The sequence below is a fragment of the Phyllobates terribilis genome, unplaced genomic scaffold (genome assembly GCF_046119375.1).
Source record: "Phyllobates terribilis strain yellow unplaced genomic scaffold, ASM4611937v1 Scaffold_12__6_contigs__length_324123572, whole genome shotgun sequence".
NCBI lineage: Eukaryota > Metazoa > Chordata > Amphibia > Anura > Dendrobatidae > Phyllobates > Phyllobates terribilis.
This window is the reverse complement of record NW_027362772.1, coordinates 16,881,799-17,170,156: the sequence shown is the minus strand read 5'-3', so window position 1 is coordinate 17,170,156 and position 288,358 is coordinate 16,881,799. Positions and strand designations below refer to the sequence as shown.

General features: G+C 43.6%; 2 protein-coding genes and 1 long non-coding RNA gene across 52 annotated transcripts; all 3 read right to left on the bottom strand.

Moving 5' to 3' along the window:
- Window positions 1-50,169: 50,169 nt before the first annotated feature.
- On the bottom strand, window positions 50,170-59,129 carry LOC141172944 (uncharacterized). Its single transcript, XR_012252555.1, has 2 exons — window positions 58,775-59,129; window positions 50,170-50,632 (listed from the first exon to the last, which is right to left on the bottom strand). It is a non-coding gene; the product is annotated as an uncharacterized lncRNA (long non-coding RNA).
- A 2,963-nt stretch (window positions 59,130-62,092) lies between these two features.
- Window positions 62,093-214,577, bottom strand: LOC141171932 (uncharacterized). 50 transcript variants are annotated; one of them, XM_073655606.1, is made up of 77 exons: window positions 214,510-214,568; window positions 213,612-213,668; window positions 212,855-212,893; window positions 191,744-191,794; window positions 191,110-191,166; window positions 183,790-183,831; window positions 168,300-168,338; window positions 165,959-166,000; window positions 152,515-152,574; window positions 151,886-151,945; window positions 151,319-151,765; window positions 151,149-151,190; window positions 150,717-151,028; window positions 150,529-150,588; window positions 150,346-150,405; window positions 149,905-150,225; window positions 149,491-149,784; window positions 149,303-149,362; window positions 148,755-149,183; window positions 148,567-148,626; window positions 147,829-148,446; window positions 147,299-147,709; window positions 147,111-147,170; window positions 146,896-146,991; window positions 146,708-146,767; window positions 146,003-146,593; window positions 145,815-145,874; window positions 145,632-145,691; window positions 144,558-145,508; window positions 144,370-144,429; window positions 144,187-144,246; window positions 143,365-144,063; window positions 143,177-143,236; window positions 142,454-143,053; window positions 141,207-142,379; window positions 137,999-139,225; window positions 137,732-137,752; window positions 136,577-136,624; window positions 135,200-135,223; window positions 129,476-129,514; window positions 126,906-128,132; window positions 126,689-126,712; window positions 125,784-125,831; window positions 124,458-124,508; window positions 124,178-124,207; window positions 123,786-123,830; window positions 112,587-112,640; window positions 111,580-111,609; window positions 111,281-111,334; window positions 109,408-109,461; window positions 109,128-109,157; window positions 108,841-108,885; window positions 100,810-100,863; window positions 99,714-99,743; window positions 99,412-99,465; window positions 98,765-98,791; window positions 97,541-97,594; window positions 97,266-97,295; window positions 96,899-96,943; window positions 94,639-94,692; window positions 93,791-93,820; window positions 93,489-93,542; window positions 92,845-92,871; window positions 91,635-91,688; window positions 91,355-91,384; window positions 90,988-91,032; window positions 80,045-80,098; window positions 79,789-79,818; window positions 79,490-79,543; window positions 78,841-78,867; window positions 75,702-75,758; window positions 75,570-75,596; window positions 75,391-75,432; window positions 63,747-63,785; window positions 63,426-63,459; window positions 62,562-62,613; window positions 62,093-62,344 (listed from the first exon to the last, which is right to left on the bottom strand). In XM_073655606.1, exons 2-76 carry the CDS (start codon window positions 213,661-213,663, stop codon window positions 62,604-62,606), a joined length of 12,099 nt encoding a protein of 4,032 aa, XP_073511707.1. In that variant the 5' UTR covers window positions 213,664-213,668; window positions 214,510-214,568; the 3' UTR covers window positions 62,093-62,344; window positions 62,562-62,603. The 50 variants fall into 50 exon arrangements, with proteins under 50 accessions (XP_073511707.1, XP_073511696.1, XP_073511698.1 ...); XM_073655595.1 differs by lacking the exon at window positions 152,515-152,574 and adding an exon at window positions 152,074-152,394; XM_073655597.1 differs by lacking the exon at window positions 152,515-152,574 and adding an exon at window positions 152,074-152,394 and having other exon boundaries at window positions 143,365-144,051.
- Window positions 214,578-226,832: 12,255 nt separating this feature from the next.
- Window positions 226,833-261,972, bottom strand: TYROBP (transmembrane immune signaling adaptor TYROBP). Its single transcript, XM_073655594.1, has 5 exons — window positions 261,680-261,972; window positions 243,895-243,915; window positions 243,181-243,312; window positions 228,822-228,874; window positions 226,833-228,653 (listed from the first exon to the last, which is right to left on the bottom strand). The coding sequence occupies exons 1-5, from the start codon at window positions 261,726-261,728 to the stop codon at window positions 228,597-228,599; spliced, it is 312 nt and encodes a 103-aa protein (XP_073511695.1). The 5' UTR covers window positions 261,729-261,972; the 3' UTR covers window positions 226,833-228,596.
- Between the last annotated feature and the right edge of the window lie 26,386 nt (window positions 261,973-288,358).

Here is a 288,358-nt window from a genome sequence, read left to right as displayed (position 1 = left end):
GTTTAAATGTCCGACTACGCCACCCGTGGATTGCGGTCAGAGTGAACCGCCGCTGCAGGGCAGACCGCTGAGGCTGGTGTTGTGGGTGCAGCAGAGCGTAGCATAACTCCCCACGGGTGGAGTATAGCCTCAGGGCAGTGTATGCGGAGGATGGGGGTGATGGTGCAGGGCAGCAGCAGTAACGACACGGAGTCAGTGATGCAGTCCAGGGCCTTTACTCACAGTTCTTATTATCCAGACCACGTCTGCAGGTAACGGCTGCCCACGTCGTACTGTAATCACCAGGTGAGGGGCTCAGACAACTCCCAGATAACTTTGGAGCGCTTCACAGGACCCCCTTTGTGTGTCCTTTGTCTGGCCTTTCTTACCAACCCTTCTGTCCGGCTGCCTCGGGCCTCCTCTTGGTAAACTTGGCGCCAGTTTCCCTGACCCTATGTGGTGCCTTCCTAGCGGGTGTAGCGAGGGGCTGCGCCACATAAAATGTCACAGCCTCCGGTTTCTAGATGAGGGTCGTTTCCTGCCTCCACTAGTTTCGGGGACTGGTCTCCCCCTTTGGCCTGACCCCTCCACGCAGGTGGATTCGGGCGTGCGGTGGCGACTCGCCCGTCCGCACCCCTGGGATCCCTTCATTCCTCGTTCCTGGAGCCTTCTCCGCTCCTCTTCCTTCCTTCTCCCTCTTCCAGGTCTGGGCCTCTGTTACTAGGCCCGCCTCCGGAGCAGAGATCATGCAGAGCCCCTGCTCCCTGCCACTTCTGCTCAGACTTCTCTGCACTGAACTAAGATGGTGCCCACCTTTTATACTCCCTTCTCAATGCACCCAGGAACTGCTTCCTCCCTGCTCCTGCACTACAGGGTTCCCCTTCCTCAGTGTTCCCTCCCCCCCACTCCAGCCAGGGACAGGGACTGTCGTGCCCATCTCAGAGGCATATTGATCGCCCTGCCCCACGGCAATGTGGTGTAATGCATGCAGGTGTCGGGTCCTGATCCACACTCCATCCTTACCTGAGAGTGAGATATCACACCTCTGGGAGAGGTGCAATACCTCTGTAGCAACCGAGCCCTCAGGGTGCTACAGTTCCATTTATCTTCAGCCTAGGTGACGTATTGTGATACAGGGCCGTGATTTTGGCTATAAAAGGGTCCCCTAGACCCCTACCCCAAGCTTTTTAAGAGAATCATATATGGCGTGCCTGGAGATTCTATGGAATGCTTTCTCAGCATCCAACGAGAGTATCTAATTACAAATTTTAAACTGCATCTAGCCCAGGAAATACTTTGTGCCTAGTAGCAGTGTCTGCTAGTCAGCGGATTATCCCGGCTGTTAAGCAAGCTACACCACCTGAAGTTTGGACACTTAATTTTTTCAAAGGAAATGCTTCGGGACCACGGGATACTCAGTGAAGAGCATCAGGAGGCACCCCAAGGCATAGGGGCTGGGACTGGCAGTAGGATGCCTTGCGGTGGGCAGTCGAGCTCGATCCTTATAAAAGCTTTTTAACTGCAGCAGCTTTAGTGGACGCTACTGGAGCTGGAATTACCCTGCTGCTGGCATGAGACTTGCCCTCCAATAGATCCTTGTAAATGGATTTAAAGTGTATTCATTCAAATTAGAGAGACAATTAAATTAAAAAGCTTAGAGCTGCCTCCACCACAGGGGGGCTCGCTCGACCCACCAGCGGACAGGCACCAGTATTGGGAGAGGGGGGCTGGCCGTCAGGGTTCACCGCGGCTCTGGCACAAACCCGGCGACACGGAGGTGGCACGGGCAGGAGCGGACTGAACGTGTCGGCTTCTCACTTTTTGGATTTTAGAAGGGCATGACATGCCTATATCTGTGTTTTCCGCTCATTTTACTCCTCCACCTCTTTTCTTTTCGCATGACTATATGTACTTGTCACTTTTCCATGTGTTAGTTGTGTCTTCTGAGCAGTTTGTCAGCTTTTGGACACCTTTGAAGGTGTTTTCTATGTGTTTCTATGTGTTTTTGTTTGCCTGCCATTGGTTTTAACGGTGTTCGAAGGTGTTCGACGAACAGTTCGACGAACAGTTCGGCGAACACACGGGTGTTCGACGAACCGAACCGAACTCGAACACTACGGGGGTGGCTCAACACTAGTCGTCAGTACATTGGGAAGTGGAAACACCTGCTGGTGTTGAACGCTCTCCGTCATCGAGAGCACCACCTTTGGATCAAGGCAACCGAAACATGTCCGCCTGCATCTTCCTCACAGACCGGCATTTTGCCGGGGACACCCTACTCAACCCCATCTAAGCACAACAGCCAGCCCTCGGTCCCTCAGATGTGGAAAAGAAAAAGACCATTTCCTCCTAGCCATGACAAAGCTAAGAGGTTGAATTTCACCATCTGCAAGCTGTTGGCTACAAAAATGCTGCCTTTCCGCCTGGAGGACACAGAGGATTTTCGAGACCTTATGTCCGTCGCAGTGCCCCAGTACCAGATGCCCAGTTGCCACTACTTCTCAAAGAAAGGTGTGCCTGCGCTCCACCAGCATGTCACACACAACCTCACCGCTTCTTTGAGAAACTCTATGTGTGACAGGGTGCATTTCACCACAGACACTTGGACGAGTAGGCATGGACAGGGGCATTACATGTCGCTGACTGGGCACTGGGTAACTATGGTGACAGCAGGACAAGGGGCTGCTGTCCAAGTCTTGCCGTCCCCACGAGTTGTGTGTCAATCCTCTTTATCTCAAAGTTCCTCCACTGCTTCTGCCTCCTCAACCTCCTCTCGGTCCTCCACCTGCACCCAAAGCCTGTCTGGTAATGCCACCTGCTTTCTAACTGCGCAGAAGGAATCCTGCGCACCTCCTTACTATGCTGGCAGCAGGGCTCAACGGCATCAGTGTTTACTTTGAAATGTCTGGGAAATGTGAGTCACACAACTGAGGAGTTGTGGTCAGCTCTGGAGACCCAGTTTTATGAATGGTTGTCTCCACTGGACCTGCAACCAGGGAAGGCCGTGTGCGACAATGCTGCAAACCTGGGTGCGGCCCTTCACCGGGGCAATGTCACACACGTGCCTTGTATGGCTCACGTGTTGAACCTGGTATTCCAGCAATTTTTTGCCCACTATCCCGGACTAGATGGCCTTCTGCAGAGGGCACGGTCGCTGTGTGCTTACTTCTGCCGTTCGCATCCCGCAGCTCAACGACTTACATCTCTACAGAAGTCGTTGGGCCTGCAAGTTCACCGGCTGAAATGCGATGTGCCGACATGGTGGAATTCAACTCTGCACATGTTGCAGCGACTGTGGCAGCACCGACAAGCCCTGGTGCAATACGTTCTGACGTATAGCCTGGGCCAACGAGATCCAGAGGTGGGGCAAATCACACTGCAGGAGTGGTCTCAGATCAGGGACCTATGAAGTTGACGTGCCCCCTGGGCCGTGGGGTACCCGGAGCCGGGACGGTAGACGCTGGGGGTTGTAGTCACTGTGGCGGTGACCCGGTCCGTGACCCAGGGCGGTCAATCCAAGGGTAATTTGTATATATGGGTTTTATAATGTCCGACTACGCCACCTGTGTTGTGCGGCCAAAGGGGCCACCGCTGCGGAACAGTCCTCTGAAGCTGGTGGTTTTGCAGCAATGGTTTTATTACTCCCCACTGGAAGAGTGTAGCTTCAGGGCAGTGTGGGTGGATGATGGTGGTTGTAGTGTAGGGAGTCAGTAATGAACACAGAGTCCGTGTGATGCAGTCCCAAGATCTTTACTCACAGTTGTTGCAGTCCAGATTACAGGTACCAGAGCAATCTCCACCGTCGTGCTGTGCGTACTCAGTGAGGGGCTCAGTCCACCCCCATATAGTTCCGGAGTACTTAGCAGGACCCCCTTCTGTGTGTCCCTTCTCTGGCCTTCTCCCTGCACCTCACACCCAGTGACACTTCTATCCGGTATCCTCGGGCCTTGGCGGGTGACGTGTGTTCCGTCCCCTGGGTCCTATGTGGCTACCTTCTTAGTGAGACTGGTGTGGACTTTGGCCTGCAGTACATGAAATGCTGCAGCCTCCGGTTTCTAGTTGAGCCTTTCTGTTTCTCCGCTAGTTGAGGGACCGATTCCGCTTATCTGGCCTGACCCCTCTACCTCCTGGTAGCAGCGGGAGTACGGGTGGCCTTCTGCACGGCCCATAGCCCTAGGGTCCCTTCGGTTCCTGGAGCCTTCCTGCTCCCACTCCTCTCTTCTCTCCTTCAATCCTGGGCCTCCCAGGCTAGGCCCGCCTCCGGAGCAGAGCTCATGCAGAGCCTCTGCTCCTGTCACTTTTCCTCCTCTGACTGGCTTGCTCTTTCTAAGATGGCTTCCTATTTATACTCTCCCTGTCATGTGCTCCCCTAAGCTGCTGCCCTAAGCACCCACTACATAGGACCCTCCCGCCAGCTAGGGACCTGGGACTGTGCTCTCCCTTAGGAGCAATCTCGCCCTACCCCCACTGCGGGTATGTGTTGGATGCAGGTGTTAGGGTCCCGAGCCATACGCCTTCCTTACCTGAGGGTGAGATACCACACCTCTGGGTGAGATGCAGTAACTCTGTGGCGACTGAACCCTCAGGGGCGCCACACACCCTTCTGCACAGTTTTGAAATGGTGACGAAGATGTTTAGTGCTGACGACGATGCCAATATCAGCATGACTATTCCGGTGATTTACATGCTGGAGCACACATTAAACAGAATTCAGAGTCAGGTGGTGGCACAAGAGGAGGTGGAGGAAGTAGAGGAGGAGTCGTATGCGGAAGGGATAACATCTCCAAGGTCGGCAGCACCAAGGCGGCAGGCATGGGAGGGTGGGGGAGAGGGATTAACCAGGGCGCATGGTAGCAGCCAAACTGTTGAGGAAGGTGCAGGAGCCGAGGAAGAAGTGGAGGACGAACTGGCGATGGGCATGTAAGACTCATCAGATGAAGGAGACCTTGATCACATTTCTGTTGTGCGAGGTTGGGGGGAGAGGGCAGAGGAAGGAAGCATGATTCTTACCTCGCTACCAACACAACAAGGACTTGGTCCTCCTGGATGCGCAAGACACATGAGTGCCTTCTTGCTGCACTACCTGCAACATGACCCTCGGATTGTCAGAATTCGAAGTAATCCCGACTACTGGGTTGCCACACTCTTAGATCCCCGGTACAAAAGTAAATTTGCCGAAATAATTCCTGCCATAAAAAGGGATTTACGCATGCAGGAGTATCTGCAGACGCTGTTGCAGAATCTTACATGTGCTTTTCCACAAAACACCAGTGGTGCACGTAGTGAATCTCACAGTTCTAACTTGCCAACCGTGGGACTGTCAAGTCTTCATCACTCAAACCGTAACAGTAACACAGTATCTGCTGGTAACAGCAATTTTGTGGAATCGTTTCACCACTTTTTTAGACCATCCTTTGCAAGGCCACAGGAGACAAGAAGTCTGACACATAGTCAACGCCTAGAGACGATGGTACAGGAGTATCTCCAAGTGAACATCGAAGCCATGACTGTGTCACTGGACCCTTGCTCATTTTGGGATTCCAATCTGGAAAAATGGCCGGAGCTCGCCACTCACGCCTTGGAGATCTTGTCATGCCCTGCAGCCAGCGTTCTCTCTGAACGTGTGTTCAGCGCTGCTGGTGGTGTGCTGACAGATAAGCGCACGCGGCTGTCCACTGAGAATGTAGACAGACTCACGTTCATAAAGATGAACAAATCATGGATTCGCAAGGACTTTTCTACCCCTGTGTCTTCCTGGGGAGACTAAATGCTTGAGGATTTGGTAAAATCACCTCACCAACCGTTTTAAGCAATTGAGGGGCAATTGATGCCTCTTAACCCTAGAACGCATGACCATAAAAATCTACACTTTCACATACCTGGGGCCTTTTAGGCCCGTGTGCAAATAACATGGAATAACTCAAACTCAAATGACAAACAACTATATACATGAAGAATACCTAGAGTTTCAAAATTCTAACTAAAGTAATCTTGCAGAAAATAGAAAACAATCAACAGGGCGGGCCTGCGAGGCCCCAGGTATGCGTTCTAGGGTTAAGTGGTGTCTGTGCCACAATTTTGGGATAAAATGGAGACTCTTTTTGGAGTCCCCTTGCTGTGTCTTGCGTGACGTTGGCATCGTCAATTCGAGGTGGGTTGGGTCGCTCCCCCCCCTTTTAACTGTAAGAAACTACATACACTATGGCTTGGGGTAACACAGATGGTTGAGTCTGAAGAGCTGTTTACTCAGAGGTCTGCTGCAGAGCTTCAGTGTCTGCTAGTCAGCGTAGAATTTTTAACTGCATCTAGCCTAGGCAATACTTTGGGCGTAGTAGCCCAGCTGCGAAGCAAGCTGCACCACCTGTGTATCTAATAAGAATTTTTAAATGCATCTAGCCTAGGCAGACTGTGGGGACCCCAAACCAAACCCAGACGCTCAGCCCCCCTACCGCCCCCCTTTCCTTGACAATACAATAATATAAATCTTACAACTGGATGGGTGAGGATCGGTCACAGCTTTATTAACTCTTTATACTCATTTCATTAGAAAGGCATTTTATTTCTAAAATAATTCAGCTTGTTGCAGTATGCCCTGGGTCTCCACTCTGGCAAGTTGGCCAACAAGTGTAACTCTCCAACATGTCCTTTCAATTTCCAGGCCACGGAGGATCCTGCGTACTCGTATGCAGGACTCTGACCCCCACCCATCACTCTTAACGCTTGTTCCACTCCGTTCTGGAGTCCTGACAGGAATATGTCGAGTCCAATATCCATTAAGTTTTATCTCCTTCCAGTTGTCGGTGTCGTATCACTACACCGCCTCTGTCTCTTCTAAATTTTGCTATCCGAATATTTATTACCTGCCTTGTCCGTTCGATGGCCGTGATGTCTCGTGCACCTTCCCATACCGCTATCAGCACAATCTCTGACCATACTATAGCTAATTTTGTGAAAAATTCTCTGAAGCGCTCAGTGTCTAGTTTCATTATTGCCATTAGTTAGTTATTAGACCTAGGTTGTTTCCCCCGGCCTGTATAACTAAGATGACCAGACCTCTTGCCTCTCTCCCTACCTTGATTACCTCCATTAGTACCTGTGGCCATAGCAGGCCTCTAATACCTCTCCAGTTTAAATATGTGTTATGAAACTCTAATTTCCTCCCGCCTGGGCGGACTTTCGCTCTTTTTTCTGCCCAATATATATACGAGTGGCCTATCACCCACACTGTTGGCTTAGCGTCACCTGTAAAAGAAACAAACCACGTTAGGATAACAAGTCTGGTCTTATGTATCTCACCAAACACGTGGATCGCCATCTCCCTATCCTCTGAACTTCCGTTTCTGACAGTCCTGCTCTTGCTGCTTCCGTGGCCGCGCCTATGCGGAATGAGTGTGTCCCGTAATCTTTGGGGTGGTTCCCTGCCGATGTTATGCATTTATTAAATATAGCTTGGAACTGGTATCTTGATAATGGCGTTCCATCAATGTGTGATAGGAAGAAATTACTTTGTGATCTGATGGTTAGATATGTTTTTACTATTGTTACCCGACTCAGTGTACCGTTTGTGGGTTGTAGAAGTACCCAAGTGCCCCTGCCAGCTGGAACCGTTTTCGATTGGCATATGCGTAGACGTATTACATTATTGGCTATGACTACGTCCTGGTGTAATAAGCCTCCACTGGTGGTAATTTTGGATTGAGGGACTAATTCGCTTATGCATAGCGCCCCGAAGAAGGCGATCACAAAAGCAGTAGACAGTAGTGTTGCTTCAAATTGTGAGTGTCATGTTAATGGTCTTAGGGATATGATGTGAGAAATCAGTTTTAGTGACACGGGACGGGACGTCTACACTCCTGACTTGGCTGACCCCTTTTCCACCCTTTTATGGATTGTCTGATGATGAATCTTTGTCACATCTCCCCAATTCAGTAGTTGGAAGTGAAATGCTACTCCGGTCAGACACCGCTGCGCTGACGCCCCTGATATGCCCCTCATCATTAGCTGGTGGAGACATTCTATGGTGACTTGTGATCTGGCTTGTTCACATTGGTCAACCCGTCTGCCTGCTACTAGTCGTGTCCACTCTTCCCATGCCTTACTGTAAGCTTGCCACATCAACGGGGCAACTGACGCTCTGATTAATGGCATCAACTATTCGCTACTAGATCCCACTGTTGCCCGATGGGTGGGCGTTGGGGAAGAGCTCTGTGAAAATCTGCCAATTGAATTGTTATAAAGCGTTAGCAGCAGCTTTAGACCCCTCACCATAGTGGCTAGCGCGGACCCATACATTGTGTTTTAGGCACAGGAAAGCTAGCCTGCGTAGTAGGCCTAGCACTGGGAGAGACGATGATGCCATCTTATTAATGCAATACGCTAGGCTGGTGTTTTTTGTTATGAAGCTTATATTTTTGTTAGCCAGGCGTGCGCCCCATATTTCTATTGCTACCACTATTGGGAAGAAAAATTATTTTCAGGGCTAAATGCAGCTAAAAATTATTAATAATTTCAAAGCTGGTGGAGATTGGTATAGATGGCCTAATACAATGAGTACCACACACTGCTACAAGCCCAAATATTTTTTCAGAGCTAGATGCAGATAAAAAAAAAAAATTTAAATTTGCAACCTGATGGAGGTCAGTATAGATGGACTAATAGACCAAGTCCCACACACTGCTAGAAGCCCAAATATTTTTTCAGAACTAGATGCAGAAAAAAATTATATTGAATTTGCAACCTGATGGAGGTCAGTATAGATGGACTAATAGAACAAGTCCCACACACTGCTAGAAGCCTAAATATTTTTTCAGAGCTAGATGCTGAAAAAAATTATATTGAATTTGCAACCTGATGGAGGTTAGTATAGATGGACTAATAGACCAAGTCCCACACACTGCTAGAAGCCCAAATATTTTTTCAGAGCTAGATGCAGATAAAAATTATATTGAATTTGCAACCTGGTGGAGGTTAGAATAGATGGACTAATAGAACAAGTCCCACACACTGCTACAAGCCGAAATATTTTTTCAGAGCTCGATGCAGAAAAATATTATATTGAATTTGCAACCTGGTGGAGGTTAGTATAGATGGACTAATAGAATGATGCTATGCCCAAAAGGTTTTACTTCACTAGGTGCAGTAAAAACATTTATATTCTATACACACGTGGTGTAGCTTGCAACACAGATAGGCTACTCCACTGACTAACACACTCTGCAATAGGCCAAAAAGGATTTGCTTTGCTAGATTTTGCCAAATGCTGTGAAAAAAACTTGCACAGCACTGGCACAGACCTGCCTGGCAAAAAGTGATAGGAACTGATGTAACCTAGCCCTGAAAAGGACTGCAATTACAATTAGTCTTTACTCCCAACCTATCTATTTAAGAGCACAGACCTGCCTGATAAAAGTCATATGAAATGATGTAACCTAGTCCTGAACAGGACTGCAATCACAACTCTTCCCTACTCCCAAGCTATCTGTAGATTTGTGCAAAAATTGGCTTGAAATTAACAAAGTATAGCGCACACAGCAACAGCGGTGCCGTCTAACACGCAGCTGCAGCAGTGAGAAAATGGTGGCGACGGGGAAAATGGCTGGGTCTTATAGCTCAAGGACATGTGACATACACTGCCAATGACACATGCCCTTGCTTGTGTGAAAAAAAGCACTTCGCTCTGTGTGTGCGCTGCTGATAGGCTGACAGATTGCACCTCCCCACTGTAAATGCGGGAAAGAGAAAAAAAAATGGAGATCTTCATTATTCCTGCAGAGATCCATCCCCTGCCCCTCCCCCCACCCCGCTGTACACTCAAACTGCGTATTAACATTAATTTTCATCATTACTGAGAAAAAATCCAGTTATGATTTTGGTGCACGAACAGTTATCGAACATAACCTCGAACAGCCGAATTTTTTTCAAATCGTTCGTGTTCGCCGAACGGCTCGAACACCGCCCAAAACAGCTCGAATTTGAGATTGGCGAACAGTTCGAGTCGAACACCGCTCATCTCTAATGGTCAGTCATCCTTTTGGTGAGGATGTCTTGCCTGTTAGCAGTCTGGCACACATGGCTGAGATTATGTTACGCTGCCTTTCTCATGACCCTCGCGTTGTCCAAATTTTGGGTGACAGTCATTACTGTTTGGTGACACTTCTAGACCCACGCTACAAGGAGAACTTTCTGTCTCTTATTCCCACGCCAGACAGGCCTAATAAAATGGGGCAGTACGAGAAGGCCAGTGTTGCGGAATTATTTAAAAAATGCCCATCTGAAAACGCTGGTGGCAGAGGGCACATTTCGTTGGACAACCAAGGTGTACAGGCAAGAGAGCCACAAATGCAATCCATCAGAGACAGAGGAACACTGTCAAAGTTCTGGGACAGTTTACTCACACCCTCCCATCGCACAGGCCCTGAGGCGCGGGGTTCTCTCACAAGGAGGGAAAAGTTTCGGAAGATGCTGAGGGAGTACCTTGCTGACCGTACCAACGTCCTCCATGACTCCTCTGTGCCTTATAATTATTGGGTATCCAAGCAGTATACGTAGAATGAACTGTCTCTCTACGCCTTGGAGGTCCTGGCCTGCATGCCGCTAGCGTTTTATCAGAGCGGGTTTTTAGTGCCGCTGGTGGAATTATAACTGATAAGCGCATCCGCCTGTCAACTGAAAAAGCTGACAGTCTGACTCTTATAAAAATGAACAAGGGCTGGATTGGGCCTGACTTCTCAACACCACCGAATGATAGCAGCGTAACATAAGCTTAAATACAGTGTCTTTTTTTTGGGAGGTCTAACTCTATTCCTATGCACCTCTGTCTTCATACCCAGACATGGGTATATGCTTCCTGATTTTGTCTATTGGCTCTTGTACTCCTCCTCCTCCTCATCCTCATCCTCCACCACCATATCTACCATATCACCATATTTACGTCTCTTGCAAGGGGCATTGGAGTGCCTCCAAATTTTTGGTAGCCGTTGCAGTCACTGCGTATGCAAGAACAGTATGGGAGACCCACTCTTTTCTAGTGGTATCATGTCGTACTCATTACGACACCCACCTCTATTTGTCTTTAAATTGTTATTGGGGTTTTTCCCAAATTATGGCAGCCGTTGTACTCACTGTATACCCTATAACTGAATAACAGAACTGCTCCTTTCTAGGAACATGTCGTTACTGAGGCCCACCTCTATGTGTCCTTAAATTGTTATTAAGGTTTTTCCCAAATTTTGGCAGCCATTGTACTTACTGCATACCCTATAACTGGATAGCAGAACCATTCCTTTCGAGGAACATGTCGTTACTGAGGCCCACTTCTATGTGTCTTTAAATTGTTATTGGGGTTTTTTCCAAATTGTAGCAGCCCTTGTACTCACTACATACCATATAACTGGATAGCAGACCAGCTCCTTTTTAATGGGAACACGTCATTACTGTGGCCCACCTCTATGTGTCTTTAAATTCTTATTGGGGGTTTTCCCTAATTTTGGCAGCCGTTGTACTCACTGCATACCCTATAACTGCATAGCAGACCTGCTTCATTCTAATGGGATCATGTCGTTACTGTGGCCCACCTCTATGTGTCTTTAAATTGTTATTGGGGTTTTTCCTAAATTTTGGCAGCCGTTGTACTCACTGCATACCCTATAACTGGATAGCAGAACCGCTCCTTTCTAAGAACATGTCGTTACTGTGGCCCACCTCTATGTGTCTCTAAATTGTTATTGAGGTTTTTCCAAAATTTTTGGCAGCCATTGTACTCACTGCATACCCTATAATTGGATAGCAGACCCATTCCTTTCTAATGGGAACATGTCGTACTCGTTACTGAGGTCCACCTCTTTGTGTGTTTAAATTGTTATTGGGGTTTATCCCAAATTTGGCAGCCGTTGTACTCACTGCATACCCTATATCTCGATACCAGACCCGCTCCTTCCTAATGGGAACATGTTGTTACTGTGGCCCACCTCTATGTGTCTTTAAATTGTTATTGGGGTTTTTCCCAAATTTTGACAGCCATTGTACTCACTAGATGGGCATTATCACTGTAGGAGACCCACTCCTTTATAATGGGAATTTTTTTTTTACTGAGGCCCTCCTCTATGTCTCTTCAAAGGGGTATTGGGGTGTGTCCAAATTTTTGGCAGCCCTTGCAGTCACTGCATGCGCAATAACAGCATAAGAGACCCACTCTTTAATAATGGGAACAACAAAGCATAGCTGGCTGATGGCCCTCTAACAACAGTGCTGGCCCTTTAAGAATAGTAAGGACTGCCTTATGGCCCTATAAAAATAGGCTTTATGACTTTCAGAGTTACTCATTCATAAATGAAACAGGATGTGTCTGATCATGTCTCGCATACCACATGGCCAGATAAGATAGTAAAATATTAAAATTACATTTAACGGTAAATGCATTTTTCACCATTGAAAGCAATGCAAAAGTGCAAAAACACATCAAATCGCTACGTGTGAACATAGCCCAAGGTGTGGAGGAACATTTTTGTTTCTGGTTATTTATTTTGCCTTATATACAAGACATTACCCTGGAAAGGATGTTCCTTAACATTTTTCCCAGGAAAATACATTTTGGTTTCGTTTTTGTATGTTTTATTGTGAGTCTATAAAAGTGGAGTAATACTCTGACAACATTGTTGACATCAGTGACCTGGGAGTCAGAGATGCTTCCAGGGGTCTTCCCCATATCAAATGAGCACTTTTCCCATCGATTTGGGCAATTTTTAGGCCCTCTGCAGACCTCCGGGGGGACGCCGGAAAAATGCTTGAGTTTCCCATAGACTTACATTGGGCTCATTGCTCGCATCGAGCGCTCGAGCATTCCAGTTTGCTCGACCCGAGCAACGAGTACCCGAGCATTTTAGTGCTCACTCATCACTACTAAAAATCTAAATTTTAATTTTTATTATGTTGTTAGTATTTTGTAAATCCACCTTTGGCTTTCAACATTGCCTGAATGCTTCTTGCTCTTGATCAGATTCAAACATATCTCAACTGAAATCTGATCCCAGGTCTCTTCTACACGTTCCCAAAGTTGTTGCATACTGGTCGACTCATTTAGGTATGTATACAGTTTTTTCTTCAACTCTACCCACAAGTGTTGGATTTGGTTGAGGTCTGGGGACTGTGGGGCCAATCCAGCACCTCTACTTCATTGTCATTGAACCATTTCTTCGCCAACTTCGATGTATGCTTTGGGTGAATGTCCTACTGGAACACTATGTCGTCCTTTTCATACCCATATTACTCGAGTATGAAGTGCCATCAGGGTCTATGTTAGGCAGTTCTTTGCAAAATTCCTTGCCCGAACGATGGTTCCTAACCTGCTAGCACCTGTTTATGCATATCTCCGTATTCTGTCTCCCGTTATCGACCTGGCCTATTTACCCACTCTGACTTCTCCATCTCTGACTCCGGCTTTGTATTGTGAACCTGTGCTGCCTGCCCTGACTTCGGACCGTCTGCCTATGCTTCTGTCTTTCCCTCCAGTACCTCGTACCCATGTCTCTGACCCTCCAGTGTGCTAATGCAGTCCCGGGGACTGCCCTGGTGTGTTACCTGGTGTCTACCAACAGCCCAGCCTATCCTCACCATCAGAGGATAGCGAAGACCCAGTAGACACTTAGTCACGCCCCTCCTGGGAAAGCCCGGCACTTGGCACCCTGGGCCCTTACTCACCAGTAGTGTTGAGCCACCCCCGTAGTGTTCGAGTTCGGTTCGGTTCGTCGAACACCCTTGTGTTCGCCGAACTGTTCGTCGAACTGTTCGTCGAACACCTTCGAACACCGTTAAAAACAAAAACACATAGAAACACATAGAAAACACCTTTAAAGGTGTCCAAAAGCTGACAAACTGCTCAGAAGACATAACTAACACATGGAAAAGTGACAAGTACATATAGTCATGCGAAAAGAAAAGAGGTGGAGGAATAAAAGGAGGGGTAGACACAGATATAGGCATGTCATGTCCTTCTAAAATCCAAAAAGTGAGAAGCTAACACGGCCAGTCCGTTCCTGCCCGTGCCACCTCCGTGTCGCCAGGTTTGTGCCAGAGACGCGGTGGACCCTGACAGCCAGCCCCACTCTCCCAATACTGGTGCCTGTCCGCTGGTGGGTCGAGCGAGCCCCCCTGTTGTGGAGGCAGGTCTAAGCTTTTTAATTTAAATTGTCTCTCTAATTTGAATGAATACACTTTAAATCCTTTTACAAGGATCTATTGGAGGGCAAGTCTCATGCCAGCAGCTGCGTAATTCGAGCTCCAGTAGCGTCCACTAAAGCTGCTGCATGCTGCAGTTAAAAAGCTTTTATAAGGATCGAGCTCGGCGGTCCACCGCAAGGCGTCCTACCGCCAGTCCCAGCCCCTGTGACTTGGATGCCTCCTGATTTTCTTCACTGAGTATCCCGGGGTCCCGAAGCATTTCCTTAGAAAAAATTAAGTGTCCAAACTACAGGTGGTGTAGCTTGTTTAACAGCTGGGATAATCCGCTGACTAGCAGACACTGCTACTAGGCACAAAGTATTTCCTGGGCTAGATGCAGTTAAACATTTGTAATTAGATACTCTCGTTGGATGCTGAGAAAGCATTCCATAGAGTCTCCTGGCACGCCATATATTATTCTCTTAAAAAGCTTGGAGTAGGGGTCTAGGGGACCCTTTTATAGCCAAAATCACGGCCTTGTATCACAATACGTCACCTAGGCTGAAGATAAATGGAACTGTAGCACCCCGAGGGCTCGGCTGCTACAGAGGTATTGCACCTCACCCAGAGGTGTGATATCTCACTCTCAGGTAAGGATGGAGTGTGGATCAGGACCCTGACACCTGCATGCATTACACCACATTGCCGTGGGGCAGGGCTACCAATATGACCCTGAGATGGGCACAACAGTCCCTGTCCCTGGCTGGAGTGGGGGGAGGGAACACTGAGGAAGGGGAACCCTGTAGTGCAGGAGCAGGGAGGAAGCAGTTCCTGGGTGCATTGAGAAGGGAGTATAAAAGGTGGGCACCATCTTAGTTCAGTGCAGAGAAGTCTGAGCAGAAGTGACAGGGAGCAGGGGCTCTGCATGAGCTCTGCTCCGGAGGTGGGCCTAGTAACAGAGGCCCAGGCCTGGAAGAGGGAGAAGGAAGGAAGAGGAGCGAAGAAGGCTCCAGGAACGAGGAACAAAGGGATCCCAGGGGTGCGGACGGGCGAGTCGCCACTGCACGCCCGAATCCACCTGCGTGGAGGGGTCAGGCCAAAGGGGGAGACCGGTCCCCGAAACTAGTAGAGGCGGGAAACGACCCTCAGCTACAAACCGGAGGCTGTGACATTTTATGTGGTGCAGCCCCTCGGTACACCAGCTAGGAAGGCACCACATAGGGTCAGGGAAACTGGCGCCAAGTTTACCAAGAGGAGGCCCGAGGCAGCCGGACAGAAGGGTTGGTAAGAAAGGCCAGACAAAGGACACACAAAGGGGGTCCTGCGAAGCACTACAAAGTTATCTGGGAGTTGTCTGAGCCCCTCACCTGGTGAGCACAGTACGACGTGGGCAGCCGTTACCTGCAGAAGTGGTCTGGATAATAAGAACTGTGAGTAAGGGCCCTGGACTGCATCACTGACTCCGTGTCGTTACTGCTGCTGCCCTGCACCATCACCCCCATCCTCCGCATACACTGCCCTGAGGCTATACTCCTCCCGTGGGGAGTTATACTACGCTCTGCTGCACCCACACCAGCCTCAGCGGTCTGCCCTGCAGCGGCGGTTCACTCTGACCGCAATCCACGGGTGGTGTAGTCGGACATTTAAACATCAAAACCACATAAATAGTTCCGCCACTGGTTTGACCGCCCTGAGCCACGGAACCGGGTCGCCGCCACGGAGACTACAACCACCAGCATCCACGAAAAAGGGTCCGCCTCCGGGTGTCCCAAGGCCCAGGGGGCGCATCAGAACATTTTCATCACCTTTCATAATCACCAATGGGACAAGGCAGGGATGTCCTCTGTCCCCTCTCTTATACATCCTAGTGACGGAGCACCTGCTCTCATCAATTCGCCATAACCCCAATATTAGGTGGATTGAGGTGGGAGGCACCGAGTACAAGTGCTCTCTATTTGCTGATCATGTCCTAGTATATATCACTCAATCACATATATCCATCCATGCTGTTATGGCTGAAATAGATCACTTTGTTACATGGTCAAATTTTAAAATCAATGCAGCGAAGTCTGAGGCCCTTGATGTCTCCCTCCCCAAATCCATATAGGATTCCATCCAGTCCAACTTTCCCTTTGCCTGGCCCTCACAGGGTATCAAATACTTAGGAATTCCTATTCATAGAGACCTCTCCCATCTATGTTATCTTAATTTTGGGCCCTTTATTGAACAACTCCCTACAGACCACGGTTGGCAAGTTAGAACTGTAAGATTCACTACGTGAACCACTGGTGTTTTGTGGAAAAGCACATGTACACTGTGTTCCAAATTATTATGCAAAAAGTGTTTAGGAGTGATAAGGGAAGAATTTGTTTGTTTGTCAGTTAAACTCATTGATGGTGATGTGTGTCAGGGCTCTTTATATCACTGTAAGCAATTGCAGACACCTGTGCTAATTAGTTTGGCAGGTGTGTCCAATGAAAGGCAAGACTACTTAAAAAGGCTGTCCCACATTATTAAGCAGCCTACATTTTCTGCCAAAATGGGAAAGAAAAAGGATGTGTCGGCTGCTGAGAAGCAACAAATTGTGGAGTGTTTAGGTCAAGGCATGACTACAATCAACATTGTGCGATGATCAGGATGAAGTGTCTTGGCAATCAAGAAGTATGTAGCTGATTCACAGTACACACGTGTGTGTGCTGATAAGGGCAAATTGAGGACTCTTTCCTACAGGCAATTACGTCAGTTTAAAAGAGCAGCGGCAAAAAAGCCTTGTCATAGCAGCAAACAAGTTTTAGAAGCTGCTGGTACCTCCAACGTCCCCCGAACAACAAGATGCAGGGTCCTTCAGAGGTTTGCAGCTGTGCGTAAGCCATCCTGTGGACCTCCTCTATCCACTGCACACAAGCAGAAACGGTTCCAGTGGGCCAAACAATACATGAAGACTGACTTCAAAACTGTTTTGTTCACGGTTGAGTGCCGTGCAACGCTCGATAGTCCAGATGGATGGAGTGGAGGATGGCTGGTTGATGGACACCCCATGCAAACACGGTTACAGCGCCAACAAGGAGGAGGTGGAGTAATGTTTTGGGCTGGAATCATGGGGAGAGAGATTGTCGGCCCCTTTAGGATCCCTGAAGGGGTAAAGATGAACTCCATAATGTATGCGGAGTTTCTCAAACAGCACCTCCTGCCATGGTTCAAGAAGAAGAACCGTGTATACCACAGCAAGATCATTTTCATGCATGATAATGCATCGTCTCATGCTGCACATAACACATCTGCATCTCTGACTGATATGGGCATAAAAGGGGACAAACTTATGGTGTGACCCCCATGCTCCCCTGACCTCTACCCCATTCAGAACCTCTGGAACATCATCAAAAGGAGTGTCTATGATGGCGGGAGGCAGTTCACATCTAAGCAACAGCTCTGGGAGGGTATTCTGTCCTCATGCAAAACAATTGAAGCAGAAACCATCCAAAACCTGACAAATTCAATGGACGAGAGAGTTCAGAAGCTGCTTTCGAACAAGGAGTCCTATGTGCAAATGTAACATCACCTAGAACAAAGTTTTGAGTTGAAAACTGTTTGATTTCAGTTTCTAATAACCTACTAATGCTTATAATTTCAAAAATGACCATTTTTTTGCACTTTATTAAAATGAAAAGGTTGATCGAAGAGTGTTGGGGATCTAAGAGTGTGGTAACCCAGTAGTCAGGATTACTTCGAATTCTGACAATCTGAGGGTCATGTTGCAGGTAGTGCAGCAAGAAGGCACTCATGTGTCTTGCGCATCTAGGAGCCTCAAAATTATTTTCCGGGCTAGATGCAGCTAAAAATTATTATTAATTTTAAATGTGGTGGAGCTTAGTATAAATGGCCTAATAGAATCAGTACTGCACACTGCTACAAAACCCAAATTATTTTCCAGCCAAGATACAGATAAACATGATTATTAATTTTAAATCTGGTGGAGCTTGGTATAGATGGCCTAATAGAATCAGTACTGCACACTGCTACAAAGCCCAAATAATTTTCCAGCCAAGATACAGATAAACATGATTAGTAATTTTAAATCTGGTGGAGCTTAGTATAGATGGCCTAATAGAATCAGTACTGCACACTGCTACAACGCCCAAATTATTTTCCAGCCAAGATACAGATAAACATGATTAGTAATTTGAAAGCTTAAAACAGTTGGTGAGGTGATTTTAACCAATCATCAAACTTTTACTCCCCCCAGGATGACACAGGGGTAGAAAAGTCGTTTCGGATCCATGATTTGTTCATCTTTAAGAACGTGAGTCTGTCTACATTATCAGTGGAGAGCCGCGTGCGCTTATCTGTCAGCACACCACCAGAAGCGCTGAACACACGTTCAGAGAGAACGCTGGCTGCGGGGCATGACAAGATCTCCAAGGCGTAAGTGGCGAGCTCCGGCCATTTATCCAGATTGGAAACCCAAAAAGAGCAAGGGTCCAGTGGCACAGTCATGGCTTCAATGTTTACTTGGAGATACTCCTGTACCATCGTCTCTAGGCGTTGACTATGTGTCAGACTTCTTGTCTCCTGTGGCCTTGCAAAGGATGGGCTAAAAAAGTGGTGAAATGATTCCGCAAAATTGATGTTACCAGCAGATACTGTGTTTCTGTTACGGTTTGAGTGCTGAACACTCGACGGTCCCACGGTTGGCAAGTTGGAACTGTGAGATTCACTACGTGCACCACTGGTGTTTTGTGGAAAAGCACATGTAAGATTCTGCAACAGTCTCTGCTGATACTCCTGCATGCGTGCATCCCTTTCTATGGCAGGAATAATTTCTGCAAATTTACTTTTGTACCAGGGATCTAACAGTGTGGCAACCCAGTAGTCAGGATTATTTCTAATTCTCACAATTCGAGGATCATGTTGCAGGTAGTGCAGCAAGAAGACACTCATGTGTGTTGCGCATCCAGGAGAACCAAGTCCCTGTTGTGTTGGTGGCGAGGTAACAATCATGCTTCCTTCCTTTGTTCCCCCCAACCTCGCACAACAGAAATGTGATCAAGGTCTCCCTCATCTGATGAGTCTTCCATCAGTTCGTCCTCCCTTTCTTCCTGGGCTCCTGCACCTTCCTCACTAGTTTGGCTGCTACCATGCGCCCTGGTAAAACCATCTCCCCCACCCTCACATGCCTGCCGCTTTGGTGCTGCCGACCGTCTGGACCTTGCAGATGTTAGCCCTTCCGCATACAACTCCTCCTCCTCTACTTCCTCCACCTCCTCTTGTGCCACCACCTGACTCCGAATTCTGTTTATCATGTGCTCCAGCATGTAAATCACCGGAAAAGTCATGCTGATAATGGCATCGTCAGCACTAAACATCTTCGTCGCCATTTCAAAACTGTGCAGAAGGGTGCATAGGTCCCTGATCTGAGACCACTCCTCCAGCGTGATTTGCCCCACCTCTGGATCTCGTTGGCCCAGGCTATTTTAGCCGGTGAAGTGGCAGGCCCAACGACTTCTGTAGAGATGTAAGTCGCTGAGCTGCGGGATGCGAACTGCGGAAGTGAGCTCACAGCGACCGTGCCCTCTGCAAAAGGCCATCTAGTCCGGGATAGTGGGCTAAAAATTGCAGGTTCAACATGTGAGCCATACTAGGCACGTGTGTGACATTGCCCCGGCGAAGGGCGCACCCAGGTTTGCAGCATTGTCGCACACGGCCTTCCCTGGATTCAGGTCCAATGGACACAACCATTCATGAAATTGGTTCTCCAGAGCTGACCACAACTCCTCAGCTGTGTGACTCACATTTCCCAGACATTTCAAAGTAAAAACCGTCTGATGACGTTGAGCCCTACTGCCAGCATAGTAAGGATCCCTTCTGTGCAGTTAGAAAGCTTGTGGCATGACCAGACAGGCTTTGGGTGCAGGTGGAAGACCGAGAGGAGGTTGAGGAGGCAGAAGCAGTGGAGGAACTTTGAGATAAAGAGGATTGACGCACAACTCGTGGGGACGGCAAGACTTGGACAGCAGCCCCTTGTCCTGCTGTCACCATAGTTACCCAGTGCCCAGTCAGCGACATGTAACGCCCCTGTCCATGCCTACTCGTCCAAGTGTCTGTGGTGAAATGCACCCTGTCACACACAGAGTTTCTCAAAGAAGCGGTGATGTTGTGTGCGACATGCTGGTGGAGCGCAGGCACACCTTTCTTTGAGAAGTAGTGCCGACTGGGCATCTGGTACTGGGGCACTGCGACGGACATAAGGTCTCGAAAATCCTCTGTGTCCACCAGGCGGAAAGGCAGCATTTCTGTAGCCAAGAGCTTGCAGATGGTGAAATTCAACCTCTTAGCTTTCTCATGGCTTGGAGGAAATGGTATTTTACTTGTCCACATCTGAGGGACCGAGGGCTGGCTGTTAGACGGGGTTGATAAGGGTGTCCCCGGCAAACTGCCGGTCTGTGAGGAAGATGCAGGCGGACATGTTAGGTTGCCTTGATCCAAAGGTGGTGCTATCGATGTCGGACAGCGCTCATCACCAGCTGGTGTTACCACCTCCAAAGAAATTGATGACCTGCCAATCACGCTGGCTGTTGCGGGTAAAGAGGTGGCAGGTCTGCGTCCCAAAACAGGTGTGACTGCTGTCCCCCCAGTCACAGAGGATGAAGAGGCCGCGGATGCATAAGATGTGGCAGATGGTGGCTGGCCCGGCCGGCTAGGCCGCATTGTAGCACAGTGATCTTCCCACTGCAACTTATGCTTCATGTCCATGTGCCGGTTCATGCATGAAGTACTCAAACTATGTATTTTTTGGCCTCTACTTAGCTTTTGCTGACAAATGTTACAGATAACACGAGTTGGGTCATCTTTATCGATCTGAAAAAATGCCCAGGCTATGCAAGGCTTAGCACCCATGCGACCTGAAGAGCCACCACGACTTGTGGTCAGAGGCAGAGTTGTGTTTGAGGATGCAGTTGTTGACGTGCTTCCAGTACTACGTCTCTGTCCAGGAAGGCGCAACCTGACCTCGTCGTCTCTAGCATCCTCCTCCACCTCCTCTGCTGACCTCATCTCTTGGCTGACTGTGGGTTGACAGTAAGTGGGATCTCCAACCTCATCATCATCACCCTGTGTGTTAGCACACCCGTCGTCCTCAGAGCCAATCTGTTCCTGCCCTGACAAAAAACTAAAGTTGTCGCTCCAATCAGTTATTTGAGTCTCATCATCGTCTTCCTCATTGTCTCCACCAACAGGAGTTACAGTTTGGGAACGAGGGTCTACATTATGGTCAGAACCTTCTGCGTCTGGTCCTGGATCCAACTCATAAAGATTCTGGGCATCAGTAAAGATCATTTCCTCGTCTGGATTCACAGAAGCTCTGGAGCAGACCTGCGTTTCCCAGGCTATAGTATGAGTAAACAGCTCTGCAGACTCAACCATCTGTTCTACCCCATACTCAGATGGGCAGCTGGAGATTTGGGAGCTGTGAGGAAGCAAGTGCGATTGGGGTGACACCTCTGAGGACTGGAGTATTTGTGATGTTGAAGTTGAGGTGGAGGAGAGCCCACTTAAAGGAGCACTTGATATCCGTTGAAGCACCTGCTGTTTTTGTGCCTCATCTGGAATTTGTAGCGATTGGCGTGGCCGTAAGAAAAGGATCTTATCACATTGTCCGCTAAAAGAAGTAGACATTTTAGTTTGGCTGGAAAATGGTCTTTCTTCTGCAGATGTTACTGTTGCTTTAACACCTACCCCACGGACACAACCTTTTTTCCCCTTCCCAACACGCCTATTCCCCTTTCCACCAGCAGCAGGCCTTTTTCCACTCATTTTGGTTGTTAACTAATTCACAACTCTGGAGTTGTTTGCACAAAAAAACAATGGATGGGAACCGAGCAGAGCTGAGTGGCCAAACTGTGGTATTAGGCCAAAAGTATTGGCTGGGTTAGATGCAGATAAAAATGATATTGAATTTGCAACCTGATGGAGGTCAGTATAGATGGACTAATAGAACAAGTCCCACACACTGCTAGAAGCCCAAATATTTCTTCAGAGCTAGATGCAGAAAAAAATTATATTGAATTTGCAACCTGATGGAGGTCAGTATAGATGGACTAATAGAATGATGCTATGCCCAAAAGGTTTTACTTCACTAGGTGCAGTAAAAAAATTGATATTCTATACACAGGTGGTGTAGCTTGCAACACAGATAGGCTTCTTCACTGACTAACACACACTGTAATAGGCCAAAAAGGATTAGCTTTGCTAGATTCAGCCAAATGCTGTGAAAAAAAACTTGCACAGCACTGGCACAGACCTGCCTGGCAAAAACTGATAGGAACTGATGTAACCTAGTCCTGAAAAGGACTGCAATTACAATTAGTCTTTACTCCCACAATCTATCTATTTAAGAGCACAGACCTCCCTGATAAAAGTCGTAGGAAATGCTGTAACCTAATCCTTAAAAGGACTGCAATCACAACTCTTCCCTACTCCCAAGCTATCTGTAGATTTGTGCGAAAATTGGCTTGAAATTAACAAGGTATAGCGCACACAGCAACAGCGGTGCCGTCTAACACGCAGCTGCAGCAGTGAGAAAATGGTGGCAACGGGGAAAATGGCTTGGTCTTATAGGGCAAGGACATGTGACATACACTGCCAATGACACATGCCCTTGCTTATGTGAAAAAAAGCACTTCGCTCCGTGTGTGCGCTGCTGATAGGCTGACACATTGCACCTCCCCACTGTAAATGCGGGAAAGAGAAAAAAAAAATGGAGATCTTCATTGTTCCTGCAGAGATCCATCCCCTGCCCCTCCCCCCGCCCCGCTGTACACTCAAACTGCGTATTAACATTAATTTTCATCATTACTGAGAAAAAATCCAGTTATGATTTTGGTGCACGAACAGTTATCGAACATAACCTCGAATAGCCGAATGTTTTTCAAATTGTTCGTGTTCGCCGAACGGCTCGAACACCGCCCAAAACAGCTCGAATTTGAGATTGGCGAACAGTTCGAGTCGAACAACGCTCATCTCTACTCACCAGCTTACATCATGATAGTAAATAAGCAAAGCCTAATAGCCTAAGCCTTAGCTGTTGAGAAGGGATGATGGAGTATTTCAGAGCTTCTATCTTATGCTGGGGAGGACAGAAAATGGTGCCATGATAATTATCGGAGTGTGTTGATATTGTCTTGTATGACCTGTCTGGTTTGTGTATGTCCCTTCTCTTCCCATAATCGTCCATGCTGTGATGATCAAAAAATATTATTTCTTTATGTCACAAGTAAAATAGTTAATTCTCCCACAATATCTGAGCTCTGATGATTCTGCTGAAAGCCGAAATCTGCAACAGTTTATTGCACCTGAGTTTTTATTACACCAGTTCTGAAGTTTCAAAATCACTTGGTAAAAATCATCCCAAATTAATTAATAAAATACACTAAAAAGGCATTTATGAGAAATCTAGAAAATGTTCTGCTAACAGTAAGAGCATTAGATGGAGGCTAAACATTAAAGGTGATATGTGAGAATGTCTGGTGGTCTTCACGAACTTCCTACATGGTGATAATGTGATAGACACAAGTGTAATATCAGTTTTTGTATCTCTCTGTGCCAGGATGGAATATAATGCATCTATAGATGTATAAATGGGCATATAAATTCCTAGCCAAAATAGGGACACGCATAATACAAAGCAGATACTCAGGGACTTGGCTTCAACCCTAAATGTCATATTAACTTCAGTCATATTTCAGAATTAAGTGTCATTTAAATTAAAATGTCAACAGAACTGGGGCGATTATCAAACTGGTGTCAATTCTGATTAATATGGGGATTGTTTTTTCTATGTTAGGATATCATTTTATAGAGACAGGTTTACTCTTCTATTTGCCAAATAACAGATATAATTGAGCACATGCGATAATGGAGGGTGTATTCCACTTCCGTCTGGAAAAGTTGTTCATTTTTTAGGTAGTTTTTGTCAACTGTGCACATGATGACTTTTTTGAAACTCTTTGTAGTATTTCTTCTCTTTGACTTATAAAGTACATACAGAAAGAGAGAAGAGGCAAAGCCATGGTTGGTCTCGTTCCCTTTTCCTGTTGGTTGATGAGAACAGCTTAATGGGTCATGAAAATGGCGTAGGTCTCGATACAAAGCTCCGTGTGACCTCTCTTCAGGCAATGTTGATGATCCTGGGGATACAGATGATGAATTGTCAGCTGACTGTCACTTACCGCGTCTTGCAATCAGGATTCTTGACTCTTTGACCAAGTAAAAGTAAAGCATAATTAAAGCAAACAGTTTATGAGCGGTATATCAAACTTTCATAGAATTTGCACATACTTTCATGAGAAAATAGAGAACTCCAAAGGGCCAATACTGTCTTCCAGAGAAAACAAAAATAAGTCATTAATAGTGTTGAGCCACCCCCGTAGTGTTCGAGTTCGGTTCGGTTCGTCGAACACCCGTGTGTTCGTCGAACTGTTCGTCGAACACCTTCGAACACCGTTAAAACCAATGGCAGGCAAACAAAAACACATAGAAACACATAGAAAACACCTTCAAAGGTGTCCAAAAGCTGACAAACTGCTCAGAAGACACAACTAACACATGGAAAAGTGACAAGTACATATAGTCATGCGAAAAGAAAAGAGGTGGAGGAGTAAAAGGAGGGGGAGACACAGATATAGGCATGTCATGCCCTTCTAAAATCCAAAAAGTGAGAAGCCGACACGTTCAGTCCGCTCCTGCCCGTGCCACCTCCGTGTCGCCGGGTTTGTGCCAGAGCCGCGGTGAACCCTGACGGCCAGCCCCCCTCTCCCAATACTGGTGCCTGTCCGCTGGTGGGTCGAGCGAGCCCCCCTGTGGTGGAGGCAGCTCTAAGCTTTTTCATTTAAATTGTCTCTCTAATTTGAATGAATACACTTTAAATCCATTTACAAGGATCTATTGGAGGGCAAGTCTCATGGCAGCAGCCGCGTAATTCCAGCTCCAGTAGCGTCCACTAAAGCTGCTGCAGTTAAAAAGCTTTTATAAGGATCGAGCTCGGCTGTCCACCGCAAGGCATCCTACTGCCAGTCCCAGCCCCTATGCCTTGGGGTGCCTCCTGATGCTCTTCACTGAGTATCCCGTGGTCCCGAAGCATTTCCTTTGAAAAAATTAAGTGTCCAAACTACAGGTGGTGTAGCTTGTTTAACAGCCGGGATAATCCGCTGACTAGCAGACACTGCTACTAGGCACAAAGTATTTCCTGGGCTAGATGCAGTTAAAAATATGTAATTAGATACTCTCGTTGGATGCTGAGAAAGCATTCCATAGAGTCTCCTGGCACGCCATATATGATTCTCTTAAAAAGCTTGGGGTAGGGGTCTAGGGGACCCTTTTATAGCCAAAATCACGGCGCTGTATCACAATACGTCACCTAGGCTGAAGATAAATGGAACTGTAGCACCCTGAGGGCTCGGTTGCTACAGAGGTATTGCACCTCACCCAGAGGTGTGATATCTCACTCTCAGGTAAGGATGGAGTGTGGATCAGGACCCGACACCTGCATGCATTACACCACATTGCCGTGGGTCAGGGCGATCAATATGCCTCTGAGATGGGCACGACAGTCCCTGTCCCTGGCTGGAGTGGGGGGAGGGAACACTGAGGAAGGGGAACCCTGTAGTGCAGGAGCAGGGAGGAAGCAGTTCCTGGGTGCATTGAGAAGGGAGTATGAAAGGTGGGCACCATCTTAGTTCAGTACAGAGAAGTCTGAGCAGAAGTGGCAGGGAGCAGGGGCTCTGCATGAGCTCTGCTCCGGAGACGGGCCTAGTAACAGAGGCCCAGGCCTGGAAGAGGGAGAAGGAAGGAAGAGGAGCGGAGAAGGCTCCAGGAACGAGGAATGAAGGGATCCCAGGGGTGCGGACGGGCGAGTCGCCACTGCACGCCCGAATCCACCTGCGTGGAGGGGTCAGGCCAAAGGGGGAGACCGGTCCCCGAAACTAGTGGAGGCAGGAAACGACCCTCAGCTAGAAACCGGAGGCTGTGACATTTTATGTGGCGCAGCCCCTCGCTACACCCGCTAGGAAGGCACCACATAGGGTCAGGGAAACTGGCGACAAGTTTACCAAGAGGAGGCCCGAGGCAGCCGGACAGAAGGGTTGGTAAGAAAGGCCAGACAAAGGACACACAAAGGGGGTCCTGTGAAGCGCTCCAAAGTTATCTGGGAGTTGTCTGAGCCCCTCACCTGGTGAGCACAGTACGACGTGGGCAGCCATTACCTGCAGACGTGGTCTGGATAATAAGAACTGTGAGTAAAGGCCCTGGACTGCATCACTGACTCCGTATCGTTACTGCTGCTGCACTGCACCATCACCCCCATCCTCCGCATACACTGCCCTGAGGCTATACTCCTCCCGTGGGGAGTTATGCTACGCTCTGCTGCACCCACAACACTAGCCTCAGAGGTCTGCCCTGCAGTGGCGGTTCACTCTGACCGCAATCCATGGGTGGCGTAGTCGGACATTTAAACATCAAAACCACATAAATAGTGCTGTTATGGCTGAAATAGATCACTTTGTTACATGGTCAAATTTTAAAATCAATGCAGCGAAGTCTGAGGCCCTCGATGTCTCCCTCCCCAAATCCATATAGGATTCCATCCAGTCCAACTTTCCCTTTGCCTGGCCCTCACAGGGTATCAAATACTTAGGAATTCCTATTCATAGAGACCTCTCCCATCTATGTTATCTTAATTTTGGGCCCTTTATTGAACAACTCCATACAGACCACGGTGGGCAAGTTAGAATTGTAAGATTCACTACGTGAACCACTGGTGTTTTGTGGAAAAGCACATGTACACTGTGTTCCAAATTATTATGCAAAAAGTGTTTAGGAGTGATAAGGGAAGAATTTGTTTGTTTGTCAGTTAAACTCATTGATGGTGATGTGTGTCAGGGCTCTTTATATCACTGTAAGCAATTGCAGACACCTGTGCTAATTAGTTTGGCAGGTGTGTCCAATGAAAGGCAAGACTACTTAAGAGGGCTGTCTCACATTATTAAGCAGCCTACATTTTCTGCCAAAATGGGAAAGAAAAATGATGTGTCGGCTGCTGAGAAGCAACAAATTGTGGAGTGTTTAGGTCAAGGCATGACTACAATCAACATTGTGCGATGATCAGGATGAAGTGTCTTGGCAATCAAGAAGTATGTAGCTGATTCACAGTACACACGTGTGCGTGCTGATAAGGGCAAATTGAGGACTCTTTCCTACAGGCAATTACGTCAGGTTAAAAGAGCAGCGGCAAAAAAGCCTTGTCATAGCAGCAGACAAGTTTTTGAAGCTGCTGGTGCCTCCAATGTCCCCCGAACAACAAGATGCAGGGTCCTTCAGAGGTTTGCAGCTGTGCATACGCCATCCTGTCGACCTCCTCTATCCACTTCACACAAGCAGAAACGGCTCCAGTGGGCCAAACATTACATGAAGACTGATTTCAAAACTGTTTTGTTCACGGATGAGTGGCGTGCAGCACTCGATGGTCCAGATGGATGGAGTGGAGGATGGCTGGTTGATGGACACCCCACGAAAACACGGCTACAGGGCCAACAAGGAGGAGGTGGAGTAATGTTTTGGGCTGGAATCATGGGGAGAGAGATTGTCGGCCCCTTTAGGATCCCTGAAGGCGCTAAAGATGAACTCCATAATGTATGTGGATTTTCTCAAACAGCACTTCCTGCCATGGTTCAAGAAGAAGAACCGTGTATTTCACAGCAAGATCATTTTTTTGCATGATAATGCACCATCTCATGCTGCACATAAAACATCTGCATCTCTGGCTGATATGGGCATAAAAGGGGACAAACTTATGGTGTGACCCCCATGCTCCACTGACCTCTACCCCATTCAGAACCTCTGGAGCATCATCAAAAGGAGTGTCTATGATGGCGGGAGGCAGTTCACATCTAAGCAACAGCTCTGGGAGGGTATTCTGTCCTCATGCAAAACAATTGAAGCAGAAACCATCCAAAACCTGACAAATTCAATGGACGAGAGAGTTCAGAAGCTCCTTTCGAACAAGGGGTCCTATGTGAAAATGTAACATCACCTAGAATAAAGTTTTGAGTTGAAAACTGTTTGATTTCAGTTTCTAATAACCAGCTAATGCTTATAATTGCAAAAATGACCATTTTTTTGGTCTTTATTAAAATGAAAAGGTTGATCGAAAAGTTTGGGGGATCTAAGAGTGTGGCAATCCAGTAGTCATGATTACTTCGAATTCTGACAATATGAGGGTCATGTTGCAGGTAGTGCAGCAAGAAGGCACTTATGTGTCTTGCGCGTCTCGGAGCCCCAAAATTATTTTCCGGGCTAGATGCAGCTAAAAATTATTATTAATTTTAAATCTGGTGGAGCTTAGTATAGATGGCCTAATAGGATCAGTGCTGCACACTGCTACAAAGCCCAAATTATTTTCCAGCCAAGATACAGATAAACATGATTAGTAATTTGAAAGCTTAAAACAGTTGGTAGGGTGATTTTAACCAATCATCAAGCTTTTACTCTCCCCAGGATGACACAGGGGTAGAAAAGTCATTTCGGATCCATGATTTGTTCATCTTTATGAACGTAAGTCTGTCTACATTATCAGTGGAGAGCCGCGTGCGCTTATCTGTCAGCACACCACCAGCAGCGCTGAACACACGTTCAGACAGAACGCTGGCTGCGGGGCATGACAAGATCTCCAAGGCGTAAGTGGCTAGCTCCGGCCATTTATCCAGATTGGAAGCCCAAAAAGAGCAAGGGTCCAGTGACACAGTCATGGCTTCAATGTTTACTTGGAGATACTCCTGTACCATCGTCTCTAGGCTTTGACTATGTGTCAGACTTCTTGTCTCCTGTGGCCTTGCAAAGGATGGGCTAAAAAAGTGGTGAAATGATTCCGCAAAATTGATGTTACCAGCAGATACTGTGGTTCTGTTACGGTTTGAGTGCTGAACACTTGACGGTCCCACGGTTGGCAAGTTGGAACTGTGAGATTCACTACGTGCACCACTGGTGTTTTGTGGAAAAGCACATGTAAGATTCTGCAACAGTCTCTGCTGATACTCCTGCATGCGTGCATCCCTTTCTATGGCAGGAATAATTTCTGCAAATTTACTTTTGTACCAGGGATCTAACAGTGTGGCAACCCAGTAGTCAGGATTATTTCTAATTCTCACAATTCGAGGGTCATGTTGCAGGTAGTGCAGCAAGAAGGCACTCATGTGTGTTGCGCATCCAGGAGCACCAAGTCCCTGTTGTGTTGGTGGCGAGGTAACAATCATGCTTCCTTCCTCTGTCCTCTCCCCCCAACCTCGCACAACAGAAATGTGATCAAGGTCTCCCTCATCTGATGAGTCTTCCATCAGTTCGTCCTCCACTTCTTCCTGGGCTACTGCACCTTCCTCACTAGTTTGGCTGCTACCATGCACCCTGGTAAAACCATCTCCCCCACCCTCACATGCCTGCCGCCTTGGTGCTGCCGACCGTCTGGACCTTGCAGATGTTAGCCCTTCCGCATACAACTCCTCCTCCTCTACTTCCTCCACCTCCTCTTGTGCCACCACCTGACTCCGAATTCTGTTTAACATGTGCTCCAGCATGTAAATCACCGGAATAGTCATGCTGATAATGGCATCGTCAGCACTAAACATCTTCGTCGCCATTTCAAAACTGTGCAGAAGGGTGCATAGGTCCCTGATCTGAGACCACTCCTCCAGCGTGATTTGCCCCACCTCTGGATCTCGTTGGCCCAGGCTATACGTCAGAACGTATTGCACCAGGGCTTGTCGGTGCTGCCACAGTCGCTGCAACATGTGTAGAGTTGAATTCCACCGGGTAGGCACATCGCATTTTAGCCGGTGAAGTGGCAGGCCCAACGACTTCTGTAGAGATGTAAGTCGCTGAGCTGCGGGATGCGAATGGCGGAAGTGAGCACACAGCGACCGTGCCCTCTGCAGAAGGCCATCTAGTCTGGGATAGTGGGCTAAAAATTGCTGGACAACCAGGTTCAACACGTGAGCCATACAAGGCACGTGTGTGACATTGCCCCGGCGAAGGGCCGCACCCAGGTTTGCAGCATTGTCGCACACGGCCTTCCCTGGTTTCAGGTCCAGTGGAGACAACCATTCATGAAATTGGTTCTCCAGAGTTGACCACAACTCCTCAGCTGTGTGACTCACATTTCCCAGACATTTCAAAGTAAAAACCGTCTGATGACGTTGAGCCCTACTGCCAGCATAGTAAGGAGGTGTGCAGGATCCCTTCTGCGCAGTTAGAAAGCTTGTGGCATGACCAGACAGGCTTTGGGTGCAGGAGGAAGACCGAGAGGAGGTTGAGGAGGCAGAAGCAGTGAAGGAACTTTGACATAAAGAGGATTGACGCACAACTCGTGGGGACGGCAAGACTTGGACAGCAGCCCCTTGTCCTGCTGTCACCATAGTTACCCAGTGCCCAGTCAGCGACATGTAACGCCCCTGTCCATGCCTACTCGTCCAAGTGTCTGTGGTGAAATGCACCCTGTCACACACAGAGTTTCTCAAAGAAGCGGTGATGTTGTGTGCGACATGCTGGTGGAGCGCAGGCACACCTTTCTTTGAGAAGTAGTGCCGACTGGGCATCTGGTGCTGGGGCACTGCGACGGACATAAGGTCTCGAAAATCCTCTGTGTCCACCAGGCGGAAAGGCAGCATTTCTGTAGCCAAGAGCTTGCAGATGGTGAAATTCAACCTCTTAGCTTTCTCATGGCTAGGAGGAAATGGTCTTTTACTTGTCCACATCTGAGGGACCGAGGGCTGGCTATTGTGCTTAGACGGGGTTGATAAGGGTGTCCCCGGCAAACTGCCGGTCTGTGAGGAAGATGCAGGCGGACATGTTAGGTTGCCTTGATCCAAAGGTGGTGCTATCGATGTCGGACAGCGCTCAACACCAGCTGGTGTTACCACCTCCAAAGAAAATGATGACCTGCCAATCACGCTGGCTGTTGCGGGTAAAGAGGTGGCAGGTCTGCGCCCCAAAACAGGTGTGACTGCTGTCCCCCCAGTCACAGAGGATGAAGAGGCCGCGGATGCACAAGATATGGCAGACGGTGGTTGGCCCGGCCGGCTAGGCCGCATTGTAGCACACTGAGCTTCCCACTGCAACTTATGCTTCATGTCCATGTGCCGGTTCATGCATGAAGTACTCAAACTATGTATTTTTTGGCCTCTACTTAGCTTTTGCTGACAAATGTTACAGATAACACGAGTTGGGTCATCTTTATCGATCTGAAAAAATGCCCAGGCTATGCAAGGCTTAGCACCCATGCGACCTGAAGAGCCACCACGACTTGTCGTGAGACGCAGAGTTGTGTTTGAGGATGCAGTTGTTGACGTGCTTCCAGTACTACGTCTCTGTCCAGGAAGGCGCAACCTGACCTCGTCGTCACTAGCATCTTCCTCCACCTCCTCTGCTGACCTCATCTCTTGGCTGACTGTGGGTTGACAGTAAGTGGGATCTCCAACCTCATCATCATCACCCTGTGCGTTATCACACCCGTCGTCCTCAGAGCCAACCTGTTCCTGCCCTGACAAAAAACTAAAGTTGTCGCTCCAATCAGGTATTTGAGTCTCATCATCGTCTTTCTCATTGTCTCCACCAACAGGAGTTACAGTTTGGGAATGAGGGTCTACATTATGGTCAGAACCTTCTGCGTCTGGTCCTGGATCCGACTCATAAAGATTCTGGGCATCAGTGCAGATCATTTCCTCGTCTGGATTCACAGAAGCGCTGGAGTCTGATTCCCAGGCTATAGTATGAGTAAACAGCTCTGCAGACTCAACCATCTGTTCTACCTCATACTCAGACGGGCAGCTGGAGATTTGGGAGCTGTGAGGAAGCAAGTGCGATTGGGGTGACACCTGTGAGGACTGAAGTATTTGTGATGTTGAAGTTGATGTGGAGGAGAGCCCACTTAAAGGAGCACTTGATATGCGTTCAAGCACCTGCTGTTTTTGTGCCTCATCTGGAATTTGTAGCGATTGGCGTGGCCGTAAGAAAGGGATCTTATCACATTGTCCGCTAAAAGAAGTAGACATTTTAGTTTGGCTGGAAGATGGTCTTTCTTCTGCAGATGTTACTGTTGCTTTAACACCTACCCCACGGACACAACCTTTTTTCCCCTTCCCAACACGCCTATTCCCCTTTCCACCAGCAGCAGGCCTTTTTCCACTCATTTTGGTTGTTAACTAATTCACAACTCTGGAGTTGCTTGCACAAAAAAACAATGGATGGGAACCGAGCAGAGCTGAGTGGCCAAACTGTGGTATTAGGCCAAAACTATTGGCTGGGTTAGATGCAGAAAAAATTATATTCAATTTGCAACCTGATGGAGGTCAGTATAGATGGACTAATAGAACAAGTCCCACACACAGCTAGAAGCCCAAATATTTTTTCAGTGGTAGATGCAGAAAAAAAATTTATTCAGTTTGCAACCTGATGGAGGTCAGTATAGATGGACTAATAGAGAAAGTCCCACACACTGCTAGAAGGCCAAATATTTTTTCAGAGCTAGATGCAGACAAAAAATTATTTTGAATTTGCAACCCGATGGAGGTCAGTATAGATGGACTAATAGAACAAGTCCCACACACAGCTAGAAGCCCAAATATTTTTTCAGAGGTAGATGCAGAAAAAAATTATATTCAGTTTGCAACCTGATGGACGTCTGTATAGATGGATTAATAGAACAAGTCCCACACACAGCTACAAGCCCAATATTTTTTCAGAGGTAGATGCAGAAAAAAAATATATTCAGTTTGTAACCTGATGGAGGTCAGTATAGATGGACTAATAGAGAAAGTCCCACACACAGCTAGAAGGCCAAATATTTTTTCAGAGCTAGATGCAGACAAAAAATTATTTTGAATTTGCAACCTGATGGAGGTCAGTATAGATGGACTAATAGAGAAAGTCCCACACACAGCTAGAAGGCCAAATATTTTTTCAGAGCTAGATGCAGACAAAAAATTATTTTGAATTTGCAACCTGATGGAGGTCAGTATAGATGGACTAATAGAACAAGTCCCACACACTGCTAGAAGGCCAAATATTTTTTCAGAGCTAGATGCAGAAAAAAATTATATTCAATTTGCAACCTGATGGAGGTCAGTATAGATGGACTAATAGAACAAGTCCCACACACTGCTAGAAGGCCAAATATTTTTTCAGAGGTAGATGCAGAAAAAAATTATATTCAGTTTGCAACCTGATGGAGGTCAGTATAGATGGACTAATAGAATGATGCTATGCCCAAAAGATTTTACTTCACTAGGTGCAGTAAAAAAATTGGTATTCTATACACAGGTGGTGTATCTTGCAACACAGATAGGCTACTCCACTGACTAACACACTCTGCAGTAGGCCAAAAAGGATTAGCTTTGCTAGATTCAGCCAAATGCTGTGAAAAAAACTTGCACAGCACTGGCACAGACCTGCCTGGCAAAAACTGCTAGGAACTGATGTAACCTAGCCCTGAAAAGGACTGCAATTACAATTAGTCTTTACTCCCACAATCTATCTATTTAAGAGCACAGACCTGCCTGATAAAAGTCGTAGGAAATGCTGTAACCTAGTCCTTAAAAGGACTGCAATCACAACTATTCCCTACTCCCAAGCTATCTGTAGATTTGTGCGAAAATTGGCTTGAAATTAACAAGGTATAGCGCACACAGCAACAGCGGTGCCGTCTAACACGCAGCTGCAGCAGTGAGAAAATGGTGGCGACGGGGAAAATGGCTTGGTCTTATAGGGCAAGGACATGTGACACACAGTGCCAATGACACATGCCCTTGCTTGTGTGAAAAAAAGCACTTCGCTCCGTGTGTGCGCTGCTGATAGGCTGACAGATTGCACCTCCCCACTGTAAATGCGGGAAAGAGAAAAAAAAATGGAGATCTTCGTTGTTCCTGCAGAGATCCATCCCCTGCCCCTCCCCCCACCCCGCTGTACACTCAAACTGCGTATTAACATTAATTTTCATCATTACTGAGAAAAAATCCAGTTATTATTTTGGTGCACGAACAGTTATCGAACATAACCTCGAACAGCCGAATTTTTCTCAAATCGTTCGTGTTCGCCGAACGGCTCGAACACCGCCCAAAACAGCTCGAATTTGAAATTGGCGAACAGTTCGAGTCGAACAACGCTCATCTCTAGTCATTAAAAGTCAATTAAAGGTATAATTGCAAAGGATATTATACAGCAGCAAAACAGAAATGCAAAAGCTAAAGAGGTTACCCACAAATGATGAGCACGCTAATGTATTGTACTGAAAATTTACTAATCACAAAGTGGTCCGATGCTGAGACCCCCAGCAATCAACTGTAACCTAAAGAGAAATCCTCCAGAAAGTAAAGTGTTACACATTTTCTATTGAAATCACAGGAATCTTCGTGCAATGAACTGGTTCCTCAAGAATGGCACAATTGGTAGTTGTTATTTATTCTTGATAATTACATAGTTACAGTGTTTTTCTGAAAGTATTTGGCCCCCTTGAACTTTTCTACCTTTTTCCACATTTCTGGCTTCAAACATAAAGATATAAAATTCTATTTTTTGGGGGGGAAGAATCAACAACAAGTGGGACACAATCGTGAAGTCGGACGAAATTTATTGGATATTTTAAACTTTTTAAAAAAAATAAAAAATTAAAAGTGGGGCGTGCAATATTATTCGGCCCACTTGAGTCAATACTTTGTAGCGCCACCTTTTGCTGCGATTACAGCTGCAAGTCGCTTGGGGTATGTCTCTATCAGTTTTGCACATTGAGAGGCTGAAATTCTTGCCCATTCTTCCTTACAAAACAGCTCGAGCTCATTGAGGTTGGATGGAGGGCGTTTGTAAGCAGCAGTTTTCAGCCCTTTCCACAGATTCTCGATTGGTTTCAGGTCTGGACTTTGACTTGGCCATTGTAACACCTGGATACGTTTATTTTTGAACCATTCCATTGTGGATTTTGCTTTATATTTGGGATCGTTGTCTGGTTGGAAGATAAATCTACGTCCCAGTCTCAGGTCTTTTGCAGACTCCAACAGGTTTTCTTCCAGTATGGTCCTGTATTTGGCTCCGTCCATCTTCCCATCAATTTTAACCATCTTCCCAGTCCCTGCTGAAGAAAAGCAGGCCCAAACCATGATGCTGCAACCACCATGTTTGACAGCGGGGGTGGTGTTTTGAGGGTGATGAGCTGTGTTGCTATTACGCCAAACATATCGTTTTGCATTGTGGCCAAAAAGTTCAATTTTGGATTCATCTGACCAGAGCACCTTATTCCACTTGTTTGGTCTGTCTCCCAGGTGGCTTGTGGCAAACTTCAAACAAGACTTTTTATGGATATCTTTGAGAAATGGTTTTCTTCTTGCCACTCTTCCATAAAGGCCAGATTTGTGCAGTGTATGACTGATTGTTGTCCTATGGACAGACTCTCCCACCTCAGCTGTAGATCTCTGCAGCTCATCCAGAGTGATCATGGGCCTTTTGGCTGCATCTCTAATCAGTGTTCTCCTTGTTCGATATGAAAGTTTAGAAGGACGGCCGGGTCTTGGTAGATTTGCAGTGGTCTGATACTCCTTCCATTTCAATATGATCACTTGCACAGTGCTCCCTGAGATGTTTAAAACTTGGGAAATCTTTTTGTATCCAAATCCAGCTTTAAACTTCGCCACAACAGTATCTCGGACCTGCCTGGTGTGTTCCTTGGTCTTCATGATGCTCTCTGCACTTGAAACAGAACCCTGAGACTATCACAGAGCAGGTGCATTTATACGGAGACTTGATTACACACAGGTGGATTCTATGTATCATTACCAGTCATTTAGGACAACATTGGATCATTCAGAGATCTTCACTGAACTTCTGCACTGAAAGTAAAGGGGCCGAATAATATTGCATGCCCCACTTTTCATTTTTCATTTTTTTAAAAAAGTTTAAAATATCCAATAAATTTCATTCCACTTCACGATTGTGTCCCACTTGCTGTTGATTCTTCCCAAAAAAAATAGAATTTTATATCTTTATGTTTGAAGACAGAAATATGGCAAAATGTAGAAAAGTTCAAGGGGGCCAAATGCTTTCACAATGCACTGTATATAGTTAGAAAGTTTTATAAAAGACACAAAGCCATCAAGTTCAACCAAGGGATAAAGGGTATAAATAAAACCAGTATGCATGATCCAGTTTGCCCTAAAAGAAAACTTTTTTCCCTCCTGATCCCGAGTGTCTATCAAAAGAATCAATTTTCAGACCAAGAATTTCACACATGTGCATAAGAATTTATGTTGTTTTCTTCCAAAATCGTTCTTAAGCATTTTTCTGAAACCTTCACCAATTTCCGTTGTTTCCTAAACAGATGACTCCATCCCACAAATAATTCTGAGTTTTCTACCAATTCAGGTTGCTCTTACATGGTCTTATATACTGTATTTACCTACTAGCCTGTTAATGGCAGATTTACTGGAGATGACTGTGACGCACCCCTGGGCCTTCGTCGCGCGGCATCGCGCGCACGGGAGCTTACCCGGAGCCGGATCTGTTGAGGGTTGTAGTCTCGTGGCGGTGACCCGGTCCGTGCCCAGGGAGTCAAACTGAGCGGCGATGTATTAGCGGTAGATGTTGGACGACTACGCCACCCGTTGAATGCAGCGAAGGAGCTGCCGCTGCAGGGCAGACCGCTGAGGCCGGTGGTAGGATTGTGCAGCGTGATAGTATCACCCCCAACGGGAGGGGTATGGCCTCAGGGCAGCCGACGTGGATGATGGGGGTAGCAGGAATCACTCAGAGACGATGCGGTGTAATTCAGGGTCTTTACTGGTGATAAAGATAGACCCTCCTGGAGTACTGGCTAGCGATCGGGGCCTGGTCAGTCCTTGAGCAGATGGGATCTCCCCTGGCCAGGCAGAGTTGTAGGCCTCCCAAACTGACTGTACTCTTCTGGCTACCTTGCTAGAGGCGGGTATAAGTAGCCCACGTCCCTGAGTGTACCGTGTGGTGCTCACCCGTATGGCCGGTGACTCGGGGCCTTCTAGTGGCGTCCGCTCCACGACGGCGGTGCTGGTCCCACGCGTGTGACCGTGCCTTCGGGTTTCTTGGCAAGAGGACCTGAAATCCCCTGCCGGGCGGTTTCTGCTGCTGGGTAAAGATTAGTCCCCACAGCCTCGGACTCCGGGTCCGGTGATAGCTTCTCAGTCAGGGCGAGCTCTGCAGCTGCCAGCCCCTGACTCCTTATAGCACTGCTCCCACAGAGCTCCTGATGTTCTTTTCCTAGATCTGCTTCTCTTCTCTGTCTCTACTTCTTCTCTACACACTAACCCTTCCTCAGCCCTAGGTTTATATAGGGGAAGTTCTTCCCCTCCCAGGACTGGGCAGGAGGTGTGGCATGCATAGGATCCCTGACCAAGAGACCTCCCACCTGCTCTCAGACATAACATTGCTGTTACTGTGGAAACCAGACCCCTGGGGTGCCACATTCCCCCCTAGTGAAATTTAGTACTCCGGGACTAAACATATTTTACAAAAACATAACAGGGTATAACAACAACAATAAAATACAATAAGGAAACACATAAAGATGGTCACGGTGTGTCCGCAACCGAGTGCAGTCTTTGAAGAAAACAAAGGTGTCCATTTCAACAAAACAGGGAGACGTAACCAGGTAGGGGTCTGTCCTGCCCCGAGTCCTTAACAGTCTTAGTCCTTTCCTGGGTTACGCTCCAACATATGTACAAAGGATTCCGGATAATCCCTAAACGACACCTATAAAATAACTAAAAATACACAATTATTTACAAGTAACAGACAGGTGACCACAAATAAAACAATTTAAACACTTCAAATCCTCCAACGTGCGGGTAACTGGCCTCTAGTGGCCCTAGTGGACCTACGGAGTTGACTGTCTGGCCCTGAACTACAGGGTGTAGGAGCTGTCAAGGGTAAACTGGGCAGCTGTCTACTGGCTCTTTGGCTCACTAGGGGTACGGCAGGCTCACTGTGAGCAGAGGGTTGATCCTCCTGTTCTGCTTGTGTGGAGTCTGCTGCCTCCTGGACCGGCTGCTCTTCCAGCTCTACCTGTTGCTCCGTAGGCACTTGGGATGCTGGTTGGAGGAACGTGAGGACGGGTACCACAACTGCACCATTGACTTGAGTCCAGGATCGAGGGAAGTCTCCGAGCACAGTACTAACCATATCTTCCCTTTCCTCTACGGGTCGAGGGTTTTCTTGCTCTCCTTCTGGGTTCCGTAGCTGTTCGGGACACTTCTTCAGGTGATCCCGAGATACAATGGCTGTGGTTTCCCCTCCGTCTTTACTGATGGTACAAACCTTTGGGTTGTCGTGGCTTGAGGGCAGTACGGTGTACGGGTCCTTCTCCCACTGGTCGTCCAACTTGTGGAGCCGTCTCTTCCTCTTCAAGACCTGCTCTCCGGGTACCAGGGAAACAGCGGGAGCATACTGGTTGTAATTTTTCTCTTGTCTTTCCCTAGCGAGACAGAGACTTCGCTCCACGCTCTCCTGTACTTTCCGGTACTGCTGCTGCCTCTCTGTGTCCCAGTCTGCTTCCGGTGAAGTGTCCTCGGGTGTCAGTACTCCCATCTCCAGGTCAACAGGTAGCTTACCAGGCCTTGCCCTCATTAGGTAAGCCGGGGTACAGTTGGTGGAACCTACAGGGATGTAGTTATATAGGTCCACCAGGTCGGGCAGCTTCTCAGGCCACAGACTGCGTTCTTCCAGGGGCAACGTTTTCAGAAGATCCATTACCACCTGGTTCATTTTCTCACAAAGTCCATTAGTTTGCGGATGATAGGGTGTCGTCCTTATCTTCCGGCAGCCATACAGATTGCAGAATTCCTGGAAGACCTCCGCTTCAAAGGCAGGTCCCTGGTCCGTCAGCACTTGGTCCGGGTACCCGTGTGGACGGCAGAAGTGCTGCTGGAAGGCTCTAGCTGCTGTTTGAGCTGTTAAGTCCTTAACGGGGACGACAACCAAGAACCGGGAGTAATGATCCACAATGGTTAACGCGTAGACGTAGCCACTTCTGCTTGAGGTCAGTTTTACATGATCCAAGGCTACCAGTTCCAACGGCTGCTTGGTGACGATGGACTGAAGGGGGGTCTTCTGGTTGGCACGGTCCTTCCTTCTTAGGTTGCACGGGCCACAGTCTCTGCACCACCTCTCGATGGTTCCCCTCATGCCTACCCAGTGGAACCGCCCGCGCAGCAGGAACTCCAGCTTCTTCCATCCGAAGTGTCCAGCCCCGTCGTGGTATGCCTCCATCACCATGGCTGCGTCTCTTCGTGGCACCACTACTTGCCAGATTAGTTCATGCGTCCGGGAGTTAACCATTCTGCGGCACAACTTCCCCTTGTAAAGGAACAGTCGACTCTTCTCAGCCCACAGTTGTTTGGCTTCCTCCGGAGCGTCTGGGTCAAGGCGAGCCTCTGGCCGAGTCAGCATCTCCTTCACCAGTTGGACGGCAGGGTCACTGTCTTGCGTTTCCTCCCAGTTGTAGTGAGGCAAAGGGTTAAACGTAGCGGCTTGCTTACTCCTTACCCGATGGGAATACTGGATAGTCCCATGACGGTGGAACGCGGGGAGTTCGACTTCTTCCAATCCCTCTGGATCTTCTCCTACGTCCGGTAGGTTTGGCATCCTGGACAGGGCGTCCGCGTTGGTATTGGAGCGTCCTGCCCGGTATTTGATTGTGAACTCGTAGTTGGACAGACGGGCCATCCATCTCTGCTCTAGGGCACCGAGTCTTGCCGTGTCCAGGTGTGTCAACGGGTTGTTATCCGTGTACACGGTGAACCGGGAAGAAGCGAGGTAGTGCTTAAAGCGTTCGGTGACTGCCCACACCACTGCCAGGAACTCTAGCTTAAATGAGCTGTAATTCTCAGGGTTTCTTTCGGTGGGTCGCAGTTTTCGACTGGCGTAAGCGATTACTCGTTCTTTCCCCTGCTGGATCTGGGACAGTACGGCTCCTAGCCCGATGTTACTTGCGTCGGTGTAGAGGATAAAGGGCTGGCTGTAATCAGGGTACGCCAGGATTTCATCCCCCGTGAGGGCCATCTTCAGCTGGCGGAAGGACTCTTCTTCTAACTTCTCCCATTTGAAGGGCGGCTTCTGGTTCTTGGCCTTCCGGGACTGGCCTATCAGGAGGTCCTGCATAGGAGCTGCCTTTTTGGTGAAACCGGGGATGAATCTGCGGTAATAGCCTACCAACCCGAGGAACTGCCGCACTTCCTTTACACTGGAGGGACTTGGCCATTCCTTAATTGCGGTGATCTTATCAGGGTCGGGAGCCACTCCATCAGCGCTCACCACGTGTCCCAGGTACTGCACCTTTGGTTTTAGGAGGTGACACTTGGAGGGTTTTACCTTTACCCCGTAGATTGCCAGAGATTCAAACACTTCCGCCAGGTGTTTCAGGTGGTCCTCATAAGTCTTGGAATATACGATGACATCGTCCAGGTACAACAGGACCGTCTCGAAGTTTCTGTGGCCCAGACAGCACTCCATTAATCGTTGAAAGGTTCCTGGGGCGTTACAGAGTCCGAACGGCATGCAGGTAAACTCGCTAAGTCCCATCGGGGTGGTGAATGCGGTCTTCTCCCGGTCCGCCTCTGCTACAGGAACCTGCCAGTAGTGTTGAGCCACCCCCGTAGTGTTCGGGTTCGGTTCGGTTCGTCGAACACCGGGATGTTCGAGGAACTGTTCGTCGAACTGTTCGTCGAACACCTTAGAACACCGTCGAACACCGTTAAAACCAATGGCAGGCAAACAAAAACACATAGAAACACATAGAAAACACCTGCAAAGGTGTCCAAAAGCTGACAAACTGCTCAGAAGACACTCTCTTTAAAAAAGCCGGCCGGCAAATTCAGCAGCGGCATACACCGGTACCCGACAATTTAGACAAGAAGGAATAGAGCATCACACATAGATTAGATAGATAGAAACATGTCAGTCACACATATAAGAAGCACAGTGACAGTGTTGGTTACTGCACTTGTCATTTAGTGTAAAGGATTTATTAAAAAAAATATTAGTGTTTTCATGCACCGTCTCTTTAAAAAAGCCGGCCAGCAATTCAGCATCTGTACCCGACAATTTAGAACAGAAAGAATAGAGCTTCACACATAGATTAGATAGATAGAAACATGTCAGTCACATATATAATAAGTACAGTGATAGTGTTGCTTACTGTACTTGTCATTTAGTGTAAAGGATTTATTTAAAAAAATATTAGTGTTTTCATGCACCGTCTCTTTAAAAATGCCGGCCGGCAATTCAGCAGCGGTACCCGACAATTTATAAAAGAAAGATAGAGCATCACACATAGATTAGATAGATAGAAACTTGTCAGTCACATATATATGAAGAACAGTGATAGTGTTGGTTACTGTACTTGTCATTTAGTATTAAAATAAAGGATTTATTATTAAAAAAATTGGCGTGGGGTTCCCCTTAATTTTAGGCTCTAGCGGAGGTTAAGCAGACGGCTGGGGCAGATGTTTGAAGCCTGGGAAGAGGGTAATACCCACGGAGCTTCCCAGGCTACTAATATCAGCCCCCAGCTGAATACATAGCCTTTACTAGCTATTAAAATGGGGGACCCCCCAAAAAAAATGACGTGGGGTCCCCCCTAATTTAATAGCTAGCAAAGGCTAGGCAGACAGCTGGGGGCTGATATTAATAGCCCAGGAAGGGAGCCATGAATATTGGCCCCCTCCCAGGCTAGAAACACCAGCCGTCAGCCGCCCCAAAAATGGCGCATTCATAGGATGCGCCAATTCTGGCACTTAGCCTCGCTCTTCCACGCTGCCCTGGTGCGGTGGCAGGGGGTAATAGGGTTGGGGTTGATGTCAGCTTATAATGCCAGCTGACATCAAGCCCAGGTTAGTAATGGAGAGGCGTCTATAAGACACCCCCATTACTAACCCCATAGTCAAAGTTAAAAAAAACACAAACACCCAGAATAAAGTCCTTTATTTGAAATAAAGACACAATCCTTTATTGCTCTAAATTAAACCATACTTACCATCACGCCCATTCCAGCTGAAGCCAACGATCTCCTGCAATAAAAGAAAAATAATAAAGCAACCTCATCCTTACCTTTCCCACGACAGCTTCAGCTCTGCTACATCGAGATGACAGGCTGGACCGCAGCAGAACGCTGCCATCCAGCCTGTCATCCCGCAGACACTGAGAAGCGCAGGCTTGCTTGCGCTGCTCAGCGTCTCTCTGTGACGACATCCAGATGAGCCGAGTTCATGTCCAATGAACTCGGCTCACCTCATGCACGTCACTGACAGCGTGGGAAAATTCTCACGCTGAAGCGCTGATTGCAGGAGAATTTTCCCACGCTGTCAGTGACGTGCAGGAGGTGAGCTGAGTTCATTGGACATGAGCTCACCTCATGCACATCACTGACAGCGTGGGAGAATTCTCCTGCACTCAGCACTTCAGCGTGAGAATTTTCCCACGCTGTCAGTGACGTGCATGAGGTGAGCCGAGTTCATTGGACATGACCTCGGCTCATCTGGATGCCGTCACAGTGAGACAGTGAGGAGCGCAAGCATGCCTGCGCTTCTCAGTGTCTGCGGGATGACAGACTGGATGGCAGCGTTCTGCTGCGGTCCAGCCAGTCATCTCGATGTAGCAGAGCTGAAGCTGTCGTGGGAACCATGGAAAGGTAAGGATGAGGTTGGTTTATTATTTTTCTTTTATTGCAGGAGATCGTTGGCTTCAGCTGGAATGGGTGTGATGGTAAGTATGGTTTAATTTAGAACAATAAAGAATTGTGTCTTTATTTCAATTAAAGGACTTTATTCTGGGTGTTGTGTTTTTTTTAAATACTTTACTAGAAATTCATGGCGGTCATGTCTAATACTGGCGTGACCCCATGAATTTTGGGCTTGGGGCCAGCTGATAATACCAAGCTGGCCCTAACCCCTTTATTACCCAGTGAGCCACCGCACCAGGGCCCTGGATGAGTTGGGTACAGCGCCAGAAGATGGCGCTTCTATGAACGCGCCATTTTCCGGGGTGGCTGCGGACTGCAATTTGTAGCGGGGGGGGGCCCAGAAAGCTTGGGCCTCCCTGCGCTGCAGATTCCAGCCCCCAGCTGCCTAGTTGTACCTGGCTGGACACAAAAATAGGGCGAAGCCCCACGTACTTTTTTTTTTAATTATTTCATGAAATTCATGAAATAATTAAGAAAAAAAGGGCTTCCCTATATTGTTGTGTCCGACCAGGTACAAATAGTCAGCTGGTGGTTGGGGGCAGCCCGTTCCTGCCTGCTGTACCTGGCTGGACACAAATATAGTGCGAAGCCCCACTTCAATTTTTTTTAATTATTTCATGAAATTCATGAAATAATTAAGAAAAAAAGGGCTTCCCTATATTGTTGTGTCCGGCCAGGTACAAATAGGCAGCTGGTGGATGGGGGCAGCCCGTTCCTGCCTGCTGTACCTGGCTGGACACAAATATAGTGCGAAGCCCACTTCAATTTTTTTAAATTATTTCAGGAAATTCATGAAATAATTTTAAAAAAATTGACGTGGGGCTTCGCACTATATTTGTGTCCAGCCAGGTACAGCAGGCAGGAACGGGCTGCCCCCAACCACCAGCTGCCTATTTGTACCTGGCCGGACACAACAATATAGGGAAGCCCTTTTTTTCTTAATTATTTCATGAAATAATTTAAAGAAAATTGACGTGGGGCTTCGCCCTGTTTTTGTGTCCAGCCAGGTACAACTAGGCAGCTGGGGGCTGGAATCCGCAGCGCAAGGAGGCCCAAGCTTTCTGGGCCACCCCCGCTGCAAATTGCAGTCCGCAGCCACCCCAGAAAATGGCGCGTTCATAGAAGCGCCATCTTCTGGTGCTGTACCCAACTCATCCAGGGCCCTGATGCGGTGGCTCACTGGGTAATAAAGGGGTTAGGGCCAGCTTGGCATTATCAGCTGGCCCTAAGCCCGAAATTCATGGGGTCACGCCAATATTAGACATGACCACCATGAATTTCTAGTAAAGTATTTAAAAAAAACACAACACCCAGAAAAAAGTCCTTTAATTGAAATAAACACACAATTCTTTATTGTTCTAAATTAAACCATACTTACCATCACGCCCATTCCAGCTGAAGCCAACGATCTCCTGAAATAAAAGAAAAATAATAAAGCAACATCATCCTTACCTTTCCATGGTTCCCATGACAGCTTCAGCTCTGCTACATCGAGATGACAGGCTGGACCGCAGCAGAACGCTGCCATCCAGCCTGTCATCCCGCAGACACTGAGAAGCGCAGGCTTGCTTGCGCTCCACAGTGTCTCTCTGTGAGGGCATCCAGATGAGCCGAGTTAATGTCCAATGAACTCGGCTCACCTCATGCACGTCACTGACAGCGTGGGAAAATTCTCCTGCACTCAGCGCTTCAGCGTGGGAGAATTCTCACGCTGAAGCGCTGAGTGCAGGAGAATTCTCCCACGCTGTCAGTGACGTGCAGGAGGTGAGCTGAGTTCATTGGACATGAGCTCACCTTATGCACGTCACTGACAGCGTGGGAGAATTCTCCTGCACTCACCGCTTCAGCGTGAGAATTTTCCCACGCTGTCAGTGACGTGCATGAGGTGAGCCGAGTTCATTGGACATGAACTCGGCTCATCTGGATGTCGTCACAGAGAGACGCTGAGCAGCGCAAGCAAGCCTGCGCTTCTCAGTGTCTGCGGGATGAGAGGCTGGATGGCAGCGTTCTGCTGCGGTCCAGCCTGTCATCTCGATGTAGCAGAGCTGAAGCTGTCGTGGGAACCATGGAAAGGTAAGGATGAGGTTGCTTTATTATTTTTCTTTTATTGCAGGAGATCGTTGGCTTCAGCTGGAATGGGCGTGACGGTAAGTATGGTTTAATTTAGAACAATAAAGGATTGTGTCTTTATTTCAATTAAAGGACTTTATTCTGGGTGTTTGTGTTTTTTTTAACTTTGACTATGGGGTTAGTAATGGGGGTGTCTTATAGACGCCTCTCCATTACTAACCTGGGCTTGATGTCAGCTGGCATTATAAGCTGACATCAACCCCAACCCTATTACCCCCTGCCACCGCACCAGGGCAGCGTGGAAGAGCGAGGCTAAGTGCCAGAATTGGCGCATCCTATGAATGCGCCATTTCTGGGGCGGCTGACGGCTGGTGTTTCTAGCCTGGGAGGGGGCCAATATTCATGGCTCCCTTCCTGGGCTATTAATATCAGCCCCCAGCTGTCTGCCTAGCCTTTGCTAGCTATTAAATTAGGGGGGACCCCACGTCATTTTTTTTGGGGGGTCCCCCATTTTAATAGCTAGTAAAGGCTATGTATTCAGCTGGGGGCTGATATTAGTAGCCTGGGAAGCTCCGTGGGTTTTACCCTCTTCCCAGGCTTCAAACATCTGCCCCAGCCGTCTGCTTAACCTCCGCTAGAGCCTAAAATTAAGGGGAACCCCACGCCAATTTTTTTAATAATAAATGCTTTATTTTAATACTAAATGACAAGTACAGTAACCAACACTATCACTGTACTTCATATATATGTGACTGACATGTTTCTATCTATCTAATCTATGTGTGAAGCTCTATTCTGTCTGTTATAAATTGTCGGGTACCGCTGCTGAATTGCCGGCCGGCTTTTTTAAAGAGACGGTGCATGAAAACACTATTATTTTTTTTGATAAATCCTTTACGCTAAATGACAAGTACAGTAAGCAGCACTTTCACTGTACTTCGTATATATGTGGCTGACATGTTTATATCTATCTAATCTATGTGTGAAGCTCTATTCTTTCGGTTCTAAATTGTCGGGTACAGGTGTATGCCGCTGCTGAATTGCCGGCTTTTCATGTTTCACTGTTGGCACTGTTCCCATCAATTTGGGCAATCACTGTAATGCCACAACCACCATGGCTGTGGCATTACAGTGAGTGGCAGACAATCCCTGCATGATTGGTGCTCTAAATAGCACCAGACATGCAGGACACGCTTTTGGTGCACGAACAGTTATCGAACATAACCTCGAACAGCCGAATTTTTTGCAAATCGTTCGGGTTCGTCGAACAACTCGAACACCGCCCAAAACAGCTCGAATTTGAGATTGGCGAACAGTTCTAGTCGAACACCGCTCATCTCTACCTGCCAGTACCCGCTAGTGAGATCCAAGGTAGAGAAGAAGTTAGCAGATCTTAAAGCAGCCAAAGACTCCTCTATCCTTGGTAAGGGGTACGCATCCTTGTGTGTGATACGGTTGATTTTCCGGTAATCTACACACATCCTCATGGTGTTGTCTTTCTTTTTGACTAAGACTAGTGGAGCTGCCCAGGGGCTACAGCTATCCCTGATCACCCCAGCCTCCTTCATGTCCCTAAGCATCCCCTTGGCGTGTTGGTAGTGTGCAGGGGGTACGGGTCGATACCTCTCTTTTATGGGAAGATGGTCTCCCGTGGGGATGTGGTGTTCTACCCCCTTGACTCGCCCGAAGTCTAACGGGTGTTTACTAAACACTCTCTCGTACTCTTGAACCACCCGATAGACTCCCTGTCTCTGGTGTGAGGGAGTGGAGTCAGTACCCAAATGTAGTTGCTGACACCAGTCCTCCATTGTTTCCTTAGAGCCGTTACTTTCCTCCGGGGAAGATGGAGGCAAGGGTTCTACGGACTGTATGGAATTTTGATTGATGGTATACAATTTGGCTAGTGTGGCATACCGGGGCAGGTACACTTCCCTCTTCCCGATATTTATTATGCGAACGGGCACCCTCCCATGGCGTACATTGACCACCCCCCGTGCTGTCAAAATGGTGGGCCTACTGTCTGAGTAAACTGGTTCTACCATTGCCTGGTAATCTCTACCTCTCAGACCAATAGCTGCCCGGCACCAAATCATCATTTCACTTTTTGGGGGCATGGCAATAGGAAAAGGGTCACACATTCTTACGCTACCAATCTCACCACCGGAGAGTTCTATCTGTTGCCGTCGCATCAGTGCCCGGATCTCTTTCTGGAGCACTCGCTGCTGGCCGGAGCTGGCGTTCTTGGCAACCTGCTGTAAAAGGAAAATCACCTCTGCAAGACAATTTTCAATTACATTAGTTCCTAGAGTTATCTTTGGGTGACTCTCGTGCTTGTCAATGTCGACAATGATCAGTCCCTGTGCCGCCAATTCGACTCTACCGATTTTAATGGTCACCTCTTTAAATCCAATCTGTGGCACGGGCTGACCATTGCTGGCGATGATACTCAAGTCGTCGTCAGGGTAGCGGGTGATATCCGAGTCATTCCAGTACTGCTTGAAGAGCACGTACGGGATAGTGGTAACCTGTGACCCGGTGTCCAGTAGGGCACTCATGGGGATGCCATCCAGTACCACAGGCAAGACTGGACGTCCTCCCACATATTTGTCGCGCCAGTTCGATGGGCCTGATGATCTTTTTCCTGGGGTTTGGCCCTCTACCCCAGGTTGTGCCAGTTTAAAGGACAGTACCTTGCCATATGTCCGGGTTGATTGCAGCGGCGGCAGATGGGTTGTCCGTCCTCGTTGTATTGGTCGCTGGGTCTTCCTCTGGCCGGTGGGGTCCTCCTTGGTCGATGCCACGGGATGTCCTCCGGTCCGGATGCCAGCTGGATCTTCCCTGGAGTGGAAACCTGTAAAGACTGCACAGTTCGGGTTAGCGCGGCAACGCTTTTAGCTAGCTCTTGGACCTGATGGTGCAGGTCTGGAGCCGGGTCATTGTTCAAAGCCTGCGCATCAGCTCCCACAGGCCCTGCTGACAAGGGTGCCGCCTCCTGGTGGTAAGTGGTAGTGGAACGTCTGTGGGTCACAACGCCACCTGGTGCCGGTTCTCGGAGCACCCGGATGGCTCTGTCCTTGAACTGTGCAAATCCCAGATGAGGGTCCTGTAAGGCCATTGCCCGCAACTGGGTTCGGTGGGCATTGCAATATAAACCCTCTATAAATTGTTCAGTCAACAGCCTGTCCTCGTCTCCCACGCCGTCAGGGTCGGTCTGCTTAATGGCTCTCAGGGCCTCTTGTAGGTTCAGGGCATAGTCCCTTATACTCTCGTGTGCTCGCTGCTTGCACCCGTAGAATCTAAGCTTGATCTCGGCTGAGGTGCGGGTATCAAAGGTGTCCCTCAGCCGGGTTAGTATCCCTGCAACAGTCCTTCCCCCAGGTGGCCAGGACTTTACCTCCCTTTGGGCTGCCCCGGTTAATTGGGCCACCAGGATGCTCACTTTTTGCTCTTCTGTGAGGGGATACACCTGGAAGAGGCTATCCAGCTTTTCTCTAAAGTCATGCAGGGTATGTGACTCCCCTGAGTACTGGGGTAGCCAGGACGCTCCCGGGATATAGGGCATGGTGAAAGGCATGACTGCAGCAGCGGTGGCGCTGGCGGGGGTTGAGGCAGTGAAGCTCTCCTCCGTATCCGACATCTTCCTCCCCCCTAGTGGACCGTGGCCTACCTTGCGATGATCCTCTTCCGTAGGCCGCGGCTCCGCAGTGGATCGTCAGGGTTGAGGACCTTCCGTCACGCTCCTGTGACGTCGGCGTCTGCTGGGCTCCTTCCAGGACCTTACGCAACGTCCGGACGTGAGGCGGGGCTTCAGTTCTCGCGCGCTTTCGGAGTCCACGCCCCTCTTCTTCCCGCGCGGCGTCTTCAAGATGGCGTCCAACGGCGGGAAAACTCCACGGATGGCGGGAAGAAGGCAGAAGATGGCGCCGGATGGCAGGAAAACTTCGCGGATGGCGGGAAGAAGGCAGAAGATGGCGCCGGATGGCGGGAAAACGTCACCACTGGTAAGTTTGAACAGTCTTTTTCAGGCACGCAGTACCCGGTGGTTGCGGGCACGAAATCCTGCCGACTACGCCAAAAGTTGACGCACCCCTGGGCCTTCGTCGCGCGGCATCGCGCGCACGGGAGCTTACCCGGAGCCGGATCTGTTGAGGGTTGTAGTCTCGTGGCGGTGACCCGGTCCGTGCCCAGGGAGTCAAACTGAGCGGCGATGTATTAGCGGTAGATGTTGGACGACTACGCCACCCGTTGAATGCAGCGAAGGAGCTGCCGCTGCAGGGCAGACCGCTGAGGCCGGTGGTAGGATTGTGCAGCATGATAGTATCACCCCCAACGGGAGGGGTATGGCCTCAGGGCAGCCGACGTGGATGATGGGGGTAGCAGGAATCACTCAGAGACGATGCGGTGTAATTCAGGGTCTTTACTGGTGATAAAGATAGACCCTCCTGGAGTACTGGCTAGCGATCGGGGCCTGGTCAGTCCTTGAGCAGATGGGATCTCCCCTGGCCAGGCGGAGTTGTAGGCCTCCCAAACTGACTGTACTCTTCTGGCTACCTTGCTAGAGGCGGGTATAAGTAGCCCACGTCCCTGAGTGTACCGTGTGGTGCTCACCCGTATGGCCGGTGACTCGGGGCCTTCTAGTGGCGTCCGCTCCACGACGGCGGTGCTGGTCCCACGCGTGTGACCGTGCCTTCGGGTTTCTTGGCCAGAGGACCTGAAATCCCCTGCCGGGCGGTTTCTGCTGCTGGGTAAAGATTAGTCCCCACAGCCTCGGACTCCAGGTCCGGTGATAGCTTCTCAGTCAGGGCGAGCTCTGCAGCTGCCAGCCCCTGACTCCTTATAGCACTGCTCCCACAGAGCTCCTGATGTTCTTTTCCTAGATCTGCTTCTCTTCTCTGTCTCTACTTCTTCTCTACACACTAACCCTGCCTCAGCCCTAGGTTTATATAGGGGAAGTTCTTCCCCTCCCAGGACTGGGCAGGAGGTGTGGCATGCATAGGATCCCTGACCAAGAGACCTCCCACCTGCTCTCAGACATAACATTGCTGTTACTGTGGAAACCAGACCCCTGGGGTGCCACAACTGTCCTCTCCCATATGTGTGGGCATGACCAACAGGCTGTGGAAATTCTAGGGATGATGACCCCACCAACACGTTTCTGTGTTTTTTGTTGGAAGTGTAGCTTTTTCTATAAATATTTATTATTTTGCTTTTTTATATAGCACCATGATATTCAAAGACACTTTTCAGACATTACATTAATTTATTATTATCATGGCTGTCCCCATTTGGGCTCACAACCTGAAATCGCTGTAGACAAGTCTTTGGAGTGTTGGACGAAACACATACAAACTCCTTGAGAATGATATCTCGGCTTGGGCCATGATTTTTGCTAGCACATGCATGGAACCCTCCCGGATCCAAGCTCGGACTGGCCCTCAAGAGAATCCTCCGGTGGGCCTCCACTTCACCTACATGAGAAGTAATTGGCTCAATACTTTTGTTTCACTATGTACAGACAAGGGCATCATCTCAACCTTCATCTAACAAACAACCCCGTTTATATAGAAATATAGGCAAATTTGTGAATGAGGATAATGTGATACTTGCATGTAGCTAAACAGTGGACCACCAGAGTCAATGTTACTAGTTGAGAGGATGATGGGAGTTGTACTTCACGCAAGACTACGATGTAAGACACAGATGAAGTTATTCTTCCCTTATCTGGACATTTGGACTGACGCCCAGAAACTAGATTGTAACTTGTTTTAGCTGTCTCAGCAACCTTCTACTAATTATCACTTTTTGTTTATGAAACTTTCTTATCAACATTCCACTGTTATGAATCATCATTTCGCTGCCTGTGAAACAAAGGCATTTTACTGCGCATGTCTGACAAAAAAAAAAAAAAAAAAAAAAATGATTATTATTATAAATAAAGGGACAGCACCCATAGAGGGAGACGCGCTCAGGGGCTTCCCAGTACTTGATTATACACTACGTGTCTGTGTATTTCTTGTTACGGGGATACCCCGACTCCAACAAAGACCCTCCATGGCTGAATGATCCTAACAATTCCTGGCGCCCGAAACAGGGACCCGAGGTCTGCGTATTCCTTCAAGTTCATCGACCGGCACGAGTAACCGCTGAGATTGGGACATCGGAACAGCAGATGACAAACCTGGCCAGGTAAGAGACACTGTTAGTTCTCTTACATCTGCTCTGCGATAGTCCGTAAATTTCATGCATATCTTGTGTTGGGATTGAGGAACTAGTAGAGAAGGATACCTATAGCTCGGGTCATTCATGTATATACTGTAGGATCTGCCGAAGGAGAGGTCAGAGAAGGTTATGAAACGGATGGTATGAAAGAGATGTGGATGTCGGGAATAGCCTCATAAGCCGCACTAAGGTAGATGACATAAGTATTACGGAGATTGCCTAACTCAGTCATAAGGTTGTGTCCTTTCGGGGAAACCTTCGCTCACGCTTAACTCCCGAACCTTTGTCCTCCTTTTTGACGGATAAGAGATTGACAGAATGAGCCCATGGAAGTAATGATAATACTCCAGGGACACGATATATAATGGAGACTGTATGGTTCATTTTATGTATTGTTGGTCTTGCCCTTGTTGCCATATATATGTGTGTTAGAATTACTCTACACTTCAGACAAAACGGTCCAGAGAAACCGTTTCAGATACTGGCTCCTTAGGACAGAATAGGTAACGAGGAAAGGTAGAATATAGAATATATTTTATCTAACCCAAAAAGCCTCCTAAGGTAAGAATAGTCAGGAAAAATGGGCAACAAACAGACTAAGACCACAAATGATGAACAAGATGTCTATACAATCGTGAAAGAAAGGTGTGGTGTAGAAGCAACTAAGAATTTAGGGAAAGTTTGCAAAACTTTTCAGGTAGCAAGGCATGACAGGTTTAACAGGAAACTATGGGAGGACATTCGGGTTAGAAAAGCAGGAGTGATAAGAGACAAAGGATGGCAGGAACAAGTAGAGGCCATGGTCGAACTATCAAAAACAGCAGAGACAGACCATTGGACTTTTAATAAAGACAATGGATTATGGAGAACTCCAGTCAGACAGGGTCCCATTGTACAAACAGAAAACAGTAAACAAATGAACCCATTGGCACCACCATATCAGCCCAGGTCAGAACCCACACCGTATCCTGATTTTCGGGGTCCGGGTGGATGGACATGTACAAACTGTGGACTCCAGAATCCAGACTGGAGAGACACATGTGCAGGATGTGGAGCACCACGACCACATGATATGTTGGCACCAGTGCGTATCCTCAGTCGACCATACAGAGAAGAAGATGGTGGCAATCCACCGCGTAGAGTAACTAGATACCATCAGACTAGACAATATTTTCCATGGACCCCCGCTGAGGGAATGTCCCTACTTCAGAATGCACCAGATCCAATACAATGCCCACTAAGATTTGCTACGTACATACAGCAGATAATACACACCCATAATGGAACATGGTCAGATGGGACAGAATTATGTAGAATGAAAATGACACCAGGGTTGTATCAGGAATTGATGACAGTTATAGAACCTCATAGACCTCAACCAGTAGATGGTGAGGATCCAAATACCGCACTGTCAGGACAGAATTTTATGATCAGACTTATGGAGTTTATGAGAACTAAACAACGAATGAGAGGGACTTCAGGAACTGTCTCCCAGAAGTCAGGACAGCCTGTAGATGAATACTACTTAGCGGTAGAAAACAGTTACAGAGACGAGGGAATGGACCTTACCAATGAAGGAGTCATTCGACTGATGACAAAAACTTTTATAGAGAATCTTAACCCAAAACTTAGGGAAAAGTTCAAGGCTGCAACTCCTGATTGGAGAACCCTAGATGATCCCCAGATAGTCAGACAAAAACTATTAGGGATAGAAATGGATATGCGTGAGGCAGCATCCAAACCCATCAGAGTAGCAGCAAATAATAGTCTGGTCAATAAAAACAACAGATCAAATCAGACCTATGACAAAGGGAATTTGGATAAGAAAACTAATCCATGTCACTACTGTAAGAAACCAGGACATTGGATTAGAGAATGCAGGAAAAAAGCCAGGGATATAGAAGATGGTACCTATGTCCCAAGAGAATCACAAGAAAAGACAGTACAGGCTTCTGCTCCTGCAGCAAGCGAGTGACTAGACGTGATGCAAACCACTTTGACTGGAAGGCGCCCAATAATTCAGGTAAAAGTAGCAGGAAAACAATGCCCTTTTCTAATAGATACCGGAGCAACTTCCTCCGTCCTCAATGAAGACGCCTTACCAAATGCTGATTGTTTATCAGATGATGTAACCTATACCGAAGGGTATGATGGAGGAATCAGGCCACTCCCATATAGTATTCCCCTTGAAACAAAGATAGGATCTAAAATATTTTTATCTAAATTTCTTTTTGTCAAAGGGGCACCTACTTGTCTTCTAGGTACAGACCTATTAAAGCAGACAGAAATGAATATCCAATTTTTGGAGGATGGTAGAGTCCAAATTTTGGTGCCTGATGACCAAGAGTCTCTAGAAAACATTGTAAAAGTCCAAGCCTTAGAGGATGAGAAAGATTCTGCCCCTACCCAAATTATTTTAGATCTTTCTGAGGTACCAGAAAAATTATGGGCACAACATGACACCGATGTAGGACTAATGCCAATAGCTCCAGTAAAAGTCACTCCTGTTCCAGGTGTGACACTACCCCAATTGAGACAGTATCCTATTAGTGCCCAACAAGAACACGCCATAGGAGAACAGATAAAAGATTATCTAAAAACTGGAGTACTGATAGAAGTAAAGTCACCAGCCAATACACCGTTGTACCCCGTAAAAAAGAAATCTACTGAGGGGTCAGCTGCTAGGTACCGGATGGTACATGATTTAAGAGAGATAAATAAAATTTTGGAACCTATTACTCCTGTTGTGCCAAATCCACACACGTTGCTATCACAGATCCCAGCAACAGCACGAGTATTTTCTGTCATAGACTTATCAAATGCATTTTTTTCAGTACCATTACACCCAGACTGTTACAAACTGTTTGCATTTACATTTAAGAATAGACAATTAGCATGGACAAGATTACCACAGGGTATGATACATTCACCTACCTTGTACTCAGAAGCTATGAGATCAGTTCTTCAAAATTTCAAACCTACGGATGAGGTTGTAATTCTCCAATATGTTGATGACCTATTGTTATGTGCCCCTGCTCAAGAGTCCGCAAACAGCAACACAATAAGGTTGTTAATATTTCTAGCAGACATGGGCTGTAAAGTTAACAAGAAAAAAGTACAACTTTGTATGACTACGGTAGTATTTCTAGGACACTGCATTTCACAAGGTATTCGGCACCTCACCGCCGACAGACTAAAAATCATTAGAGATCTTGTTCCTCCCAAGAACTACAAAACATTAAGAGCATTTTTGGGAATAGTATCACACTGCAGACAATGGGTTATACATGCTAGTCAGCTTATGCAACCTCTATATGATTGTTTAAAAATCGAACCTTTCCAGTTAACTGAATCAGCACTCATAGCCTTTCAAGACCTCAAGAAAGGTCTCATGTCAGCCCCGGCCTTGGGAATCCCAGACTACGCCAAACCATTCCAATTAATGGCTGCGGAAATGTCTAATCATGCTACAGGAGTACTAACACAGAAACATGAAAATAAACAAAGACCTGTCGCATACTATTCTGCTCAATTAGATAATGTTACCAAAGCTGCACCATCATGTGTCAGAGTAGTAGCAGCTGTCTCTCTTTTGGTAGAAAAAGCCTCAGAAATAGTACTAGACCATGCCCTAATAGTACAAACTACACATGATGTACATGGCATACTGAATCAGGTATTGCCAAAACACATTTCAATGGCTAGACATCTTAGATTACAATGCTCCTTACTAATGCCACCAAACCTCACTTTTCGCCGCATATTGTCTCTAAATTTAGCCACTCTGTTACCACTAGATACAAAGGGGGGAGTGGAAGGAGGTCAGGAAGACGAAGATGAAAATTTTTTACAATACCACGAACAAGACAATATAATACATGATTGCTTACAGTGTATAGAACAAGAAACACAAGGGCTACCTAATGTACAGGACACCCCTCTTGACAATCCAGACCTACATATGTATATAGATGGTAGTAGGTATGCAGATGAAACTGGTAACTTTCACACAGGTTATGCCATTGTATCAGATTATGATGTTATTGAAGCTGAGCCAATGCAGGCCAGCTGTTCAGCCCAGGAAGCTGAACTATTAGCTCTAATACGAGCATTACAGTTAGCAAAAGAAAAAAACGCTAATATTTTTACCGATTCTAGATATGCATATGGTATTGTACATGATTTTGGATGTATATGGAGAGCTAGAGGTTACATGACAGCTTCAGGTCAACCAGTAAAACATGGACAAATGATTAGACAAATCCTAGAATCAGCTGCCTCAACCAAACAAGTAGCAGTAATAAAAGTACCTGCACATGTAAGACTCGACACCGAGATAGCTAGGGGTAATGACCGAGCCGACAAGGCTGCTAAGCGAGCTGCAGTAAAACCTCTGACAACTGACCACACTATTAGTGCAGTATCAGAATTTGACTTAATTACACGGCTCAAAGAAGCCCACCAGCAGGTGAGTAGAGAAGAAAAAGAAGAGTGGCAGAAACAGGGGGCAGAAGAAAAAGAAGGACTATGGAGAAAAGGAGATGAGCTTTGTCTCCCCCGAGCGTGGTACCCTGTTGTGGTCAGTGAAGCCCACGGACCTACACATGTGTCTGCAAACGGTATGATACAGAGGGTCAGACAGAAGTGGTTAGCCCCAGGGTTCGGCCAGGTAGCTCGAGCAAAATGTGGTTCTTGTGAAATCTGTTTAGCCCACAATCCAGGACAGACTGTTAAGACCCCCCAGAAGCACCATGTAAGACCACTATATCCGTTCCAGAGACTTCAGATCGATTACATCCAGATGCCTAAGCATGGACACTATGAGTATGTACTGGTATGTGTGGACATGTTTTCGGGGTGGCCAGAGGCTTATCCAGTTCATACAGCCACGGCTAAAGTCACTGCAGTAAAAATAGCACATGAACTGGTACCCCGTTATGGTATCCCAGAAGTGATCGAGTCAGATAGAGGTACACATTTTACTGGAGAGATCTTTCAGAATGTAATGAAAATGTTGTGTATAAAAAGTGAACTACACACCCCTTACCACCCACAGAGTTCTGGTAAGGTTGAGAGAATGAATGGAACACTTAAGTTAAAAATACAGAAAGCCATGGCAGAAACACAGAAACCATGGACTGAGTGTCTCCCAATAGCATTGTATTCAGTCAGAAACACCCCCCAGGGAAAGAGCAAACTCACCCCCCATGAAATATTGTTTGGTAGAGTTGCCAATACAGGATTGTATTTCCCACAGACTTTAATGTTAGAAACTGAAAGCTTAACTGCTTATGTACAAAATTTATGTAAGCATGTGTCTAAAATACACTCTTTAGTGTTCTCTTCCATTCCAGATCCAGATTCCATTGAGGGAACGCACAAGCTGCAACCAGGAGACGAAGTCTACGTAAAAAGACATAACAGAAGAACGCTAGAACCCAGATTTGAGGGTCCATATCAGGTGTTATTGACAACTCCAACTGCAGTAAAATTGGAAGGAAAATCAGCATGGGTACATGCAAGCCATTGCAAAAAGAAATAGTGGTGATTGTACTTGTGTTAGCTATAACGATAGATCAGGGAGACCTGTGGGATAAACTAAGTTCCCCAAAACCTACAGATAATAAATTTATAAAACATCATGAGACATTGGTAAACGGGCTGCTCGATGGCGGACAGAAAATAGCAGACTGTTGGATTTGTACGCATTCTCCAATATCAGCCACGAGCATACCCTTCCTGGCCGTACCCATGACCCCTGAGGAAGTGTTTACATGGACTAATTGCTCAGACAAATTAGCAAATAACCAAACCGTTAATTCTAGATTATGGAACACCACTGTTGCCATCCCAGTTGTGGGGTGGGTGGGATTTCCCTGGTGGCAAGGTAATATGACCGGAAAAATAAACAACTTACAATATTTAGCGTTTAAAGGAGGTGTATGGGTTCCTAGAAATAAGACGGGACTAACAGACTTAGGGTTAATTCCTACAGAAAATATACAACTCAGTTTTAGTAGCACAGTATCTTCTTCTCAACCTTTTAAACCTGATATAGTAGAAAAATACATACACAATAATGGTTGGAAATATTCACAATTATTCCCCGATGGAAACAATGATACATGTTCAAAGATACCAGGTAATATATTATGTAATGAGTCAAGTGCATATGACCCAGGTACACCGACTTGTGAAAATCCAGATGCAGGATACTGTAGTCCATTAGGTCAAAAACCCCCTTGGTGTATACTTCAGAATGTATCTAAATTTTTAGATTTGGTACATAGGTTGGTGCTCCAACACTCTGCAATATGGGATCTGCCTGAAGGAACCTTCTGGATTTGTGGAAATGGAGCATATAAATGGCTCCCAGTAGGAATAAAAGGTACATGTACTCTAGGACGCTTAACACCGGCCACATTTATAGTTCAGAATCAGCAGGTAGATATGCAAGCAGTACCTAAACACACACTATACAAAAGAGCAGCCGACAACTCGCCTAGACCTTCAGGTAGGCCACATGTGGTCCAAATGGGAATTCCTAATAAAATATTCAGCACTTTCTTTGTGTATCCAATGTTGATGCAGATGTGGGATAAATTAGTTCAGGCCACCGACTATCTAGATGATCAGATATGGGATATTATGGATATACTTAATACTAGTATAGCTGTACAAAATCAACTTATAATTGTTACTAATCAACATACTGTAGTGTTAGACTACCTAACTGCGGCCCAGGGAGGAATGTGTCAAATTATTGGTCCAACCTGTTGTCATTACATAGATCCAAACAGTACAATGAGTATGAGGTTCAAGCTGGCAGATATACAACGATTACGGGATGAATATGACAGACACAATGACCAAAATAAAGATAGCTGGTGGTCAGACACGTTCTCCTTTCTCAACCCAAAGAACTGGTTTAAGGGTATTGGAGGTTGGGTGGCTGGAATTCTGCAAGGTATATTACAGATTGTGCTAATTATAGTAGTCATATATGTAGTGTTTAAAATAGGATTAAAAATTATTTTAATATGCATAAATAAGCTTTGTAACACGGACTCAAGAATATGAAAGAAAAGAACTCCCGGACCAGGTTTTCTACCAAAAGTCCATAAGGAAGAATCAAAGGGGGGACTGAGAGGATGATGGGAGTTGTACTTCACGCAAGACTACGATGTAAGACACAGATGAAGTTATTCTTCCCTTATCTGGACATTTGGACTGACGCCCAGAAACTAGATTGTAACTTGTTTTAGCTGTCTCAGCAACCTTCTACTAATTATCACTTTTTGTTTATGAAACTTTCTTATCAACATTCCACTGTTATGAATCATCATTTCGCTGCCTGTGAAACAAAGGCATTTTACTGCGCATGTCTGACAAAAAAAAAAAAAAAAAAAAAAATGATTATTATTATAAATAAAGGGACAGCACCCATAGAGGGAGACGCGCTCAGGGGCTTCCCAGTACTTGATTATACACTACGTGTCTGTGTATTTCTTGTTACGGGGATACCCCGACTCCAACAAGGACCCTCCATGGCTGAATGATCCTAACATAGTGAACCTTTGGGATCCCAGTCCGGCACTGCATGGACCAATCAAACCTTGAAGCCATGGTCTAGTGTCTGAGGCTTGGGGATATCAGCACATCCGATGGTGATCCGAAGATGTGACTGGGACCGGAAAGGTGGCAGTGAGGAGCGAAAGGCCGGAGTGGTGAGGTGAGTATAAGAATTTTATTTTTATTTTTTAACATTTTGATAGCCCTCTATGATTCAGAAAGTGTTGTTGTGTCACCCAGTGGCAAGATCCTGTGCAGATATACAGGGGCCACAGGTGCATTAAATACAGTGGGTACGGAAAGTATTCAGACCCCTTTACATTTTTCCCTCTTTGTTTCATTGCAGCCATTTTGTAAATTCTAAAAATAATTTTTTTTCTCATTAAAGTACACTCTGCACCCCATCTTGACTGAAAAAAAAACAGAAATGTAAAAATTTTTGCAAATATATTAAAAAAGAAAACTGAAATATCACACAGGCATAAGTATTCAGACCCTTTGCTCAGACACTCATATTTAAGTCACATTGTTAAGCATCAGTCTGTGGCTGGATTTGAAATGGGTCCAGGACCTTCTGTGGTCTCCCATTTTGGTCCAGCCAGGGCTGATGCTGCTCAGCATCATCGTCAGCCCCAACACCTAGCTGGTCCACGAGACGTACAGATTGTCTCCTGTGTATTGGTACCTAGCAATGTTAAGCATGGGTTGCAGAGGGAGACAGGGCTTGTGGAATCTTAGTCCAGGATTCGCCGCACTGAGCATGCCTGTGACCTGGCGGATCGTGATTGGTGGTTGGGTACCCACCTGACTCGGTGACCTGGCACCGCCTGATTGGTCCACGGCTGGTGTCACCAATGGCGCGTCGGTGGGCAGGGCTTAGTCTTTAAAAGGCCCGCCCACAAACATGGCGGCGCGCTCTGATCATTTGAGCAAGTGATGCTGTTGTGTGGACAACTGTGTACCACGTGCTCCCTAGCTGTTCACTCCGTGAGAGTTCGCTCGGCTGATTAGCAGAGGTCGCTTAGGCAGGCTTAGATGTGCTTAGGCAGGTAGCTTCATCTTGCAGCCTGGCTCAGCCAAAGGGGTCACCTATCACCCTGAGCAGCCTGCAAACGTCCTATCCACGGCTATCACCTGTCAGCCACGTGGAGTTGTACCCTTCGGTCCGGTAGCACGCCGGCTGGAGGCACGTGTACCCGTTGGCGTAGTCACACACGCATCCTAGCGCCGCCACTGTAGTCCCTGTGATGTAACAGGACTACAGATAGTTTTTCTACGCCTATCTCTCGTGCTGCTAACGGAGATAGAGCGAACCGCTATACCTGTTCCTGTGTGCAGTAACACGGAAGGGCTTACCATTTAAGTTGGTTGCTTTACTTTCCACCCGGAAAGTGTTTCGGCAGCAGTCCACCAGGCTGCATCGCGGACCCCGGGGTCGGTTGCGTTCCATTATATTAAAGTTGTTTGCAACCACCCTCCTAACACACATGCTGTCCATTTCCTTGTGATCCTCCTTGAGATGGTTCTTCTCCTTCATTGGAGTCCAGCTGTGTTTAATTAAAGTGATAGGACTTGGTTTGGAAAGTCACACACCAGTCTATATAAGACCTCACAGCTCACAGTGCATGTCAGACCAAATGAGAATCATCAGCTCATAGGAACTGCCCAAGAATCTCAGAGACAGAATTGTGGCAAGGCACAGATCTGGCCAAGGTTACAAAAGAATTTCCGCATTACTCAAGGCTCCTAAGAGCACAGTGGCCTCCATAATCCTTAAATGGAAGAAGCTTGGGACCACCAGAAGCCTTCCTAGACCTGGCCGTCCAGCTAAAGTGAACAATCGTGTCAGAAAAGCCTTGGTGAGAGTGGTAAAGAAGAACCCCAAGATCACTGTGGCTGAGCTGCAGAGATGCAGTAAGGAGATGGGAGAAAGTTCCACAAAGTCAACTATCACTGCAGCTCTCCACCAGTCGGGCCTTTATGCCAGAGTGGCCCGACGGAAGCCTCTCCTCATTGCAAGACTCTTGAAAGCCCACATAGAGTTTGCTCAAAAATACATGAAGGACTCCCAGACTATGAGAAATAAATATCTCTAGTCTGACAAGACGAAGAAAGAACTTTTTGGCGATAATTCTAAGCGGTATGTGTGGAGATATGTGGAGAAAACCAGGCACTGCTCATCACCTGCCCAATACAATCCCAACAGTGAAACATGGTGGTGGCAGCATCATGCTATGGGTTTTTTTTTCAGCTGCAGGGACAGGACTACTGGTTGCAATTGAAGGAAACATGAATGCGGCCAAGTACAGAGATATCCTGGATGAAAACCTCTTCCAGAGTGCTCTGGACCTCAGGCTTGGCAGAAGGTTCACCTTCCAACAAGACAATGACCATAAGCATACAGCTAAAATAACAAAGGAGTGGCTTCAGAACAACTCTGTGACCATTCTTGACTGGCCCAGCCAGAGCCCTGACCTAAATTGAGCATCTCTGGAGAGACCTGAAAATGGCTGTCCACCAATGTTCACCATCCAACCTGACTGAATTGGAGAGGATCTGCAAGGAAGAATGGCAGAGGATCCCCAAATCCAGGTGTGAAAAACTTGTTGCATTATTCCCAAGAAGACTCATGGCTGTACTAGCTCAAAAGGGGGCTTCTACTCAATACTGGGCAAAGGGTCTGAATACTTATGACCATGTGATATTTCAGTTTTTCTTTTTTAATAAATTTTCAAAAATTTCTACATTTCTGTTTTTTTTCAGTCAAGATGGGGTGCAGAGTGTACATGAATGAGAAAAAAATGAACTTTTTAGAATTTACCAAATGGCTGCAATGAAACAAAGAGTGAAAAATTTAAAGGGGTCTGAATACTTTCCGTACCCACTGTAGATATCAGGAGCACACGTGCCATTTATAATACTTGTGTCTTCTTACATAGCAATGGGGTATGTGAGCTCCTTGAGGGAAAAGACATGGGCAGGTTTTGTTTCCGTCTCAAACCCCGTGTGACTCTACCGACAATGATATCACTGATGTCCCAATCAACAGCTACGCCCTTGAGGACCTGGGTATGAATGGTAACCTTGCCCCACTCATGACTATTCCTCTGCCCATGTAGCTTTAAACTGTGCAAAAAAAACAGAGAACTTTATCTTATCTCTCATTTAACTGCACATACAGTTGTTCTATTTAGTGAAGGCCATAATTTTTTACAGAAACTTTAATATTGTATAGAACATCAATTACTTTTATTATTATTATTATTATTATTATTATTATTAAATCAAATCTCAAAAAATAATCGCCAGGTCTAAAGAGAACATTGAATTTATTATTTCCATAGAATTAGTGATGAAAGAAAATTAAAGAAAAAGTAAAAATTATTAATTGCAATATTTTAATAAGTAGATTGCAGTAAGTGAATATATATGAGACACCCCCCCCCCCAAAAAAAAAAAAATTCACGCTGTTCATTTCAAGTGACGATATTTTTTCAGTATCCTCATTTATATCAGGAATTATGGTGATCAGATGTATAGTTGTTGTAGATAAAAGTACAGAACCTGCGGGACAAATAATGATAAATGTTACTTTTATTCATTTATTTTTAAAAAATAAGTGTGCTAAAAGACGAGAAGGACGAAAAATTGTACGATCGGCTGCACTTTAGTGAGATTCAATAGATGGATAGATCACGAATAAAAAAATGGAAATGAGATGCATAGATACTAGATAGATGGATAGATGTATAGACAGATAGATAGACATTACCATACTCACATTTTGCTAATCACCACTGATGCTCAATCCTACTAATCTTCGTTAGCCCTTCCTAGAATACAAAGCAAAGTGGGTTGATCTCATGGAACTATTTTTACAAACTTTTCCTCTACTTTGTATTTGTTGCACTTATAATTTATAAGGCAGAAGCCAAAGCTGCTGCCGCTCCTCCCAACTCATTACATGCCACTGTAAGGTATAGCTGCAGCTGCATATCCCTCCTCCCCTCTCCTCTCCTCCCTTTCTTGTATTTATGGCTGTTTAGTGACTGAGGATGTGTGAACATTTGCAGAGACACTGGAGGGAGGAAAAAGGAACTACTGGCTGTAAGACAAGATGAGACCAACCTCTAGTAAGATAAATTACATGTTCACCTGGAGGTCCCTTTTGGCCTAATTGGCCCTTTTTTCAATATTGAGATTTTAATTTGAAGGAACCCTAAAATAAATGTCACAATGTATAAAACATTGGGGAATGAGTTGCCCCTCCATGACAGCTATTCAGCCTATAGCTCTCTGGTTTATATTTAGTTTTTGAAAATTTCAGAAATGAAAAATAAAAAAAAATGGAAATAAACCAGAAAAGAAAAGTTCTCGTCTTTATTGAAATTGTATATTTAGAGATAAAATTAAAATGATCAAGTTTATGATATACAGAATGTATCTGCGGCCACATTGTCCCGAAGAACAAACCCAGTCCCACTTCATCTAATAAGCTTCGAAAAATGAGATCCTTGGCCAAAAAAGCCTTTTTCTCATCTCTTAAGTTTCGACTTGAGAGAACCCTAAGATAGTTGACTGCCAACATAACGTAGAGTCAGTGGATGAGTCAGGACCCCCGTCGTTGTAAATGAATTTTACTTACTTGATTTGTTTGTTTTTTCCTTTATTTTTGTTTTCTGAAATTGAAATTTTACATTTTGAGATAATTAGAATCACCAAGTTTATGACATATAGAACATCTATATCATCACAATGTTCCAAATAATAAACCCTGTCCTACTTCATGTAACAAACTTTGTCACATCAAAAGCAAGTTTCGAGACGTTCCATCCATGGCCACATTCGCCTTTTTCTCATCACTGAAGTTTTGACTTAAGAGTATCCCGAAGGATGTGACTGCCGACACAACGTACAGTCTATAGAAAATTCAGGAGCCCTGCCGTAGCAGTTGGTTTATACTTACTATTTTTATTTTTGTGTTTTTCTTCAGAGCTGTTACTTCCTGAAAAATATCAAATTTTAGATTGACTAAGTTTATTAAACAGAATATATGGCGAAAGAGAAGATATTGGGTACGACTTAAGGATGAGTAGATCGATTTTAAACGAAATAATTTTAGACACCATTTTGCTCTGGATGGGTTTAAAAATAATAAAAAATCAAACCCACCTAATCTGTCACCTGTACCTGAGGTCGCAGCTCCCTGAAGGTTCGTCGCTGTTTTTCTAGACCAATCTCCTTCTCACTCTTTGCCAGCTAAGCCTCAATGCATGTTCTGATGACATGGCGGGTGCTGGTGGAAATTTGTGCAACACTCAGAGATCCCCTAGGACTCTGTCTAACTCCTTTCAAGCTCTTTAATACAAAAACAGCTTTAGTAATGTTGAAGTAACCTGATTCTATATGGATATGGGTAAATCGTTGGTAACTGGAATTACAATGACTCCCTTGGTTTTCTCTCTCCCTTTCAATTGAATCTGTCTTATTCTCTTTCCCTCACACAATAATATTCTTCACTGCTGCACAGTTACACACTGTCGGTACAGTTTATTCAGTGTTTTATAACTTTCTCTTCCTGTCTCTATCGCTGAGCTGTGACGTTCTTTCACTATCCAGAGTCATCCTAAAGTGTCAGCTGCATTCCCTGCAGTGGCTTTTATAAAAGCTATGATACTCCCTCCTGATTAACCATGCTATACTATGTGAATTGATACCTGCAAGGTGTTATGCATGGACCATGCATGAGGTCTTGTAAATCTTTTCTGGCTGTTGCAATCTTTTACATTATGTAAAATGTAATTTTTGTCGATTCACGTGAAGCAAATCTCAAAGTGTTTGAATTTGGTGGGGCAAGCAAATTTCTAAAAATTTTACACAAATTCAATTCACATCTAATCGATTCACTCATTTCTAAATAATAGTAGTAATAATAATTATAATTACCAGGTTTCTTAGGTGTTACTATTTATTGTTAGGCTGTGTGCCCACGTAGCGTTTTACAAGCATTTATGCTGCGGAATTTCCGCAGCATAAACGCTTGGGAAACGCTTGGTAATCTGCCCCCTATGGTCCCCAATGACAAGCCGCACTTTCAATGCCCATGTTGCGGATTTTTCCACAGCGTTTATGCTGCGCTCAAAAATCCGCGGCATGTCCATTAATTTTGCGGACACGCAGCGTAATCGCCGCCATTGACTTGCATTGAAACGCATAATATCCGTGTCAGTACATTTGTACACACGGATATTATGCGTTTCTATGTGCGGATGGTACCCAAGTCTGGAGGAGAGGAGACTCTCATCCAGACCTGGGTACCATAGAAACTGTAAAAAAAAAAATTTAAAATAAAAAATAAAGCTTATTCTCACCTTCCGATGTCCTCTCGGTGTTTTGTCTGCTCCGTCCAGTGTCTTGCAATGTTCGCGTTGTTGTGAAGGACCTGCCATGACGTCACTGAGTCATGTGACCCATCACATGGCTCAATGACGTCACCGCAGCTCCTTCACACCACCGCAAGCAGTGCAAGACACTGGACGGAGCAGACAAAACACCGGGAAGACATCGGAAGGTGAGAATAAACTTCTTTTTTTTTATTTTTCACCATTTTTATTCTTTTTTTTAACTAACTTGGTCACACTACTATAAATCCATACCGTTTGCATGGATTTATATAGCGTGAACAAGTTGTCAAGCACTTTTCCAAGTGATGCTAAAATTGCTTGGAAAAGAGCTTGATAACCCGCATGCAGAAATGCATGCAAAGACGCTTCACAAATGCTTCTACCTGGCGGGAAAACCGCATGTAAAAACCGCATGCGTTTTTCCTGCCAGGGAGAAGCGTAAAAAATATGCAGCATTTCTGCATCGTGGGCACATAGCCTTACAAGGAAAAATAAAAAATTCATTCAGGATTAGGAATGAGTGGACCCGTGGAAGTTCGGGTTCTTGAACCCGACCTGAACTTCATTCCAAAGTTCCAGAACTGTACCTAAACTTGAACCAGAACCTGAATCCCATTGAAAACAATGGGGACTCGAACTTTTGATGTGGAAAATGTTCTCTATCTCCCCAGACTTCACCTCCAAACATTGCAACAGACTCCCGGGAGAAGTCTCTGTTCGGTGATTAGCTCCGGACAATAACTTTTAAGTTTGGGTTCGCTCTTCTCTATTTAGGATTTTTTATTCTCTATTAAAATAAATGTTTTTGTCAGTCAGGCTTTGGATCCCCCCCAGTTTCTGTTAGACGTCTTCATCATTTATCTCTCAATCCTAAGTCTCTTTTTTTCAAGTTTTGTTACAGCTGTATATCATGTACCATGGATGGCAATAGTCTGTAAGAGGTGAATTGGTACTTGTCCCTTTTATTTTCCATGTTGTCACACTTTTTTATTTTCATCTGCTATGCTCATCTAGCTATCAAAAATACAAGAAAACTATTGGACCCCATAGCGCCACACAATGGAGGAAGCATGAAGCGACACAAACTGTGCAATGCTCGGCTCTGGAAGCTTCAGTCATAAAGCAGGTGCCCAGACAATCTCTAGTTTAACCCTACTACTACTTTTCTGATGGATAATGGAAAAAGAAGTTAAGAATTCAAATTTTGGATGCCAGAGTTGATCCGGTCAGTTTTCGCTGGCTACTATCACTCCCCATTCACAAGATGCCACTTTAAAGTGGGAAATAAATTCTAGCTTCATATCCCTCCTCTCCCCTCCCTCTTATCTCCTCCTTTTCTTCTATTTCCTGTTTTATACTTGATGCTGTGACTTCCTGGCGAGATTCAGAGAGTGACTGGAGGCAAGAACGGCGATACTTGACATGAAGATGAATTTTTTATTCAAATATTTTAAGCCACGTAATTTATAGAACTTTATAGATAACCGATCCCTACGTTGTACTCAAGATGACTCAATACATTTTGAAAATTTAATAGTAGAAAAAGTAGTACAAAACAAACGTTTTGGTCATGTAAGTTCCAAGGCGCCACTTGGGACTAGTGGCGGATTGCCGTGTTCCCACCGCCATCACCCTTGTTATAAGATGCCACACAGTGGTTTATATAGAAGCTGGACACTGCACCTTTCATTCATGTCCACTACCGAAATTCCTGTACACTGAAGAAGGTCTTACATGACTGAAACATTTGTTTTGTACTACTTTTTCTACTATTAAATTCTCAAAATGTATTCAGTCATGTTGAGTGCCAAGTTTTTCGTCTTATTGCTCTGGGGTTGGACCCTACTTGTGCACCGATCTGCCACAGGAGTGTGGTAACCTACCATATTTACTGTCCCTACATTGTGCCGTATGACAAAGACAACTCCTAAGTAGTCTAAGGGTTCTAAATGTGAGAACTGTAAAAATAAGTGACTGCCATTAAAATGTGTATTATATAGTAAATCAGGGGCCCCACTGTAGTAGTTGATATATACATAGTTGCTATAATTTGGGGTTTTACTACGGGATATTTTCTGAAATTTAAATTTTAGATTGAGAGATTTATTTAGAATAACAAAGTTTACTATAAAAGTATCTGACGCGCCCCCTGGGCCATGTTGTGTAGCGTTGCGCACGCGGGGAATACCCGGAGCCGGATCCGATAGGGGTAGTAGTCCACGTGGCGGTGACCCGGTCCGTGCCCAGGGTGTCAAACTAAGTGGCGTTATTGGTATGATGGTATTAGTGTCCGACTACGCCACCCGTTGAATGCGGCTATGAAGCCGCCGCTGCAGGGCAGTCCGCTGAGGCCGGTGGTACGGATGTGCAGCGTGGATGGTATAACCCCCAACGGGAGGGGTATGGCCTCAGGGCAGAGGATGTGAATGATGTTGGGAGAGATGGTGTGTATGTCCCAGCACTGATGGTGCCGGTCCGACGAGGAATCACTGAGACGTGCAATTGCAGTTTTCACAGCTTTACTCACAGTTCTTTATCAGGTCCCTTGTGTTGTGCACAGTTGGACCACCCGAGCTGTGCTGCGTCCACCAGGTGCGGGACTCGGCCAACTCCCAGGCAGTTCCAGAGCGTGGTCCTGAGCTCCCCTCTCTTCCTTCCTACTGGCCGTCCCCACCAGGGACCCACCTTTGTCCAGCTCCCTCGGGCCTTCTGGTGGTGAAACCTTTCCCGGTTTCCCTGACCCTATATGGTATGCCTTCCTGGTGGATGTGGCGAGGGGTCGCGCCAAAACTTGACCACGACCTCCGGTTCCTGGCTAAGAATAATTGGCCTCCACCAGTTTGGGATCCGGCACCCTGTTCTGCCAACCCTTCACCCGTTATTCCGTGGGATCTTAGGGTTCCTTCTTTTCTTGTGTCTCTGGGCCTTTCCTGGTGTTCCTGTTACTTCTTCTTCCTTCTCTCTCTCTCTCTGCCTTAGGTCTCCACTCCAGGCCTGGCTCTGGAGCTGGGCCCAGACTGAGCCACAGCTCCCTGTCAGCCCTCTCTGGCTGAGCTCCTCTCTGCACCGACAGACCGACCCTAAGATGGTGCCCACCTTATATAACTCCTTCTGACACCCGAGCCCAGGTGACCAGCAACCAATGGGCTCCTACCTATGCCCAGAGTCCCTCCCCTGTCTGCTCCTACACCACTAGGATATTCCTCCCCCCTCACCACTCCAGCCGGGGACAGACGCTGTCGTACCTGCACATCTATCTGGTGGGAGTACCGTTGATCTGTCCCCCGGAAATGGGGTGAGTGTAGTGTATGCAGCTAACTGAGCTCCGTTCCACACTCCATCCTTACCCGGGAGTGGAATACCACACCTCTGGCTCGAGGTGCAATACCCCTGTAGCAACTGAGTCCTCAGGGTGCTACATATCTACTGATTAAGAAGAGATATTGGTTGTGACTTAAGAATGAGCAAATCAACTCTAACTTAGAGTAGCACTCCTCCTCCTCCTATCAGTTTTTATCCTCTTAATATATTGCAGTCATCATATTATACAGCACTGTGCCCTTACAATTGCTCATTTTGCATTTCTACCCTGTTAATTCTTCTCTTTTCCATTAGGTCTATAACATCACGTGATTAAAAACTGACGAGTTGAATCCTTCTAAACTCTATGTAGAAACAGGAGGTGAATTTTTCCTGCATCATTGCAAAAGTCCCTGGCAGGGGGAAGAGGGAGCAGCTGGGTCAAGAGTTGAAGAGGGGAATGACTCATGCAGGGAAAAGAGACTTCCTGTATAGAGCAGAGAAAAGAGAAGAATTAGCTGGGTAGAAAGGCAAAATGAGCAATTGTAAGTACACAGCGCTATATAATATGATGGATGCAATTTATTAAGGGGATAAAACCTTGGATGGGAGGAGGAGGAGTATTTCTTTAAATACATTTAGACTCCATTTTGTTGGGTTCAAATGGTTCCGAAAGGGCTTAAAAACAATAAAAAATCTAACTCACCAAACTTCTAACCTGTCCCTTCAGCTTCAGCTCCCTGTCGGTCAATTTTTGTCTTTCTATGTCATCGTTCTGTCACCGGTTTCCTACTCACCCTTCAGCAAAACTTCTGGCTCCAGCTAAGCACCAGTACATGTTCTGACGCCATGACATGTGCCGCCCCCAAGGATTGAGTAAGTCACTGATGTCATGATGTCAGAAGAACCGGCGAAGAGGGAAGAGGAGACCCACCCCGAGTAGAATCCAGAGGAGAACCGGTGATGAGTTGCAGTGGCAGAGACAGGTGACAGGTTTGGGGAGTATGAATTTTTATCATTTTTTCACCCATTCCCGGGATGGGAGACCTCAGTTCATATAAAACATTTGGGGTTTTTTGTTTTTCTTTTTTTTTATGCTATTTGGGGCTCATTCAATGCAAATCAAATTTCTTGACCAAATTTAAGTTGATTTACCAAATTTTGGCAGGTCTACACATCCGTAGTGCACCTGATTAAAACAGGTCTACAAATTGGGTGTCAGATGAAAAAGCCATTACTCAACAAGGTATGTAAATGAGGGTATGTGATTTTGCGTGAGTCTCGATTCATTGAATATACAATCTATATTGTCTAAGTGCCGCCTACTCCCAGATTATATACAATCTATCCAGTCCATGTTCAGGCTTTAGGCTTCTGTTAAGTGTACAAAAGGATTACCGGGAATCTTTAATGGCACCGACAACTGTCCTGGAACTAAAAGAATTCATTCAGGATTGGTTAGTTTTTCGAGTTATTTACTATTCTCCAATCATTTGTTCCAAGCCTTAAAAAGGTTTTCCACTTTTAGAAAAGTGGACCCCAATCGATTTCAATAATGTGAAATAACAAACACAGGTTGTACTCACCATTCCCCGGTCTGGTGCTGGCTCCACGCTGCTGCTCCAGTCTCTGTGTTTTGGGTCTAGATCACATTACCACTGCAGCCAATCACAGAGTTTTTCAGATTAGCTGAACAGATGAGATCAGTGATTGGAGCCAAACACAGAGACTGGAGGGGTGGGGAGCTGCTGCTGGAGTGGGGGTACTATCCGCCTTTGTTATTTTACATTAAAGGAATCAATTGGGGTCCAATTTTCTAAAAATGGAACAACCCTTTTAAAGGTAATTTTCAGTTTAGAAAACCATAGCCATATACCATTTTTGGAAATTATAAGTTAATAGAGAAAGGGGTGGAGTCCTCATCTCTTGCTTTCTATTATCCGCTTATATTATTGCTCAGATTGATCAGAAGGCCATATATTACCAAATAGATATTATAGGATCCTTCTAACCTTCAGAGACCTTAGTCGTTATTATTTTAGTTGCAGGTCATTTATATTTTCTTTTTATTGTCACTTGCTACAAATAGTTTTTATTTCAGGTCATTGAAGTGAAAATGTGAATTACATTTTATTTCAAGTGATGGAGCACTAGGAGCTGAAAGGAAAAGTAAAAAATGTGACATACACACCTTGTATACCGGCTGCCGTTGAGCCATACGCCATGTCCTTTGTGTACCCAATAGTTAGGAGACCGAAAGGTGTCGTGGGATGTTGGACTATGTTGGAACTGAAGCCTCCACCATAATTATACTCTAACCAGGAATATTCAGATTGAGGGAATGGCTGCCACTTTGTATTTCGTAGAGGTTTTCCATTAAATAAGAATCCAGGTCCACTTGAGCTCTTCGCTATAATAATGGCCAAATTAGTGTCAAAATCCTTCTGTCCAATGAGGCTATAATTAAGGTTGAAGAAGTCAATGTCAGGGATACCGATCAGGTAAGATCCAAAGGGTTTGGCTTTGGGATTTCCACCAGTGCCATAAAGCAAAACCTGAATTCTCTCTGTGCTGTTGATGGATAAGGGATTGGATGCAGAGACCTCAAATGTCATAGGTTTTCTTGCTTCTAGGTTGGTCTTTAGTTTTTTAACACCTAATTGGTACTCAAGAGGAGTGGATTTAGAAGCCAATACATAAACTAAATCGCTATTAGAATGGAAGGAAAAGCCTGGGACAAGGTAGGAAGTTCCCCAATTCTCTTCAGGCAGGAGCTGCTCATAAACATGGCTGCAATTTCCGTTACCAGGAACACATGAATGGCCAGATAGGACGGCCACGGGATATTCAGAGGTCACCCTGGTTCCGGAGAGGTCATCTGGACTCTGCAACTGCAGGAACTGGAAAGGCTGCAGATCCACGATCATGCTGCCAAGCGCTTGAATGCCCGTCAGGCTAGGTGGGCACTTTTTTTCTCGCGGTTTAATTTTTCCGTTACTTACATCCCGGGTACCAAGAATGTTAAAGCTGATGCTTTGTCTCGCAGCTTTTCTCCCATGGTCGGCGCTGAGGAGGAGGAGAGCATTTTACAAGAAGGTGTTGTGATTGCTGCTTTGGACTCCGTTTTGGAGGATGAGATTCTTAAAGCGCAGGAGAATGCCCCATCTAACACTCCCCATGGGAGGTTGTTTGTGCCTAGGACCTTTAGGAGAGATTAGTTTGTTGAGTGTCATGAGTCTCGGTTGGCAGGTCATCCAGGAATTTCTGAGATCAAGAGACTTGTGGGTCGCAGTTTTTGGTGGCCTGGATGGCAGAAGGAAGTCATTAAGTGGGTGCGTCAATGTACTGTGTGTGCTAGATCTAAGTCTTCGCATGCTCCTGCTGCGGGGTTGCTTTGCCCTCTGGAGGTTCCTAGTGCACCTTGGACACATCTGGCTATGGACTTTATTACTGACCTTCCCCCCTCTGAGGGTTTCACGGTTATCTGGGTGGTCGTGGACCGTTTTAGCAAGATGTGTCACTTGGTTCCCTTCATCAAACTGCCCTGCGCTAAGACACTCGCTAAGGCCTTTGTCAAGGAAATTGTCAGACTACATGGCGTTCCTACTGACATTGTTTCAGATAGGGGACCTCAGTTCGTGGCTCATTTTTGGCGTGCCTTTTGTGACAGGTTGGGAGTTCATTTGTCGTTTTCGTCCGGATATCATCCTGAGTCTAATGGCCAGACAGAAAGAAAGAACCAGGATGTTGAGCAGCTCTTGGGTTGTTTTGTGGCAGACAATCAACTGGGGTGGTCTGAGTTTCTGCCACTTGCTGAATTTGCTCTTAACAACCATACATCCTCTTCTGCTGGGTGTTCGCCTTTTTTTTGTTGTTCTGGGAGACATCAGCCTTTTGGGTCATTCTCCAAATTGGTATCGGCTGTGCCTGAGGAGGAGAGTTTTTCCGGTGATTTGGAGAGAGTTTGGACGGATGTGCGTGGTAATCTTCAGGAGGCTAACAAAAAATCTAAGAGGTACTTTGATAGGAAGCGGCAAGAGGTTTTGTTTGCTATTGATGACATGGTTTGGTTGTCCTCTAAGAATCTGCGATTGAGGATTCCTTCTAAAAAAATTGGGTCCCAAGTTTGTAGGGCCCTTTAAGGTGCTTCATATAGTTAACCAATCTGCTGTTAGGTTGGAGGTTCCTACCTCCTGGAAGATTAATCCGGTGTTTCATGTTTCTCTGTTGAAAAGAGCTGATGTGTCGGATGGTGACGCTTCTGCCACTGTTCCTTCGGTGGTGGAGGACGGGGAATATGAAATTTCCTGCATCCTAAATTCTAGACGGTATAGAGGGAGTTTGCAGTATCTCGTCGCTTGGAAGGGTTTCGGACCCGAGGATAACTCATGGGTGAGGGCGGATGATGTTTCTGCTTCCAGACTTGTCAGAGCATTTCACAGGAGGTTTCCTGATAAGCCCGGGCCTAGGGGATCCGGAGGATCCTCTTAGAAGAGGGGGTACTGTTAGAACTCTCCTCTTAGGTTTTTTCTAGTTTGCTGGTCACGTGACCTTTTTTGCCTATTTAATCCTGCTCCGCCCTCCTGGCCTTGCTGGACTTCATTGTATTTCTACTCTTGAGCTAGCTTGGTGCTCTGTTACCTTTCTCAGTCAGTTTTGCTAGGTCTTCGGACCTCTTTGTTCTTTGTTGTTTGTTTGTCTTATTTCTGCTACAATTTCTTCTAGGAGGTGTCCATATTTCTCCCAGTCCCTAGTTCTTGTAGGGATCCCTTCCTCACATCTATAGGTCTTCGTTCAGACTAGCCGAGGACTTTAGTGGGTCTGATCGCAGGATCAGGTTCCCCGTTACATCGTAGGGATCCAGCTTAGTTCTATTGTAGGGACAGATCTCCTGTCTTTCCTTAGTGCTTGTAGCAGATCATAACACAAAACCCGCAGATGCGGTGAACAAGCAAAGCAGAGCAAAACCCGCAGATGCGGTGAACAAGCAAAGCAGAGCAAAACCCGCAGATGCGGTGAACAAGCAAAGCAGAGCAAAACCGCAGATGCTGTGAACAAGCAAAGCAGAGCAAAATCCGCAGATGCGGTGAACTAGCAAAGCAGAGCAAAACCGCAGATGCGGTGAACAAGTAAAGCAGAGCAAAACCCGCAGATGCGGTGAACTAGCAAAGCAGAGCAAAACACTAGATTTCTTCATAACGGCTCTAAGAGTTCATTGATATTCACTGTAGCAGATCTGTATTCCTCTTGATGGAACCATATGTTTTGCTTGCTGTCCTCAAGTCTCTCTTGGCTGTGTTTTTGTAAAAAGACTCTGATACAGAGGCAGAGAACCCTTTTATAATTCACAACTGTCCTTTTAGACATTATCCACATGTCAGGGGGGAGATGTGATGCGTTTAACTTACATTGTTAGAACATCTAATTGATTTGCAGTTTGTCCTCCTGTTTAACTAGTCAATAAGGTAGCTGGCCTGGGACAATATGTAATCAGCATTTTAGTGAACATCATTGTTTCATGACCCTGTCGCCAGAGATAACAGACCATACGTTTCAGTAAATATCAGCTCAAGTGTCAACATGCAGACTTAAACAAACAATAGTCTGTCCTTCTTGATCAACCAAAGAAAAACACATAAATTCAAAGTCAGCATGAGGATAATAGTGTATTTCTCCTGAATTTAGATGTCTGGGTGATTAAGAAGAAATGCTGTGTTGTCACAGTAGCCGATTACCTAATGAGGACCACAGGCAGGACTTAATAGGACAATAGGAATAAAAACTAACAGGAAACGTTGGAAGTGAGGAGTTCTTTTCGAGATGACATGAAAGTTGTGAAGTCTCATGAGCTCACGCTCTGGATGCTTTTACTAGCTAATATATCCACAATGGAGAAGAAAAATGTAAAAAAAAATGTATTGTTTTATTCATCACCACAGCCAGTATTCGATGACGTGGCCAGTTTGATGTTGTAGAACTAGTGAAAGGTCTTCTATAAATGACACTATCAATCACTGACAGTAGAAATTCAATGACGAGCATTGGCACCCAACAGTCCCCCGTGATGCTGATGGGCTATCATGGCAGCACTGCCTGCTGGATGCTTCCATACCATTTTGACTATATACTAAAATACATATTGAAGTTTATAGAACAAGCAATAAAATAACTACAGGCTCAGGGCTTAAAGGGGACTAAAATGTACAGTAAAACTTTAAAAAAAAGTTTTAATATAAAAAAAATGTCTAAAAATTTGGATCACCCACCTTTTCCCCATTAAAAATAGAGAATAAAAAATAGAAGTATATTTGGTATTGCCAAGTCCATAAAAGTCCGATCTATCAAAATCAAAAATTAGTACCCAGAGCAAATAAAAAAAATCAAAACTTCAATTTTTTTTTTGCCCAATGGGTGCAAAAAAAATGGATCAAACCGTCATATACAACGCAATAAAAATGTGAGCTCGCCATTCAAAAACCAAGCTCCTTACAGGTGCGATGACAAAAAAATAAAAATGTTACGGAAAATAGAAAATGGCAACAAAAAAAATCTCTTTTTTTTTACAAATTTTTGATTTCTGTTTTTCACCACAGTATTGTGCAAAAATTTTAGGCAAGTGTGAAAATAATGCTGCAAACTAAAAATTCTTTCAAAAGTGCAAATGTTAATAGTTTATTTCTATATAAAATAACAAAAGACTCTAAAAAAAGTTAAATAAATTAATGAAAGAGAATTCTAAATAAAATCAGTATTTGGTGTGATCACCCTTAAAAATAGCAAAAATTCTTTTAGGTAGACTTGCATAAAGTTTTTGCAAAGAGGTTGTTCCAAACATCTTGGAAAACTGACCCCAGATCTTTTGTGAATGTTATGATTATTAGTAGAATGTTATTTTAAAAACCTCACCATTCTGCGTCTGACCATCTTCATATGTAAATGACCATCTTCCTATTAACAAGAAAAGAAAAGTTTTACTACTTTTCGAATATTTATCCTACCAACAGCACTCTGTGTGGTCAGACAAGGTATTACAAGTAAAGCTCAACAATTATTTACATCCATTCCTTTTTATTTTTATACTTCACCTGTCACTGGAACTCCTCCCTTTGTGTCTGAAAGTAGAAACGTTTTTTTTGGCTGTTTATTTGAGCTTCAAAATTTTTTTTTAAAACTAAATTGAATATTTACTTTACAAAACTAAAGTTTTCTTTACTTACTCATCTGCATCTGCTGCTGTCCTCCTTTTCCCTGAAGTCCTCCTGATGCACCATTTACTAGAGAATAAATAGTACAGTTTTTCTGATAAATTAATAGCGGACAAATTTTACACATGATCATAGAATAAAAGTTATAATTTAAACATGTTTAATCAAGGAATCATCAGGAAAGAGTATGAGAGCCTGTATAAAAGCTGAGGCAGGGTATGCAGCAGCCGTTATAGGGTGATTTAGGATAGTGAGAGATAAGCTCACAGCTTATCCATGAAACACTGAATAAACTGTACAGACGGTGTGTGACAGCACAGCAGAGAAGAACACTTACCATCCGAGTTACTCATAGCCATATATGTTGAGGTCATTTTTACATTAGGCTGTGTTTGCTTTATAGAGATTGGATGTAGTTCTAGGAGACCTCATAATGTCATAGGAAATACAAGTGCTTGTGACTTGTAGCAAATCAATTTGGCACAAATTGAAATTTTTTAGAAAAATTTGCCAAAGCTTTCAAAATCAAACTTAAAAGATCTGCTCATCTCTACCACTTATGTACTGTATATACTTACTGAACCCCCAGTATCTATGTGTGGATGATGTGTAGGTATTATATGTATCTGTGTATACGTGCATTCTAGGTATGTATGTACATGTATAGCTGTGTGGAATGGTCTTGTACAGTACAGACCAAAAGTTTGGACACACCTTCTCATTTAAAGATTTTTCTGTATTTTCATGACTATGAAAATTGTACATTCACACTGAAGGCATCAAAACTATGAATTAACACATGTGGAATTATATACTTAACAAAAAAGTGTGAAACAACTGAAAATATGTCTTATATTCTAGGTTCTTCAAAGTAGCCACCTTTTCCTTTGATGACTGCTTTGCACACTCTTGGCATTCTCTTGATGAGCTTCAAGAGGTAGTCACCGGAAATGGTTTTCACTTCACAGGCGTGCCCTGTCAGGTTTAATAAGTGGGATTTCTTGCCGTACAAATGGGGTTGGGACCATCAGTTGTGTTGTGCAGAAGTCAGGTGGATACACAGCTGATAGTCCTACTGAATTAACTGTTAGAATTTGTATTATGGAAAGAAAACAGCAGCTAAGTAAAGCAAAATGAGTGGCCATCATTAATTTAAGAAATGAAGGTCAGTCAGTCCGAAAAATTAGGAAAACTTTGAAAGTGTCCCCAAGTGCAGTGGCAAAAACCATCAAGCGCTACAAAGAAACTAGCTCACATGAGGACCGCTCCAGGAAAGGGAGACCAAGAGTCACCTCTGCTTCTGAGGATAAGTTTATCAGAGTCACCAGCCTCAGAAATCGCAGGTTAACAGCAGCTCACATTAGAGACCAGGTCAATGCCACACAGAGTTCTAGCAGCAGACACATCTCTTCAACAACTGTTAAGAGGAGACTTTGTGCAGCAGGCCTTCATGGTAAAATAGCTGCTAGGAAACCACTGCTAAGGACAGGCAACAAGCAGAAGTGACTTGTTTGGGCTAAAGAACACAAGGAATGGACATTAGACCAGTGGAAATCTGTGCTTTGGTCTGGTGAGTTCAAATTTGAGATCTTTGGTTCCAACCACCGGGTCTTTGTGCGACGCAGAAAAGGTGAACGGATGGACTCTACATGCCTGGTTCCCACCGTGAAGCATGGAGAAGGAGGTGTGATGGTGTGGGGGTGCTTTGCTTGTGACAATGTTGGTGATAAATTCAAAATTGAAGGCATACTGAACCAGCATGGCTACCACAGCATCTTGCAGCGGCATGCTATTTCATCCGGTTTGCGTTTAGTTGGACCATCATTTATTTTTCAACAGGAAAATGACCTCAAGCACACCTCCAGGCTGTGTAAGGGCTATCTGACCAAGAATGAAAGTGATGGGGTGCTACGCCAGATGACCTGGCCTCCACAGTCACCAGACCTGAAGCCAATCGAGATGGTTTGGGGTGAGCTGGACCGCAGAGTGAATGCAAAAGGGCCAACAAGTGCTAAGAATCTCTGGGAACTCCTTCAAGATTGTTGGAAGACCATTTCTGGTGACTACCTCTTGAAGCTCATCAAGAGAATGCCAAGAGTGTGCAAAGCAGTCATCAGAGCAAAAGGTGGCTACTTTGAAGAACCTAGAATATAAGACATATTTTCAGTTGTTTCACACTTTTTTGTTAAGTATATAATTCCACATGTGTTAATTCATAGTTTTGATGCCTTCAGTGTGAATGTACAATTTTCATAGTCATGAAAATACAGAACAATCTTTAAATGAGAAGGTGTGTCCAAACTTTTGGTCTGTACTGTATATGTGATGTGTATGTATCCAAGTTGGCCAAAGTGCAATCCGCAGGCTACATCCAACCCTATAACTTTTCCAGGCCATCCCCCGACTGTGACAGCCAAAGTGATTTTTTTTTTCTCATATGTGTAAGTAGTGGCTTATTCGGTTCTCCTCGAACCGGTTTGCTCATCTCTAAATTTTTGGTGTTTTCATTTTTCAGTATAAGGCTCTGTTGGTATCACGTCATTATAGAACTATATTTGTGATTCACAATTTCAAAGTGTCAGACATAGAAAACAGCCGAATATCTACCAACAAGGAAAACTTCAGCTCACTCAAGTAGGACATCCTGATTGTACAGAAACGTTGCAGTATGGAAAGTGTCCTTGTAGATAAAGAAGCAAATCCAGCAACGAAGATCCTTAAAACTCTTCGTTTTTTTAATGTCCATTAATATCCCATCCATCCCATAGATAACCGCAGACGGGTTTCAGACTTTGTCTTTACTCGTTACATCATTGCAATGAGAAAAGCAGGAGTCTGAAACGCGTCTGCGGTTATCAATGTGATGGATGGGATTTTAAGAATTTAAAGGATCTACGTTGCTGGATTTGCTCCTCATTTCTAGCCTTATGTCTACTCCTGCTATTTGTAGTTATGAAGTTGATTATGTCGTTCATTGGCTCTCATTGTAACAAAATCTTTTTTATTTATTGACTCCTTTACATTAACATTATGGCCTATGCTTTTCGGTACAGTTCAGGCCAAGGCATTCGCTTCAAAGCATCTTAAAAAATGTCCATATTTTTTCATAGAAAATGTTGAACATTACTAAACATTGCTTGGGCGTAATTACCTGTTACTGATACTCCGCCACCACCATCTAAAAAATAGATAAAATATTTTATTACACATAGCAGCCAAAGAAACCACAGGACTTTCTAGGACTTCACTGCCTCTTCAATGTTCTCTCAGACTAATGAGAAGCTTCTACATGACTGTGCCGGTGCCGCAGCTCAGACCCTTTCAAGGAAAAGTCGGGGAACTTGTGCCGATTACCAAGACTCATGCAGACTATGGTATAAATTGGACGAGGTTTATCCGATAACAAAATGCACTTAAACCAATGTTATTCCATGAGGTATTGTAGATGAACTTATTTTTTCTCAGACCTAATCGAAGTCAGTAAAAAGGGAAGGAAACCCGATTTTACTCTGGAAATCGCATGAGGTTCACCCATTCAATTTTTTGGGTGCAAGACAAAAAACATATGCCACAGTAGAGCATCCGATTTTTATGAATACATTGCAATTCTGTAAAATAGGAAACTATAAATGGTCCTGTAAATGATTAATAACTGCTGCAGTAAAAAAAAGGATGACAAGTGAGAATAAAATTGTCCCACTTTTCTGGATGAAAATCAGACAATTTTTTTTTATACTGCCGTGTGCCCTCTCCTTAGCTTTATTCATGTATTTGAAACGAATATATTAATGACCACTCACTTAATCCATTAGTCGTCCCTCCTCCTGTTCCACCAATTCCATGCAGTATGTCACCTTCGAACACAAATAAATTGCAGAACATGATATACTGTTCTCTACTATAGTGAAAAGTGAACTTTTATATGTACTTTTTACATCTCTAAAAAAATTTTTGCTTTCACTCTAAGGAAACTAACTTTTTGCAAACATTTGTAAACTTTTGTGTAGGTAAACAAAACTGCTGAAAAAATGAAGGTATATTGTCCTGCAGCTGATTCTTCTACCATGTAACATCATATTCACTGCTGAAGTCAATTTACCTGCATCTGATAAAAGATTTCCTCCTGTATCTGTAAAACAAATACAATTTTATGTTAGTAACTTTTTAAAATAATTTATACCATAATCTAAAAAAAAATCAATATTTACAACTAAGTAAATCATTATATTTGTTGCATTTGGACCCAGACCTGGAAGCTTCAGTTCTTAGTTGTTGTCATAGTTACTATGTATTTACAGTAAGTCCAGAATTACATCCTCTTATCATATGGAAGAGTATTCCCCATGATTACTCACTGAGTACTCCAGACAGTAATCCTTTTACCAGCCCAGGAGATGATGTTTTGCCACCTGTTCCAAGAGAAGAATATCATTAGTAAATGGCACTGGTAGATTCTCCATTGTTTTAGTTGCACTTGTAAAAAATATTTAAAGATAAGACATTTTAAGAAGATAGAAAAAAAAAAGTCAAATGGTGGTCCTTCCCTTCCAAGCACTGCCATGGGCCCAAACCGTAGTTTTCCACCACATATGCAGTATCGGTGTACTCAGGAGAAATTGCACAACATATTGTAAGGTCCATTTTCTCCTGTTACCCTTGTGAAAATGCAAAATTTGGGGCTAAAGTAACATTTTTGTGGGAAAAAGTAAAATGTTCATTTTTTTCTTCCACATTGCTTCAATTTTTATGAAGCACCTAAAGGGTTAACAACCTTATCAGATGTCGTTTTGAGCACTTTGAGGGGTGTCGTTTTTAAAATGGTATCACTTTTGAGTGAAGGCCCCTCAAAGTCACATCAAATGTGATGTGGTGCCTAAAATAATTGGTTTTGTAAATTTTGTTGGAAAACTGAGAAAGTATTGATACATTTTTAACCCTTCTATCTTCCTAACAAAAACAACACAAAAAAATAAAAAATTATGCTGATGTAAAGTAGACATGTGGTATATGTTATTTATTAACCATTTTGTTTGATATAGAACTAACTGATATAAGGGCATAAAAATTAAAAGATGGAAAATTGCAAAATTTTCAAACTTGTCGCCAAATTTCCGAAATTTTCACAAATAAATGCAAAAAATATCATGCTAAATGTACCACGAACATAAAGTACAATGTGTCATGAAAAAACAATATCAGAAACACTGGGATTGGTTGAAGCGTTCCAGAGTTATTAAAGTGACCCTGGTCAGAATTGAAAAAATTGCCAATATTAGGAAGGTGATAACAGGCTGGGGGGTAAAGAGTAGTGTTGAGCCACCCCCGTAGTGTTCGAGTTCGGTTCGGTTCGTCGAACACCCGTGTGTTCGCTGAACTATTCGTCGAACTGATCGTCGAACACCTTCGAACACCGTTAAAACCAATGCCAGGCAAACAAAAACACATAGAAACACATAGAAAACACCTTCAAAGGTGTCCAAAAGCTGACAAACTGCTCAGAAGACATAACTAACACATGGAAAAGTGACAAGTACATATAGTCATGCGAAAAGAAAAGAGGTGGAGGAGTAAAAGGAGGGGGAGACACAGATATAGGCATGTCATGCCCTTCTAAAATCCAAAAAGTGAGAAGCCGACACGGCCAGTCCGCTCCTGCCCGTGCCACCTCCGTGTCGCCGGGTTTGTGCCAGAGCCGCGGTGGACCCTGACGGCCAGCCCCCCTCTCCCAATACTGGTGCCTGTCCGCTGGTGGGTCGAGCGAGCCCCCCTGTGGTGGAGGCTGGTCTAAGCTTTTTAATTTAAATTGTCTCTCTATTTTGAATGAATACACTTTAAATCCATTTACAAGGATCTATTGGAGGGCAAGTCTCATGCCAGCAGCCGCGTAATTCCAGCTCCAGTAGCGTCCACTAAAGCTGCTGCAGTTAAAAAACTTTCATAAGGATCGAGCTCGGCTGTCCACCGCAAGGCATCCTACTGCCAGTCCCAGCCCCTATGCCTTGGGGTGCCTCCTGATGCTCTTCACTGAGTATCCCGTGGTCCCGAAGCATTTCCTTTGAAAAAATTAAGTGTCCAAACTACAGGTGGTGTAGCTTGCTTAACAGCCGGGATAATCCGCTGACTAGCAGACACTGCTACTAGGCACAAAGTATTTCCTGGGCTAGATGCAGTTAAACATTTGTAATTAGATACTCTCGTTGGATGCTGAGAAAGCATTCCATAGAGTCTCCTGGCACGCCATATATTATACTCTTAAAAAGTTTGGGGTAGGGGTCTAGGGGACACTTTTATAGCCAAAATCACGGCCCTGTATCGCAATACGTCACCTAGGCTGAAGATAAATGGAACTGCAGCACCCTGAGGGCTCGGTTGCTACAGAGGTATTGCACCTCACCCAGAGGTGTGATATCTCACTCTCAGGTAAGGATGGAGTGTGGATCAGGACCCGACACCTGCATGCATTACACCACATTGCCGTGGGGCAGGGCGACCAATATGCCCCTGAGATGGGCACGACAGTCCCTGTCCCTGGCTGGAGTGGGGGGAGGAAACACTGAGGAAGGGGAACCCTGAAGTGCAGGAGCAGGGAGGAAGCAGTTCCTGGGTGCATTGAGAAGGGAGTATAAAAGGTGGGCACCATCTTAGTTCAGTGCAGAGAAGTCTGAGAGAAGTCTGAGCAGAAGTGACAGGGAGCAGGGGCTCTGCATGAGCTCTGCTCCAGAGGCCCAGGCCTGGAAGAGGGAGAAGGAAGGAAGAGGAGCGGAGAAGGCACGAGGAACGAAGGGATCCCAGGGGTGCGGACGGGCGAGTCGCCACCGCACGCCCGAATCCACCTGCGTGGAGGGGTCAGGCCAAAGGGGGAGACCGGTCCCCGAGGCTAGTGGAGGCGGGAAACGACCCTCAGCTAGAAACCGGAGGCTGTGACATTTTATGTGGCGCAGCCCCTCGCTACACCCGCTAGGAAGGCACCACATAGGGTCAGGGAAACTGGCGCCAAGTTTACCAAGAGGAGGCCCGAGGCAGCCGGACAGAAGGGTTGGTAAGAAAGGCCAGACAAAGGACACACAAAGGGGGTCCTGTGAAGCGCTCCAAAGTTATCTGGGAGTTGTCTGAGCCCCTCACCTGGTGAGCACAGTACGACGTGGGCAGCCGTTACCTGCAGACGTGGTCTGGATAATAAGAACTGTGAGTAAAGGCCCTGGACTGCATCACTGACTGCGTGTCATTACTGCTGCTGCCCTGCACCATCACCCCATCCTCCGCATACACTGCCCTGAGGCTATACTCCTCCCGTGGGGAGTTATGCTACGCTCTGCTGCACCCACAACACCAGCCTCAGCGGTCTGCCCTGCAGCGGCGGTTCACTCTGACCGCAATCCACGGGTGGCGTAGTCGGACATTTAAACATCAAAACCACATAAATAGTTCTGCCACTGGTTTGACCGCCCTGAGCCACGGAACCGGGTCGCCGCCACCGAGACTACAACCACCAGCATCCACCGAAAAGGGTCCGGCTCCGGGTGTCCCAAGGCCCAGAGGGCGCGTCAGAACATTTTCATCACCTTTCATAATCACCAATGGGACAAGGCAGGGATGTCCTCTGTCCCCTCTCTTATACATCCTAGTGACGGAGCACCTGCTCTCATCAATTCGCCATAACCCCAATATTAGGTGGATTGAGGTGGGAGGCACCGAGTACAAGTGCTCTCTATTTGCTGATGATGTCCTAGTATATATCACTCAATCACATATATCCATCCCTGCTGTTATGGCTGAAATAAATCACTTTGTTACATGGTCAAATTTTAAAATCAATGCAGCGAAGTCTGAGGCCCTCGATGTCTCCCTCCCCAAATCCATACAGGATTCTATCCAGTCCAACTTTCCCTTTGCCTGGCCCTCACAGGGTATCAAATACTTAGGAATTCCTATCCATAGAGACCTCTCCCATCTATGTTATCTTAATTTTGGGCCCTTTATTGAACAACTCCATACAGACCACGGTTGGCAAGTTAGAACTATAAGATTCACTACGTGAACCACTGGTGTTTTGTGGAAAAGCACATGTACACTGTGTTCCAAATTATTATGCAAAAAGTGTTTAGGAGTGATAAGGGAAGAATTTGTTTGTTTGTCAGTTAAACTCATTGATGGTGATGTGTGCCAGGGCTCTTTATATCACTGAAAGCAATTGCAGACACCTGTGCTAATTAGTTTGGCAGGTGTGTCCACTGAAAGGCAAGACTACTTAAGAAGGCTGTCCCACATTATTAAGCAGCCTACATTTTGTGCCAAAATGGGAAAGAAAAAGGATGTGCCGGCTGCTGAGAAGCAACAAATTGTGGAGTGTTTAGGTCAAGGCATGACTACAATCAACATTGTGCGATGATCAGGATGAAGTGTCTTGGCAATCAAGAAGTATGTAGCTGATTCACAGTACACACGTGTGCGTGCTGATAATGGCAAATTGAGGACTCTTTCCTACAGGCAATTACATCAGGTTAAAAGAGCAGCGGCAAAAAAGCCTTGTCATAGCAGCAGACACATTTTTGAAGCTGCTGTTGCCTCCAACGTCCCCCGAACAACAAGATGCAGGGTCCTTCAGAGGTTTGCAGCTGTGCATATGCCATCCTGTCGACCTCCTCTATCCACTTCACACAAGCAGAAACAGCTCCAGTGGGCCAAACATTACATGAAGACTGATTTCAAAACTGTTTTGTTCACGGATGAGTGCCGTGCAACGCTCTATGGTCCAGATGGATGGAGTGGAGGATGGCTGGTTGATGGACACCCCACGCATACACGGCTACAGCGGCAACAAGGAGGAGGTGGAGTAATGTTTTGGGCTGGAATCATGGGGAGAGAGATTGTCGGCCCCTTTAGGATCCCTGAAGGGGTAAAGATGAACTCCATAATGTATGTGGAGTTTCTCAAACAGCACTTCCTGCCATGGTTCAAGAAGAAGAACAATGTATTCCACAGCAAGATAATTTTTATGCATGATAATGCACCGTCTCATGCTGCACATAACACATCTGCATCTCTGGCTGATATGGGCATAAAAGGGGACAAACTTATGGTGTGACCCCCATGCTCCTCTGACCTCTACCCCATTCAGAACCTCTGGAGCATCATCAAAAGGAGTGTCTATGATGGCGGGAGGCAGTTCACATCTAAGCAACAGCTCTGGGAGGGTATTCTGACCTCATGCAAAACAATTGAAGCAGAAACCATCCAAAACCTGACAAATTCAATGGACGAGAGAGTTCAGAAGCTCCTTTCGAACAAGGGGTCCTATGTGCAAATGTAACATCACCTAGAATAAAGTTTTGAGTTGAAAACTGTTTGATTTAAGTTTCTAATAACCTGCTAATGCTTATAATTTCAAAAATGACCATTTTTTTGGTCTTTATTAAAATGAAAAGGTTGATCGAAGAGTGTGGGGGATCTAAGAGTGTGGCAACCCAGTAGTCAGGATTACTTCGAATTCTGACAATCTGAGGGTCATGTTGCAGGTAGTGCAGCAAGAAGGCACTTATGTGTCTTGTGCATCTCGGAGCCCCAAAATTATTTTCCGGGCTAGATGCAGCTAAAAATTATTATTAATTTTAAATGTGGTGGAGCTTAGTATAGATGGCCTAATAGGATCAGTGCTGCACACTGCTACAAAGCCCAAATTATTTTCCAGCCAAGATACAGATAAACATGATTAGTAATTTTAAATCTGGTGGAGCTTAATATACATGGCCTAACAGAATCAGTACTGCACACTGCTACAAAGCCCAAATAATTTTCCAGCCAAGATACAGATAAACATGATTAGTAATTTGAAAGCTTAAAACAGTTGGTGAGGTGATTTTAACCAATCATCAAGCTTTTACTCCCCCCAGGATGACACAGGGGTAGAAAAGTCGCTTCGGATCCATGCTTTGTTCATCTTTAAGAACGTGAGTCTGTCTACATTATCAGTGGAGAGCCGCGTGCGCTTATCTGTCAGCACACCACCAGCAGCGCTGAACACACGTTCAGAGAGAACGCTGGCTGCGGGGCATGACAAGATCTCCAAGGCGTAAGTGGCGAGCTCCGGCCATTTATCCAGATTGGAAGCCCAAAAAGATCAAGGCTCCAGTGACACAGTCATGGCTTCAATGTTTACTTGGAGATACTCCTGTACCATCGTCTCTAGGCGTTGACTATGTGTCAGACTTCTTGTCTCCTGTGGCCTTGCAAAGGTTGGGCTAAAAAAGTGGTGAAATGATTCCGCAAAATTGATGTTACCAGCAGATACTGTGGTTCTGTTACGGTTTGAGTGCTGAACAATCGACGGTCCCACGGTTGGCAAGTTGGAACTGTGAGATTCACTACATGCACCACTGGTGTTTTGTGGAAAAGCACATGTAAGATTCTGCAATTGTCTCTGCTGATACTCTTGCATGCGTGCATCCCTTTCTATGGCAGGAATAATTTCTGCAAATTTACTTTTGTACCGGGGATCTAACAGTGTGGCAACCCAGTAGTCAGGATTATTTCTAATTCTCACAATTCGAGGGTCATGTTGCAGGTAGTGCAGCAAGAAGACACTCATGTGTGTTGCGCATCCAGGAGCACCAAGTCCCTGTTGTGTTGGTGGCGAGGTAACAATCATGCTTCCTTCCTCTGTTCCCCCCAACCTCGCACAACAGAAATGTGATCAAGGTCTCCCTCATCTGATGAGTCTTCCATCAGTTCGTCCTCCACCTCTTCCTGGGCTCCTGCACCTTCCTCACTAGTTTGGCTGCTACCATGCGCCCTGGTAAAACCATCTCCCCCACCCTCACATGCCTGCCGCCTTGGTGCTGCCGACCGTCTGGACCTTGCAGATGTTAGCCCTTCCGCATACAACTCCTCCTCCTCTACTTCCTCCACCTCCTCTTGTGCCACCACCTGACTCCGAATTCTGTTTAACATGTGCTCCAGCATGTAAATCACCGGAAAAGTCATGCTGATAATGGCATCGTCAGCACTAAACATCTTCGTCGCCATTTCAAAACTGTGCAGAAGGGTGCATAGGTCCCTGATCTGAGACCACTCCTCCAGCGTGATTTGCCCCACCTCTGGATCTCGTTGGCCCAGGCTATACGTCAGAACGTATTGCACCAGGGCTTGTCGGTGCTGCCACAGTCGCTGCAACATGTGCAGAGTTGAATTCCACCGGGTAGGCACATCGCATTTTAGCCGGTGAAGTGGCAGGCCCAACGACTTCTGTAGAGATGTAAGTCGCTGAGCTGCGGGATGCGAACGGCGGAAGTGAGCACACAGTGACCGTGCCCTCTGCAGAAGGCCATCTAGTCCGGGATAGTGGGCTAAAAATTGCTGGACAACCAGGTTCAACACGTGAGCCATACAAGGCACGTGTGTGACATTGCCCCGACGAAGGGCCGCACCCAGGTTTGCAGCATTGTCGCACACGGCCTTCCCTGGTTTCAGGTCCAGTGGAGACAACCATTCATGAAATTGGTTTTCCAGAGCTGACCACAACTCCTCAGCTGTGTGACTCACATTTCCCAGACATTTCAAAGTAAAAACCGCCTGATGACGTTGAGCCCTACTGCCAGCATAGTAAGGAGGTGTGCAGGATCCCTTCTGCGCAGTTAGAAAGCTTGTGGCATGACCAGACAGGCTTTGGGTGCTGGTGGAGGACCAAGAGGAGGTTGAGGAGGCAGAAGCAGTGGAGGAACTTTGACATAAAGAGGATTGACGCACAACTCGTGGGGACCGCAAGACTTGGACAGCAGCCCCTTGTCCTGCTGTCACCATAGTTACCCAGTGCCCAGTCAGCGACATGTAACGCCCCTGTCCATGCCTACTCGTCCTAGTGTCTGTGGTGAAATGCACCCTGTCACACACAGAGTTTCTCAAAGAAGCGGTGATGTTGTGTGCGACATGCTGGTGGAGCGCAGGCACACCTTTCTTTGAGAAGTATTGCCGACTGGGCATCTGGTACTGGGGCACTGCGACGGACATAAGGTCTCGAAAATCTTCTGTTTCCACCAGGCGGAAAGGCAGCATTTCTGTAGCCAAGAGCTTGCAGATGGTGAAATTCAACCTCTTAGCTTTCTCATGGCTAGGAGGAAATGGTCTTTTACTTGTCCACATCTGAGGGACCGAGGGCTGGCTATTGTGCTTAGACCGGGTTGGTAAGGGTGTCCCCAGCAAACTGCCGGTCTGTGAGGAAGATGCAGGCGGACATGTTAGGTTGCCTTGATCCAAAGGTGGTGCTATCGATGTCGGACAGCGCTCAACACCAGCTGGTGTTACCACCTCCAAAGAAAATGGTGACCTGCCAATCACGCTGGCTGTTGCGGGTAAAGAGGTGGCAGGTCTGCGCCCCAAAACAGGTGTGACCGCTGTCCCCCCAGTCACAGAGGATGAAGAGGCCGCGGATGCACAAGATATGGCAGACGGTGGTTGGCCGGCCGGCTAGGCCGCATTGTAGCACAGTGAGCTTCCCACTGCAACTTATGCTTCATGTCCATGTGCCGGTTCATGCATGAAGTACTCAAACTATGTATTTTTTGGCCTCTACTTAGCTTTTGCTGACAAATGTTACAGATAACACGAGTTGGGTCATCTTTATCGATCTGAAAAAATGCCCAGGTTATGCAAGGCTTAGCACCCATGCGACCTGAAGAGCCACCATGACTTGTGGTGAGAGGCAGAGTTGTGTTTGAGGATGCAGTTGTTGACGTGCTTCCAGTACTACGTCTCTGTCCAGGAAGGCGCAACCTGACCTCGTCGTCACTAGCATTCTCCTCCACCTCCTCTGCTGACCTCATCTCTTGGCTGACTGTGGGTTGACAGTAAGTGGGATCTCCAACCTCATCATCATCACCCTGTGCGTTATCACACCCGTCGTCCTCAGAGCCAACCTGTTCCTGCCCTGACAAAAAACTAAAGTTGTCGCTCCAATCAGGTATTTGAGTCTCATCATCGTCTCCCTCATTGTCTCCACCAACAGGAGTTACAGTTTGGGAATGAGGGTCTACATTATGGTCAGAACCTTCAGCGTCTGGTCCTGGATCCGACTCAAAGATTCTGGGCATCAGTGCAGATCATTTCCTCGTCTGGATTCACAGAAGCGCTGGAGTCGACCTCTGATTCCCAGGCTATAGCATGAGTAAACAGCTCTGCAGACTCAACCATCTGTTCTACCGCATACTCAGACGGGCTGCTGGAGATTTGGGAGCTGTGAGGAAGCAAGTGCGATTGGGGTGACACCTTTGAGGACTGGAGTATTTGTGATGTTGAAGTTGATGTGGAGGAGAGCCCACTTAAAGGAACACTTGATATCCGTTGAAGCACCTGCTGTTTTTGTGCCTCATCTGGAATTTGTAGCGATTGGCGTGGCCGTAAGAAAGGGATCTTATCACATTGTCCGCTAAAAGAAGTAGACATTTTAGTTTGGCTGGAAGATGGTCTTTCTTCTGCAGATGTTACTGTTGCTTTAACACCTACCCCACGGACACAACCTTTTTTCCCCTTCCCAACACGCCTATTCCCCTTTCCACCATCAGCAGGCCTTTTTCCACTCATTTTGGTGGTTAACTAATTCACAACTCTGGAGTTGTTTGCACAAAAAAACAATGGATGGGAACCGAGCAGAGCTGAGTGGCCAAACTGTGGTATTAGGCCAAAACTATTGGCTGGGTTAGATGCAGAAAAAAATTATATTCAATTTGCAACCTGATGGAGGTCAGTATAGATGGACTAATAGAACAAGTCCCACACACAGCTAGAAGCCCAAATATTTTTTCAGAGGTAGATGAAGAAAAAAATTATATTCAGTTTGCAACCTGATGGAGGTCAGTATAGATGGACTAATAGAACAAGTCCCACACACTGCTAGAAGGCCAAATATTTTTTCAGAGCTAGATGCAGAAAAAAATTATATTCAGTTTGCAACCTGATGGAGGTCAGTATAGATGGACTAATAGAACAAGTCCCACACACTGCTAGAAGGACAAATATTTTTTCAGAGCTAGATGCAGAAAAAAATTATATTCAATTTGCAACCTGATGGAGGTCAGTATAGATGGACTAATAGAACAAGTCCCACACACTGCTAGAAGCCCAAATATTTTTTCAGAGCTAGATGCAGAAAAAAATTATATTCAATTTGCAACCTGATGAAGGTCAGTATAGATGGACTAATAGAACAAGTCCCACACACTGCTAGAAGGCCAAATATTTTTTCAGAGCTAGATGCAGAAAAAAATTATATTCAGTTTGCAACCTTATGGAGGTCAGTATAGATGGACTAATAGAATGATGCTATGCCCAAAAGGTTTTACTTCACTAGGTTCAGTAAAAAATTTGGTATTCTATACACAGGTCGTGTATCTTGCAACACAGATAGGCTACTCCACTGACTAACACACTCTGCAATAGGCCAAAAAAGATTAGCTTTGCTAGATTCAGCCAAATGCTGTTAAAAAAACTTGAACAGCACTGGCACAGACCTGCCTGGCAAAAACTGATAGGAACTGATGTAACCTAGTCCTGAAAAGGACTGCAATTACAATTAGTCTTTACTCCCACAACCTATCTATTTAAGAGCACAGACCTGCCTGATAAAAGTCGTAGGAAATGCTGTAACCTAGTCCTTAAAAGGACTGCAATCACAACTATTCCCTACTCCCAAGCTATCTGTAGATTTGTGCGAAAATTGGCTTGAAATTAACAAGGTATAGCGCACACAGCAACAGCGGTGCCATCTAACACGCAGCTGCAGCAGTGAGAAAATGGTGGCGACGGGGAAAATGGCTTGGTCTTATAGGGCAAGGACATGTGACATACACTGCCAATGACACATGCCCTTGCTTGTGTGAAAAAAGCACTTCGCTCCGTGTGTGCGCTGCTGATAGGATGACAGACTGCACCTCCCCACTGTAAATGCGGGAAAGAGAAAAAAAAATGGAGATCTTCATTGTTCCTGCAGAGATCCATCCCCTGCCCCTCCCCCCACCCCGCTGTACACTCAAACTGCGTATTAACATTAATTTTCATCATTACTGAGAAAAAATCCAGTTATGATTTTGGTGCACGAACAGTTATCGAACATAACCTCGAACAGCCGAATTTTTCTCAAATCGTTCGTGTTCGCCGAACGGCTCGAACACCGCCCAAAACAGCTTGAATTTGAGATTGGCGAACAGTTCGAGTAGAACAACGCTCATTTCTAGTAGCACAGCAGTCAGTACTCTGCTCTCATCATTAGTGATGATACTTCTACTACTACGGCCACTAAACAGATACTCACCGGTCAGCCCTCCTGTCGTATCTCCGGCACCTTTCAGTACTCCACCTATAAAATAGAAAAATAATCATATACAGTGTATGTGCATTATTACACTTATATCTTCAAACTCTCCTGCACTTAATTCTGTGTATATCGGTCGCTCTACTGCAAGTTTTCAGCAGTAAAAGATTTTTCTAAACTATCACATGGAGCTCGTATAAAACCACAGTATTAAAGTAGCACCGTACTAAGGAACAGACTTATCCGTAGTCTAACAGGACCAATGTCTAACAGATCAGTACCGGATGGAGCATGTAAGGAGCAATAATACCGTTATACCCTTGAGACATCATATACCGCTCAGGATACAACCGCCAAGTAAATTTACCTGCATTCTGTAAGAGATTTCCTCCAGCGTCTGAAAAAAATGCAATTTGAATTTAGTAACTTTTTGTTTAAGAAAATATTTTTACTAGGAGCTAAAAACTAAAATGAAAAATTATACAGATTATGCTTGCAATTAGGTAAATCATTGACTTAGATCTGTTGTATTTGGATCTAAATCTGAAAGTTTTGGTTCTTAGTTTTTGACACAATTATTACTCTACATTTATGTCACACATTGTATCCTCTTATCATACTGAAGTGTCTTCCCCATGATTACTCACTGAGGACTCCCGATATTAATCCTGGTCCTTTCCCGGTCACTGATGATGTGCCACCTATTCCGAGAGAAGATTATTATTAATTAATGTTGCTCCTAGATTCTCTTGGATTTTTCTTACGGATTTTTTTTCCTGTTTTTTAGTTTGCTAGTGATGAGCTAATCTGCCGAATTTCAAGTAAATTTGATTTGCATTGAATAATTTAAATGTAAATTCAATATTCCTTATTATGCCTTAGGGTGTCGCCAGACCCAGAGCCTAACAATCATTGGGTGAAAAAAAAATAATATTCCCCTTGACGCTCACCTGTCATGTGCTAGAGAACTACTCAACCCTTGAAGCCCCGATGCATAGCAACTATGGAGGAGGTCATGCGCAAAGGAAAGAAGGGATCGGATGTAGCTTGGTGGTGCAACAGGTGAATAAGTATTAATAATTTCTTTTCAATCTCTTTAAAGAGCAAAATGGTAGCCATCTCCCGATCATTTTGCTGAATTTGGACAAAGTCAATGACAAAAAAAATTTCTAAGTATTCAGATTTTTTGGAAAAATTGGAGGGAAATTAAGTTCTCCTCTAAACGGTTTGCTCGTCTCTAAAATTTTTTTCAGTATAAGGCTCTGTTGACAACACATCATTTATAGAAGTATATTTGTGATTCACAATTTCAAACTGTTAGACATATAAAACAACCTCATGTCTACCAAGAAGGAAAACTTCAGCTCACCTAAGTAGGACATCCTGACTTTACGGAAACATTGTAGTATGGAAAGTGTCCTTGTAGATAATGATGCAAATCCAGCAACGTAGTTCCTTAAAATTCTTAAAATCCCATCCATCACATAGATAACTGCAGACGGGTTTCAGACTTTGTCTTTACTCGTTACATCATTGCACTGAGTAAAGCTGGAGTCTGAAACGCGTCTGTGGTTATCAATGTGATGGATGGGATTTTAAGGATCTACGTTGCTGGATTTGCTCCTCTAGCCTCATGTCTACACCTGCTATTTGTACTAATGTAGTTGATCATGTCATTCATTGATTCTCATTGTAACAAAATCATTTTTTTTTCTGGACTCCTTTACATTAACATTATGGCCTATGCTTTTCGGTACAGTTCAGACAAAGTCATTCACTCCAATGCATCTTAAAGAATGTCCATAATTTTTCATAGAAAATATTGAATATTACTAGACATTACTTGGGCGTAGTTACCTGTTATTGATACTCCGCCACCACCATCTAAAAAAATATTTTATTACACATAGCAGTCAAAGAAATCACAGGACTTTCTAGAAATTCAGTGCCTCTTCAATGTTCTTTCAGAATAATGAGAAGCTTCTACATGACTTTGCCGGTACAGCAGCTCAGAACATTTCAGGGAAAAGTCGTGGAACTTGGAACAATTACCAAGACTCATGCAGATGATGGTATAAATGGGACAAGGGCAATCCGATTAAAAAAATTGCACTCGGACCAATGTTATTCAATGAGGCAGTGCAGATTAACTTATCTTTCCTCAGACCTAATTGGCGTGAGAAAAATAGCGCAGCATGCTTGATTTTACTCCGGAAATCTAATGAGACTCACCCATTCAATTCTCTGGGTGCGAGAGAAAAATTGGATGCCACAGTATAGCAACCGATATTTACAAATACATTGCAATTCTGTAAAACAGGAAACTGTAAATGGTCCTGTAAATGATTAATAGCTGCTACCATAAAAAAACGGATGACAAGTGAGAATAAAATTGTCCAACTTTTCTGGATGAAATTTGGACCAATTTTTTTATACTGTCGTGTGCCCCCCTCCTTAGCTTTATTCGTGTACTTGAAACAAATAAATTAATGACCACTCACTTAATCCATTAGTCGTGACTCCTCCTGTTCCACCAATTCCATTCAGTATGTCACCTTCGAACACAATAAAAATGCAGAACATGATCTATTGTTGTCTATCATTGTGAAAAGTGAACTTTTATGTGTTATTTTCACATCTTTAAAAAAAATAACTTCATTAATTTTAAGGAAACTTTAACTTTTTGCAAAAGTTTGTAAACTTTTGTGTAGGCATGCAAAACTGATGAAAAAATGAAGGTATATTGTCCTGCAGCTGATTCTTCTACCATGTAACATCATATTCAGTGCTGAAGTCAATTTACCTGCATCTGATAAAAGATTTCCTCCTGTATCTGTAAAATAAAGACACATTTATGTTAGTAACTTTTTAAAATTATTTACACCATAAGATAAAAAAAATCAATATTTACAACTAAGTAAATCCTTATATTTGTTGCATTCAATTTTGATGCACTTGCTTTTTATTTATTTACAGCAGGGTTTTTGTTCATTTTGCCTCTTGTAGGTTTTTCTGATTTATGGCCATTGTGAAACATGCATTTATGTGCTGCATGTATACCAGCTTAAACCAAGTTCAAATTGTGTTTTTTTTCTTTGTATTTTTTGCATTCTGTGCAAACCTAGGGGTGGCCTTCCTTTCTTGAGCTGGATAATACATTGAAAAAGCTTTCCTTGGCTGGTGTTCACAGTTTGGGGCCTGTGCCTTTGTCTGCCCTTATACAATTATGCAATTGAGATCAAGGAGCCGAGATTGGGAGATGAGGTCTCGGTGCAAAGATCTCCAGTGGCCATTTCCCCGAAGTCCACTGCAAAGAAGAGTATGGAAGGTGTGGGGAGGAAAATAAAACTGTCACAAAATGTCGGCGGAGCCCCTGCACCACCAACATCTCGTCCTACCAGCATGGAGCCTGCAGCCATGACCCACTCCTGCCTCCACCGCCGCCAGAAGCTTTCGGCAGCAGCGATCCTGGGACCCCGCTCCACCGCAGCCAGTACGCTCCATCGCAGCTACAGTTTGGATTATAAGACGCACCTCCATTTTCCCCCCAAATTTGGGGGGGAGAAAGTGCGTGTTATAATCCGAAAAATACTGTAAGTCAAGAAATACATTCTCTTATCATATGGAAGAGTCTTCCCCATGATTACTCACTGAGTACTCCAGACACTACTCCTTTTATCAGCCCGGGAGATGATGTTCTGCCACCTGTTCCAAGAGAAGAATATGATTTGTAAATGGTGCCGGTAGATTCTCCATTGTTTTAGCTGCACTTGTAAGAAACATTTGCAGATAAGACAGTTTTCAGTTACACAGAACACATTTTTTTTCATAAATTTTTTCATATTTTTTTCTTGATTAATAATTCTGATATCTTTATTTTTCACTCTAAGGGTCTGTTGATGTCATACTGTTACGGAAGAATGCTTGTCATTTATGTTTATAGTGTATCAGACATACAGAACGTCATGTCTACATTTGCTATCTATACTACTAGAATAAGGAAGGGGTTAATGTGTTCAGTCTTGCCGAATCTCACAATAAGGCTGTGGTCACAGGATAGTGTTTTCTCTCATCCATGAAATTGATCCGATTGTGCTAATCACATTCTGATCAGTCTCTGAATCACACAGAGACTGATCAGAGTGTGATTAGCATAATGTGTTTGTGTAGAGTACATTAGGTTGGCATATGTGAGTTGTGTAGTTGTGCACTCGGATAACTGATAAAGATGCAGAAATTTTCTTTTTCTATCTTCTCAACATTCCGAGAAAATCGGACCTCACTATGATCACCATAGTGATGCCATGTCAGCCTGATGTACTCTACACAACTCACATATGCCAACCTGATGTACTCTACACAACTCTCATATGCCAACCTGATGTACTCCACACAACTCACATATGCCACCACATTATAACATTTACACATCAGAAAAACACTAGATGAATTCCACTATAGGGTCATTTTGTGGGGGGTCTACTGTTTTAGCACCTCAAGGGCTCTGCAAATATGACATGGCGCCCGCAAACAATTCCATCTGTCTGAGCTCCAAAACGTCAATCCTTCCTTTTGGAGCTCGGTAGTGCACTCAAACAGTAGTTTTTCACCACATATGGGGTATCAGCGTACTTGTGAAAATTTAAATATTTTGCTCAAAAACAAAATTTTTGTGGGAAAATCTTTTTTTTACATTTCACGGCTCAACGTCATGAAATTCTGTGAAGCACCACAGGGTTTAAGGTGCCCTTGAGGGGTCTAGTTTCCAACATGGGCTCACTTGTGGGGGATTTCCATTGTTTAGGCACATCAGGGGCTCTCCAAAGGCGACATGGTGTCCGCTATCGATTCAAGACAATTTTGCGTATCAAAAGTCAAATGGTGCTCCTTCCCTTCCGAGCACTGCCGTGAACCTAAATAGTAGTTTTCCACCACATATGGATTTCATGTACTCAGGAGAAATTGCACAGCATATCGTATGGTCCATTTTCTCCTGTTACACTTGTGAAAATGCAAAATTTGGGGATAAAGCAACATTTTTTGGGAAAAAGTAAACTGTTAATTTTTTTATTCCACATTGCTTTAACTTTTATAAAGCACCGAAAGGGTTAACAAACTTATCAAATGTTGTTTTGAGCACTTTGAGGGGTGTCGTTTTTAAAATGGTTTCACTTTTGAGTATTTTCTGAAATATAGGCCCCACAAAGTCACTTCAAATGTGATGTGGTCCCTCAATAAATTGGTTTTGTAAATTTTGTTGGAAAAATGAGAAATTTCTGATATATTTTTAACCCTTGTAACTTGCTAACAAAAAGAAAACAAAAAAATAAAAAAATGATGCTGATGTAAAGTAGACATGTGGTATATGTTATTTATTAACTATTTTGTGTGCTAGAACTAACTGATTTAAGGGCATGAAAATGAAAAGTTGGAAAATTGCTAAATTTTCAAACTTTTCTACAAATTTCCGATATTTTAACAAATCAATGCAACAAATATCATCCTAAATGTACCACTAACATAAAGTACAATGTGTCATGAAAAAACAATATCAGAAACACTGGGATTGGTTGAAGCGTTCCAGAGTTATTAAAGTGGCCCTGGTCAGAATTGAAAAAAATGGCAATGTCAGGAAGGTGATAACAGGCTTGGGGGTAAAGGGGTTGAAAAGTACTTAAAGAATAAAAAAAATGTTCTAAGCACTATTAGTTGTATCACTGCTATAATTATCAGCTACAACTTCCTGACCTACTACTATTATTACTAGTCAACATTAATACTTTTCTGAACCATCATTCTACAGTTGTTACTATAATACCACAACTACCAGCCTGTACTACAGCAGTCAGTACTCTGCTCTCATCATTAGTGATGATACTTCTACTACTACTGCCACCAAACAGATACTCACCGGTCAGCCCTCCTGTCGTATCTCCGGCACCTTTCAGTACTCCACCTATAAATTAGAAAAATAATCATATACAGTGTATGTGAATTATTACACTTATATCTTCAAACTCTCCTGCACTTAATTCTGTGAATATCGGTCGCTCTACTGCAAGTTTTCAGCTGTAAAAGATTTTTCTGAACTATCACATGGAGCTCGTATAAAACCACAGTATTAATGTAGCACCGTACTAAGGAACAGACTTATCCGTAGTCTAACAGGACCAATGTCTAACAGATCAGTACCGGATGGAGCATGTAAGGAGCAATAATACCATTATACACATGAGACATCATATACCGCTCAGGATACAACCGCCAAGTAAATTTACCTGCATTCTGTAAGAGATTTCCTCCAGCGTCTGAAAAAAATGCAATTTTAATTTAGTAACTTTTTAAGAAACTATTTTTACTAGAAGCTAAAACTAAAATGAAAAATTATACAGATTATGTTTACAATTAGGTAAATCATTGACTTAGATCTGTTGTATTTGGATCTAAATCTGAAAGTTTTGGTTCTTAGTTTTTGACACAATTATTACTCTACATTTATGTCACACATTGTATCCTCTTATCATACTGAAGTGCCTTCCCCATGATTACTCACTGAGGACTCCCGATATTAATCCTGGTCCTTTCCCGGTCCCTGATGATGTGCCACCTATTCCGAGAGAAGAATATTATTAATTAACGCTGCTCGTAGATTCTCTTGGATTTTTCTTACGGATTTTTTTTCCTGTTTTTTAGTTTGCTAGTGATGAGCTAATCTGCCGAATTTGAAGTAAATTTGATTTGCATTGAATAATTTAAATGCAAATTCAATATTCCTTATTATGCCTTAGGGTGTCGCCAGACCCAGAGCCTAACAATCATTGGGTGAAAAAAAAAATAATATTCCCCTTGACCCTCACCTGTCATGTGCTAGAGAACTACTCAACCCTTGAAGCCCCGATGCATAGCAACTATGGAGGAAGCCATGCGCAAAGGAAAGAAGGGATCGGATGTAGCTTGCTTGTGCAACAGGTGAATAAGTATTAATAATTTCTTTTCAATCTCTTTAAACAGCAAAATGGTAGCCATCTCCCCATCATTTTGCTGAATTTGGACAAAGTCGATGACAAAAAAATATTTCTAAGGATTCAGATTTTTTGGAAAAATTGGAGGGAAATTAAGTTCTCCTCGAACCGGTTTGCTCGTCTCTAAATTTTTGGTGTTTTTATTTTTCAGTATAAGGCTCTGTTGACAACACATCATTTATAGAAGCATATTTGTGATTCACAATTTCAAACTGTTAGACATATAAAACAACCTCATGTCTACCAAGAAGGAAAAGTTCAGCTCACCCAAGTAGGACATCCAGACTTTAAGGAAACTTTGTAGTATGGAAAGTGTCCTTGTAGATAATGAAGCAAATCCAGAAACGTAGATCCTTAAAATTCTTAAAATCCCATCCATCACATAGATAACTGCAGACGGGTTTCAGACTTTGTCTTTACTCGTTACATCATTACAATGAGCAAAGCTGGAGTCTGAAACACGTCAGCGGTTATCAATTTGATGGATGGGATTTTAAGGATCTACATTGCTGGATTTGCTCCTCTAGCCTCATGTCTACACCTGCTATTTGTACTTATGTACTTGATCATGTCATTCATTGACTCTCATTGTAACAAAATCGTTTTTATTTCTTGACTCCTTTACATTAACATTATGGTCTATGCTTTTCGGTGCAGTTCAGGCAAAGGCATTCACTCCAATGCATCTTAAAGAATGTCCATATTTTGTCCTAGAAAATATTGAATATTACTAGACATTACTTGGGCGTAGTTACCTGTTATTGATAGTTCGCCACCACCATCTAAAAAAATAGATAAAATATTTTATTACACATAGCAGCCAAAGAAATCACAGAACTTTCTAGAACTTCAGTGCCTCTTCAATGTTCTTTCAGACTAATGAGAAGCTTCTACATGACTTTGCCGTTACCGCAGCTCAGAACATTTCAGGGAAAAGTCATGGAACTTGGGACAATTACCAAGACTCATGCAGATGATGGTATAAATTGGGCAATCCGAGTAAAAAAATTGCACTCGGACCAATGTTATTCAATGAGGCAGTGCAGATTAACTTATCTTTCCTCAGACCTAATTGGCGTGAGAAAAATAGCGCAGCATGCTTGATTTTACTCCGGAAATCTAATGAGACTCACCCATTCAATTCTCTGGGTGCGAGAGAAAAATTGGATGCCACAGTATAGCAACCGATATTTACAAATACATTGCAATTCTGTAAAACAGGAAACTGTAAATGGTCCTGTAAATGATTAATAGCTGCTACCATAAAAAAACGGATGACAAGTGAGAATAAAATTGTCCAACTTTTCTGGATGAAATTTGGACCAATTTTTTTATACTGTCGTGTGCCCCCCTCCTTAGCTTTATTCGTGTACTTGAAACAAATAAATTAATGACCACTCACTTAATCCATTAGTCGTGACTCCTCCTGTTCCACCAATTCCATTCAGTATGTCACCTTCGAACACAATAAAAATGCAGAACATGATCTATTGTTGTCTATCATTGTGAAAAGTGAACTTTTATGTGTAATTTTCACATCTTTAAAAAAAATAACTTCATTAATTTTAAGGAAACTTTAACTTTTTGCAAAAGTTTGTAAACTTTTGTGTAGGCATGCAAAACTGATGAAAAAATGAAGGTATATTGTCCTGCAGCTGATTCTTCTACCATGTAACATCATATTCAGTGCTGAAGTCAATTTACCTGCATCTGATAAAAGATTTCCTCCAGTATCTGTAAAATAAAGACACATTTATTTTAGTAACTTTTTTAAATTATTTACACCATAAGATAAAAAAATCATTATCTACAACTAAGTAAATCCTTATATTTGTTGCATTCTATTTAAATGCACTTGCTTTTTATTTATTTACAGCAGGGTTTTTGTTCATTTTGCTTCTTGTAGGTTTTTCTGATTTATGGCCATTGTGAAACATGCCTTTATGTGATGCATGTATACCATCTTAAACCAAGCTCAAATTGTGTTTTTTTTCTTTGTATTTTTTTGCATTCTGTGCAAACCTAGGTGTGGCCCCCCTTTCTTGAGCTGGATAATACATTGAAAAAGCTTTGCTTGGCTTGTGATCACAGTTTGGGGCCTGGGCCTTTGTCTGCCCTTATACACACTGAAGTCAACTTTGACACATGGTAAGATTTTTAATATTAGACAGTGTAGGACTATCCCAAACAGGTTCACCTTGTCATGGTGAGATATCTTTTATACTATTTTTTTTCAAAACAGTGTTCCTAAGAACTCTATTTTATTTAAATGAATTTGCTTTTTATTTATTTACAGCAGGGTTTTTGTTCATTTTGCTTCTTGTAGGTGTTTCTATGCAGTGGACTCCAGGAAAATGTCCACCGGAGGTGGTGCATGGGCATTTGAGATCAAGGAGCCGAGATTGGGAGACGAGATCTCGGTGCAAAGATCTCCGGCAACCATTTTCCCGAAGTCCACTGCATAGAAGAGTATGGAAGGTGTGGGGAGGAAAATAAAACTGTCACAAAATGTCGGCGGAGCCCCTGCACCGCCAGGCATCTCGTCCTACCAGCATGGAGCCTGCAGCCATGACCCACTCCTGCCTCCACCGCCGCCAGAAGCTTCCGGCAACAGCGATCCTGGGACCCCGCTCCACCGCAGCCAGTACGCTCCATCGCAGCTACAGTTTGGATTATAAGACGCACCTCCATTTTGCCCCCAAATATTGGGGGGGGGGTGCGTGTTATAATCCAAAAAATACTGTAAGTCAAGAAATACATTCTCTTATCATATGGAAGAGTCTTCCCCATGATTACTCACTGAGTACTCCAGACACTACTCCTTTTATCAGCCCGGGAGATGATGTTTTGCCACCTGTTCCAAGCGAAGAATATCATTAGTAAATGGCACTGGTAGATTCTCCATTGTTTTAGCTGCACTTGTAAGAAACATTTGCAGATTAGACAGTTTTCAGTTACACAGAACATATTTTTTTTTCATAAATTTTTTCATATTTTTTTCTTGATTAATAATTCTGATGTCTTTATTTTTCACTCTAAGGGTCTGTTGATGTCATACTGTTACGGAAGAATACTTGTCATTTATGTTTGCAGTGCATCAGACATACAGAACGTCATGTCTACATTTGCTATCTATACTACTAGAATAAGGAAGGGGTTAATGGGTTCAGGCTTGCCGAATCTCACAATAAGGCTGGGGTCACAGGACAGTGTTTTCTCTCATCCATGAAATTGATCTGATTGTGCTAATCACATTCTGATCGGTCTCTGAATCACACATCAGGTTGGCGTATGTGAGTTGTGTAGTTGTGCACTCAGAAGACCGATAAAGATGGAGAAATTTTCTTTTTCTATCTTCTCAACATTCCGAGAAAATCGGACCTCACTATGATCACCATAGTGATGCCCTGCCAACCTGATGTACTCTAAACAACTCACATATGCCAACCTGATGTACTCTACACAACTCACATATGCCAACCTGATGTACTCTACACAACTCACATATGCCACCACATTATAACTAGTGTTGAGCCACCCCCGTAGTGCTCGAGTTTGGTTCGGTTTGTCGAACACCCGTGTGTTCGCCGAACTGTTCGTCGAACTGTTCGTCGAACACCTTCGAACACCATTAAAACCAATGGCAAGCAAACAAAAACACATAGAAACACATAGAAAACACCTTCAAAGGTGTCCAAAACCTGACAAACTGCTCAGAAGACACAACTAACACATGGAAAAGTGGCAAGTACATATAGTCATGCGAAAAGAAAAGAGGTGGAGGAGTAAAAGGAGGGGGAGACACAGATATAGGCATGCCATGCCCTTCTAAAAGCAAAGAAGTGCGAAGCCGATACGGCCAGTCCATTCCTGCCCGTGCCACCTCCGAGTCGCCGGGCTTGTGCCAGAGCCGCGGTGAACCCTGACGGCCAGCCCCCCTCTCCCAATACTGGTGCCTGTCCGCTGGTGGGTCGAGTGAGTCCCCCTGTGGTGGAGGCAGCTCTAAGCTTTTTAATTTAAATTGTCTCTCTAATTTGAATGAATACACTTTAAATCCATTTACAAGGATCTATTGGAGGGCAAGTCTCATGCCTGCAGCCGCGTAATTCCAGCTCCAGTAGCGTCCACTAAAGCTGCTGCAGTTAAAAAGCTTTTATAAGGATCGAGCTCGGCGGTCCACCGCAAGGCATCCTACCGCCAGTCCCAGCCCCTATGCCTTGGGGTGCCTCCTGATGCTCTTCACTGAGTATCCCGGGGTCCCGAAGCATTTCATTTGAAAAAATTAAGTGTCCAAACTACAGGTGGTGTAGCTTGCTTAACAGCCGGGATAATCCGCTGACTAGCAGACACTGCTACTAGGCACAAAGTATTTCCTAGGCTAGATGCAGTTAAAAATTTGTAATTAGATACTCTCGTTGGATGCTGAGAAAGCATTCCATAGAGTCTCCTCTATGTATCGCATGCCATATATTATTCTCTTAAAAAGCTTGGGGTAGGGGCCTAGGGGACCCTTTTATAGCCAAAATCATGGCCCTGTATCGCAATATGTCACCTAGGCTGAAGATAAATGGAACTGTAGCACCCCGAGGGCTCGGTTGCTACAGAGGTATTGCACCTCACCCAGAGGTGTGATATCTCACTCTCAGATAAGGATGGAGTGTGGATCAGGACCCCGACACCTGCATGCATTACACCACATTGCTGTGGGGCAGGGCGACCAATATGCCCCTGAGATGGGCACGACAGTCCCTGTCCCTGGCTGGAGTGGGGGGAGGGAACACCGAGGAAGGGGAACCCTGTAGTGCAGGAGCAGGGAGGAAGCAGTTCCTGGGTGCATTGAGAAGGGAGTATAAAAGGTGGGCACCATCTTAGTTCAGTGCAGAGAAGTCTGATAAGAAGTGACAGGGAGCAGGAGCTCGGCATGAGCTCTGCTACGGAGGCGGGCCTAGTAACAGAGGCCCAGGCCTGGAAGAGGGAGAAGGAAGGAAGAGGAACAGAGAAGGCTCCAGGAACGAGGAACGAAGGGATCCCAGGGATGCGGACAGGCGAGTCGCCACCGCACGCCCGAATCCACCTGCATGGAGGGGTCAGGCCAAAGGGGGAGACCGGTCCCCGAAACTAGTGGAAGCGGGAAACGACCCTCAGCTAGAAACCAGAGGCTGTGACATTTTATGTGGCGCAGCCCCTCGCTACACCCGCTAGGAAGGCACCACATAGGGTCAGGGAAACTGGCGCCAAGTTTACCAAGAGGAGGCCCGAGGCAGCCGGACAGAAGCGTTGGTAAGAAAGGCCAGACAAAGGACACACAAAGGGGGTCCTATGAAGTGCTCCAAAGTTATCTGGGAGTTGTCTGAGCCCCTCACCTGGTGAGCACAGTACGACGTGGGCAGCCGTTACCTGCAGAAGTGGTCTGGATAATAAGAACTGTGAGTAAAGGCCCTGGACTGCATCACTGACTCCGTGTCGTTACTGCTGCTGCCCTGCACCATCACCCCCATCCTCCGCATACACTGCCCTGAGGCTATACTCCTCCCGTGGGGAGTTATACTACGCTCTGCTGCACCCACAACACCAGCCTCAGCGGTCTGCCCTGCAGCGGCGGTTCACTCTGACCGCAATCCACGGGTGGCGTAGTCGGACATTTAAACATCAAAACCACATAAATAGTTCCGCCACTGGTTTGACCACCCTGAGCCACGGAACCGGGTCGCCGCCACGGAGACTACAACCACCAGCATCCACCAAACAGGGTCCAGCTCCGGGGGTCCCAAGGCCCAGAGGGTGCGTCAGAACATTTTTATCACCTTTCATAATCACCAATGGGACAAGGCAGGGATGTCCTCTGTCCCCTCTCTTATACATCCTAGTGACGGAGCACCTGCTCTCATCAATTCGCCATAACCCCAATATTAGTTGGATTGAGGTGGGAGGCACTGAGTACAAGTGCTCTGCATTTGCTGATGATGTCCTAGTATATATCACTCAATCACATATATCCATCCCTGCTGTTATGGCTAAAATAGATCACTTTGTTACATGGTCAAATTTTAAAATCAATGCAGCGAAGTCTGAGGCCCTCGATGTCTCCCTCCCCAAATCCATACAGGATTCCATCCAGTCCAACTTTCCCTTTGCCTGGCCCTCACAGGGTATCAAATACTTAGGAATTCCTATTCATAGAGACCTCTCCCGTCTATGTTATCTTAATTTTGGGCCCTTTATTGAACAACTCCATACAGACCACGGTTGGCAAGTTAGAACTGTAAGATTCACTACGTGCACCACTGGTGTTTTGTGGTAAAGCACATGTAAGATTCTGCAACAGTCTCTGCTGATACTCCTGCATGCATGCATCCCTTTCTATGGCAGGAATAATTTCTGCAAATTTACTTTTGTACCGGGGATCTAAGAGTGTGGCCACCCAGTAGTCAGGATTATTTCTAATTCTCACAATTCGAGGGTCATGTTGCAGGTAGTACAGCAAGAAGGCACTCATGTGTCTTGCGCATCCAGGAGTACCAAGTCCCTGTTGTGTTGGTGGCGAGGTAACAATCATGCTTCCTTCCTCTGTCCTCTCCCCCCAACCTCGCACAACAGAAATGTGATCAAGGTCTCCCTCATCTGATGAGTCTTCCATCAGTTCGTCCTCCACTTCTTCCTGGGCTCCTGCACCTTCCTCACTAGTTTGGCTGCTACCATGCGCCCTGGTAAAACCATCTCCCCCACCCTCACATGCCTGCCACCTTGGTGCTGACGACCGTCTGGATCTTGCAGATGTTAGCCCTTCCGCATACAACTCCTCCTCCTCTACTTCCTCCACCTCCTCTTGTGCCACCACCTGACTCCGAATTCTGTTTAACATGTACTCCAGCATGTAAATCACCGGAATAGTCATGCTGATAATGGCATCGTCAGCACTAAACATCTTCGTTGCCATTTCAAAACTGTGCAGAAGGGTGCATAGGTCCCTGATCTGAGAACACTCCTCCAGCGTGATTTGTCCCACCTCTGGATCTCGGTGGCCCAGGCTATACATCAGAACATATTGCACCAGGGCTTGTCGGTGCTGCCACAGTCGCTGCAGCATGTGCAGAGTTGAATTCCACCGGGTAGGCACATCGCATTTTAGCCGGTGAAGTGGCAGGCCCAACGACTTCTGTAGAGATGTAAGTCGCTGAGCTGCGGGATGCGAACGGCGGAAGTGAGCACACAGCGACCGTGGCCTCTGCAAAAGGCCATCTAGTCCGGGATAGTCGGCTAAAAATTGCTGGACAACCAGGTTCAACACGTGAGCCATACAAGGCACATGTGTGACATTGCCCCGGCAAAGGGCCGCACACAGGTTTGCAGCATTGTTGCACACGGCCTTCCCTGGTTTCAGGTCCAGTGGAGACAACCTTTCATGAAATTGGTTCTCCAGAGCCGACCACAACTCCTCAGCTGTGTGACTTACATTTCCCAGACATTTCAAAGTAAAAACCGCCTGATTACGTTGAGACCTACTGTCAGCATAGTAAGGAGGTGTGCAGGATCCCTTCTGCGCAGTTAGAAAGCTTGTGGCATGACCAGACAGGCTTTGGGTGCAGGTGGAGGACCGAGAGGAGGTTGAGGAGGCAGAAGCAGTGGAGGAACTTTGAGATAAAGAGGATTGACGCACAACTCGTGGGGTCGGCAAGACTTGGACAGCAGCCCCTTGTCCTGCTGTCTCCATAGTTACCCAGTGTCCAGTCAGCGACATGTAACGCCCCTATCCATGCCTACTCGTCCAAGTGTCTGTGGTGAAATGCACCCTGTCACACACAGAGTTTCTCAAAGAAGCGATGATGTTGTGTGCAACATGCTGGTGGAGCGCAGGCACACCTTTCTTTGAGAAGTAGTGCCGACAGGGCATCTGGTACTGGGGCACTGCGACGGACATAAGGTCTCGAAAATCCTCTGTGTCCACCAGGTGGAAAGGCAGCATTTCTGTAGCCAAGAGCTTGCAGATGGTGAAATTCAACCTCTTAGCTTTCTCATGGCTAGGAGGAAATGGTCTTTTACTTGTCCACATCTGAGGGACCGAGGGCTGGCTTTTGTGCTTAGACAGGGTTGATAAGGGTGTCCCCGGCAAACTGCCGGTCTGTGAGGAAGATGCAGGCGGACATGTTAGGTTGCCTTGATCCAAAGGTGGTGCTATCGATGTCGGACAGCGCTCAACACCAGCTGGTGTTACCACCTCCAAAGAAAATGATGACCTGCCAATCACGCTGGCTGTTGCGGGTAAAGAGGTGGCAAGTCTGTGTCCCAAAACAGGTGTGACTGCTGTCCCCCCAGTCACAGAGGATGAAGAGGCCGCAGATGCACAAGATGTGGCAGACAGTGGTTGGCCCGGCCGGCTAGGCCGCATTGTAGCACAGTGAGCTTCCCACTGCAACTTCATGTCCATTTGCCGGTTCATGCATGAAGTACTCAAACTATGTATTTTTTGGCCTCTACTTAGCTTTTGCTGACAAATGTTACAGATAACACGAGTTGGGTCATCTTTATCGATCTGAAAAAATGCCCAGGCTATGCAAGGTTTAGCACCCATGCGACCTGAAGAGCCACCACGACTTGTGGTCAGAGGCAGAGTTGTGTTTGAGGATGCAGTTGTTGATGTGCTTCCAGTACTACATCTCTGTCCAGGAAGGCGCAACCTGACCTCGTCGTCACTAGCTTCCTCCTCTACCTCTTCTGCTGACCTCATCTCTTGGCTGACTGTGGGTTGACAGTAAGTGGGATCTCCAACCTCATCATCATCACTCTGTGTCACACCCGTCTTCCTAAGAGCCAACCTGTTCCTGCCCTGACAAAAAACTAAAGTTGTTGCTCCAATCAGGTATTTGAGTCTCATAATCGTCATCCTCATTGTCTCCACCAACAGGAGTTACAGTTTGGGAATGAGGATCTACATTATGGTCAGAACCTTCTGCGTCTGGTCCTGGATCTGACTCATAAAGATTCTGGGCATCAGTGCAGATCATTTCCTTGTCTGGATTCACAGAAGCTCTGGAGCCGACTGCTGATTCCCAGGCTATAGTATGAGTAAACAGCTCTGCAGACTCAACCATCTGTTCTACCCCATACTCAGATGGGCAGCAGGAGATTTGGGGGCTGTGAGGAAGCAAGTGCGATTGGGGTGACACCTCTGAGGACTGGAGTATTTGTAATGTTGAAGTTGAGGTGGAGGAGAGCACACTTAAAGGAGCACTTGATATCCATTGAAGCACCTGCTGTTTTTGTGCCTCATCTGGAATTTGTAGCGATTGTCTTGGCCATAAGAAAGGGATCTTATCGCATTGTTCGCTAAAAGAAGTAGACATTTTAGTTTGGCTGGAAGATGGTCTTTCTTCTGCAGATGTTACTGTTGCTTTAACACCTACCCCACGGACACAACCTTTTTTCCCCTTCCCACCATAGGGTTTAAGGTGCCCTTGAGGGTTCTAGTTTCCAACATGGGGTAACTTGTGGTGGATTTCCATTGTTTAGGCACATCAGGGGCTCTCCAAAGGCGACATGATGTCCGCTAACGATTCAAGACAATTTTGCGTATCAAAAGTCAAATGGTGCTCGTTCCCTTCCGAGCACTGCTGTGAACCCAAATAGTAGTTTTCCACCACATATGGATTTCATGTACTCAGGAGAAATTGCACAGCATATTGTATGGTCCATTTTCTCCTGTTACACTTGTGAAAATGCAAAATTTGGGGATAAAGCAACATTTTTGGGGAAAAAGTAAACTATTGATTTTTTTCTTCCACATTGCTTTAACTTTTATAAAGCCCCGAAAGGGTTAACAAACTTATCAAATGCCGTTTTGAGCACTTTGAGGGGTATTGTTTTTAAAATGGTATCACTTTTGAGTATTTTCTGAAATATAAGCCCCTCAAAGTCATTTCAAATGTGATGTGGTCCCTCAAAAAATTGGTTTTGTAAATTTTATTGGAAAAATGAGAAATTTCTGATACATTTTTAACCCTTCTAACTCGCTAAGAAAAAGAAAACAAAAAAATAAAAAAATGATGCTGATGTAAAGTAAACATGTGGGAAATATTATTTATGAACTATTTTGTGTGCTAGAACTAACTGATTTAAGGGCATGAAAATGAAAAGCTGGAAAACTGCTAAATTTTCAAACTTTCTACAAATTTCCGATATTTTAACAAATCAATGCAACAAATATCATCCTAAATGTACCACTAACATAAAGTACAATGTGTCACAAACAAACAATTTCAGAATCACTGTGATTGGTTGAAGCGTTACAGAGTTATTAAAGAGATTAGATATTAGAAAAAACTTTTTGACAGTTAGGGTGATTATTGAGTGGAACAGGCTGCCACGAGAGGTGGTGAGTTCCCCTTCAATGGACGTCTTCAAACAGAGGCTGGACAGACATCTGTCTGAGATGATCTAGTGAATCCTGCTTTGAGCAGGCGGTTGGACCAGATGACCCAGGAGGTCCCTTCCAACTCTACCATTCTATGATTCTATGATTCTATGATTCTATGACCCTGGTCAGAATTGAAAAAATTGGCACTGTCAGGAAGGTGATAACAGACTGGGGGGTAAAGGGGTTGAAAAGTACTTAAAGAATAAAAAAAATGTTCTAAGCACTATTAGTTGTATCACTGCTATTATTATCAGCTACAACTTCCTGACCTACTACTATTATTACTAGTCAACATTAATACTTTTCTGAACCATCATTCTACAGTTGTTACTACCAGCCTCTACTACAGCAGTCAGTACTCTGCTCTCATTACTACTGTGGTGATGCTTCTACTACTACTGCCACCAAACTGATACTCACCGGTCAGCCCTCCTGTCGTATCTCCAGCACCTTTCAGTACTCCACCTATAAAATAGAAAAATAATCAAATACAGTGTATGTGAATTATTACACTTATATCTTCAAACTCTCCTACAATTAAACCACAGTATTAATGTAGCACCGTACTAAGGAACAGAATTATCCATAGTCTAACAGGACCAAAGTCTAACAGATCAGTACCGGATGGAGCATGTAAGGAGCAATAATACCGTTATACCCTTGAGACATCATATACCGCTCAGGATACAACCGCCAAGTAAATTTACCTGCATTCTGTAAGAGATTTCCTCCAGCGTCTGAAAAAAATGCAATTTTAATTTAGTAACTTTTTGTTTAAGAAAATATTTTTACTAGAAGCTAAAAACTAAAATGAAAAATGATACAGATTATGTTTACAATTAGGTAAATCATTGACTTAGATCTGTTGTATTTGGATCTAAATCTGAAAGTTTTGGTTCTTAGTTTTTGACACAGTTATTACTCTACATTTATGTCACACATTGTATCCTCTTATCATACTGAAGTGCCTTCCCCATGATTACTCACTGAGGACTCCCGATATTAATCCTGGTCCTCTCCCGGTCACTGATGACGTGCCACCTATTCGTAGAGAAGATTATTATTAATAAATGTTGCTCGTAGATTCTCTTGGATTTTTCTTACAGATTTTTTTTTCTGTTTTTTAGTTTGTTAGTGATGAGCTAATCTGCCGAATTTCAAGTAAATTTGATTTGCATTGAATAATTTAAATGCAAATTCAATATTCCTTATTATGCCTTAGGGTGTCGCCAGACCCAGAGCCTAACAATCATTGGGTGAAAAAAAAATAATATTCCCCTTGACCCTCACCTGTCATGTGCTAGAGAACTACTCAACCCTTGAAGCCCCGATGCATAGCAACCATGGAGGAAGCCATGCGCAAAGGAAAGAAGGGATCGGATGTAGCTTGGTTGTGCAACAGGTGAATAAGTATTAATAATTTCTTTTCAATCTCTTTAAACAGCAAAATGGTAGCCATCTCCCCATCATTTTGCTGAATTTGGACAAAGTCAATGACAAAAAAAAATTCTAAGGATTCAGATTTTTTGGAAAAATTGGAGGGAAATTATGTTCTCCTCGAACCGGTTTGCTCGTCTCTAAATTTTTGGTGTTTTTATTTTTCAGTATAAGGCTCTGTTGATAACACATCATTTATAGAAGTATATTTGTGATTCACAATTTCAAACTGTTAGACATATAAAACAACCTCATGTCTACCAAGAAGGAAAACTTCAGCTCACCCAAGTAGGACATCCTGACTTTACGGAAACATTGTAGTATGGAAAGTGTCCTTGTAGATAATGAAGCAAATCCAGCAACGTAGATCCTTAAAATTCTTAAAATCCCATCCATCACATACATAACTGCAGACGGGTTTCAGACTTTGTCTTTATTCATTACATCATTGCAATGAGTAAAGCTGGAGTCTGAAACGCGTCTGCGGTTATCAATGTGATGGATGGGATTTTAAGGATCTACGTTGCTGGATTAGCTCCTCTAGCCTCATGTCTAAACCTGCTATTTGTACTTATGTAGTTGATCATGTCATTCATTGATTCTCATTGTAACAAAATCTTTTTGATTTCTTGACTCCTTTACATTAACATTATGGCCTATGCTTTTCGGTGCAGTTCACGCAAAGGCATTCACTCCAATGCATCTTAAAGAATGTCCATATTTTTTCATATAAAATATTGAACATTACTAGACATTGCTTGGGCGTAGTTATCTGTTATTGAGAGTTTGCCACCACCATCTATAAAAATAGATAAAATATTTTATTACACATAGCAGTCAAAGAAATCACAGGACTTTCTAGGACTTCAGTGCCTCTTCAATGTTCTTTCAGACTAATGAGAAGCTTCTACATGACTTTGCCGGTACCGCAGCTCAGAACATTTCAGGGAAAAGTCGTGGAACTTGGGACAATTATCAAGACTCATGCAGACGATGGTATAAATTGGACAAGGGCAATCCGATAAAAAAATTGCACTTGGACCAATGTTATTCAATGAGGCAATGCAGATTAACTTATCTTTCCTCAGACCTAATTGGCGTGAGAAAAATAGCGCAGCATGCTTGATTTTACTCCGGAAATCTAATGAGACTCACCCATTCAATTCTTTGGGTGCGAGAAAAAAATTGGATGCCACAGTATAGCAACCGATATTTACAAATACATTGCAATTCTGTAAAATAGGAAACTGTAAATGGTCCTGTAAATGATTAATAGCTGATGCTGTAAAAAACGGATGACAAGTGAGAATAAAATTGTCCAAGTTTTCTGGATGAAATTTGGACCAATTTTTTTATACTGTCGTGTGCTCCCTTCCTAAGATTTATTCATGTACTTGAAACAAATAAATTAATGACCACTCACTTAATCCATTAGTCGTGACTCCTCCAGTTCCACCAATTCCATGCAGTACGTCACCTTCGAACACAATAAAAATGCAGAACATGATCCATTGTTCTCTATCATTGTGAAAAATGAACTTATGTGTAATTTTCACAGCTCTAAAAAAATAACTTCATTAATTTTAAGGAAACTTTAACTTTTTGCAAAAGTTTGTAAATTTTTGTGTAGGCAAACAAAACTGATGAAAAAATGAAGGTATATTGTCCTGCAGCTGATTCTTCTACCATGTAACATCATATTCACTGCGGAAGTCAATTTACCTGCATCTGATAAAAGATTTCCTCCGGTATCTGTTAAAAAAATGCAATTTTATGTTAATAATTTTTTAAAATTATTTACACCATAAGCTAAAAAAAAATAATATTCACAACTAAGTAATTTCTTATATTTGTTGCATTTGGACTCAGATATGGAAGCTTTAGCTCTTAGTTGTTAGCATAGTTACTATGTATATACCTTATTTTACAAAGTATGAGACACACCTGTTTATAAGACACACCCCAAATTTTGGGGAGAAAAATAGGAATTTTTTTTTTTTAACAAAAAGGTGCATGTTATAGTCCACTTTTGCGGTAGCCTTCCTATGGGGCAGCGGCGGTGGAGCGGGGTCCCAGGTGGCATGGTCACTGCTGGCAGAGACAGGAGATGCTGCGAGTTCCAGGCTGGTAGGATGGGATGATCAGCGGCGGCAGGAGTGGGCCGTGGCTGTGGGTCCCAGGCTGGAAGAACTAAGTGTTCAGTGGTGCGGGGGCTCCGTCTACATTTTGTGAAAGCCCAAAGCCCAGGACCTTCCATATTTCTATGATGTGGATGCCAGGAAAATGTCCACCGGAGGTGGTGCATGGGCAATTGAAATCGAGGAGCTGTGATCGGGAGACGAGATCTCGGTGCAAAGATCTCAATCTGCGCATGCGCAGCCTCCGGCGGCCATTTTCCCGGTGTCCACCGCATTGAAGAGTATGAAAGGTGTGGCAAGGAAAATAGGGTTGTCACAAATTGTCGGCGTAGCCCCTGCACTGCCGAACATCTCGTCCATGGCCCCACTCCTGCCTCCACTGCTGCCAGAAGCTTCCGGCAGCAGCGATCCTGGGACCCCTCTCCACCAAAGCCGTAAGCTCCATTGCAGCTAAAGTTTGGATTATTAGACGCACCTCCATTTTCCGCCCAAATTTCAGAGAAAAATGTGCGTCTTATAAGCCGAAAAATACTGTAAGTCAAGAATTACATCCTCTTATCATATGGAAGAGTCTTCCCCATGATTACTCACTGAGTACTCCCGAAACTACTCCTTTTATCAGCCCGGGAGATGATGTTGTGCCACCTGTTCCGAGAGAAGAATATCATTAGTAAATGGTGCTGGTAGATTCTCCGTTGTTTTAGCTGCACTTGTAAGAAACATTTGCAGATAAGACAGTTTTCAATTACACAGAACACATTTTTTTTCATAACTTTTTTCATATCTTTTTCTTGATTAATAATTCTGATGTCTTTATTTTTCACTCTAAGGGTCAATTCATATCATACAGCTAAGGAAGTATACTTGTCATTTATGTTTGTAGCGTGTCAGACATACAGAATGTCAAGACTACATTTGCTATCTATACTTCTAGAATAAGGAAGGGGTTAATGTGTTCATGCTTGCTGAATCTGCCAATTAAGCTGAAGTCAGAGGACTTTGTTTTCTCTTATCCATGAAATCGATCTGATTACGGTAATCACATTCTGACCAGTCGTTGTGTGATCATAGAGATGTCCAATTTTCTCGGAATGTTGAGAAGATGGAAAAAGAACATTTCTCCATCTTTGTCTGTCATCCGAGTGCACAACTACACAACTCACATATGCCAACCTGATGTATTCTGCGCAACACACATATGCCAACCTGATGTACTCTACACTAGTGTTGAGCGAATTTGTTCAGCATTTCAAATTCGTGTTCGGGGTTCCGGCTTGTTCGCGCAAAAAAATTGGCTCCGCCCACAAACATCCCTGATTTGCCAAACTGTCACGCAGATAACATCAGCAAATGTGGGTGAAGACGATTTTTTTGGTGCGAAGAAGCCGGAACCCCGAACACGAACACGAATTTGAAATGCTGAACAAATTCGTTCAACACTACTCTACACAACACACATATAAAAATATGTGGGGCCAAAACGACACTTTTGAGGGAAAATTTTGATGTTTTATTTTCACGGCTCAACATCATAAAATTCTGTGAAGAACCTGGGAGTTCAATGTGCTGAACACACATCTAAATAAATTCGTTGAGGGGTCTAGTTTCCAAAATGGTATCACTCGAGGTGGCTTTAAACTGTTTAGGCACATCAAGGGCTCTGCAAACGCAACAAGTCATCCGCTATTGATTACAGGCAATTTTGCATTCCAAAAGTCAAATGGTGGTCCTTCCCTTCTGAGCCTGCCATGCACCCAAACAGTAGTTTTTCTCCACAGATAGGTTATCAGTGTACTGAGCAGAATTTTCAAAACAAATTGCATGGTCCATTTTCTACTGTTACACTTGTGAAAATGCAAAATTTGGGGCTAAACAACATTTTAGAGGAAAAAATAAAATGTTCATTTTTTTCCTTCCACATTGCTTTAATTCCTATGAAGCACCTGAAGGATTAATAAACTTTTAAAATGTGGTTTAGAGCACCTTGAGGGGATCAGTTTTTAAAATGGTGTCACTTTTGAATATTTTTAATGTAATATATGCCCCTTAAAGCCATTTCAAATGTGATGCAGTCCCTAAAAAATGATTTTGTAAATTTTATTGAAAAAATTGCTGATAAACTTTCAATCTTTCTAAAAACAAAAAAATAAAATAAAAAATGATGCTGATGTAAAGTAGACATGTGGTAAATATTATTTATTAACTATTTTATGTGATATAACTAAATGATTTAAGGTCATGAAAATTATAAGTTGGAAAATTGCAAATTTTCTAACTTTTTGCCAAATTTATGATATTTTCACAAATAAATGAAAAAAATATCATCCTAAATTCACCACTAACATAACGTACAATGTGTCACGAAAAAACAATTTCAGAATTACTGAGAATGGTTGAAGCGTTCCAAAATTATTAAAGTGACCCTGGTCAGAATTGAAAAAATTGGCACTGTCAGCAAGGTGAAAACAGGCTGGGGGGATAAAGGGGCTAAAAAGTACTTAAAGAAGAAAAAAAAAGATGTTCTAAGTACTATTAGTTGTATCATTGCCATTATTATCAGCTACAACTTCCTGACCTACTACTGTTATTACTAGTCAACATTAATACTTTTCTGAACCATCATTCTACAGTTATTACTATAATACCACAACTACCAGCCTCTACTACAGCAGTCAGTACTCTGCTCTCATTACTGCTGTGGTGATGTCTTACACATTCCTCACATGTATTAAAGCTGTCAAACAGTCGCAAATCATGCACACAGGAGTGATTCAAACATATCACCGAGCAGCTGTAACTACTCGGTGCGCGCCCGAGCATACTCCGAGAAAGGGTTAACAAAACATACTCGCTCATCACTAATAAGTATCCTTGAATTTCTTGGTGCATTTTGGCCCCTTATATATTGCTCTTTATACTCATATAGGTATTTTACATAATACAGATCTCAATTTTTTTTTTCATGTATTTTTTATGTTTCTATGTGAATTAGTCGTGAGCCAATCTGCTGACTATTCAAATTCGTCAATTCACTGCAAGTTGGTAAGTTAATTTGATTGGCATTGAATAATTTCAATGGAAATCCAATAATCCTTATTATGATTTTGGGTGTCACCAGACCCCAGAGCCTAATAATTATTGTGGAAAAAACATAATATTATTCACCTCGTCCCACATTTGTGATGTGCTAGAGATCTGCTCAGCTCTGGAAGCCCGGCACACAGTAAATATGCAGTAACTGATATAGAAGGGTTAAAAGTGTCTTCTATATTCTATAATTTTTTAGTATTAACTAGTCTCATAGTCTTATATTTTGTTTAATATTTTTAGGAACGTTTTATATTTGGTCTAATATTTTATTATCTCATATGCAATATTTGGAAAAAGCTGTGTGTTATGGGCAGTATACTGAGAAAGACATAATAGCTAACAAAATCTCATAACATGTTTGTGAGAAGAGGGGAGCTGTTGGATATTTCCAGTGGGAACTACATTTGTCTGTAAATGATATTTATGTATATATAGATATATGTAGACTGGAAACAGGTAAGACGGCCAATATTTACACAGATTTACATTATGCTTTTGGGATCGCACATGATTATGTCCCTATCTTGAGAAGCAGAGTTTTTCTTATGTCAGATGGTAAGCCTATTAAACATGCTGAACTGGTGAAGCTATTAATGGAGGCACTGATGTTATCAGTCAGTCCAGGCTGTCAAAATCAAGGTGAAAGCATACACAGAAACATGGGCTGACACGCAAATAGTGGGAGCACTGGATTTTGTGGTGGAAGCTGACAGTAACCTTGAGAGGGAGGGAAGTGTGGATCATCCTGTCACCGCAAACACCACACCTGCAGCCACAGCAGGACCAAGGAGGGTGACTAGAATAAGACAGACACAGGACTATTATCCCTGGATCCCCTCTGACAGCTAGCTATGTTGAAACTGTTGCCTGATCCTGAGAACTAACCTGTCCCTTTCTAAAATCCCTCCAGCAACAGCCCACCCATAGAAGGAACACTGGGAGAAATTAGAAGCTAAGCTGAACTCAAATGGAATATGGGAAAGTAAGGAAACATTGTGTTTACCAAGTTCCCTGTTCCCCATGATGGCGCAAGTAACACATGACTACACTCATGCCTCAAAAAGTCACATGTGTACCATGGTAAATGTCTTCTGGATTGCTCCTTGTTGCAGTCACGTAGCCACCAAACATGTGCAGTCCTGCCTCATCTACGCACAACACAACCCAGGTAAAACAGTAAAAGTCTCAAAGAAAGCAACACCCAGGCTACTCTACCAGTTTCAGAGACTGCAGATTAACTACATACAACTACCCAAGGTAGGAGTGTATGAATATGTCGTGATAAGGGTAGATCTCTTTTCTGGATGGCCGCAAGCCTACCCACTAAAAAGTGCAAATGCTAAAACAACTGAAAAACTAATGAAAGAACTAATTTGCAGAAATAGTGTCTTAGTAACCATAGAAAGTGTTAGGGGTACACACGTCACTGGAGAGATATTGAAGGAAATATTGCAGGCCCTGGGAATTTAACAAGCATTCCATCCCCTTTATCATCCACAAACCAGTGGGAAAAGTGGTGAGATTAAATGGGACACTTAGGTTAAAAATCAGAAGGCTATAGTGGACACAGGAAATAACTGGGTAGAGTGCTTGTCACTTGCACTCTTTTCAGTTAGACACACTCCAAATAGAAAGACAGTCTTGTCCGCTTTGGAAGACCTTTTTGGTAGTGTCCCAAAGACGGATCTGTGCTTCCCGTAAGTATTAAATATGCAACACGGTACTATGACAGCCTATATCCAAACCCTGCAAGAAAGACTGAATGTGGTGCATAAACATTGCTTTTCATCCATTCCAGAGCCTAATGCAAGTGGAGATGTGCATCAGCTGAATCCAGCTGAGTGGGTGGTCATATGAAGACATGAGAGAAGGATCATAGATCCACGGTTCAATGGCCTGATGCTAATATTTTTGGTGCCTTTATTTTTTAGTGTAAGGCTCAGACATCACATCTGATTCTTTAGTGAAGTATATTAATGATTCACACTTGTAGGGTTTGTAGGGATTCACTCTGTCTGGTAGGCATTAGGCCTTAGGCAGCATTCACACAGGTAATGCAGCTTAGGTCCAAACACATGCAGTTTTTATTGCTTGCCACAGGTTGCTCAGCAAAAAAACAAGCTCAAACATAAATCCCCAGCCTTTTCCTGGCGCTAACTAAACAGAGCAGACCCTGGCTACTTATACACGGCTGAGCTAGCCAAAGGTTGGTCAAACAAAACATCTATTGTCCATAGCAACCACTGATACTTGCAGTTCTCTCCTGTGTAGACACTTCTCAGAGAAGGATTCTGGCCTGTCTATCACTCAGCTTCCCTGAGCTGAGTGACTAAGGAGAATAGCTATACTAGATATATGCAGGGCTAGCCAAGTGATCTAATCAGAACCTGTTGAGCTAGGATTTAACCCTAGCCTACCTAACTTTGCTACAGGTGTCAGACATGTACAATATCATGTCTACACCTGCTATTTGCACTTATGTAATTGATAATTTCGCTCATTGACTTTCATAGTCACAAGACATTTTTCATTTCTGGACTAATTTACATTAACATTGTGGACAACGTTGTTCATTTCTGTTCTTAGTCCATTGAATTTTACATTAGGTCCTTATTTTTTCACATGAAATGTTACGCATAATGATTATATTTATATTTAATCTAATCCATATTATTTATGTGATAATATAATTAATATTTATTAACTTATGGAATATTTTTGAAATCTTAAAATGTATTAAAATATAAGATGAAAATGTACTTAAACACAAAAAAATATATAATGTACTTGGTTCTTTTAGTTGTATCACTACTGCTATCAGCTACAACTTCCACATCTGCTACTATTATTACTGGTCACTATTAATACTTTTACTAACCATCATTCTACAGCTAACACTATAATAATACCACCACCACAACTACCAGGCTCTACTACAGCAGTCAATACTCTGCTTTCATTACAAAAACTACTGTGGTGATGATACTTCTACTACTACTGCCACCAGACACTCACTAGTCTGCCCTCCTGATGTTTCTCCAGGACCTTTCAGTATTCCACCTTAGAAAAAAATATATATATATCCTCTATATGTGAATTATCAGACTTAAAGGGATTGTCCACTACTAGGACAACCCCTTCTTGATCTAAATGTTTGGGCCCGATAAAATAAAAAAAACTTATACTCACCTCACCTCATCTATTCCGAGAGAAGAACGTTATCATTAGTTAATGGAGCTTCTACACGTGTACCAAACATTCCCAAATAAGACAATTCTGTATAATACACATCTACATTATGTTTTATTGATTTTTTTCATATTTTTTTCCAAACTTAATATAAATACTTTTTGTGAAAAAAGTTATTCTAGGAGTGATACCTTTATTGGCTAACCAGAACAAAATATATACTTGCAATCTTTCAGAGCACAGAGGCTCCTTCTTCAGGCTGGATTACAAATGAATGAATCAGATAAAAGCACAACATTTAAGAGGTATTGTAACATGATATTTGTTCACGAGGTGGAAGGGGTGATGCCTCCAAAAAAATAAGTCAAGGAAATCAAATTAGGCATTTTGTTACAAATGGAGAAATGGGGAGCCAGTGGGAATGGTCAATTGGTTATCCAGAGTCCATCTAGTGAAGGTATGAATTGTATCCTTGTAGTAAATTTGTATAAATTTTGTTCTGGTTAGCCAATAAAGGTATCACTCCCAGAATACTTTTGTCATAAAAAGTATTTACAATGATTTTTTTCTGGCTATCACGGTACCACAATATAATTTTTTATTGTACATAATCTCCAAAGTTAATCATTTTGATTATGATTTGGTTTATTTTTCAGTCTAAAGGTTTTTTGATATGATATTGCTAGGGAAGTATTTTTGTGATTCACATTTTGCAGCATTTCAGACCAGCTTCCAGGTAGTGCTCTATAAACATGAGCTTTGTATAGTGCTGCCTCCACCACTGATTAACAGTTTTCTGCTTATGCACAGTGCACACATAATCAGCCAATCAATGGTGTGGACGGGGTTATACAGAGCTCAGTGTCATCGCAAATATGTGTCATAGAAAATATTAATGCCTTTGCAGCCCCCTTCCTTTTTCCTTCTACACAGAATTGCAGTACGAGACAAGAGCTGACAGTCTTAAGTCTCTTAGATGTGAATTACACAGTTTAACATATGGGAAATGAGCAAGATTGCGATGCATAGATTGGATACAAAGAGATGTGAAGCAGCTTAGTTAACATGCCTCTGAAAGAAAATATGGAATATTGAAGTTGTATAAATCAGATAGTGATGGGACATACATTTTCAGCATCAGGGTGAATCGGGGAAGAAGACGCAACATTTTTCATAACAGTAACCTCTGCCCATAAGCCACAAATCAGTAGTGGCCAGAGAGCGAACAACATCTATGGCATGTTTGGTCTCTAGGTAAACATAAAATCCTGATGGAAAATATGGTGCCGATCTCGAAAATCCAGAGAGGAGTTATCGTATAAGTTGGGGATTTCATAAAATCCTAAAGGGCTCAGGACATACCACAACCCAGCCCATGTGAGGTCATCCCGGGGGATGGTGTGCGAGTGGAACTCAGGGACTGGTAAAAGATCATGGCAAATTATTATCTGTGTTCAATTCTGAGGAAGATACATGTCAGTGTAAGCTTGATCCCGTTAACCAGACGTTTTCAACTGGATTTCTTCTGTTCGCTAGCTGACTTGTCTCTGCGATGGAGGAACGGAAACCATGAAGCAGGTGATCCCATGCAGCTGACCAGTGTCACTATGGATGGTGACATGGCCAGTGGTAGCTTCCCCATGATTAGCATGGCTCCTGAGGTAACAGGTGAGGTGGAAGATGGGGAGAAGCACAGGGATCATAAGGAAGGTGGTCTCATGCAGATGACCAGTGTCACAAGGGACCATGACATGGCCAGTGGTGGCTTCCCCATAATTAGCCCAGCTCCTAAGGTAACAAGGAGGGCAGGGATGGTCTTATCCTCAGCCCATCCAGGGGGTGGGAAAGTATGTCCCACAACCATGCAGGGTGAGTGAAATGTGTGGCCCACTGTCTGTCAGGAGGATGGGAAAAAGGTACCCCTAGCCTACCAGAGGGGTGAGAAAATTGTTCCCTGAGTCAGTCAGGGTGATCGGAAAGCAGGATCCTCAGTCAGTCAGGGTGGTGGGAAGGTGTGCCACGCAACCTGTCAGATTGTCAGGAAAGTAATATTCACGGTTGGGCAGGGTGGTGGGCAGTTGTGTTCCACAGCCTGTTGGACAAATAGAAAATTTTTTTATCCAGCCTGTCTAGGCACTGTCACCCATGGCGCGAGAGCCAAAAATGCAGGTAATGTCCTGCCTTCTAGACCCTCATCATTCAGCAGGATCACAGGACCAGTGACTGGCCCAGAACAGGTCCTGGAAGGTTCCTGTGAGGTTGGGACCTTAGCGTCACTTCTGGCTACCTCTAGCCAGGAGTTTCAGACCTGTCTGGTGGCTCTGAGAACCCCCCCCCACCCCTACCCCGTTGAAGTCCATCTCTGAAGAGAGGGTATTGTGGGATCCAGGGGTCTTAAGTCTTTAGATGTGAATTACACAGTTTAACATATGGGAAATGACTAAGACTGAGATATATAGATTGGAGACAAAGAGATGTGAACCATCTTAGTTAACATGCAAGAGCTCCTTTTGTGACATTAGACCTTGGCAATACTAATGAGGATGTATGTTGTGCATATCAAAAAGCAAAAATATTGACAGATAATTGAGGCAGGAGAAGTATTTTTTTCAAAGAGTTGGGCAATAATATGGACATGTGTTTACGCATAGATACAGAAGTGGAAGAACCCTTTTGTCCCTTTTGTAAAATCTTTTGTAGATTTTTTATAAACACTGCCTCCTTTTGGATTAAATACAAAATTTAATAGTTCTGTTCCTTTTGTCCTGTAATCCGCTGCCTGAAGCTATACGCTACCAGAACCAGGCCTCCAGTCAGCCTGCATTTAAAACACGACTGGTAGTGGCAGCTAGCAGTCTGGGGTTATCATGGAGTTAGTGGTGATCGTATGGGGGTATATACATACAGTGAAGGAAATAATTATTTGACTCCTTGCAGTTCTTGGAAGTTTGCCCATTGACAAAGACATGAACAGTCTATAATTTTAAGGGTAGGTTAATTTTAACATTGAGAGATAAAATATCCCAAAAAAATCAAGAAAATCACATTGTATGTTTGGAGGAAGAGAAATGCTGCCTATGACCCAAAGAACACCTTCCCCACTGTCAAGCATGGAGGTGGAAACATTATGTTTTGGGGGTGTTTCTCTGCTAAGGGCACAGGACTACTTCACCGCATCAATGGAAGAATGGAAGTAGCCATATAGCATAAAATGACAACCTCCTTCCCTTCACCAGGACATTAAAAATGGGTCAAGGCTGGGTCTTCCAGCAAGACAATGACCCAAAACATACAGCCAAGGCAACAAAGGAGTGGCTCAAAAAGAAGCACATTAAGGTCATGGAGTGGCCTAGCCAGTCTCCAGACCTTAATCCCATAGAAATCTTATAGAGGGAGTTAAAGCTCCGAGTTGCCAAGCGACAGTCACAAAATCTGAATGATTTAGAGATGATCTGCAAAGAGGAATGGACCAAAATTCCTCCTGACATGTGCGCAACCCTCATCATCAATTACAAAAAACGTCTGACTGCTGTGCTTGCCAACAAGGGTTTTGCCACCAAGTATTAAGTGTTGTTTGCCAGAAGGATCAAATAACATAGTAACATAGTAACATAGTTTTTAAGGTTGAAGGAAGACTAAGTCCATCTAGTCCAACCCATAGCCTAACATGTTGATCCAGAGGAAGGCAAAAAAAACCATGTGGCAAACACTAAGCTCCACATTGGGGAAAAAAATTCCTTCCTGACTCCATACGATAATCAGACTAGTTCCCTGGATCAACGCCCTATCAAGGAATCTAGTGATTTGTGTGTCAATTATTTTTTTTTACATATTTTCCATGTTTTTTTCCAAACTTAATAATTTGATTTGATTTTGGTTTATTTTGCAATCTAAGGGTCTCTTGATAAGATATTACAAGGGAAGTATTTTTGTGATTCACATTTGCACCTTGTCAGACATGTACAGCATTATTCACACCTGCTCTTTGTAACTTATAAAGTTTTATACATTTATTAAAGCTTTTTATTTTTATTTCTGTTGCTTCTTAACTTTAATTGACATTTTGAAATACTCTTTTCCTTTTGGTTCAGACAAAGATCTTCCAAAATAACTTGACCCAATGTATTTTAACACCTTACCGACATCCATCATCACTGTATCTAGCACAAGGAATCATCAAACAATCACAGCTTCAAGTCCCCTAAGGGGACTAAAAACAGTGAAAAGTGAAAAAAATGTTTTGAAAAATTCAAATCACCCCTCTTTCCTCCCCATTAAAAATAAAGATAATAAAAAATCTAAAAATACACATGTGGTATCATCGCTTTCAGAAAAGTTTGATCTATCAAAATATAAAAATAATTAACCCTGTCGATAAACACCGTAAACGGAAAAAATTTAAGAACGACAATTGTTCTTTTTTTACAACTTGAATTTTTTTTTTTTCGTTTTCCAGTACACTATGTAGCAAAATGAATAATGTCATTCAAAAGTACAACTTGTTCTACAAAAAAAAAGACCTCATAAGTTTATGTGGACAGAAAAATAAATTAAGTTATGGCTCTGGGGAGAAGGGGAGGAAAAAACTGAAAAAAAAAAAAAATGGAAATTGGCCGATTCGGGTAAGAGTTAAAGGGAATCTAACATAAGGCTTTTGTCACCTAATCTGAGATACAATGTAAAGAAAGAGACCCTTATTTCAGTGATGTGACACTTACTGGGCTGCTTGCTGTAGTTTTGATAAAATCACAGTTTTATCAGCAGGAAATTATCAGTGGAGGACTAGTAAACCTGCTGCCATATAGTGCTCCATATACATAAGCTCTGTAAAACCTCGCCCCCATCCACTACTCATTCGCAGCTTTCTGCCTATGCACAGTGCCCACAGAAATCAGCCAATCAGTGGTGTGGGCGGAGTTATGTAAAGCTCAGTGTTTAGAGAACTGCTAGATCTGCAGCAGAAAAAAACAGGGTTTTTTAGCAAAAATACAACAAGCAGCCCAGTAAGTGACACATCGCTGGAATCACAGTCTTTGCCTCTACATTATGCTGCTCTCAGATTAGGGAGCAAAAACCTGCTGACAAATTCCCTTTAAAGACTATCTTTATTTTTTCACATAAAATTATACTTTTTGCAATTTAATTTACATTTATACTTAGACATATTATTTGTATGACAATTTTAAGAATACTATTTACTTATTTTTGAATATTTTTTTGAATCTTAACAAGTATTAAAATATAAGATTAAAAAGAATTTCTAAAACAGAAAAAAATGTGCTAAGTTGTTTTATTACTTATGATTATAAATGATTAATTATTACCAGCTACAACCTCCAGACTTACTACTATTATTACTAGTAGTAGTTAACATTAATACTTTTATTAACAATTTTGCTACAGTTGTTACTATAATACCACAACTACCAGCCTCTACTACAGCAGTCAGTACTCTGCTCTCATCATTAGTGATGATACTTCTACTACTACCGCCACCAAACAGATACTCACCGATCAGCCCTCCTGTCGTATCTCCGGCACCTTTCAGTACTCCGCCTTAAAAAAAAAGAGAAATAATCATATCCTCTATATGTGAATTATTACACTAATATCAAATCTTCAAACTCTCCTGCACTTGATACTATGGAATATCGGAACCAGTTGGCACTTTACACAGGTGCTAGTTTTGAGCTAAAAAATTATTTTCTGAACTGTCACCACATGGAGCTCGTACAAAACCACAGTATTAATGTAGCACCGTACTGAGGAACAGACTTATCCGTAGTCTAACAGGACCAACATCTGACAGATCAGTACCGGATGGAGCGTGTAAGGAGCAATAATACCGTCAAACACATGAGACATCATATACCGCTCAGGATACAACCGCCAAGTAAATTTACCTGCATTCTGTAAGAGATTTCCACCAGCGTCTGAAAAAAATATAATTTTAAGTTAGCAATGTATTTTCAAAATATTATTATTAAAGGCTGAAAACGAAGAAAAAATCCTACTACTTAATATGTTTACACTTAAGTAAATCATTGACTTTCGATCAGTTGTATTTGTATCTACCGTAGATGCGGATGTTTTGGTTCTTAGTTGTTGGCACCGTTATTACTTTACAAGTATGTCAGACATTGTATCCTCTTATACAGAAATGTCTTCCCCATGATTACTCACTGAGGATTCCCGATATTAATCCTGGTCTTTTCCGGGTCCCTGACATGTCATCTATTCCGAGAGAAGAATGTTATCATTAGTTAATGGAGCTTCTACACGTGTACCAAACATTCCCAAATAAGACATTTCTGTATAATACACATCTCCGTTATTTTTTATTGATTTTTTTTTCGATTTTTTTTCAAAGTTAATGTAAATACTTTTTATGACAAAAGTATTCTTGGAGTGATACCTTTATTGGCTAACCAGAACAAAATATATACTTGCAAGCTTTCAGAGCACAGAGGCTCCTTCTTCAGGCTGATTTACAAATGATCTTTTGTATCTACCATAGATCGGGATGTTTTGGTTCTTAGTTGTTGGCACCGTTATTACTCTACATTTATGTCACACATTGTATCCTCTTATACAGAAATGTCTTCCCCATGATTACTCACTGAGGACTCCCGACACTAATCCTGGTCCTTCCCCGGTATTTGATGGTGAGATACGTATTCCGACACAAGAAGGCTTTTATTAGTAAATGGCGCTCGTAGCTTCTGAGCCATTGTACTTGTATAATACAGATCTCTATGATTTTATTTTACAGATTTTGTTTGTTGTTAATATTTTTGGTCTCTTTATTTTGTAATTCTCGATTCTGTCGATCACACGGTAAAATTACATTCACACACTTCCTATCGTCATCCAGAAAAAACGGGCAACTTCTCATCAGTATGAAATCCCAATAAATCAAATTTTTAAGAGTAAATACAGTTTCCCGTGTTAAAAATTGCAATAATTCTGTAAAAATCGAACGTTATACGGACGTTCTGTATGGGAGCCGATTTGAATAGTCGAAATACTGATAATTTTTGAAGCAGATATTCGGTCCATGAAAAAAAGTGACATTTGAACAAAACTATTGACAAACATTGGTCTCAAAATTCAGAGAGAAAATACGGTCATGTGAACGTAGACCTAGGGTGATATATTCTGTATAGACGTTTAGATCCCGTGGGTTATACAGTGTGAACTGTCATCTCTATCCCTTCTATACATACCTTTACTTCCATTTTTGCAAGGCGTTTTTTTCCAGGACCCCTTTCCTTGAAAAGCGTTATTTATTACAAAGTTTAGGCAATGATACAGTGTCCAGGCCAAGTTTATTTATCTCCTCAGTTAAAATCTTGAACATTACTCAATATTATTGATAGTTCACCACCAATGTGGACCCTGAAGGTCAGGAATTCGTGCAGAAAATACTGACCAAGGTTGCACGAAACTATCCGCTAATCTCTAATGCAGACTTGATCTATTGTTAGGTGTATAAAATGTTATACTTACTCCATGTAAATTGTGTGGGTTCAGTGTTATATTGATATCTCCACGATCCTAAATATAATATGAATATTCCTTAGTTAATAAAAACATTTTTTAAAGAAGCACTCCTCCTCCTCTTCATCCTTCTCCTCTTCCTCCTCCTCCCATCCAAGTTTTTATCCTCTTAACATATTGCAATAATCATAATATACAGCACTTTGTACTTACAATTGCTCATTTTAACTTTCTACCCAGTTAATTCTTCTCTTTTCTCTGCTCTTTGTATCAACAGGAAGTCTCTTCTCCCTGTGTGAACCATTCCCTTCTTCAACTCCTGACCCAGTTGCTCCCTCTTCCCCCTGCCAGGGATTTTTGCAGTGACTCATGACTCATGCAGAGAAAAGAGACTTCCTCTTTCTACATAGAGCTTAGAAGTCAGTTTTTAATCATGTGATGTCATAGACCTAAGGGAAAAGAGAAGAATTAACACTGTGTACTTACAATTGATCATTTTGCCTTTCTAGCCAGTTATTTCTTCTCTTTTCCATTAGGTCTATGGCATCACGTGATTAAAACCTGACTAGTTGAATCCTTCTAAGCTCTATGCAGAAACAGGAAGTCTCTTTTCTCTGCATGAGTCATGAGTCACTGCAAAAATCCCTAGCAGGGGGAAGATAGAGAAGCTGGGTCAGGAGCTGAAGAGGGCAATGATTCATGCTGGGAAAAGAGAATTCTTGTTTCTACATTGAGCAGAGAAAAGAGAAGAATTAGCTGGGTAGAAAGGCAAAATGAGCAATTGTAAGTGCATAGTTCTGTATAATGTAATGATGGCAATATATTAATAGGATAAAACTTTGATGGGAGGAGAAAGAGGAGGAGTGCTTCTTTAATGACCAAGTTACTGAAATTGTTAAGAAGAATCTTACTACCTTTTATCCAATGACTGTTTATTCCTATAAATAAGAAATAGGTAGATTTATTAGGACTGTATACTTTGGTGGCACCTAGTGCAGGACCACAAGGAGAGAAGCATGACATGGGGAATCTGTATTTAGTGGCTCTTTGGACCTCTTTGTTATGCTTGACCCCTTGTGTCCTGGACTAAGCACTGATTTAAGCTTACTAGACTTTCATAGTGCGATTTACCTCTAAAACATGGAGCCAAAGATCCATAGGCCTTATTCGTGGTATATCCAATGCTTAAGAGTCCAAATGGAATGGTAGGATGTTCGATCGTATGAGTGCTAAAGCCACTGCCATAGCTATATTCCACCCAGGAATATTCGGAAAATGGGAATTTTTTCCAAACAAAATCATTGGAAGTTTTGTTGTCAAACTTAATTTCTGGAGCATTTATGGTCTTGGCTATGATAATGCCCAAATTTGTGTCAAAATCTTTTTCTCCGATTAGACTATAACCAAGGCCAAATGAATCAGTGTCTCGAATGCGTGAAAGGAATGAGCCGAATGGTTTGTCTTTATATGTTCCTCCAAGTCCAAGAAGCAGAACCTGGATGCAATAGGTACTTTGGATGGAGAGTGGAGAAGATACATTTACTTTAACCTGAATGAGATCTCCGGCGGCCATCTGTTTGACTTCATTGGCTGTTCCAGACTGGTAAGTAATAATAGTGCTTTGGGAAGCCATTATAAGCACCAGATCATATTTATTTTGGAAGGACAAGCCTGGGACAAAATATGAGGTTCCCCAACTCCCAGTGGGCTTGAGTTGTTCATAGACATGGCTACATCCATTGTTATTCTCAGCACATGTGTGTCCAGCCATGACGGCAACCGGATTGTCGGCAACCACTCTGGTACCAGAGAGGTCCTCATTACTCTGAATCTGGAAAGCCTCATAAGGTGTCAACTTCAAGGTGAGCTTGTCCCCTTTGGTATAATTCTTGCCATTTGCAGTGACGGATCCCTTTAGGCAGATGTCAACATTTGTTTCAGTTTTATAGGCAAGTACAAAAAATTCTTTGTATTGATTTGCAGGTCCATTTGGAGGAGTAATGATGTAATATTCTAACCCTAGTTGCTCTACTGGGTAGATCAGAGCCATGTCACCACTATTGCCTTTGTAATTTCTGGACATGACAGTGACATCTGCATCAGCCGTAACCATCACGGAATGTGTGCAGTTTATTGTCCCCCTGAATTCATCTTTGATGTCTATAGGAATTGCTACAGTTTGTCCTTTCTCAACCGTCACTTCCTTCTTAAAGTCAAAATTGTTTAGAGAAACCAAAACTTTAGCAGATCCCAAAGCCGCAGTCACCAGGATCTGTCTGTCAGGGATCTCGTCAGAGATGTTGTTCTGCATAAATGTTGTGATGAAGTTTCTTCCTGATGAAGTTGTATCTCTAATGCCTGTAGATAAATGAGTAGAATATTACACCTTAGATATATTATATAGTGATATCAAAAACACATATTAAGTTTAAACAGGAATAGAAGGCAGAGAAAGGTAATCTCTGAACTTTTCCCCTCCTACATTACTGAAGGCTCTGAGCCTATCAGATGTCTCCCTAGCTGCACCTTTATCCTTTACCTCTCGTGTCTAACAGAAAAATAGGTAATCACCTGCAGCCGCATCCCCCTCCTCTCCCTCCTGTATATTTTCTTTTATCTTCAGTAAATTTTTACATTTTTTGGAACCCCTTCATGGCACTTTTGAAACCAGAAAAAATATTTTTATTTTAGTAAAGACTCATTCAGATGTCCGGTTTTTGTGTATGGTCTATCCATGATTTTCACAGATAGCACTCGTACCTGTGATAGTTTTTGGGACCATTCACATGTCCATATTTTTTCGCGGAACGAGTGGTCCACAGAAAATTGTGGAGACATCCAATTTTGATCCTAGGGTTGGATCAAAATGAGAAATGAAAGTCAACTGCTCAGTGAAAAAAATGGATCGCACTTGGATAACATCTGAGTGTGGTCCAATTTTCACAGACTGTCAGAAAGGAGAATGTTTTAAAAAATTTTCTATTGCCGAGAAAATCTGATGACTCTCCAACCATCCTCTGATCAAACGCTGATCAAAGTCTGATCAGAATAATCGGTCTGTTTTCTCGGTGTGTGAATGAGCCCGAAGGATGAGTGAATCAATTCTAAATATTTCAAATTAGTTTAGAATTTGCCAAAATTTACTATCTGGTCACCATTTTACTCAATTTGCTCAAATTGAATACCAAAATTCAAAGTCTTCTCAATCTTGAACAAAATTGGGTCAGGAAAATTCGAGACAACTTTGATTGGTCTTGAAACAATTCGCTTATCTAGAAATTACAGCAAAAATTTCAGCAACAGCCCATGCCAAAAATTAGCACTGTTTCTGAAAAATGTGGATAATCCTAGACAACCTATTCAAGAGGGAAATAAATTCTAAACAATTTAAAAACAAATTAAAACGTTATTTAAAAACATTCTCAAACATTTTTATTCTGAGAAATTCATATGATCTTTATGCGATACTGCAGCTCAGCCTCAATTGCAACCATTTCAATTCGATCACAAAAAACAAAGAAAAAAGTTTAAGAAAAGTTTTTATCCCAGATCATCGTGTTTTCAATATAGAATTGTTATCATAATTGTAAAGTATTAAATCCGCAGCGTCTTTTTTTTATTTTCTAACATGTTGATTGCATGTTCTGAGAGGTTTCATCCATATTTCAGGATGAGTATTGCACTTTGATGCCATTTCTTACCTGTCTGCTGTACAGTTCCAGGTGTTCCAGGTACCAAATCTGTATGAAAGAGAACAAAATATCTATATTATTTTTTTTTTTTTATTTGCCACTTTTTATTTTCAATACACTCCCAGATTTTGCTTTTCTGCAAGACTCTTCGTTCATTTTCAACCCTTACAAATTATAATATTAAATGTTCTTAACAATCTGTCTTAATGTTACATTTACCAATTTTTTTATTTTTATCGACAGTTACTTTTTACACTAAAAACATCCCTCGCTTGATTTTCCAAGTAATTTATTTATAAGATGAAACATGTATCTAAATAATGGAAGTCGCCAATTTTTTTTACAATTGTGCCCATGCTTTAGGAAACAAATCACTTATAAATGGAGGATTGTATATGCACATAGAGTTTTTTCTTTTTTGGGGAGGGAGTATTTCTGCTTCCAAAGTATCAAAAAAATTGTTAAAAAAATATTTTTATGAATTTCTATTGTTAAATCTCTTTGCTGCTCATACTTTCAGTCTTTTGAGTTGTTGTTTTTTCCACTTTGAAGAACATCTAGTGGAACTAAACAAAGTGCATGTGACTTCTCTAAAGTGGCTCTGGATGGAATTAGCTCCCATGTCCAATTAAGAGGCTGCAAAAAACACTTTAGGAAAAAATCTGTTCAAAAACTTTAAACTGCTTCAGAAAATGAGAGTCCGCCAAAAAATCCCCCAGAAAACAATGTTTTCTGAAGCTGTTTAAAAGAACTAAAAAGAAAATGGTCGTTTTTGACTTTCTGAGTACATACCCTATGATGCAAATATCTTCTTCATAGAGGAAAAGGGCATGAACTCTAGCCCCACCTATTAAATGTAGCAATCCTAAAAGTCAATATCGACCCTTTAACAAGCCTTGCCACATGACTTAGGATAAAAGCCAAACCAGATGCTCTATTTGCAGAAACATGTTTTGGGGATGTTTGCCTCTCATCAGTGCAAAGCAAAAGGTCTGATTTGGCTGTATGGCAGGCCTCTGACAGGGGACCCAACTGGGAACGTTTCTCCTTGTAGAGATTTCCAAGCCAGCGTAAGCACGCTTTAAAGCAATTTTAATGTGAGTTTCAGTAAATCAGCCGAATTAGAATTTTAGTAAATTCGCACATCTCTAATATTTAGGGATATATTTAGGGATGATGATCTATATTACCGAAATAAATTACTAAAAAAAAAATTATAATATATACTTTTATAATTATATATACATATAATATATAATACAAAAATATATATAATATAAAAAAATAAAAATATATATAATATGTAAATTCGCTCATTTCTAATACTGAAGATTTATGTTAAGGAAATTAATTCATTAAAAAAATATATATATACAGTATATATATATATATATATATATATATATACAGTATATATATATATATAAAATATAATATATATCTATACTGTATAAATATACAGTATATATTTTTTTTCATACATCAGACTTTGTTGACTTTGTTTGGCTAGCCATCTTATATGAATAAGAGTCTCTTGACTTATTCCCTATAGATGATTTTGGGGAAAGAAGTCTCGGGTATATTGAATTTCAACTCTTGATCCTTTTGTTTCCAGGAGAGATAAGTCACAGCATTAAGTGCCAGACATTGTCATATGCTGCTCTCCGTAGTCAGTATATATGCATGTTTAGTTGGGCTGAGCATGCAGGTGTCACGCTGTCTCTGTATACTGGAGGTAGGGGGCCTAAGCTGACCCTAAGCTGGGGCCCTGACTAATCCCTCAACCTGGAGGTACTGTTAAAGGTACAGAGGTCCAGGCCGCCAGCGTAACCCCTACCTCCTGAAGATCCCTGCACCTCAGTAATCTAGTCCTGAGAAGGACCCCGATCACAACCAAAGGGAACAAGAAATAATATGCCCAAACACAGTATTTAGACGAACGAGACAGAACAAGGGAAAAACCAAAACCACCTTGCATACAAACAACTTCTCAACTACAACAGAGGGAAAACCAACGGGAAAGGAGATAAATGATAAAGCGAGGAAAGGGAAAAAACACTTCCAAATACACTTATCTCAGCAACTCCAAACACCACGATCCGCTCTGTCAGTCTGAATGAAATGCTTTCACCGACACCTCCCAAACAGACCAGCAGGTATATGAAGGAGTCTCACTACAGAAGTATTGATTGCAGCTGGGCGAGGCTGGACCTCATCTAGCCCAGAGAGAGAGAGAGAATTAACTCCCTCACTGCCGAGAAACACAAAGCACCAACAAGTCAGCTGCGAGAAGTCAGGCTGTGTACTCGTGACGATCTTCGTGGCAACACACCCGTGACAGCAGGTACGGGTGTCAGGAAAGATCATTTAGGGCCAATCAGATACTGTATTTGCCATTTATGGTTGGCTTAATTTTTTTTTATATTCAATGGAAATGGATGTTACATGGATAATTCGATAAATCCATCTGGTGTCCTGTTCTTTCCACATATAACAAAAAACTTTAAGATTATAAAAAGTTGTATGAACTTCCTCATGAACCAACCATTTTTCTTAAATTAAGATGAAGGAAAACATTTATTTACTGATTTGGATATTCCTTGAATCCTTTCAGAATCATTTGTAGGCAATTCAGTTTCCAGATTTAAAGATGGAAATTTATTTTACATCTATTATTTTGCAATCATACTGCTAATTAAATCTAATTTTATTTTTGCTTTTAATGTATCAATTTAAAAGTAAATTGTTGATCATTGCTTCCATTGTTTTCTTAATAAGTTACTTATGTGTTACTTTCTTTATCGTCCATTGTGCACCAGGTGATACATCTATATTTAGAAACAAATGAATATTCATATGTGAAGACACGGGGTCTTCCGTGGGCATAATGCTACTCAGAAAACAGAGGGTGAGGGTTAAACAGTATAGCAATACTTTATTGAACCACCAAACAGACAACAACATGCAGAACAGTCCCAGCTAACACCCAAAAAGGATACAAAATTACACAGTCTCACCCCCTCACTGGCCCGCTGGGAATAGAGCAACTGTGACTTTGGCACTTCCAGGGCCAACTACCTCAACCAGTGTCCCCCCTGCTTTTGGCGGGCACCACAGAGAGAAGGTAGCGGCAAGATTAGGAAGCTGACAGTCCATTGAGGTACCTGGCTAGGAGACCCAAAGATCCCATCCTGGCTTTCTCCAAATATATCCATGGATGCAGGTGACTGGATGGTCCCAACCTGGATTTCTCTGGGTGTGTCCATGGGTTCCAGGTGACCGGATGGTCCCAACCTGGCTACCCCAAACATATCCACGACACCAGGTGACTGGAGGGTCATAATCCTGGCTTTCCCCAAACGTCTCCATGGGACTAGGTGACTGGATGGTTCCAACCTGGCATCTCAGAACATATCCATGGGACCAGGTGACCAGAGGATCACGATCCTAGTTTCCACAAACGTCTCCATAGGGTCAATGATGGTCAATGGAGCAGATCTGTATCCTTCCAGCCAAGGCAGTGTTCCCTAAGTCTGGCATCCTGTAGAATCCAAATCTGTGTCCCTCGGGTAGGAGCCATGCTACCAAGCTGCTGTCCTGAAGAGTCTCTCTGATTCTTTTAGCAGCATGATAGAAATCCCTATTTATATGTACATCTGTGGCTCAGGTCATCAATCACAGGTCAGAGGGAAGGTGCAGTGCTCATGTCTTACTTGTCTCATCTATTTCATTTTTTCTGTGTCCTATTGTATATAAATATATGACTCTTCAGATTTCATGTTATACTAGCCTGATAAAGAGACCTGAGCAGTCTCGAAAACTTGCAATTTGTTACCATCTTTTCAGTTAGCCATTAAAAGGTATCAACCACTGAGGACTCTCAAATCTTAATATTTGTCTTATTATTTGAGCATTTAATCAATTTGCATAACTTATACCCCTCTGATCTGCGAGTCACCAAGCCACAGGTTTCACACAATGGTTAATCAACATATTTAACAAACATTCATTGTTCACAGACCAAGAGAAGTCAACATTCAGATTTATACAAATACTAGTCTTTCTTTCCTCCTTGACCCACCAAAGAACACATAAATTCAAAAGTCAACACAAAGATACTAGTGTATTTCTCCTGGTTTAACAAATCTAGACGTCTGGCTGATTAAGATTAGAAGCCGTGTCGTCACATCTTCTATCACTTCTAAATTGTCCTCCCTGCTCTTTCCGGACAGATGTTTGGGAAAAGAAATGATCCAGCCTGCTGTATTTGAATGCCTGATCCTTTTGTTCCCAGTGAATATGGCCACTAAGATAATTGGCTTTCGGGATCTTGCTCCTCTCCTCCCACTAGGGGCTCATGAAAAAGCTGAGCTTTGTAAGTAAAAAAAAATTGTTTTATTTTAATGTTTTTATTCTTTTTCCATCATTTCAGCTGTGTAAGGGCTTGTTTTAAGGCCTCGTTCACACGTTCAGTATTTGGTCAGTATTTTACATCAGTATTTGTACACCGAAACCAGGAGTGGAACAATCATAAGAAAAGTACAATAAAAACACGTCACCATTTTTGCATTTATCACCCACTCCTGGTTTTGGCTTACAAATACTGATGTAAAATACTGACCAAATACTGAAAGTGTGAACGTGGCCTTGAGCTGACGGTTTGTAATGTTAGTAATTTTGGGTTGACATGATTTGATTTTTTTTTTTATTGCATTTTTTGGGAGTTGGTGCAGTGACTAAGGCTGTGTGCCCACGTAGCATTTTTCAAGCGTATATGCTGCGGAATTTCCGCAGCGTAAACGCTTGAAAAACGCATGTATATCCGCACCCCATGGTCCCCAATGGGATTCCGCAAGTTCTATGCACATGCTGCGGATTTTTCCGCAGCGTTTATGCCGCGTTCAAAAATCCGCAGCATGTTATTTAATTTTGCGTTTCCGCAAGCGGAATTGCCTTTGTCCAATGCATAAAAAACGCAAGGCAATTCCGCATGTGAAAAACGCGTGATAAATGCGCGAAAAATGCGCGATAAACGCGTGCGGAATTCCGCATGCGTTTTTCCGGGAGAGAACTTGCATTTATGCAGCAGAAATTTTCTGCTTCATAAATGCAACGTGGGCACATAGCCTAAAAATCTGAGATTTTGGCATTTTCATTTTTTTCTCTTTACGGTGTCTACCATACAGGTTAATTCATTTTATAGTTTGATAGACGTGAGTTTTATGGTTGCGGCAATACCAAATAAGTTATCTTTTTATGTCTTTATTTTTAATTGGTGAAAAGGGTGCTGATTCAAATTCTTTAATTTTTTTTTTTTTTTAATTTTTACTTAATTTTTTAATTCTTTTAGGAGACTTGAACACATCACGGGAGACCAATGGAAGCCGGTACATGCGAACACTGGCAACCACACTACTTAAATGTCCCTGTCAGTGATTGACAGCAGCATCTACATAGTTAACAGCAGCAATCAGAGCTTACCATTAACAGCAGCAATCAGAGCTTAGCTCTGACCACTGCTGTTCCACACAGATACCAGAAATGTAACCATCTAGTGCATGTGGAGAGGACTCAGCTCCTTAGTCTTTTTCACACACAAGAACTCCTGCAATGACGTACAGCTACGTGATATTGCGTGAAAGGGTTACATTTAAAAAAAAAATGATAAAAAATAAATAAATAAAAGGCATTATAAAATATTTTTTTAAAATGTGATAAAAAATAATAATTTACCTTGAATGCCAGTACCAGTGATATCTACAACAAAAGGGAAAAATTACGGGTTATATACACAGGATATGTATAGCTAAATAATTTATGTTTTATTGTAAAAGGGAACCATAACTTTAATTTCCAGGCAAATCAAAAAGAATATAAATGCTGCAGTTCCATCATGACACATAATCCTAAGAGAAAACGACCAACAATGGAAGGTCAAAAGAATATCTTTGCACTTAGAAATCAATAAGTGCACAAGTCGTACTGATACATTTTGGTAACTCTTGGAGAAACAGAGTTAACATTATCATAAACAGTTTGTATTTGCTATTTTGAAAATGTTCACTTCACGTTCATGATCCATTGCACCTGTCCTATTTCACTATGCTTAACAATGCCCGGGTGTGGTATGTCTTTAACCCCTTCACGCCGTTGCCATTTTCCATTTTTTCATTATTTTTTCCTCCCTTGTTTCCACGAGTCATAACTTTTTTATTTTTCCCTCCACATAGCCGTATAAGGGCTTGTTTTTTGCAGAACAATGTGCAGTTTTGAATGACACCATTTATTTTATCATGTGATGCAAAAATTCCAAGTGCGTTCAAATTGCAAAAAAGTGCAATTCCATAATTGTTTTTTTTTTTTCAGTTTTTTAATTACCATGTTCGCCATACAGTAAAACTAATCTGGCAATATGATTTTCCAGGTCATATTACACAGACACCAAGCAAGAATATTTTTTTTTCTTATTTATTTATTTTAGTGGTGAAAAAAAATTGCGAAGTTCGTAAAAAAAAAGAAAAACAATTTTTGCTCGTGCAGCCATTTTCTGAGACCTGTAACATTTCAATTTTTAGTCGACGCTTTATTAATTGGATTAATTTATTTTATAATTTTGATAGCTTGGACTTTTGCGCACTTAGCAATACCAAATATGTGTAATTGTTATTTTTTTTATTTCTGATGGGGGAAAAAGGGGTTGATTTGAATGTTTATTTTTTTAGTATTTTTTTTCATATTTATAAAAATATTTTTTTCCATTTTTTACTGTACTTGTTAGTCCCCTTAGGGGACTTGAAGCTGCAATTATCTAATCGCTTGTGCTAAACACAGCAGCGCCAGGAAATATGTGAGCTTGGCTTCCAAGCCTGCATCAAAGTCAGGGACCCAGCATATGACATAACTGTATATCATAGTCGGGAAAGGGTTAAAAAAAAAAAAACTTTCAGCACAAACATTTTCAAGATAAATTTGAAATATACTTGCTTTTGTAATTCAGATCCTTCTAGATCTTAGAAATCCCCTTTAAGTGAGTTTTTAGTTTTTATATTAGATCAATAATTCTTATCCATATTTCCTCTATTGTCGTGTTTCATGAAATTGTATACTTACTCCATTGGACGTTGGTTGGTATAATTTTATAATGAATTCTCAAATATCCTAAAAGGAACATGGATGAAAGATATGCTAATTAATAGGGAAGATGTACAATAAAACATAACTTTCATGCCAAAAAAAGACAAAAGTGTTCTAGGAGTAATACATTTACTTGCTAAGCAGAAAATTATATTCCCAAGCTCTTGGAGCACAGAGTCAAGTCAGAGACCAGAGGACAACATTTAGTCGATTTTTCAACAAGACACTTGTGTATGGGATGGATAGTGTGACGCACATAAAGATAAAGCAAAATAATTAAAGAAAGCTTGTGTCAGTGAAGTGTGTCCATGTGGTGGCTCCAAAATCTGTGTGTTAGATTTAGTTCTTTTGTCAAATATTTGAACATAATTGATTTCCCAGATTTTTTTTTCTCTCTGACGTTCTTAAAATGAATTTTCAATCTTAAGTCTTTTAAATCTATAATTTTATGTCTCGATCCATAAAATTGTTTTCCCAGGTGTGCCCACCTTATGCCTATGTAGATTCATCCCCATCTGTAATTTTTTTTATAGTTTCGCCAAATGCAGGCTTCTTCAGGGCATCTTGTAGATTGTATCATGAACACCACATTGGAGGAATACATCAGAAAATGCTAGAGATTTTATAGCACAAGTTGATAAAACTTCTCTGGTTTAGTCATGTAAATTAGCATATTGTGGTGACATATTCCACTGCGCCACGTACTTCAGGTATATGTATATATATATATATACAGTATATAGATATATATATATATATATTAGATTTCTTACTTTTGCCATGAGAAAAGTGGTAGATATCTGGCTATATCTTCAAGTCTGTGATCTCTGTGAAATATTGGTTGATGATCAACAGCAATTTTCTTAGGATGCCCATGTGAGGGTTGTATGTGACCACAAGTGGTGCTCTGTTGTTTGTGATCCAGGAGGCCCTTCCCGAGGATCCATGTGGATCTGTTCATCTATAACCACTGGAAAATATCCTTGCTATAGGAATATGTTCCTCAGTAGTAGCAGATATAGTCGAATAATTTGGTCTTTTTTGGCATAAAAGTATTTACATTAATTAATAGGAACATTATATAAAAGTTCATTTAATAATCAAATTAATTAAACAGAAAAATATAATTACCTTTTGTCGATTGAGTTGATCCTAAAAAAAAAGGAAATACGTAGATTTATTATTAATTTCTATTTCAAAATATGGTGCTATATCTAGTGCAAGACCCAAAGGTGACAAGTATGACACAGAAATTCCCTGTTTGTTGGTTCTTTGCATCCCTGGGTCATACTTTATCCTTTAAATCCTGTCCTTCGCATAACACGGTGTATCCATTTTGCCTGAAGTGTTAACTAGACTTTCTCTATGAAGAATATAATGGGTTAATATGTGATTTACCTTTAAAACATGGAGCCAAAGATCCATAGGCCTTATTCGTGGTATATCCAATGCTTAAGAGTCCAAATGGAATGGTAGGATGTTCGATCGTATGAGTGCTAAAGCCACTGCCATAGCTATATTCCACCCAGGAATATTCAGAACCTGGGAATTTTTTCCAAACAAAATCATTGGAAGTTTGGTTGTCAAACTTAATTTCTGGAGCATTTATGGTCTTGGCTATGATAATGCCCAAATTTGTGTCAAAATCTTTTTCTCCGATTAGACTATAACCAAGGCCAAATGAATCAGTGTCTCGAATGCGTGAAAGGAATGAGCCGAATGGTTTGTCTTTATATGTTCCTCCAAGGCCAAGAAGCAGAACCTGGATGCAATAGGTACTTTGGATGGAGAGTGGAGAAGATACATTTACTTTAACCTGAATGAGATCTCCGGCGGCCATCTGTTTGACTTCATTGGCTGTTCCAGACTGGTAAGTAATAATAGTGCTTTGGGAAGCCATTATAAGCACCAGATCATATTTATTTTGGAAGGACAAGCCTGGGACAAAATATGAGGTTCCCCAACTCCCAGTGGGCTTGAGTTGTTCATAGACATGGCTACATCCATTGTTATTCTCAGCACATGTGTGTCCGGCCATGACGGCAACCGGATTGTCGGCAACCACTCTGGTACCAGAGAGATCCTCATTACTCTGAATCTGGAAAGCCTCATAAGGTGTCAGCTTCAAGGTGAGCTTGTCCCCTTTGGTATAATTCTTGCCATTTGCGGTGACGGATCCCTTTAGGTAGATGTCAACATTTGTTTTGGTTTGATAGGCAAGTACAAAAAACTCTTTGTACTGATTTGCAGGTCCATTTGGAGGAGTGATGATGTAATATTCTAACCCTAGTTGCTCTACTGGGTAGATCAGAGCCATGTCACCACTATTGCCTTTGTAATTTCTTGACATGACAGTGACATCTGCATCAGCCGTAACCATCACGGAATGTGTGCAGTTTATTGTCCCCCTGAATTCATCTTTGATGTCTATAGGAATTACTACAGTTTGGCCTTTCTCAACCGTCACTTCCTTCTTAAAGTCAAAATTGTTTAGAGAAACCAAAACTTTAGCAGATCCCAAAGCCGCAGTCACCAGGATCTGTCTGTCAGGGATCTCGTCAGAGATGTCGTTCTGCATAAATGTTGTGATGAAGTTTCTTCCTGTGGATGTCACCTCTCTAATGCCTGCAGATAAATAATTAGAATATTACACCTTATGTACATAGGGATTGATTTTTATGTCATTCTTATATTCTTTTTTTTTCCTGATATTGGGAAAAATATAAACAAAAATAGAAAATGAGTTTCTATATTTTACTTTTTTTGTTATTATTTTTTTCTACGACCACAAAAGATCATTAAAAAACATTTTAAATTGTGTATCCCTCTCCGTATAAATTATTTTTCTATTCTGGATTATTTGCTTAATAATAGGGGGAAGGTCTGAAAACAATTCAGACTGACAGTATGTTTTTTTAAGCTTTATTTTATTCATTTATGTTTTTTGCTTTTTCTTATATTTATTTTTTCATTTACTTCACATACTCTGCTCTCCCCCATCAGATCTTAAAAACCTATCGGGTGCATTTTAATGTATTATTGAAAATTGTTTTCCTGATTTCCCCTGTAACTATTATACCAGTCCCAGTTACAGGGGCAATTAAATAAAAAAAATCCGATAATATGTCAAAATGCCCCCGATTTTTAAAACCTTATGGAGGCGCAAAGTATGTGAAATTCATGTACGAATATATGCATGAAATTCAGCGTCCTGTCTGCATAGCAGAACTGACTGAGTTTATCTAAGATCCAGTAGCTCCTGCTCTCTCGCTGCAACCAATGATTACATGATCACTGGGTCCAGAAGAGGAGGCACAGTCAGTGCTTCCTAATCTGTGTACTAAAGCTGTACTGGTTTAGCACTATTTATACATCAAGCAAGAAAGTAAATATGGCATTAAACCATGTTTATCCTCTCTGTGGGGAGTCTGCCTGTGTCTGAAAGTCGGCTCCCGCTCCCATAACTGCACAATCTCATTCAAGCTGCTTATTCTGAACTGACATTACAGAACGTCAGTGTAGAGTAAAGTGTGGACTGCATGGATGGTTATAGTCTATGGGTGGTCCAGAAGTAGTAAATCTTCCATGATGTTCCCGGCAATCTAGCTGTATGGATTCAAACATGAAAATTGTTGCTTAAGCCCCTTGTACTTGACATAACTTTTCTTTGTGACCTCTATTTTATTGCCTAAGGCACTCATTCAATTCTCTATTGATCATCCCTGGTATTTTGGGTATTGTGTGAATTAAAATATGAAAATTGTGTTCTATGCTCATTATGTATGGGATTGCATTACACTATTGTGTAACCTATATATTAATGTATAAAATACTCAATCAGTTCTTCCTTAATTATCCTTGGTTTTCTCGGGATAGGAGGAATTCCACCTGAATGAATTAAAATAGTAATAATTTTTTCTTATGTCCATCATACATTGCATTACTTTTCCATGTAACCTATATTGTGTTGTGTTCAATTATATATATTTTTGCCTAGCGCCATTAGATCAATGTATGAGTTTTGGTGGTGCTGTCCATTTTCTCTTTTCAGCATATTACATAATCTGTCCTTTTTTTTTTTATCTACACTCCTCCCATTTGGCACAGGTGATTTTAATTAGCAGGAGACTGCAAAGGGGGCTATCTTTACTCCCATTTGAGAGCTTGAGGAAGGTGAGTTTTAATTCTCCTTTCATTTGGTGTTAGTACTGTGTGACGGCCATTGTTTCTGTGGTTTTGTGCTTGTGGGTCGGCGCAGCCTGGAGTCATGGGGACTCAGTCTTGCAGCATGGGCACTGTTAGGCACCAGACCACCCAACCTGCTTGTGCATTGTCGCAGTGCTAGTGGTTAGCACACGGTGCCGCTCCTTTAGGGCAACAAAAGTTAGGACCCACAAAGAGGTTTGCCGTGACATGGCAGTGGGCTTCATAGAGTCTGCACAGAATATTAAACTAAGAACTACATGTTCACTTATATATATTTTTGCCAAGAGGCATTAGATCAATGTATGATTTTAGGAGGTGCTGTCCATTCTCTTTTTTCAGCATATAGCATAAAACAGATTTTTGCAGACAGAACACTTACTCAGTTCTTCCTTAATCGTACCTGGTGTTCCTGGTATTCCTGGTGTTCCTGGTATTCCTGGTACCCCTGGTATCCCTGGTATTCCTGGTATCCCTGGTATTCCTGGTACCCCTGGTATTCCTGGTATCCCTGGTGTTCCTGGTATTCCTGGTATCCCTGGTATTCCTGGCACTCCTGGTATTCCTGGTACTCCTGGTATTCCAGGTACTCCTGGTATCCCTGGTATTCCTGGTGTTCCTGTTATTCCTGGTATCCCTGGTATCCCTGGTATTCCTGGTATTCCTGGTGTTCCTGGTATCCCTGGTGTTCCTGGTATTCCTGGTATCCCTGGTGTTCCTGGTATTCCTGGTATCCCTGGTATTCCTGGTACTCCTGGTATCCCTGGTATTCCTGGTGTTCCTGGTATTCCTGGTATCCCTGGTGTTCCTGGTATTCCTGGTATCCCTGGTATTCCTGGCACTCCTGGTATCCCTGGTATTCCCGGTACTCCTGATATTCCTGGTATTCCTGGTATTCCTGGCACTCCTGGAATTCCCGGTACTCCTGGTATTCCTGGTACTCCTGGTACTCCTGGTGTTCCTGGTATACCTGGTATTTCTGGTATCCCTGGAATTCCTGTTGTTCCTGGTATTCCTGGTGTTCCTGGTATTTCTGGTACTCCTGGTATTCCAGGTACTCCTGGTATCCCTGGTATTCCTGGTGTTCCTGTTATTCCTGGTATCCCTGGTATCCCTGGTATTCCTGGTATTCCTGGTGTCCCTGGTGTTCCTGGTATTCCTGGTATCCCTGGTATTCCTGGCACTCCTGGTACTCCTGGTATCCCTGGTATCCCTGGTATTCCCGGTACTCCTGATATTCCTGGTATTCCTGGTGTTCCTGGTATTCCTGGCACTCCTGGTATTCCCGGTACTCCTGGTATTCCTGGTACTCCTGGTACTCCTGGTACTCCTGGTGTTCCTGGTATACCTGGTATTTCTGGCATCCCTGGAATTCCTGTTGTTCCTGGTATTCCTGGCGTTCCTGGTATTTCTGGTATCCCTGGTATTCCTGGTATTCCTGGTGTTCCTGGCATACCTGGTACTCCAGGTACTCCTGGTAGAGCTGGTATTTCTGGTATTTTTGGAATATCTGGTACTCCTGGTATACCTGGTACTACTGGTATAACTGATACTCCTGGTATTCCTGGTAATCCCCCTGTAAGGAACAAAAAAAAACATTATCAATTTAATCAATGGGCTTCTATTTTAATTTATAATAATTACACTCACTCAGTTCTTCCTTATTTGTCCCTGGTATTTCTGATATTCCTGGTGTTCCTGGTATTCCTGGTAATCCTGGTATCTGTGGTATTTCTGGTATTCCTGGGGTTCCTGGTATCCCTAGTATTCCTGGTATTTCTGGTATCCCTGGAATTCCTGGTACTTCTGGTATTCCTGGTGTTCCTGGTGTTCCTGGTATTTCTGGTATCCCTGGTATTCCTGGTCTCCCTGGTATTCCTGGTATTCCTGGTATCCCTGGTATTCCTGGTATTCCTGGTATCCCTGGTATTCCTGGTATTCCTGGTATCCCTGGTATTCCTGGTGTTCCTGGTATTCCTGGTGTTCCTGGTATCCCTGGTATCCCTGGTATTCCTGGTGTTCCTGGTGTTCCTGGTATTCCTGGTGTTCCTGGTATTCCTGGTATTCCTGGTATCCCTGGTGTTCCTGGTATTCCTGGTATTCCTGGTATCCCTGGTATTCCTGGTGTTCCTGGTATTCCTGGTATTCCTGGTATTCCTGGTGTTCCTGGTATTCCTGGTGTTCCTGGTATCCCTGGTCTCCCTGGTATTCCTGGTGTTCCTGGTGTTCCTGGTATTCCTGGTAATTTACCTTTATTGATTAATGCAAGAATATTAGCAATTGTATCAATGCCCCTCCATTTTAATTTATAGTCATTACTTCAAGTAAATTATTTTTTTTATGTAAAATATATTTTTGTTTTTGATTACTCACTCATTTCTTCCTGAATTGACCCTGACATTCCTGGTACTTGAGATATTCCTGGTAATTTACCTATATGGGTTAAAACAAGATCATTTACTAATGTATAAATGTTCCTCCATTTTAATTTACAGACAATGCTTCAAGTAAATGTTTTGCTTTTTAAATGTAAAATATATATTTGCAGACAGAACACTCACTCAGTTCTTCCTTAATTGTCCCTGGTATTTCTGGTGTTTCTGGTATTCCTGGTATCCCTGGTATTACTGGTATTCCTGGTGTTCCTGGTGTTCCTGGTGTTCCTGGTGTTCCTGTTATTCCAGGTCTCCCTGGTATTCCTGGTGTTCCTGGTATTCCTGGTATCCCTGGTATTCCTGGTGTTCCTGGTATTCCTGGTATTCCTGGTATCCCTGGTATTCCTGGTATCCCTGGTGTCCCTGGTCTCCCTGGTATCCCTGGTATTCCTGGTCTCCCTGGTATTCCTGGTATCCCTGGTATTCCTGGTATTCCTGGTATCCCTGGTATTCCTGGTATTCCTGGTATCCCTGGTATTCCTGGTGTTCCTGGTATTCCTGGTGTTCCTGGTATCCCTGGTATCCCTGGTATTCCTGGTATCCCTGGTATTCCTGGTGTTCCTGGTATTCCTGGTGTTCCTGGTATTCCTGGTATTCCTGGAATCCCTGGTATTCCTGGTATTCCTGGTGTTCCTGGTATTCCTGGTATTCCTGGTGTTCCTGGTATTCCTGGTGTTCCTGGTATTCCTGGTGTTCCTGGTATTCCTGGTATCCCTGGTATTCCTGGTATTCCAGGTATCCCTGGTATTCCTGGTATTCCTGTTGTTCCTGGTATTCCTGGTATCCCTGGTATTCCTGGTACCCCTGGTATTCCTGGCAATCCACCTTGTAAGGTAAGGTTAAAACAAGAAAAATAGCAAATATATCAATGTTCATCTATTTTAATTTATAGTCATTAAATGTTTTGATTTTTAAATGTAAAATATATTTTTGTTTTTAATTACTCACTCAGTTCTTCCTGAATTGACCCTGGCATTCCTGGTACTTCAGGTATTCCTGGTAATTTACCTTTATTGATTAATGCAAGAATATTAGCAATTGTATCAATGCCCCTCCATTTTAATTTATAGTCATTACTTCAAGTAAATTATTTTTTTAATGTAAAATATATTTTTGTTTTTGATTACTCACTCAGTTCTTCCTGGATTGACCCTGGCATTCCTGGTACTTCAGATATTCCTGGTAATTTACCTATATGGGTTAAAACAAGATCATTTACTAATGTATAAATGTTCCTCCATTTTAATTTACAGTCAATGCTTCAAGTAAATGTTTTGCTTTTTAAATGTAAAATATATATTTGCAGACAGAACACTCACTCAGTTCTTCCTTAATTGTCCCTGGTATGTCTGGTATCCCTGGTATTACTGGAATTCCTGGTGTTCCTGGTATTCCTGGTATTCCTGGTGTTCCTGGTGTTCCTGGTATTTCTGGTCTCCCTGGTATTCCTGGTCTCCCTGGTATTCCTGGTGTTCCTGGTATTCCAGGTATCCCTGGTATTCCTGGTATCCCTGGTATTCCTGGTATCCCTGGTATTCCTGGTCTCCCTGGTATTCCTGGTCTCCCTGGTATTCCTGGTGTTCCTGGGATTCCTGGTATCCCTGGTATCCCTGGTGTTCCTGGTATTCCTGGTATCCCTGGTGTTCCTGGTATTCCTGGTATCCCTGGTGTTCCTGGTATTCCTGGTGTTCCTGGTATTCCTGGTGTTCCTGGTATTTCTGGTATTCCTGGTCTCCCTGGTATTCCTGGTATCCCTGGTATTCCTGGTGTTCCTGGTATTCCTGGTATTCCTGGTATCCCTGGTATTCCTGGTATCCCTGGTGTCCCTGGTCTCCCTGGTATCCCTGGTATTCCTGGTCTCCCTGGTATTCCTGGTATTCCTGGTATCCCTGGTATTCCTGGTATTCCTGGTATCCCTGGTATTCCTGGTGTTCCTGGTATTCCTGGTGTTCCTGGTATCCCTGGTATCCCTGGTATCCCTGGTATTCCTGGTGTTCCTGGTATTCCTGGTGTTCCTGGTATTCCTGGTATCCCTGGTATTCCTGGTATCCCTGGTATCCCTGGTATTCCTGGTGTTCCTGGTATTCCTGGTATTCCTGGTGTTCCTGGTGTTCCTGGTGTTCCTGGTGTTCCTGGTATTCCTGGTATTCCTGGTATCCCTGGTATTCCTGGTATTCCAGGTATCCCTGGTATTCCTGGTATTCCTGTTGTTCCTGGTATTCCTGGTATCCCTGGTATTCCTGGTACCCCTGGTATTCCTGGCAATCCACCTTGTAAGGTAAGGTTAAAACAAGAAAAATAGCAAATATATCAATGTTCATCTATTTTAATTTATAGTCATTAAATGTTTTGATTTTTAAATGTAAAATATATTTTTGTTTTTAATTACTCACTCAGTTCTTCCTGAATTGACCCTGGCATTCCTGGTACTTCAGGTATTCCTGGTAATTTACCTTTATTGATTAATGCAAGAATATTAGCAATTGTATCAATGCCCCTCCATTTTAATTTATAGTCATTACTTCAAGTAAATTATTTTTTTAATGTAAAATATATTTTTGTTTTTGATTACTCACTCAGTTCTTCCTGGATTGACCCTGGCATTCCTGGTACTTCAGATATTCCTGGTAATTTACCTATATGGGTTAAAACAAGATCATTTACTAATGTATAAATGTTCCTCCATTTTAATTTACAGTCAATGCTTCAAGTAAATGTTTTGCTTTTTAAATGTAAAATATATATTTGCAGACAGAACACTCACTCAGTTCTTCCTTAATTGTCCCTGGTATTTCTGGTATCCCTGGTATTACTGGAATTCCTGGTGTTCCTGGTATTCCTGGTGTTCCTGGTGTTCCTGGTATTTCTGGTATTCCTGGTATTCCTGGTCTCCCTGGTATTCCTGGTGTTCCTGGTATTCCAGGTATCCCTGGTATTCCTGGTATCCCTGGTATCCCTGGTATTCCTGGTCTCCCTGGTATTCCTGGTGTTCCTGGGATTCCTGGTATCCCTGGTATCCCTGGTGTTCCTGGTATTCCTGGTATCCCTGGTGTTCCTGGTATCCCTGGTGTTCCTGGTGTTCCTGGTGTTCCTGGTATTCCTGGTGTTCCTGGTATTTCTGGTATTCCTGGTCTCCCTGGTATTCCTGGTGTTCCTGGTATTCCAGGTATTCCTGGTATCCCTGGTATTCCTGGTATTCCTGGTCTCCCTGGTACTCCTGGTGTTCCTGGTATTCCTGGTATTTCTGGTATTCCTGGTATTCCTGGTGTTCCTGGTGTTCCTGGTAACCCTGGTATTCCCGGTATTCCTGGTATCCCTAGTATTCCTGGTGTTCCTGGTATTCCTGGTAATCCACCTTGCAAAGTTAAAACAAGAAAAGTGACAAATGTATAAATGTCCATCTATTTAATTTGTAGTCATTACTTCAAGTAAATGTATGTCAAATATATTTTTGTTTTTAATTACTCACTCAGTTCTTCCTGAATTGACCCTGGCATTCCTGGTACTTCAGGTATTCCTGGTAATTTACCTTTATCGATTAATGCAAGAATATTAGCAATTGTATCAATGCCCCTCCATTTTAATTTATAGTCATTGCTTCAAGAAAATGTTTTGCTTTTTAAAAGTAAAATATATTTTTGCAGACAGAACACTCACTGTGTTCTTCCTTAATTGTCTCTGGTATTCCTGGTATCCCTGGTATTCCTGGTATTCCTGGTGTTCCTGGTGTTCCTGCTATTCCTGGTAATCCACCTTGCAAAGTTAAAACAAGAAAAGTGACAAATGTATAAATGTCCATCTATTTAATTCATAGTCATTACTTCAAGTAAATGTTTTTTATGTCAAATATATTTTTGTTTTTCATTACTCACTCAGTTCTTCCTTAATTGACCCTGGCATTCCTGGTACTTCAGGTATTCCTGGTAATTTACCTTTATTGATTAATACAAGAATATTAGCAATTGTATCAGTGCCCCTCCATTTTAATTTATAGTCATTGCTTCAAGAAAATGTTTTGCTTTTTAAATGTAAAATATATTTTTGCAGACAGAACACTCACTGAGTTCTTCCTTAATTGTCCCTGGTATTCCTGGTAGCCCTGGTATTCCTGGTATTCCTGGTATCCCTGGTATTCCTGGTATTCCTGGTATTCCGGGTATCCCTGGTATTCCTGGTGTTCCTGGTATTCCTGGTATTCCTGGTATCCCTGGTATTCCTGGTATCCCTGGTATTCCTGGTATTCCTGGTGTCCCTGGTATTCCTGGTATTCCTGGTATCCCTGGTATTCCTGGTATCCCTTGTATCCCTGGTATCCCTGGTATTCCTGGTATCCCTGGTATTCCTGGTATTCCCGGTATTCCTGGTATCCCTGGTATTCCTGGTATTCCTGGTGTTCCTGGTGTTCCCGGTATCCCTGGTATTCCTGGTGTTTCTGGTATTCCTTGTGTTCCTGCTATTCCAGGTAATCCACCTTGCAAAGTTAAAACAAGAAAAATGACAAATCTATAAATGTCCATCTATTTAATTTATAGTCATTACTTCAAGTAAATGTTTTTTATGTCAAATATATTTTTGTTTTTGATTACTCACTCAGTTCTTCCTGAATTAACCCTGGCGTTCCTGGTATTCCTGGTATTCCTGGTGTTTCTGGTATTCCTGGTATCTCCGGTGTTCCTGTTATTTCTGGTATCCCTGGTGTTCCTGGTATCCCTGGTGTTCCTGGTATTCCTGGTGTTCCTGGTATTCCTGGTGTCTCTGGTATTCCTGGCGTTCCTGGTATTCCTGGTATCTCTGGTGTTCCTTTTATTCCTGGTATCTCTGGTGTTCCTGGAATTCCTGGTATTCCGGGTATCCCTGGTATTCCTGGTATTCCTGGTGTTCCTGGTATCCCTGGTATTCCAGGTATTCCTGGTGTTCCTGGTATCCATGGTATTCCTGGTATCCCTGGTATTCCTGGTATCTCTGGTGTTCCTGTTATTCCTGGTATCCCTGGTATTCCTGGTGTCTCTGGTATTCCTGGTATTCTGGGTATCCCTGGCATTCCTGGTATTCCTGGTATCTCTGGTGCTCCTGTTATTCCTGGTATCCCTGGTATTCCTGGTGTCTCTGGTAACCCTGGTCTTCCTGGTATCCCTGTTATTCCTGGTATCCCTGGTATTCCTGGTATCCCAGGTATTCCTGGTGTTCCTGCTATTTCTGGTAATCCACCTTGCAAAGTTAAAACAAGAAAAGTGACAAATGTATAAAAGGCCATATATTTTAATTCATAGTCATTACTTCAAGTAAATGTTTTTTATGTCAAATATATTTTTGTTTTTGATTACTCACTCAGTTCTTCCTGAATTGACCCTGGCATTCCTGGTACTTCAGGTATTCCAGGTAATTTACCTTTATTGATTAAAACAAGAATATTAGCAATTGTATCAATGCCCCTCCATTTTAATTTATAGTCATTGCTTCAAGAAAATGTTTTGCTTTTTAAATGTAAAATGTATTTTTGCAGACAGAACACTCACTCAGTTCTTCCTTAATTGTCCCTGGTATTCCTGGTATCCCTGGTATTCCTGGTATTTCTGGTATCCCTGGTATCCCTGGTCTTCCTGGTATCCCTGGTATTCCTGGTATTCCTGGTGTCTCTGGTATTCCTGGTATCCCTGGTATCCCTGGTATTCCTGGTATCTCTGGTGTTCCTGTTATTCCTGGTAATCCTGGTGTCTCTGGTATTCCTGGTATTCCGGGTATCCCAGGTATTCCTGGTATCCCTGATATTCCTGGTATCTCTGGTGTTCCTGTTATTCCTGGTATCCCTGGTATTCCTGGTGTCTCTGGTATTCCTGGTATTCTGGGTATTCCTGGTATTCCTGGTATCCCTGGCATTCCTGGTATCCCTGGTATTCCTGGTATCCCTGGTATTCCTGGTGTTCCTGTTATTCCTGGTAATCCACCTTGCAAAGTTAAAACAAGAAAAGTGACAAATGTATAAATGTCCATCTATTTTAATTCATAGTCATTACTTCAAGTAAATGTTTTTATGTCAAATATATTTTTGTTTTTGATTACTCACTCAGTTCTTCCTGAATTGACCCTGGAATTCCTGGTACTTCAGGTATTCCTGGTAATTTACCTTTATTGATTAATACAAGAATATTAGCAATTGTATCAATGCCCCTCCATTTTAATTTATAGTCATTGCTTCAAGAAAATGTTTTGCTTTGTAAATGTAAAATGTATTTTTGCAGACAGAACACTCACTCAGTTCTTCCTTAATTGTCCCTGGTATTCCTGGTATCCCTTGTATTCCTGGTATTCCTGGTATTCTTGGTATCTCTGGTATTCCTGGCATTCCTGGTATCCCTGGTATTCCTGGTATTCCTGGTGTTCCTGGTATCCCTGGTATCCCTGGTATTCCTGGTGTTCCTGGTATCCCTGGTATTCCTGGTATCCATGGTATTCCTGGTGTTCCTGGTATCCCTGGTATTCCTGGTCTTCCTGCTATTCCTGGTATCCCTGGTATTCCTGGTGTTCCTGCTATTCCTGGTAATCCACCTTGCAAAGTTAAAACAAGAAAACTGACAAATGTATAAATGTCCATCTATTTTAATTCATAGTCATTACTTCAAGTAAATGTTTTTTATGTCAAATATATTTTTGTTTTTGATTACTCACTCAGTTCTTCCTTAATTATCCCTGGTATTCCTGGTATCCCTTGTATTCCTGGTATTCCTGGTATCTCTGGCATTCCTGGCATCCCTGGGAATTCTGGTATTCCTGGTATCCCTGGTATTCTTGGTATCCCTGGCATTCCTGGCATCCCTGGTATTCCTGGTGTCCCTGGCACTCCTGGCATCCCTGGTATTCCTGGTGTCCCTGGCATTCCTGGCATCCCTGGTCTTCCTGATATTCCTGGTATCCCTGGTATTCCTGGTATTTCTGGTATTCCTGGTATTCCTGGTATCCCTGGTGTTCCTGCTATTCCTGGTAATCCACCTTGCAAAGTTAAAACAAGAAAGCTGACAAATGTATAAATGTCCATCTATTTTAATTCATAGTCATTACTTCAAGTAAACATTTTTTTATGTCAAATATATTTTTGTTTTGATCACTCACTCAGTTCTTCCTGAATTGACCCTGGCATTCCTGGTACTTCAGGTATTCCTGGTAATTTACCTTTATTGATTAAAACAAGAATATTAGCAATTGTATCAATGCCCCTCCATTTTAATTTATAGTCATTACTTCAAGTAAATTATTTTTTTAATGTAAAATATATTTTTGTTTTTGATTACTCACTCAGTTCTTCCTGAATTGACCCTGGCATTCCTGGTACTTCAGATATTCCTGGTAATTTACCTATATGGGTTAAAACAAGATCATTTACTAATGTATAAATGTTCCTCCATTTTAATTTAAAGTCATTGCTTCAAGAAAATGTTTTGCTTAGTAAATGTAAAATGTATTTTTGCAGACAGAACACTCACTCAGTTCTTCCTTAATTGTCCCTGGTATCCTTGGTATCCCTGGTATTCTTGGTATCTCTGGCATTCCTGGCATCCCTGGGATTTCTGGTATTCCTGGTATCCCTGGTATTCCTGTTATCCCTGGTATCCCTGGTATTCCTGGTATCCCTGGTATCCCTTGTATTCCTTGTCTTCCTGGTATTCCTGGTCTTCCTGGTATTCCTGGTATCCCTGGTATTCCTGGTGTACCTGGTATTTCTGGTGTACCTGCTATTCCTGGTATTCCTGGTGTTCCTGGTATTTCTGGTGTTCCTGCTATTCCTGGTAATCCACCTTGCAAAGTTAAAACAAGAAAAGTGACAAATGTATAAATGTCCATCTATTTTAATTCATAGTCATTACTTCAGGTAAATGTTTTTTATGTCAAATATATTTTTGTTTTTGATTACTCACTCAGTTCTTCCTGAATTGACCCTGGTATTCCTGGTAATTTACCTTTATTGATTAAAACAAGAATATTAGCAATTGTATCAATGCCCCTCCATTTTAATTGACAGTCATTGCTTCAAGAAAATGTTTTGCTTTGTAAATGTAAAATGTATTTTCACAGACAGAACACTCACTCAGTTCTTCCTTAATTATCCCTTGTGTTCCTGGTATCCCTTGTATTCCTGGTATTCTTGGTATCTCTGGCATTCCTGGCATCCCTGGGATTTCTGGTATTCCTGGTATCCCTGGTATTCTTGGTATCCCTGGCATTCCTGGCATCCCTGGTATTCCTGGTATCCCTGGCATTCCTGGTATCCCTGGTATTCCTGGTATCCCTGGCATTCCTGGCATCCCTGGTATTCCTGGTATCCCTGGCCTTCCTGGTATTCCTTGTGTTCCTGGTATCACTGGTATTCCTGATATCCCTGGTATTCCTGGTCTTCCTGGTATCCCTGGTATTCCTGGTATCCCTGGTATTCCTGGTCTTCCTGGTATCCCTGGTATTCCTGGTCTTCCTGGTATCCCTGGTATTCCTGGCATCCCGGGTATTCCTGGTGTTCCTGCTATTCCTGGTAATCCACCTTGCAAAGTTAAAACAAGAAAAGTGACAAATGTATAAATGTCCATCTATTTTAATTCATAGTCATTACTTCAAGTAAATGTTTTTTATGTCAAATATATTTTTGTTTTTGATTACTCACTCAGTTCTTCCTGAATTGACCCTGGCATTCCTGGTACTTCAGGTATTCCTGGTAATTTACCTTTATTGATTAAAACAAGAATATTAGCAATTGTATCAATGCCCCTCCATTTTAATTGATAGTCATTGCTTCAAGAAAATGTTTTGCTTTGTAAATGTAAAATGTATTTTTGCAGACAGAACACTCACTCAGTTCTTCCTTAATTATCCCTGGTATTCCTGATATCCCTTGTATTCCTGGTATTCCTGGTATTCTTGGTATCTCTGGCATTCCTGGCATCCCTGGGATTTCTGATATTCCTGGTATCCCTGGTATTCTTGGTATCCCTGGCATTCCTGGCATCCCTGGTATTCCTGGTATCCCTGGCATCCCTGGCATTCCTGGTATCCCTGGCATTCCTGGCATCCCTGGCATTCCTGGCATTCCTGGCATCCCTGGTCTTCCTGGTATTCCTGGTCTTCCTGGTATCCCTGGTATTCCTGGTCTTCCTGGTATTCCTGGTAATCCACCTTGCAAAGTTAAAACAAGAAAAGTGACAAATGTATAAATGTCCATCTATTTTAATTCATAGTCATTACTTCAAGTAAATGTTTTTTATGTCAAATATATTTTTGTTTTTGATTACTCACTCAGTTCTTCCTGAATTGACCCTGGCATTCCTGGTACTTCAGGTATTCCTGGTAATTTACCTCCACCGGACTGAAGGGTACTACTCCACGTGGCTGACAGGCGATAGCCATGGACAGGACGTCTGCAGGCTGCTCGAGGTGTTAGGCGACCCCTTTGGCTGAGCCAGGCTGGCTGCAAGACGTAGCTACCTGCCTAAGCAAATCTAAGCCTGCCTGAGTGACCTGTGCTAATCAGCCGAGCGAACTCTGGCATCGGCAGGTCACGGAGAGAGCAGCTAGGGAGCATGTGGAATACACTCGTCCACACAACAGCAACACTTGCTAAAATGATCTGAGCGCGTCACCATGTTTGTGGGCGGGCCTTTTAAAGACTAAGCCCTGCCCACTGATGCGCCATTGGTGACGTTACCCGTGGACCAATCAAGCGGTGCCAGGTCACCGGGTCAGGTGGGTGCCAACCCACCAATCATGATCCGCCAGGTCACGGACATGCTCAGTGCGGCAAATCCTGGACTTAGATTCCACAAGCCCTGTCACCCTCTGCAACCCAGGCTTAACATTGCTAGGCACAACTACCTGGGAGATAAACAGTGTTCGTGGACCAGCTAGGCGTTGGCGATGCTGAGCAGCATCAGCCCCAGCTGGACCAAAATGGGAGACCACAGAAGGTCCTGGACCCATTTCGAATCCAGCACCAGACTGACGCCTAACATTATCCCGTTCCACTTGACGCTCATTTTCCTCCATGAGCCGGGGGGCAAGGATGTGGTCCATCTTGTCACAGAGAGGAATCACGAAACTGTGACCCCTCCGGTGTACAGGATACCCTTTTTTAGGGCGGGAAGCAGGATGGCAAGAAGTGACAACTGGTTCTCTATGTGTGGGATCCTTCACGGTTGACAGAGGGAAAGGACCCGCCGGTCTCTGGCTGAAAGATTTATCTCTCGCACAGGCGGGACACGCGAGAACAAAGGCCTTGACGTCCTGGCGCCACCGGGGCCACCAATAGGACCGTTGAGGGGACTTAGTGGTACGTTTGACCCCCAGGTGAGCTCCGGTTTTAGGGGCATGAGCCCAAGAGAGCACCATACTCCGTAGATTAGGGGAAACAAATGTCCTCCCTGACGGAACCGAGTTGAAGGACACTGCAGCCACCCTCTCTTCCTGAGAGTTCTTTGCGACATAATCTGACAAGACCCGGGTCCTGGAAACAGACAAGGAATCTGTACCGGATGTCGCAATGATAGGAGGCTCAGAGACTACCCTCTGGGTGACTTTGACCAAACACTGAGATGCACAATTCTCACTTCAGAAAGAAATTCTCCCCGTATTCCAGTCAATGTGTGGAGTATGACAACGTAACCAGGGGAGAACCAATAACACCTCGTCTAATCCACCGGGAATAATAAGAAAAGAGATAACCTCCCGGTGGCCCTGAGGAAATAACATGGTGAGAGGGATCGACTGATGGGTGATTGGCACATCCAGGGGTGAACCATTGGCAACACTAATGTTCATTGGACTAGAGAGTAGCTCAATAGGGATGGCATGCCTCTGGGCAAATGTAGATGATACAAAATTGCCCTCAGCACCAGAGTCCACCCAAGCATTGGCAGTAACTGCAGATTTACCAAAAGACAATGTCACATCATATGATAACTTGGAGGAAGAAGTCCCGGAATTTAATATACCTCCACCAATAGTGGTAAGACCTACTCATTTTACCGACTGCTTGGAACCCTTATTTACGGGGTGCTCCAAGAGATATGCAGGTCGGGAACGAGAGGGACTAGACTCAGTCCAGGATATATCCATAGCCTCAGGCTCCGGGTCGAGAGTCTTGGGTTTGGATCTAAAGACGCCTGGTGCCAACAGATACTGAGGTCTGCCAACCTCTAGCTCTAACTTGTGTTCTGCATGACCCAAGTCTATACGGTCAGCGAGAGATATTAACTCCTCCAGAGAGGTTGGAATCTCTCTGGTAGATAAAGCATCTTTAATATGCCCGGCCATACCCCTCCAGAACACCGGGATAAGCGACCGCTCAGACCAATCCAGTTCAGCCGCTAAGGTTCTGAACTGGACGGCATAGTGACTGGCGGTGGCCGAACCATGGACCAATGCAAGGAGCTTAAGAGCCGTATCATGCGTGACCTGAGGACCCAGGAAAACACTTTTTAGGGTATTAAGGAAAAGACCTGCATTTACTACAACCGGGTCGTTCCGCTCCCATAGAGGAGAAGCCCACTCCAGAGCCCTGTGAGAAAGCAATGAGATGATATATCCCACTTTGGCTCTTTCAGAGGGGAACCGTGCCTCCATCATCTCCAAATGAATGGAGCATAGATTAATAAAACCCCTGCAGAGTTTACTATCCCCAGAAAATTTCTCTGGGAGAGCAAACCGGGGTAATGGGGCACTTGCAGTGGTTGCAGTATTCACCGCTGCCGAGTTAATGATATTGGCTGCTAGAGTAACCGCCTGGGTAGCTATTGCAGTGATATCAGCGACCGGAGCAGTTTGTTCCAGAGTTCTAAATCTGGTCTCCAGTTGCTGTATATAACGCTGCAGTTGTTGATTGTCGGCCATGTTCGGCAAGACCCTGGCGCTCAGATACTGTTAGGAGGGCGGTTGCAAACAACTTTAATTTAATGGAACGTAACCGACCCCGGGGTCCGCAATGCAGCCTGGTGGACTGCTGCCGAACACTTTCCGGGTGGAAAGGAAAACGACAACTTAAATATTAAACCCTTCCGTGTTTCTCCACACAGGAACTGGAATACCGGTACGCTCTATCTCTGTTAGCAGCACGGGAGATGAGCGACCGGAAAACTATCTGTAGCCCTGGTACTGCACAGGGACTACTCTGGCGGCGCTAGGATGCGTGTGTGACTACGCGACGGGTACACGTGCCTCCAGCCGGCGTGCCACTGGACTGAAGGGTACTACTCCACGTGGCTGACAGGCGATAGCCGTGGACAGGACGTCTGCAGGCTGCTCGAGGTGTTAGGCGACCCCTTTGGCTGAGCCAGGCTGCAAGACGTAGCTACCTGCCTAAGCAAATCTAAGCATGCCTGAGTGACCTGTGCTAATCAGCCGAGCGAACTCTGGCATCGGCAGGTCACGGAGAGAGCAGCTAGGGAGCATGTGGAATACACCCGTCCACACAACAGCAACACTTGCTAAAATGATCTGAGCGCGTCGCCATGTTTGTGGGCGGGCCTTTTAAAGACTAAGCCCTGCCCACCGACACGCCATTGGTGACGTTACCCGTGGACCAATCAGGCGGTGCCAGGTCACCGGGTCAGGTGGGTGCCAACCCACCAATCATGATCCGCCAGGTCACGGACATGGGTTTTTTTTGCCTTCCTCTGGATCAACATGTTAGGCTATGGGTTGAACAAGATGGACTTAGTCTTTCTTCAACCTTAAAAATTATGTTACTATGTATAAACAGAGCCCCTGTGTATAATGTCACTGGTGATCTCTGTAATACCTGTACACTATATACTATATACAGAGCTGCTGTGTATAATGTCACTGGTGATCCCTGTATTACCTGTACAATAACACTATATACAGAGCTCCTGTGTATAATGTCACTGGCGAGCACTGTATTACCTGTACACTATACACTATATACAGAGCTCCTGTGTATAATGTCACTGGTGAGCACTGTATTACCTGTACACTATACACTATAAACAGAGCTCCTGTGTATAATATCACTGGAGATCACTGTATTACCTGTACAATGACACTATATACAGAGCTCCTGTGTATAATATCACTGGTGATCCCTGTATTACCTGTACACTGAAACTATATACTGAGCTCCTGTGTATATTGTCACAGGTGAGCACTGTATTACCTGTACAATGACACTATATACAAAGCTCCTGTGTATAATGTCACTGGTGATCACTGTATTACCTGTACAGTGACACTATATACAGAGCTCCTGTGTATAATGTCACTGGTGATCCCTGTATTACCTGTACAATGACACTATATACAGAGCAAATATGTGTAATGTCACTGGTGATCCCTGTATTACCTGTACAATGACACTATATACAGAGCTCCTGTGTATAATGTCACTGGTGATGACTGTATTACCTGTACAATAACACTATATACAGAGCTCCTGTGTATAATGTCACTGGTGATCCCTGTATTACCTGTACACTGACACTATATACAGACCTCCTGTGTATATTGTCACAGGTGAGCACAGTATTACCTGTACAATGACACTATATACAAAGCTCCTGACTATAATGTCACTGGTGATCACTGTATTACCTGTACAGTGACACTATATACAGAGCTCCTGTGTATAATGTCACTGGTGATCCCTGTATTACCTGTACAATGACACTATATACAGAGCACCTATGTATAATGTCACTGGTGATACCTGTATTACCTGTACAATGACACTATATACAGAGCTCCTGTGTATAATGTCACTGGTGATGACTGTATTACCTGTACAATGACACTATATACAGAGCTCCTGTGTATAATATCACTGGTGATCACTGTATTACCTGTACAATGACACTATATACAGAGCTCCTGTGTATAATGTCACTGATGATCACTGTATTACCTGTACAATGACACTATATACAGAGCTCCTGTGTGTAATGTCACTGGTGAGCACTGTATTACCTGTACACTGACACCATATACAGAGCTCCTGTGTATAATGTCACTGGTGATCACTGTATTACCTGTACACTATACACTATATAGAGAGCTCCTGTGTATAATGTCACTGGTGATCCCTGTATTACCTGTACAATGACACTATATACAGAGCTCCTGTGTATAATATCACTGGTGATCACTGTATTACCTGTACAATGACACTATATACAGAGCTCCTTCGTATAATATCACTGGTGATCACTGTATTACCTGTACAATCACACTATATACTGAGCTCCTGTGTATAATATCACTGGTGATCACTGTATTACCTGTACAATGACACTATATACAGAGCTCCTTTGTATAATATCACTGGTGATCACTGTATTACCTGTACACAGACACTATATACAGAGCTCCTGTGTATAATGTCACTGGTGATACCTGTATTAACTGTTCAATGACACTATATACAGAGCTCCTGTGTATAATGTCACTGGTGATCACTGTATTACCTGTACAATGACACTATATACAGAGCTCCTGTGTATAATGTCACTGGTGATCCCTGTATTACCTGTACAATGACACTATATACAGAGCTCCTGTGTATAATATCACTGGTGATCACTGTATTACCTGTACACTGACACTATATACAGAGCTCCTGTGTATAATGTCACTGGTGATCACTGTATTACCTGTACAATGACACTATATACAGAGCTCCTGTGTGTAATGTCACTAGTGATCACTGTATTACCTGTACACTATACACTATATACAGCGCTCCTATGTATAATGTTACTGGTGATCCCTGTATTACCTGTACACTGACACTATATACAAAGCTCCTGTGTATAATGTCACTGGTGATCACTGTATTACCTGTACAATGGCACTATATACAGAGCTCCTGTGTATAATATCACTGGTGAACACTGTATTAAGTGTACACTAACACTATATACAGAGCTCCTGTATATAATATCACTGGTGAGCTCTGTATTACCTGTACACTGACACTATATACAGAGCTCCTGTGTATAATGTCACTGGTGATCCCTGTATTACCTGTACAATGACACTATATACAGAGCTCCTGTGTATAATGTCACTGGTGATCACTGTATTACCTGTACACTATACACTATATACAGAGCTCCTGTGTATAATGTCACTGGTGATCCCTGTATTACCTGTACAATGACACTATATACAGAGCTCCTGTGTATAATATCACTGGTGATCACTGTATTACCTGTACAATGACACTATATACAGAGCTCCTTCGTATAATATCACTGGTGATCACTGTATTACCTGTACAATCACACTATATACTGAGCTTCTGTGTATAATATCACTGGTGATCACTGTATTACCTGTACAATGACACTATATACAGAGCTCCTTTGTATAATATCACTGGTGATCACTGTATTACCAGTACACTGACACTATATACAGAGCTCCTGTGTATAAAGTCACTGGTGATGCCTGTATTACCTGTTGAATGACACTATATACAGAGCTCCTGTGTATAATGTCACTGGTGATCACTGTATTATCTGTACAATGACACTATATACAGAGCTCCTGTGTATAATGTCACTGGTGATCCCTGTATTACCTGTACAATGACACTATATACAGAGCTCCTGTGTATAATGTCACTGGTGATCACTGTATTACCTGTACACTATACACTATATACAGAGCTCCTGTGTATAATGTCACTGGTGATCCCTGTATTACCTGTACAATGACACTATATACAGAGCTCCTGTATATAATATCACTGGTGATCACTGTATTACCTGTACACTGACACTATATACAGAGCTCCTGTGTATAATGTCACTGGTGATCACTGTATTACCTGTACAATGACACTATATACAGAGCTCCTGTGTGTAATGTCACTAGTGATCACTGTATTACCTGTACACTATACACTATATACAGAGCTCCTATGTATAATGTCACTGGTGATCCCTGTATTACCTGTACACTGACACTATATACAGAGCTCCTGTGTATAATGTCACTGGTGATCACTGTATTACCTGTACAATGGCACTATATACAGAGCTCCTGTGTATAATATCACTGGTGATCACTGTATTACCTGTACACTAACACTATATACAGAGCTCCTGTATATAATATCACTGGTGAGCTCTGTATTACCTGTACACTGACACTATATACAGAGCTCCTGTGTATAATGTCACTGGTGATCCCTGTATTACCTGTACAATGACACTATATACAGAGCTCCTGTGTATAATGTCACTGGTGATCACTGTATTACCTGTACACTATACACTATATACAGAGCTCCTGTGTATAATGTCACTGGTGATCCCTGTATTACCTGTACAATGACACTATATACAGAGCTCCTGTGTATAATATCACTGGTGATCACTGTATTACCTGTACAATGACACTATATACAGAGCTCCTGTGTATAATGTCACTGGTGATCCCTGTATTACCTGTACAATGACACTATATACAGAGCTCCTGTGTATAATGTCACTGGTGATCACTGTATTACCTGTACACTATACACTATATACAGAGCTCCTGTGTATAATGTCACTGGTGATCCCTGTATTACCTGTACAATGACACTATATACAGAGCTCCTGTGTATAATATCACTGGTGATCACTGTATTACCTGTACAATGACACTATATACAGAGCTCCTTCGTATAATATCACTGGTGATCACTGTATTACCTGTACAATCACACTATATACTGAGCTTCTGTGTATAATATCACTGGTGATCACTGTATTACCTGTACAATGACACTATATACAGAGCTCCTTTGTATAATATCACTGGTGATCACTGTATTACCAGTACACTGACACTATATACAGAGCTCCTGTGTATAAAGTCACTGGTGATGCCTGTATTACCTGTTGAATGACACTATATACAGAGCTCCTGTGTATAATGTCACTGGTGATCACTGTATTATCTGTACAATGACACTATATACAGAGCTCCTGTGTATAATGTCACTGGTGATCCCTGTATTACCTGTACAATGACACTATATACAGAGCTCCTGTGTATAATGTCACTGGTGATCACTGTATTACCTGTACACTATACACTATATACAGAGCTCCTGTGTATAATGTCACTGGTGATCCCTGTATTACCTGTACAATGACACTATATACAGAGCTCCTGTATATAATATCACTGGTGATCACTGTATTACCTGTACACTGACACTATATACAGAGCTCCTGTGTATAATGTCACTGGTGATCACTGTATTACCTGTACAATGACACTATATACAGAGCTCCTGTGTGTAATGTCACTAGTGATCACTGTATTACCTGTACACTATACACTATATACAGAGCTCCTATGTATAATGTCACTGGTGATCCCTGTATTACCTGTACACTGACACTATATACAGAGCTCCTGTGTATAATGTCACTGGTGATCACTGTATTACCTGTACAATGACACTATATACAGAGCTCCTGTGTATAATATCACTGGTGATCACTGTATTACCTGTACACTAACACTATATACAGAGCTCCTGTATATAATATCACTGGTGAGCTCTGTATTACCTGTACACTGACACTATATACAGAGCTCCTGTGTATAATGTCACTGGTGATCCCTGTATTACCTGTACAATGACACTATATACAGAGCTCCTGTGTATAATGTCACTGGTGATCACTGTATTACCTGTACACTATACACTATATACAGAGCTCCTGTGTATAATGTCACTGGTGATCCCTGTATTACCTGTACAATGACACTATATACAGAGCTCCTTCGTATAATATCACTGGTGATCACTGTATTACCTGTACAATCACACTATATACTGAGCTCCTGTGTATAATATCACTGGTGATCACTGTATTACCTGTACAATGACACTATATACAGAGCTCCTTTGTATAATATCACTGGTGATCACTGTATTACCTGTACACTGACACTATATACAGAGCTCCTGTGTATAATGTCACTGGTGATACCTGTATTACCTGTTCAATGACACTATATACAGAGCTCCTGTGTATAATGTCACTGGTGATCACTGTATTGTTTGTACAATGACACTATATACAGAGCTCCTGTGTATAATGTCACTGGTGATCCCTGTATTACCTGTACAATGACACTATATACAGAGCTCCTGTGTATAATGTCACTGGTGATCACTGTATTATCTGTACACTATACACTATATACAGAGCTCCTGTGTATAACGTCACTGGTGATCCCTGTATTACCTGTACAATGACACTATATACGGAGCTCCTGTGTATAATATCACTGGTGATCACTGTATTACCTGTACACTGACACTATATACAGAGCTCCTGTGTATAATGTCACTGGTGATCACTGTATTACCTGTACAATGACACTATATACAGAGCTCCTGTGTGTAATGTCACTAGTGATCACTGTATTACCTGTACACTATACACTATATACAGAGCTCCTATGTATAATGTCACTGGTGATCCCTGTATTACCTGTACACTGACACTATATACAGAGCTCCTGTGTATAATATCACTGGTGATCACTGTTTTACCTGTACACTAACACTATATACAGAGCTCCTGTATATAATATCACTGGTGAGCTCTGTATTACCTGTACACTGACACTATATACAGAGCTCCTGTGTATAATGTCACTGGTGAGCACTGTACTACCTGTACAATGACACTATTTACAGAGCTCCTGTGTATATTGTCACTGTTGAGCACTGTATTACCTGTACAATGACACTATATACAGAGCTCCTGTGTATAATGTCACTGGTGATGACTGTATTACCTGTACAATGACACTATATACAGATCTACTATGTATAATATCACTGGTGATCACAATATTACCTGTACAATGACACTATATACAGAGCTCCTGTGTATAATGTCACTGGTGAGCACTGTATTACCTGTACACTGACACTATATACAGAGCTCCTGTGTATAATGTCACTGGTGATCACTGTATTATCTGTACAATGACACTATATACAGAGCTCCTGTGTATAATGTCACTGGTGATCACTGTATTACATGTACACTGACACTATATACAGAGCTCCTATGTATAATGTCACTGGTGATCCCTGTATTACCTGTACACTAGACACTATATACAGAGCTCCTATGTATAATGTCACTGGTGATCCCTGTATTGCCTGTACACTGACACTATATACAGAGCTCCTATTTATAATGTCACTGGTGAGCACTGTATTACCTGTACACTGACACTATATACAGAGCTCCTGTGTATAATGTCACTGGTGATCCCTGTATTACCTGTACACTATACGCTATATAGTGAGCTCCTCTGTATAATGTCACTGGTGATCCCTGTATTACCTGTACAATGACACTATATACAGAGCTCCTGTGTATAATGTCACTGGTGAGCACTGTATTACCTGTACAATGACACTATATACAGAGCTCCTGTGTATAATGTCACTGGTGATCACTGTATTACCTGTACAATGACACTATATACAGAGCTCCTGTGTATAATGGCACCAATGATGCCTGTGTCACCTGTACACTGACACTATATACAGACCTCCTGTGTATATTGTCACTGGTGAGCTCTGAATTACCTGTACAATGACACTATATACATAGCTCCTTTGTATAATATCACTGGTGATCCCTGTATTACCTGTACACTATACACTATATACAGAGCTCCTTTGTATAATATCACTGGTGATCACTGTATTGCCTGTACAATGACACTATATACAGAGCTCCTGTGTATAATGTCACTGGTGATCCCTGTATTACCTGTACAATGACACTATATACAGAGCTCCTGTGTATAATGTCACTGGTGAGCACTGTATTACCTGTACACTAGACACTATATACAGAGCTCCTATGTTTAATGTCACTGGTGATCCCTGTATTACCTGTACACTGACACTATATACAGAGCTCCTGTGTATAATGTCACTGGTGAGCACTGTATTTCCTATACAATGACACCATATAAAGAGCTCCTGTGTATAATGTCACTGGTGAGCACTATATTACCTGTACAATGACACTATACACAGTGCTCCTGTGTATAATATCACTGGTGAGCACTGTATTACCTGTACACTGACACTATATACCGAGCTCCTGTGTATAATGTCACTGGTGATCACTGTATTACCTGTACAATGACACTATATACAGAGCTCCTATGTATAATGTCACTGGTGATCACTGTATTGCCTGTACACTATACACTTTATACAGAGCTCCTATGTATAATGTCACTGGTGATCCCTGTATTACCTGTACACTGACACTATATACAGAGCTCCTGTGTATAATGTCACTGGTGATCACTGTATTACCTGTACAATGACACTATATACAGAGTTCCTATGTATAATATCACTGGTGATCCCTGTATTACCTGTACACTATACACTATATACAGAGCTCCTGTGTATAATGTCACTGGTGATCTCTATATTACCTGTACCCTGATACTATATACAGAGCTCCTGTGTATAATGTCACTGGTGATCACTGTATTACCTGTACAATGACACTATATACAGAGCTCCTGTGTATAATATCACTGGTGATCACTGTATTACCTGTACACTATACACTATATACAGAGCTCCTGTGTATAATGTCACTGGTGATCTCTATATTACCTGTACACTGATACTATATACAGAGCTCCTGTGTATAATGTCACTGGTGATCACTGTATTACCTTTACAATGACACTATATACAGAGCTCCTGTGTATAATGTCACTGGTGATCCCCGTGTTACCTGTACAATGACACTATATACAGAGCTCCTGTGTATAATGTCACTGGTGATCCCTGTATTACCTGTACACTATACACTATATACAGTGCTCCTGTGTATAATGTCACTGGTGATCTCTATATTACCTGTACACTGATACTATATACAGAGCTCCTGTGTATAATGTCACTGGTGATCACTGTATTACCTGTACAGTGACACTATATACAGAGCTCCTGTGTATAATATCACTGGTGATCACTGTATTACCTGTACACTGACACTATATACAGAGCTCATGTGTATAATGTCACTGGTGATCCCTGTGTTACCTGTACAATGACACTATATACAGAGCTCCTGTGTATAATGTCACTGGTGATCCCTGTATTACCTGTACACTATACACTATATACAGAGCTCCTGTGTATAATGTCACTGGTGATCCCTGTATTACCTGTACACTGACACTATATACAGAGCTCCTGTGTATAATGTCACTGGTGAGCACTGTATTACCTATAAAATGACACTATATACAGAGCTCCTGTGTATAATATCACTGGTGATCACTGTATTACCTGTACAATGACACTATATACAGAGCTCCTGTGTATATTGTCACTGGTGATCGCTGTATTACCTGTACAATGACACTATATACAGAGCTCCTGTGTATAATATCACTGGTATCCCTGTATTACCTGTACACTGACACTATATACAGAGCTCCTGTGTATAATGTCACTGGTGATCGCTGTATTACCTGTACACTGACACTATATACAGAGCTCCTGTGTATAATGTCACTGGTGATCCCTGTATTACCTGTACACTGACACTATATACAGAGCTCCTGTGTATAATGTCACAAATGATGCCTGTGTCACCTGTACACTGACACTATATACAGAGCTCCTGTGTATAGTGTACAGGTAATACAGTGATCACCAGTGATATTATACACAGCAGCTCTGTATATAGTGTCATTGTACAGGTAATACAGGGATCACCAGTGACATTATACACAGGAGCTCTGTATATATTGTCAGTGAACAGGTAATACAGTGATCACCAGTAACATTATACACAGGAGTTCTGTATATAGTGTCAGTGTACAGGTAACACAGGGATCACCAGCGACATTATACACAGGAGCTCTGTATATAGTGTCAGTGTACAGGTAATACAGAGCTCACCAGTGACATTATACTCAGGAGCTCTGTATACAGTGTCAGTGTACAGGTAATACAGGGATCGCCAGTAACATTATACACAGGAGTTCTGTATATAGTGTCAGTGTACAGGTAATACAGTGATCACCAGTGACATTATACACAGGAGCTCTGTATATAGTGTCATTGTACAGGTAATACAGTAATCACCAGTGACATTATACACAGGAGCTCCGTATACAGCGTATAGTGTACAGGTAATACAGGGATCACCACTGACATTATACTCAGGAGCTCTGTATATAGTGTATAGTGTACAGATAATACAGTGATCACCAGTGAGATTATACACAGGAGATCTGTATATAATGCAGTGTACAGGTAATACAATGATCACCAGTGATATTATACACAGGAGATCTGTATATAGTGTCAGTGTAAAGGTAATACAGGGATTACCGGTAGCATTATACACAGGAGCTCTGTATATAGTATACAGACAATTCAGTGATCACCGGTGACATTATATACAGAACTCCTGTGTACAGTGTCAGTGTACAGTGATAACAAATAATGTTTGTTAAATGCATGCATTTATATAAAAAAATGCCCAAGAAGGTGTCCACATCTATATTTTATTGTGTAGGACTTTCACCCAGTTCTTAATTTTCCCTGGTATTCCTGGTATTTCACGTACATACATTAAAAGAAGCACAATAATATTTTTTGTCAAAAAATTGCCCCATGTTTGTATTTGTTATTTAAGACACTCACTCAGTTCCTCCTTGATTATTCCTTGTATTCCTGGTTTTTCATCTATATGAAGAAGAAAAATACGTAATACTTTTTATTACCCTAGTTAATTTTTCCTTTTTTTTGTTGCAAAAATTGTTGTGTAATATCTAATAGAAGAGATAAAAAATATTTTTATTCACTAAAACCCTGAGTCCTTTTTGGATCACTAGAGACATAGAGGGCAATCCACCCATTATATACAAAGATAAACCCAGGAATCAGGTGTATGTAGCCTTGTAATTACAGTTGCATTATGCCTATACTACTAAGAGGCAGTCAAGTTCTAGCAGATGGGAACCCAATCAAATGTGGATTACACCATCTTAGTGTTGTTGCTGTCTGAGTTTGACAATGGCATTTAAAGGGGACCTTTCACTGGATTTTTTCATTGAAACTAAGTATATACTTCAATTATTGCTACTCCACTGGTTCTGGAACAGTTTTTCTTTTTATTCTCTGCCAGTACTTTCAAAAGTTATTCAAAGATGCAAATTTTACCTTTAACGTCTCTGTGGGTGTGGCCATGCTTTAATTAGGCAGCATTACAGGAGAAAAAGCAAACGCCCACAAAAAAGCTCTGCGGAATATGGGCAGGTGAATGAAGAAAATATTTGAACCATTATTTCAGGTGGACATAACTTTGGAACAGAGAGACACAGAAGAAAAAACAAAACTGATCCAGAGTCAGTGGAGTAGACCCATTCGGAGGAGATTTTCCATTTAAAGAGGAGGTCCAGCGCTTATTGTGACATTTTGCTTGAGAGGCGTCTCAAATGTTACATTACAGGAGGCTGGTGCTGTATTCACTCCCGCAGCATCCATCACCCCTCCTGGAACAGGATGTCATCAGGGGGCAGCATTGCAGTTACTCATTAGTTTGTTGCATCGCTGCCCTTTGAAGACATCCTAGATCTTGGATGATGGATGCTGTGGGAGAAGTGAGTGCAGCGCCGGCTGACAACTCATTTCATGGCATTGCAAGAAGTAGTGAGTGACACCAGCTCTGCCCTGATGATGATTTATTTGAGGGCGGTGCTAGAAGCTGTGGAGTGGCGCTGGTGTCATTCACTGCTTCTATCTTCACACCCTGACAACATCCGCTTTAATAGAAGCTACAGTGGCAGAGATAGAAGCACAGAGCCAGTGCTGCACTCACTTCTCCCTCAGAGTCCATCACCCAGGAAACAGGACGTCTTCATAGGAGACGACAAAAAAAAAAAAACAGTGAGTAACTACAGCCCTGTCCGTGCAGCCTCAATCTCCTGTGCCGTCATGTTTGAGAACCCTCTCAAACAAAAAGTCACAGGAAATACAATTAAAAAAACACATTTAGGGATAAGGTAAATAGGGAAAAGTGTAGGGTGTTGTGTAATAAAGCAAATTACCGGTCCACCCATTTAAGTTAAAAAAAATCTGGTGAAAGGTCCTCTAATATCAGTGACCTAACAGCTACAGTGGTTAAGCCTATTAGAGGCAGGTGCTGGCCGTATAACACAGCTGACACCTGCCCTGGGCAAAGTGCGCTCATCTCCTCAGAATGCTCCATACATGTTCCAGCTCCATGATGTAATAGTGCATCTAGTGGTGGAATAAAATTAAAGGGGTTGTCTAGTTAAAAAAAAATACTAAAATATTATAGAATTAGCAAGTTATAAAATGTCCTAATATCCCAGCACTGTAAACCCCACCGCGCCCCAGATGTGCACATTTTCAGCCCATGCTCCCTTGATTGTGTATGGTTCTGATGGAAATAGTGGCAGTCCCACAGACAATGAATGGAGCAGAGACCAAGAATTCACACCACTGCTCCATTCAGGTGGGGCTGCCGCGCTCCGTTCTTGGGGGCAACAGTGCCCCATTCCCAGTGGTTAGAAACCCAGTAATCAGTAAGTTATCCCTCATACTACGGATAGGAAATAACTTGATTTTTTTTCTTAAATAACCCTTTAAATGTTGTTTTTATATTAAATGTATTATTATTTTTTTTCTTGATAACTTGTTCTTCATCGTCAATCCAAGTGCAGAAGTGAATGGAGGTGGAATATCCCTTAAGGGTTTGCCCCATCCATTATATTGTGTAAAGGCTTTCAGAGTGTGAGTCTATAAAGAGACTCCTCGTTTCTTAGAATAATTGCCAATCAAGTAAAGATTTCCTTTAGTGATGTTTATGTGACCTAAGAACTTTTTATTAGGCGACAAGCCCATTACTCAACTCTACAAAGCCTAAGAAATAAGAAATGTAATTTTCAATGACGTTAACAAAATATACATTTAAAATTAAGATAATAATTTAAAAAAATTGAGCCAGTAAGACACTTACGCTTTTCTGTGATCACCAATAATGTCGAAGTTGGTTTACCTGTAAGAAGAATAACGAGATCATTGAAGGGATTTTCTTGTCGGCTGCTATCAATGGAGGAAGCTACAGAAAGTTACATTGTGTTGAAAAAAAAAAAAATATTTATCAAACTTTCATTTTATTTTATTATTTTACAACAAAAAATATATATTTTCACAAAGTTGTTTGTTCAAGAAACTTATGCAATTTTTTCTCAATCCTTATTCCTGTCTCCAATATGTTACATAATCTATCTTTATTAAATTGTAACTAAACTTTGGAGCATTTTTATATACTTTGTAAAATCCCTGTAGGAACTTCTAAACAGTCTTTTTGGTGATTGATGGAGGTCTAAGGTCTCAAACGCCGAGCGATCTGCCTATAAAATATAAAAAATTCCCCAACGTGTAGTTACTAGTGATGAGCGAGCATACTCGCAAGTACTCGGTACTCTCCCGAGCATCTCAGTACTCGAGATGCTTGGAGCTCACCGAGTATTTCCGGGGTTGCTCGGCGGGAGCTCGGGTCCCCTCTCTGCATGTTTGCCACTCTTTACAGAGGCAATGAACATGCAGGAATTGCCTGCCACTCTTTGTAATGCCGCAGCCATGTTGGTTGTGGGCATTACAGTGATTGGCTGGCCGCACAGCGTCATCGGGTCTATATCAGACCTGGCGCCGCCATGCTCGTCACAGTCACTCTGGATCAGACAGTATAGGGAGAGGAGCTGCTGCGTCAGGTAGAGATTTGCTTGTGTATTAGGTAGTGTAGGGAGAAAAACCGTACATTACACATATCCATCTTAACAAACAGTCCTTCTGAGGAATAACTAATCCATCTGCAGAGATATCAGGCAGGCAGTGTATATAGGCAGGCAGGCACTGTATATAGGCAGGCAGGGTATATAGCAGACTGCAGTGCACATAGGACAAGAGGCTCCATTCCAATCCTGCCTTCTGCTGCTGTTAGATATTTCTATACAAAAGCCCAGGTCTCAGGGGCCAGGAATACTTTTCTTTGGATCTTAATCCTCAATATTTGCTTAAAAAGCAATCCAGAGACCACGGTTGTTCTGCGCCATTTGCTTGTTGGCACTGCAGAATACAGCCAGGTCCTTTCCATATTACAGCGCTAGAAATCCAGAAGGTCAGTCAGTCCGAAAAATTGGGCAAACTTTGAAAGTGTCCCCAAGTGTCCCCAAAAACCATCAAGCGCTACAAAGAAACTGGCTCACACGAGGACCGCCCCAGGAAAGGAAGACCAAGAGTCACCTCTGCTTCTGAGGATAAGTTTATCCGAGTCACCAGCCTCAGAAATCACAGGTTAACAGCAGCTCAGATTAGAGACCAGGTCAATGCCACACAGAGTTCTAGCAGCAGATGTAGCACCCTGAGGATTCGGCTGCTACAGGGGTATTGCACCTCAACCCAGAGGTGTGATATTCCACTCCCGGGTAAGGATGGAGTGTGGAACTGAGCTCAGTCAGCTGCATGCACTACACACATCCCATTTCCGAGGAACAGGCCGACGGTACTCCCACTTAGAAATGTGCAGGTACGACCGAGTCTGTTCCTGGCTGGAGTGGGAGGGGGGGGTGGTACATCCCATGTAGTGTAGGGGCAGATAGGGGGAGCAGCCTGGGTAAAGATAGGAGCTCATTGGGTGCTGGTCACCTGAGCTCACACATAGAGGGTGTATATAAGGTGGGCACCAACTAAGATCAGGGTCAGTCTGTCAGAATCAGGAAGAGGAGCAGAGAAAGAGAGACCCAGAGGGGGAAGCAGAAGAGAGGACTCCAAGATCCCAAATTAAAACAACGGGTGAAGAGCCGGCATCAGGGTACCGGAACCCAAGCTGGTGGGGGCAGAAACACACCCCAGCCAGAGACCGGAGGCCGTGGGCAGCGTTTGCCACGGCCACCCACCACATCCACCCCGAAGGCATACCACGCGGAGGGTCAGGGAACCCAAGGCCAAGGGTCACCCAACAGAAGGCCCGAGGGAGCTGGACCTGGGTGGATCACTAGTGGGGACGGCCAGAGAAAGGACAGAAGGAGAGCTCAGGGTCACGCTCCGGACTCGCTTGGGGGTTGGCTGGATCCAGGACCTGGTGGACGCAGCACGGCTCGGGTGGTCACTAGCAGCTGGAGTGACCGGAACATCAGCAGTGAGTAAATACCCTAAACTGCACAACCCAACTCTGTCTTCCTTTAACATCTATGCTGCACCACCACAACCCCCATCCTCTGCACCTGACCCCCTGAGGCTATACCCCACCCGTTGGGGGTTATACCATCAAAAGCTGCACCTACACCATCAGCCTCAGCGGACCCTGCTGCAGCGGCGGCCATAGTGACCGCAATACAACGGGTGGCGTAGTCGACACAAAAGAACTTTAGTAACATCTGTAGAACTGCCACATCACACTGAGCTTGACGCCCTGGGCACGGGACCGGGTCACAGCCGCTCGGAGACTACAACCCCCCATCTGATCCGGTGCCGGGTATTCCCCTCAAAAAGGAATATGTCCCAGGGGGCGCGTCAACTTTGGCGTAGTCGGCAGGATTACGTGCCCGCAACACCCGGGTACTGCGTGCCTGAAGAAAAGTGCAAGTTTACCTCAGAAAGAAGTCTCCCGCCGGTTCCGGAGGGTCCACGCCATCGGACTCCATCACCAGTCGTTTCCCGCCGATTGTCCGCCATTTCCAACTTGTTCCCGCCATCTGCAGAGTTTCCCGCCACTGGGCGACGCTTCCCGCCAAATCCGCAGATTTCCCGCCTTGGAAGAGCAGCGGACGCCATTATGGGCGTGCCAAAGGAGGGCAAGAGGCCACCTCCCATCGTGGGCCGGGACAGAAAATGGTGCCAAAAGTGGAAACCGCCCCCACCAACAGAGACTGTGATGCTGGAGGTGTCTGTCAGCGTGAAAGAACTACCCCTGGAGCTGACAGTCACCGAGTTGCCCCGGGACCGCCCTCTAAGTGGGAGGAGACGAAAGAGAAGAGAAAAGATGGGTGCCGCTTGGAGCAGTCTGGAGCGAGCGGACCCGGAGGCAAGAGGTCTAACGAGGAGTAGCGGAGAAGCTCACCCGGAGATGGAGAGAAAGCAGAACAGCACCGGCCCGCTGGCCAGGAGTCTGCTAGAGACCGAGGAAGGAGGGCAGAGCAGCACCGGCCCGCTGGCCAGGAGCCTGCCGGAAGAAGAGCAGAGCAGCACCGACCCGATGGTCAGGAGCCTGCTAGAGTCCACAACCCCGCTAGGTCTAGCGGAGATCTTAGCGCAGCTCCCCCGAGACCGGGAGTGTGCACAAACTGCCTTGGAGGGCCTCGCAAGGAGGATGGCCCGGGTGCAGCGCGAGATACTGGCGGAGTGGAGCCGGGAGATGACCCAGCAAGCTGAGACCAGTCAACGGAGCACGCTACCCTGGAAGAGGAAGCAGACCGCCTCTGAGGATGGCGCGGGAGGACCCAAGGCCGGAGACGGCGCCGAGAAGGGAGCCGAACGCATGGAGGCAGGTAAAGGGGACGCCTATACCCCAAGCCGTGACACCGCTTACCTGCCCCAGCTCCCCGTCGCAGAGCCCGAAAGTCCCCCTGCTGTGCCCGTAGCCGCCATGTCACCGCTATGGACTAGGCCCCGACCGGAAGCCGCCGCAGCGACCCCTGTGACGTCACGCGCCTCGACCCGGAGCGTGACAAAGCAGGAAATACCACCAGCCTGGTCGCAAGGCCTAGTACCCCCGGGCGCCGCATCACCAACAGCGCCCCCTACCTCCGCGGAGCCTCCGGCCTGGCCGCAAGGCCAGGTAGCCCAGGGTGCCGCCGTCCTAACGGTGCCCTTCACCTTCCAGGTGCCCCAGGCCTGGCCGCAAGGCCTGGGCAACCCGGGCGCCACCACCACCGCGCCCGCGCCCGTAAAACCAAGGGTGCCACACCTGGGGGAGGACTTGTTCAGCCAGCTCACATGGCCGGACGGGCGGCCCTTCATCTGGCCCGAAGGATACCATGAGCTGGAACGGCAGCAGAAACTAAGACCCCTGGATGAACCCCTGATTCCGGCTCCGAAGCCCGTGGCACGGATCTCGCCCCCGCTAGCGGAAGCACAGTTTGAGTGGGACCCCACGGGAGAAGATTTGATGGGGTTCACCGGAGAAACTCGGGCAGTCGCCGCTGAGCGTACTGAGTGTTGTCGTCAGCAGCTAGCAGAGTTTGCGAGAGAACGGGAGGAGAGGCGGGTCAGAGAACAACAGGCCCAAATCCGGAGCGCGGAGCAGAAGAGCCGGACTAGGAGGAACCCCCGTGCAGCGCACTGTCCCCGCACCATTGGGACGGTGATAAAGTTCAACCCGCAGCATGGGTGGGGCTTTATTCGGGACCGTAACAACCGCGGTGACGTTTTTGTGACCCGCAGAGACGTCGAGTCCCACCTGCCGGAAGGTCACAAAGGCCGTGACCTCTACGTAGGAGACGAGGTCACTTTCACCCGGCACAAGTGTGCCAAAGGACCTTACGCCCTCCACGTACACCGCTTGACGGAGGAGGAGTTGCGGTACGGGGAGGAGGAGCCAGAGGACCCGGACGGGTCTGAAGCAACACCATATCACCAAGAAAAAGCAGGAGGGAGCCGTCGTTGAGGACGGGAGTAGAGACTGTATATAGTTGCCCGTCGGGGCACAGTGAACCGTTGCTGCTAAAATAGTCCCCGTTGGGACCAGTGAACTGTTTACCCGTTAACCCCTTCATCCTACAGGCTGAGGACTGTGAGCAGCCATTCCCTTCCCTCTAACTGGCCGAGGACTGAGAGCGGCCAACTTCCCCTGTAAATATTTGCGCGTCCTAAAGCGCCCCCTACCGGTTTTATAGAAAACCAGTTTTTCTAAGAGACTGTCGTACTTTTCCCGGACACACGTTGCACAGTGTCCGGAGGAGGAACCAGAAACAAGAAACGACTACGAGAATGTTTATATGAAAAGTTTTATATGATGTTTTATATGTTTATGTTTATAAAAAAAAAATGTATGTTTGGTGTTTTATGTCTTACAGCCCGAGGACGTGCTGTGATTTACCAGGGGGGAATGTAGCACCCTGAGGATTCGGCTGCTACAGGGGTATTGCACCTCAACCCAGAGGTGTGATATTCCACTCCCGGGTAAGGATGGAGTGTGGAACTGAGCTCAGTCAGCTGCATGCACTACACACATCCCATTTCCGAGGAACAGGCCGACGGTACTCCCACTTAGAAATGTGCAGGTACGACCGAGTCTGTTCCTGGCTGGAGTGGGAGGGGGGGTGGTACATCCCATGTAGTGTAGGGGCAGATAGGGGGAGCAGCCTGGGTAAAGATAGGAGCTCATTGGGTGCTGGTCACCTGAGCTCACACATAGAGGGTGTATATAAGGTGGGCACCAACTAAGATCAGGGTCAGTCTGTCAGAATCAGGAAGAGGAGCAGAGAAAGAGAGACCCAGAGGGGGAAGCAGAAGAGAGGACTCCAAGATCCCAAATTAAAACAACGGGTGAAGAGCCGGCATCAGGGTACCGGAACCCAAGCTGGTGGGGGCAGAAACACACCCCAGCCAGAGACCGGAGGCCGTGGGCAGCGTTTGCCACGGCCACCCACCACATCCACCCCGAAGGCATACCACGCGGAGGGTCAGGGAACCCAAGGCCAAGGGTCACCCAACAGAAGGCCCGAGGGAGCTGGACCTGGGTGGATCACTAGTGGGGACGGCCAGAGAAAGGACAGAAGGAGAGCTCAGGGTCACGCTCCGGACTCGCTTGGGGGTTGGCTGGATCCAGGACCTGGTGGACGCAGCACGGCTCGGGTGGTCACTAGCAGCTGGAGTGACCGGAACATCAGCAGTGAGTAAATACCCTAAACTGCACAACCCGACTCTGTCTTCCTTTAACATCTATGCTGCACCACCACAACCCCCATCCTCTGCACCTGACCCCCTGAGGCTATACCCCACCCGTTGGGGGTTATACCATCAAAAGCTGCACCTACACCATCAGCCTCAGCGGACCCTGCTGCAGCGGCGGCCATAGTGACCGCAATACAACGGGTGGCGTAGTCGACACAAAAGAACTTTAGTAACATCTGTAGAACTGCCACATCACACTGAGCTTGACGCCCTGGGCACGGGACCGGGTCACAGCCGCTCGGAGACTACAACCCCCCATCTGATCCGGTGCCGGGTATTCCCCTCAAAAAGGAATATGTCCCAGGGGGCGCGTCACAGACACATCTCTACAACAACTGTTAAGAGGAGACTTTGTGCAGCAGGCCTTCATGGTAAAATAGCTGCTAGGAAACCACTGCTAAGGACAGGCAACAAGCAGAAGAGACTTGTTTGGGATAAAGAACACAAGGAATGGACATTAGACCAGTGGAAATCTGTGCTTTGGTCTGATGAGTCCAAATTTGAGATCTTTGCTTCCAACCACCGTGTCTTTGTGAGACGCAGAAAAGGTGAACGGATGGACTCTACATGCCTGGTTCCCACCATGAAGCATGGAGGAGGAGGTGTGATGGTGTGGGGGTGCTTTGCTGGTGACACGGTTGGGGATTTATTCAAAATTGAAGGCATACTGAACCAGCATGGCTACCACAGCATCTTGCAGCGGCATGCTATTCCATCCGGTTTGCGGATCTCACTTGAAGGATAGCAAACATGCTATCCAGATACTCAATAATATCCCGTGGAAAAACCACTATATTCAGGGAACCATGGACATAACATCCCTGTACACAAACATCCAACATACTAAAAGCTGTGAAGCCTCTCTCCATTACCTCAATCAAAAAATGCCCCCAGAACAAAGCAAGTTCATTGCAGACTGTATGCTATTCATATTGACACATAATTACTTCTACTACGAGGGGGACTACTACTCCCAGCAGTGGGGCACCACCATGGGGACCAGGTTCGCACATAGCTATGCCAATCTCTATGTGGGCAGATGGGAATCCCTAGCCATCCATCCCGGAGGCCTTCAACACATGAACCTGGTCCTATGGCGGAGATTTATAGATGATATTCTGTTTATTTGTTCAGGTGACCAATCTTCACTAAATTTATTTCTACAGGAAATAAACAAGAATGATTTTTTCCTGGAATTTACATCCACCACCAGCACCACAACTGTTAATTTTTTAGACCTCAACATTTACATTGAGGACAATTGTATTCGGACCCGCACTTACCATCAACCGACTGATGCAAACGGCTACATCCCAATAGATAGTTGCCACCTCCCAAACTGGCTACTCAATGTTCCCCGCAGCCAATACTTGCGACTGCACAGAAACTGTTCAAAACATCAAGACTTTAACATGGAAGCAGAAAACCTCACAACTAAATTCCTAGAAAAAGGATATAATGCCCAGTTCCTTGAAAACACAAAAGAAAAAATAGCTATAATACCACGACAAAACCTCCTAACTGAGGCCAGCACAAACAAACTGGAACAAGGCAATTCTAATTCTAATTTTAATACTACTATCTCCATTATCACACCCTATTCTGCTACTACCCACCTCTTTAGAAAAATTGTAGAAAGACACTGGCACACATTAAAAGATGATAAGGTAATTGGGGACCAGATGCCAAACAGACCTAAGTTTATATTTAGGAAGGCATGTAATCTAGGGTCAATTATAGCACCCACTGTGAGAAACAATATTGTCACAAAAGAACCACTTACCCATTCCAACAAAAAATAGTTTTTTTCCCATGTAAAAAATGCAAGGTGTGTAAAACATTAAAAACAATATATAGTCAGCCACCAAAAGGAGTCATATCCCATCACAGATTTCATAACATGCACTACCACAGGGGTCATCTACGGGTTATCATGTCCATGTGAGAAAATGTATGTAGGTAGAACAAAACGACCTATGAACATTAGGATTAATGAACACCTACGAAATATTAAGAACAAATACACAGGTCACCCCCTCTCTAAACACTTTATGGAGAAGCACAATGAATCCACCCAAGGGATCCAAGTGGTAGGCATACAACTGGTCCACAAACATTGGAGACGAGGTGATTTTATTAAAAGTATGTCAAAAAAAGAGAGTGAATGGATCTTTAAATTAAATACTCTAAAACCGCGGGGACTGAACAGTGAAATAGAACTATTCGCCTTTAATGATTGACAGGCAGACTGCAATTACCATATTACCCTTAGGTATATAAGGACACCATAAAACTGGGTGGGACTATCCCTGATGAAGACAGCCACTGCTGTCAAAACGCGTTGGATTCATCCTTAACCCAGAGAAGGAGGCGCCCACAGGCCTCCGTACCCAGTGCACCTTGCGTACCACATGACGCCGCGTCACGCTGCTCCTCTCACGCACTTTCTACGAGAAGCGCGTCCTCTCCTTTCTCTCTCTCTCTCCACCCGGAAGTACGCGAGGTCACAGCAGTCACCGGCCGGGACTCCGCTCTCGCTCCGGGTTCCATCACCTCCCGACGTAACTCCTGGACTGTGGACTGTGAGTATAATCGGGCCACGGCCCCTACAGGAACCAACTGAACCCCTTCAAAGTGAGTAGACTATATTATACCATTTTCCGCAGACCCTGCAGTGAGACACTGCAACCTGATACTACCGATATGCACTACAACCTGACCTTGCAGCCTGAGCCTCCAGCTGCACCCACCTCATCAAGACGGAGATCAAATTTTAAACCTCTCCTTTCCATCCACTTGAGTCACCAATAGACCCCCTACCAGGACATGTCTATCTACAATGTAAGTAGCACTGAACTACGGACTACTCCTATAAAGTACCGCAGCCTATACCCTCACTCACAACAAATTACTTTCCTAAATAGTACACTGGCCGTATCCCTGACTGGACATTGACAGTGCAGCCAGAGCCTCCTGCTGCATCTATCCGATGGGGATAACCATCAGTACCGCATTATCCCCCCGAACCTACAACAGGTCCGTCATACCCTGAGCAGGGCACGTCCACCACAAGGGTGAGTAACTAGCAGCATTAGACTACAATACCATAGATACCACTTCTACTTAATCCCTTACTTACCTCCTTAGGACATTGATCGCAACTGATCCTAGCAAACCACCTACGGAGCCATACCGCAGCACTACTATTGGGCACTCTCAGGATACCTTTTATAACCCACCTAGCAGGTAATTCATTGCCCCTTACTATTCAAAATATCCTAGTACAAAATCAATTGAGTATTATTTCAATTATCTCTCTTAGAAAAGCTCTGGAAGAAGCCAATCCATAAGGAAAACATCCAAAGCAGGATATCCGCACCACCAGCCCCTGGTAACCTGCCGATCGCCAATCCAATAGCAGGTACAATATCACCCACTCAAAGATTGGCCAACAACTGACCACTGAACACCACTATTCACAGTTCTAATTATTTGTCCTCTACCTCAGGTACCAATTGTTCTCTATCCCAGGTACCATTATAATTCATCGCCAATAAAGCGCCCTACCCGCTGCCAGGATTAACCTACCCTTCACAGCAGGTAACCTAGAAAAAACCAAAACAATCACAATACATCTCCATTTATCAAACCTAATACCTATTATCTTTCCTACTAGGTCTACGTGTCTCTACCTCTCAGCCCATTGACTTCAACCTAACTACCTCAAGAACCTGAGGAGCATATGCTATATCTTTTAACTATACTTCTATTTTATTATATAAACCACTTGTTTTTATTTTCCATATTGTCTATCCCTTTGATATCATTGTATATAATTTTTTAGGTGCTTTTTAACAAAATACTTTCTAATTCCACTTGTCTCTTTCAATAAAAGTATTTATATACAAAGAACACCTTCTCCCGATTTTCCTTCACTACGGCTAGCGCGAATTTATACTCTAAACGAATAGTTCTTCTACATTATGGACACCCAGTGGTTCCCTGTCCACAAATTCGCTGCCATTGTTAGTGACCAGCCTAATAGCGCCTCCTTTACCCAAACCTACAATCTCTGGGAACTCCTTCAAGATTGTTGGAAGACCATTTCCGGTGACTACCTCTTGAAGCTCATCAAGAGAATGCCAAGAGTGTGCAAAGCAGTCATCAAAGCAAAAGGTGGCTACTTTGAAGAACCTAGAATATAAGACATATTTTTAGCTATTTCACACTTTTTTGTTAAGTATATAATTCCACATGTGTTAATTCATAGTTTTGATGCCTTCAGTGTGAATGTACAATTTTCATAGTCATGAAAATACAGAAAAATCTTTAAATGTGAAGGTGTGTCCAAACTTTTCGTCTGTACTGTATACGTTGTCAGAAAATACTGCCATTTCTGGCCTCCGTTCCAAATTTTTTTTCACTGTGTCTGCGAAGTTTTTGACACTAGTTTGCTGTTCAAACTACTTACCTACAGGCCAGGTGTTTAAAACTCTGTTTTCTCCGTCACACGGATCACATATATGTTGTCAGAAAATACTGCCATTTCTGGCCTCCATTAAAAATTTCCTTCAGTGTGTCAGTAAAGCAATTGACACCAGTTTGCTGTTCAAACTACTTACCTACAGGCCAAGTATTTAAAAATGTGGTTTGTCCATCACACGGATCACATATAAGTTCGCTCCAAACACAGTCATTTGTAGTGAGCGTGGAAGATACTGTCCTCCATTTAAAATGGGCAAGGCACGTGGCAAGGGACGGGGAACTGGACGTGATGGTGATGGTGCATGCAGAGGCCGAGGCCGTGGGCAAGCTGAAATTGTGCCACAATAAACACCCACATCTTCTCGCCCGACCTTCCAGTCCCAATTCCTAGGGGACCGCAGCATACCACTATTGAACCCAGAGCTGTGTCAAAAGGTTGTTGGTTGGATAGTGGATAATGCTTCCAGTCACTTAGATACCACCACCACCCTGTCTTCCACACGGTCAAGTCTCAGTAGCCGTGAGTCTGGACTGCATATTCCTCACCCCGATCCTCCTTCCTCCCACCATGCCGAGTACCCAGAGACAACCGATCCCACACTTGGACATTCTGAAGAGCTGTTCAGTTTTCCATTTATAGATTCGTGCCTCTCGCCCGGTCCACTTGAAGCGGGGAAAGAGGAGATCGCATGTAGCAATGCCCGAATATTTGAGCATCCAAGTCACACGAAGGCGATGGTGGGAAAGTGTCACAAGAGGTGGACGATGATGAGACACAATTGCCAGAAAGTCAGGAGGAGGACCAGGTGCGGAAGTGGAAGACGAGGTGGTGGATGATATAGTAATTGACCCAACCTGGCAGGAGGACATGCAGAGCGAGGACAGCAGCATACATGGGGAGGGAGGCAGAGCACCCCAACAGTCCAGAAGAAACAGTGTGGTGGCTGCAGACAGAAGGCAGGCAACCGTTCCCCGTAACACCACCACACAGGAAGTTGCCAGTACAACTGTTAAGTCTTCCCGAGTCTGGTTGTTTTTTAAAGACTCTGCCGATAACCCCAAAAAGGCCATTTGCACAACCTGCCAGGCCAGCATCAGCAGGGGTGGCAAAACGACCAGTCTGACCACCACCAGGATGATCAGGCACCTGGCAGCAAAGCACCCGACTTTGTAGGCCAAACTCCAGGGTCCAGGAACAGTGTCTGCTGATGGCACCATTGCTTCTTCTGGTGTTGTGTATGCATGCCAATTCCCTATCCATGGTGCATGCGAAGATGCCTCCTGCCCTGCACCTGTCGTTGCACACTCTCAAGTAGCAGCATCAGGAAGCACGTCCATGTCCTTGTCCCAATGCAGCGTTCAGTTGTCCATACCCCAGTCCTTGGAACGCAAGCGCAAATATGCAGCCAATGCCCCACAGGCCGCACTACTAAAGTCTCACATTTTACAAATGCTTGCACTCGAAATGTTGCCTTTTAGGCTCGTGGAGACGGAAGCATTCTACAACCTGATGGCGGCAGCGGTCCCTCGGTACTCGGTCCCCAGCCGCCACTATATCTCCCGGTGTGCCGTCCCCCCATTACACAAGCACGTGTCCCAAAACATTAGCCGTGCCCTCAACAACGAAGTTACCGGGAAAGCTCACCTAACCACAGACACGTGGAAAAGTGCTTGTGGGCTGGGACAGTACATCTCGCTGATGGCACACTGGTTAACATAGTGAAAGCTGGTACCCAGTCGGACCTTGGGATGGAACACGTCCTCCCAATGCCAAGGATTGCGGGCCCTAGGTAAATCAGGGTTGCCCCCATGGTCTACAGCTCCTGCACCTCATCCTCCTCAGCCTCCTCCTCCTCTTAAGCCTCCATCTCTGAAATGACCACATCAGTCACAAGCTGGAAACACTGCAGCACTGCCTCGGCCAAGCGGCAACAGGCTGTGCTGAAGCTAATATGCTTAGGTGACAAACCACACAATGCTGAAGAGTTGTGGACAGCTCTGAAAGAGCAGGAAGATCTGTGGCTCACACCGCTGAACCTACAGCCTGGCATGGTCGTGTGTGACAATGGCCGGGACCTGGTAGCGGCTCTCAGGTGAGGCGAGCTCACACACTTAGCAGGCCTGGCCCATGTGCTTAACCTCGTGGTTCAGCGGTTTCTCAAATCCTACCCGGAGCTTCCGGATATGCTTGTTAAAGTACGCCGCCTGTGTGCCCATTTTAGAAAGTCACCTACAGCTTCCGCCACCCTTGCCGTGTTTCAGCAGCGTTTGCAGCTTCCGGCTCACAGACTGGTGTGTGATGTCCCCACACGTTGGAACTCTACACTGCGGATGTTGGGAAGGATTTGTGAGAAGAAGAGGGCAGTTGTTGAGTACCAGCATCAACAAGGCCGTCGGTATTCAATTCAGACTTCACACATAAGACCTCAGGAGTGGACATGGATGTCAGACATATGTACCATCTTCCAAAACTTTGAGGACTCCATCAAGATGGTGAGCGGCGATGACGCCATAAATAGCGTTACCATCCAGATTCTCTGTCTTCTGAAACTCTCTCTGCTCACAATCAAAGAGGATGCATTGCAGGCGGAGCACAATGAGATGGAGCAAGGAACCATACAGGGTGATATTACACAGCACAGCCTCATTTCATCCCAACATGGATTGGGTGACAATGAGGAAGACGAGGAGGAGGAGGAAGAACAGGAGCTAGTTTCATGCACTATAGACGGTACTACCTGCACAGCTGTCATACCGTCTGTTCAGCGTGGATGGCCAGAGGACAGAGAGGAGGAGGAGTAGGAGGAGAGCATGGTCAGTCATCCTCTTGGTGAGGACACGGAAGTCTTGCCTGTTAGTAGTCTGGCACGCATGGCTGAGTTTAGAGAGAATTTTATATCTCTTATTCCTGAGGCGGACAGGTCTACAAAAATGAGGCTGTACCAGAAGGCCCTTGTTGCGGAACTATTAAAAAAATTCCCATCTGAAAACGCTGGCGGCAGAGGGCACACTTCGTTGGACAACCAAGGAGTACAGGCGAGAGAGACACAACTTCAATCCAGCAGAGGCAGGGGAACACTGTCAAAGTTCTGGGAGAGATTTCTCAGCCCCTCCCATCGCACAGGCCCTGAGGCGCGGGGTACTCTCACAAGGATAGCAAAGTTTGGGAAGATGCTGAGGGAGTACCTTGCTGACCGTACCAACGTCCTCCGTGATTCCGCTGTGCCTTATAATTATTGGGTATCCAAGCTGAACACGTGCAATGAACTGGCTCTCTATGCCTTGGAGGTCCTGACCTGCCCTGCCGACAGCATTTTATCAGAGCGGGTTTTTAGTGCCTTTGGTGGAATTATAACTGATAAGCGCATCCGCCTGTCAACTGAAAATGCTGACAGGCTGACTCCTATAAAAATGAACAAGGGCTGGATTGGGCCAGACTTCTCAACACCACCGAATGATAGCAGTGTAACATAAAGTCAAATCCAGTGTCTTTTCTTAGGAGGTGTATTCCCATGCACCTCTTTACACCCACACGTGGGTATACGCTTCCTAATTTTGGCTATTTGCTCTTGTCCTCCTTCTTCTCCTCATCCTTCACCACCATATCACCAGGATGACCGTGGTCCGTGATGCAAGACCCACATAATTTTTTTAAAGGGCATTTATGATGCCCGTAAAAAAAAATAATTATACAGTATGTTCATGTATACCTCCCAGGGGTAAATGTTTGTCAGCCCATACACTTAGTGCATGGGCATTACAAGTATAGGAGGCCCGCTCCTTTCTAATGGGAACATTTTTTATGAGGCCCTCCTCCACATCTCTTCCAAGGGGCATTGGAGTGCCTCCAAATTTTTGGCAACCCTTGCATCCACTGCTTAGGTCAACACTATGGGAGACCCACTTCCTAATAATGGGAACATTGTTTTCAGAAGGACCTCTGACCTCCATGTCTCTTCCAAGGGGCATTGAAGTGCTTCTAAATTTTTGGCAACCCTTGCACTCACTGCATAGGCAAACACAATGGGAGACCTACTTCCTAATAATGGGAACATTGTTTTAAGGAGCTCCTCCTCTAAGTCTCTTCATAGGGGTATTGGGGTGCATCCAAATTTTCAAAGTGGTATTGGGGTGCATCCAAATTTTAGGCAGCCCTGGCACTTACTGCATACGCAAAAACAGTATAGGAGACCCACTCTTTAGTAATGGGAACAATAAAACATAGCCGGCTGATGGCTCTCTAAGAATAGTGAGGGCTGACTGCTGGTCCTTTAAGAATAGTAAAGGCCTCCTGATGGCTCTATAAAAATAGGCTTTGTGACTTTCAGAGTCCCTCCTTCATAAATAAAACATGATGTGTCTGATGATGTCTCACACACCACATGGCCAGATAAGGTTGTAAAATGTTAAAACAACATTTCCCGGTGAATGCGTTTGTCACGGTTGAATGCAATGCAAAAGTGCAACAGCGCATCAAAAACGTTATGTGTGAACATAGCCCAAGGTGTGGAGGAGCATTTTTGTTTTTGGTTATTTATTTTGCTTTATATACAAGTCATTACCCTGGAAAGGATGTTCCTTAACATATTTCCCAGGAAAATCCATTTTGGTTTCATTTTTGTATGTTTTATTGTGAGTCCATAAAAGTGGCATAATATCTCTGACAACTTTGTTGACAGCACTGACCTGGGAGTCAGAAATGCTTCCAGGGGTCTTCCCCATGCTGTTCCCATGTCATTTTAGCACTGTTCCCAACGATTTGGGCAATTTTTAGGCCCTCTGCAGACCGCCGGGGGAGCCAACTGAAAAATGCTCGAGTTTCCCATAGACTTACATTGGGCCCGTTGCTTGGGTCGAGCACCCGAGTATTCCAGTGTGCTCGACCTGAGCAACGAGTACCCGAGCATTTTAGTGCTCGCTCATCACTAGTAGTTACGCTTCAATTAAAACAAAACAAAATATTAATCTCATCAAATCCATCTATTTTCTAATGAAACCTTCGTGTTTACCGGATGTTTTTGTTAAAGTAGCGGAAAATAAATATTTTTGTTGACTTAAACACTCACCCTTCTTTTCAGGAAACATCGAAGGCTTTTCAGGAAATCCAGCTATAAAAGTTAAAGATAATTAATTCATTGGCTTTCGACTTTAACACTGATATATTTAGTGATGGAGCCCCCCGGGTCCCTGCACTGCAATACAAGCAGTGGCCAATCAGAGGCCGGCAGAAGACATTGGCATGCCAGTTACTGGGGACGTATGGCAGTGACGTCATTCCCTGCCCGTTGCTCTACGCTGAAGTCAGCTATAGTGAAGGATGATGCGTGTCGTGGGAGTAGAGGAGGGTGAGTTTATTTTTTTATGCGTGTAAGAACAGCTGCAAATGGGGGACATATATACCAGGATGAGCCCAGGATGGGGGACATATATACCAGGAAAACGGAAATATATACCAAGATGTGAGACATTTATCAGGATGGGAGACACATATACCAGGATGGTGAACATATATACCAAGATGAGAGACATATATATTAGGATGGGGGACATATATACCAGGAAGAGGGATATATATACCAGCATGGGAGACATATATAGCTGGATGGGAGACATACAGTATATACTAGGATGGGAGACATATATACAAGGATGGGAGACATATATACCAGGATGGGGAACATGTATACCAGGAAGAGGGATATATATATATACATATATATATACCAGGATGGGAGACATATATTCCAGGAAGAGGGATATATATACCAGGATGGGAGACATATATACCAGGAAGAGGAATATATATACCAGGATGGGAGACATATATACCAGGAAGAGGGCTATATATATACCAGGATGGGAGACATATATACCAGGATGGGGGACATGTATACCAGGAAGAGGGAGATATATACCAGGATGGGAGACATATATACCAGGATGGGAGACATATATACCAGGAAGAGAGATATATATACCAGGATGGGAGACATATATACCAGAATGGGAGACATATATATCAGGAAGAGGGATATCTACACCAGGAAGAGGGATATATATGCCAGGATGGGAGACATATATACCAGGATGGGAGACATATATACCAGGATGGGGGACATGTATACCAGGAAGAGGGAGATATATACCAGGATAGGAGACATATAAACCAGGAAGAGAGATATATATACCAGGATTGGAGACATATATACCAGGATGGGAGACATATATACCAGGAAGAGGGATATATATATATATACCAGGATGGGAGACATATATACCAGGAAGAGATATATATACCAGGATGGGAGACATATATACCAGGATGGGAGACATGTATACCAGGAAAAGGGATATATATACCAGGATGGGGGACATGTATACCAGGATGGGAGACATATATACCAGGATGGGCGACATATATACCAGGATGGGGGACATATATACCAGGATGAGCACAGGATTGGACACATATATACCAGGAAGGGAGAAATATATACCAAGATGGGAGACATATATCAGGATGGGGGACATATATACCAGGAAGAGGGATATATCTATATACCAGGATGGGAGAAATACAGTATATACTAGGATGGGGTACATATATACCAGGATAGGAGACATATATACCAGGATGGGGGACATATATACCAGGATGGGGGACATATATACCAGGATGGGAGATATATATATCAGGATGGGCCCAGGATGGGGACAATCTACATATATAATCGTCTAATTCTGTCTGTTTGTCTGTAACGGAAATCCCGCATCGCTGATTGGTCGCGCCAGCCACCTGTGACCAATCAGCGACAGGCGCAGTCCGGCTGTGAATTGGCGCAGGACTTGAACCACGCTTCGCTGATTGGTCGCAGCCAGCCGGCCGCGACCAATCTGCGATATTGGCGCGGCTACTTTAAATTAACCCCCCAATGTATCCCCCCGGGACCCTTAATGAATTTCGGAAATACCTAATGTTGCCAATACTGCCTGTTCGCGGCGCTATCGCTTACCACGCACAGGCAGCACATGACCCCCGGCTGCAGCCGGCTCTTGCTTCCGCTGACGTCACGACTATTTGTGGCTGCAGCCAGGGGTCTCCTGTTCCGCGTTCCACAGTGAGTGACAGGTTGTGGGTGGGGTTATCCCCCATCGCGTCACACCCGGCATCCACCGCGCGCTCTCTCAATGAATGGATGCGATGGGGGATAACCACGCCCACAACCTGTCACTCACCGTGCAACGTGGAACAGAAGACCGCCAGTCTCAGCGCGACGTAGTTCACTCACGTTTACTGAACACGTTCTGTCAGTCACAGTGCCACATAGTTCACTCACATTTACTGAACACGTTCTGTCAGTCACAGTGCCACATAGTTCACTCACGTTTACTGAACACGTTCTGTCAGTCACAGTGCCACGTAGTTCACTCACGTTTACTGAACACTTTCTGTCAGTCACAGTGCCACATGGTTCACTCACGTTTACTGAACACGTTCTGTCAGTCACAGTGCCAAGTAGTTCACTCACGTTTACTTGACACGTTCTGTCAGTCACTGTGCCACGTAGTTCACTCACGTTTACTTGACACGTTCTGTCAGTCACAGTGCCAAGTAGTTCACTCACGTTTACTGAACACGTTCTGTCAGTCACAGTGCCACGTAGTTCACTCATGTTTACTGAACACGTTCTGTCAGTCACAGTGCCACGTAGTTCACGTTTACTGAACACGTTCTGTCAGTCACAGTGCCACGTAGTTCACTCACATTTACTGGACTTGTTCTGTCAGTCACAGTGCCACGTAGCTCACTCACATTTACTGAACACGTTCTGTCAGTCACAGTGCCACATAGTTCACTCACGTTTACTGGACATGTTCTGTCAGTCACAGTGCCACGTAGTTCACGTTTACTGAACACGTTCTGTCAGTCACTGTGCCACGTAGTTCACATTTACTTGACACGTTCTGTCAGTCACAGTGCCACGTAGTTCACTCATGTTTACTGGACGTGTTCTGTCAGTCACAGTGCCACGTAGTTCACTCACGTTTACTGGACGTGTTCTGTCAGTCACAGTGCCACGTAGTTCACTCACGTTTACTGGACATGTTCTGTCAGTCACAGTGCCACGTAGTTCATGTTTACTGAACACGTTCTGTCAGTCACAGTGCCACGTAGTCCACTCATGTTTACTGGACACGTTCTGTCAGTCACAGTGCCACGTAGTTCACTCACGTTTACTGAACATGTTCTGTCAGTCACAGTGGCACGTAGTTCATGTTTGCTGAACACGTTCTGTCAGTCACAGTGGCACGTAGTTCATGTTTACTGAACACGTTCTGTCAGTCACAGTGCCACGTAGTTCACTCACATTTACTGAACATGTTCTGTCAGTCACAGTGCCACATAGTTCACTCACGTTTACTGGACGTGTTCTGTCAGTGAAAGTGCCACGTAGTTCACTCACGTTTACTGGACATGTTCTGTCAGTCATAGTGCCACGTAGTTCATGTTTACTGAACACGTTCTGTCAGTCACAGTGCCACGTAGTTCACTCACGTTTACTGGACACGTTCTGTCAGTCACAGTGCCATGTAGTTCACTCACGTTTACTGGACATGTTCTGTGAGCCACAGTGCCACGTAGTTCACGTTTACTTAACACGTTCTGTCAGTCACAGTGCCACGTAGTTCACTCACATTTACTGAACATGTTCTGTCAGTCACAGTGTCACGTAGTTCACTCACGTTTACTGGACGTGTTCTGTCAGTCACAGTGCCACGTAGTTCACTCACGTTTACTGGACGTGTTCTGTCAGTCACAGTGCCACGTAGTTCACTCACGTTTACTGGACATGTTCTGTCAGTCACAGTGGCACGTAGTTCATGTTTGCTGAACACGTTCTGTCAGTCACAGTGGCACGTAGTTCATGTTTACTGAACACGTTCTGTCAGTCACAGTGCCACGTAGTTCACTCACATTTACTGAACATGTTCTGTCAGTCACAGTGCCACATAGTTCACTCACGTTTACTGGACGTGTTCTGTCAGTCACAGTGCCACGTAGTTCACTCCCGTTTACTGGACATGTTCTGTCAGTCATAGTGCCACGTAGTTCATGTTTACTGAACACGTTCTGTCAGTCACAGTGCCACGTAGTTCACTCACGTTTACTGGACACGTTCTGTCAGTCACAGTGCCATGTAGTTCACTCACGTTTACTGGACATGTTCTGTCAGCCACAGTGCCACATAGTTCACGTTTACTGAACACGTTCTGTCAGTCACAGTGCCACGTAGTTCACTCACATTTACTGAACATGTTCTGTCAGTCACAGTGTCACGTAGTTCACTCACGTTTACTGGACGTGTTCTGTCAGTCACAGTGCCACGTAGTTCACTCACGTTTACTGGACATGTTCTGTCAGTCACAGTGCCACGTAGTTCATGTTTACTGAACACGTTCTGTCGGTCACAGTGCCACGTAGTTCACTCACGTTTACTGGACACGTTCTGTCAGTCACAGTGCCACGTAGTTCACTCACGTTTACTGAACATGTTCTGTCAGTCACAGTGCCATGTAGTTCATGTTTACTGAACACGTTCTGTCAGTCTCAGTGCCACGTAGTTCACTCACGTTTACTGAACACGTTCTGTCAGTCACAGTGCCACGTAGTTCACTCACATTTACTGGACTCGTTCTGTCAGTCACAGTGCCACGTAGTTCACTCACGTTTACTGGACGTGTTCTGTCAGTCACAGTGAAACATAGTTCTCTCACGTTTACTGAACATGTTCTGTCAGTCACAGTGCCACGTAGTTCATGTTTACTGAACACGTTCTGTCAGTCACAGTGCCACGTAGTTCACTCACGTTTACTGAACATGTTCTGTCAGTCACAGTGCCACGTAGTTCATGTTTACTGAACACGTTCTGTCAGTCACAGTGCCACGTAGTTCACTCACGTTTACTGAACACGTTCTGTCAGTCACAGTGCCACATAGTTCACTCACATTTACTGGACACGTTCTGTCAGTCACAGTGCCACGTAGTTCACTCACATTTACTGGACGTGTTCTGTCAGTCACAGTGCCACGTAGTTCATGTTTACTGAACACGTTCTGTCGGTCACAGTGCCACGTAGTTCACTCACGTTTACTGAACATGTTCTGTCAGTCACAGTGCCACGTAGTTCATGTTTACTGAACACGTTCTGTCAGTCACAGTGCCACGTAGTTCACTCACGTTTACTGAACACGTTCTGTCAGTCACAGTGCCACATAGTTCACTCACATTTACTGGACACGTTCTGTCAGTCACAGTGCCACGTAGTTCACTCACATTTACTGGACACGTTCTGTCAGTCACAGTGCCACATAGTTAACTCACGTTTACTGAACACGTTCTGTCAGTCACAGTGCCCCGTAGTTCATGTTTACTGAACACGTTCTGTCAGTCACAGTGCCACGTAGTTCACTCACGTTTACTGAACACGTTCTGTCAGTCACAGTGCCTCATAGTTCACTCACATTTACTGGACAAGTTCTGTCAGTCACAGTGCCACATAGTTCACTCACATTTACTGGACACGTTCTGTCAGTCACAGTGCCACATAGTTCAGTCTCATTTACTGGACACGTTCTGTCAGTCACAGTGCCACATAGTTCACTCACATTTACTGGACACGTTCTGTCAGTCACAGTGCCACATAGTTCACTCACATTTACTGGACACGTTCTGTCAGTCACAGTGCCACATAGTTCACTCACATTTACTGGACACGTTCTGTCAGTCACAGTGCCACATAGTTCACTCACATTTACTGGACACGTTCTGTCAGTCACAGTGCCACGTAGTTCATGTTTACTGAACACGTTCTGTCAGTCACAGTGCCCCGTTGTTGACTCACGTTTACTGAACACGTTCTGTCAGTCACAGTGCCACGTAGTTCATGTTTACTGAACACGTTCTGTCAGTCACAGTGCCACGCAGTTCACTCACGTTTACTGAACACGTTCTGTCAGTCACAGTGCCACGTAGTTCACTCACGTTTACTGAACATGTTCTGTCAGTCACAGTGCCACGTAGTTCATGTTTACTGAACACGTTCTGTCAGTCACAGTGCCACGTAGTTCACTCACGTTTACTGAACACGTTCTGTCAGTCACAGTGCCACGTAGTTCACTCACATTTACTGGACACGTTCTGTCAGTCACAGTGCCACGTAGTTCATGTTTACTGAACACGTTCTGTCAGTCACAGTGCCACGTAGTTCATGTTTACTGCTCACGTTCTGTCAGTCACAGTGCCACGTAGTTCATGTTTACTGAACACGTTCTGTCAGTCACAGTGCCACGTAGTTCATATTTACTGAACACGTTCTGTCAGTCACAGTGCCCCAAAGTTCACTCATGTTTACTGAACACGTTCTGTCAGTCACAGTGCCACGTAGTTCATGTTTACTGAACACGTTCTGTCAGTCACAGTGCCACGTAGTTCACTCACGTTTACTGAACACGTTCTGTCAGTCACAGTGCCACATAGTTCAGTCTCATTTACTGGACACGTTCTGTCAGTCACAGCGCGCTGAACTGATACTTCTTTACTGTATGCTATCACGATTTACGCTTCCTGTCTTCCAATGGGTCGTAAGCGAAAATACGCCAATGAGGATTACAGAATAAACTACATATTCTAGAATACCAGATGTGTTAGAGTCGGGCCACCATCTTGTTACTATATAATGGAGGGGGGGGGGCAACAAATCCTCTGGTGGGCCCTGGCTTCTCCTTCAGGTGAGTTCATAGTGAAAACCTTGCAGCTGCTATGGAGCTCTTGAGTGGGGGAGAAAGGTGGGCCCTCAGAAATCCTCTGGTGGGCCCAATGTTCTTCAGTCTGACACTGGCAACACGTATATCCTTATAGGATTTAAACGTTACAAGTATCCATACATCTGACCCACATGCAAGGTGGGGGATGGACCCAGGCCCAAATTTTGCATGGTGGGCCATTGGATTCTAGTTATACCACTAGAGATAGAACCTTACAAATCAAAATTCTACCCCCTGCAAAAAATAATAGCAAATACAAATGTTATCAATTTTGTTATTGCAACAGAATCCCAAGTGATTTACTCTTCTCAGAAGTTCACCTATGAACGGAGCACATGATCGTGAAGCTTTCCTCTTTGTTAACTTTTCCAATCGATTTTCTTTTTGTTTCTTTTTTTTTTTAGTCATTGTTCATTTTATTTTTTTTCTTTCATCACAGACTTCTGTCTTTCAAGTGTAATAATACGTTTACATAGACATTAGAAGGAATTCCTTCACAGATCGTTAGTATTAAGCTCATATCGTTGCTAATGTAGAAGTCTCATATACATAAACTTACTCCATTCTCTCAGGATCCAGTTCGGTATCTTCTTATGTCCAAGCCCATAAAATTCTCCTATTTTGACCAAAAATTAAGAGAAAAAAATAATAATTTTGTAAGAACAAAATATATAACAAACCTCAATAATTAAAAAAAAAAACTAAAAAGTAAACTTTTTATGTTCTGAAGATATGAAAATTGTGAATTAAACACCATGTCTATGCCAAAGTTTTCTAATATCCAAGTGACCCATGTGAGAAAGTAAATGCACCCTAAGTCTTAGCATTCATACTAACCATTAGTACGTACCAAATTTTAAGCATTCTCCATACTAGCATGTTTCCGCAATATTCAAGCTCTATGGGGCAGTAATAAGTCCCTACTAATGTTTCTTTGCACAGTCTCTCCTTTTCTCCTTTCAGACCCACTTTCTATAGACTGCTATAGTCATGTGTTTTAATTATGACTTGAACTTTTATTCCTCAGTGAAGACAGAACTGTAGACAGATTTGAGCAACGTTTCAGAGAGAATGATCACATCAACAAGAGATGAGGTGGAGGAACAGGCATTTTCTCTAGAAACAAATATTTCAAAGTTTCTTATCTTTACTTCTATTGTGATACAAATAAAACACATTTAAAAGTTACTCACCCTTTATTTCATTAAAGTTTATATCATATCCTAGATATGTTACACATTTACCTAAAAGAATTCAAATAAAATAATGTCAAAAATCCTGAAATTTGTATATAACTGATATAAGTTAGTCAGGATCAGTAATGCAATGTACAGTATGTACACAGTGACTACACCAGCAGAATAGTGAGTGCAGCTCTGGAGTATAATACAGGATGTAACTCAGGATCAGTAATGTAATGTATATACACAGTGACTCCACCAGCAGAATAGTGAGTGCAGCTCTGGAGTATAATACAGGATGTAACTCAGGATCAGTAATGTAATGAATGTACACAGTGACTGCACCAGCAGAATAGTGAGTGCAGCTCTGGAGTATAATGCAGGATGTAACTCAGGATCAGTACAGGATCAGTAATGTAATGTATGTACACCGTGACTGCACCAGCCGAATAGTGAGTGCAGCTCTGGAGTATAATGCAGGATGTAACTCAGGATCAGTAATGTAATGTATGTACACAGTGACTGCACCAGCAGAATAGTGAGTGCAGCTCTGGAGTATAATACAGGATGTAACTCAGGATCAGTAATGTAATGTATATACACAGTGACTCCACCAGCAGAATAGTGAGTGCAGCTCTGGAGTATAATACAGGATGTAACTCAGGATCAGTAATGTAATGAATGTACACAGTGACTGCACCAGCAGAATAGTGAGTGCAGCTCTGGAGTATAATGCAGGATGTAACTCAGGATCAGTACAGGATCAGTAATGTAATGTATGTACACCGTGACTGCACCAGCCGAATAGTGAGTGCAGCTCTGGAGTATAATGCATGATGTAACTCAGGATCAGTAATGTAATGTATGTACACAGTGACTGCACCAGCCGAATAGTGAGTGCAGCTCTGGAGTATAATGCATGATGTAACTCAGGATCAGTAATGTAATGTATGTACACAGTGACTGCACCAGCAGAATAGTGAGTGCAGCTCTGGAGTATAATACAGGATGTAACTCAGGATCAGTAATGTAATGTATGTACACAGTGACTCCACAAGCAGAATAGTGAGTGCAGCTCTGGAGTATAATACAGGATGTAACTCAGGATCAGTAATGTAATGTATGTACACAGTGACTGCACCAGCAGAATAGTGAGTGCAGCTCTGGAGTATAATGATGGATGTAACTCAAGATCAGTAATGTATGTACACAGTGACTGCACCAGCAGAATACTGAGTGCAGCTCTGGAGTATAATACAGGATGTAACTCAGGATCAGTAATGTAATGTATGTACTCAGTGACTGCACCAGCAGAATAGTGAGTGCAGCTCTGGAGTATAATACAGGATGTAACTCAGGATCAGTAATGTAATGTATGTACACAGTGACTGCACCAGCAGAATAGTGAGTGCAGCCCTGGAGCATAATACAGGAGGTAACGCAGGATCAGTAATGTAATGTATGTACACAGTGACTGCACCAGCAGAATAGTGAGTGCAGCCCTGGAGCATAATACAGGAGGTAACGCAGGATCAGTAATGTAATGTATGTACACAGTGACTGCACCAGCAGAATAGTGAGTGCAGCTCTGGAGTATAATACAGGATGTAACTCAGGATCAGTAATGTAATGTATGTACACAGTGACTGCACCAGCAGAACAGTGAGTGCAGCTCTGGAGTATAATGATGGATGTAACTCAGGATCAGTAATGTATGTACACAGTGACTGCACCAGCGGAATAGTGAGTGCAGCTCTGGAGTATAATGATGGATGTAACTCAGGATCAGTAATGTATGTATACAGTGACTGCACCAGCAGAATAGTGAGTGCAGCTCTGGAGCATAATACGGGATGTAACTCAGGATCAGTAATGTAATGTATGTACACAGTAACTGCACCAGCAGAATAGTGAGTGCAGCTCTGGAGTATAATACAGGATGTAACTCAGGATCAGTAATGTAATGTATGTACACAGTGATTGCACCAGCAGAATAGTGAGTGCAGCTCTGGAGTATAATACAGGATGTAACTCAGGATCTGTAATGTAATGTATGTACACAGTGACTGCACCAGCAGAATAGTGAGTGCAGCTCTGGAGTATAATACAGGATGTAACTCAGGATCAGTAATGTAATATATGTACACAGTGACTGCACCAGCAGTATAGTGAGTGCAGCTCTGGAGTATAATACAGGAGGTAACGCAGGATCAGTAATGTAATGTATGTACACAGTGACTGCACCAGCAGAATAGTGAGTACAGCTCTGGAGTATAATACAGGATGTAACTCAGGATCAGTACAGGATCAGTAATGTCATATATGTACACAGTGACTGCACCAGCAGAATAGTGAGTGCAGCTCTGAAGTATAATACAGGATGTAATTCAGGATCAGTAATGTAATGTATGTACACAATGACTGCACCAGCAGAACAGTGAGTGCAGCTCTGGAGTATAATACAGGATGTAACTCAGGATCAGTAATGTAATGTATGTACACAGTGACTGCGCCAGCAGAATAGTGAGTGCAGCTCTGGAGTATAATACAGGGTGTAAATCAGGATCAGTAATGTAATGTATGTACACAGTGACTGCACCAGCAGAATAGTGAGTGCAGCTCTGGAGTATAATACAGGATGTAACTCAGGATCAGTAATGTAATGTATGTACACAGTGACTGCACCAGCAGAATAGTGAGTGCAGCTCTGGGGTATAATGCAGGATGTAACTCAGGATCAGTACAGGATCAGTAATGTAATGTATGTACACCGTGACTGCACCAGCCGAATAGTGAGTGCAGCTCTGGAGTATAATGCAGGATGTAACTCAGGATCAGTAATGTAATGTATGTACACAGTGACTGCACCAGCAGAATAGTGAGTGCAGCTCTGGAGTATAATACAGGATGTAACTCAGGATCAGTAATGTAATGTATATACACAGTGACTCCACCAGCAGAATAGTGAGTGCAGCTCTGGAGTATAATACAGGATGTAACTCAGGATCAGTAATGTAATGAATGTACACAGTGACTGCACCAGCAGAATAGTGAGTGCAGCTCTGGAGTATAATGCAGGATGTAACTCAGGATCAGTACAGGATCAGTAATGTAATGTATGTACACCGTGACTGCACCAGCCGAATAGTGAGTGCAGCTCTGGAGTATAATGCAGGATGTAACTCAGGATCAGTAATGTAATGTATGTACACAGTGACTGCACCAGCAGAATAGTGAGTGCAGCTCTGGAGTATAATACAGGATGTAACTCAGGATCAGTAATGTAATGTATGTACACAGTGACTCCACAAGCAGAATAGTGAGTGCAGCTCTGGAGTATAATACAGGATGTAACTCAGGATCAGTAACGTAATGTATGTACACAGTGACTGCACCAGCAGAATAGTGAGTGCAGCTCTGGAGTATAATGCAGGATGTAACTCAGGATCAGTACAGGATCAGTAATGTAATGTATGTACACCGTGACTGCACCAGCCGAATAGTGAGTGCAGCTCTGGAGTATAATGCAGGATGTAACTCAGGATCAGTAATGTAATGTATGTACACAGTGACTGCACCAGCAGAATAGTGAGTGCAGCTCTGGAGTATAATGATGGATGTAACTCAGGATCAGTAATGTATGTACACAGTGACTGCACCAGCAGAATAGTGAGTGCAGCTCTGGAGTATAATACAGGATGTAACTCAGGATCAGTAATGTAATGTATGTACTCAGTGACTGCACCAGCAGAATAGTGAGTGCAGCTCTGGAGTATAATACAGGATGTAACTCAGGATCAGTAATGTAATGTATGTACACAGTGACTGCACCAGCAGAATAGTGAGTGCAGCCCTGGAGCATAATACAGGAGGTAACGCAGGATCAGTAATGTAATGTATGTACACAGTGACTGCACCAGCAGAATAGTGAGCGCAGCCCTGGAGCATAATACAGGAGGTAACGCAGGATCAGTAATGTAATGTATGTACACAGTGACTGCACCAGCAGAATAGTGAGTGCAGCTCTGGAGTATAATACAGGATGTAACTCAGGATCAGTAATGTAATGTATGTACACAGTGACTGCACCAGCAGAACAGTGAGTGCAGCTCTGGAGTATAATGATGGATGTAACTCAGGATCAGTAATGTATGTACACAGTGACTGCACCAGCAGAATAGTGAGTGCAGCTCTGGAGTATAATGATGGATGTAACTCAGGATCAGTAATGTATGTATACAGTGACTGCACCAGCAGAATAGTGAGTGCAGCTCTGGAGCATAATACAGGATGTAACTCAGGATCAGTAATGTAATGTATGTACACAGTAACTGCACCAGCAGAATAGTGAGTGCAGCTCTGGAGTATAATACAGGATGTAACTCAGGATCAGTAATGTAATGTATGTACACAGTGATTGCACCAGCAGAATAGTGAGTGCAGCTCTGGAGTATAATACAGGATGTAACTCAGGATCTGTAATGTAATGTATGTACACAGTGACTGCACCAGCAGAATAGTGAGTGCAGCTCTGGAGTATAATACAGGATGTAACTCAGGATCAGTAATGTAATGTATGTACACAGTGACTGCACCAGCAGTAAAGTGAGTGCAGCTCTGGAGTATAATACAGGAGGTAACGCAGGATCAGTAATGTAATGTATGTACACAGTGACTGCACCAGCAGAATAGTGAGTGCAGCTCTGGAGTATAATACAGGATGTAACTCAGGATCAGTACAGGATCATTAATGTAATATATGTACACAGTGACTGCACCAGCAGAATAGTGAGTGCAGCTCTGGAGTATAATACAGGATGTAATTCAGGATCAGTAATGTAATGTATGTACACAATGACTGCACCAGCTGAACAGTGAGTGCAGCTCTGGAGTATAATACAGGATGTAACTCAGGATCAGTAATGTAATGTATGTACACAGTGACTGCGCCAGCAGAATAGTGAGTGCAGCTCTGGAGTATAATACAGGGTGTAAATCAGGATCAGTAATGTAATGTATGTACACAGTGACTGCACCAGCAGAATAGTGAGTGCAGCTCTGGAGTATAATACAGGATGTAACTCAGGATCAGTAATGTAATGTATGTACACAGTGACTGCACCAGCAGAATAGTGAGTGCAGCTCTGGGGTATAATACAGGATGTAACTCAGGATCAGTAATGTAATGTATGTACACAGTGACTGCACCAGCAGAATAGTGAGTGCAGCTCCGGAGGATAATACAGGATGTAACTCAGGATCAGTAATGTAATGTATGTACACAGTGACTACACCAGCAGAATAGTGAGTGCAGCTCTGGAGTATAATAAAAGATGTAACTCAGGATCAGTAATGTAATGTATGTACACAGTGACTGCACCAGCAGAATAGTGAGTGCAGCTCTGGAGTATAATACAGGATGTAACTCAGGATCAGTAATGTAATGTATGTACACAGTGACTTCACCAGCAGAATAGTGAGTGCAGCTTTGGAGGACGATAGAGGATCTAACTCAGGCAGTGGCGTATCGCCAATGGCGGCAGACCACGCCACTGCTATGGAGCCCGTGACCGCGGGGGGCCCATGAGCCAAGTGGCCCCAAGCAGCGGGGGGACCCAAGCAGCGTGGGGACGAGTTGTATAGGTGAGTATTGGTGGACAGTGGTGGGGGGGAGGGAGGTTGCAGCGGAGCGGAGCACATCACGTGTGTCCGCTGCTAAAGGGACATGAATATTCCCTCTTCTCCAATCCCATGGATGTGGAGAAGAGGGAATATTCATTCTCTTTAGTAGTGGGCCAGGCACGGAGGAGCACTGAGTGGCGGCTCCTGCTGACTGTGCCTGCTACTAAAGAGAATGAATATTCACGCATCTCCACGCCCATAGTCCTGGTGTGGAGAGGAGTGAATATGCCGGCAGCAGCAGCTCACCTCGGGATCTGAGAATGCACGTTGCTCAGATGCCGGCTTGAGCTGCAGCAGACAGGACGCAGCGCTGGAGCAGAGGTGAGGAAGGAAGGTGAGTATTAGTGTTTATTTTTTTTGTGTGTGCAGTGATTGGGGAATTGAGGGGGCCATGCATACCAGGATTGGGGGATTGAGGAGGCCACACATACCAGGATTGGGGGATTGAGGAGGCCACACATACCAGGATTGGGGGATTGAGGAGGCCACACATACCAGGAGGGGGATTGAGGAGGCCACACATACCAGGATTAAGGGATTGAAGAGGCCACACATACCAGGATTGGGGGATTGAGGAGGCCACACATACCAGGATTGGGGGATGAGGGGTGCCATACATACCAGGATTGGGGGATGAGGGGTGCCATACATTCCAGGATTGGGAAATTTACTATTAGCTGCTGCATTTCCCACCCTAGGCTTACACTCGAGTGAATACTTTTTTCCAGTTTTTTTGTAGTAAAATTAGGGGTCTCGGCTTATAATCGGGTCGGCTTATTTAAAATATATGGTATTTTAAAAATCAGCGAGTACGTGGTGCCCATAATACTGCCGGACTGTGGGGTGCATTATACTATATGGGGGCTGCATTTTACCCTATGGGGTGTGTAATATACTGTATGGAGGACTGTGGGGAGTGAATTATATTCTATGGAGAACCATGGGAAGTTCATTATACTATATGGAGGATTATGGGGGGCGCATTATACTATATGGAGGATTATCAGTGGCGTATTATACTATATGGAGGATTATCAGTGGCGTATTATACTATATGGAAGGCTATGTGGGGCCATTATAATATTTTGAGGGCTATGTGGGGGGCCATTATACTGTTTGGAGGGCTAGTGAAGGCCATTATACTGTATGTAAGCCCATTATAGTGTATGGAGGGCTCTGTGGGGGTCACTGTTGGGGGATCATACTGTGTTGGTGTCACCATACTTTGCCTTGGGAGTTGAAGTGGGGTACTGTAGGGTCATTATACTGTGCATGTGCAGACTAATGTGAAGGAATGCACCAGGGGGGTATCATACTGTGTTTGAGGGGCACTTTTGTTGGCATCACACTTTATGGGGAAATGAAAGAGGAATCGAGGACTTCAGCAGCAATTACTATGTAAAGGCTGGAAAGTTGTGAGATCTGCTCTTCTGTGACAAAGACAAATATTTATTTATTTATTTGGGGGGGGGCCCAATTAGAGCTTCTGCTATGGGGCCCCATGATTTCTATGTACGCCCGTGAACTCAGGATCAGTATTGTAATGTATGAGCACAGTGACTGCACCAGCAGAATAGTGAGTGCAGCTCTGGAGTATAATACAGGAGGTAACTCAGGATCAGTACAGGATCAGTATTGTAATATATGTACACAGTGACTGCACCAGCAGAATAGTGAGTGCAGCTCTGGAGTATAATACAGGATGTAACTCAGGATCAGTAATGTAATGTATGTACACAGTGACTGCACCAGCAGAATAGTGAGTGCAGCTCTGGAGTATAATACAGGAGGTACCTCAGGATCAGTAATGTAATGTATGTACACAGTGACTGCACAAGCAGAATAGTGAGAGCAGCTCTGGAGTATAATACAGGATGTAACTCAGGATTAGTGTTGAGCCAACCCCGTAGTGTTCGAGTTCGGTTCGGTTCGTCGAACACCTTCGAACACCGTTAAAACCAATGGCAGGCAAACAAAAACACATAGAAACACATAGAAAACACCTTCAAAGGTGTCCAAAAGCTGACAAACTGCTCAGAAGACACAACTAACACATGGAAAAGTGACAAGTACATATAGTCATGCGAAAAGAAAAGAGGTGGAGGAGTAAAAGGAGGGGGAGACACAGATATAGGCATGTCATGCCCTTCTAAAATCCAAAAAGTGAGAAGCCGAGACGGCCAGTCCGCTCCTGCCCGTGCCACCTCCGTGTTGCCGGGTTTGTGCCAGAGCCGCGGTGAACCCTGACGGCCAGCCCCCCTCTCCCAATACTGGTGCCTGTCCGCTGGTGGGTCGAGCGAGCCCCCCTGTGGTGGAGGCAGCTCTAAGCTTTTTAATTTAAATTGTCTCTCTAATTTGAATGAATACACTTTAAATCCATTTACAAGGATCTATTGGAGGGCAAGTCTCATGCCAGCAGCCGCGTAATTCCAGCTCCAGTAGCGTCCACTAAAGCTGCTGCAGTTAAAAAGCTTTTATAAGGATCGAGCTCAGCTGTCCACCGCAAGGCATCCTACTGCCAGTCCCAGCCCCTATGCCTTGGGGTGCCTCCTGATGCTCTTCACTGAGTATCCCATGGTCCCGAAGCATTTCCTTTGAAAAAATTAAGTGTCTAAACTACAGGTGGTGTAGCTTGCTTAACAGCCGGGATAATCCGCTGACTAGCAGACACTGCTACTAGGCACAAAGTATTTCCTGGGCTAGATGCAGTTAAAAATTTGTAATTAGATATTCTCGTTGGATGCTGAAAAAGCATTCCATAGAGTCTCCTGGCACGCCATATATGATTCTCTTAAAAAGCTTGGGGTAGGGGTCTAGGGGACCCTTTTATAGCCAAAATCACGGCCCTGTATCACAATACGTCACCTAGGCTGAAGATAAATGGAACTGAAGCACCCTGAGGGCTCGGTTGCTACAGAGGTATTGCACCTCACTCAGAGGTGTGATATCTCACTCTCAGGTAAGGATGGAGTGTGGATCAGGACCCGACACCTGCATGCATTACACCACATTGCCGTGGGGCAGGGCGACCAATATGCCTCTGAGATGGGCACGACAGTCCCTGTCCCTGGCTGGAGTGGGGGGAGGGAACACTGAGGAAGGGGAACCCTGTAGTGCAGGAGCAGGGAGGAAGCAGTTCCTGGGTGCATTGAGAAGGGAGTATAAAAGGTGGGCACCATCTTAGTTCAGTGCAGAGAAGTCTGAGCAGAAGTGGCAGGGAGCAGGGGCTCTGCATGAGCTCTGCTCCGGAGGGGGGCCTAGTAACAGAGGCCCAGGCCTGGAAGAGGGAGAAGGAAGGAAGAGGAGCGGAGAAGGCTCCAGGAACGAGGAATGAAGGGATCCCAGGGGTGCGGACGGGCGAGTCGCCACCGCACGCCCGAATCCACCTGCGTGGAGGGGTCAGGCCAAAGGGGGAGACCGGTCCCCGAAACTAGTGGAGGCAGGAAACGACCTTCAGCTAGAAACCGGAGGCTGTGACATTTTATGTGGCGCAGCCCCTCGCTACACCCGCTAGGAAGGCACCACATAGGGTCAGGGAAACTGGCGCCAAGTTTACCAAGAGGAGGCCCGAGGCAGCCGGACAGAAGGGTTGGTAAGAAAGGCCAGACAAAGGACACACAAAGGGGGTCCTGTGAAGGGCTCCAAAGTTATCTGGGAGTTGTCTGAGCCCCTCACCTGGTGAGCACAGTACCACGTGGGCAGCCGTTACCTGCAGACGTGGTCGGGATGATAAGAACTGTGAGTAAAGGCCCTGGACTGCATCACTGACTCCGTGTCGTTACTGCTGCTGCCCTGCACCATCACCCCCATCCTCCACATACACTGCCCTGAGGCTATACTCCTCCCGTGGGGAGTTATGCTACGCTCTGCTGCACCCACAACACCAGCCTCAGCGGTCTGCCCTGCAGCGGCGGTTCACTCTGACCGCAATCCACGGGTGGCGTAGTCGGACATTTAAACATCAAAACCACATAAATAGTTCCGCCACTGGTTTGACCACCCTGAGCCACGGAACCGGGTCGCCGCCACGAAGACTACAACCACCAGCATCCACCAAAAAGGGTCCGGCTCCGGGTGTCCCAAGGCCCAGGGGGTGCATCAGAACATTTTCATCACCTTTCACAATCACCAATGGGACAAGGCAGGGATGTCCTCTGTCCCCTCTCTTATACATCCTAGTGACGGAGCACCTGCTCTCATCAATTCGCCATAACCCCAATATTAGGTGGATTGAGGTGGGAGGCACCGAGTACAAGTGCTCTCTATTTGCTGATCATGTCCTAGTATATATCACTCAATCACATATATCCATCCCTGCTGTTATGGCTGAAATAGATCACTTTGTTACATGGTCAAATTTTAAAATCAATGCAGCGAAGTCTGAGGCCCTCGATGTCTCCCTCCCCAAATCCATATAGGATTCCATCCAGTCCAACTTTCCCTTTGCCTGGCCCTCACAGGGTATCAAATACTTAGGAATTCCTATTCATAGAGACCTCTCCCATCTATGTTATCTTAATTTTGGGCCCTTTATTGAACAACTCCATACAGACCACGGTTGGCAAGTTAGAACTGTAAGATTCACTACGTGAACCACTGGTGTTTTGTGGAAAAGCACATGTACACTGCGTTCCAAATTATTATGCAAAAAGTCTTTAGGAGTGATAAGGGAAGAATTTGTTTGTTTGTCAGTTAAACTCATTGATGGTGATGTGTGTCAGGGCTCTTTATATCACTGTAAGCAATTGCAGACACCTGTGCTAATTAGTTTGGCAGGTGTGTCCAATGAAAGGCAAGACTACTTAAGAAAGCTGTCTCACATTATTAAGCAGCCTACATTTTCTGTCAAAATGGGAAAGAAAAAGGATGTGTCGGCTGCTGAGAAGCAACAAATTGTGGAGTGTTTAGGTCAAGGCATGACTACAATCAACATTGTGCGATGATCAGGATGAAGTGTCTTGGCAATCAAGAAGTATGTAGCTGATTCACAGTACACACGTGTGCGTGCTGATAAGGGCAAATTGAGGACTCTTTCCTACAGGCAATTACGTCAGGTTGAAAGAGCAGCGGCAAAAAAGCCTTGTCATAGCAGCAGACAAGTTTTTGAAGCTGCTTGTGCCTCCAACGTCCCCCGAACAACAAGATGCAGGGTCCTTCAGAGGTTTGCAGCTGTGCATACGCCATCCTGTCGACCTCCTCTATCCACTTCACACAAGCAGAAACGGCTCCAGTGGGCCAAACATTACATGAAGACTGATTTCAAAACTGTTTTGTTCACGGATGAGTGCCGTGCAGCGCTCGATGGTCCAGATGGATGGAGTGGAGGATGGCTGGTTGATGGACACCCCACGCAAACACGGCTACAGCGCCAACAAGGAGGAGGTGGAGTAACGTTTTGGGCTGGAATCATGGGGAGAGAGATTGTCGGCCCCTTTAGGATCCCTGAAGGCGCTAAAGATGAACTCCATAATGTATGTGGATTTTCTCAAACAGCACTTCCTGCCATGGTTCAAGAAGAAGAACCGTGTATTTCACAGCAAGATCATTTTTCTGCATGATAATGCACCATCTCATGCTGCACATAAAACATCTGCATCTCTGGCTGATATGGGCATAAAAGGGGACAAACCTATGGTGTGACCCCCATGCTCCCCTGACCTGTACCCCATTCAGAACCTTTGGAGCATCATTAAAAGGAGTGTCTATGATGGCGGGAGGCAGTTCACATCTAAGCAACAGCTCTGGGAGGGTATTCTGTCCTCATGCAAAACAATTGAAGCAGAAACCATCCAAAACCTGACAAATTCAATGGACGAGAGAGTTCAGAAGCTCCTTTCGAACAAGGGGTCCTATGTGAAAATGTAACATCACCTAGAATAAAGTTTTGAGTTGAAAACTGTTTGATTTCAGTTTCTAACAACCTGCTAATGCTTATAATTTCAAAAATGACCATTTTTTTGGTTTTTATTAAAATGAAAAGGTTGATTGAAAAGTTTGGGGGATCTAAGAGTGTGGCAACCCAGTAGTCATGATTACTTCGAATTCTGACAATATGAGGGTCATGCTGCAGGTAGTGCAGCAAGAAGGCACTTATGTGTCTTGCGCATCTCGGAGCCCCAAAATTATTTTCCGGGCTAGATGCAGCTAAAAATTATTATTAATTTTAAATCTGGTGAAGCTTTAGTATAGATGGCCTAATAGGATCAGTGCTGCACACTGCTACAAAGCCCAAATTATTTTCCAGTCAAGATACAGATAAACATGATTAGTAATTTTAAATCTGGTGGAGCTTATTATAGATGGCCTAATAGAATCAGTGCTGCACACTGCTACAAAGCCCAAATTATTTTCCAGCCAAGATACAGATAAACATGATTAGTAATTTGAAAGCTTAAAACGGTTGGTAGGGTGATTTTAACCAATCATCAAGCTTTTACTCTCCCCAGGATGACACAGGGGTAGAAAAGTCATTTCGGATCCATGATTTGTTCATCTTTATGAACGTGAGTCTGTCTACATTATCAGTGGAGAGCCGCGTGCGCTTATCTGTCAGCACACCACCAGCAGCGCTGAACACACGTTCAGACAGAACGCTGGCTGCGGGGCATGACAAGATCTCCCAGGCGTAAGTGGCTAGCTCCGGCCATTTATCCAGATTGGAAGCCCAAAAAGAGCAAGGGTCCAGTGACACAGTCGTGGCTTCAATGTTTACTTGGAGATACTCCTGTACCATCGTCTCTAGGCGTTGACTCTGTGTCAGACTTCTTGTCTCCTGTGGCCTTGCAAAGGATGGGCTAAAAAAGTGGTGAAATGATTCCGCAAAATTGATGTTACCAGCAGATACTGTGGTTCTGTTACGGTTTGAGTGCTGAACACTTGACGGTCCCACGGTTGGCAAGTTGGAACTGTGAGATTCACTACGTGCACCACTGGTATTTTGTGGAAAAGCACATGTAAGATTCTGCAACAGTCTCTGCTGATACTCCTGCATGCGTGCATCCCTTTCTATGGCAGGAATAATTTCTGCAAATTTACTTTTGTACCGGGGATCTAACAGTGTGGCAACCTAGTAGTCAGGATTATTTCTAATTCTCACAATTCGAGGGTCATGTTGCAGGTAGTGCAGCAAGAAGGCACTCATGTGTGTTGCGCATCCAGGAGCACCAAGTCCCTGTTGTGTTGGTGGCGAGGTAACAATCATGCTTCCTTCCTCTGTCCTCTCCCCCCAACCTCGCACAACAGAAATGTGATCAAGGTCTCCCTCATCTGATGAGTCTTCCATCAGTTCGTCCTCCACTTCTTCCTGGGCTCCTGCACCTTCCTCACTAGTTTGGCTGCTACCATGTGCCCTGGTAAAACCATCTCCCCCACCCTCACATGCCTGCCGCCTTGGTGCTGCCGACCGTCTGGACCTTGCAGATGTTAGCCCTTCCGCATACAACTCCTCCTCCTCTACTTCCTCCACCTCCTCTTGTGCCACCACCTGACACCGAATTCTGTTTAACATGTGCTCCAGCATGTAAATAACCGGAATAGTCATGCTGATAATGGCATCGTCAGCACTAAACATCTTCGTCGCCATTTCAAAACTGTGCAGAAGGGTGCATAGGTCCCTGATCTGAGACCACTCCTCCAGCGTGATTTGCCCCACCTCTGAATCTCGTTGGCCCAGGCTATACGTCAGAACGTATTGCACCAGGGCTTGTCGGTGCTGCCACAGTCGCTGCAACATGTGCAGAGTTGAATTCCACCGGGTAGGCACATCGCATTTTAGCCGGTGAAGTGGCAGGCCCAACGACTTCTGTAGAGATGTAAGTCGCTGAGCTGCGGGATGCGAACGGCGGAAGTGAGCACACAGCGACCGTGCCCTCTGCAGAAGGCCATCTAGTCTGGGATAGTGGGCTAAAAATTGCTGGACAACCAGGTTCAACACGTGAGCCATACAAGGCACGTGTGTGACATTGCCCCGGCGAAGGGCCGCACCCAGGTTTGCAGCATTGTCGCACACGGCCTTCCCTGGTTTCAGGTCCAGTGGAGACAACCATTCATGAAATTGGTTCTCCAGAGCTGACCACAACTCCTCAGCTGTGTGACTCACATTTCCCAGACATTTCAATGTAAAAACCGCCTGATGACGTTGAGCCCTACTGCCAGCATAGTAAGGAGGTGTGCAGGATCCCTTCTGCGCAGTTAGAAAGCTTGTGGCATGACCAGACAGGCTTTGGGTGCAGGTGGAAGACCGAGAGGAGGTTGAGGAGGCAGAAGCAGTGGAGGAACTTTGACATAAAGAGGATTGACGCACAACTCGTGGGGACGGCAAGACTTGGACAGCAGCCCCTTGTCCTGCTGTCACCATAGTTACCCAGTGCCCAGTCAGCGACATGTAACGCCCCTGTCCATGCCTACTCGTCCAAGTGTCTGTGGTGAAATGCACCCTGTCACACACAGAGTTTCTCAAAGAAGCGGTGATGTTGTGTGCGACATGCTGGTGGAGCGCAGGCACACCTTTCTTTGAGAAGTAGTGCCAATTGGGCATCTGGTACTGGGGCACTGCGACGGACATAAGGTCTCGAAAATCCTCTGTGTCCACCAGGCGGAAAGGCAGCATTTCTGTAGCCAAGAGCTTGCAGATGGTGAAATTCAACCTCTTAGCTTTCTCATGGCTAGGAGGAAATGGTCTTTTACTTGTCCACATCTGAGGGACCGAGGGCTGGCTATTGTGCTTAGACGGGGTTGATAAGGGTGTCCCCGGCAAACTGCCGGTCTGTGAGGAAGATGCAGGCGGACATGTTAGGTTGCCTTCATCCAAAGGTGGTGCTATCGATGTCGGACAGCGCTCAACACCAGCTGGTGTTACCACCTCCAAAGAAAATGATGACCTGCCAATCACGCTGGCTGTTGCGGGTAAAGAGGTGGCAGGTCTGCGCCCCAAAACAGGTGTGACTGCTGTCCCCCCAGTCACAGAGGATGAAGAGGCCGCGGATGCACAAGATATGGCAGACGGTGGTTGGCCCGGCCGGCTAGGCCGCATTGTAGCACACTGAGCTTCCCACTGCAACTTATGCTTCATGTCCATGTGCCGGTTCATGCATGAAGTACTCAAACTATGTATTTTTTGGCCTCTACTTAGCTTTTGCTGACAAATGTTACAGATAACACGAGTTGGGTCATCTTTATCGATCTGAAAAAATGCCCAGGCTATGCAAGGCTTAGCACCCATGCGACCTGAAGAGCCACCACGACTTGTGGTGAGAGGCAGAGTTGTGTTTGAGGATGCAGTTGTTGACGTGCTTCCAGTACTACGTCTCTGTCCAGGAAGGCGCAACCTGACCTCGTCGTCACTAGCATCTTCCTCCACCTCCTCTGCTGACCTCATCTCTTGGCTGACTGTGGGTTGACAGTAAGTGGGATCTCCAACCTCATCATCATCACCCTGTGCGTTATCACACCCGTCGTCCTCAGAGCCAACCTGTTCTTGCCCTGACAAAAAACTAAAGTTGTCGCTCCAATCAGGTATTTGAGTCTTATCATCGTCTTCCTCATTGTCTCCACCAACAGGAGTTACAGTTTGGGAATGAGGGTCTACATTATGGTCAGAACCTTCTGCGTCTGGTCCTGGATCCGACTCATAAAGATTCTGGGCATCAGTGCAGATCATTTCCTCGTCTGGATTCACAGAAGCGCTGGAGTCGACCTCTGATTCCCAGGCTATAGTATGAGTAAACAGCTCTGCAGACTCAACCATCTGTTCTACCTCATACTCAGACGGGCAGCTGGAGATTTGGGAGCTGTGAGGAAGCAAGTGCGATTGGGGTGACACCTTTGAGGACTGGAGTATTTGTGATGTTGAAGTTGATGTGGAGGAGAGCCCACTTAAAGGAGCACTTGATATCCGTTGAAGCACCTGCTGTTTTTGTGCCTCATCTGGAATTTGTAGCGATTGGCGTGGCCGTAAGAAAGGGATCTTATCACATTGTCCGCTAAAAGAAGTAGACATTTTAGTTTGGCTGGAAGATGGTCTTTCTTCTGCAGATGTTACTGTTGCTTTAACACCTACCCCACGGACACAACCTTTTTTCCCCTTCCCAACACGCCTATTCCCCTTTCCACCAGCAGCAGGCCTTTTTCCACTCATTTTGGTGGTTAACTAATTCACAACTCTGGAGTTGTTTGCACAAAAAAACAATGGATGGGAACCGAGCAGAGCTGAGTGGCCAAACTGTGGTATTAGGCCAAAACTATTGGCTGGGTTAGATGCAGAAAAAAATTATATTCAATTTGCAACCTGATGGAGGTCTGTATAGATGGATTAATAGAACAAGTCCCACACACAGCTAGAAGCCCAATATTTTTTCAGAGGTAGATGCAGAAAAAAATATATTCAGTTTGCAACCTGATGGAGGTCAGTATAGATGGACTAATACAACAAGTCCCACACACAGCTAGAAGCCCAATATTTTTTCAGAGGTAGATGCAGAAAAAAATATATTCAGTTTGCAACCTGATGGAGGTCCGTATAGATGGATTAATAGAACAAGTCCCACACACAGCTAGAAGCCCAATATTTTTTCAGAGGTAGATGCAGAAAAAAATATATTCAGTTTGCAACCTGATGGAGGTCTGTATAGATAGATTAATAGAACAAGTCCCACACACAGCTAGAAGCCCAATATTTTTTCAGAGGTAGATGCAGAAAAAAATATATTCAGTTTGCAACCTGATGGAGGTCAGTATAGATGGACTAATACAACAAGTCCCACACACAGCTAGAAGCCCAATATTTTTTCAGAGGTAGATGCAGAAAAAAATATATTCAGTTTGCAACCTGATGGAGGTCAGTATAGATGGACTAATACAACAAGTCCCACACACAGCTAGAAGCCCAATATTTTTTCAGAGGTAGATGCAGAAAAAAATATATTCAGTTTGCAACCTGATGGAGGTCTGTATAGATGGATTAATAGAACAAGTCCCACACACAGCTAGAAGCCCAATATTTTTTCAGAGGTAGATGCAGAAAAAAATATATTCAGTTTGCAACCTGATGGAGGTCTGTATAGATGGATTAATAGAACAAGTCCCACACACAGCTAGAAGCCCAATATTTTTTCAGAGGTAGATGCAGAAAAAAATATATTCAGTTTGCAACCTGATGGAGGTCTGTATAGATGGATTAATAGAACAAGTCCCACACACAGCTAGAAGCCCAATATTTTTTCAGAGCTAGATGCAGAAAAAAATTATATTCAATTTGCAACCTGATGGAGGTCAGTATAGATGGACTAATAGAATGATGCTATGCCCAAAAGATTTTACTTCACTAGGTGCAGTAAAAAAATTGGTATTCTATACACAGGTGGTATATCTTGCAACACAGATAGGCTACTCCACTGACTAACACACTCTGCAGTAGGCCAAAAAGGATTAGCTTTGCTAGATTCAGCCAAATGCTGTGAAAAAAACTTGCACAGCACTGGCACAGACCTGCCTGGCAAAAACTGATAGGAACTGATGTAACCTAGTCCTGAAAAGGACTGCAATTACAATTAGTCTTTACTCCCACAACCTATCTATTTAAGAGCACAGACCTGCCTGATAAAAGTCGTAGGAAATGCTGTAACCTAGTCCTTAAAAGGACTGCAATCACAACTATTCCCTACTCCCAAGCTATCTGTAGATTTGTGCGAAAATTGGCTTGAAATTAACAAGGTATAGCGCACACAGCAACAGCGGTGCCGTCTAACACGCAGCTGCAGCAGTGAGAAAATGGTGGCGACGGGGAAAATGGCTTGGTCTTATAGGGCAAGGACATGTGACATACACAGCCAATGACACATGCCCTTGCTTGTGTGAAAAAAAGCACTTCGCTCCGTGTGTGCGCTGCTGATAGGCTGACAGATTGCACCTCCCCACTGCAAATGCGGGAAAGAGAAAAAAAAATGGAGATCTTCATTGTTCCTGCAGAGATCCATCCCCTGCCCCTCCCCCCACCCCGCTGTACACTCAAACTGCGTATTAACATTAATTTTCATCATTACTGAGAAAAAATCCAGTTATGATTTTGGTGCACGAACAGTTATCGAACATAACCTCGAACAGCCGAATTTTTCTCAAATTGTTCGTGTTCGCCGAACGGCTCGAACACCGCCCAAAACAGCTCGAATTTGAGATTGGCGAACAGTTCGAGTCGAACAACGCTCATCTCTACTCAGGATCAGTAATGTAATGTATGTACACAGTGACTGCACCAGCAGAATAGTGAGTGCAGCTCTGGAGTATAATACAGGATGCAACTCAGGATCAGTAATGTAATGTATGTACACAGTGACTGCACCAGCAGAATAGTGAGCGCAGCTCTGGAGTATAATACAGGATGTAACTCAGGATCAGTAATGTAATGTATGTACACAGTGACTGCACCAGCAGAATAGTGAGTGCAGCTCTGGAGTATAATACAGCATGGAACTCATGATCAGTAATGTAATGTATGTGCACAGTGACTGCACCAGCAGAATAGTGAGTGCAGCTCTGGAGTATAATACAGGGTGTAACTCAGGATCAGTAATGTAATGTATGTACACAGTGACTGCACCAGCAGAGTAGTGAGTACAGCTCTGGAGTATAATACAGGAGGTAACTCAGGATCAGTACAGGATCATTATTGTAATATATGTATACAGTGACTGCACCAGCAGAATAGTGAGTGCATCTCTGGGGTATATTAAAGGATGTAACTCAGGATCAGTAATGTAATGTATGTACACAGTGACTGCACCAGCAGAATAGTGAGTGCAGCTCTGGAGTATAATCCAGGATGTAACTCAGGATCAGTAATGTAATGTATGTACACAGTGACTGCACCTGCAGAATAGTGAGTGCAGCTCTGGAGTATAATACAGGGTGTAACTCAGGATCAGTAATGTAATGTATGTACACAGTGACTGCACCAGCAGAATAGTGAGTGCAGCTCTGGAGTATAATACAGGGTGTAACTCAGGATCAGTAATGTAATGTATGTACACAGTGACTGCACCAGCAGAATAGTGAGTGCAGCTCTGGAGTATAATACAGGGTGTAACTCAGGATCAGTAATGTAATGTATGTACACAGTGACTGCACCAGCAGAATAGTGAGTGCATCTCTGGGGTATATTAAAGGATGTATCTCAGGATCAGTAATGTAATGTATGCACACAGTGACTGCTCCAGCAGAATAGTGAGTGCAGCTCTGGAGTATAATCCAGGATGTAACTCAGGATCAGTAATGTAATGTATGTACACAGTGACTGCACCAGCAGAATAGTGAGTGCAGCTCTGGAGTATAATACAGGGTGTAACTCAGGATCAGTAATGTAATGTATGTACACAGTGACTGCACCAGCAGAATAGTGAGTGCAGCTCTGGAGTATAATACAGGGTGTAACTCAGGATCAGTAATGTAATGTATGTACACAGTGACTGCACCAGCAGAATAGTGAGTGCAGCTCTGGAGTATAATACAGGAGGTAACTCAGGATCAGTAATGTAATGTATGTACACAGTGACTGCACCAGCAGAATAGTGAGCGCAGCTCTGGAGTATAATACAGGATGTAACTCAGGATCAGTAATGTAATGTATGTACACAGTGACTACACCAGCAGAATAGTGAGTGCAGCTCTGGAGTATAATACAGGAGGTAACTCAGGATCAGTACAGGATCAGTATTGTAATATATGTACACAGTGACTGCATCAGCAAAAAAACAGAGCTCTCTCCTTTATACTTCAGGGTACTTCTCAGGATTATGGCAAAGCATAATATAGAGAACATCATGAACCTCATCCCTTCAGGCTCTGCATAATGCAGCGTCTCAGTTTTGGATGAAACGTTTCTTAAATCGCAGTATTGGAAAAGTTTGATCACTGCTCTGCCCTCTAGAGGAGATTTTCCTCTTTACATGTCTATGTTACATTGCATATTTTCATGCTTAATAAGTTTCTATGAATGCATTCTATAATTTTACAATCGATCTGGTCATTGGCAACATATTTAGAATATCTGGTTGAATCAGTGATCCATTAAATAAAGGGATTGTCCAGGACTTGTATATTAATGATATATTCTTAGTTGCCTTTTTCGGATACAGTTGCTCAGCTCCTACTAAACAGAAGCTGAGCTGCAGTACCCAATAATGACCACTATGCAATTTAGGGAGTTCTGCTATTTTGGTTGTGTATATTGTTCTCTTCTGGCCACAGCCAGACCCAATAACAGCTGATTGTAGGGTTGTCCGGTGTCAAACCCCTGTTGATCTCATGTGAGATATTCTAAGGATAGGTCGTAACATATAATTCCTGGAAAACGCCTTTAATCCAATCGTAATACATATATATATATATATATATAATATATATATTGCCTTTATTGTATCATCATAACTGACCCTAACTATAAAGGGTTTTTCAGATAACCTTGGCTGTGTTCTTTCCAAAACAGATCACCATGTCCATTGGTTGTGTCTGGGATTGCAGTTCAGCTCCATTGAAGTGAATAAGACTGAGCTGCAGTACCATACACAACCTGTGTAATCATGTGGCACTGTAGTTTTTTTTTTTTTTTTTTTAACCTCTTCACGACATCCATTGTACATGTACGACACAATTCGGAATCGGGTATATGGAACGCGACGTGATTGCAGGTTGCCGATGGGTTTCTCTGACAGCTGGGGGTCTGTTGAAGACCCCCATGCTTGATATTACAGAGCTCACTTGACAGCCTGCCTGTGGCCGGACTTTAGAGGACATAGTGATTTTTGCTATAGGCAGCGATGCTGTGGCACTGCTGTATATAGCACGATCAGACGTTCGCTGCTTTAAGTCCCCTAAGGGGACTAATAAAGACAGTGAAAAGTAGAAAAAAAAAAAAAGGTCTTAAAAAAATATGAAAAAAAAAAAATGTAAATCAACCCCATTAAAAATAAGGATTAAAAAAATACATCTGTAGCATCACCGCATTCAGAAAAGATCTATCAACCAATCACTAAACACCACAGGCAAAAAAAAATCGAAAACGCCAAATTTACATTTTTTTGATCGCTGCAATACCACAAAAAAATGTTGTAACAAGCGATCACAATGTCACATCTATTCCAAAATGAAATCAGTAAAAACATTGGAATTTTTTTTTTCCCATTTTCCAGTACGCTATGTAGTAAAAATAAATGGGGTCATTCAAAAGTACAACTCGTCCTGCTAAAAACAAGCCCTTATTTGTCTGTGTGGACCAAAACATATAAAAGTTATAGCTCTGGGAAGAAGGGGAGGAAAAAACGAAAACACAAAAACAAAAATTGGTCCTTATGTTCAGGACGAACTTTGCATAAGTGTATGTAATGCACGTCACCAATAGAGGGCAGCGGTGAGAAATAAAAGATAAAATTTATCATTGCATTAAATACTTACAGAAAGCCTGTCTCGGAGACTTGTGGTCCCATCTTCGTCCTGAATAAATATAAAAATTATTTGCATTACTTTGTGAAAAATAAATCCACCCCTTCCCAATAGATCCTTTAGTTGTATAATGATGGTCACCTATTATATATTGATCACATATTGTGCAAACTCTGTAATAAGGCTCCTCACCTACCATGCACCATTTATAATATTTTACACCCCTTAATGGTCTGTATCACTGTATAGATATGAATGTTACATATAATCTATGCACTATACTTTGGTACATAAGTGAGTTGAATGCAAATTTGATACATATTAGATTAAAACTCCAACATAAAACTACAAAATAACACAAAAACTGTACAAAAACTACTCTTGCAATGGGAAAACTTTAAAACTCTGTCCGCACTGATTCTTTGAGGTGTAATCCCTCTGCTGACCACTAGGTTGTGATTTTTCTAGGATTTCCAGGGTGTATTTACAAATAATCTCTGGATTTTGGAGGATTGAAAGAGAGAGTAAAACTAAACTAAAAAAAAAAAAGAGAAACAGATGATATTTTAAAACAATGGGATAGGGGAAGAAAAAAAGGTCATCATAAGAGTTATTAATTAATATCTTTTGGTTCCTTTAAGACAGGGCTTACGTTGCATTTTTGCTCGAGGCCATATTTGACTTTCAGAGTTCATAGTGCGGATTAAGAAAAAGTAGAGAAGAATAATGTAAATGAACTTGTATCACATTATTGAGTTTTATCTCTTACCGTAGGCTTCCAAAGTGTAGGTCAATAAAGTGAGGATCCCCAACCAGTCCATGACTTCTGTAGAGAGGACAGAAAATAATGTATATTGTACCTGTACAAGGGACAAAGGGGAAATTGACCCCTGCCCTGAACCTTAAAAAGTATTACAAACAATAAAAATAGTGATACCCCAGTGTAACCGAAAGCAAGAGAAGAATTGGACAGGTCCAAAACACGAAGAGATTGTCTCATCTTCTATTTTCAAGAGTGCACCGCTCCCACCTATCCTGGCTTTCACCTTGCCGGAGAGTGGTGCACTCGTGATGATTGACAGCTCGGTTCAGCAGCATGGTTGCTATACAATCAAGCAATCTCCCATGCTGTTAACAGAGACAGATTTTCCTCTGCAGCATTGGATGAGCAAAAGAGGAATCGGAGAGGTCCGAAACACAAAGGGATTGTCTCATTAGATTTCCAAGAGTGCACCGCTCCCCCCTATTCTGGCTTCCACCTTGCCGGGGAGTGGTGCACATCTGATGATTGACAGCTCAGACCAGTAGCATGGTTGCTATACAATCAAGCAATCTTTCGTGCTGTTAGTAGAGGCAGCTTTTCTTCTGCAGCATCGGAGGAGGCACTGAAGAGCAGCGCTTGCAAGCTTTATAGCAAATAGTTTGTAAGCGTGTGTTCCTTGTCTAGGAAATTTGCCATCACTGCAAAGCTGACTGGTAAGCTAAGCAACGAGCAGTAAGCTATAAAATTAAAAAACCCTCCATACTTGAGATTGGAGAGGCAAAGTTGCTTGTTTTTACAAACACCTTGCACTTATGTTACAAGAACCCTTTTAATTTCGACATTGTTGGACTTCCTAGTTCAAAACGGCCAGTGTATAAGAATAGGAAAATTTGGGGAGACTCACCTCGTCAGGACCGTGGGTTCCACATCACCTTTCTGCTTCTGTATTCCTTAAAATCTATGTGCTATATCTCTGTTTGGATCTCTGGCCCTACCTCTGGAAGGAGGCGTCAGACCTCCTCCCACCAATGGCTTCTAGGTGTCCTCAGCCAGAGGAGAAGGATCAGCTGAGACCTCAGATATTTACCAAGATACATAATTACAAGTATAATCATCATTTCATTATAATGTTAAATTTCCCATGGAATAATATCACATATCAACAGACATGAGACCCTAATGGAGCTGTCAGGATGAAGCCCTCAACATACGACCTTGGGGTGCTCAAAAGTTACAAAATCACTATATTAGCCCCCTCAAACCGAGGCCAATTTTTCATTTTGGGGTTTTAGTTTATTATTCAGTTCAACACAGCCATGTTAGAACTTGTCTTTTTGCAGAACAAATTGTAGTTTTGAATGGCACCATTCACTTTACCATATATGTCAGGGGCGCCCAGTGACGACACCGGGGAGATCACACAATTTCTCGCCGCTGCCGTCACTTTGTCAAGATTGGTCAGGGATTCGCGCGCACATAATCCCGATTACTCACTAAGTAGCTACCGGCAAGAGAGCAGAAAGCGTATAGCATACACACCACCGGATTGCAACGCATGGAATATGTGTATGCGCCCCATATAGTTACTGCCAGCTTCAAGATAGCCCAATTAATGTCACTATGTCAGAGACATCAGGGACGACACCAGGGAAATCACACAATATCCCACTGCTGCCATCACTTTGTCAGGATTGAGCAGGGATTCGTGGACACACGACCCCGATTACTCACTAAGTAGGTATCGACAAGCGCCAAGTGAGCATATGGCATACACACCTTCGGATTCCAATGCATGGAATATGTGTATACGCCCCGTACAGTTACTGCCAGCTTCAAGTTAGCCCAATTAATGTCACTATGTCAAGGACATCAGGGACGACACCGGGGAGATCACACAATATCTCACCGCTGCCATCACTTTGTCAGGATTGAGCAGGGATTCGTGCACACACGACCCCAATTATTCACTACGTAGGTATCGACAAGCGCCGAGTTAGCAAATGGCGTACACACCTCCGGATCCCAGCGCATGGAATATGTGTATACGCCCAGTATGTTCACTGTCAGCTTCACAATAGCCCACTTATTATTCGCTGCCACCACCGACCGAGTTTGAAATATAATACAGGCCTGGTCATACGCCTGCATTCTGGTAGCGCATGGCTTCGGGGAGGGAACGATTACAGAACAAAAGAAACAGGACTATTACATTTTATATTTAATACCAAAGGGAGATAGTGTTTAGGAAAAATATACAAAAAGTTTTACAAAAGGAGACAATACAATACATATGCAGTTACACAAAATAAGGATTAACACCTTTATCCCCCAAGGTGGTTTGCACGTTAATGACCAGGCCAATTTTTACAATTTTGACCACTGTCACTTTATGAGGTAATTACTCTGGAACGCTTCAACGGATCCCCCTGATTCTGAGACTGTTTTTATTTGACATATTGTACTTCATGATAGTGGTAAAATTTCTTTGATATCACTTGCATTTATTTGTGAAAAAAATGGAAATTTGGCAAAAATTTAGAAAATTTAGCAATTTTCAAACTTTGAATTTTCATGCCCCTAAATAAGGGAATTATGTCACACAAAATAGTTAATAAATAGCATTTCCCACATGTTTACTTTACATCAGCACAATTTTGGAGCCAAATTTTTTTTTTTGTTAAAAGTTGACCAGCGATTTCTCATTTTTACAACAAGATTTACAAAACCATTTTTTTAGGGACCACATCACATTTGAAGTGACTTTGAGGGGCTTTTATGACAGAAAATACCCAAAAGTGACACCATTCTAAAAACTTCACCCCTCAAGGTGCTCAAAACCACATTCAAGAAGTTTATTAACCCTTCAGGTGCTTCACAGGAATTTTTTGGAATGTGGAAGAAAAAAATGAACATTTATTTTTTTTCACAAAAATGCTAATTTAGACCCCAATTTTTTTATTTTTGCAAGGGTATCATTAAAAAATGGACCACAAAATTTGTTGTGCAATTCCCCCTGAGCACGCTGATACCCCATATGTGTGGGAAAACCACTGTTTGGGTGCACGGCAGAGTTCGGAAGGGAATGAGCGCGATTTGTCTTTTTGAATGTAAAATTTGCTTGAATAATTAGCTGACGCCATGTTGCTTTTGGAGAGCCCCTGATGTGCCTAAACAGTGGAAACCCCCCAGGAGTGACTCCATTTTGGAAACTCAAGGATTTTATCAATTGTTTTAGTGAACATTTTGAACCCAGAGGTGCGACACAGAATTTGATAATATTAGGTCATCTTATTGAATAAGTTGTCATTAGTCTTGAGCACAAGTGCTCGCTGCTTGAGTTTGCATCGGGTACTTGGGTATGCACCATGTATCACGGGTGCTCGAGTGACATGCTCGAGTCCCCATCACGCATGTTTCATGGTTATTAGACACCCAAAAAAAAACATGCGGGGATCGCTTGTGTATGGCAGGCAATCCCCGCGAGGTTTTTTTGGGCTGTATAACAGCTGTAAAACATATGGGGTGGAGAATCGAGCAGCCGCGATACTCAGTGCATACTCGAGTACCCGATGCAGACTCAAGTAGCGAGCACTTGCGCTCAACACTATTCGCCATATTGTCGGCATTTTTTTTTCTTTACTTTTGTAAAAATTCCAACCCCAACACAACCCTAACCCCAATCCTAATACAACCTCAACCCTAGCCCAACCCTAACCCTAGCCCAACCATAACCCTCGCCTAACCCTAGCCCAACCCTAACCCCAGCCCTAACACAACCCTAACAATAGCCCAACCCTAACCCACCCTAACCCTAGCCCAACCCTAGCCCAACCCTAACCCTACCCTAACATAGCCCAACCCTAACCCAACCCTAACCCTACCCTAACCCTGGCCCAACCCTAACCCTAGCCCAACCCTAACTCTAGCCCAACCCTAACCCAACCCTAGCCCAACCCTAACCATAGCCCAACCCTAACGCTAGCCCAACTCTAACTCTAGCACAACCCTAACCCTAGCACAACCCTAACCCTAGCACAATCCTAACCCTAGATTTTATTTTTTACGCCATTCCTCGTGCAGTATAAATGATTAGACGGCTTTATTCTTCGGGTCGGTGCGATTACAGCAATACCTGATTCATATCAGGTTTTTATGATTGACAGCTGTCACACACTAAAATACGCTTTTTTTCCAAAGACTAGTTTTTGCATCGCCATATTTTGAGAGCTTTCATTTTTCCATATTTCGGCTGATAGAGTCATGTGATGGCTTGTTTTTTGCGGGACAAGTTAACATTTTTATTGGTACCATTTTCGGCCACTTGCCATTTTTTGATCGCTTTTTATTCCGATTTTTGGGAGGCAGAATAAACAAAAACCAACAATTACGGAGTTGTTTTTTTGGGGGGGTTTCAGTGTGTGGTGAAATTGATCAGGCAGCTTTATTCTTCGGGTCAGTACGTTTACAGTGGTACCACATTTATATCTCTTTTATGTTTTGGCCTTTTTGCACAATAAAAACTATTTTATGGAAAAAATAATTTTTTTGCATCGCTTTATTCTGAGAGCTATAACTTTTTTATTTTTTGGCTGATGGAGCTGTATGGCGATGACGTTTTCAGAGGAACCATTTTTATTTGAATTCGTCTTTTTAATCGCGTTTTATTCCATTTTTTGTTTGGCGGTATGGCGATAAAGCATCGTTTTTTGCTTTTTTTTATTTAGTTTTTTTATTATGTTCAGTAAAGTGGTTAACTAGTGGGACAGTTTTATAAGTCAGGTCGTTCCGTGTGCGGCGATACCAAATATGTGTACTTTTATTAGTTGTTTTTTTCATAATAAATATATATTATGGGTACAATATATTTTTATTATTTGGGGATTCTTTTTTTTTGTTTGTTTGTTTTTTTTACTTTTTTTTTTTTTTCACTTTCTGGCACTTTTTTTTTTACTTTTACACTTTGTCCCACTATGGGACTTTCACTTTTTGCAGCCTGATCAGCTGTAGAGCATAGAGACCAGCAGCCTGTCAGCGCTGCACACAGGGAGAAATTACTTTAGTCATGCACAGAGCATCCTGCATCGGGTCACCATGACAACATCCGGGAGCCGCCGCAGACAGCGCTTACCTCCAAAATGCTGCGATCAACTTCGATCGCAGCATTGCAGGGGTTAATGTGTCAGCAGCGGCAGGGCTGGCTCCAGGTTTTTGTGGGCCCTGGGCGAAAGAGTGACAGTGGGCCCCTTTAACACATACCACGATTCATGATGCACAGATACCACAGAGAAATATATATATATAGTACAATGCCAAAGATTTCACTTACTACATTACATGAGCGATAAATTCCACAATAGCTCAGAAACCGGCAAATCGCTCTATGCAGAATACTGGCCCCCATAAAATGCTCCATACAGGATACTGGCCCCCATATAACACTCCATACAGAATACTGGCCCTCAATATAATGCTCCATGCAGGCTGTGCCCCCACATAATGCTTCATTCAGGCTGTTCCCACCACATAATGCCCCATGCAGGTTGTTCCCCCCACATAATGTCGACTGTCGATTGACAGTCATTTTGTATTTCTTCCATTTTCTTACTATTGCAGTTGTCTCCTTCTCACCCAGCGTCTTACTTATGGTTTTGTAGCCCATTCCAGCTTTCTGCAGGTCTATGATCTTGTCCCTGACATCCTTAGAAAGGTCTTTGGTCTTGCCCATGTTGTAGAGGTTAGAGTCTGATTGATTAATTGAGTCTGTGGACAGGAGTCTTTTATACAGGTGACTATGTAGGACAGCTGTCTTTAATGCAGGTAACGAGTTGATTAGGAGCGTCTAACTGATCTGTAGGAGCCAAAACTCATAATGGTTTGTAGGGGATCAAATACTTATTTCTCATTGCAAAATGCCAATAAATGTATCTAATTTGTACAATGTGATTTTCTTGATTTTTTTTTGATATTCGATCTCCCAATGTTAACACTAACCTACCCTTAAAATTATAGACTGTTCTTGTCTTTGTCAGTGGGAAAACTTGCAAAAACAGCAAGGGATCAAATAATTATTTCCTTCACTGTATGTCAAAAAACGTTCAAAAGTGACCCAATTTTTTTAAAATGCACCCTTTGACATATCAAAGCCACATTTAGGAAGTTTGTTAACCAGGTGTTTCATAGCAATTAAAACAAAATGGAAACAATGAAAGAAAAATTTGTTATTTTCCATAAAAATGTTGGTTCAGTCCCAAATATTTCATTTTCACAAGGATAACAGGAGAAAATGAGCTACACAATGAGCTACTGTTTGGGCGCATAACAGGGCTTGGAAGGGAAGGAGCGTGACTTGAATTTTGTAACAGCATTTTGGCTGGAATAGATAACAGATGCCATGTCGCATTTGCCATGCTCTTGATATGCCAAAACAGTAGAAACTCCCACAAGTGACCCCATTTTTTTAAACTACACCCCTCAAGGAATTCAACAAGGGGTGCGGTGACCATATTTAACCCACAGGTGGTTCACAGAATTATATGTTATTTTTCCAACAAAAATGTTACTCTAGTCCCAAATTTTTCATTTTCACAAGAGTAATAGGAGAAAATGGACCAAATAATTTGTTGCTCAATTTCTCTTGAGTATGATGATACTCCCAGTGTGGTCAGAAATTACTGTTTGGGCGCACAGCAGGGCTCGGAAGGGAATGAGCGCTATTTGAATTCTGGAGGGCAATTTTGACTGGAAGAGATTGTGGATGTTATGTTGCATTTGAAGAGCCCCTGACATGCCAAAACAGCAGAAACCCCCACAAGTGACCCCATTTTGGAAACTATATCCCTCAAAAAATTCATGTATGGGTACTGCTTCACATAATTTTATAACATTGGGACATGAAAATGAAAAATTACATTTTCTCCACAAAAATGTTGCTTTAGCCCCAAATTTTTTATTTTCCCAAGAGTAGAAGGAGAAAATGGACTCTACAATTTTTTGTGCAGTTTCTCCTGAGTGAGCTAATACCCTATATGTTGTCAAAAGTACTGTTTGGGCACACGGCAAGGCACGGAAGGGAAGGAGCGCTATTTGAATTTTGTAACGCCATTTTGGCAGGAATAGATTGTCAAATTTGAAGAGCCCCTACCATGCCAAAACAGAAGAAACCCCCCACAAGTGACCCCATTTTGGAAACCTCCCAAGGAATTCATCTAGAGGTGTAGTGAGTATTTTTAATCCTCAGATGATTCACTCAATTGTATAACATTGAGCAGAGTAAATGAAAAATTACCATTTTTTGCACTAAAATGTTGCTTTGACCCCTAGTTTTTTTATTTTCAAAAGGGCTGATAAGAGAAAATGAGCAGTAGAATTTGTTACGTAATTTCTCCTGAGTTCGCCAATATTCCATATGTGGTTGAAAACTACTTTTAAGGCGCAGTGGAAAGCTCAGAAGGGAAGGAGCGCCATGTTGGAGTTCAGATTTTGCTGGAATGGTTTGAGGGTGCCATGTCACATTGGCAGAGCCCCTGAGGTGCCATAACAGTGCAACCTCTTATAAGTGACCCCATTTTACAAGCTACACCCTCCAATGAATTCATGTAGGGGTGCAGTTAGCATATTAAAGCAACAGGTGTGTCACAGAAGTTTATGCTCCCCGTCCTCGATTGACCTCTGTTGGACTAATAGACAATGAGAACCTCCTGCACTGACTACGTGCCACATGATGAAGCCGGAGGACAGCGCTGCTGCTTTGCTATCACCTCCAGCTCTTTCATGCTTTCATTACTGGTCATTTACATATTTCCTCACTTTGTTTGTCTCTGTTGTTTTATTTTCCCACCAATTACAACTCTTAATTGTAACCACAAATAAGCGATAAATCTTCTGTATCACATGACATTCCGCATTGTGTTATTTATTCTTTTATTCACTTTTTTTTTAACCTTTTCCACTTCTTTCTGACTCCATTAAATGTAAAAAACACATTCTACTACTTTCTATGCTACAATCTATTGTATTATTCTCTGTCACAAAAACAAAATAGGTTGTGCCACTAATTGTCTTATTAAAAATTTCATATCTGTCCCATGGAAACCATCAGTAAGCTGCTTTCTACACAACTCTTAGACTGCAATCTCACATTGCGATCATGTTGACTTTTATTTTTTTGCCAAAATTATGATTGTCAAAAAATGCAACAAAAATGCTGCAAATTTTTTTTTTTTACTGTAGATGCAGCCATTACATAAAGTGTATTCTGGGTTTAGCTTATTAATATTTTCATATCTGCTACCCGAAAACCATCAACAAGCAGTTTTCATAAATTCTCGTTGGCTTATTAAAACCTTCATAACTGTTACATGGAAAGAAACCATCAACAAGTTGCATTTTTATCTATCTATTATAGATACATTATTATATTACACTGTTGCACTGACTAGCTTATTAACAGCCTGCTGTCTGGAAACCATCAAGAAGCTGTTTTTCACATATCTATTATACTTATTATGCATCCTACTTCAAGATATCAATGGCACTGTTGCGCTGACTGACTTATTAATAGTTTTCTACTTGGAAACCATCAGCAAGTTGCTTTTTACAGATCTATTATTCTCATTCCATATCCCTAGTCATTCATTTTTGTGGGCCAGGTTCTTATTTTCTTTTTAAATTCTCCGCACCTGCCACATCAACAAGCTGCTTGTCATGGATTTCTTCTTCTCATAGAGTCGGCTCTGAGTTGGATTGGTGTAGTAAAACCTGGAAACAATCAACAAGCTGTTGTTCATGGATCTCTTGCTTTTACTCAGTAGATTTATTAAAAATAAATGTTTCATGCAAACCATCAACAAGCTGCTTTTCACAGATCTTTGCATTTGTCTTCCTCAGTACGTTCATTGGGGGGCTGTGTGTTTCATTGACTCGATGATTCTAACACCGGAACTTGTATTTTCTTTTGGTTTCAACCATTGAAAAGTTAAGATAAAAAAAGAGAGAATTCATCGTCACCCCCCCAGCAGCAAACTGAAAATGTCTCCAGTAGGAAAATGATGCAAATGATGCGAGTACTCAGCAGGAAACCGCATGATTGTGGCCTCTGATTACTCGTTACTATATTTAAGGGCATTTTGAGAAGTTCAGGAAATGCGCAGTAAGGAAGTTATCGGAGGGGGTGAGATATCTGAGGGTGTCATCACATAATGGGGCTCCTGGGGGCCCGAGATCAATTATGAATCACTTGGATAATTATACTGTGTATTTCTGACATTAGGAGAGAAATATAATAAATAATCAGATAAATCCATCTATTACATATCTATTTATCCATCTACAGTGAATGTAGAAAGTCTTCACACCCATGAAAATTCCAAGTTTTTGTCAAAATAACTGTAAACTTCTGTGTGCATAACTATTCACCCCCCTATGAGGGGACAGTACAAAGACCTTTCTACTGATCTTTTTACTCTGAGGCCTGAGACGGGGACAAGGGGGCATCTTCTACGTCTGGAGGAAAGAAGGTTTAATCATAATCACAGACGGGGATTCTTTACTGTAAGAGCAGTGAGACTATGGAACTCTCTGCCACATGATGATGTAATGAGTGATTCACTGTTAGAATTTAAGAAGGGTCTGGATGCCTTTCTTGAAAAGTATAATATTACAGGTTATATATACTAGATTCCTTGATAGGGCGTTGATCCAGGGAACTAGTCTGATTGTCGTATGGAGTCGGGAAGGAATTTTTTTCCCCAATGTGGAGCTTAGTGTTTGCCACATGGCTTTTTTTTGCCTTCCTCTGGATCAACATGTTAGGCTATGGGTTGAACTAGATGGACTTAGTCTTCCTTCAACCTTAAAAACTATGTTACTATGTTACTATGTTGTGTTACTATAGTTAGTACTTTGTGATGCCTCTTTTTGCGACAATTACAGCTGAAAGTCACTTTGGATAAGTCTCTATGAGCTTTCCACATCTGGTCACTGGGATATTTGCCCATTCCTCAAGGCAAAACTCCTCCAGCTCCTTCAGGTTAGATGATTCCTCTGGTGAACAGTAATCTTCACGTCTGACCACAGATTCTCCATTGGATTAAGGTCTGGGCTGTGACTCGGCCTCTCCAGAGCATTTCCACGTTTCCCCTTACACCGCTTGAGTGTTGCTTTAGCATTATGCTTTGGGTCATTGTCTTGTAGGAAGGTGAACTTCGTCCCAGTCTCAAATCACTGACAGACTGAAACAGGTTTTGCTCAATAATATCCCTGTATTTCGCACCATCCATCTTCCCCTTGCCTCATTCCTGTCCCTGCTGCTAAGAAATGTCCCAACAGCATGATTCTGCCACCATCATGTTTCACTGTGGGTATGGTGTCCTTGGGGTGATGAGCTGTGTTGGATTAGCGCCACACATAGCATTTACCTTGGTAGCCAAAAAGTTCAATGTTGGTCTCCTGTGACCACAGCACCTTCTTCCATAAATTTGGGGAGTCTCCCCAAGTCCTTTTGAAAACTCAAAATGAGCCTTACAATTTTTGTGTGTAAGTAAATGCTTTTTTCTGACCACTCTTCCATAAAGGCCACGTCTATGGAGTGTACGGCTTATTGCAGTCATATGGACAGATGCTCCAGTCTCTGCTTGGGAACTCTGCAGCTTCTTCAGGGTTACCTTTGGTCTCTGTGCTGCTTCTCTGATTAATGCCCTCCTTGCCCCGGCTGAGAGTTTTGGTGTGCGCCTTCTCTTGGCAGGTTTGTTGTGATACCACATTCTTTCCATTTGATGATAATGGATTTGGTGGTACTCTAGAGAATTATCAGAGATTGGGATATGCGTTTATTGCCCAACCCTGACTTGTTCTTCTCAACAACTTGTCCTTGACTCTGCTTGGTCTTCATGGTGTTGTTTGCAGATCTCCTTGGTCTTCATGGTATTGTTTGGAGATCTCCTTGGTCTTCACGGTGTTGTTTGAAGATCTCCTTGGTCTTCATGGTGTTGTTTGGAGATCTGCTTGGTCTTCATGGTGTTGTTTGGAGATCTCCTTGGTCTTCATGGTGTTGTTTGGAGATCTGCTTGTTATTCATGGTGTTGTTTGGAGATCTCCCTGGACTTCATGGTGTTGTTTAGAGATCTAATTGGTCTTCATGGTGGTGTTTGGAGATCTCCTTGGTCTTCATGGTGTTGTTTGGAGATCTAATTGGTCTTCATGGTGTTGTTTGGTGATCTAATTGGTCTTCATGGTGTTGTTTGGAGATCTCCTTGATCTTCATGGTGGTGTTTGGAGATCTGCTTGGTCTTCATGGTGTTGTTTAGAGATCACCTTGGTCTTCATGGTGCTGTTTGGAGATCTGCTTGGTATTCATGGTGTTGTTTGGAGATCTCCCTGGACTTCATGGTGTTGTTTAGAGATCTCATTGGTCTTCATGGTGGTGTTTGGAGATCTCCTTGGTCTTCATGGTTTTGTTTGGAGATCTAATTGGTCTTCATGGTGTTGTTTGGTGATTTAATTGGTCTTCATTGTGTTGTTTGGAGATCTCTTTGATCTTTGCGGTGGTGTTTGGAGATCTGCTTGGTCTTCATGGTGTTGTTTGGAGATCTTCTTGGTCTTTATGGTGTTGTTTGGAGATCTCCTTGGTCTTTGTGGTATTGTTTGGAGATCTCCTTGGTCTTCATGGTGTTTGGTTAGTGGTGCCTCTTGATAATGGTGTTGCAGCCTCTGTGGCCTTTCACAAATGTTAAAGTGTATATGCTGACAGACATGTGACAGATTGCACACAGGTGGACATCCTGTCACTAAGCATGGGACTTATGAAGGGAATTGCTTACACCAGAAATTTTTCGGGGCTTCATAGCAAAAGGTCAGAATACATATGCACATGTCAATTTTTATTGATTATATCTCATAAATTTAATTTATGCCTATATTTTTCTCACTTCACCAACGTAGACTATTTAGTGCTGATGGTTCACACACAAATCGGATTACAAAAACATTTAAACACTGATTGTAATGTAACAAAATAGATAAAAAGCCAAGAGGGTGAATAGTTTTGCAAGCCACTGTATCTTTCTATTATTTAATAATGTATCTATTCCCTCTTTCTCTATTGCTCACCTATGTACTACTTATAAATTTCATGTATCTCTCATATCTATTTAATACCAGTATTTCTATGATCTCAGTTTGTTTTCCAGTCCCCTAGAAATATTTTTTTTCCTCCTGACACTTCTAGTTGAGTGTCTATACATTCTAGACACGACCATCTCGATTCTGCAGCCGCTGATATAAGATCCCACGTTCTGGTCTCTTCGGATCTTCTTCTGCCATCGGACCTCTCTCGTCACGTCTACAGGACGCCGTCATTAGGGAGAAGTTGTTCTTACTATGGTTGATGTTCTAATTTTGCTTCCTCAGAAGATATTGAGTGGAAATACCCAGGTGAAGCATTCCAACCACAAGAATGACTTGTCACTGCGCCACATGAAAAAAAAATTCATATGAGAAGATATTCTGTCATCTTCCCAACAACAAAATAATGAAGATAAAAACAAAAGACAAAAATTTTCACAGATTAAAAAAAAAGTAAGAAAGTATTTATAGAAAATACATCCTGGAAACGTGTGAGAACAGCTTCGGTTTTGTCTTTTTGAAGGTTGCAATGCAGAAGGTACAGTAGAAGACCACCATGGACCATTGAACCTTGCCCAGTCTTGGGGTTTTTGAGTGTTCCCCCTCCATCTTTACAGAACATGGGCAACACTTTAACTTTTAGTTACATTATAACAGTAGGTTGTTACCAATAGTTTAAAATCCATCCAGTAAAAAGACCCTAGAGGTAAGTGATTGGCATCTAAGACAACTGAGATTGTCATCTACTGGAAGACCCCTACAAGAATCCTTGGTGGGACGGTGGGTCTTCGCTTTACCCAGAAGCTTCTTCTGAACCAATAGTTTTCAGAACCAGTCAGCAGAGCCAAGAATGGTCTTTTTGTATCAAGACGAAAATTTTTGGGCATTACTACCTTGCTCCCTTTCCTGACAAAGTGAGAGGAGTCAACCTGTTTAGAGTTCAAAGGACGGTAATACACATAGCCATGGTTTAAAGGAGATCTCTAGCGCCACATATGTCTGCCCTGGAGGTGAGCATTTCCGATAATGTAAGGACCCTGCACATTTGCGAGGACATGAAAAGCAGGTGTTGTCCTGTCCTTATACAATCCACACTGGGGACAGATGTGATTTAAATGTCCTGTCAAATTTAAATTTTTTAATATATGTCTCGTAGGCTCTGTACAATGGGAGATACATGTATCAATGGAAACATATGAATCAAAGGAAAACAGATACAAAAAGAACAGAGAAAAAATACATGGAAAGAGACCTCGTCATAAGAGCTTACAATCTATGGGGATTAGAGAGAAGAGAAAGAGAGAGGAGGGAAGAGAGGAGAGAAGAAAAGGAAAGAGAAGAGAGAGGAAGTGAAAAGAGGAGAGGAGAGAAGAAAGGAAAGAGAAGAGAGAAAGTGAAGAGAGAGGAAGTGAAAAGAGAAGAGAGGAAAGAAGAAAGGAAAAGAAAAGAGAAGAGAAAAAGAGAAGAGAGAGGAAGTGAAAAGAGGAGAGGAGAAGAGAGGAAAGGGAAATGAAAGAAGATAGTAAAGAAGAAAAGAAGAGAGAGGAAGGAAAAAGAGGAGAAGAGAGGAGAGGAAAGAAGAAAATAAAGAGAGAAGAGAGAAAAAGAGAAGAGAAGAGAAAAGAAGAGACAAGAAGGGAAGAGATTAGAAGGGGAGTGTAAAGTTAAAAAAAGGAGGATAAAACAAACATGAGAGGAAAAAAAAGAGAAGGGAATTGAAAGAAGGAGAAGAGGAGACAAGAGGTGAAGATATGAGAGGAGAAGAGGAGAGGAGAGAAAAAAGAAAAGAGAAGAGAACGGAAGAGAAGAGGATAGGAGAGAAGTGTAGAGTTGAAAATAGGAGGGTTGAACAAAAAAAGGAGAGAAGAAAGAGAAGAGAAGGGAATTGAAAGGAGAAGAGAAGATGAGGGAAGGGGAGAGGACATGAGAGGAAAAAGGGAGGGAAGAAAAGAGAAGTGAAGAGAAAGGATGGGAAGAGAGGAGAGAAAAAAAGGAAAAGAAAGAAAAGAATTGAGAAAAAGAGTATCAAGAGGAAGGAAAAAGAGGAGAAGAGAAGAAGGGAGGGGAAAGGAGATGCAAACAGAAGTCAGTAGACAGTAGCAGACAGACTTACATATACTGATGATGGCATTTTGGTTGGTAATTGATATTTATGAATAGATGTACTTTGTGTATTAGTGTAAGGGCTGTAACATTAGCTGTAACATTGTATTCTCTTGGTGACAAAACACAGAGAGAAGTTTCCTTGTAGATGTGAGAGGTCAACAAACCGCTTAGGAGAGAAAGTGACTGGAGAGACCACAGAGGAGAAGGCATCAGAAGACAGGATGAGATACTGCTTCCATACTGTACATTGCTATTTCTATACGCAATTCCCTCATTATATCTCTTGTGTATAATGTATTACTGTATACATCACAGGGTTCTCTTTAGGTCGAGGTACTGGAAGGTTTAGGTCACATCTGGACCCTGATGCCACATAACACAGTGGTATAAATGTACATGATGGGTGGGGATCTGACGAAGCTTCTGCACAATGGTCCAGGAGCAGTAAGGTGCATGGAGGACATCCTCAAGCCTCATCATTTGGTCTGAAGTCTGACCATAAGTCCTGATGGCCGGATCACCATAGTACATGACAAGATGCCTTGTGTCGTCCTGCCTGATTTTCTTTAGGACAGCCTAGAAAGGATGAAGCAGAAGTGACGATGCAGCAGAGAGGCGCGACCTTCTGGTCCTATGTCGTTCTTCTCTGTGCATTTTTTGTGTGTGAACAGGTGAATAATAGTGAAAACGGAACATTTATATGAGGTGCCACAAATGGTTTGTAAGAAGAGAAGGATTTCATATCTTCTTTAAAAAGTCCAAAAGTCAATTGCGCATTGCACTTAGGTCATTGTAAATGTCAACCCGTTGTCCACGAAGCTCCTGAGAAGAGAACAAAATACATCATTAACTGGGGTCAGCTGAAGCTTTCTTCCAACCATCCCTCCTCTCTAACTGTGGCCAAGCAATAAAACATCGCCACACTACCAGGAGCTTGTCTCATTTACTTTTAGAACAACTTATAACAATTACTGCCACATAGAGACTCACTTCATACGTGGCTTCATTGGCTGTAGAATTGTTCTTCAACCTTTTCAGTTTCTCTAATAAAAAAAGTAGAAGAAATAATCCAAACATTATTAAAAAAATATTTATTACCTGTCATAAACAAAAAAGGAAATATTATAGTAGTTATATTCTTGTACATAGGGGGCAGTATTATAGTAGTTATATTCTTGTACATAGGGGCAGTATTATTGTAGTTATATTCTTGTACATAGGAGCAGTATTATAGTAGTTATATTCTTGTACATATGGGGCAGTATTATAGTAGTTATATTCTTGTACATAGGGGCAGTATTATAGTAGCTATATTCTTGTACATAGGGGCAGTATTATAGTAGCTATATTCTTGTACATAGGGGCAGTATTATAGTAGTTATATTCTTGTACATAGGAGCAGTATTATAGTAGTTATATTCTTGTACATAGGAGCAGTATTATAGTAGTGATATTCTTGTACATAGGAGCTGTATTATAGTAGTTATATTCTTGTACATAGGGGCAGTATTATAGTAGTAATATTCTTGTACATAGGAGCAGTATTATAGTAGTTATATTCTTGTACATAGGGGCAGTATTATAGTAGTAATATTCTTGTACATAGGGGGCAGTATTATAGTAGTTATATTCTTGTACATAGGGGGCAGTATTATAGTAGTTATATTCTTGTACATAGGGGGCAGTATTATAGTAGTTATATTCTTGTACATAGGGGGCAGTATTATAGTAGTTATATTCTTGTACATAGGGGCGGTATTATAGTAGTAATATTCTTGTACATAGGGGGCAGTATTATAGTAGTTATATTCTTGTACATAGGAGCAGTATTATAGTAGTTATATTCTTGTACATAGGGGGCAGTATTATAGCAGTTATATTGTTGTACATAGGAGCAGTATAAGGCTATGTGCCCACGATGCAGAAATGCTCAGGATTTTTTCCTGAGCGTTTCTGCATCTCCCTGGCAGAAAAAAACGCATGCGGATTGTACATGCGGATTGTACAAGCGGATTGTACATGCGGATTGTACATGCGTTTTTCCTGCCAGAGACATGCGGATGTGATTCGTTCTTCACTTGCATTTCCGCATGCGGGTGTCAAGCGCTTTCCAAGCGATTTTAACATCACTTGGAAAGTGCTTTACAACTTGGTCACACTATATAAACCCATGCAAACAGCAAACAGCATGGATTTATAAACTGTGATCGAGAGAATGTCAAAAAATAAAAAAATAAATATATACTTACCCTCCGATGGCCCGCGTTGTATGGCTTCGCTCGGTCCCGGCAGCCAGCAGCGGTAGACTGAAGGACATGCCGACGACAGCGTCGCGTGACCCGTCACATGACTCTGACGTCAGCGCAGGTCCTTCATTCCATCGCGAAGTGCAGGGAAGCAAGGAGGAGTGCAGCGCGGGCCGCCAGAAGGTAAGTATACATTTATTTTTTATTTTATTCTTTTTTTACAACTTTTTTAATGGTTCCTGGGTGTGGATGAGACTCTCCTCTCCTCTACACGCGGGTACGCACATTAGAATGCGCCAATTATTCAACTACAGGTGCAGTCTTGCGGAATTGGCGCGTTCTAATGCAAGTCAATGGCGGCGAAAACGCAGCAGTTCCGCAAAATAATTGGTAGTGCTGCGTTTTTATCCACAATGATAATCCGCAGCGGAAATTTCCGCAGCATGTGCACAGCACAAGCGGATTATCATTGAGGGACATGGCGGACCTTCTACCATGCGTTTTTTAATCGTTTCTGCAGCGTTTTTGCCGCTGTGGAAACGCTTAAAAAAAGCATCGTGGGCACACAGCCTTACAGTAGTTATATTCTTGTACATAGGGGGCAGTATTATAGTAGTTATATTCTTCTACATAGGAGCAGTATTATAGTAGTTATATTCTTGTACATAGGAGCAGTATTATAGTAGTTATATTCTTGTACATAGGGGGCAGTATTATAGTAGTTATATTCTTGTACATAGGAGCAGTATTATAGTAGTTATATTCTTGTACATAGGAGCAGTATTATAGTAGTTATATTCTTGTACATAGGAGCAGTATTATAGTATTTATATTCTTGTACATAGGGGCCAGTATTATAGTAGATATATTCTTGTAAATAGGAGCAGTATTATAGTAGTTATATTCTTGTACATAGGAGCAGTATTATAGTAGTTATATTCTTGTACATAGGAGCAGTATTATAGTAGTTATATTCTTGTACATAGGGGGCAGCATTATAGTAGTTATATTCTTGTAAATAGGAGCAGTATTATAGTAGTTATATTCTTGTACGAAGAGGGCAGTATTATAGTGGTTATATTCTTGTACATAGAGGGCAGTATTGTAGTAGTTATATTCTTGTACATAGGGGCAGTATTATAGTAGTTATATTCTTGTACATAGGGGCCAGTATTATAGTAGTTATATTCTTGTAAATAGGAGCAGTATTATAGTAGTTATATTCTTGTACGAAGAGGGCAGTATTATAGTGGTTATATTCTTGTACATAGAGGGCAGTATTGTAGTAGTTATATTCTTGTACATAGCGGCAGTATTATAGTAGTTATATTCTTGTACATAGGAGCAGTATTATAGTAGTTATATTCTAGTACATAGGGGCAGTATTATAGTAGTTATATTCATGTACATGGGGCAGTATTATAGTAGTTATATTCTTGTACATAGGAGCAGTATTATAGTAGGTATATTCTTGTACATACGGGGCAGTATCATAGTAGTTATATTCTTGTACATAGGAGAAGTATTATAGTAGTTATATGCTTGTACATAGGAGCAGTATTATAGTAGCTATATTCTTGAACATAGGGGCAGTATTACAGTAGTTATATTCTTGTACATAGGAGCAGTATTATAGTAGTTATATTCTTGTACATAGGAGCAGTATTATAGTAGTTATATTCTTGTACATAGGAGTAGTATTATAGTAGTTATATTCTTGTACATAAGGAGCAGTATTATAGTAGTTATATTCTTGTACATAGGGGGCAGTATTACAGTAGTTATATTCTTGTACATAGGAGCAGTATTATAGTAGGTATATTCTAGTACATACGGGGCAGTATTATAGTAGTTATATTCTTGAACATAGGGGCAGTATTATAGTAGTTATATTCTTGTACATAGAGGTAGTATTATAGTAGTTATATTCTTGTACATAGGGGCAGTATTATAGCAGTTATATTCTTGTAAATAGGGGCAGTATTATAGTAGTTATATTCTTGTACATAGAAGCAGTATTATAGTAGTTATATTCTTGTGCATAGGGGGCAGTATTATAGTAGTTATATTCTTGTACATAGGAGCAGTATTATAGTAGTTATATTCTTGTACGTAGGAGCAGTATTATAGTAGTTATATTCTTCTCCATAGGGGGCAGTATTATAGTAGATATATTCTTGTACATAGAGGCACTATTATAGTAATTATATTCTTGTACATAGGGGGCAGTATTATAGTAGTTATATTCTTGTATATAGGAGCAGTATTATAGTAATTATATTCTTGTAAATAGGGACAGTATTATAGTAGTTATATTCTTGTACATAGGAGCAGTATTATAGTAGTTACATTATTGTACATAGGAGCAGTATTATAGTAGTTATATTCTTGTACATAGGAGCAGTATTATAGTAGTTATATTCTTGTACATAGGGGCCAGTATTATAGTAGTTATGTTCTTGTACATAGGGGCAGTATTATAGTAGTTATATTCTTGTACATAGGAGCAGTATTATAGTAGTTATATTCTTGTACATAGGAGCAGTATTATAGTAGTTATATTCATGTACATAGGGGCAGTATTATAGTAGTTATATTCATGTACATAGGGGACAGTATTATAGCAGTTATATTCTTGTACATAGGAGCAGTATTATAGTAGTTATATTCTTGTACATAGGGGGCAGTATTATAGTAGTTATATTCTTGTACATAGGGGGCAGTATTATAGTAGTTATATTCTTGTACATAGGGGGCAGTATTATAGTAGTTATATTCTTGTACATAGGGGGCAGTATTATAGTAGTTATATTCTTGTACATAGGGGCGGTATTATAGTAGTAATATTCTTGTACATAGGGGGCAGTATTATAGTAGTTATATTCTTGTACATAGGAGCAGTATTATAGTAGTTATATTCTTGTACATAGGGGGCAGTATTATAGCAGTTATATTGTTGTACATAGGAGCAGTATAAGGCTATGTGCCCACGATGCAGAAATGCTCAGGATTTTTTCCTGAGCGTTTCTGCATCTCCCTGGCAGAAAAAAACGCATGCGGATTGTACATGCGGATTGTACAAGCGGATTGTACATGCGGATTGTACATGCGTTTTTCCTGCCAGGGACATGCGGATGTGATTCGTTCTTCACTTGCATTTCCGCATGCGGGTGTCAAGCGCTTTCCAAGCGATTTTAACATCACTTGGAAAGTGCTTGACAACTTGGTCACACTATATAAACCCATGCAAACAGCAAACAGCATGGATTTATAAACTGTGATCGAGAGAATGTCAAAAAATAAAAAAATAAATATATACTTACCCTCCGATGGCCCGCGTTGTATGGCTTCGCTCGGTCCCGGCAGCCAGCAGCGGTAGACTGAAGGACATGCCGACGACAGCGTCGCGTGACCCGTCACATGACTCTGACGTCAGCGCAGGTCCTTCATTCCATCGCGAAGTGCAGGGAAGCAAGGAGGAGTGCAGCGCGGGCCGCCAGAAGGTAAGTATACATTTATTTTTTATTTTATTCTTTTTTTACAACTTTTTTAATGGTTCCTGGGTGTGGATGAGACTCTCCTCTCCTCTACACGCGGGTACGCACATTAGAATGCGCCAATTATTCAACTACAGGTGCAGTCTTGCGGAATTGGCGCGTTCTAATGCAAGTCAATGGCGGCGAAAACGCAGCAGTTCCGCAAAATAATTGGTAGTGCTGCGTTTTTATCCACAATGATAATCCGCAGCGGAAATTTCCGCAGCATGTGCACAGCACAAGCGGATTATCATTGAGGGACATGGCGGACCTTCTACCATGCGTTTTTTAATCGTTTCTGCAGCGTTTTTGCCGCTGTGGAAACGCTTAAAAAAAAGCATCGTGGGCACACAGCCTTACAGTAGTTATATTCTTGTACATAGGGGGCAGTATTATAGTAGTTATATTCTTGTACATAGGAGCAGTATTATAGTAGTTATATTCTTGTACATAGGAGCAGTATTATAGTAGTTATATTCTTGTACATAGGGGGCAGTATTATAGTAGTTATATTCTTGTACATAGGAGCAGTATTATAGTAGTTATATTCTTGTACATAGGAGCAGTATTATAGTAGTTATATTCTTGTACATAGGAGCAGTATTATAGTATTTATATTCTTGTACATAGGGGCCAGTATTATAGTAGATATATTCTTGTAAATAGGAGCAGTATTATAGCAGTTATATTCTTGTACATAGGAGCAGTATTATAGTAGTTATATTCTTGTACATAGGAGCAGTATTATAGTAGTTATATTCTTGTACATAGGGGGCAGCATTATAGTAGTTATATTCTTGTAAATAGGAGCAGTATTATAGTAGTTATATTCTTGTACGAAGAGGGCAGTATTATAGTGGTTATATTCTTGTACATAGAGGGCAGTATTGTAGTAGTTATATTCTTGTACATAGGGGCAGTATTATAGTAGTTATATTCTTGTACATAGGGGCCAGTATTATAGTAGTTATATTCTTGTAAATAGGAGCAGTATTATAGTAGTTATATTCTTGTACGAAGAGGGCAGTATTATAGTGGTTATATTCTTGTACATAGAGGGCAGTATTGTAGTAGTTATATTCTTGTACATAGCGGCAGTATTATAGTAGTTATATTCTTGTACATAGGAGCAGTATTATAGTAGTTATATTCTAGTACATAGGGGCAGTATTATAGTAGTTATATTCATGTACATGGGGCAGTATTATAGTAGTTATATTCTTGTACATAGGAGCAGTATTATAGTAGGTATATTCTTGTACATACGGGGCAGTATCATAGTAGTTATATTCTTGTACATAGGAGAAGTATTATAGTAGTTATATGCTTGTACATAGGAGCAGTATTATAGTAGCTATATTCTTGAACATAGGGGCAGTATTACAGTAGTTATATTCTTGTACATAGGAGCAGTATTATAGTAGTTATATTCTTGTACATAGGAGCAGTATTATAGTAGTTATATTCTTGTACATAGGAGTAGTATTATAGTAGTTATATTCTTGTACATAAGGAGCAGTATTATAGTAGTTATATTCTTGTACATAGGGGGCAGTATTACAGTAGTTATATTCTTGTACATAGGAGCAGTATTATAGTAGGTATATTCTAGTACATACGGGGCAGTATTATAGTAGTTATATTCTTGAACATAGGGGCAGTATTATAGTAGTTATATTCTTGTACATAGGGGTAGTATTATAGTAGTTATATTCTTGTACATAGGGGCAGTATTATAGCAGTTATATTCTTGTAAATAGGGGCAGTATTATAGTAGTTATATTCTTGTACATAGAAGCAGTATTATAGTAGTTATATTCTTGTGCATAGGGGGCAGTATTATAGTAGTTATATTCTTGTACATAGGAGCAGTATTATAGTAGTTATATTCTTGTACGTAGGAGCAGTATTATAGTAGTTATATTCTTCTCCATAGGGGGCAGTATTATAGTAGATATATTCTTGTACATAGAGGCACTATTATAGTAATTATATTCTTGTACATAGGGGGCAGTATTATAGTAGTTATATTCTTGTATATAGGAGCAGTATTATAGTAATTATATTCTTGTAAATAGGGACAGTATTATAGTAGTTATATTCTTGTACATAGGAGCAGTATTATAGTAGTTACATTATTGTACATAGGAGCAGTATTATAGTAGTTATATTCTTGTACATAGGAGCAGTATTATAGTAGTTATATTCTTGTACATAGGGGGCAGTATTATAGTAGTTATGTTCTTGTACATAGGGGCAGTATTATAGTAGTTATATTCTTGTACATAGGAGCAGTATTATAGTAGTTATATTCTTGTACATAGGAGCAGTATTATACTAGTTATATTCTTGTACACAGGGGGCAGTATTATAGTAGTTATATTCTTATACATAGGGAGCAGTATTACAGTAGTTATATTCTTGTACATAGGGGGCAGTATTATAGTAGTTATATTCTTGTACATAGGTAGCAGTATTATAGTAGTTATATTCTTGTGCATAGGAGCAGTATTATAGTAGTTATATTCCTGTACATAGAGGCAGTATTATAGTAGATGTATTCTTGTACATAGGGGCAGTATTATAGTAGTTATATTCTTGTACATAGGGAGCAGTATTATTGTAGTTATATTTTTGTACATAGGAGCAGTATTATAGTAGTTATATTCTTGTACATAGGGGGCAGTATTATAGTAGTTATATTCTTGTACATAGGGGGCAGTATTATAGTAGTTATATTCTTGTACATAGGAGCAGTATTATAGTAGTTATATTCTTATACATAGGGAGCAGTATTACAGTAGTTATATTCTTGTAAATAGGGACAGTATTATAGTAGTTATATTCTTGTACTAGGGGGCAGTATTATAGTAGTTATATTCTTGTAAATAGGGGCAGTATTATAGTAGTTATATTCTTGTACATAGGGGGCAGTATTATAGTAGTTATATTCTTGTACATAGGGGCGGTATTATAGTAGTAATATTCTTGTACATAGGGGGCAGTATTATAGTAGTTATAATCTTGTACATAGGGGGCAGTATTATAGTAGATATATTCTTGTACATAGGGGGCAGTATTATAGTAGTTATATTCTTGTACATAGGGGGCAGTATTATAGTAGTTATATTCTTGTACATAGGGGCGGTATTATAGTAGTAATATTCTTGTACATAGGGGGCAGTATTACAGCAGTTATATTCTTGTACATAGGAGCAGTATTATAGTAGTTATATTCTTGTACATAGGGGGCAGTATTATAGTAGTTATATTGTTGTACATAGGAGCAGTATAAGGCTATGTGCCCACGATGCAGAAATGCTCAGGATTTTTTCCTGAGCGTTTCTGCATCTCCCTGGCAGAAAAAAACGCATGCGGATTGTACATGCGGATTGTACATGCGGATTGTACATGTGGATTGTACATGCGTTTTCCTGCCAGGGACATGAGGATGTGATGCATTCTTCACATGAATTTCCGCATGCGGGTTGACAAGCGATTTTATCATCACTTGGAAAGTGCTTGACAACTTGGTCACACTATATAAACCCATGCAAACAGCAAACAGCATGGATTTATAAACTGTGATCGAGAGAATGTCAAAAAATAAAAAAATAAATATATACTTACCCTCCGATGGCCCGCGTTGTATGGCTTCGCTCGGTCCCGGCAGCCAGCAGCGGTAGACTGAAGGACATGCCGACGACAGCGTCGCGTGACCCGTCACATGACTCTGACGTCAGCGCAGGTCCTTCATTCCATCGTGAAGTGCCGGGAAGCAAGGAGGAGTGCAGCGCGGGCCGCCAGAAGGTAAGCATACATTTATTTTTTATTTTATTCTTTTTTTACAACTTTTTTAATGGTTCCTGGGTGTGGATGAGACTCTCCTCTCCTCTACACGCGGGTACGCACATTAGAATGCGCCAATTATTCAACTACAGGTGCATTCTTGCGGAATTGGCGCGTTCTAATGCAAGTCAATGGCGGCGAAAACGCAGCAGTTCCGCAAAATAATTGGTAGTGCTGCGTTTTTATCCACAATGATAATCCGCAGCGGAAATTTCCACAGCATGTGCACAGCACGTGCGGATTATCACTGGGGGACATGGCGGACCTTCTACCATGCGTTTTTTAATCGTTTCAGCAGCGTTTTTGCCGCTGCGGAAACGCTTAAAAAAAAGCATCGTGGGCACACAGCCTTACAGTAGTTATATTCTTGTACATAGGAGCAGTATTATAGTATTTATATTCTTGTACATAGGGGGCAGTATTATAGTAGTTATATTCTTGTACATAGGAGCAGTATTATAGTAGTTATATTCTTATACATAGGGGGCAGTATTATAGTAGTTATATTCTTGTACATAGGAGCAGTATTATAGTAGTTATATTCTTGTACATAGGAGCAGTATTATAGTATTTATATTCTTGTACATAGGGGCCAGTATTATAGTAGATATATTCTTGAACATAGGAGGCAGTATTATAGTAGTTATATTCTTGTAAATAGGAGCAGTATTATAGTAGTTATATTCTTGTACATAGGGGCAGTATTATAGTAGTTATATTCTTGTACATAGGAGCAGTATTATAGTAGTTATATTCTTGTATATAGGGGGCAGTATTATAGTAGTTATATTCTTGTACATAGGGGCAGTATTATAGTAGTTATATTCTTGTACATAGGAGCAGTATTATAGTAGTTATATTCTTGTACATAGGGGCAGTATTATAGTAGTTATATTCTTGTACATAGGGGCAGTATTATAGTAGTTATATTCTTGTACATAGGGGCAGTATTATAGTAGTTATATTCTTGTACATAGGGGGCAGTATTATAGTAGTTATATTCTTGTACATAGGGGCAGTATTATAGTAGTTATATTCTTGTACATAGGGGGCAGTATTATAGTAGTTATATTCTTGTACATAGGGGGCAGTATTATGGTAGTTATATTCTTCTACATAGGAGCAGTATTATAGTAGTTATATTCTTGTACATAGGGGTCAGTATTATAGTAGTTATATTCTTGTACATAGGGGCAGTATTATAGTAGTTATATTCTTGTACATAGGGGCAGTATTATAGTAGTTATATTCTTGTACATAGGAGCAGTATTATAGTAGTTATATTCTTGAAAATAGCAATATTATAGTAGTTATATTCTTGTACGAAGAGGGCAGTATTATAGTGGTTATATTCTTGTACATAGAGGGCAGTATTATAGCGGTTATATTCTTGTACATAGAGGGCAGTATTATAGTAGTTATATTCTTGTTCATAGGAGCAGTATTATAGTAGTTATATTCTAGAACATAGGGGCAGTATTATAGTAGTTATATTCATGTACATGGGGGCAGTATTATAGTAGTTATATTCTTGTACATAGGAGCAGTATTATAGTAGGTATATTCTTGTACATACGGGGCAGTATTATAGTAGTTATATTCTTGTACATAGGAGAAGTATTATAGTAGTTATATGCTTGTACATAGGAGCAGTATTATAGTAGCTATATTCTTGTACATAGGGGCAGTATTATAGTAGTTATATTCTTGTACATAGGAGCAGTATTATAGTAGTTATATTCTTGTACATTGGAGCAGTATTATAGTAGTTATATTCTTGTACATAGGAGAAGTATTATAGTAGTTATATTCTTGTACATAAGGAGCAGTATTATAGTAGTTATATTCTTGTACATAGGGGGCAGTATTATAGTAGTTATATTCTTGTACATAGGAGCAGTATTATAGTAGTTATATTCTTGAACATAGGGGCAGTATTATAGTAGTTATATTCTTGTACATAGGGGTAGTATTATAGTAGTTATATTCTTGTACATAGGGGCAGTATTATAGCAGTTATATTCTTGTAAATAGGGGCAGTATTATAGTAGTTATATTCTTGTACATAGGAGCAGTATTATAGTAACTATATTCTTGTGCATAGGGGGCAGTATTATAGTAGTTATATTCTTGTACATAGGAGCAGTATTATAGTAGTTATATTCTTGTACGTAGGAGCAGTATTATAGTAGTTATATTCTTCTCCATAGGGGGCAGTATTATAGTAGATATATTCTTGTACATAGAGGCACTATTATAGTTATTATATTCTTGTACATAGGGGGCAGTATTATAGTAGTTATATTCTTGTATATAGGAGCAGTATTATAGTAGTTATATTCTTGTACATAGGTGCAGTATTATAGTAGTTGTACTCTTGTACATAGGAGCAGTATTATAGTAGTTAAATTCTTGTACTTAGGGGCAGTATTATAGTAGTTATATTCATGTACATGGGGGCAGTATTATAGTAGTTATATTCTTGTACATAGGAGCAATATTATAGTAGGTATATTCTTGTACATACGGGGCAGTATTATAGTAGTTATATTCTTGTACATAGGAGCAGTATTATAGTAGTTATATTCTTGTACATAGGAGAAGTATTATAGTAGTTATATTCTTGTACATAAGGAGCAGTATTATAGTAGTTATATTCTTGTACATAGGGGGCAGTATTATAGTAGTTATATTCTTGTACATAGGTGCAGTATTATAGTAGGTATATTCTAGTACATACGGGGCAGTATTATAGTAGTTATATTCTTGTACATAGGGGCAGTATTATAGTAGTTATATTCTTGAACATAGGGGCAGTATTATAGTAGTTATATTCTTGTACATAGGGGTAGTATTATAGTAGTTATATTCTTGTACATAGGGGCAGTATTATAGCAGTTATATTCTTGAAAATAGGGGCAGTATTATAGTAGTTATATTCTTGTACATAGGAGCAGTATTATAGTAGTTATATTCTTGTGCATAGGGGCAGTATTATAGTAGTTATATTCTTGTACATAGGAGCAGTATTATAGTAGTTATATTCTTGTACGTAGGAGCAGTATTATAGTAGTTATATTCTTCTCCATAGGGGGCAGTATTATAGTAGATATATTCTTGTACATAGAGGCACTATTATAGTAATTATATTCTTGTACATAGGGGCAGTATTATAGTAGTTGTATTCTTGTACATAGGAGCAGTATTATAGTAGTTAAATTCTTGTACTTAGGGGCAGTATTATAGTAGTTGTATTCTTGTACATAGGAGCAGTGTTACAGTAGTTATATTCTTGTACATAGGAGCAGTATTATAGCAGTTACAGCCTTGTACATAGGGGCAGTATTATAGTAGCTGTATTCTTGTACATAGGAGCAGTATTATAGTAGTTATATTCTTGTACATAGGGGCAGCACTATAGTAGTTATATTCTTGTACATAGGGGGCAGTATTGTAGTTATATTCCAGTACATAGGAGCAGTATTATAGTAGTTATATTCTTGTACATAGGAGCAGTATAATAGTAGTTATATTCTTGTCCATAGGGGCAGTATTATAGTAGTTATATCCTTGTACATAGAGGCAGTATTATAATAGTTATATTCCTGTACATAGGAGCAGTATTATAGTAGTTATATTCTTGTACATAGGAGCAGTATTATAGTAGTTATATTCTTGTACATAGGGACCAGCATTATAGTAGTTATATTCTTGTACATAGAGGGCAGTATTATAGTAGTTATGTTCTTGTACATAGGAGCAGTATTATAGTGGTTATATTCTTGTACATAGGAGGCAGTATTATAGTAATTATATTCTTGTACATAGGAGCAGTATTATGGTAGTTATATTCTTGTACATAGGGAGTAGTATTATAGTAGTTGTATTCTTGTACATAGGAGCAGTATTATAGTAGTTATATTCTTGTACATAGGGCAGTATTATAGTAGTTTTATTCTTGTGCCTAAGAGTAGTGTTATAGTAGTTAAATTCTTGTACATAGGGGCGGTATTATAGTAGTTATATTCTTGTACATAGGGGCAGTATTATAGCAGTTATATTCTTGTACATAGGGGCAGTATTATAGCAGTATATTCTTGTACATAGGCAGCAGTATTATATTAGTTATATTCTTGTACATAGGAGCAGTTTTATAGTAGTTATATTCTTGTACATAGGGGCAGTATTATAGTAGTTGTATTGTTGTACATAGGAGCAGTATTATCGTAGTTATATTCTTGTACATAGGGGACAGTATTATAGTAGTTATATTCTTGTACATAGGGGACAGTATTATAGCAGTTATATTCTTGTACATAGGAGCAGTATTATAGTAGTTATATTCTTGTACATATGGGCAGTATTATAGTAGTTATATTCTTGTACAAAGGGGCAGTATTATAGTAGTTATATTGTTGTACATAGGAGCTGTATTATCGTAGTTATATTGTTGTACATAGGGGCATTATTACAGTAGTTATATTCTTTTACAAAGGGGCAGTATTATAGTAGTTATATTCTTGAACATAGGAGCAGTATTATAGTAGTTATATTCTTGTACAAAGGGGCAGTATTACAGTAGTTATATTCTTGTACAAAGGAGCCGTATTATAGCAGTTATATTCTTGTACATAGGGGCAAAATTATAGTAGGTATATTCTTGTACATAGGAGCAGTTTTATAATAGTTATAATATTGTACATAGGGGCAGTATTATAGTAGTTATATTCTTGTACATAGGGGCAGTATTATAGTAGTTATATTCTTGTACATAGGAAACAGTATTATAGTAGTTATTTTCTTGTACATAGGAGTAGTAGTTATATTCTTGTACGTAAGGGGCAGTATTATAGTATCTATTTTGTTGTACATAGGGGCAGTATTATAATAGTTATATTCTTGTACATAAGAGCAGTATTATAGTAGTTATATTCTTGTACATAGGGGGGCAGTATTATAGTAGCTCTATTCTTGTTCATTGGAGCAGTATTATAGTAGTTATATTCTTGTACATAAGGAGCAGTATTATAATCGTTATATTCTTGTACATAAGGAGCAGTATTATAGTAGTTATATTCTTGTACATAGGGGCAGTATTATAGTAGTTATATTCTTGTACATATGAGCAGTATTATAGTAGTTATATTCTTGTACATAGGGGGCAGTATTATAGTAGTTATATTCTTGTACATCGGAGCAGTATTATAGTAGTTATATTCTTGTACATAGGAGCAGTATTATAGTAGTTATATTCTTGTACATAGGAGCAGTATTATAGTAGTTATATTCTTGTACATAGGGGCAATATTATAGTAGTTATATTCTTGTACATAGGGGCAGTATTATAGTAGTTATATTCTTGTACATAGGGGCAGTATTATAGTAATTATATCCTTGTACATAGAGGCAGTATTATAGCAGTTATATTCCTGTACATAGGGGCAGTATTATAGTAGTTATATTCTTGTACATAGGATCAGTATTATAGTAGTTATATTCTTGTACATAGGGGCAGTATTATAGTAGTTATATTCTTGTACATAGGGGCAGTATTATAGTAGTTATATTCTTGTACATAGGAGCAGTATTATAGTAGTTATATTTTTGTACATAGGAGCAATATTATAGTAATTATATTCATATATTAGTTATAAGCTTGTTTGTTAGGAAACATATATAATTGCCATGTCATAGAATATCCTGGCTCTTATCTCTCACCCTGATATTTCTTCTTTTGTATCTTGTTAGATATCCAGAATGCCATGCCTGCAATTATTAAGGTGATGAAGGCGTCACAGACCACAATTCCAATAATGGTTCCAGTATTGAGCTGAAAACAATTTCCACATCCTGCAAGTAATAAAAATTATTACATTCTCCTTCATCTACAATTATCTCATCTCTCTGCAATGGTTATCATTTATTTTGGTAGCATTGTTTTTTTTTCTTTTTTAAACTTTAGAAAGTAAACTTTTTTTATTTAATTACCCATGAACCTTTGCAAAATTAACAATGCTGCTAATACACTCCATTACATTCTTTGTTTCCTACTCTCTTGAACACCAAGCTGAAATTTTTATTTAAACTACCTTCTTTGTCCTCCTTTAGAAGCTGCTTTGAACTGCTGCTCTAGCATGAATTCATGCTAAACACTATTTACAAATATTCTCCTTGTCTAAGTTCCTCTGCTGCCCTCCCCTTATGTTCAGACTGTTTGTAAATAGTGTTTCAGTGCAGATTCTTCCTAGAGCAGCAGTTCAAAGCAGCTTCTAAAATATCAGCAATATTGACATGGTTTTTGAGAAAATAGGAAGCAAAACAACATAGTGGGATATATTTCAAATATTGATCAATAATTAGGTAATAGATAAAGTTTAGGTACTCTTTAATAACTCAATACTTATCCAGAATTTATTTGGAAGTATTGCTTACCTTCTTGAGCTGAGGCTGAACCTGTAAACACAGAAGAAAAGAAGTTGTGTCATAAAACTAATATATAAATAAGAATTTGATAGAGGTGCAAACATCTGTTGGCAAATGTAAAGTATATAATATGTGACAAGAAACCGAACAGGAAGCGCTAAACCTCAAGGCTCAGGTTCTTTCAGTAAGTGTCCAGTCGTGTGGTTATCTGACCTACAAATTGTGTCTCTCATGGTCTGCAAAACTCATAGACTGGATGACAGAAAGGTATAGTGACTATGCTTTACAAAATGCATGGCCACTTTTAATATGGAGGGTGGAGAGTCACCTTAAATTAATGGAACACTCCATCCAAATTGCATCAACCAGATACCATTTTTTCACTTTTGTTATGATTATTTTTTTCAATTTTTTATAATTATTTTTTTATTGGTAAAAATTGCCATGAATTTCTTTTAAATGTTTCAAGTGTTTATTTATTTATTTATTTACACTTATTTGTTCAAACATTCTATTGAATTTCTTTTCAATTTTTCAAAAGTGTTTATTTATTTACACTTATTTGTTCAATCATTCAATTTAATTTCTTTTCATTTTTTTTTTTTTTGCATTTATTTATTTTTACACTTATTTGTACAAACATTAATTTGTTTCCATACAGGAAAGAAATAGAAATGCCCAGAGCCTAAAAATACCTAAAACTTGCTACATTGAAGAACAATAAAAAAAAAAATGGTAACAATTCTGGATATATATTATTACTTCTTTTTGATAGATTAAATAAAAAAATGTAAATGGTAAGAATGCAACAAGGAAAAAAAAATATCACCTACATGTACTTCAAAGGTCGTGTCTTTGACTTTGATGTGGACTCGCACGCCGATCCTGCATCTTTCCCGGCAGATGATAGCTGATTTAATCAGCCATCATGTGCCACTAATAGCCACGGGTGGAGCGGAACTGAATTCTGCCCGCGGCTGTTAACTTGTTAATGATCAATTTCTGACAGCAACATGTAACACACACCGGCAGGGGAGCATGACACTGCACGCTCCCATTGCCATGCCTGTGACATGATTATGGGGCGCCGATGGATTGCACTGACAGCGGGGGTCTGCTGAAGACCCTCATGCCTATGATTATGATTCTCCTGTGAAAGCCAGAATTTACCTAGCGTTCATTAGAGATCATGATTTTTGCTATACATTGCAATGCTGATGCCCCGCTATGTATAGCACAAGAGATCAGATGATCACAGCTGCATTAAATTCTGTAAAAAGTGGGAAAAAAAGTTTTAAAAACACGAAATAAATAAAAAAAACACAAAAGTTTCAAATCATCCCACTTTAGCCCCATTAAAAAGAAAACAAAAAAAATGACACATATTTGGTATCGCTGCATTCGTAAAAGTCCGATCCATCAAAATATAAAGTAAATTAATTTGATTGGTAAACAGTAGTGTTGAGCGAGCACTAAAATGCTCGGGTGCTCGAATCTCGGGCCGAGCAACGAGCCCAATGTTAGTCTATGGGAGACCCGAGCATTTTTGCGGTGGCACCCCCGGCAGTCTTTTAAAAGCATAACAAGTGCCCAAAACGATAGTGACAGTGCTCAAATGGGGACAGCATGGGGATCGCCCCAGGAAGCATTTCTGACCCCCAGGTCACTGTTGTCAACAACGTGGTCAGAGGTATTAAGCCACTTTTACGGGCTCACAATAAAACGTTCAAAAACGAAAGTGAAAGTGTTTTCCTGTGAAATATGTTAAGGAATTTCTTTACCAGGGTAAAGACTTGTGTATAAGGTAAAATAAATAACCAAAAACAAAAATACTCCTCCACACCTTGGGCTATGTTCACAAGTAACATTTTTTATGCGTTTTTGCACTTTTGCATTGCTTTCAACCGTGACAAATGCATTTACCGGGAAATGTCATTTTAACATTTTACAATCTTATCTGGCCATGTGCTGTGTGACACATGCATACAGTGCTGAAAAGACATGGGAACAGCATGGGGAAGACCCCTGGAAGCATCTCTGACACCCAGGTCACTGCCTAAAAGTGTGCCCATCAGAAGTGATCCTTGCCGCATCAGAAGATGCAGACTTGTAACTATCCCCGTGCAAGTCCTTGTCCCAGGGCAGTGTTCAATTGTACCTCCCCCATTCCAAGCGCAAGTATGCAGCCTGCCACCCACCCACCCCCAGGCTGCAATACCATACTGCTAGCTTGCACTTGAAATGGGGCCTTTTAGTTTTGAGGAGGCCGAAGCTGGCCACTACCTCATGGCTGCTTCGGCAGCGAGGTACTCAGTCCCCAGCTGCCCGGCCTACTTTAGGGCAGCATTGGACGAGCCCACCAGAGAACCAGACTCCTCCGGTGGGCCCTGGCTTCTCCATCAGGTGAGTTGAGAGTGCCAAGGTGAGAGTGCCAAGGTGAGGAGCATGATGATGATGATAGAAGTTAGCAACTGCTTTGCTTTGTTGGAATGCAAGCGTAAGTGTGCAACCTGCCACCCACCCACCCCAGGCTACAATACCATACTGCTAGCTTGCTTGCACTTGAAATTGGGCCTTTTAGGCATGCGGAGGCAGACGCCGGCCACCATGTCATGGCTGCATTGGCGGCCCTTTTATCCATACTCAGTCCCCAGCCGCCCGGCGACCGGGTGTCCACGCTCGGTCCCCAGCCGCCAGGGGGCGGCCAGGTGTCCACACTCGGTCCCCAGCTGCCCCGCGGCCGGGTGTCCACACACGGTCCCCAGCTGCCTGGGGGCGGCCGGGTGTCCATAAACGGTCCCCAGCCGCCCCGATTTCTCCTGTTACCGACCCACACACTTTTCTTAGACTGGCTTGCTTTAGGGCAGCATTGGACGAGCCCACCAGAGAACCAGACTCCTCCGGTGGGCCCTGGCTTCTCCATCAGGGGAGTTGAGAGTGCCAAGGTGAGGAGCATGATGAGGATGATAGAAGTTAGCATCTGCTTTGTTTTCTTGGAATGCAAGCACATGTATATAGTAGCGGCTAGGCCTTAGGTGGTCAGCGATTTGGCGCATATCCTACCTCCTACGAGGATTGCTGGATGTTTTCCTGCTACTATCCCAGTTCTATGACTCCCGTTAAAACAAAGCTTCAGCTGATAAATGATGGATGAGGTGGTGGCAAAGGAGAAAGAGCAGGAGGAACAGGGACCATTCACATCAATATCAGGCCAGTCAACCACATATGTCTTGTAGGATATGTTTCTGTAACAAAAGGAGCGGTTCGGCTACACAGTTATAGGGCATACAGTGAGTGCAATGCCTACCAAACATTTCGAGGCACTCCAATGCCCCTTGGAAGTGACATGGAGGTCAGAGGGCCTAACTAAACCGTTCTTTCCATTTATACCAACTGGGTATCCTGTGCACTGTTGGCCTAAGCAGTGAATGGAAGGCTTTCCAAAAATTATGAGGAACTGCAATGCCCCTTGAAACAGACGTGGATTACAGCGTACTAAAAACCTTCTACCCATTATTGGGGAGTGGGTCTCCGTTAGTTTTCGCCTTTGCATTGAAAAGCAAAAGCTGACTAAAATTAGGAGGAAATGCAATGCCCGTTGGAAGAGTCGTGGAGGTTAAAGGTAATTAAAAACAACATTTCAATGCCCCTCAGAAGAGACATGGAGGTTGCAGTAGCTTAACAAGACGGTTTTAATGCCCCTCGGAAGAGACGTGGAGCTCGCAGTAGCATAACAAGACGCTTTTAATGCCCCTTGGAAAAGTGGTGGAGGTGGCAGTAGCTTAACAAGATGGTTTTATTGCCCCTCAGAAGAGACGTGGAGGTCAGAGTGGTATAAGACGCCAGTTTTAATGCCCCTTGGAAGAGACGTGGAGGTCAGAGTGGTATAACAACACGCTTTTAATGCCCCTCAAAAGAGACGTGGAGGTCCCAGTAGCTTAACAAGACACTTTTAATGCCCCTCAGGAGAGACGTGGAGGTCGAAGTAGCTTAACAAGATGGTTTTAATGCCCCTTACAAGAGCCTTCCAAGCAAAAGCTGCCTAAAATTGGGACGTAGGAACTTGCAATACCCTTACAAGAGCCATACAGTACAGCATATTACAAATATTATTCCCATTATTGGGGAGTGGGTCTCCCATAGTATTTGCTTATGCCTTCCAAGCAAAAGCTGCCAAAAATTATGAGGAAATGCAATGCCTGTTCGAAGAGTCGTGGAGGTCCCAGTAGCTTAACAAGACCATTTTAATGCCCCTCAGAAGAAACGTGGAGGTCAGAGTGGTATAACAACACACTTTTAATGCCCCTCAGAAGAGACGTGGAGGTCAGAGTGGTATAACAAGGCGGTTTTAATGCCCCTCAGAAGAGACGTGGAGGTCACAGTAGCTTAACAAGACGCTTTTAATGCCCCTCGGAAAAGTGGTGGAGGTCCCAGTAGCTTAACAAGACGCTTTTAATGCCCCTCAGAAGAGACGTGGAGGTCCCAGTAGCTTAACAAGATGCTTTTAATGATCCTCGGAAAAATGGTGGAGGTCGCAGTAGCTTAACAAGACGCTTTTAATGCCCCTTACAAGAGCCATACAGTACAGCATCTTAAAAACATTATTCCTATTATTGGGGAGTGTGTCTCCCATAGTCTTTGCTTATGCCTTCCAAGCAAAAGCTGCCAAAAATTAGGATGGAGGAACTTGCAATGCCCCTTACAAGAGCCATGCAGTACAGCATATTACAAACATTATTCCCATTATTGGGGAGTGGGTCTCCCATAGTATTTGCTTATGCCTTCCAAGCAAAAGCTGCCAAAAATTAGGATGGAGGAACTTGCAATGCCCCTTACAAGAGCCATACAGTACAGCATCTTAAAAATATTATTCCCATTATTGGGGAGTGGGTCTCCCACAGTCTTTGCTTATGCCTTCCAAGCAAAAGCGGACAAAAATAAGGACGGAGAAACTTTCAATAATGGCAACACGGACCAGGGTCACCCTGGTGGTATAGTGGTGGTGGAGGCTGAGGATAAGGAGAAGAACATAAAACTGCCGAAATGAGGAAGCGTATACCCATGTGTGGGTGTGAAGCGGTGCATGTGAATACACCTCCCGAAAAAACACAGTGGATTTGACTTTATGTTACTCTGCTGTCATTTGGTGGTGATGAGAAGTCTGGCCCAATCCAGCCATTGTTCATTTTGATAAGGGTCAGCTTGTCAGCATTGTCAGTTGACAGGCGAGTGCACTTATCAGTTACAATTCCCCCAGCGGCACTAAAAACACGCTCCGATAACACGCTAGCGGCAGGGCAGGCCAGGACCTCCAAAGTGTACAGAGGGAGTTCATTCCAAGTGTCTAACTTGGATACCCAATAATTAAAAGGCACGGAGGAATCACGGAGGACGCTGGTATGGTTGGCAAGGTACTCCCTCACCATCTTTTGAAACTTTCCACTCCTTGTGAGAGTACCCCGCGCCTCAGGGCCTGTAAGCTGGGCGGGTCTCAGAAAACTGTCCCAGAACGTTGACAATGTTCCCCTGCCTCTGCTGGATTGGAGTTGCCTCTCTCTCGCTTGGTTGGTCAACGAACTGTGACCTCTGCCGCTAGCGTGTTCAGATGGGAACTTTTTTAACAGTTCTGCAGCAAGGGCCTTCTGGTACTGCCCCATTTTTGTAGACCTCTCCACCTCAGGAATAAGAGAGTGAAAGTTCTCTTTGTAGCAGGGGTCTAAAAGTGTCACCAACCAGTAATGACTGTCACCCAACATTTCGACAATGCGAGGGTCATGGTCAAGGCAGCGTAACATAAAGTCAGCCATGCGTACCAGACTGGTAACGGGCAAGACTTCCATGTCCTCACCAAGATCACGACTGACCATGCTCTCCTCCTCCTCCTCCTTCTCCCCCCTGTCCTCAGGCCACCCACGCTGAACCGACGTTATGACAGTTGTACAGGTACTACCATCTACAGCGCATTACACAAGCTCCTGTTCTTCTTCCTCCTCCTCCTCCTCCTCTCCTTCATTGTCCCCCAATGCACGTTGGGATGAGATGAGGCTGGTCTGTGTGTAATCGACCGCTACGGCTTCTTGATCCATCTCATCATACTCTGGCTGCAATGCCTCCTCTTTAATTCTCTGCAGAGAGCGTTGCAAAAGACAGACAAGTGGAATGCTGACGCTAATGATGGCATCATCGCCACTCACCATCTGGGTGGACTCCTCAAAGTTTGTCAAGATGATACAGATGTCAGAAATCCAGGTCCACTCCTGAGGTCTTATGTGTGGAGTCTGACCTGAATATCGACGGCCTTGTTGCTGCTGGTACTCCACAACTGCTCTCTTCTGCTGACAAATCCTTTGCAACATGTGGAGGGTAGAGTTCCAATGTGTGGGGACATCACACACCCGTTGGTGTGACGGAAACTGTAAACGCTGCTGCAACACAGCAAGGGCGGCGGAAGCTGTAGCCGACTTGAGAAAATGAGCTGACAAGCAGATCTGGCAACTCGGGGTACAATTTAAGAAACCGCTGAACCACGAGGTTAAGCACATGAGCCAGGCATGGTACATGTGTGATCTCGCCTCGCCTCAGAGCCGCAACCAGGTTACGGCCATTGTCACACACGACCATGCCGGGATGTAGGTTCAGCGGTCTCAGCCACAGATCTTCCTGCTCTTTCACAGGTGTCCACAACTCACAAGCAGTGTGAGGTTTATCACCTAAGCTTATGAGTTTCAGCACAGCCTGTTGCCGCTTGGCGGAGGCAGCACTGCAGTGCTTCCAGTTGTAACTGATGAGTTGATATCTGAGATGGAGGCTGAACATGAGGAGGATGATGCGCAGGAGCTGTACACTGTGGGGGCAACTCTGACTGACATAGGGCCCACAATCCTCAGTGTGGGGAGGATGTGTTCCGTCCCAAGGTTCGACTGGGTCCCGGCTTCCACTATGTTTACCCAGTGTGCCGTCAGGGAGATGTACCGTCCCTGGCCACAAGCACTTGTCCACGTGTCCGTTGTCAGGTGGACTCTCCCAGTAACTGTGTTGTTGACGGCACGGCAGATGTTTTGGGACACATGATTGTGTAGTGCGGGGATGGCACACCGGGCAAAATAGTGTCGGCTGGGGACCGAGTACCGAGGGACGGCCACCGCCATAAGGTTGCAGAAGGATTCCGTCTCCACCAGCCTAAAAGGCAGCATTTCCAACGCAAGCAGTCGTGAAATGTGCAAATTTAGGACTGTGGCCTGTGGGGCGTTAGCTGCGAATTTCCGCTTTCGTTCAAAGGTCTGGGATCTGGACAATTGAATGCTGCGGTGGGACGTGGACGTTGATACTGTTTCTTGAGAAACTGCCATAACAAGTGAAGACTGAGAGGAGGGGGCATCTTTGCATGCAGTATGGACAGGGGATTGCCTTGCACACACAACAGGGGGTTCTATTGCACGCACAACAGCGGAAGAAGCTGTGGTGACACCCGCTGACACTGGTCGTGGACCCTGGGGTTCGCCCCACAAAGTCGGGTGCTTTGCTGCCATGTGCCTGATCATGCTGGTGGTGGTCAGGCTGGTAGTTTTGTCACCCCTGCTGATGCTGGCCTGGCAGGTGGTACAAATGGCCTTTTTGGGGTTATCAGCAGAGTCTTTAAAAAAATTCCAGACTCTGGAAGACCTACCGCTTGTACTGGCAACTTCCCTTGTGCTGGTGTTACGGGGAACGGTTGCCCGCCTTCTGTCTGCGGCCACCACACTGCTTCTTCCTGCCTGTTGGGGTACTCTGCCTCACTCTGCATGTCCTCCTGCCACGTTGGGTCAGTTACCAGATCATCCACCACCTCCTCCTCTTCCACTTGCGCACCACGATCTTCCTCCTCACTTCCTGGCAATTGTGCCTCATTACGTCCACCTCTTGTGACAAATTGCCAGCGTCTACTTCCTGTGGCCATGGCTGTTCAAATATTTGTGCATCGCTACATGGGATCTCCTCTTCCACCACTTCAAGCGGAGCAGGCGAGGGGCACAAATATGGAAATGGACCAGTGAACAGCTCTTCAGAGTGTCCAAGTGTGGGATCAGTTGCTGTCTGACGACACTCGGCATGGTGGGAGGAAGGAGCATCAGGGTGAGGAGGAGTATGCGGTCGAGACTCACGGCTACTAAGAGTCGACCGTGTGGAAGACAGGCCGGAGGTGGTGGTGCCCAGGTAACTGGAAGTATTATCTGCTATCCAAATAATAACCTGTTCACACTGATCAGTTCGCAAAACTGGTGTTGTTCTGTGCTTCCCTAGTAATTCGGTCAAGAAGTGGGAGCAAGAAGGTTGGTTGTGGCACATTTTCACCTTTGCCACGGCCCAGTCCTCTGCACGCAGCATCACCAGAACGTACACTTCTACGTCCCTTGCCACGCGCTTTGCCCATTGTAAATGAAGTAAAATAGCTTACACTCACACTATCAATGGAAAAAGGGTAATAAAAACTAGATTAGAACCGTGGAAGAGGAAAACCACAGTTCTCTTTCTCTGGCCTACACCCGACTCTTTTAAACAATCTGAACAATCAGGGAGAAAATATTACTGTTTTTCTTTACGGAAAAAATACCAAAAGCTGAATAATAGAGATTTCTTACCGTGGAACAGCAAAACCACAGTTATAATTTACTGGTGTATGTAGACGAGACTTTTTTAAATATATATATTTGCGGCTGAACAGTGAGCGACACACTCAAACTGTTTTTTTTAGATACAAATGGCCCAAAAGTGGATAATACAGAGGTTTGAACCGTGGAACTGCAAAACCACACTTGTATTTCTTGGGCCTACACCAGACTATTTTCAACAGATATATTTGTGTCTGAACAATCAGGAGACACTATTATTTATTTTTTACGGCAAAAAATGCCAAAAGCTGGATAATAGAGATTTTTTACCGTGGAACAGCAAAACCACAGTTATAATTTACTGGTGTATACCAGACTATTTTCAACAGATATATTTGTGTCTGAACAATCAGGAGACACAATTATTTATTTTTTACGGCAAAAACTGGCAAAAGCAGGATAATAGAGATTTTTACTGTGGAACAGCAAAACCACAGTTATAATTTACTGGTGTATACCAGACTTTTTTAAATATATATATATTTGCGGCTGAACAGTGAGCAACACACTCAAACTGGTTTTTTTTAGATACAAAAGGCACAAAACTGGATAATACAGAGATTTCACCTGTGGGACTGCAAAACCACACTTCTGTTTCTGTGGCCTATACCAGACTCTTTTCAACAGATATATTTGTGTCGGAAAAATCAGAGACACACTTTTTTTTTGGGGGGGGGGGGACACCAAAAGGTTAATAAGACGGGTATTTGTACAGTGTGAAGGAGGAAAAAAAAAAGAGGATTTAGATGAAAAAAAAGGATTTTTCCTGGCCCCCGAGACCTGGAGCTAAGTCCAGCAATTTCAGAAACAGGAGCCCACAGGACTGTAATGTAGCGTTTGCTGGTATAACCACTGCGTCTCCCATACAGCCTGCCTGCCTGGTATCTGGGATGGATATTAGTCCTGAAAAGGACTGTTTGTTTGTTCTGGCAGCCTTTACAGACCCTACACTAACTATTTTGCACTATATATCTCTCCCTAAATCAGCAGCGCTGTCCCTACACTGTCTGATCCCAGCCATCTGTGTCCAAGATGGCGGCGCCCGGTTTTAAATACTCGAGGTGACGCAGTGCGGCCAGCCAATCACTGTAATGCCCACAAACAACATAGCTGCGGCATTACAGTGACTGGCTGGCAATCCCTGCATGTTCATTGGCTCTGTAAAGCGCGCCAAACATGCAGGGCGGAGACCCGAGCTCCCGCCCGAGTAACCCGGAAATGCTCGGTGCTCACCGAACATCCCGAGTAGTGAGATGCTCGGGCGAGTACTGAGCAGTGTCGTGCATGCTCGCTCAACACTAGTAAACAGTGTAACAAGAAAAAGGAATAAAAACGCCAGAATTATTTTTTTATTTTTATTAGTTTTCTTGGCCACCACAACATTGCAATAAAATGCAATAACAGGTGATCAAAACATCATATCTACCCCAAAATTGTATGAATAAAAACGTCAGCTAGGGTTGCAAAAAATAAGCTCTCACCCGGCCCCAGATCATGAAAAATAAAAAAGTTATCGGTCTCAGAAAGTAGTTCCAAAAGCAAAATTTTTTTTTTTTTTTTTTTTACAAATTTCTAAATTTTTTTCGCAACTTAAATTAAAAAAAAAAAAAACGATACATGTTTGGTATCTGCGTACTCGTACTGACCTGGAGAATCATATTACCTAGTCAGTTTTACCATATAGTGAACTTGGAATTTTTTTTTCCCGTTCTCCAGTAGATCACATGATGGAAATGAATGGTGTCATTCAAAAGTACAACTCGTCCGGCAAAAAAAATGAAACCACCTACGGCTATGGGGACGGAAAAAATAAAAAAGTTATGGGTTTTGAAAGAACAGGTGGGAAAAGCTAAAACGAAAAAAAAAAAACGGAAAATCGCCTGGGTGGGAAGGGGTTAATATCTGTCTGTTTTAGTGTTTAATGGGGGAAAAAAAAAAGATCAGAAAAAAACGTTCATGAGATTCGCTCTCTGCTTTGCCGTTTTTCATGGCGGCCAGTTCCTGATTGTCACAGTCCCGGCTCCATAATAGTGATGTCATCGCATTTGTAACATTGTTACAAAATACCGCCACCCACAATATCTCTATATTTGCTTCTCCAACCATAGCGGAAGGGGATCCGTGCCATATGGGAAGTGTAACTCTGCCAAAATGCATCATTCTCCTTTTTATTACAATGTGAAAACAAATATTTCCAATATTTCTAGAACTAATATTGACCTGGAAAATGTTTTTTATCTTTTTATCCTTGTCTTTGATGAGCCATAACTTTTCGTATTTTTCTGTCGAAATAGGGATATGTACACACAGTGGGTTTTTTTTTGCTTTTTTTTTTTTTTTTTTTTTAGTAAATCCAAATTTAGAAAAAAAAGGTTTCAAAACCGCTTGACTCTTCCTTTATATTGTGAAACCATTTTGCTGTTCCTACGTTTCCTTTTTTTGAGCTTCTTTTTTTTTTTCTATTTTAGGTGTTGAAAAAAACGCCTGGTGGGAGAAAATAAAATTCATGTTACTTCTTTGAAGCATCTCCTGCACCAAACTAACTACTGTCCAATCAAAAACTCTTTATAAAAAAACTCTTCAAAAGTAGTCTTTAAGTCTGCATGCACACAGAGTTTTTTGAAGAGTCTTTGGAGCATAAACTCTACAAATCCTCCTCCAAATACCAAAACTCTTCAAAAACGTGGAGTTTCTGCTCCAAAAATGCAACAAAAAGACCCATACCCGAAAGCCGCTTAAGGAAATGCTTTACTAAGCAAAAACCTCCTCCAAAAAGTATGTGCACACAACCTCTTTACGACATTGGAAGACTAGCCGAGGATTTCCTAGGCAGCTCTGCCATTATTTTCTGGCATCTTTTTTCTATAGTTTGATTTATAACTAGTAGATAGGCTCCTAAAGAATAAACATGCTGCTATGTTAACTGCTTCTGAACCCTGAAATGGTTAAAAGCAGTAATAAAACGCTCAACACTGCAAACAGACAACACACGGATTGATTGCAAGCTCATCTGAATAAGCGCTTAGGCTAAGTTCACAAGTTGCGAATTTGGAGCAGATTTTCAGAAAATCCGCACTGATACAAGTACCAATTAAGTAGATGAGACTTTATCAAATCTCTTCTATGCGGATAATTTTTGGACGTAAATTTACTTGGATTTCAAAGTCACCAGGATGTAAATCTGCAACCAAATCTGCAACGAAATAACACAAGCACAGATTTTGTGGCAGATAATCTGTGAAAAATTGAATGTTAATGTTTTCATTTATATATTTTTAAGGTACAAATAACGTTTTAATCATTTTTTTTAACTGCTTCACAGCATCTGAATCCTGAAATGGTTAAAAGACATAACAGAACACTTAATATGTGCAAACAGACAAGCCATGAACAGATTGTAAGCTCATCTGAACGAGCGCTTAGCCTAAGTTCACAAGTTGCGAATTTGGTGCAGATTTTTAACTGCAGAAAATTCGTACTGATACAAGTACCAATTAAGTAGATGAGACTTTATCAAATCTCTTCTATGTGGATAATTTTGGGGCTTGAATTAACTTGACTTAACAGATTTTTAACAGCAGAAAATCTGCAATCTCTTCTACACGGATAATTTTTGGACGTGAATTAATTTTGATTTCTAAGTCACCAGGACGTAAATCTGCACCAAATCTGCAACGAAATAGCACAAGCACAGATTTTGTTGCAGATAAGCTGTGAAAAATCTAATGTTAATGTTTTCATTTGTATATTTTTAGGGTACAAATAACTTTTTATCACTTTGTGGTTGAGATGAACTTTTTTTTTATGACACATGATATTTCTAAGAAAGGAAACATTGAGGGTTTTTTTTCCTTTTTTCAAAGTTTTTTAAAAGTTTTAAAATTGGTGATAATCTACTTGGTTGACATGGTTACAATATATGGCTGTCGTTGGATAATGTTTTCAAAAAGCTTCCATAACTTCTCGCAGTTTTGTGACCAGACCTTCATGTCTCGTATAGACCGGTAATCAACAGAAAGACTGACACTACTCAGGGCAAGATGACATCAGACAAAACCCCTTTAAATGTAGCCAGTTTGACAGACAAATGTAATATCTCCCCTTTATCAGCTGTTGTCCCCAATCATGCATTATCATGTGCCCACCATTCCCATTCTACACCCTACTGTAGGGCAACCTTTATGGGGCTTCTAGAAGGGTTGTCCATACAAGAGCAAGAATTATGGGCGGAAATTGATTTCTGTTCCATCATTGGAAACTATGGACACATCATTGTATTTTGTTGATTTCACAAATTTTATTTGCACATTATGTTGAGTAATTTCCAAGGTTTTTCCGGAGTCTTATAAATTAGGGGAAGTGAATAATTATTTTTTATTTTGAGGACAAGATTTCAACAATATAAAACAACTGACAAAGTAAACTTGAATGGAAAAGTTTTAAAAAATATATCTGCAATCTCTGAAAGTATCCAATTATTTGGTAAATATTTAAAATATATAAGGAAGTTTAATTGCTTTCTTTTTGTGTTTAAAACTGTTGCATTCTCACACGGTGGGTGACATGATCTGTCCACTTTCAGGAGGCTGCATCTTGTCTCCATTGGGGTTGTCAGAAAGCTTGTCCCTGGCCACCAATCTGTCTCAGATGTCTTCATCTGACGGTTATCTTCACATTGAGTCTATTTTCTACGTTTTTGGAGTGGAATCTGAAGTTTTTGAGAAGTTTCGAGGAGGACTTTGGAGAGTTTCCACAAAAAAACTCAACCCAACCTCAATGGTGATATTCCAGTTCGTTCCTGCTTCCCTTGATGGACCTGAGCTGCAATACCAGAAGTGACCTGTAGACAAGTGTGTCGCTGTTTTGGAAAGAAGGCAGCCATGTGTTTCTAGACAAGTCCTTCTAAATACCAGGAGACTTGGTAGAGCTGAACCCCAAGATTTTGTCTATTTTTTTACTGTCCCATTAACCATATTCATCTTACATGTCAACAGTTCTGTTTTTAGGGATAGATAGATAATAGATAGATGATAGATAATAGATAGATAATAGATATATAGATAGATAGATAATAGATAGATAATAGATAGATAGATAGATGATAGATAGATAATAGATAGATAGATAATAGATAGATATATAGATAATAGATAGATAATAGATAGATAGATGATAGATAATAGATAGCTGATAGATGATAGATAATAGATAGATAATAGATAATAGATAGATAATAGATAGATAGATAATAGATAATAGATATATGATAGATAGATAATAGATAGATAGATAGATAGATAATAGATAGACAATAGATAGATGATAGATAATAGATAGATAGATAATAGATAATAGATAGATGATAGATAGATAATAGATAGACAATAGATAGATGATAGATAATAGATAATAGATAGATGATAGATAATAGATAGATGATAGATAATAGATAATAGATAGATAGATAGATAATAGATAGATAGATAATAGATAATAGATAGATAGATAGATAATAGATAGATAGATAATAGATGATAGATAGATAATAGATAGATAGATAATAGATAGATGATAGATAATAGATGATATATAATAGATAATAGATAGGTGATACAGTTATATGAAAAAGTTTGGGCACCCCTATTAATCTTAAGCTTAATGTTTTATAAAAATTGGTGTTTTTGCAACAGCTATTTCAGTTTGATATATGTAATAACTGTTGGACACAGTAATGTTTCTGCCTTGAAATGAGGTTTATTGTACTAACAGAAAATGTGCAATCTGCATTCAAACAAAATTTGACAGGTGCATAAGTATGGGCACCTCACCAGAAAAGTGACATTAATATTTAGTAGATCCTCCTTTTGCAAAAATAACAGCCTCTAGTCTCTTCCTGTAGCTTTTAATGAGTTCCTGGATCCTAGATGAAGGTATTTTTGACCATTCCTCTTTACAAAACAATTCCAGTTCAGTTAAGTTTGATGGTCGCCGAGCATGGACAGCCCTCTTCAAATGATCCCACAGATGTTCAATGATATTCAGGTCTGGGGACTCGGATGGCCATTCCAGAACATTGTAATTGTTCCTCTGCATGAATGCCTGAGTAGATTTGGAGCGGTGTTTTGGATCATTGTCTTGCTGAAAGATCCATCCCCTGCGTAGCTTCAACTTTATCACTGATTCTTGAACATTATTGTTAAGAATCTGCTGATACTGAGTGGAATCCATGCGTCCCTCAACTTTAACAAGATTCCCGGTGCCGGCATTGGCCACACAGCCCCAAAGCATGAAGGAACCTCCACCAAATTTTACTGTGGGTATCATGTGTTTTTCTTGGAATGCTGTGTTTTTTTGCCGCCATGCATAACGCCTTTTTGTATGACCAAACAACTCAATCTTGGTTTCATCATTCCAGAGGACCTTCTTCCAAAAAGAAATTGGCTTCTCCAAATGTGCTTTGGCATACCTCAGCCGACTCTGTTTGTGGCGTGCTTGCAGAAAAGGCTTCTTTCGCATCACTCTCCCATACAGCTTCTCCTTGTGCAAAGTGCGTTGTATAGTTGACCGATGCACAGTGACACCATCTGCAGCAAGTTGATGCTGCAGCTCTCTGGAGGTGGTCTGAGGATTGTCCTTGACTGATCTCACCATTCTTCTTCTCTGCCTTTCTGATGTTTTTCTTGGCCTGCCACTTCTGGCCTTAACAAGAACTGTCCCTGTGTTCTTCCATTTCCTTACTATGTTCCTCACAGTGGAAACTGACAGGTTAAATCTCTGAGACAGCTTTTTGTATCCTTCCCCTGAACAACTATGTTGAATAATCTTTGTTTTCAGATCATTTGACAGTTGTTTTGAGGAGCCCATGATGCTACTCTTCAGAGGAGATTCAAACAGGAGAACAACTTGCAAGTGGCCACTTTAAGTAGCTTTTCTCATGATTGCATACACCTGGCTATGAAGTTCAAAGCTCAATGAGGTTACAAAACCAAAAAAAGTGCTTTAGTACGTCAGTAAAAAGTAGGTAGGAGTATTTAAAACAAGAAAATGAGAAGGGTGCCCATACTTATGCACCTGTCAAATTTTGATTGAATGCAGATTGCACATTTTCTGTTAGTACAATAAACCTCATTTCAAGGCAGAAACATTACTGTGTCCAACAGTTATTACATATATCAAACTGAAATAGCTGTTGCAAAAACACCAATTTTTATAAAACATTAAGCTTAAGATTAATAGGGGTGCCCAAACTTTTTCATATGACTGTAGATAATAGATAGATAATAGATAGATAGATAATAGATAGATAATAGATATATAGATAATAGATAGATAATAGATAGATAATAGATATATAGATAATATATAGATAATAGATAGATAATAGATAGATAGATAATAGATGATAGATAATAGATAGATAGATAGATAGATAATAGATAAATGATAGATAGATAATAGATGATAGATAATAGATAATAGATAGATAATAGATAGATGATAGATAGATAGATAATAGATAGATAATAGATAATAGATAGATAATAAATAGATAATAGATAGATGATAGATAGATAGATAATAGATAGATAATAGATAATAGATAGATGATAGATAGATAATAGATAATAGATAGATAATAGATAGATGATAGATAATAGATAGATAATAGATAGATAGATGATAGATAGATAATAGATGAATGATAGATAGATGATAGATAGATAATAGATAGATAGATAGATAGATAATAGATAGATAATAGCTAGATAGATAGATGATAGATAATAGATAGATAATAGATAGATAATAGATAATAGATAGATAATACATAGATGATAGATAATAGATAGATAATAGATAGGTAATAGATAGATAATAGATAATAGATAGATGATAGATAATAGATAGATAATAGATAGATAATAGATAGATAGATATCAGATAGATAGATAGTAGATAGATAGATAGATGATAGATAATAGATAGATGATAGATAGATAATAGATAATAGATAGATAATAGATAGATGATAGATAATAGATAGATAATAGTTAGATGATATATAGATAATAGATAGATAATAGATTATAGATAGATGATAGATAATAGATAGATAATAGTTAGATGATAGATAGATAGATAATAGATAATAGATAGATAATAGATAGATGATAGTTAGATGATAGATAGATAATAGATAGATAATAGATAGATAGATAATAGATAGATAGATAATAGTTAGATGATAGATAGATAATAGATAGATAATAGATTATAGATAGATAGATGATAGATAATAGATAGATAATAGTTAGATGATGGATAGATAATAGATAGATAATAGATGATAGATAGATAATAGATAGATGATAGATAATAGATAGATGATAGATAGATTATAGATTAATAGATAGATAATAGATAGATAATAGATATCAGATAGATAATAGATAATAGATAGATAATAGATAGATGATAGATAATAGATAGATGATAGATAGATGATAGATAGATTAATAGATAGATAATAGATAGATAATAGATATCAGATAGATAGATAATAGATAGATATAGATAGATAATAGATAATAGTTAGATGATAGATAGATAATAGATAGATAATAGATAGATAGATGATAGTTAGATGATAGATAGATAATAGATAGATAATAGATAATAGATAGATAATAGTTAGATGATGGATAGATAATAGATAGATAATAGATGATAGATAGATAATAGATAGATGATAGATAGATGATAGATAATAGATAGATGATAGATAGATTATAGATTAATAGATAGATAATAGATAGATAATAGATATCAGATAGATAATAGATAATAGATAGATGATAGATAATAGATAGATGATAGATAGATGATAGATAGATAGATGATAGATAGATTAATAGATAGATAATAGATAGATAATAGATATCAGATAGATAGATAGTAGATAGATAATAGATAGATAAGTGATAACGGGTGCAGGTATTGGAGGGGTGCGGCCGTTTTCGGGATATTATCTATTGTAGACCTGGTTGAGGTCAGACTAGGACTTTGCGCCCTCATTCTGCGCCGTCGCGGCTTCTATTTTTCTAGATAGATAATTTGATATACGATAGATATTAGGAATCACTTACCCAATATTGTCGTTAGGGACAAGAAGAAGACGAGGACGGGGGCAGACATCTCTCCTCGGGTGGGACAGACTCCCTGGTGGTATATTAATTTTTCAGCGTTTTCCAGGCTTTTTGAGGGTGCCTTCACCCCGACATTGACCGCTCCCGGGTGGCTGCAGCCGGTGCCCCTTCTACATCTGCTCTAATGCTGACTTTTCATTGTGAAACCGATGTGTGTATTACTGAACGTCCTTCTTACAAGAGGAAGTGTGTGTGCTCATTGCGAGATACGGTCCTGGTAGAGGACCCTACTCTGGCCAGAAGAGGAAAGGCTGAGTTGCAAAACCACATCTCAAGCTTTGCTCAATAATTCGGCTACTGGTGGAGAATGGGTTCCTGCATGTGGATGCCCTAATTATCAGTGTACCTGCAATACTCCATGGGCCCATTCATGCTGGTTGCCCCAAACTCCTCCAGGCGGACACCTCACGATGGGTCACCATGTGGTACAGGTACAATTCACCACCAATCTAATGTTGCGCGGTTATTTTGATAAATTCCTCTTGACGTGTTGTGTCCCAGATTGTGCCTTTCACTTCCCCATCAGGTCGAGTTTTGTTTCATTTTACCTTTAATGTTACAGGGTTCCTGTTAAATCTTTGCTCACCTTCTTCATCCATTTCCTCATCTATGAGAACTTAAAGGGAAAATTCACCCAAAGTGTAAAATCAGCCGTTTATAAGTAAATACGAAACAGGAGAGAAAGACAAAGTTTGGTCATTGTGTTTTATTAATTTCCAGATATATTAAGAACAAACTGCCATCTCCTATCTCAGTGATGGTAAAATCTGACTTCACTGAAGACAGATTTTACCTATTAATTGAGAAAAGATCAGTCCAGGAGGAGAAAGAAGCAGATTCCTCTAATAACATATATTACAAAGTTTCTTAATTTCATATCTACTGTTGATTTATGGAGAAAAAAAAAAGTTAAACCGACAACTGCTCTTTAACCCCTTTCCACCATATAACATACAGTTACATCACATCCCTGACTTTAATGCAGGCTTGAATGCCGAGCCCGCATCTTTCCCAGCAGATGATGGTTGTTATAATCAGCCATCATCTGCCTCTAAGAGTTGTGGTTGGAACCTGTTACATTCCGCTGCCCCCTGCAGGGGAGCGTTTCATTACATGGACCCATTGGCGTGCTTGTAACCTAATTACAGGGTGTTGATGGGTTGCTGTGACAGCCGGGGGTCTCCTAAAAACCCCCATACCTGTCATTACGATCATCCTGTGAATGCCAGCCTGTAGCTGGCGTTCATAGGAGATCGTGATTTTTGATATAAATGGCAGCGCGGATTCAATACCAGGTGTAGCACAGACGATCAAATGACGGCAGCTTCAAATACCATTCAATGCAGTAAAAAGTGATAAAAAATGTTTTAAAAAATATGAAAAAAAAATAAAAAAGTTTTACCCCATTAAAAAAATTAAAACAATAAAATATACAGTACAGACCAAAAGTTTGGACACACCTTCTCATTTAAAGATCTTTCTGTATTTTCATGACTATGAAAATTGTACATTCACACTGAAGGCATCAAAACTATGAATTAACACATGTGGAATTATATACTTAACAAAAAAGTGTGAAACAACTGAAAATATGTCTTATATTCTAGGTTCTTCAAAGTAGCCACCTTTTGCTTTGATGACTGCTTTGCACACTCTTGGCATTCTCTTGATGAGCTTCAAGAGGTAGTCACTGGAAATGGTCTTCACTTCACAGGTGTGCCCTGTCAGGTTTAATAAGTGGGATTTCTTGCCTTATAAATGGGGTTGGGACCATCAGTTGTGTTGTGCAGAAGTCTGGTGGATACACAGCTGATAGTCCTACTGAATAGACTGTTAGCTGCTTTTTACTTGCCATAATACAAATTCTAAGTAAAGAAAAACGAGTGGCCATCATTACTTTAAGAAATGAAGGTCAGTTAGTCCGAAAAATTGGGAAACTTTGAAAGTGTCCCCAAGTGCAGTTGCAAAAACCATCAAGCGCTACAAAGAAACTGGCTCACATGAGGACCGCCCCAGGAAAGGAAGACCAAGAGTCACCTTTGCTTCTGAGGATAAGCTTATCCGAGTCACCAGCCTCAGAAATCACAGGTTAACAGCAGCTCAGATTAGAGACCGGGTCAATGCCACACAGAGTTCTAGCAGCAGACACATCTCTTCAACAACTGTTAAGAGGAGACTTTGTGCAGCAGGCCTTCATGGTAAAATAGCTGCTAGGAAACCACTGCTAAGGACAGGCAACAAGCAGAAGAGACTTGTTTGGGCTAAAGAACACAAGGAATGGACATTAGACCAGTGGAAATCTGTGCTTTGGTCTGATGAGTCCAAATTTGAGATCTTTGGTTCCAACCACCGTGTCTTTGTGCGACACAGAAAAGGTGAACGGATGGACTCTACATGCCTGGCTCCCACCGTGAAGCATGGAGGAGGAGGTGTGATGGTGTGGGGGTGCTTTGCTGGTGACACTGTTGGGGCTTTATTCAAAATTGAAGGCATACTGAACCAGCATGGCTGCCACAGCATCTTGCAGCGGCATGCTATTCCATCCGGTTTGCGTTTAGTTGGACCATCATTTATTTTTCAACAGGACAATGACCCCAAACACACCTCCAGGCTGTGCAAGGGCTATTTGACCAAGCAGGAGAGTGATGGGGTGCTACGCCAGATGACCTGGCCTCCACAGTCACCAGAGCTGAACCCAATCGAGATGGTTTGGGGTGAGCTGGACCGCAGAGTGAAGGCAAAAGGGCCAACAAGTGCTAAGCATCTGTGGGAACTCCTTCAAGATTGTTGGAAGACCATTTCCGGTGACTACCTCTTGAAGCTCATCAAGAGAATGCCAAGAGTGTGCAAAGCAGTCATCAAAGCAAAAGGTGGCTACTTTGAAGAACCTAGAATATAAGACATATTTTCAGTTGTTTCACACTTTTTTGTTTAGTATATAATTCCACATGTGTTAATTCATAGTTTTGATGCCTTCAGTGTGAATGTACAATTTTTAAAGTCATGAAAATACAGAAAAATCTTTAAATGAGAAAGTGTGTCTAAACATTTGGTCTGTACTGTATATATATATATATATATATATATATATATATATATATATATATATATATATATATATATATATACGCATATTTGGTATCTCCACATTCAGAAATGTCCAATCTATCAAAATATAAAGTAAATTATTCTGATCGTAAATGGAAGGGAGGAAAAATTGAAAAGGAAAAAAATGAAAAATCTCCCCGGATTGAAGTAGTTAAAGAGGTAATGAATTTAGCTCCTCTAAATCTATGTTCCAACATGTTGGGGTTTTTTTACGCAACAAATCTGCAACAAAACTGATCTCTGGCAGGAAATCAGCTGCGTAAGAAACGTAGGTTTTGCTGCGTTTTTTGATGCGTTTTTTCAACATTTTTTTTCACTGTTCTTCTGTCTCTTTTTATGCTTGTACATAAAGTTCAGTGAAAATAAGAACCCCATTCTATTTTGCCATCAAAAACGCTGATGCAAAATTGGGTGCGTTTTTGGTGCATTTTTGATGCGTTTTTTTCACTACTCATTACTTCCTATGGGTGAAAAAACGCTGAAAAAACTCTGAAAGAAGTGACATGCTCTATTTTCCAAAAAAACAACCAAGGCACAAAATACACAGCAATAACAAGAAAAAAAAACAAAGATATGTGAACAGAGTCTCATAGACTTTGCTGGAACTGCAAAACACAGCAGAAAAATTACATAAAAAGCTGCAGCAAAAAACGCAGAAAAACCCAACATGTGTGAACACAGCCTTACTGTTATAAACGTCCAGAAAGTAAATGAAGTACAATCATGAAACTTTGTCCCCTAATCTAGCTCCTCGTTTACTAAGAGATGGTGACTTATTTGTTTTGGATGGAAGTCCCCTTTAAATAAATTGAATAGAAAACAAAACTGCAGCAGTCTGTGTAGTAAAGTCTCCGCTACATATGAAAACCACAGGACATCCTGCAGCAGTCGTATCACACATATATATGGTGATGCCTTCACTGAGCAAATAATAAGGTGGCGAAACGTGGTTAGAGTAATCAGACCTCCGGAGAGCAGCGCGTCCCATGACTAGAGACTGAGCGCAGCATGATGTCTGCAGCTTAAAATATACATAAATGATACATAAATGTACAAAGAAGCAGAGTCTTGTGATGTGTGACTCAGGGGACAAACACATCTTACTCAATAACAGCAGCAAGGAAGATGTCGCAACAATGTAAGATACTAAATGTCTGATAGTGATGTCCCCTCCCAACACTAACCGGACACAGCATTATATATATAGCATATAGGAGGCGAGGAGGCGACACACAGCAGGACACTGGAAGCAAAGTAACCAGCGTCTGTAATCCACATATCTGCACAAGAGACTCAGAGCATGGAAACTCCTAATGGTACATGGAGACGAGGGGAGAAAATAGTCTGATAGCTGCCCATCAACAAATCAAATGCGATACTGACCCTGTACAGATCCTGAGTTACATCCTGTATTATACTCCAGAGCTGCACTCACTATTCTGCTGGTACAGTCACTGTGTACATACATTACATTACTGATCCTGAGTTACATCCTGTATTATATTCCAGAGCTGCATTCACTATTCTGCTGGTGCAGTCACTGTGTACATACATTACATTACTGATCCGGAGTTACATCCTGTATTATACCCCAGAGCTGCACTCACTATTCTGCTGGTACAGTCACTATGTACATACATTACTGATCCTGAGTTACATCCTGTATTATTCTCCAGTGCTGCACTCACTATTCTGCTGGTGCAGTCACTGTGTACATACATTACATTACTGATCCTGGGTTACAACCTGTATTATAATCCAGAGCTGCACTCACTATTCTGCTGATGCAGTCACTGTGTACATACATTACATTACTTATCCTGAGTTACATCCTGTATTATACTCCAGAACTGCACTCACTATTCTGCTGGTGCAGTCACTGTGTACATACATTACATTACTGATCCTGAGTTACATCCTGTATTATACTCCAGAGCTGCACTCACTATTCTGCTGGTGCAGTCACTGTGTACATACATTACATTACTGATCCTGAGTTACATCCTGTATTATACCCCAGAGCTGCACTCACTATTCTGCTGGTGCAGTCACTATGTACATACATTACTGATCCTGAGTTACATCCTGTATTATTCTCCAGTGCTGCACTCACTATTCTGCTGGTGCAGTCACTGTGTACATACATTACATTACTGATCCTGAGTTACATGCTGTATTATACTCCAGAGCTGCACTCACTATTCTGCTGGTGCAGTCACTGTGTACATACATTACATTACTGATCCTGAGTTACATCCTGTATTATACTCCAGAGCTGCACTCACTATTCTGCTGGTGCAGTCACTGTGTACATACATTACATTAGTGATCCTGAGTTACATCCTGTATTATACTCCAGAGCTGCTCTCACTATTCTGCTGGGGCAGTCACTGTGTACATACATTACATTACTGATCCTGAGTTACATCCTGTATTATACTCCAGAGCTGCACTCACTATTCTGCTGGTGCAGTCACTGTGTACATACATTACATTACTGATCCTGAGTTACATCCTGTATTATACTCCAGAGCTGCTCTCACTATTCTGCTGGTGCAGTCACTGTGTACATATATTACATTACTGATCCTGAGTTACATCCTGTATTATACTCCAGAGCTGCACTCACTATTCTGCTGGTGCAGTCACTGTGTACATACATTACATTACTGATCCTGAGTTACATCCTGTATTATACTCCAGAGCTGCTCTCACTATTCTGCTGGGGCAGTCACTGTGTACATACATTACATTACTGATCCTGAGTTACATCCTGTATTATACTCCAGAGCTGCACTCACTATTCTGCTGGTGCAGTCACTGTGTACATACATTACATTACTGATCCTGAGTTACATCCTGTATTATACTCCAGAGCTGCACTCACTATTCTGCTGGTGCAGTCACTGTGTACATACATTACTGATCCTGAGTTACATCCTGTATTATACTCCAGAGCTGCTCTCACTATTCTGCTGGGGCAGTCACTGTGTACATACATTACTGATCCTGAGATACCTCCTGTATTATACTCCAGAGCTGCTCTCACTATTCTGCTGGGGCAGTCACTGTGTACATACATTACATTACTGATCCTGAGTTACATCCTGTATTATACTCCAGAGCTGCACTCACTATTCTGCTGGTGCAGTCACTGTGTACATACATTACATTACTGATCCAGAGTTACATCCTGTATTATACTCCAGAGCTGCACTCACTATTCTGCTGGGGCAGTCACTGTGTACATACATTACATTACTGATCCTGAGTTACATCCTGTATTATACTCCAGAGCTGCACTCACTATTCTGCTGGGGCAGTCACTGTGTACATACATTACATTACTGATCCTGTACTGATCCTGAGTTACCTCCTGTATTATACTCCAGAGCTGCTCTCACTATTCTGCTGGGGCAGTCACTGTGTACATACATTACATTACTGATCCTGAGTTACATCCTGTATTATACTCCAGAGCTGCTCTCACTATTCTGCTGGGGCAGTCACTGTGTACATACATTACATTACTGATCCTGAGTTACATCCTGTATTACACGCCAGAGCTGCACTCACTATTCTGCTGGTGCAGTCACTGTGTACATACATTACATTACTGATCCTGAGTTACATCCTGTATTATACTCCAGAGCTGCACTCACTATCCTGCTGGTGCAGTCACTGTGTACATACATTACATTACTGATCCTGAGTTACATCCTGCATTATACTCCAGAGCTGCACTCACTATTCTGCTGGTGCAGTCACTGTGTACATACATTACATTACTGATCCTGAGTCACCTCCTGTATTATACTCCAGAGCTGCGCTCACTATTCTGCTGGTGCAGTCACTGTGTACATACATTACATTACTGATCCTGAGTTACCTCCGGTATTATACTCCAGAGCTGCTCTCACTATTCTGCTGGTGCAGTCACTGTGTACATACATTACATTACTGATCCTGTGTTACATCCTGTATTATACTCCAGAGCTACACTCACTATCCTGCTGGTGCAGTCACTGTGTACATACATTACATTACTGATCCTGAGTTACATCCTGCATTATACTCCAGAGCTGCACTCACTATTCTGCTGGTGCAGTCACTGTGTACATACATTACATTACTGATCCTGAGTCACCTCCTGTATTATACTCTAGAGCTGCTCTCACTATTCTGCTGGTGCAGTCACTGTGTACATACATTACTGATCCTGAGTTACATCCTGTATTATACTCCAGTGCTGCGCTCACTATTCTGCTGGTGGAGTCACTGTGTACATACATTACATTACTGATCCTGAGTTACATCCTGTATTATACTCCAGAGCTGCACTCACTATTCTGCTGGTGCAGTCACTGTGTACATACATTACATTACTGATCCTGAGTTACATCCTGTATTATACTCCAGAGCTGCACTCACTATTCTGCTGGTGTAGTCACTGTGTACATATGACGCGCCCCTGGGCCTGTGTCGCGCTGCGTTGCGCACGCGGGAGCTTACCCGGAGCCGGATCTCTTGAGGGTTGTAGTCTCGTGGCGGTGACCCGGTCCGTGCCCAGGGAGTCAAACTGAGCGGCGATGTAACAGCGGTAGATGTAGGACGACTACGCCACCCGTTGAATGCAGCTATGGAGCTGCCGCTGCAGGACAGTCCGCTGAGGCCGGTGGATGGATGGTGCAGCGTAGATGGTATAACCCCCAACGGGAGGGGTATGGCCTCAGGGCAGCAGATGTGGATGATGGGGGTAGCAGGAACCACTCAGAGACGGTGCGGTGTAATTCAGGGTCTTTACTGGTAACAACGATAGACCCTCCCGGAGTACTTGCTAGTGAACGGGGCCTGGTCAGTCCTTGAGCAGATGGGATCTCCCCTGGCCAGGCGGAGTTGTAGGCCTCCCAAACTGACTGTACTCTTCTGGCTACCTTGCTAGAAGCGGATATAAGTAGCCCACGTCCCTGAGTGTACCGTGTGGTGCTCACCCGTATGGCCGGTGACTCGGGGCCTTCTAATGGCTTCCGCTCCACGATGGCGGTGCTGGTCCCACGCGTGTGACCGTGCCTTCGGGTTTCTGGGCCTGAGGACCTGAAATCCCCTGCCGGTCGGCTTCTGCTGCTGGGTAAGAGTTAGTCCCCACAGCCTCGGACGCCGGGTCCGGTAAGAAAGCTTCTCAGTCAGGGCGAGCTCTGCAGCTGCCAGCCCCTGACTCGTAGTAGTATTGCTTCTGCTGTTTCTTGTCTCTACTCTCCTTGACTGACTAACCCTGCCTCAGCCCAGGGTTTATACAGGGGAAGTTCTTCCCCTCCCAAGACTGGGCAGGAGGTGTGGCATGCACAGGATCCCTGACCAAAGGACCTCCCACCTGCTCTCAGACATAACATTACATTACTGTGGAAAACCAGACCCCTGGGGTGCCACATTCCCCCCTAGTGAAATTTAGTACTCCGGGACTAAACATATTTTAGAAAAACATAACAAGATAAAAACAATAATAATACAATAAGAAAAACATATAAAGATGGTTACGGCATGTCCGTAACCGGGTGCAGTCTTTGAAGAAAAGCAAGGTGTCCATTTCACCAAAACAGGGAGACATAACCAGGTAGGGGTTTGTCCTACCCCGAGTCCTTAACAGTCTTTAGTCCGTCCTGGGTTACGCTCCAACTATGTACACAGGATTCCCGGTAAATCCACCAAGGATTCCTAAAAATAACTGGAAACACAAAATTATACACAAGCAACAATACACAGATAAACATAAATAAAACAATTTATACACTTCAAATCCTCCAGCGTGCGGGTAACTGGCCTCTAGTGGCCCTAGTGGACCTACGGAGCTGACTGTCTGGCCCTGAACTACAGGGTGTAGGAGCTGTCAAGGGTAAACTGGGCAGCTGTCTACCGGCTCTTTGTCTCACTAGGGGTACGGCAGGCTCACTATAAGCAGAGGGTTGATCCTCCTGTTCTGCTTGTGTGGAGTCTTCTGCCTCCTGGACCGGCTGTTCTTCCAGCTCTACCTGTTGCTCCGTAGGTGCTTGGGATGCTGGTTGGAGGAAGGTGAGTACGGGTACCACAACTGCACCATTGACTTGAGTCCAAGACCGAGGGAAGTCCCCGAGCACAGTACTAACCATATCTTCCCTTTCCTCTACGGGTCGATGGTCTTCTTGTTCCTCTTCAGGGTTCCTCAGTTGTTCGGGACACTTCTTCAGGTGGTCCCGGGATACAATGGCTGTGGTTTCCCCTCCGTCTTTACTGATGGTACAAACCTTCGGGATCTCGTGGCTTGAGGGCAGTACGGTGTACGGGTCCTTCTCCCACTGGTCGTCCAACTTGTGGAGCCGTCTCTTCCTCTTCAAGACCTGCTCTCCGGGTACCAGGGGAACAGCGGGAACATACTGGTTGTAAGTTTTCTCTTGTCTTTCCCTAGCCTGACAGAGACTTCGCTCCACGCTCTCCTGTACTCTCCGGTACTGCTGCTGCCTCTCTGTGTCCCAGTCTGTTTCTGGTGAAGTGTCCTCGGGTGTCAGGACTCCCATTTCCAGGTCAACAGGTAACTTACCAGGTCTTGCCCTCATTAGGTAAGCCGGGGTACAGTTGGTGGAACCTACCGGGATGTGGTTGTATAGGTCCACCAGATCGGGCAACTTCTCAGGCCACAGACTGCGTTCTTCCAGGGGCAACGTTTTTAGAAGATCCATTACCACCTGGTTCATTTTCTCACAAAGTCCATTAGTTTGCGGATGGTAGGGTGTCGTCCTTATCTTCCGGCAGCCATACAGATTGCAGAATTCCTGGAAGACCTCCGCTTCAAAGGCAGGTCCCTGGTCTGTCAGCACTTGGTCCGGGTACCCGTGTGGACGGCAAAAGTGCTGCTGGAAGGCTCTAGCTGCTGTTTGAGCCGTTAAGTCCTTGACGGGGACGACAACCAGAAACCGGGAGTAATGATCCACGATGGTTAACGCGTAGACGTAGCCACTTCTGCTTGGGGTCAGTTTTACATGATCCAAGGCTACCAGTTCCAACGGTTGCCGGGTGACGATGGACTGCAGGGGAGTCTTCTGGCTGGCACGGTCCTTCCTTCTCAGGTTGCACGGGCCACAGTCTCTGCACCACTTCTCGATGGTTCCCCTCATGCCTACCCAGTGGAACCGCTCGCGCAGCAGGAACTCCAGCTTCTTCCACCCGAAGTGTCCAGCTCCGTCGTGGTATGCCTCCATCACCATGGCTGCGTCTCTTCGTGGCACCACTACTTGCCAGAGTAATTCATGCGTCCGGGAGTTAACCATTCTGCGGCACAACTTCCCTTTGTAAAGGAACAGTCGACTCTTCTCTGCCCATAGTTGTTTGGCTTCCTCCGGAGCGTCTGGTTCAAGGCGAGCCTCCGGCCGAGTCAGCATCTCCTTCACCAGTCGGACGGCAGGGTCGCTGTCTTGCGTTTCCGCCCAGTTGTAGTGGGGTAAGGGGTTCAACGTAGCAGCCTGCTTACTCCTTACCCGGTGGGAATACTGGATAGTCCCATGACGGTGGAACGCAGGGAGTTCAACTTCTTCCAGTCCCTCCGGATCTTCTCCTCCGTCCGGCAGGTTGGGCATCCTGGACAGGGCGTCCGCGTTGGTATTGGAGCGTCCTGCCCGGTATTTGATTGTGAACTCGTAGTTGGACAGACGGGCCATCCACCTCTGCTCCAGGGCACCGAGTCTTGCCGTGTCCAGGTGTGTCAACGGGTTGTTATCCGTGTACACGGTGAACCGGGAAGAAGCGAGGTAATGCTTAAAGCGCTCGGTGACTGCCCATACTACGGCCAGGAACTCTAGCTTAAATGAGCTGTAATTCTCGGGGTTCCTTTCGGTGGGTCGCAGTTTTCGGCTGGCGTAGGCGATTACTCGTTCCTTCCCCTGCTGGATCTGGGACAGTACGGCTCCTAGCCCGATGTTACTGGCGTCGGTGTAGAGGATAAAGGGCTGGCTATAATCCGGGTACGCCAGGATTTCGTCCCCCGTGAGGGCCATCTTCAGCTGGCGGAAGGACTCTTCTTCCAACTCCTCCCATTTGAAGGGCGGCTTCTGGTTCTTGGCCTTCCGGGACTGGCCTATCAGGAGGTCCTGCATAGGTGCTGCCTTTTTGGTGAAACCGGGAATAAAGCTTCGGTAGTAGCCTACCAACCCGAGGAACTGCCGCACTTCTTTTACGCTGGAGGGGCTTGGCCATTCCTTAATTGCGGTGATCTTATCAGGGTCGGGAGCCACTCCGTCAGCGCTCACCACGTGTCCCAGGTACTGCACCTTTGGTTTCAGGAGGTGACACTTGGAGGGTTTCACCTTTAGGCCGTAACTTGCCAGAGCTTCGAACACTTCCGCCAGGTGTTTCAGGTGGTCCTCATACGTCTTGGAATATACGATGACATCGTCCAGGTACAACAGGACCGTCTCGAAGTTTCTGTGGCCCAGACAACACTCCATTAGTCGTTGGAAGGTTCCCGGTGCGTTGCAGAGTCCGAACGGCATGCAGGTGAACTCGCTAAGTCCCATCGGGGTGGTGAATGCGGTCTTCTCCCGGTCCGCCTCTGCTACAGGAACCTGCCAGTACCCGCTAGTGAGATCCAAGGTAGAGAAGAAGTTAGCAGATCTTAAAGCAGCCAATGACTCCTCTATCCTTGGTAAGGGGTACGCATCCTTGTGTGTGATACGATTGATTTTCCGGTAATCTACACACATCCTCATGGTGTTGTCTTTCTTTCGGACTAAGACTAGTGGAGCTGCCCAGGGGCTACAGCTATCCCTGATCACCCCAGCCTCCTTCATGTCTCTAAGCATCCCCTTGGCGTGTTGGTAGTGGGCAGGGGGTACGGATCGATACCTCTCTTTTATAGGAGGATGGTCTCCCGTGGGGATGTGGTGTTCTACCCCCTTGACTCGCCCGAAGTCTAACGGGTGTTTACTGAACACTCTCTCGTACTCCTGAACCACCCGATAGACTCCTTGTTTCTGGTGTGCGGGAGTGGAGTCAGTACCCAGATGTAGTTGCTGACACCAGTCCTCCATGTTTTTCTTAGAGCCGTTACCTTCCTCCGGGTGAGATGGAGGCAAGGGTTCCACAGATTGTATAGAATTTTGGTTAATGGTATATAATTTGGCTAGCGTGGCATACCGGGGCAGGTACACTTACCTCTCCCCGATATTTATTATGCGAACGGGCACCCTCCCATGGCGTACATCAACCACCCCCCGTGCTGTCAAAATGGTGGGCCTACTGTCCGAGTAAACTGGTTCTACCATTGCCTGGTAATCTCTACCTCTCAGACCAATAGCTGCCCGGCACCAAATCATCATTTCACTTTTTGGGGGCATGGCAATAGGAAAAGGGTCACACATTCTAACGCTACCAATCTCACCGCCGGAGAGTTCCACCTGTTGCCGTCGCATCAGTGCCCGGATCTCTTTCTGGAGCACCCGCTGCTCGCCGGAGCTGGCGTTCTTGGCAACCTGCTGTAAAAGGAAAATCACCTCTGCAAGACAATTTTCAATTACATTAGTTCCTAGAGTTATTTTTGGGTGACTCTCATGTTTGTCAATATCTACAATGATCAGTCCCTGTGCTGCCAGTTCGACTCTACCGATTTTGATGGTCACCTCTTTAAATCCGATCTGTGGCACGGGCTGGCCATTGCTGGCGATGATACTCAAGTCGTCGTCAGGGTAGCGGGTAATATCCGAGTCATTCCAGTACTGCTTAAAGAGCACGTACGGGATGGTGGTGACCTGTGACCCGGTGTCCAGTAGGGCACTCATGGGAATGCCATCCAGTACCACAGGCAAGACTGGACGTCCTCCCACACATCTGTCGCGCCAGTTCGATGGGCCTGGTGATCTTTTTCCTGGGGGTTGGCCCTCTACCCCAGGTTGTGCCCGTTTAAAGAACAGTACCTTGCCATATGTCCAGGTTGATTGCAGCGGCGGCAGATGGGTCGCCCGTCCTCGCTGTATCGGTCACTGGGTCTTCCTCTGGCCGGTGGGGTCCTCCTTGGTCGACGCCACGGGATGTCCTCCGGTCCAGATGCCAGCTGGATCTTCCCTGGGGTGGAAGCCTGTAAAGACTGCACAGTTCGGGTTAGCGCAGCAACGCTCTTAGCTAGCTCTTGGACCTGATGGTGTAGGTCTGGAGCCGGGTCATTGTCCAAAGCCTGCGCATCAGCTCCCACAGGCCCTGCCGACAAGGGCGCCGCCTCCTGGTGGTAAGTGATAGCAGGGCGCTTGTGGGTCACAACGCCACCCGGTGCCGGTTCTCGGAGCACCCGGATGGCTCTGTCCTTGAACTGTGCAAAGCCCAGATGGGGATCCTGTAAGGCCATTGCCCGCAACTGGGTTCGGTGGGTATTACAATACAGTCCCTCTATAAACTGTTCGGTCAACAGCCTGTCCTCGTTTCCCACTCCATCAGGGTCGGTCTGCTTAATGGCCCTCAGGGCCTCTTGTAGGTTTAGTGCATAGTCCCTTATACTCTCATGCGCTCGCTGCTTGCACCCGTAGAATCTAAGCTTAATCTCGGCTGAGGTGCGGGTATCAAAGGTGTCCTTCAGCCGGGTTAGTATCCCTGCGACAGTCTTCCTCCCAGGTGGCCAGGATTTTACTTCCCTTTTGGCTGCCCCGGTTAGTTGGGCCACCAGGATGCTCACTTTTTGCTCTTCTGTGAGGGGGTACACCTGGAAGAGGCTATCCAGCTTTTCTCTAAAGTCATGCAGGGTATGTGACTCCCCTGAGTACTGGGGTAGCCAAGCTGCTCCCGGGATATAGGGCATGGTGAAGGGCATAACTGCAGCAGCGGTAGCGCTGGCGGGGGTTGAGGCAGTGAAGCTCTCCTCCGTATCCGACATCTTCCTCCCCCCTAGTGGACCGTGGCCTACCTTGCGATGATCCTGTTCCGTAGGCCGCGGCTCCGCAATGGATCGTCAGGGTTGAGGACCTTCCGTCGCGCTCCTGTGACGTCGGCGTCTGCTGGGCTCCTTCCAGGACCTTACGCAACGTCCGGACGTGAGGCGGGGCTTCAGTTCTCGCGTGCTTTCGGAGTCCACGCCCCTCTTCTTCCCGCGCGGCATCCTCAAGATGGCGTCCAATGGCGGGAAAACTCCACGGATGGCGGGAAGAAGGCAGAAGATGGCGCCGGATGGCGGGAAACTTCACCGATGGCGGGAAGAAGGCTGAAGATGGCGCCGGATGGCGGGAATCTTCACCACAGGTAAGTTTGAAAAGTCTCTTTTTCAGGCACGCAGTACCCGGTGGTTGCGGGCACGAAATCCTGCCGACTACGCCAAAGTTGACGCGCCCCTGGGCCTGTGTCGCGCTGCGTTGCGCACGCGGGAGCTTACCCGGAGCCGGATCTCTTGAGGGTTGTAGTCTCGTGGCGGTGACCCGGTCCGTGCCCAGGGAGTCAAACTGAGCGGCGATGTAACAGCGGTAGATGTAGGACGACTACGCCACCCGTTGAATGCAGCTATGGAGCTGCCGCTGCAGGACAGTCCGCTGAGGCCGGTGGATGGATGGTGCAGCGTAGATGGTATAACCCCCAACGGGAGGGGTATGGCCTCAGGGCAGCAGATGTGGATGATGGGGGTAGCAGGAACCACTCCGAGACGGTGCGGTGTAATTCAGGGTCTTTACTGGTAACAACGATAGACCCTCCCGGAGTACTTGCTAGTGAACGGGGCCTGGTCAGTCCTTGAGCAGATGGGATCTCCCCTGGCCAGGCGGAGTTGTAGGCCTCCCAAACTGACTGTACTCTTCTGGCTACCTTGCTAGAAGCGGATATAAGTAGCCCACGTCCCTGAGTGTACCGTGTGGTGCTCACCCGTATGGCCGGTGACTCGGGGCCTTCTAATGGCTTCCGCTCCACGATGGCGGTGCTGGTCCCACGCGTGTGACCGTGCCTTCGGGTTTCTGGGCCTGAGGACCTGAAATCCCCTGCCGGTCGGCTTCTGCTGCTGGGTAAGAGTTAGTCCCCACAGCCTCGGACGCCGGGTCCGGTAAGAAAGCTTCTCAGTCAGGGCGAGCTCTGCAGCTGCCAGCCCCTGACTCGTAGTAGTATTGCTTCTGCTGTTTCTTGTCTCTACTCTCCTTGACTGACTAACCCTGCCTCAGCCCAGGGTTTATACAGGGGAAGTTCTTCCCCTCCCAAGACTGGGCAGGAGGTGTGGCATGCACAGGATCCCTGACCAAAGGACCTCCCACCTGCTCTCAGACATAACATTACATTACTGTGGAAAACCAGACCCCTGGGGTGCCACACATACATTACTGATCCTGAGTTACATCCTGTATTATACTCCAGAGCTGCACTCACTATTCTGCTGGTGCAGTTACTGTGTACATACATTACATTACTGATCCTGAGTTACCTCTTGTATTATACTCCAGAGCTGCACTCACTATTCTGCTGGTGCAGTTACTGTGTACATACATTACATTACTGATCCTGTGTTACATCCTGTATTATACTCCAGAGCTACACTCACTATTCTGCTGGTGGAGTCACTGTGTACATACATTACATTACTGATCCTGAGTTACATCCTGTATTTTACTCCAGAGCTGCACTCACTATTCTGCTGGTGCAGTCACTGTGTACATACATTACTGATCCTGAGTTACATACTGTATTATACTCCAGAGCTGCACTCACTATTCTGCTGGTGCAGTCACTGTGTACATACATTACATTACTGATCCTGAGTTACCTCCTGTATTATACTCCAGAGCTGCTCTCACTATTCTGCTGGTGCAGTCACTGTGTATTATTATTATTATTATTATTTATATATCGCCATTGATTCCATGGTGCTGTACAAAAGAAGGGGTTACATACCAAGTAAAAATATCACTTACAGTAAACTGACTAACAATGATAGACTGGTACGGAGGGAAGAGGACCCTGCCCTTGCGGGCTTACATTCTACAGGAGTGGGGAGGAGACGGTAGGTTGGGGGTTGCAGTAGCTTCGGTGTTGTTGAGGATGCAGCAGGGTCATTGCAGGCTGTAAGCTTTCTTGAAGAGATGGGTTTTCAGGTTCCATCTGAAGGATCCGGATGTGGTGGATAATCGGACGTGTTGAGGTACAGAATTCCAGAGGACAGGGGATAGTCGGGAGAAATCTTGGAGGCGATTGGGTGAGGAACGGATAAGTGTGGAGGAGAGAAGGAGGGCTTGGGAGGACCGGAGGTTACGTGAGGGAATATATCGGGAGATTAGTTCGGAGATGTATGGAGGGGAGAGGTTATGGATGGCTTTGTAGGTCAATGTTAGTAGTTTGAACTGGATACGCTGGGGGAATGGGAGCCAGTGAAGGGATTTGCAAAGGGGCTTAGCAGAGGAGTAGTGAGGCGAGAGATGAACCAGTCACGCAGCAGAGCTGAGGATGGACTGGAGGGGTGCGAGAGTGTTAGCAGGTAGGCCACAGAGGAGGATGTTGCAGTAGTCGAGGCGGGAGATGATGAGGGCATGCACAAGCAGTTTAGTAGAGTTAGGGTTGAGGAAAGGATGGATTCTGGAAATATTTTTGAGCTGGAGGTGACAGGAGGTGGCGAGAGCTTGGATGTGGGGTTTGAAGGACAGGGCAGAGTCAAGGGTTACTACGAGGCAGCGGATTGTCGGTACAGCGGAAAGAGTGATGTCATTTATTGTGATAGAATGATCAGGTGGGAAGGATATGCAAGATGGTGGAAAGATAATGAGTTTAGTTTTGTCCACATTGAGCTTGAGGTAGCGGGAGGAGAAGAAGGAGGATATAGCTGCTAGACATGCTGGGATTCTGGACAGCAGAGAGGTGACATCTGGGCCAGAGAGGTAGATCTGGGTGTCATCAGCGTACAGATGGTACTGGAAGCCATGGGATTTTATGAGCTGTCCCAGGCCAAGGGTATAGATTGAGAAGAGTAGGCGTCCTAGGACAGAGCCTTGAGGGACTCCAACAGAGAGGGGGCGGGGTGAGAAGGTAGCGTGGGAGTGGGAGACGCTAAATGTGCAGTTAGAAAGGTATGAGGAGATCCAGGATAGGGCGAGGTCTTTGACGCCAAAGGAAGAGAGGATCTGTAGTAGAAGGCAGTGGTCAACTGTATCAAAAGCAGAGGACAGGTCAAGAAGAAGGAGTACAGAGAATTGTCTGTTAGCTTTGGATGTGAGGAGGTCATTGGTGATTTTGGTAAGGGCAGTTTCGGTGGAATGGTGGGGGCGGAAGCCGGATTGTCGGTTGTCGAAGAGAGAGTTAGATGAGAAGTGGGAGGAAAGTTCAGAGTGAACGTGTTGCTCAAGGAGTTTGGAGGCAAATGGGAGCAGCGATATGGGGCGATAGCTGGACAGGGCGGATGGGTTGAGGGATGGCTTTTTGAGGATGGGCGTGATTGTGGCATGTTTGAAGACAGCAGGGAAAGTATCATAGGATAGTGATAGGTTACATTACTGATCCTGTACTGATCCTGAGGTACCGCCTGTATTGTCCTCCAGAGCTGCACTCACTATTCTGCTGGAGCAGTCACTGTGTACATACATTAAATTACTGATCCTGAGTCACATCCTGTATTATACCCCAGAGCTGCACTCACTATTCTGTTGGTGCAGTCACTGTGTACATACATTACATTACTGATCCTGAGTTACATCCTGTATTATACTCCAGAGCTGCACTCACTATTCTGCTGGTGGAATCACTGTGTACATATGACGCGCCCCTGGGCCTGTGTCGCGCTGCGTTGCGCACGCGGGAGCTTACCCGGAGCCGGATCTCTTGAGGGTTGTAGTCTCGTGGCGGGGATCCGGTCCGTGCCCAGGGAGTCAGACTAAGTGGCGCTGTATTAGCGGTAGATGTTGGACGACTACGCCACCCGTTGAGTACAGCTGAGGAGCTGCTGCTGCAGGGCAGACCGCTGAGGCCGGTGGTAGGATTGTGCAGCGTGATAGTATAACCCCCAACGGGAGGGGTATGGCCTCAGGGCAGCCGACGTGGATGATGGGGGTAGCAGGAACCACTCGGAGACAGTACGGTGTAGTTCAAGGTCTTTACTGGTGACAAAGATAGACCCTCCCGGAGTACTGGCTAGCGATTGGGGCCTGGTCAGTCCTTGAGCAGATGGGATCTCCCCTGGCCAGGCGGAGTTGTAGGCCTCCCAAACTGACTGTACTCTTCCGGCTACCTTGCTAGAGGCGGGTATAAGTAGCCCACGTCCCTGAGTGTACCGTGTGGTGCTCACCCGTATGGCCGGTGACTCGGGGCCTTCTAGTAGCTTCCGCTCCACGACGGCGGTGCTGGTCCCACGCGTGTGACCGTGCCTTCGGGTTTCTGGGCCAGAGGACCTGCAATCCCCTGCTGGTCGGTTTCTGCTGCTGGATAGGAGTTAGTTCCCACAGCCTCGGACTCCGGGTCCGGTGATAACTTCTCAGTCAGGGCGAGCTCTGCAGCTGCCAGCCCCTGACTCCTTGTAGCACTGCTCCCACAGAGCTCCTGATGTTCTTTTCCTATATCTGCTTCTCTGTCTCTACTTCTTCTCTACTCACTAACCCTGCCTCAGACCTAGGTTTTTATAGGGGAAGTTCTTCCCCCCCCAGGACTGGGCAGGAGGTGTGGCATGCATAGGATCCCTGACCAAGAGACCTCCCACCTGCTCTCAGACGTAATATCTCTATCACTGTGGCAACCAGACCCCTGGGGTGTCACATTCCCCCCTAGTGAAATTTAGTACTCCGGGACTAAACATATTTTTAGAAAAACATAACAAGGTATAAATAATAATAATACAATAAGAAAAACACATAAAGATGGTCACGGCGTGTCCGCAACCGGGTGCAGTTTTTGAAGAAAGCAAGGTGTCCATTTCACCAAAACAGGGAGACGTAACCAGGTAGGGGTCTGTCCTGCCCCGAGTCCTTAACAGTCTTTAGTCCATTCCTAGGTTACGCTCCAACCATGTACAAAGGATTCCCGGTAAATCCACCAAGGACTCCTATAAATAACTAGAAACACATAATTATACACAAGCAACAAGAAAAACAGGTAACCACAAATAAAACAATTTATACATTTCAAATCCTCCAACGTGCGGGTAACTGGCCTCTAGTGGCCCTAGTGGACCTACGGAGCTGACTGTCTAGCCCTGAACTACAGGGTGTAGGAGCTGTCAAGGGTAAACTGGGCAGCTGTCTACCGGCTCTTTGGCTCACTAGGGGTACGGCAGGCTCACTATAAGCAGAGGGTTGATCCTCCTGTTCTGCTTGTGTGGAGTCTTCTGCCTCCTGGACCGGCTGTTCTTCCAGCTCTACCTGTTGCTCCGTAGGTGCTTGGGATGCTGGTTGGAGGAAGGTGAGTACGGGTACCACAACTGCGCCATTGACTTGAGTCCAAGACCGAGGGAAGTCTCCGAGCACAGTACTAACCATGTCTTCCCTTTCCTCTACGGGTCGAGGGTCTTCTTGTTCCTCTTCAGGGTTCCGTAGCTGTTCGGGACACTTCTTCAGGTGATCCCGGGATACAATGGTTGTGGTTTCCCCTCCGTCTTTACTGATGGTACAGACCTTTGGGTTGTCGTGGCTTGAGGGCAGTACGATGTACGGGTCCTTCTCCCACTGGTCGTCCAACTTGTGGAGCCGCCTTTTCCTCTTCAAGACCTGCTCTCCGGGTACCAGGGGAACAGCGGGAGCATACTGGTTGTAAGTTTTCTCTTGTCTTTCCCTAGCTTGACAGAGACTTCGCTCCACGCTCTCCTGTACTTTCCGGTACTGCTGCTGCCTCTCTGTGTCCCAGTCTGCTTCTGGTGAAGTGTCCTCGGGTGTCAGGACTCCCATCTCCAGGTCAACAGGTAGCTTACCAGGCCTTGCCCTCATCAGGTAAGCCGGGGTACAGTTGGTGGAACCTACCGGGATGTGGTTGTATAGGTCCACCAGATCGGGCAGCTTCTCAGGCCACAGACTGCGTTCTTCCAGGGGCAACGTTTTCAGAAGATCCATTACCACCTGGTTCATTTTCTCACAAAGTCCATTAGTTTGCGGATGATAGGGTGTCGTCCTTATCTTCCGGCAGCCATACAGATTGCAGAATTCCTGGAAGACCTCCGCTTCAAAGGCAGGTCCCTGGTCCATCAGCACTTGGTCCAGGTACCCGTGTGGACGGCAGAAGTGCTGCTGGAAGGCTCTAGCTGCTGTTCGAGCTGTTAAGTCCTTGACGGGGACGACAACCAAGAACCGGGAGTAGTGATCCACGATGGTTAGTGCGTAAACGTAGCCACTTCTGCTTGGGGTCAGTTTTACATGATCCAAGGCTACCAGTTCCAACGGCTGCCGGGTGACGATGGACTGCAGGGGAGTCTTCTGGCTGGCACGGTCCTTCCTTCTTAGGTTGCACGGGCCACAGTCTCTGCACCACCTCTCGATGGTTCCCCTCATGCCTACCCAGTGGAACCGCCCGCGCAGCAGGAACTCCAGCTTCTTCCATCCGAAGTGTCCAGCCCCGTCGTGGTATGCCTCCATCACCATGGCTGCGTCTCTCCGTGGCACCACTACTTGCCAGATTAGTTCATGCGTCCGGGAGTTAACCATTCTGCGGCACAACTTCCCCTTGTAAAGGAACAGTCGACTCTTCTCAGCCCACAGTTGCTTGGCTTCCTCCGGAGCGTCTGGGTCAAGGCGAGCCTCTGGCCGAGTCAGCATCTCCTTCACCAGTCGGACGGCAGGGTCACTGTCTTGCGTTTCCTCCCAGTTGTAGTGAGGCAAGGGGTTAAACGTAGCGGCTTGCTTACTCCTTACCCGATGGGAATACTGGATAGTCCCATGACGGTGGAACGCGGGGAGTTCAACTTCTTCCAGTCCCTCTGGATCTTCTCCTACGTCCGGTAGGTTTGGCATCCTGGACAGGGCGTCCGCGTTGTTATTGGAGCGTCCTGACCGGTATTTGATTGTGAACTCGTAGTTGGACAGACGGGCCATCCATCTCTGCTCTAGGGCACCGAGTCTTGCCGTGTCCAGGTGTGTCAACGGGTTGTTATCCGTGTACACGGTGAACCGGGAAGAAGCGAGGTAGTGCTTAAAGCGTTCGGTGACTGCCCACACCACTGCCAGGAACTCTAGCTTAAATGAGCTGTAATTCTCAGGGTTTCTCTCGGTGGGTCGCAGTTTTCGGCTGGCGTAAGCGATTACTCGTTCTTTCCCCTGCTGGATCTGGGACAGCACGGCTCCTAGCCCGATGTTACTTGCGTCGGTGTAGAGGATAAAGGGCTGGCTGTAATCAGGGTACGCCAGGATTTCATCCCCCGTGAGGGCCATCTTCAGCTGGCAGAAGGACTCTTCTTCTAACTTCTCTCATCTGAAGGGTGGCTTCTGGTTCTTGGCCTTCCGGGACTGGCCTATCAGGAGGTCCTGCATAGGAGCTGCCTTTTTGGTGAAACCGGGGATGAATCTGCGGTAATAGCCTACCAACCCGAGGAACTGCCGCACTTCCTTTACACTGGAGGGACTTGGCCATTCCTTAATTGCGGTGATCTTATCAGGGTCGGGAGCCACTCCATCAGCGCTCACCACGTGTCCCAGGTACTGCACCTTTGGTTTCAGGAGGTGACACTTGGAGGGTTTCACCTTTAGGCCGTAGCTTGCCAGAGCTTCGAACACTTCCGCCAGGTGTTTCAGGTGGTCCTCATACGTCTTGGAATATACGATGACATCGTCCAGGTACAACAAGACCGTCTCGAAGTTTCTGTGGCCCAGACAGCACTCCATTAATCGTTGGAAGGTCCCTGGTGAGTTGCAGAGTCCGAACGGCATGCAGGTAAACTCGCTAAGTCCCATCGGGGTGGTGAATGCGGTCTTCTCCCGGTCCGCCTCTGCTACAGGAACCTGCCAGTACCCACTAGTGAGATCCAAGGTAGAGAAGAAGTTAGCAGATCTTAAAGCAGCCAAAGACTCCTCTATACTTGGTAAGGGGTACGCATCCTTGTGTGTGATACGGTTGATTTTCCGGTAATCTACACACATCCTCATGGTGTTGTCTTTCTTTTTGACTAAGACTAGTGGAGCTGCCCAGGGGCTACAGCTATCCCTGATCACCCCAGCCTCCTTCATGTCTCTAAGCATCCCCTTGGCGTGTTGGTAGTGTGCAGGGGGTACAGGTCGATACCTCTCTTTTATGGGAGGATGGTCTCCCGTGGGGATGTGGTGTTCTACCCCCTTGACTCGCCCGAAGTCTAACGGGTGTTTACTAAACACTCTCTCGTACTCTTGAACCACCCGATAGACTCCCTGTTTCTGGTGTGAGGGAGTGGAGTCAGTACCCAAATGTAGTTGCTGACACCAGTCCTCCATTGTTTTCTTAGAGCCGTTACCTTCCTCCGGGGAAGATGGAGGCAAGGGTTCTACGGACTGTATGGAATCTTGATTGATGGTATACAATTTGGCTAGCGTGGCATACCGGGGCAGGTACACTTCCCTCTTCCCGATATTTATTATGCGAACGGGCACCCTCCCATGGCGTACATTGACCACCCCCCGTGCTGTCAAAATGGTGGGCCTACTGTCTGAGTAAACTGGTTCTACCATTGCCTGGTAATCTCTACCTCTCAGACCAATAGCTGCCCGGCACCAAATCATCATTTCACTTTTCGGGGGCATGGCAATAGGGAAAGGGTCACACATTCGCACGCTACCAATCTCACCACCGGAGATTTCTAGCTGTTGCCGTCGCATCAGTGCCCGGATCTCTTTCTGGAGCACTCGCTGCTGGCCGGAGCTGGCGTTCTTGGCAACCTGCTGTAAAATGAAAATCACCTCTGCAAGACAATTTTCAATTACATTAGTTCCTAGAGTTATCTTTGGGTGACTCTCGTGTTTGTCAATGTCTACAATGATCAGTCCCTGTGCTGCCAATTCGACTCTACCGATTTTAATGGTCACCTCTTTAAATCCAATCTGTGGCACGGGCTGACCATTGCTGGCGATGATACTCAAGTCGTCGTCAGGGTAGCGGGTGATATCCGAGTCATTCCAGTACTGCTTGAAGAGCACGTACGGGATGGTGGTGACCTGTGACCTGGTGTCCAGTAGGGCACTCATAGGAATGCCATCCAGTACCACGGGTAAGACTGGACGTCCTCCCACATATTTGTCGCGCCAGTTCGATGGGCCTGGTGATCTTTTTCCTGGAGGTTGGCCCTCTACCCCAGGTTGTGCCAGTTTAAAGGACAGTACCTTGCCATATGTCCGGGTTGATTGCAGCGGCGGCAGATGGGTCGTCCGTCCTCGTTGTATCGGTCGCTGGGTCTTCCTCTGGCCGGTGGGGTCCTCCTTGGTCGACGCCACGGGATGTCCTCCGGTCCGGATGCCAGCTGGATCTTCCCTGGAGTGGAAACCTGTAAAGACTGCACAGTTCGGGTTAGCGCAGCAACGCTTTTAGCTAGCTCTTGGACCTGATGGTGCAGGTCTGGAGCCGGGTCATTGTTCAAAGCCTGCGCATCAGCTCCCACAGGCCCTGCTGACAAGGGCGCCGCCTCCTGGTGGTAAGTGGTAGTGGGGCGTCTGTGGGTCACAACGCCACCTGGTGCCGGTTCTCGAAGCACCCGGATGGCTCTGTCCTTGAACTGTGCAAATCCCAGATGAGGGTCCTGTAAGGCCATTGCCCGCAACTGGGTTCGGTGGGCATTGCAATATAAACCCTCTATAAATTGTTCAGTCAACAGCCTGTCCTCGTCTCCCACGCCGTCAGGGTCGGTCTGCTTAATGGCTCTCAGGGCCTCTTGTAGGTTCAGGGCATAGTCCCTTATACTCTCATGTGCCCGCTGTTTGCACCCGTAGAATCTAAGCTTGATCTCGGCTGAGGTGCGGGTATCAAAGGTGTCCCTCAGCCGGGTTAGTATCCCTGTGACAGTCCTCCCCCCAGGTGGCCAAGACTTTACCTCCCTTTGGGCTGCCCCGGTTAATTGGGCCACCAGGATGCTCACTTTTTGCTCCTCTGTGAGGGGGTACACCTGGAAGAGGCTATCCAGCTTTTCTCTAAAGTCATGCAGGGTATGTGACTCCCCTGAGTACTGGGGTAGCCAGGCTGCCCCCGGGATATAGGGCATGGTGAAAGGCATGACCGCAACAGCGGTGGCGCTGGCGGGGGTTGAAGCGGTGAAGCTCTCCTCCGTATCCGACATCCTTCTCCCCCCTAGTGGACCGTGGCCTACCTTGCGATGATCCTCTTCCGTAGGCCGCGGCTCCGCAGTGGATCGTCAGGGTTGAGGACCTTCCGTCGCGCTCCTGTGACGTCGGCGTCTGCTGGGCTCCTTCCAGGACCTTACGCAACGTCCGGACGTGAGGCGGGGCTTCAGTTCTCGCGCGCTTTCGGAGTCCACGCCCCTCTTCTTCCCGCGCGGCGTCCTCAAGATGGCGTCCAATGGCGGGAAAACTCCACGTATGGCGGGAAGAAGGCCGAAGATGGCGCCGGATGGCGGGAAAACTCCACCGATGGCGGGAAGGAAGCGGAAGATGGCGCCGGATGGCGGGAATCTTCACCACAGGTAAGTTTGAACAGTCTTTTTCAGGCACGCAGTACCCGGTGGTTGCGGGCACGAAATCCTGCCGACTACGCCAAAAGTTGACGCGCCCCTGGGCCTGTGTCGCGCTGCGTTGCGCACGCGGGAGCTTACCCGGAGCCGGATCTCTTGAGGGTTGTAGTCTCGTGGCGGGGATCCGGTCCGTGCCCAGGGAGTCAGACTAAGTGGCGCTGTATTAGCGGTAGATGTTGGACGACTACGCCACCCGTTGAGTACAGCTGAGGAGCTGCTGCTGCAGGGCACATCGCTGAGGCCGGTGGTAGGATTGTGCAGCGTGATAGTATAACCCCCAACGGGAGGGGTATGGCCTCAGGGCAGCCGACGTGGATGATGGGGGTAGCAGGAACCACTCGGAGACGGTACGGTGTAGTTCAGGGTCTTTACTGGTGACAAAGATAGACCCTCCCGGAGTACTGGCTAGTGATTGGGGCCTGGTCAGTCCTTGAGCAGATGGGATCTCCCTTGGCCAGGCGGAGTTGTAGGCCTCCCAAACTGACTGTACTCTTCCGGCTACCTTGCTAGAGGCGGGTATAAGTAGCCCACGTCCCTGAGTGTACCGTGTGGTGCTCACCCGTATGGCCGGTGACTCGGGGCCTTCTAGTAGCTTCCGCTCCACGACGGCGGTGCTGGTCCCACGCGTGTGACCGTGCCTTCGGGTTTCTGGGCCAGAGGACCTGCAATCCCCTGCCGGTCGGTTTCTGCTGCTGGATAGGAGTTAGTCCCCACAGCCTCGGACTCCGGGTCCGGTGATAACTTCTCAGTCAGGGCGAGCTCTGCAGCTGCCAGCCCCTGACTCCTTGTAGCACTGCTCCCACAGAGCTCCTGATGTTCTTTTCCTATATCTGCTTCTCTGTCTCTACTTCTTCTCTACTCACTAACCCTGCCTCAGCCCTAGGTTTTTATAGGGGAAGTTCTTCCCCTACCAGGACTGGGCAGGAGGTGTGGCATGCATAGGATTCCTGACCAAGAGACCTCCCACCTGCTCTCAGACATAACATTGCCGTTACTGTGGCAACCAGACCCCTGGGGTGTCACACATACATTACAGATCCTGAGTTACATCCTGTATTATACTCCAGAGCTGCACTCACTATTCTGCTGGTGGAGTCACTGTGTACATACATTACATTACTGATCCTGAGTTACATCCTGTATTTTACTCCAGAGCTGCACTCACTATTCTGCTGGTGCAGTCACTGTGTACATACATTACTGATCCTGAGTTACATCCTGTATTATACTCCAGAGCTGCACTCACTATTCTGCTGGTGCAGTCACTGTGTACATACATTACATTACTGATCCTGAGTTACATCCTGTATTATACTCCAGAGGTGCACTCACTATTCTGCTGCTGCAGTCACTGTGTACATACATTACATTACTGATCCTGAGTTACCTCCTGTATTATACTCCAGAGCTGCTCTCACTATTCTGCTGGTGCAGTCACTGTGTATTATTATTATTATTATTATTTATATATCGCCATTGATTCCATGGTGCTGTACAAAAGAAGGGGTTACATACCAAGTAAAAATATCACTTACAGTAAACTGACTAACAATGATAGACTGGTACGGAGGGAAGAGGACCCTGCCCTTGCGGGCTTACATTCTACAGGAGTGGGGAGGAGACGGTAGGTTGGGGGTTGCAGTAGCTTCGGTGTTGTTGAGGATGCAGCAGGGTCATTGCAGGCTGTAAGCTTTCTTGAAGAGATGGGTTTTCAGGTTCCATCTGAAGGATCCGGATGTGGTGGATAATCGGACGTGTTGAGGTACAGAATTCCAGAGGACAGGGGATAGTCGGGAGAAATCTTGGAGGCGATTGGGTGAGGAACGGATAAGTGTGGAGGAGAGAAGGAGGGCTTGGGAGGACCGGAGGTTACGTGAGGGAATATATCGGGAGATTAGTTCGGAGATGTATGGAGGGGAGAGGTTATGGATGGC

Coding starts and splice junctions, on each gene's coding strand:
- LOC141171932 (XM_073655595.1), bottom strand. CDS start 213,663: ATGGACTGGTTGGGGATCCTCACTTTATTGACCTACACTTTGGAAGCC. Junction 191,795..212,854: donor GTCTCCGAGACAGGCTTTCT/GTAAGTATTTAA, acceptor GAATTCTTTTAG/GTAAATGTGTAACATATCTA. Junction 63,786..75,390: donor AGATGGTCAGACGCAGAATG/GTGAGGTTTTTA, acceptor GATATTTTTCAG/GAAGTAACAGCTCTGAAGAA.
- TYROBP (XM_073655594.1), bottom strand. CDS start 261,728: ATGTCTGCCCCCGTCCTCGTCTTCTTCTTGTCCCTAACGACAATATTG. Junction 243,313..243,894: donor TTCAGCCTCAGCTCAAGAAG/GTAAGCAATACT, acceptor TATTACTTGCAG/GATGTGGAAATTGTTTTCAG. Junction 228,654..228,821: donor CCAATGAAGCCACGTATGAA/GTGAGTCTCTAT, acceptor TTCTCTTCTCAG/GAGCTTCGTGGACAACGGGT.